The 259,473-nt window shown below is 38.3% G+C and overlaps 21 protein-coding genes and 1 pseudogene across 37 annotated transcripts; 9 read left to right on the top strand and 13 right to left on the bottom strand.

The window, feature by feature from the left end:
- Positions 1 to 4,944: 4,944 nt before the first annotated feature.
- On the bottom strand, positions 4,945 to 35,500 carry LOC117567795 (protein dead ringer). Of its 3 annotated transcripts, none has more exons than XM_052004012.1 (11): positions 35,368 to 35,500; positions 22,942 to 23,111; positions 22,697 to 22,847; positions 20,871 to 21,318; positions 20,713 to 20,813; positions 13,447 to 13,519; positions 8,490 to 8,673; positions 7,991 to 8,138; positions 7,417 to 7,937; positions 6,621 to 7,273; positions 4,945 to 6,550 (listed from the first exon to the last, which is right to left on the bottom strand). In XM_052004012.1, exons 1-11 carry the CDS (start codon positions 35,428 to 35,430, stop codon positions 6,162 to 6,164), a joined length of 2,901 nt encoding a protein of 966 aa, XP_051859972.1. In that variant the 5' UTR covers positions 35,431 to 35,500; the 3' UTR covers positions 4,945 to 6,161. The 3 variants fall into 3 exon arrangements, with proteins under 3 accessions (XP_051859972.1, XP_034103909.1, XP_051859971.1); XM_034248018.2 differs by having other exon boundaries at positions 7,417 to 7,919; positions 34,672 to 35,483; XM_052004011.1 differs by lacking the exon at positions 35,368 to 35,500 and adding an exon at positions 29,874 to 29,936 and having other exon boundaries at positions 7,417 to 7,919.
- Positions 35,501 to 61,417: 25,917 nt separating this feature from the next.
- Positions 61,418 to 81,601, top strand: LOC117568197 (aquaporin AQPAe.a-like). 2 transcript variants are annotated; one of them, XM_034248662.2, is made up of 3 exons: positions 61,418 to 61,963; positions 79,998 to 80,559; positions 81,181 to 81,601. In XM_034248662.2, exons 1-3 carry the CDS (start codon positions 61,818 to 61,820, stop codon positions 81,364 to 81,366), a joined length of 894 nt encoding a protein of 297 aa, XP_034104553.1. In that variant the 5' UTR covers positions 61,418 to 61,817; the 3' UTR covers positions 81,367 to 81,601. The 2 variants fall into 2 exon arrangements, with proteins under 2 accessions (XP_034104553.1, XP_034104554.1); XM_034248663.2 differs by lacking the exon at positions 61,418 to 61,963 and adding an exon at positions 79,814 to 79,922.
- Positions 65,055 to 74,742, top strand: LOC117568199 (aquaporin AQPcic). 3 transcript variants are annotated; one of them, XM_034248665.2, is made up of 3 exons: positions 65,055 to 65,144; positions 73,740 to 74,289; positions 74,352 to 74,742. In XM_034248665.2, exons 2-3 carry the CDS (start codon positions 73,759 to 73,761, stop codon positions 74,568 to 74,570), a joined length of 750 nt encoding a protein of 249 aa, XP_034104556.1. In that variant the 5' UTR covers positions 65,055 to 65,144; positions 73,740 to 73,758; the 3' UTR covers positions 74,571 to 74,742. The 3 variants fall into 3 exon arrangements, with proteins under 3 accessions (XP_034104556.1, XP_034104555.1, XP_051859733.1); XM_034248664.2 differs by lacking the exon at positions 65,055 to 65,144 and adding an exon at positions 65,312 to 65,390; XM_052003773.1 differs by lacking the exon at positions 65,055 to 65,144 and adding an exon at positions 72,505 to 72,617.
- On the top strand, positions 77,070 to 78,015 carry LOC117571324 (aquaporin AQPAe.a-like; annotated as a pseudogene).
- Positions 81,602 to 82,023: 422 nt separating the features above from the next.
- Positions 82,024 to 83,094, top strand: LOC117568193 (aquaporin-like). 2 transcript variants are annotated; one of them, XM_034248651.2, is made up of 3 exons: positions 82,024 to 82,141; positions 82,210 to 82,773; positions 82,839 to 83,092. In XM_034248651.2, exons 2-3 carry the CDS (start codon positions 82,219 to 82,221, stop codon positions 83,019 to 83,021), a joined length of 738 nt encoding a protein of 245 aa, XP_034104542.1. In that variant the 5' UTR covers positions 82,024 to 82,141; positions 82,210 to 82,218; the 3' UTR covers positions 83,022 to 83,092. The 2 variants fall into 2 exon arrangements, with proteins under 2 accessions (XP_034104542.1, XP_051859734.1); XM_052003774.1 differs by lacking the exon at positions 82,024 to 82,141 and having other exon boundaries at positions 82,214 to 82,773; positions 82,839 to 83,094.
- A 629-nt stretch (positions 83,095 to 83,723) lies between these two features.
- On the bottom strand, positions 83,724 to 84,719 carry LOC117568420 (aquaporin-2). The gene is made up of 2 exons (XM_034249065.2): positions 84,044 to 84,719; positions 83,724 to 83,986 (listed from the first exon to the last, which is right to left on the bottom strand). The coding sequence occupies exons 1-2, from the start codon at positions 84,593 to 84,595 to the stop codon at positions 83,771 to 83,773; spliced, it is 768 nt and encodes a 255-aa protein (XP_034104956.1). The 5' UTR covers positions 84,596 to 84,719; the 3' UTR covers positions 83,724 to 83,770.
- Positions 84,720 to 85,092: 373 nt separating this feature from the next.
- LOC117570293 (golgin subfamily A member 4) lies at positions 85,093 to 91,170 on the top strand. The gene is made up of 8 exons (XM_034251814.2): positions 85,093 to 85,308; positions 85,615 to 85,714; positions 85,785 to 85,954; positions 86,012 to 86,215; positions 86,273 to 90,439; positions 90,502 to 90,573; positions 90,634 to 90,750; positions 90,807 to 91,170. The coding sequence occupies exons 1-8, from the start codon at positions 85,225 to 85,227 to the stop codon at positions 90,822 to 90,824; spliced, it is 4,932 nt and encodes a 1,643-aa protein (XP_034107705.1). The 5' UTR covers positions 85,093 to 85,224; the 3' UTR covers positions 90,825 to 91,170.
- LOC117570294 (little elongation complex subunit 1) lies at positions 91,167 to 96,101 on the bottom strand. Its single transcript, XM_034251815.2, has 2 exons — positions 94,463 to 96,101; positions 91,167 to 94,405 (listed from the first exon to the last, which is right to left on the bottom strand). Exons 1-2 carry the CDS (start codon positions 95,814 to 95,816, stop codon positions 91,416 to 91,418), a joined length of 4,344 nt encoding a protein of 1,447 aa, XP_034107706.1. The 5' UTR covers positions 95,817 to 96,101; the 3' UTR covers positions 91,167 to 91,415.
- Positions 96,102 to 96,250: 149 nt separating this feature from the next.
- LOC117570298 (uncharacterized) lies at positions 96,251 to 96,938 on the top strand. Its single transcript, XM_034251822.2, has 3 exons — positions 96,251 to 96,404; positions 96,477 to 96,673; positions 96,746 to 96,938. The coding sequence occupies exons 2-3, from the start codon at positions 96,496 to 96,498 to the stop codon at positions 96,811 to 96,813; spliced, it is 246 nt and encodes an 81-aa protein (XP_034107713.1). The 5' UTR covers positions 96,251 to 96,404; positions 96,477 to 96,495; the 3' UTR covers positions 96,814 to 96,938.
- Positions 96,939 to 97,075: 137 nt separating this feature from the next.
- LOC117570297 (translation initiation factor eIF-2B subunit delta) lies at positions 97,076 to 99,506 on the top strand. Of its 2 annotated transcripts, none has more exons than XM_034251820.2 (4): positions 97,076 to 97,182; positions 97,416 to 98,018; positions 98,078 to 98,668; positions 98,729 to 99,506. In XM_034251820.2, the coding sequence occupies exons 2-4, from the start codon at positions 97,530 to 97,532 to the stop codon at positions 99,407 to 99,409; spliced, it is 1,761 nt and encodes a 586-aa protein (XP_034107711.1). In that variant the 5' UTR covers positions 97,076 to 97,182; positions 97,416 to 97,529; the 3' UTR covers positions 99,410 to 99,506. The 2 variants fall into 2 exon arrangements, with proteins under 2 accessions (XP_034107711.1, XP_051861373.1); XM_052005413.1 differs by lacking the exon at positions 97,076 to 97,182 and adding an exon at positions 97,255 to 97,277.
- On the bottom strand, positions 99,482 to 108,804 carry LOC117570295 (myotubularin-related protein 6). 2 transcript variants are annotated; one of them, XM_034251818.2, is made up of 10 exons: positions 108,579 to 108,804; positions 104,958 to 105,074; positions 102,545 to 102,707; positions 102,180 to 102,463; positions 101,981 to 102,115; positions 101,685 to 101,914; positions 101,095 to 101,607; positions 100,792 to 101,034; positions 100,515 to 100,734; positions 99,482 to 100,450 (listed from the first exon to the last, which is right to left on the bottom strand). In XM_034251818.2, exons 1-10 carry the CDS (start codon positions 108,600 to 108,602, stop codon positions 100,313 to 100,315), a joined length of 2,067 nt encoding a protein of 688 aa, XP_034107709.1. In that variant the 5' UTR covers positions 108,603 to 108,804; the 3' UTR covers positions 99,482 to 100,312. The 2 variants fall into 2 exon arrangements, with proteins under 2 accessions (XP_034107709.1, XP_034107707.1); XM_034251816.2 differs by lacking the exon at positions 108,579 to 108,804 and adding an exon at positions 107,017 to 107,651.
- Positions 108,805 to 109,172: 368 nt separating this feature from the next.
- Positions 109,173 to 114,867, bottom strand: LOC117569818 (focadhesin). The gene is made up of 8 exons (XM_034251139.2): positions 114,666 to 114,867; positions 114,098 to 114,388; positions 112,758 to 112,976; positions 111,651 to 112,698; positions 111,386 to 111,597; positions 110,249 to 111,324; positions 109,533 to 110,191; positions 109,173 to 109,473 (listed from the first exon to the last, which is right to left on the bottom strand). The coding sequence occupies exons 2-8, from the start codon at positions 114,367 to 114,369 to the stop codon at positions 109,324 to 109,326; spliced, it is 3,636 nt and encodes a 1,211-aa protein (XP_034107030.1). The 5' UTR covers positions 114,370 to 114,388; positions 114,666 to 114,867; the 3' UTR covers positions 109,173 to 109,323.
- A 6,116-nt stretch (positions 114,868 to 120,983) lies between these two features.
- LOC117569878 (uncharacterized) lies at positions 120,984 to 131,770 on the bottom strand. The gene is made up of 6 exons (XM_034251217.2): positions 131,473 to 131,770; positions 130,971 to 131,046; positions 123,463 to 123,631; positions 123,119 to 123,390; positions 121,299 to 121,412; positions 120,984 to 121,191 (listed from the first exon to the last, which is right to left on the bottom strand). The coding sequence occupies exons 2-6, from the start codon at positions 131,037 to 131,039 to the stop codon at positions 121,087 to 121,089; spliced, it is 729 nt and encodes a 242-aa protein (XP_034107108.1). The 5' UTR covers positions 131,040 to 131,046; positions 131,473 to 131,770; the 3' UTR covers positions 120,984 to 121,086.
- Positions 131,771 to 133,656: 1,886 nt separating this feature from the next.
- Positions 133,657 to 147,055, bottom strand: LOC117571028 (uncharacterized). 3 transcript variants are annotated; one of them, XM_034252990.2, is made up of 4 exons: positions 135,384 to 135,416; positions 135,170 to 135,301; positions 134,275 to 134,538; positions 133,657 to 134,129 (listed from the first exon to the last, which is right to left on the bottom strand). In XM_034252990.2, the coding sequence occupies exons 1-4, from the start codon at positions 135,399 to 135,401 to the stop codon at positions 133,911 to 133,913; spliced, it is 633 nt and encodes a 210-aa protein (XP_034108881.1). In that variant the 5' UTR covers positions 135,402 to 135,416; the 3' UTR covers positions 133,657 to 133,910. The 3 variants fall into 3 exon arrangements, with proteins under 3 accessions (XP_034108881.1, XP_034108879.1, XP_034108878.1); XM_034252988.2 differs by lacking the exon at positions 135,384 to 135,416 and adding an exon at positions 146,684 to 147,055 and having other exon boundaries at positions 133,660 to 134,129; XM_034252987.2 differs by lacking the exon at positions 135,384 to 135,416 and adding an exon at positions 139,438 to 139,549 and having other exon boundaries at positions 133,660 to 134,129.
- Positions 147,056 to 155,837: 8,782 nt separating this feature from the next.
- LOC117569392 (odorant receptor 59a-like) lies at positions 155,838 to 157,301 on the bottom strand. Its single transcript, XM_034250521.2, has 2 exons — positions 156,374 to 157,301; positions 155,838 to 156,311 (listed from the first exon to the last, which is right to left on the bottom strand). Exons 1-2 carry the CDS (start codon positions 157,090 to 157,092, stop codon positions 155,894 to 155,896), a joined length of 1,137 nt encoding a protein of 378 aa, XP_034106412.1. The 5' UTR covers positions 157,093 to 157,301; the 3' UTR covers positions 155,838 to 155,893.
- A 217-nt stretch (positions 157,302 to 157,518) lies between these two features.
- On the top strand, positions 157,519 to 224,686 carry LOC117568040 (uncharacterized). 6 transcript variants are annotated; one of them, XM_052004246.1, is made up of 14 exons: positions 157,519 to 157,729; positions 180,708 to 182,915; positions 195,624 to 195,931; positions 203,058 to 203,232; positions 212,771 to 212,903; positions 212,989 to 213,132; positions 213,310 to 213,510; positions 215,487 to 215,555; positions 216,696 to 216,805; positions 216,904 to 217,118; positions 219,231 to 219,369; positions 219,445 to 219,550; positions 219,627 to 219,789; positions 222,259 to 224,686. In XM_052004246.1, the coding sequence occupies exons 2-14, from the start codon at positions 181,192 to 181,194 to the stop codon at positions 223,491 to 223,493; spliced, it is 4,722 nt and encodes a 1,573-aa protein (XP_051860206.1). In that variant the 5' UTR covers positions 157,519 to 157,729; positions 180,708 to 181,191; the 3' UTR covers positions 223,494 to 224,686. The 6 variants fall into 6 exon arrangements, with proteins under 6 accessions (XP_051860206.1, XP_051860205.1, XP_051860209.1 ...); XM_052004245.1 differs by having other exon boundaries at positions 222,241 to 224,686; XM_034248384.2 differs by lacking the exon at positions 157,519 to 157,729 and adding an exon at positions 166,115 to 166,476 and having other exon boundaries at positions 222,241 to 224,686.
- On the bottom strand, positions 158,469 to 159,993 carry LOC117568043 (odorant receptor 59a-like). The gene is made up of 2 exons (XM_052004251.1): positions 159,020 to 159,993; positions 158,469 to 158,958 (listed from the first exon to the last, which is right to left on the bottom strand). Exons 1-2 carry the CDS (start codon positions 159,646 to 159,648, stop codon positions 158,544 to 158,546), a joined length of 1,044 nt encoding a protein of 347 aa, XP_051860211.1. The 5' UTR covers positions 159,649 to 159,993; the 3' UTR covers positions 158,469 to 158,543.
- LOC117568042 (odorant receptor 59a-like) lies at positions 160,735 to 178,354 on the bottom strand. Of its 2 annotated transcripts, XM_052004250.1 has the most exons (4): positions 178,112 to 178,354; positions 177,923 to 178,011; positions 161,236 to 162,198; positions 160,735 to 161,174 (listed from the first exon to the last, which is right to left on the bottom strand). In XM_052004250.1, exons 3-4 carry the CDS (start codon positions 161,952 to 161,954, stop codon positions 160,760 to 160,762), a joined length of 1,134 nt encoding a protein of 377 aa, XP_051860210.1. In that variant the 5' UTR covers positions 161,955 to 162,198; positions 177,923 to 178,011; positions 178,112 to 178,354; the 3' UTR covers positions 160,735 to 160,759. The 2 variants fall into 2 exon arrangements, 1 of the variants encoding a protein (XP_051860210.1); XR_007954800.1 differs by lacking the exons at positions 160,735 to 161,174; positions 161,236 to 162,198 and adding an exon at positions 170,494 to 170,598.
- Positions 198,797 to 201,590, bottom strand: LOC117568041 (odorant receptor 59b). Its single transcript, XM_034248388.2, has 3 exons — positions 200,824 to 201,590; positions 199,844 to 200,201; positions 198,797 to 199,782 (listed from the first exon to the last, which is right to left on the bottom strand). The coding sequence occupies exons 1-3, from the start codon at positions 201,585 to 201,587 to the stop codon at positions 199,714 to 199,716; spliced, it is 1,191 nt and encodes a 396-aa protein (XP_034104279.1). The 5' UTR covers positions 201,588 to 201,590; the 3' UTR covers positions 198,797 to 199,713.
- Positions 206,298 to 206,678, bottom strand: LOC127565499 (uncharacterized). Its single transcript, XM_052004252.1, has 2 exons — positions 206,551 to 206,678; positions 206,298 to 206,492 (listed from the first exon to the last, which is right to left on the bottom strand). The coding sequence occupies exons 1-2, from the start codon at positions 206,666 to 206,668 to the stop codon at positions 206,314 to 206,316; spliced, it is 297 nt and encodes a 98-aa protein (XP_051860212.1). The 5' UTR covers positions 206,669 to 206,678; the 3' UTR covers positions 206,298 to 206,313.
- Positions 224,687 to 234,531: 9,845 nt separating the features above from the next.
- LOC117569157 (uncharacterized) lies at positions 234,532 to 235,450 on the top strand. The gene has a single exon (XM_034250221.2). It carries the CDS (start codon positions 234,724 to 234,726, stop codon positions 235,303 to 235,305), a length of 582 nt encoding a protein of 193 aa, XP_034106112.1. The 5' UTR covers positions 234,532 to 234,723; the 3' UTR covers positions 235,306 to 235,450.
- Positions 235,451 to 248,992: 13,542 nt separating this feature from the next.
- LOC117568235 (uncharacterized) lies at positions 248,993 to 249,912 on the bottom strand. Its single transcript, XM_034248710.2, has 2 exons — positions 249,244 to 249,912; positions 248,993 to 249,183 (listed from the first exon to the last, which is right to left on the bottom strand). The coding sequence occupies exons 1-2, from the start codon at positions 249,835 to 249,837 to the stop codon at positions 249,085 to 249,087; spliced, it is 693 nt and encodes a 230-aa protein (XP_034104601.1). The 5' UTR covers positions 249,838 to 249,912; the 3' UTR covers positions 248,993 to 249,084.
- Positions 249,913 to 259,473: the final 9,561 nt, after the last annotated feature.

The raw sequence follows: 259,473 nt of genomic DNA, 5'->3' as shown, positions 1-259,473 counted from the left end.
GTAATTGCGTTTGGATTTGCGTTTGTGTTTGTCCGTGTGTGTGTGTGTTCGCTTTGGGCGCACGAGTGAGTGGTTTATCAGCGGCAACAACAGCAACAGCAGCAGCAGCTAGTGGACCGTTGAACCGACTGACGGCTAGTAGCTTTAATATCAATTAATTAGTTAGTCAACGTTAGTTAGTTGCTTAGTTAGTTAGATGGTGGTTAGTTTGGTCTGTGGCTGTGGCATGTGCATGCAAACAAATCACGGCACCGCAAGACAGAGCGAGAAAGAGCGAGACCCACATTCGAATCTAGTTGAGTGTGAATATAAATATGTGGGAGCAAATATACATATATGTATGTTAGTATGTATGTATGTGTGGTGAGTGGGTATTGTGTATTTGAATTTATGGCATGCCATGCACTAAAATATATATATAATTATTACCTGCTGCTCGTTGCTTGTTCAGTTTTCCACAGAATTTTTGTAAATGCAATTTCGCTGCTAATTAAATGATGCACACACACACACACGCACACCGAGCAGCAGCAGCAGCAGCGAATTTAATCGGCGAGCAACAGAAATCGAAACAGAAACAATTGCAGAGTTTATTATGCTGCGGCGCGTTGAATAAATCACAAAATATTTGGCGATAAAACAAATAGAAATCAACACACACACACGTACACAGTCACAGTCAGAGAAAAACAACAACGAACAGGAGCGGCGGCAACCACCAAAATGTTTTCCAATTAGAAACGAGCTGCTGATGTTGTTGTTGTCGTTGTTGTTGTTGCTGTTGCTGCTGCTACTATTCGACTGATACTGATTCAGTTTTCTGATTCCGAACAGATAGTCACGATATGGGCCACTTGGTCACTCAGAGTTTTTCTTTGTTTTTTGATTCTTCTTGCTCGTATTATTATTATATTTTGTGTAGAAATTTATATATAATTTGTTTGTGTGTTATTTGATGTGTACAACAACAAAGTGCTGGTGCGTTTCTTTCTGTATCTGTATCTATATATCTCTACGGCGTACGCGTCGTTTGTTGCTTGCGCACTGGCGGCTTCTCGTGTATCTATCAATTCTGCCAAAACTGAACTAAAACTCTCAAGTGTGCAAAAATCCTACATAAGTGAAGTATCGGCAATGGGCAGCGTTAACGTCGCAGTCGACGTCGCAGTCGCAGTCAGGCGAGCGCGTTTATGTTGAGCAGCTGGAGCTGAAGCTGTAGCTGTGACTGTGGCTGTGGCTGAGCAAATGTTGGTGTATTGACGAGCGACGCCACCACGAATAGAGCGAACGAACACAAACACAAATACCAACAGCGATGTATAGATACGGGCTACAGATACAGATAAAGATACACACACGCACACACTAACAAACAACAGCAAGCAAACAATTTGGCTTGTTGCATGCCTCCGCAAGCTTCTCAATGTTGAGATACAAAAAGCTTGCAAGCTTCGCTAAGGGTTGCTTCACTCTCGACTGTCGAGTGTCGACAGGTAGCAGCAGCAGAGGCGGCAGCAGCGATAGCGCTGAATAAAAGTGCAAGTTAGCTGCGAGCCACACACACACACAGACACACTCTTGCTGTTCTGGTATTTGTGTTATTTTGGGCAGCTGCCTGTCATGCAGCCGCCACATAAGTGTGCTACACTTTTGAGAGGCGCAAGCGCCGCACTAAATGTTGCCAGCAACATGTTGCCAAGCCAAGCAGCGGCAGCAGCAACAAGTTGCCTTAGAACACAGCATAAAAGTTCTAAAACTCAGCGAGTCAGCGGCTTTTGCTCTAAGCTGATTAGCAAAGATTTATCAATTAATCACAAGAAACTTACCAGTCAATTATTTGAGATTTTAAATGCAGATTTCTGCTTAAAAATATAAACATATTATTAGATGAGAATTTTATTGAATTTAAAGATTTATGGGAAGAATGCTGAATATGTATTTTATTAAATTGATCTTAAAAGTAAATTGAACTAAATTGATTCCTTTAAGCTTATGAAGATTATATTCTTATATTCTATTCTAGTAAAAATAATATACATTTTTATGTTATTATTAATATACAACTTACAGTTTTTAGTCTTAAATTAAGAACTTCAAAAATTTCATTTTGTAATCTTTAATCTTATGAACAAATAAGCCTAGATTTTGTTTAATAATATTCTATTATAGTAATTTTGTAATAAATATTTATTTATATTTTTAATTTCAAATTAAGAACTGTAAATAATTCTTTTTGTAAACCTTAAGCTTATGATATTCCTTCATAAGTTTAGTTTGCGTTCAGTTTTATTGTGTTATAATAAAAAATAATTTTGTAATAAAATAATTTTCATTCTTATTGTTTACTTACTTATTTGCAGTCCTTAAATGACTTTAAAGAGTACTTCTTGAAAATTATATTTAAATCTGTAAATTTAACTGAAGTAATTCTTTTGGTTTTAACTGTAGAGTAAAGAAAATTTCATATTTTTAAAAATTAAATTTCATTGCAATTTTGGTTTTTTAATTAAAAAATTTAATCAGTAGAAGGATTAAATAATAATTAAAATAAATAAAGAAGCTGCTCTGGTTACTACAAAATAATAAGAAATTAATTCAATTAATATATAATTCATACCCAGAAGTGCCAAAGTAGCTAAAAAAAAATGTTGCTAAGCAGTTGAAGCTGGCAACATGTTGCTAGCATTTCTGTTGTCGTTGACAACTGTTGCGTGTGACACGAGAGCGGAAGTGTGACGAATACACGAGTGCTACTCAGCAAACACACACAAGCACACACACACACACCTGGAGACAAAAGCTGGCAACATAATTACGTGCTGTTTCGCTCGCTGTGTACTAAAAAGCCACACAATTGTTGTATTAAACACATTAAATGTGTGTGCAGGCAGCTCGCTGCTGTTCGCTGCTTGTACACATGTTTATATCGGGAAGCAAACTTGTGCTTCCTTTTATGCGTATACATATGTAAGTGGCACACTCACACACACACACTTTTTTAAAGCTTAGTTTGTATTGGTAAACAATAATGGACTGGCTGGGCAACGAAAAGGGCAAACAGCTATTGTACTTGAATGGAGGCAGCCTGTTTCAAGCCTCCACACACACACACACACACACGCAGGTAACATCCCTGTGCGAGTGTGTGTGTGTGTATCTACAGCATAGCACATTATATAAAATTTATAAATACTTCTAAGCAGTACCTCTAAAGGTGAATGTGTATGTGTGTTTGTGTGTGTTTGTGCGTGGCTATTTCACGTAGCTTGTTGGCCAACCAAACCATTGAGTCAGCTCGCGACTTTATTGTTATATTATTGGCCTTTAATTTGACCATCAATATTTTCCCAGGCATCAGCATGAATTTCCTGCCCTCGCCTTCTGTTTTTTCCGTTTGGCTAATTTGTGTTATGTTTTCATTTGTATTCCAATTGTATTGTTTCTGCTGTTGCTGCTGTTATTGTTATTTTCGTTGTGTTTTGTGCAGCGCATTTGACTTTAGAGGCTACGCAATTAATTTAATTGTTAGGATCGATATTTATTTTCAAATATTCATTCCATGGTAATCTTTGTAGCATACTTTTGGGCTCCGTTCTAAATTAGCTCAAAGCCACGAATTTCTCCGTCTCCGTATCCGTCTCCGTCTCATTGTTGCTTTGTCTTGTGTTTGGTAATTGTGACTTCTTAAATAGATTGAATTTACAGACTACGCAATTCATTTGTCTCTTGGGACTCAACGTTTATTTCCATCATCATTTAAAGCTGAGCTGGCTTGGCATTTTGTATAGCATACTTTTGTGTACTTTATAAATGCAACCACAAAACCGGAGTTGCTCCAATTAAAGTGCATAGTTCAGATCGCCTTAAGGTTGGCCCGAAAATTATGAAGTTGCGCACTCAAAGCAGACGAGAAAAAAAACTTGAGCTGTTTATTACTGGGGTCTTGAACGCACTTACCACTTACCACTTGCCATTTGCCTCTGTGCTTGGGTCGGGCACATAACAAAAGACGCAACAAAATGTTGCGTTGCGCCTGCTCATTATGTGTGTGTAGGTGTGTGTGAGGGAGGGGAGGAACAAACCCTGCCTTAATGTAGTTAGCACTTGATTTCATCTCACCTGCTCCTTCTGCCTGGCAGCTGCCTCGGCAAGTCGACAATTTCACGCATCCATTGTTTCTCAACAACATTTGTTTTTCATCACTTTGTTTGGTGTGCATTTTGTGGTCGGAAGCCAGGAAGTTAAGGGGCCCAACTGACTGACTGACTGACTGACGACCGGCGACGGAGACGGCGACCGTAGAAGGGGGAGGATTATAATCTACGGCCACTTCTGCGTGTTTATGACTTTTGAGGCCTGCTAAACAAAGCAAAAGGGCGAGGCAAATATTTTTGCTTTCTTAAGGCAAACGCAAACAATGTGCATTATACGAGTAATCTTGTGCAACAAATGCTGCCCCACTGAGTGGCAAATAATGTTTTAGCTATACACTTGCATTGGGCAGGTAGACTAAATATGCGAATAGATTTGCCAAGCAATAAATTTACATCTTCAGATTTCAATGCAAATTTTGCTGCATACTTTTAGGCACTGCTCAGAATTTACCATATAAAAATTGTAATACGCGTATGATTATGAGTTTTGCAGCATACTTTTAGGCTCTTCCCAGAATTACGCAAATTAATATGACAGCGATCTGTTAGTGTGTAAATTCTTCGGCAAGTTAAAGTCTCCTTTCAACTTTATGTTGTTTGGCCACTTAGCGTTGACGCTAAAGAAACAACTGCCGCACACTCAAACTCTCTTTCTCTCTCTCTCTCTGATTCCATCTAATCCTCCCGTGGTGATCTGCTAATTAGAAGCAATCAGCCAATTTTATAGCCCGCCCAGCAATATAACGAGTATATGCCACTCTGAAAGCAAGCAGTATGAGTATTTTGCGTATTGAGCTAAAATTAAATAGATTTATTATTCAATAAATTGAACGCTTATGCTTACAATATTTGTAGCTACGTTTAACTTGGCTTTGGGTTTGGAAGATTGGGGCGGGGAAGGCAGGGAAGGGAGGCGGAGAGTGGAGAGTGGCCAATACGTAAACAGTAAAGTTTTATGACATTGATATTTACTCGTATATGTATAATTATTTGATTATGTTTATGTGTGTGTGCTGGATGCTTTATGCTTTTAGGCTCATCATTTGTATTTATGTCTCTATATCCTAGGGTCTAAGTGGTTTATGTGTTCAGCGTGTGTATGTGTATATGTGTGTGAGTGTGGTTGTGTGAATGTTCACTTAAAATTACATAAAGATATTAAGATTATATATACATATATATCGATGTATATATGTACGAATAAAGATATTTACTACTACATAGCAATTATTGATATGTACACAAGAGCTTTGCAGCCTAACACAATTTAAAAACTGAGCAAAAGAAATCAACGGAAATTCTCTCGCCATTTAAAAAAAAATATATATATATCTATGTATATGTGTACGAAATACGAAAGTAAAACGCAAAACTGCTTTCAATCCCAGTTGTGAGTTGGTTGTGTGGTTTGATGGTGGCGGGGCTGGGGAGTGGCGATGGGGCGTGTCATTTCCTTGGGTAGCCTAAGAAACTAATCAAATGTGAATTACTTCTCTTGCTTCCTTCTCAAATTGTTGCAGCTGCTTATGAACTAGGGCCTATTAATAAATACAATGCTCGTTAGCTTGTCTTTTATGCAAAAATGTGGAAATTGAACATACTAAGCGATATATATATATATATATATATGTAAGTATATATATATTTAGTTATATATAGAATATGTGTGTATGCATATAATGTAGATTGTATGTGTGTGTGTGGTGTGTGTGTGGAGATGCACTTTAGTCTTAGCCAGGTTTACGAATTCACACACACTTCACGCTTCACTCGTTACTCGTTGGTTTCGTCCCTAACCTCACTCTGCTCGCTACTCGCTAGAAATGCATTCAATATATATGTGTGTGTGTGAGTGAGTGTATTTACATAGAACTCTGCTGCGTATGCAAGTGTGTGTGTGTGTGTCTCTTCTTTTTGTTGTTTGATTTTTTATTTTTCTGAAAAATATGACTTTGGTATTCCTTTCTTTTTTGTTGTATTATACTCTTTTCTTCTTCTTCTCACACCCTACGAACTGACCACAGCATCTTTAAGCACAGACACGCCCACAGAGCCACTAACACCACCACCAACGCCCACGCCCACGCCCATGCCCACGCCCACTCCCACTCCCATTCCGTTTACAATGTCATCCGTGGGCTGCTCGTCCGTTTCCTCGTCCTCGTCAACCGCATCGTTCTGGTTGTCTTCTTGGCTATTCTCATGCTTGACCGCATTGCCAGCCTCTTCGACCGTCGGCTCCTCGGACGTGGCATCAGCAGCAGCCGCATTTAGCGTGTCCGAGTCGTCGACTCTGGGTTCCACTCGGGTTGCATTGGACACCAGCACACCCGAGTACTTAATGCCATTTAGCTCCAGGTTGACAATCAACTGCTGTTCACCATTGGCGCCAGTGCCTGAAGGGGGGAAGAAAGACGAAGTGAATTAGATTTGGATTGCAAGCTTCATCTAATTGGATTTGCTTACCATTGCGTGCCACTTGAAACTGCATGCCCGACAGCAGGCTGAGTGTCTCGAGGGGATTTAGCTTGGCAACGCCACCGTTCACAGTGCAATTGTTGTGCTCGTGCTCGGCATCCTTGCCACCGGACTGCGTCTTACTGCTGGCACACTTCTTTTTGGTGGACACCGGCGAGCTGTGGCGATGGCCGCCCGAGGCGGATGCCGTTGTTGAAGTGCTGGGTGAATTCTCAATGGCCGAATCATCCGATTTGTCCAGATGATGCAGCTGATGATGATGATGGTGATGATGATGTCCGTTCAGTTGCTGTGGCTCAATGTCATCGTGCATCGACGACGAATTGCCCGTGGTATTGTGCTCCGCATTGCCATAGTCATCCTCTGGCTCGCCCTCGGATGCGGCATCCTGTTGCTGCTGCTGCTGTTGATGATGATGATGCTGGGTCATGGCAGCCACAGCAGCCATGTTGTGTGGATTCAAGTAGAAGTTAGCAGGAAAACCGGGTGGCATAAGGCCGCTGCTCACACGTTTGGCTGGCGGCGGCTGATGTGCGGCATCCTCATGATCCGCTGGCTCAGGTGTGGGATCACGTTCACGTTCGCGTTTAATGTGGCTGAGATTGAGATTCGGTGGCGAGTCGGAGAGGTTCAGCGCTTCGCTAAAGGTGAGAAAAAAAACAACAGCAAACGGTTTAACCGGTTAGTGTCTTGACTAAGAACAGTCGATATGCTTGGGTTTGTGCCCACGCTTAGCACAGTATAAGAGTGTGTAACACAGTGTATAACAGTGTGCTAAACTTACCGCTGCTGTGGTGAGGTGTGTGCCGAACCATTCGGACTGCTGTTGTGATACATGTGCCAAAGCGCCACCTGAGCACTCAACGCATCGCGCGTGCTCAGCTCGGGACTCTGCGAGCGTTGTCGCTGCTGGTGTTGTTGTTGTTGCTGCTGCTGCAGCTGTTGTTGCTGCTGGTGATGGTGCAGCGATTGCTGTTGCTGCTGCTGTTGTTGTTGTTGCTGTTGCTGCTGCTGTTGCTGGTGGGGATGTGTGGCGCCAAGCACGGGACCAGCACTCTGCTCCTTCTTGGCCTGTATGAGCTGCAGATACTCCATCATGCGATTCTCAATCTCCTGTGTCACCAGATTGGGCATTTGGCCAAATGCCGGACCGCCCATCAATCGTCGATGCGCGGCTGCTGCCGCGGCAGCTGCTTGCTGATTGTTGGCTGCTGCCGCGTGTGTGACCAACGCCAGTGGCGACATTTGTTGCATGCCACCCGGCAGTGATGGGCGTGAAATGGGCGTCTGTAAAGTGAGTAACGACTGTGTGTGTAAGCATGGGGAATGAGCGAGGAGTGAGAGAGGCAACTACTTACAAGTGGCATCTGATTGTGCATGGCCTCGTATTGGCCGTAGCTGGAACGGCGTCCTTCGCGGCGATTGCCATCGATGGCTGCCTGGAGTTCGGCTGGGGTGCTGAGGTTCTTCTTTTCGCACTCGTATGGGTAGAGATACTTCATGTATCTGCAAGATGCATAAAATTATTAATAAGCGCTGCAAACATGCATCGAGTGCAAGGAAAACACACACAGGTCGCTCTGTCGTCGTAGTCCTGTCGTTTAACTTGAATTATCATGCAAATACGAAACGTGACGAAGAGTGAACAAACAAAGAGAGAGAGAGAGAGGGAGAGGCAGAGTGAAGGGGCATGCAACGTTGCTGATCGTTGATCGGTTTGCCGATGTTTGATTGTCCGTTCTGTTTGTTCGCTCGAATGTATTTGATTAGCGCATAGTTTTCCTCTTCTCCGTCTCCGTCTCTCTCTCTTCTCATCTTGTTGGGTCTTTGAATCGTTTTAACTGAGGCTGTACTTACTGGGTGCGTAGTGTGAACGCAGCGCTGGTGATGCTCGATGGCAGATGCAGTCCCTTGATGATCTCCTGCCATAGCTTCTTGTTGATCACATCGACAAGGCCGCCGCGAGCAATCACCAAATTGTATAGCTCATATAGATCCAGCACCGATTTGGCCATTATGGGCAGCCGATTGATTGGCGTGCCTGCAACGAAATGCGAGAAGAAAGCAAAAAGAATTTCGATAAGTAAATGCAAGAGATGATGAGATAGAAGTGCATTCGTATGCGCTATAAAACTTCCACTTGTGGCATGTAAATGTTTTCCAATGCGCTTGTTAAATGCGCCAGCAAGCAAAACACGATTAAAAGATGCCATAAAATAGATTTATCGTATCTCTCTCGTTGAGCATCACCCCCGCCGCAGCAACGTAGCAGCAAACATTTGGCCGTGGGGCAATTAACACTAGTTGCCTACAACTGGCAACAACAATAACTCCAAGTGCAGAGATCAGTCCCCAGTCTCTTGCCCTGCCCCCTGTCTCTATCCCTCGACTGTGCATCGATAAAAACAGAAATAAATCCCAAAAGAAGCATATATACACATGTTTGTACATATGTCGATATATGTTTATGGCGGCTAATCATCATCATCATCTTTGGCATCAGTTCTATTTCCCATTGCAATCGCTCGAGTATTATTCGATTTTCAATTTTCACGTGCTCTGCCTCCTGATCCCCCTCTCTCCCTCTCTCTTTCTCTATGCCATTGCCACTGTCTATTTGTTTGGATGCGTCCACAGAATAGTTTCAAAATTAAGCAGCTATAGCGAATTTTAAACTTCCTGTAATATAATGTAATTGTTTCTTTTGTCTCAAGTCTGTTAAATAAAACGTGACAAATTAATTGAATGCAACTTGTTGAAGCATTTTCTTTTGTTCACCGTAGAATTTTAAATATATTACACATTTTTTATATACCAAACAGTTTAAGCTATTCTGAGTATACTTTTTGTGCCCCAGAATTTAATTCTAACTTGCGTAAAATAATATAAAAATAAAATTAAAATACAATTTTCGTTTCTCCTTTGTAAATATATCCATTATAAAACATTTTTTTATATTTAATCTTTCAATTAAAAAATGTAAAAGATCAAGGAATCATAAGGAAGGAAGGAATCATGAATGGAGAAACAAGTTTTGAATGAAATAGTATATCGATATACCAAATAGAGACTTTGGTATATTTTAGCATTTCTTTAGCATATTAATTTGGTATATTTTATAAATAATATCACACTCTTTTACCATTGTTAAAAACTGGAATCAGGTATCTTAAAAGCGAGCATACTTAACTGTAGCTTTCTTACTTGTTTTGTATGATCGTTTATTGATATTAATATATTTGTTTTCCCTTCATTTCTTCAAATGTCTCAAACTACATCAATCCAGCGATATGCCCCACTTAATGTGTATCCTACAATGGCGCATATAAAAATGAAATCAACTTGCATAATTGCTGTTTGCGCGGTACGTGAGTAATTCGATTTTATACTGCGCCTCTTTACCGTTTCGTGCAATACAAATAAGAAATCGTTCAATATCATTTAATGCCATAACAAGAGTGCGAGATCTACATACACACATTCATCTCTGTATCTGGCAATATAATACTATTACTCTCTGTGTCTGGTTGAGCTTGAGGCCTCTCGAGTTTTTATGAGCCCCCAAAGGAATCAATCAAAGTCGTTGATGGACGTGTTGATTGAATGAAAATACGTTTTTGTTTTTTATGCATATAAACAAATGCGAGGACGAGAAAAAAAAAACGATGATTGCCGCCTGCCTGCCATATCAGACAATAAAAAATAACACAACAACAACAAAAATGAAGAAGGAATAAAACGAGTAAATCGAACAATTTATTTTGTGTTATGAGGAGCAGGAGGAGGAGAAGGTGGAGGGGATCGATCTGATCTCTGCACGAGCCACAAGAGTAAAGCAATAATCAATGGCAATTTAATGATTAACTTTGTTGCAGTCTCTCCGTTCGGCAGATCATTAAATATCTTGCAAAAGGTCGCTTCTGGGTCTGACGTACGATCTTCAATCGCAAACGCACGCAATGAGAATTATTATCAATATGATTATTGGGAGATCATGTGAAGAGCAGAAGTCGACGCAACGCATGCTCGAAATATTTATTTATTTATATGAATGTGTGCATTGTTTGCTTAGAATGTCATTTTAATGGAAATCGAGGAAATTTGATCGAGTCTCTCTGAAATCATAAAGCATCTCCCGCTTGACTCTGTGACTGACAAACTGATTTAGTTGAGTTGCCGCGTTTAGACTGATCTGGCAAGGGTCTGTCAGTGTCTTCTCGCCACATCAACAGCAACGGCAGCAGCATTGCTGAAGAAATATCTACGAAAATAGCGCAAACGGTTGATAAGTGATTGACGTCTTTTAATTAAGAATTGCGCCGCTCTTCGTTGCACAAACACACGGCAGAAAGAGAAGGAGAACAGGGACTGACTGCGCATTTAGTTTTTATTTATTTCAGTTCAGCATAATTTCCGTTTATATACACGTAGTTAGTTGTACAATTGTACAATATCACGCCAGATATAAATATAACGTTTAGGATACACGATGAGAGTATTTTTTCCTTTTTTTTTTTGGGCAGACACACTTTTGCCGTTGCCCATGGCAAAACAATTCCCAGCGGCAGTCCCAGTGACAGTCTCAGTCACAGTGACCGCGTTGCTCTGCTCTCTGCACACACACAAACACAGCATATGTCAAAAAACTTGAGTTCATGTGACAGATTAAAATCCATTAAGTTGTCAAGTATTTGGCTTCAAGTTGAGTTGTGTCCCATCTAAACAATATATATCGCATAGGCATCGCTTATACCCTGCACATGAGCTATAATAAAGGGTATCATAAAAGCACTAACTAACTGACAGCTATTGGCAAGTGATCAGACTGACTTTCAGATCTATCGCGACGACTTCTCATATTTCTTTGTACTTTCTCAAAAGTATACAAATTCGATAGAAAATTTATTTCTAAATATATCTGCTTTAATGTTGACTTTTCTTATGTATATTTATGCCACCTTGATATTCTGAAAATTTCATTGCCATTGGCATATAAATACTGTAGTTATGTAAGTTTAATATTCAATTATATAATATGTTAAAATATTTGTTCATCAAAAATATTTTACAGAGTTCAGAAAGTTATCATATTTTGCATAATTTTAAAATTCGATCAAAAATTTATTTCTAAATATAATTTCTTTAATATTGGACTGTTGTTTTTTATATATTTTTGATAAGTTAGTATTCTGAAAATTTCATTGCCATTCTCATATAAATACTGTAGTTAAGTTGGTGTAATATGGAATTAATGTGCTGTAATTTTCTATTATACATATATATAATAAGCATATAGCATATTATTAATATATTAAAATATATATTAAATAAAATGTATTAAAATTGTTTCTATTAACCTGATTTTCAGAGTTACAAGATCTCAAATGTCGCAAAATTTTAAAATTCGAATCAAAATTGAACTATTCTTTTGCTTAAATGTTGTTTTATTTTTTTATATTATGTCAAATTAAAATTATAAAAATTGCATTCCCAATGACGTGATTTTCGGATCATTTCATTTAAAAATGCAATAAAAAATGTTTTTCTTAATATATATTTCATATATTTCTCCTAACTATTTATTCTAAAAATTTCATTACAATTTAAATAAATTAGTTGGCAGAATATTTCGTATTTGGATCAAACTAAATTTTTTGTATATAAATATTACAGGGTATATGCAAGTTGAGCTCGCTCAATAAAGAGTTTCTCTTTAAATATTTCTTGTATCTAAGTGTGAATCGTCTATGAAATTAGATAAAATAAATACGCTTAGCCAAATGCAATTGCAATGGCTTTTGGCAATGCGTTGCAAGTCGAGCTCTGGCTTCAACAACTTGCCACACGCACATTTATGCTTACACACACAAGCAATCTCTCTCTCACACATACACACACACACGTACACACACACATGGTATGCTTGTAATTTAGCTGTGACTTTTTCTTTGCACAAGATTTTCGCAATGCATGTTGCAAATGCAAATATAAACAAATTAAATGCACTTTGCAACTGGCAAATACTTGAGATGGTAACGCGACTGCGATTGCGATTGCGACTCTGACTTTGGCTTGGACTGCGATGTGGCACAGACTCTGTGTGTGTGTGTGTGTTGGCATCTCGAGGACCTTTTGTGCGACAGGAAGTGGTATTTGTGGTTGCGCCAAAAGCTCGGCGGCAGTTGCATGCCACATGCCACAAGCACACAACGCAATGCAATTGTTAATGCTTATAATTAATGACAAAAAGTTGCCATTTAAAAATAGGCGGCACTTGCTCATTGCTCAGCATTTAAGTACCAATATATATGAGCAGCCCCGGTTGTGGCCCCGTTCTCTCCCCCGCCCTCTTTCCCCTCTCCACCTACAGTGTGGCAGACGTGCAAGGGCTTGACGGTTTCGCCTCGAAGTGTTCTTGAGGCAAGCTCTCGCTTGTCTCTGTGTGTGTCTGTGTGTGTGTGTGACAGTAATTTGGAGTGACAAAACGACAAAACTGCGGCATCATAATGATTTCTCTGTCATTCAAAAAACACACACACATACGCACACACATTTCTGCATATTTTAATGCACTCACGCACAGTGTGGCAGAAGCAAGAAATCAAACGGCAAAGTGCCGGGAAATTTATTCAATTAACATAATTTGTTCGTCTGTCCGCAAAGCAAACACTTTAAACTTCAACTTGGTTAGCTGAGTCAGCGACGTATGCAAATGCCTCCACGGACCCAAGAACAAAGTGTTGCTCAAGTATCTCAGCGACTGAACCCATACGAATCCCCCTCCATCCACTTCCCCCCTAGCAGCTGAACTTACCGCGCTTTTGCATAAACGAAAACAAATCATCGAGAAACTCCTTGCGCTTGGGATCATCGTTGATTTCGTAGAGCTGCAAACAGAGAAATAAATGCAATATTAGTAATACAATAAATATTGAAAAAAAAATATATATAAGTATGTAACTACAATTGTATTCGAGAAGCAAGCGCATACTTGACTTTCAGCCAATGAATTTGCGCAAAATGGTTGCCACATGCCACATGCCACACTCTCAAATCTATTGTTCTCAGTTGGATAACAAACGCTCAACAATGCAATAGACAATAGCCTTGACATGTGTCTCTCGCCTCGCCTCACCTCACCTCTCCTCTCCTCTACACTCCTCTCTGCTTTGACCCTGATCCCAGCCCAGCGTTAAGGGCGCGTGTTCACGCTCTCATTCATTCCCATTTGACTCTTTTGGGGGTTGTTTCAAACGTGGTGTGAATCACCCTCAATGGGCATTGGAAAAAGGGCAACTTCTCTGACTGTGTGTGTGTGTGTGTGTGGCGACAGTAGCCTCACACAATACGTAATTAGGTGATAAACAAGAGGATTAGATAAAGCATTGTCTATGCACATATATAGAAAAAAAATTACTTGAATTTTACCACAAGGAAAGAGTTGAGCACAATTAAATAGAAATCTCAATTTTCTATATTATACGATATAATAAAGTTTTTAAAAGAAAACTAAAACAATAATATAATTATATTATAATAACTAAATTATAATTTCTTCTTCTATATATGAGTTTTTGAGAGCAAGAGAATCTAGCTCAGATAATTATTTTATGAATAAAATATTATAATAATAAGTATAATAATGAGTTGCATTTGAGCAGAAGAAAGGAGTTGAGCACAAAATGAAATGTTCTAAATGCATCTAAAGTATATATCCCATATATATTCTATTATATATATGATTAATTATATACAGCTTAATGAAATTTTTTTGAGAAACAACGAAAACAGTAATATTATATAATTATTATATAAACAAGAGAGGACAGAATTCTTGGCTGTATTTTATAAAATTTCATTAAATTTTTGATGACAGCGAGCAAAAACGTTAAGATATTTTTTTTTATTACCGTTTCGAATACAATATAAAATCTTTTAATATGTTATATGTTAATATATGTTAATGATTTATTGTAATTAGTTTTTGTTTCGTATTTTTTTAAAATATATTGTAAACTGAGCAGCATTTTAAATTAAATAAAATGTGTTTTCCTTATACAATACAAATTGATGAAATTTTGTTATTATTCTTCTGATTTATTGCAAAATTTTCCATATAAATTATTTATTTTAATTAGTTATTTTTGTGTGTTTTATGAAGCGTTTAATTATGTATATTTTCTAAAGCTTCAAAGTGCTATCATAAAATGCAAATATAATGCATTTAATATTTTTGTATTAAATCATTCTTAAGCATAAAATATATTTGCAAATATAATGCATTTAATATTTTTGTATTAAATCATTCTTAAGCATCAACAGCATAAAATATATTTATAATCCCTTGAAATGTTTTCTGCTAATTGATCTTTAATTTATTCAATATTTTTTTCCTTATATGCTCATAAATATTTCGTAGATGGAATTCATGCTTAATGTTGATTTTTATTCATAGTGATTCCTCTTTTTATTTCTTGCTCCTCAGGCGATTGCCCTATGACCTCTTTCGCTGGTTGCTGGCTGTGGTTGCTTTTGTGTTGTGATTTTACCTCTAGTACAAAATCATTAAAGTAGAAGCCTAGTCAAAGCGTGTGCAGACATATCCAGCCAAAGACAGCATACACACAAAGACAGAGAGAGAGAGAGAGAGAGAGAGAGAGAGAGAGAGAGAGAGAGAGAGAGAGAGAGGGAAGCAAGAGTTGTGCATGTATAAAATTAATGACAACATCTGAGTGAACTCATCAAATTTGGAATTCATCATACTTTCCGCCTACTGCAGCAACAGCAACAGCAACGGCAAAGGAAGAGGCAAAGTCAAAGAAGGTATAAGACGAAGCCAAAGCCAAAGTCGGTTTTGGCCATATTTTCAGTCTTTGGGTGCACATTCTAAGTCAATGCGAATGATGATGAACTGCCTCGCTTCCCCACTCGCATAAATGATTTAAAACGCGAGCTGAAGTTACAGCAACAACAACAACAACTGAAACTTGCAGACATATGATGGAGTCGCGAGTCGCTCTCTCTCGATTTAAAGCTCGAGTTCAACAAGTTGCCAGGCAGCTGAAGCTGAAGTTGAAGTTGAAGCTGAAACTGAAGCAGGAGGCAACGCGGCTTCGACTGGCTCAGACTGTTTTTTATGATGCACGACGCCCACAAGAGTTATAGTACATATGTGTGTATGTGTATGTGTATGTGTGTATACATAAATGTATTAATATTCATATGCATATGTATTTGTGGCGTATCAGAGTATCTGCTTGGGGCACATGCAATTGATTGAACTTCAACTGCATGTTGTTCTGCGTTTAATGCGTTTTTTTTTCGTTTTTGTTTTTGGCATTTATTTTATTTCATTTCGGCATTGCGTTGCATTTTTTATTTTGTTTTTAACAGCCGCTATGAAATTGCAATATTTATAATTTATGAACGACGCGACGTGGATCAAGTTTGTATATATCTGTTGTATGTATATGTATTTATACCTCCTGTATTTGATCTTCAGAGATGAGCATCTTTGCACTGCTCTCACACACACTTGATTAAAGCACTTGGCGATGGGGAATTTTTTAATTAATTTCTGTTGCGTTTGTTGCACTTTGCGGGATTTTCCGCTATTACCGGGGGGGAATTCGGATAATTCACTTTGGTATTTCTTTAACGATTTTTTTTTTTTGCTAGACAATTTTTCACACAGGATGCACAGCCACAATCGATCGATCAACGCGACGATGCAACGCCATCAAAGGTCGTTTATCAACTAAAAATATTGAAAGAGCCGCGCCGAGTGCAGCAATCGACGCTCAGTACAAATCAAAACGACAAACAGACAAACACACATACATACACAAGTATGTGTACACACACATACACACACACACACACACTCACGCACATACGCACATGGTAATCGATGTTTGCCTGCGACTCTTCGGCATCTTTTCGTATTAATAATATGCTTTGTACCTAATAAAAATGAAGTCCGCATTGGGTTAGTTGGTGAAAAATGTGGCTGAGGCAACCCTTGTTGTTGTGGAAAACCTGCCTTACATCACAGCAGCAGCAACAGCACAACAGAGCAACAAGAGCTCAGCAGCCGCAGTCACAGTCCAATCGACAAATCCCTGCAATAAAACTATAAAAATCCCCTAACAGAAGTTCTAGACCAATCATAATCGTTTTTATAACTGCTGCCGCTGCATATGCAAGTAACTGTCCCTGTGTTTTGGTTGAGGACACATGGCACACATAGATACACACACACACACACATAGATACACTCTTGCTACTCGGGTTCGGTTATAAAAATAATCTCACTTATTTGTCGCTAGTCGCATTTTGCTTGTACCTAAAATATGTGTGTGCTTGAAATTTGAATCCTTGATTCTAGGAATTCTCGAAATGCGTTTAGCTGCATCAAAGTGTGTGTTAATGCGCGTCTGCATCTGTGTGTGTGTGTGTATAATTTATAACTATCAGCACATTGCACATGGCATTGAAAGTGCAAGGTTTCCAATGGATATGCTACTAAAAATGATATAGCCAGATCCCGTTGCATTTCGCCTTATAATTTGTCCAGTTCCATTTACACATGCTCATTACACATACACACACACATGTATACACTCGCACTTAGTATGTGTGAGTATCTTATGCACATATTTATTTAAGAATTTCACACTCGTTATTGAAAATCTGTTGACCAGATTTTGTATTTTGCTTTTTTCTCTCTCTCTCTCTCTTTTGTTTTCGTTTCATTTTAATTAACTGAATTTCGTTTGGGGTTTCGCTTATTTTTGTTTTTGTTTTTTATTTTATTGCCTTTGTTGATTTTAGTTCTTCTTGAAGTACAGTGCCTGCTGATTAAAAACAATTGAAAGTCGGCGAAGTAAATATCAATAAAAAAAATATAAGGAATGTTGTTGATTGCGTCTCCAAAAAAAATGATTAATTCAAAAATTATCGCAATCATTATGAGAAAAGACGTTGACTAGTTTATGATATAAGAGTAACCGGTTAAAGCAACATAAAAAAGAAAAAGAAAATGTATATTAAGTGCTCATAATTGGAAGCAAATTGAAGACTTGCGCCAGCTTCAAACATAACTAAATTGTTGTCAATCCTTTGACTAATAATTTTGAAACAATTTTCGAAAATATTATTAGGCATTTATCTTCAAACTTCACTGTTTCAAATTTGGTAAATTTTTTTATTTTTCATCCATTTTTATTGTAAATTATGTCATTATTTCAGTCTTTTTTAATTAAAAATATTTTAAGATTTTTCATTTTCTTTTTTATATTATAGGGAATTTTTGTATCTGTATTTTTAATTTTCAAAATTAAAAGATTTTATAATCTTATTCATTATTAAGGGTTTGTCAATTTAAAATTGTTGTCATTTTAAAATTTTTAATTTTAAAAACTTTTAATTTCGAAATATTTTATTTTTTTGTTTTAATTTTTGGAGTTTTTTCATTATTTTTATAAATTTTTAAAAAGCGAGTACCTAAGTAATTCAGCATTATAAGTTCCCATAACTTTTAATTTTCTGATACCACAATAAAACGAAGCATATGAAAAAAATTCTAAATTTTAATCTGTAAAGTTATGTACTTCTTCAGCAATTAGTTCCTAAATTAGTTTTAAGAAAAATGTATAGATTACATAAATAAATGTGTTGTCAAATTCAAGAGATTGGATTTTTGTCATTTAAAATCTAAATCAAAACCAATCATTTGTTGAATAATTTTAAAATAATTTTCTAAAATATATAGTATAGTAGTATAGTATAGTATATAATATGTAATATAATATATAAATAAATTGATAAATTCTCATCAACAAAATTTACTATTCCAATATCTCAATGAAGGGATTTATTATTTGTCACTAACGGATTACTCTAATAACTTAGTTTTGCTCAATAAAATTGGATTCTGCTGGTGACACAAAAAAAAAAAATAAAAAGATTTTTAAAAATATTCTATCATATAAATTGGAAAAGTTATGCACATATATTTTTAAATTAAATTCTTCCGAGTGACATTTTCAATAATTTGCATTGAGTTGCTGGCTCAGTTTTTAGCAAGATTTAGACATTAACTAGATAAATGAGTTGTCAAATTCTCAGAGAATACCTTATGGATTTGTATGCCAAATAATGTCTAATGGGAGGTGTGTTATTTATTTTATTTGTGAGTATGTGTTTCTTTGTTATTGCTATAAATTGAATTTGAAAATGCATTTACTACTTGGCATGGCAAGAATATATATTTATTTGTATTCGTGTTAATTATTTTAGAACGTTTACTAGCAATAATATAACAAATTTCATTGCCTTTTCGTACAAATCGGCAATAATATTTATAATTATTAACACTAAATAATGGGCAACATGCGCCAAAGTTTCGTAATATGCATATGGAAAGCAAATTGCAATTGAGAATTGAAAATCTGAATTTCAATTTGAGAATATGAGGAAATGTATTTATGTGCTACACTTGTGTGTGTGTGTGTGTATATCTATGTGTATGCAGATACATTCACAATGTAGAGAAATACGATAAAATAAAATAATATTGGAAAATGCTTTGGGGTCTATAATTAAACATAATTATTCAGTATGTACAGATAATTGACATTGATTAATGAGAGCAAACTCACACATAGAATACATATATATGTATATACATATAATGCATATGTATTAAGCAAAACTAAATCATATAGAAATGAGGAAAAATACCAAAATAATATTTCGTCTTCGTCTAGATAGTTGGACGAACGAACGCAGAGACGGTGGTATGAATAGATGGATGGATGGATGGATGATTTGATGGCTGTCTGACTCGAGCATTGGGGCGGCGGCAGTCGCAGTCCCGTTTCTATTTTGTTTTTGCTCCCAGAACGAACCGAATGAACTATACAAGTTGAAGAGCAATGCTCGGCAATTTCAGATTTTTCTTTTGGCATCACAAATTCAAAATGGCTTTTCATACGGCGACGACGACGGCGGCAGCTACTCACTCAATTAACATAATTAACGTTTTGAGAAGCGGCCACATTTTCACAATTAATGAAAGACGCCATTTTGTGTGTGTCGAGATGCGCGGCGAGCAGATACAACAAAAAAAAATTTGCTTAAAGGGATTAGGCAACCAACACCTACTAGACGCAGTCGGAGAGAGAGAGAACTGAGAGAGAGAGTGAGGAAGATAGCTGGGCGGGCAGGCGTAGGTTAATCCGGTTTCAGTCCGGTGTAAGCGAAGGTATTAACCGTGAAGCTGTAGCTATAGATACAGATACAGATACAGCTACAGTTTGAGCTAGCAAAGTGTAAGTATCTATCTATCCATGTTTGCATCGTGAGGGTCAAAGTTTTTATAGTGCATAGAGAATGCGGGCTGTTTGATGAATTGCCACAACCTCGCCGAGGGTGTACACAGAGTTAATCGAAGTTTAGTTTTATGGACCAAAAAGCTGTTGCGGTTCACACGGCGCAACAAAATACAGTTTTTATTTTTGGCAACAAATGAAACTATTGAAGCATTGTTTTGTCTTCCTCTTTAATTACCGAAATTGTTGTGCACTTCTTGAGAGACACAAAATTTCAAGCAGTCATGCGTAAAAGATTTTAGAGCAGTTTCAATTTTAAATTTCTTGTTAAAACTGGAACTTTTCTCACCAAAATCAAAGTATCGAAAGATGATTAAGTGAGTAAAGAAAGAAAAAGAGCTGCTTGAGCATTTTAATTGCTCAATTGCAGCAGACAAAAACCGGAACCGTTTGCGATGCTGGAGAGAACTCGAATGCATGTGAAACAGCTTCGAGGCAGAGAAGCGTCAAAACGAGATCAAAAACTTGGCGCATCCCCCTCTTCACACACACTTAGTGCGCATCTTGGCAACTGGACAACTGGTTCAAGATGTTGTTGTTGTTGTTGGCTGGCTATTAGCCGTTAATTGATAGTTTTGAGAGCAAGCAACCCATTGGCGAGCATGCTGCATTTAGTTTGGGTTTGGGTTTGGACTTGGTTTTGTTTTTGGTTTGTTTGCAAAGAGATTAAATTGACTAACACTAACCTGTCTGACTTGTTTGTACTGCTCTTCAAAGCTCCAGCCATTATTCTGCTGCGATGAATTCGATGCCTCGCTGGACGTCGATGAATTTGATGCGGAATTAGCTGTAAAGTGGCGCACGTTGAGTTCAATATTCAATGGTTTTCACTTCCCATACTAACCTTCTTTGGCGCTTGGCGCTGTTGGCGATGCAAATGAAAATGGATGACCATTGTTGTTGTTGTTGCTGCTGCTGTTGTTGTTGTTGTTGTTGCCACTGACAGCATTGCTGTTGTTGTTACTGTTCCCTCCTCCTCCTCCTCCGCCTCCTCCTGCTCCAGTTCCTCCACCACCTGCTCCACTATTGCTACCATTATTATTATTATTGACCGTATTGGCAGCCATAACTGCAGCAGCAGCCGCGGCAGCCGCAGCTGCTCCTGGCCCTCCACCGGTGGCGACTCCGTTGTATGTGGCGCCATTGCTGGCGGGCGGCACGGGCCCAAAGGATGCAGCTGCCGCAGCTGCGGCCACCGAGTTGTGGGGCATCGGAAAGGCCGAGCCGATGGTTGTGGGCAACATGTTGGCACCAAAGGCTGCTGCATGTGCCGCCGCTGCGTAGTCCTGCTCCTGCAAAGCATTCGAATCGAGATTGTTCCACTGTGAATTCAGGTTCATTGCGAAATTGTTTTTGCCTCGTTTTTTTCGGTTTTATTTATATTGAATTATATCAATACTCAAATAATACGATTCAAATTCCAAATCTCATTGATTTAATCGACAAATTATATAAACGCATGCGATTCAAATGTGTGTTCGACTTAAAGATGCCCTCTTCATGAATTTAAAGAAACTTAGTAGACCTTTTTTAATTTGTTTTTAAAGTAAAGTATAAAACTTGATTGTTTACTGTGCACATTAAGTTTTACAATGAAAGTTACTTTATATGTGTATCTGTTCAGCTAAAAAATGTGCCAAAATATTATTTGTATAGCTTGCAGAACATAAAGAAAATGTGCATATTAAAATTGCTATGTTTTTGAAAAACTGAGATATGTGATATTTTTAAGACAGACAATGAAACGGATTATAAAATGTATTTTAAGGTTCTGCAAAATAATTTTGCGATGCTTACTTATGGGATTATCATAGATTTTGTATTTATATGCCCTCTAAATTTTTATACAATCAGATAGAAATTGTAGAAGTTATTTAAGAAATATTTTTGTATGGGAAAAACGGCTAGTCTAGTATATTTTTTTTCTATGGTATATTTGTTGTCTATAATATATTTTAAATGTAGTACTATATCAATATACCAAATATAGCGATTGGTATATTATAATATTTTTGACGTATTAATTTGGAATAACACCGCACTGTTAAACTATTATTCAAAATGGATAGTGTGTATCTCACAGTCGAGCACACTCGGCTTTCAAAAATTATTTCAAATTTTTTATAAATTTATAAATTTTGAAAAGCTCACTTATCTAATAAATGAAAATAAATAACCAACCGTTGTGAAATTAAAAATTGCATCAACTATTATCATGTAATTAATGGATTTTGTAAAGAATATATCAAAGAAATATGTTTTAGTATATAAATAATAAAGAATATAAGAAATATTTTTTAGTATAAAACTCACTTATTTGATAAATAAAAATAAATAACCAACCTATGTTAAAAGAAAATTGGCTTCAACTTTGATCATGTAATTAATGGTTTTTGTAAAGAATATATCAAAGAAATATTTTTTAGTATATAATATCTTCTCTTTTCTCTTTAAGTTAAGCGGGTTTTTGTATATTGCGACATTTTTTTAGCGGATTGATAGTGATTCTATTTTACAGCTGTATATGTAAACAAGTTTTATTTTTCCCTTTACTTTAAAACTTAAATGATTACTATAAGATTTATATTTTGAAAATATTATTATTTTCAATTAAAAATAAATATTCAAATAAATAAATGAGTTATTGGCAAATTTTGTTATTAAACTCACCATGAGACCGACTTTCATATCACGCACTTGCATCTTGAGCTTCTCGAGAACATCGCTGTGCTGTAGATTTGGAATGCTGTGTAGTCCGCTGATGCCCATGAAGCTGCCCAGAGCATTGAGCGGATGATTCGGGGGCAGCTGATGATGATGGCTGTAGAAATTGAATGAAAGAGAGTCAGAGAGAAAGGAAATAATGTTTAAAGATTGCTACCAAGATCAATTAGTTCGATTCACTTGCAACACACCTGAGTGGCAGATCTGTTTGCTGCTCGGGACTGGCGAAATTGAGGCCAGCACCGCCGGCAACTGTGTGACTGAGCCGGGCGGCAATTGCCGCCTTGGCGCTCAGCTGATGATGCTCACCGTCAACGGAATCGCAGTCGCGCATTTCGTCATCGGTTCGATCGCCGTGGGACTGCAAAAGAGAAGGAGAGAAGAGAATAAACAAGTGAGAATTGTGTGTGTGTGTGTGTGATACAATTGATGGCGGCGCTTATGCCACAACATGCGGCAACAATTGCCCACAATGAATCTCGCGAGCTCCCGCTGCGTTTTAGCCAAATGTGCAACACTTTGTCATCACGGCGGCATTCTTCTGAATATTTTTTTTGTAGAACTGCGTGGGCAGCATTTAGCATTGAATGGAATTGAAGATCGGAAGAGATGGCATAGCCCGTGCCAAAAGGACAACATTAAAACACATAAAGCGAGTGCTACAAGCAATTTCAATTGTGTTGCCAGCGAGGCGACAACAAAGCTAACCACTTAATAAATTAACAATGGCAAGCCGCGCTAATGGCAATCAACCAGAGCCAGAGCCAGAGCCACAGAGAGAAAGAGAGCTCGCTCAGAGGCAGAACCAAAGCAAAGCAAAGCAAAGCTGGTCCAGGCTCAGGCTCAGGCCATTAAAAGCCCAGGGCCAGGTCACAACCATGGCGTATCCGTGGCCACAACCGTTTCAAGCGTACTATTGCCAGCCGTGACTCTGGCAACGAAGAAGTCCGCCACGCTTGGCCGCCGTCGCCTCCGTCCTCCTCCTCCTTGCCCCTCTTCACACCCCTTTGGCACTTGCTACCTTTTCTTCTATGTGGCACTCCCTATCGACTCTGTCCGCTCTTTGCTTTTTATGCATTTGGAGAGGTGCAAATTAAGCGCATCTGTGACTGTGTGCAAATCGGGAATTTTCAATTTAAACACAACCAGCAGCAGCAGCAGCATCGTCTACACACTGACACACACAAAGTAACCTGCGTTGCACAAAGTAAGCCAATGCATTGGCCAGGTTAGACCAAGCTAGACCATCGCCATCATCATCATCATCATTTCGATCATCATCATCATTTCGATCATCATCAGCTGCTGCAACAGCATCCAATGTGTGTATACAACATTTATCGTCGTCTTCGTCTTGGTCTTTCGATGTCGTTGTCGCTGTCGTTGTTGTTGTTGTCGTTGTTGTCGCGTTGCTGTAATCATAAATGCAACCAAAACCAAAGCACACACTGACAATGCAATGGCCAAGAAGCTGGGCATGAGAAGAGAGTGCAACGCAGTTCCAAGAATTCTTTGAAGTTGTGCGCAGAATGCAAACGAATATACTCATGAATACGGTTACGAGTGCACTGTGCAAAAACTATGCCAACACACCCAATTTTTCTAGTTCATTTTGAGACTATCTATTTAAGCTAAGTTAAAGTATTTTGAACGGAAAACTAATTTATGTTTGGCATTAATGATAAAAGTCTATAAAAAATATTGCAATGTAAATTATGTAAAACTACAGTATAAATTTAAAATGTTTACCTATCATTTTCGGTTTGCAATAAATGTACCTAATATTATATATCTATACTAAATTTAGTATATTTTTTGAAATAAATATACCGAATGTATACTAAATATATTTATATACATAATTTGGTATACTCTTCATACAAAATTTACTATATATACTTGATTTAGTACATATTTGATATATTTATAACAAACAGAAAATGTTAGGCAAACATTTTAATTAAATGTAGTACCAAACATATACTAAATTTAGTATATTTAGTTATTGCAAACAAAAAATGTTAAGCAAATATTTTAATAATAATACAATTTTTACCAAATATATACTGAATTTGCTATATATGCTAAATATATATAAATAATATATATATAAATACATACTGAATTTGGTATATATGCTAAGTTTTTTGCTGATATACAATAGATTTTATGTTCAGGCTCTGCCTTTGATTAGCAGTCTTTCTCACAGCATTTGATTTTGATAAATTTTAGTAGGTTTAGCTTAATTGCAATTCTTTTAAAAAGAAATTGTGTGTCTTGTCTGTTAAGATTTTTTGATTGAGATTGAGATTTTTTTAGTAGTAAGCTAGCAATAAAAAATCTAATTTTTTAATGATCTAAGAATCTCTCCTTACAATCTATTGTAGCACGTTTTAAAAGATTGCTCTGCAGTAACCGCTGCATTTCTCTAAGTGTATTAGCATATGTGGATATATGGCAAAAATGTTGCTAACACCATTTGGTTAACTCATATGATATGCGGCAACACTGATAGCCGACATGGCTTAAACGCTGTAGCGCATAATGAAATGGTAACTTTTCTCTCTCTCCCCCTTCGCGATCTCTGCGCAGCCTCCACTGCCCCCTCTCTCGCCATCTCCGTCTCTCTCGTTGCGTTACGTTACGTCCATCTTCTTTGTGGCTTATATGTGAGGTTGCACATATTGGCGCATTGATCGCTGTTCGCATTGGACGCTGCTTGTCCGTTCGTCTCGTCTCGTCTTGGTTGGTTACTTTACTTGCCAATTCGCGGTTGCCACACACATAAGTGCACACACTAATATGACTATGTGTGTGTGTGTGTACATCAAATTAATGTAAGTTATCGAATCCATGCGAAATATGCGAGCTCTGTGGCCGATGGACGCTTCGCTGGCAACATTTTAGTTGCGGTTGCTGTTCCTATTGACGTTGCAATTGGTGTTGTCGTTGTCGTTGTTGTTGCTGTGTTTGTGGCTGTTGACCAGGCCCAAACAATAATTGTGGTATAGTCTGAGCTGAGCTGAGCTGAGCTGTGTGGTGTAGCCACAAAGCAAAAGGCATGCAACGTTTACGACAAGTTGCACCTATAAAATGTCTAATTAATGCACAACGAATTTGTGCCGCTTTTAATGCTGCATTGTACCTTGGATTGCCAGTTGCAGTTGCACAAATTGCCCTGTATTTTCCTTCTTTTTTTTTTTGTTTGATGCAGCTCGTTAACTGATCGATAACGAATCGATAAATCAGTTGCATAAGAGCGCACACGAAGAAAACAAGCCGCAGCTAACTCTAATTAAATTAACCCCAAATGACACTAAACAGTTCATAAGAATGAAAATTTATAATTAAGTGCGGAATTTTAAATTGCAAATTTGCAATTTCCTATTGGAATAATGTTTGTTGAAATAAAGAAAATAAAAAGAAAACTTCTATACAGAATATCGCAATTTTCGCAAAACAATAAAATCTTATGGAATACAAACAAACATATTAGTATATTTATTCAAGAATTTGGCTTTACGAAATTATCTGGATGCAGTTGTTAAGCAGCCTCTAAAAATAAAATTCATTTATGTACACAGAGAGAAAAAATTTAGCAACAAAAAGATTGCAAATCTTGATTTACGAGTTTTTAGATCTTAAAAAACTCTTAAGTGAAGATGTTTTTGCTAAATTTGCATTTTAAGATTAAGAACATCTTATTTTAAGATTAAAATCGTGTTTTAAGATTAAAATCTTGCTTTAAGAATGATGTTTAATTTAAGAACTTTTCGATCTTAAAAAGAATCTTGAAGCAAGATTTTTTGAATGCAGCTGATGAGTAACCTCCAAAGATAAAATTAATTTATGTGCATATGTATATGAAAAAAACAAAGTCCTAGGCTGAATTCTTTTAAATTTATTTGTCCGGCATAAGCATAGAATATTTGTAAGACATATTTTATATTCCCACTACCATGTATAGTTATTGTGGTTTGTTTATTCACAAACAAACCAATGACAAAAATATTTTAATTTCAGAACAATTTAAACACTTTTAAATATCTAATTGAAAAATATCCATAAATAATTCAATGTTCGAATTGCATTTAAATTTTTAACTGCATTTAATAGATTTTTTTGCATTTTACACAAAGATTAGAAAAAACCTTCGCCGAAAAAAAAAATCATAAGCTGCGACTCAGTTATTTATTCACTTTGTTATTCATATAGATCACAATTTCAACTATATATTATGCGAGTATCTGCTTTTGTCTTCCCACTTTAAAGCATATTGCGCATACTTATCTCCAGGTCGTCAAATTTGAAGGCCCCACGACTATAATATCCATATGCAATTATGTGTGGCTGTCGCATAAATCAAGTGTCGCACGATAAGCTGTACTAGTTTTTGTTTGTTTTTGTGTTTTTGTGTTTTTGGTATTCCGCAAAACATTAAGTAATTTGAAGTAAGTTGTAGGGAAAACACAGAGTCGTTAATGATCGAGAAAAACGAGCAAGGGAAAACACACAAAAAAAAAATATAGGCAAAAGGAAATATATATATGCGGTAGATAGATAATGTATTAGTTGTACACCTACATGTTAGTTCCATTATTTTGGATTGATAAAGACACGTCGCGACGTGTTATCGGTTTTTAACTTTTACCAAAGCCATTTCATAAGAAAGCCGAAAAGACATTAAATCGCAATTAGACCTGCTGCAGAAGTCGCCACAATGGTTGCGCACTGAGTGCACCCACTGGGCCAAGATACGGATACAAGTGTGTATGTGTGTCTATATCTCTATATATACCACACAATGTTGTTGAGAGTGTAGATGGGGGGAGGCCCCGTTGATTGCAATTTACTTTAATAGCTTTCGATGCACCGCAAAAGGTGCACAATGACAACAACAGCAACTTGTATGACAAGATGGGGGCAGACACAAAGAGCCGACTGCTTTTCTGGGGAACTAAATGTGGCAGCTATCTAACTGCAAATTCAATTTATTTGCTGCTGACAGTTTTTATCACTAATTACTATAGTTTACAATTATTTTCGATTGAGAAACGCCGTTGCAAAATAATGCAACTCAATTTATTATCATTGCATTTGACCACAAATGCAATTTACTTAATTTGTTGTCAGCATTGTTGCATTGACAAATTGTCGGAAGCACTCACAGACAGAGCTGCAAGATCTGCTGCCGTCGGCATTCGGCTGCCGACTCAACAAACAAAAATCTGTAATTGCGGAAAAGATACACACAGCGAGAGAGAAAGAGTGAGAGTGCGAGTGCGAGAAAGGGAAGGGAAAGTTAGACTGCTGGACTGTTGGACAGATCCGTGCCGCATGTGCAACATGCCGTGCTAATTTTGAAACAAAAGGACGCGCCGTTTGCGGCCACTGGAAATGCATAATGTGACAAAGCGCTGCCCGAGTGCCGATTGCCGACTGCCCAGTGGCAAGCTGTGAAGGGCGCAGCATGCAAACAGGATGAACTAACTACCAAAGCAGTTCGTTTCCAGTTCTTCTCGATGATCCAGGCAGGCAGGCAGACAAACCGTTTATTGTGTGAAGGATTAAGATTATATGGCAGGCTTATCCATCTCTTTCACTCTCACCATCTACTCTCCCATTCACACTCTCATTCAGTCTGTGCGTGTGTTTTTTTTTTAGGTTGAACTGTAAACTAGATGTCCTAATGTTCTTATGATTCAAGTGTTCCTCTGGGCGTGCTGGCGTCTTAAGTTTATTAACGTCGCATTCACATTGTACAAATTTCAGGAATTATCTATTATAATGCTGGGACATGCAGCTATAATGTTTTTACATTTTCTGAGAATACTATATTTCATAGTAATAGAACTTAACCAGTAATAGAGTTGTCACTTGGCAAATTGTTGCGTCGCATTGTAACTATTAAAAAAATTATAGTATGTGTTTGCTGAGTAATGCTGTTAAAGTTGAATTAATTTATGTGGGTTTTTCAAAAACTACATTGACAAATAAGCAAATCTATTTCGGATTTTCATAATGACTTTCAAGCAAGTAAGTTATTTTGTATCTATTTTGTGCTATCTTTGTAATGTGTTCTATTATTATAACAACTGTACTGAAGTAATCACTGAACGATAGTGTCGATACTATTCTTAGTAAATTATTATTATTTCATTTATATAAAAACGATATTTTAATATAAAAAAGACTATGCGGCTGTGAACTTTGAAATAGCAGTGCGACAGAAAAAATGTAAATATCGAATTTTTGCATATTCCTGTTTGTTAGTTGATCCCTGGCATTATTTTTGTATTGTAAATAGATTATAGAGGTAGAAAACAAGCAAAAAAAAACCCGATTTGTTCAGTTTTTCTGTAATTTTGATATTTTACACCACTTTTTGACTACTTTTTGCTTTTCTTCCACAAAAAAAACCGAAATTCTTTTTAATTATATATTATATTATTTCCTTTATATACTTTACTTATTAAAAACAAATAAAATCTTTTATTTTAAGAAAAAATGGTAAAAATTTAAAAGAAACTCACTTCGTACAATTCTTGTTGATTCTAAAGTGAACATAGAATTGATAAATAAAGTAAAAACGATATTACTTGATCTTTCTTTTCAGATCTCTATATTTACTATTCAACAATTTTTCAGAAATAGGAATTTTCTTGAAAACAAAGTGTCTTTAATTTGCGAGAATTTAGTTCAAAGTCTCACATTAAGTTGATTAGCATCGTTAAAATTCTCGATTAAGTAAGAACATAAATGCATTATATGTTTCCATATGTACTTGAATGCATATGAGAGATAGTATAAAATTTAAATGGCGGCTTCTCTCACATCTGAATAAAAATGCGCGCAGACATAAATAAAAATTGCTCATTTACGCATCTTCCCCGTGGCGAATTATTTCAACGCGCAGCGACGATGACGACAACAACTTCGAGCAACAAGCAAGAACAACAACAACAGCAACAAGAGCAAAGGAAAAAAAATAAAATAAAAAATAAAAAGTACATATTAAGGGCAGGACCAAAACATGTGCAACGTGGTCGATACGGAAACGCCGCTGCAGGCGGAGAGCATGAAAATAAAATTAAAATGCAAAACGTATCTGTGAGATACTTACAAACAGACGCAGATAAGTACACACACATGTGTGTGTGCGTGAGTGCATGAGTGTTTGTATGTGTGTGTGCAGGTTTATGTTTGTGTGCGTCGCGTATTTCATTCGCTCGCAACGCGACGAAGCGGAAAAAATAAAGCGAATAAAATATAAAAATGGAAACAACAAAACAGCAACTGAAACCGAAACGGGCAACAAACATAATGGCGCATTCGTTGTGCCGGTTGCCCGCTGGCTGGCTGCGTGGCTGGACGAACGAGTGAGCAAGAAGAGTAAGTGAATGAGTGAGAAGAGTGAGCGAGCCAGCAAGCTCGCGCCCCCCTCCCGCAACCCTTTAGCCCAAAGCCCTCCCCAAGAGCCAACTACCCACTATTATATGGGCGCTGCACGCACGCCCATGTTACGTGTGTGTATGCGTGTGTGTGTGTGTGTGTCTGAGTAAAGGCAGACGAAAATTTCGCGTAAACAATAAAATTACAAAAAGCAGAATAAGGAAAGAAAAAAAGCAACTATGAAACCGGTTAAAAAATGGCAAATGGATAAGGGCCAAAAGTCTGTTGTTGTAAGTTTGAAGTCTGACGGATTCTCGCTGGTGGTTTTCTTTAGCTAGTTTCGATAGCAGGCAGGGCGGCAATTGTAATTAAAAAAAATCCACTGCATTGTTTTTATTACAAGCGACGAGGACAAGACGACAGCTCAATACGAGCAAACACACGCACACGAGCACACACACATGCAACGCTTAGCTGTGGATCGTATCGACGATAAACGAGCTTTTTGCCCGCTTCAACTCAACTAATTTCTTTTCGCATTCGCTTATTCATTCATTTAATATCGTTGCGCTCGCACACGCGAGCGAGAGAGCTTTCGTGTCGTTCTTCTTCTTTTTGTTTTTGCAATGCAGAAAAAAAGCCACGCCCTTTAGCAACGCGTCGCGAGTCGCGACGCGACGCGACGTTCGTTGAGGGGTTATTAGTGTTTTGATAATAAGCTTTTATATACAGTTTCATTAGGTGTGCGTGTGTGCATGTGCTTGTGTTGTTTACTACTTTTTATCGCAACTCATTCGCAAATGCAGCTGCTGGAACTACTGCTTGCCAATGCTGGAAATGGAAAATTCTAATTAACAATTTTATTAGCTATGGTTGAAAAATAATTCATAAATTCATTTTCAGCCAAACTGTAATAATCATAATTTTTATTAGTTTTTTGTGTGCTTTTTGGCATTTGTCGCCATTGCTTTTTATTGCCATTGTTCTTATTGCTTTGACATTTGGTATTTTTCTATAGTCGGTTTTTTTTCTACTTGTTTGCTGTATTTCTTTTTAAATTAAATTAAAAAAATGTCGCTAATATACACAAGTCTGATGACGTCACATATTCGAATTCAAGATCACCTTCCCCCCGCTTTCAAGAACATCCTCCAACCCCTCATAGAGCAGCTGACACTAAAAGCAACAAATTTCTTTTGTCATTGCGGTTGAAAGCTCAGCGCCATCCAAAGTGCCCCAAAGGGGGCGCCACTATCGCTGCTGCGACTCTCTGATACTTAATCAAATATTTTTACCGCCCTGACACACGTTATGCAACAACAACAAGAACAAGAAAAACAACAACGTCATATATAGACACTTGCCCCCCGAGAGCGCAACACAAACAGAATTTAATACAAATCGTTGGCTGTCAGCGTACAAGAAGCCAAACAAATTATAACAGGTGCCGTTGCTTTTGCCTTTTTGCTGAGTGCATTAAGAATCAAACCAAACCGAAACGTTGCCGAACCGAACCGAAGACACAGACATGCCCCCAAGCCATTGGGATTGAGTCCAGGAATGCTGTGGGGAAAGGGAAGAATGGTGGAGGAAGAGGGGTCGAATCAGCTAATTTTCCATTGCTTCATAGCCATACACAAATAAATATATAATGCCCAAGCAGAGTGCTAAACTGTTAGGAATCTGTAAAGCAAAACGGCAGTTAACGTCACTGAGATTCAGACACAAACACACAGACACACAGAGGCACAGAGAGACACTCACACTTCTTGCTCTCGCAGACAGAGAGAGCGAGAGAGGAGCAAGAGCTCCCACAGTCCACAGAGTGATTTAATGTGGGAACTGCCAATGGCGCTGATGTTAAACACGTGCGATGCCGGACAATGCCGCCCTCCCCCGTAATATTTCTCCTTCACTTCTCTTCTCTTTTTTTTTTTTGGAGTTCAACAATTGTCCCATGTTGCATATTGTCTTGTTGAATGGGGTTATATTGCTTGATTTAATTTAAAAACGATTCAAAAATCAAGCCAAACTTCAATCGTTTTAAACTGTGCGTTTAACCCAAGTAATTAAAGCTGTTGCTCTTGTTGCTGATGCCTCAAATAACGACCGACCACAAGATGCTGTTGCTGCTGCTGCTGCAGCAATGGGGCACGATTTTAACTGGCAACTGGCAGCTTCGAATCCAATTGCAAGCAACTTCTACTTCAGCTACGAGAGAGGCTCGCTTCATTTGAAAATTTATGACTTTTTGACAGCCCACATTATTGTTTAATCGTGACTTTTGGGCAAATCTCAGGCTCGTTTGCGGCAGCAATTCACTCTGTGGCATGCTTGTTGCATGGCCTGCTTCTAGGATTTGTTGATATGACCATTGATACTCGCTCGTATTAAAAATCGGACGCGCGAATGCGACCAGCATAAAATGCGACACTCTATTAAATTTTAAAGCGGATTCCTTAAGCCAGTCGATCGATCGACTGTGGCGTTGGCGTTAATTAAAAACACCCACATGTGGCAAATCACAACACCATTCAATTGAAATGAAAATTGAATTTGAAACTGAAATTGATACAGACGAACCCTCCCAACCCCGATCGGATCGATTCGCGCGTTCAATTAACACGGCCCAAAACTCTTTGACATTTATATATGAAATTTCATGCAAAGCAGTCAAGAATCGGGTAGATTCATATTATACACTCGTTTTGTAGAATGGAGTGTGAGTAAGAACAAGTAGGTGGATGACCAAGAGTCGATGTCGATGTCGATGACGATGACGAGAATGATGACTGGGTACAATGTTTGCACAGCGCTATCAAAAGGGGCAATTCGGAGGAGATGGATGGAAATGTCCAAAAGCGAAGCTATTAAAAATTATGTAAATAAAGTATGTACACTAAGAGAAAAGTTACGTAAAATCAATGTGAAACAAGTGCGAACACTTTAGTTGAGAGTGCTCAACATCCAAATTTAAAATAAACTTGTTTTGTGTAATAAATACAGCAGATTTCAAGAGTATAGCTCTTAAAGTCTTTGAGATCTACGCATTTACATTAGCGGACGGACAGACAGACAGACGGATTTTGCAAAATTACATACATAAATTATACTGCAAAGAGTCGGTAATAGCTCCTTTAACAATGACCATAGATTTAAACCAAAAATAAACAATTTTTTCATTAAAAAAATCAATTAAAATTGTAAGGAAAGGAAGAACTGAAAATAAAAGTGTCCTGATTTGAATTGTAAATAAATAAAAATAAAATTAAATATGAAATTTATAGTTGTGCCAAATTTAGATGTAAAAGTTTCAACATGAATATTATTGATGCCAAAAAAAGTGAAATATGTAAAAATTAAAGCTTTTAGATTGTAATCCTAGTACGAAACGAACTTCAAACTTTTTCGCAGTGTAGAAAAGTATGTATAAAGTCTGGCTCATTGTTGATCAACGCGGCACACTGTCTATCAACACTGAAATAAAAATGAAAGAAAAACAAAAGGCCTAACAAGAGTTTTATTGAAGAAGACACACACACATACACACACAGCTTTCATACCTGTACGTACCTATGCACAAACACACAGACTGGGAGAGTGTGTGTGCTTGGTAGAGAGGCAATAAAACCCATTTAATATTCATTTAAGGTACTAACAAATAATGCAAATATTTGAACATTTTATTTACATATGAACGCCATCAAAGAGTCGAATTGAAAGAGATCTTTCAATTGATGAAAGGTGAACGAGATCCCACAGAAGGCCTATACAACTACTCAGAGGCAGAGGCAGAGGCAAAGGTATAGGCCTGGTCGTCTCCAAGAGGCAGCTCACAAAACAGATGAATCTATTTGTGTTTATGAGTGTGTCTGTATGCACTTAGTGTGCGTGTGAGAGTGTGTGTGTGTATAATAAATGCGTTGTATGACCATTTAGCATGTCACCTTTTAACGGCTCCACGGCAAACAAAACGAAAACATCAACGGCAAAAACTCAATAACCAATATAACTCGCCTCTGCTTAATTTTGAATCAACAATTTAACATTATAATTACGTTTCGAATCATCTGCAAACACACAGAAACCAAGAATTGCATCAATACTCAAAGCTCAAAGCTTTTCGTCATCATTATCATCATCATCATCGTCACCATATCCCGGCCAAAATGCTGTGTGAGAGTGAGACGGCAAGAGTGATCGTTTCTGTTTCTGGTTTGTTAGTTGCCGGCGGCAAAACGGCAGCAATAATGAATAATAATCATAATAATAATTGGCAACAATTTTCATATTGGTTGTGACAGCACTTTTGTATTGTGCATAATGATGTTTGATTTGCAACATAAAAAATGTCATAAAAATGCAAAATAAGCAAAACATTTAAAATAAGACATTACTGATTAACCAACATAGTACAAGTTTGTAATGGTAAATTTCATTATTTCCACATACTTAGCAAATGATTAACACTTTTAAGACCCCACTAACTAACTGTTAATAGTTTTTGTTTTTTTTTTTTTTTTGCTTACCAAATCGTCACCCAAATCGGAATCGCGTTCAATATTGTTGGTTGAACGGCCGCTACAGTCCATAGTCGGATGCACTCGAAGTTGCATTACGAACTAGTTCAGGTATTCGCAATTTCTAGTTAATTTGTATTGTGAAGAAACACAGTTTTGCAGTTTTGTTTCAAATTTTTCATCCACTTTCTATGTACGTAAATTTACACAGCACTCTTCGATGTTGTTGTTGTTGGTGTTTCTTTTATTTCCCTCTTTCTTTGCTTTTACTTTGACTCCTGCGTTTGCATTGCCGAATTCACACTTTTCGCTTTTGGTTTTGCTACTTTGCTGCTGCTGTTGTTGTTGTTAATATTACTTTCGTCTCAGCAAGGCAAAAGGAAACTGCGATTAAGCACCGTTTGTTCGAACACAGATCCCGCGTTATTTCTTTTTGTGTTTAATTTCTAAGCTTGTTTTGCATTTCCGTTTGCTTTTGCTTTTGATATAATGTAATTTAGATAAACACTAAATCTGTTTCATCTGAAGTGTTTTCTTGCACTGCAATCGTTCTGCTTATCGATAACTCCTTATTTTCACGAACACACATTCACACACAGAGAGCGATTAACATTTAATTTACATTTAAACAAACGGCGCTGCGTTGTTGTGATTGTTGTTGTCGATGTTGCTTGGTATTATTAATGTTGATGTTGTTATTGTTACCTGCTGGTGCCTGATCGTTGACGAGATCGGCTCCTGTTGCTTATTAATTAACAATTTGTTCATTTATTTCACGTTTAATATCGCGCACTGTCCGCCGCATTCGCCCGACGCACACGGAACTCCAATTGGGAATAAAAATGATTCTCTCAGCACATCAAAAACGATGCGAGGCGTCGCGACCAAAGGAAAACGCGCGCGCCCAAAACTGCCGCTCTCACTCTCTCACTACAAAACTCTCTGGAACGTCTGGCAAACGAAACAGAGTGCAAAGAGCTCTCGTGTTCGTTTATGTGTGTGTTGTGCCGTTTCCATTCCGTTTTGAATATTATGTGATGCGCCGCCGCTCTCTCGCTCGCCAGCTGGTCTGGTCTCGCTGACTGGCCAATCGGATTGTCGTTTCAGCTGCGCTCAGGTGGCATTCAATTAAATTTGTAATCGTAATCTATGCAATACGAAAGTCGTGTATATATACAATGCGCTCGCCGCTCATTCGTTCGCCACAGGCACACACACACACACACACACAGACACGCACGTAAGTATACACAGCAATTGCCGCTCGCACTCGCACACGTTTATACGAGTATGTGCCTCCCCACCGCCCTTCTCTATCTGCCAACACTGTGGAGCATGCTTATGATGCTTGATTCGAGTGCTGTTTGCTCAGAGTTTCTTACTAGCTCGTTTTGCATCGAAATTATGTAGTACAGTGTTTTGCTATATAGTGATGTACGTACATACATACATATGAATTCATTATTTGTGTATATTTCAATCATAAATGTGGCGCTTTTTTTTATACGCGATTTAATTTCAAATACGCCCTTTTCATGCGGAGAATTGTAGTTTTGTGGGGCGTTAACATTTTGTCTGGCTGGACTTTTGCCAGCCAGCATGGCGTTTGATATGCTAGGTGGAGGAAGGGGGGAAATTACACACTTTCCAGCATACAGCATGCAGAAAACTTGATTAATGATTTGCGAGATAAATTACACTTGTAATGGGCCAAAAACAAAAACAAGAAGAAAAAAACACAACCAAAACGGTAGGTGGAATGAATGGTCATAGATAAGATAGAATGGGTGAATGAATGAGTGAGTGAGTGAATGAATGAATGCCTTTGCCGTTTAGCATTACCGTTACACTTACCGTTACCGTTACATTTAGCAGCTGCCCCCGCAAATAAATTCAGTTGCTGTTCGATGCTCACTAATTTGAAATTGATGAAAGCAGCGACGCAGCCGAGCACCAAGTGTATGCATGTATGTGTGTGTGTGTGTGTGGAGGGAGCGCAGGCGCTCAAGTGGGTGGCTGCCACCCTGCCACCCCCCAAGCGCCAATAACGAGGCAGCGACTGCGACTGCGACGTCGGCAGCAACCCACAGACTTGACTGATGATGAAGTGAGAAAGTAATTAAATACAATTTTAAATGTGACTAATGAGACGACGTCAAATTCGTGGCGCAAATGAGTCGAGCCAAGAGACAGAGGGTGGAGGGTGAAGGGGGTGGCGTTAGTGCCTGCTTTGGGGCGTGGCACGGCAAGAGGAAGCGGTAAGCGGCAACTGGACGTCTTTGAGCGCAACGCACATTTATCAATATTCAATAAATAGAACGGCATTTTCGCACGCACACCACAACAGACGGATCCGCTGTGCGTGTGAAACAGAAAATGTATCCACAAGATACACGCCATAAGTGCACACACACACAGATACTCGTCTAAGTATCTTGTGTGTTGGCAAGTATAACAATTACCGTTTGTTGTTGCCGTTGTATGCTGCTGTTAACTTTCATTTGGGGCCAAAGCTATTTGATTTTCAAAGTACGTCCCGTCCGCATTTCAAATGCTAAAAAACGAAATACTCAGCGAACAACAAAATAAAGCACAGGTGAAATTTGTTGTGCGCCGTTGTTTTTGTTTTTTTTTTTCTGTGTTTAATTCGTAGATACATAGAGATACATATTGCTAAATATATGTATGTGCATAGACAGGTATTCGAGTACGAACATCGTTTATTTGTCAACACGTCCATTTCCTGCATTTTGTGTTTTAGCCGAAAATGAAATATGTACGCATCCGCAACAATTTGAAAATAAATAAAGAAATCAACGATATACTCCGACATGTAGATATAGATATACAGATACAACCAAAAGATACACACACATCCGCCAAAGGGCTGCGACTCTCGGAGCTCTCATTAGTCGATGACTCTTATGTGTAAACGGACTCGCAAGTGATTTGGAAATTACATTTACCATATCTTCAAATATATATCTATGGGGGCTTTAATGTGCGACTTCACTGGAAAATCAACCTTTGAAATATTTGGGAATTTGATCTTCTGAATAAGTGGGGGAATTTCTGCTTTTGAAAAGAATAATAATAACACTAATACGTGATCGGAACGAATCGACATTTTTGTATTTCTTTTTTAATGGAATTCCCTTGCATTGCTCTTAGTAATTAAGTTGACAAATGGTTGAAGATTACAATTATAATACAATTACCAATTTCAATAATGTTTTTAAATATGTATTTACGAAAATATACTTTTAATATAAACAAGTAAGAAAGCTACAGTCGAGTGTGCTTTTCAAAATATACCGAAAATACTACCCCTAGTAAGTAGGCGTTTTTGTCCATACAAAAGTATTTCTTTAATAACTTCGACAATTTTAATCTGATCGTAACCAAATTTCCAGGAATCAAAAATTCTATAGTTGTATTGTATATACCAAAACAGTTCTAGCTTTAAAATTAATTTGAAATATATACCAACTAAACATACCGCAATAATACTATATATTTAGCATTTTGGTACAGTAATAGTATAGTGAAAAATATACCATACTGTCAGCCAAAGCATCGAAATTTCTTATATAATTTTAACAACTATTATCTGATTGTAACCAAATTTTCAGGAATTATAAAGACTATAGTTCTTATTCGGCTATAATTGGTTAGAAAACGTTCATTTAAAATAAATTACATTATAGAGAAATTGGGTATGTTATTTTTTTTAATGCATGTATTTATTTAATCACATATTTTTAATAAATTAAAATTTAATTTAAGCTATTGATAAATTTTTCTAGAGCAATCATTTAAAATAGATTCAACTACACAGAATTTTTTTTTAGGTCATTGCCTATTTTAAGTACAGTTTAATTTAAAATATATTTCTTTAATAAAATAAACTCATTTTATTTTTATTTATTGACATCTTTATTTGTAATATTCAAATATTCGAATTGAATTGCGTTTTGCAAGTTGTAAGCCAAGTAATCTAAAACTAAAAAACTAAAAAGTTGTTAAGTAAATTTAAACAAAATTCATTAAAATATTTGTTTATTACGTTATAATAATTTCTTACCACAAAATCTTCCACAAGGCCTTAAGCATATTTACAAATATTTAATTTAATATTTTGACTTGAGTCTCCACACCATTTGATGATAATTAATTAATCGTTTTTCGGCGATTAAATTAATGGAAAAATGGATAGAGAAAATGAATTGATAATGAGTCAGAATAGAATATATTTAAATACCTGTTAGCAAATGTAGATCACTCCAAATGTAGCTCAACCCTCGGACTCGGACTCTCTGCTGGTTCGATATAAAAAATGCGAATATAATTACATGTAATTTTCAAGCCATTTACAATTTCAACGCGTCCGAGGTTCGGGCCATCCACGGGCTGCTATCGTTTGTGTTGTACGGGGTCAATTAATAAAACACCATTTAAGGTATCATTAATTCAGAAAATGCAATTTGTCAATCGGGACTGGGACAGACAAATCACAGAGTTTTGTGTGGCAAACGTGTGAGAAAGCGAACCGAACGTTGTTAAACTGAGAGACCAAAGAGCTGGGAGTTAGCCACAGCATCGGAGGAGATGCGAGGCCCGTGGGCCACAGTTCCATATACTCATATACATAGTTAAAGCCAAATTGATTGACCAGATCAACATCAACATCGTATGAATGAACTCGAACTTCAACTCGAACGAAAGCATCGAACATCGAGCTGAGATAATTGATGATATTTAGCTAGGCATCCCAGTCTATTTGTATTCACGTTCACATTCACATTCACATTCACGTTCACATTCGTATTCATATTCAGTCAAAATGGATATGAAAATGGCCAGCGGATCATTTCAGATCGAATCGTTTCACACACTCACCCAAAATTGGCTTGCGGCCCAAAACAACAACAAGTTAAGCTTTAGTTTAGCGTTTCATTAACAATTTGTGTTATTTTTTTTTTATGTTTATCGGTTTGCTTGGCCGCCTCTGGATAAATGGCAAACTGGTAACAAGCATTTTTCAATATGCGGACAAATTGGTAGTGGAAAGACAGTTAGAAGCAAATCGACAAATTCATTCACAAAAACAATATATGCATCTGAGACGAACTGTCCAGTTAGCCACCTCTCAGATACATTCCGCAGTGGACATCATTAGTATCGCAGACTAGACAGCAATAACTGGATGAACAGCTCCATTTAGAGCAACGATCGCGGCAACTTCCTCTGACATATCTGTAATCCATGGCATATGCGCGTCAATTTTTATTCATTTAGTTTGTATACCTATTAAACGAGAAGCAAGTGGGTATATTGTTGCATTAAAATGTCATCAAATACGTGAAAAATATTATTCAAATATTTAACAGCAACTTGGGTTAAGTAATCTTGATAATGTCGATAATTTCACAACTAATCTTAAAATACTCTTTTTTACCTAAAAATCAATATATTCTAATATTAAAATGACTTTGAATGGCTCAACATAATATTTTAATTTACAGTACGATGTTAATAATTGCACTTTTAAGATAGTTGTTTTAATTCTATATATCTTTTCACTAAATGCATTGCATATACTGGCACAATTGAAAAATGTTATAGATCTACAGATCTGTTAACTATTTAATATGCTCAGGAATTTTTATGCATTTAATTTGAATACCAATAAAATGCGAATCATTAAATCTTAAAATAATTGAAAATACATTTTAAAAACGTATTAGAAGTATATATCAATAATATAATATAATGTATAATAATAATGTAAAATGTGTATAATTACACATCTAACATAATTGCAGAAAATTAAAAAAATTTTCGAACTTACATGGTTTTTATTTTTGAGGTATTTGATTTTCTATTTTTTAGAAAATATTATAAACGCCACTTATTAGTTTAACAGAATTAATTTAAGGTCAATTTTATGTAATTTTATTAAATGCACAACCTCGGTTGAGTTAAACATATAACAATTCAATAAAAATAAAATTCTTTATTGCAACTTTTAAACTCTTTTATGATTTCCCTTAATATAAATTATACTTAACAATTTTGGTTATTTCACTTGCAGATAATTTTAAAGTTGCTACTGTAAATATAGGTTATGCAACATTACACATTATATTTTTACTTATAAATATTGTGATAATATCTTAACATACATATTGCCAAAATGGAGATTTATGATTTCAATCTTTTAAGAATTTTTCATTCGGGAATTCTTGCTACAATAACTATATTCAAAAGATCGTGCAGATTTTCAACTCAAAATTTGTATTCACGTTTTTAGATTGTCTTTTTTTAATTCTGTTAAGTTTAAGGAATAGTTAAGCACATTTGGTTCTTCGTTCCTGTATTTGTCATTTTATATTTGTCAGCACTAAGCTTTTCTTTTACAATTATGTCTTTAGTACGTTAATATTCCATTCCTAAATAATATAAATAGTTATTAATAAAACTCAAATATCATATCACAATCAAATATTTCGTAGTTCACTATTTACGTTTCAATTTAACAACATTTTGAGTTACGTATAATAATAATTATCAAAATAGGGCATTTGTTAGACGTGCACATAACGAGAACTAATAAGTTTCTATTTATTAATTTTTTTTTGTAAGTTGGTTTTGTTTTTGGAAATATTTTTAATGAAGTCGAGCAAAGTCGGTGCCAAAAATAGAATATCAATTTGGGCAAAAAGCATAACGGATGCGCCTGTCAATATTTTGACAGTTTCTCTCCCAGCATAAAGAGGCCCACAGAACGTGAAGAAGAAGAAGAAGAAGCAGACGAAGAGGCAGAAGAGAATCATCGCCCATCATCGGAGACTTGCTGACGGCACATCTGGCTTCCAATCTGAATACGTCGGCGTCTCCTCCAATCCCCTCATGTAATGCACAGCTCCATTCCGGGAATGTTACAGGCAGCCTTTTAATTGAATTTCCCTGGATGCATCATTCTGTTGTTTGCTTATGCTTTTTAGGGTATATTCCGATAGCGTATGACCGCAGAATTATTATTTTGAATCAACGAAACGAATAACGAACGAAATAAATAAATGGATTTTCGTATAAAACTTCAAAAATGATTAATATGCGCTAATGTTTTATAACTTTGCCCTTAATATGAACGTATCAAGTCGCTGTCTCGTCCTGCCCAGAGACAGTCTCTCTCTCTCTCCCTCTCTCTCTCACTCTTTCTCTCCGTCTCGGTCGAAACAATAAAACCGAGTCCAGAAACTGCCTCAGTCTGAACGTCGGCAACAGCTCCACAGCATTTAAATGCCAAAAGCGATAAAAGAATAAACTGTATTGCCTTTTGTCTGCCACACAGTAGAAATATCCATCCACATAACACACACATATACACATACACGTACGTGCCATATGTGTTTGTGTGTTGAGGTCTCACATCATCTGTATGACTGATCTCGATCTTAACTGCTAATGACCTTAATCGTTAATCTCTGACATAAAAATTTTGATTGAAGCGCAATCTGAACAAAACTGCAATAAATTACAAATACGCTTCGCCTTTTCAAGTCTCCTGTTTTTTCTCAGTCTTCTGCTTTTGCTCTTCTCGTTTCTTAATTCACAATTTTTTTGATTATGGGTGGCATTCATTATGATTTCTCTGATTCTCTCATTTATTTCATTTCGCATTAAAACCTTCAAAATAAACAATAAAAATGCGAAACATTCCATTGGCAACCTTAATTGATAGCAATAATATTAATGCAATTAGTTTAATTACTTTCCGTTCCATATATTTGCTTTTGTTTTTATCTACATTCCTAATTACTTATCACACACTCATTTGTGTATCTTTTTATGCACTGAAATGCCGTAATTTCATTATGTTCACATATTTAAAAGCCAAGTATCTGCACACCCCAAAACAAAAGACCGGGGATGGTGATTATAAAACCATAAAAATACAAATACAATACGAATGACATCAATAATGACATTGAATTGGCGACTGTTGTTGTTAATATGCTTGCACCCTACAGCCTTGAAATGAGCATATCAGCTTGATAGAAGCATTTTTTCCTAAGGGATTTCAAAATGAAATCGAAAGCATTTTATATAATTATAATAAAATTAACTTCCTAATAATTTAATTTATACAAATTAATATGGAAATCTTATCTTTTATTTATCTTATCTTTTCTTTCCATGTATTTCTTTGTCCTATATATAAATTATTCATTTGAAAGGCATGAGCCAATGTCAAATTATATAAATTATAATATCAGAATTAAATATTTGTTTTATTGGGATCAATTCAAGACTTTCCGTTTCCCTATTTCTTCATTATAAATATGTATATACAAAATATATAAATTATATTATATATATTTAGCTTAAGTATATGTACCATGAAAAGGCCAAATTAAGCACAATAAATAATAATTATAAATATTAAAATGTCATTTAAAGTGTTTATTGCCTCTCAGCTATAAAAAATCATCAAAAAGTACTAAATAATTAGAATAAAGCATTCTGAAAATGTAATATAAAATATTTACATATACTATATTTCAAAAATAAAATCCACCTTTGTAGAAAGTTTAATCTTAAGATCTGAAAGGCGAAGACAGCATAAAATACAATGAGGAAATTTGTCTTTAAATTGTCATGTGGTTAAACCTCAAGGCTTTAGAGCGGATATTGCTGGGAACATTTATAATTTATTTATTTTGCAGCGCATCTAGTTTCGTTGTGTTCATGACTTTGGTTTTCCTTTTGCTTTTTTAGTTGGTGATTTTGTTTTATGCTTTTATACGTGTATGCTTGCGCCTGCTGCTTTATTTATTGTGTGTTTATATGCACGGCAATTGAGGCAAATACATGGGTAATATAAATATATAATAATAATACCCACGGCTACTGTGCCTGTGTGCTCTGCTCTGTGGCAGCAACGCAGCAGAGAAACGCTTGTAGGGCTTCGATAGGTGTGTTACGTATACGACATGTTGGACGGAGGAATGCCTGAAATCACATCGTGCACATTGCTGAGAGTGACGCGTTTGCCCACACGCAAGCACACACAAAAAGCACACACAGAGCTGAACCGAATGTCATGTGAGATGCCGAGAAAGTCAACAAACTATTTCGATAGAGAAATTATATTAAATTGAATGCGAAGGGGGAAATTTCGGTGCGGGGGAGGAGTAGGAGGACTGGGTTAGATCCCCAACATGTCCAGCTGTTGACGTCCATTGCCAAAGACAACAACAAGAACAACTGATGCACAAACAATACGAAAATAAATAAATAAATAAATTAGCAGGCCAAGCAACCAACCAGTGAGGCATTTAGACAGTGAGCAGCAAGATTCGAACTGAATTCAAAATTTAAAACTCTTGGCCAGGCCAACAACTAAGATTGACGACGGCGACACGTTGATTAATTAATCTGATGCCTAGCTGACATTTTTCGACCGTCCAAATAGCGCGCCCACAGTTCATTCCGTTTTGCAAAATACAAATTCTTAATATGTATCTCACTCAGATACAACATTTGTCCACAGACACAGACAGGAAGTGTTGCCTTTTAGTTAGAGCCCATTTACCACACTATTTGCGCCCACGCATCTCGGATCTCGAATCTCATCTTCTCCAGCTCCACACTTCCACTTTCCCAAATATTGTCATATCAAAATCTGCTCTATATCCACTCCCCACTCTCTGTGTGTGTGCTTGTGTTTGTATTCTGAAATCAAATCCCCATATAGCATAACATCAAACAATTCCACAGTTGCTGCTGTCCATTCGATGCTACACATTTAATTTGGGTGACTTTTATAAATCGCTACATATCGCACAATGTTTCCCAAATGAAAATATGTATAAAAAATATCAAATGAAATACAAATACGAAGCTTGGGCAATTTTTGTTTTGGTATTTATCAGAATGCGCCTTGTTTTGATATGAAAAATAAATGTACGACAGCAGCAAAATCCAAAAAACAAAAACTAACTTCTAAAATTAATATCGAAGACTTGATACTCTACTGTAGCTGACTTAATTACAGATAACCAAGAGTCAGTTTTTGAGCAATTAATAGCAAAGTTAGGGAACTCAAATAGTTTATCGCAAATATTTAAATTCAATAATTAAGATACGCCTTTTATGATATTCTGTGTGAATGTAAGGAAAGTCAGAGCAAAAATAAATATGTCCACAATGTAACAACTATAAATATATACATATATCCAAAAAGTAATGATTATTTTTCATAATGCATTTCATTATACTTTTAACTATAAATAGACATATCCAAAAAGTAATTATTACTTCTCATAATGTTATTGTTTATACTTTAAAAAAATATTAATAACATACCTTTTAAACCAGAACTATTTCCTTAAGCAATTGGAAAAATTAGAAAATCAGAGAATTTTGTATGTAAAGTATTTGAATGATTATATTGAAAATACTACATTTGCATAAAAACACAGGAACAAAACATAACTAAAATGTAACTTATTTTTTAATATTTGTAAATTTATTATTTACATTCTAGACTAACTATAAATAAATTTATTTACAATATTAGGTCAATTTCGGATCAAATGTTAGCGGAATTAGTTAAGCAGAGAACAAAGTTATAAGTAATTTTAATGGAACTCAGAGCAAAAAGAATATAACTTAAAAGTATGAAATATATTTTTAATTCATGTTTATTAATACTTCAAACAAGTCTATTTTTACGCAATTGATAGCAAACTAACTTTGCTAACCAGGAATCTTAAACATTATATTAAAATATATAAAATTTCAATAATTGTATTTCATTACAACAATTATTCTTCTTCGTGCTTTCGATAAAAATATAAATAAAAGTAATAATTATTTGTAGGCATCTATTTACAAATAAAATGTTTTTAAAGCGATGGTCTGCTAATATTATGAATAATTTATCTGTCATACCCAATGTTAGAGTATCGAGCCCGCAACATGTTGTTTATTTTTATAAATCCGAAATTCATTAACTCTCTACAGATATGTGTGTGCAAATGTATTTGTATCTCATTTTTGGCGTCAAGGCATCGATTAGCCTTAATGCCCCCCAAATCCATTTCTAACAGCGAATTTGCCAAGAATACAGGTATATAACATAGAGAGCTCAACACACATATTACGTTAGATATAGTTATAAATATGTGTATATGTGAATATTGAGAATTCAAACTTTAGTCAAATTAACTTGTCTAACGCTTATTAGCGGCCTTTGACCTTTTTGTGTCGTCGCCAGCCACTTAATTAATGTGCCAAATAATTAATTGCAAACAGCAACAACAGCAAAAGCAACAACTGTAGGCTGAAAAGCTAACAACTGGAGAGGAACAGACCAAAGATCGTCTATCTCTTTAGATTCATTGATATGGACACTCGTACGAATGTTTATGGCCAACAGGGCGTATTAAATTTACGACCGTGCATTAAAATGTTGCAACAAAATGGCTGCTGGCCGCGCTGGCCGACACTGGCGGGGCCAAATAAAAAAAAAACAAAAGGTTCAACATTCGAATTATAATAAACGTCGTCTTCTCAACGGCAATAAATAATAGACAGCAACGAAATAGGTATAACTTTTTACATCGAACTCGTTGATACGGCCAGTCAACAACAGAGATAGAGATAGCCTTATATACACTCCAACCTAGCACCTACAGCGATAAAAAGAGCAACCATACAGACAGAGCGAAGAGACACAAACAACGAGAGGGAGAGGGAGAAAGAGAGCGAAAGAGAGAGATGTAGTGGAAGAGGAAGAGAAAGAATTGCCCGAAGTGAGACATGTAAAGTGGGAGAGAGAGATAGACCATCCCAATAAGGCACTCGAATACTTGAAGCTTCAACGAAGCTGGCGAAATACGAATAAGCCAAGTGCTGAATTATTAGCACATTGGGCTGTAAGCAAGCAAATCAAAGTTACTCGATCTTAAATGACTTTAACACATTTTTAATTATTGCAAGCACATACAATATTGAAATGAATAATAGAAAGAAGTAAAAACTTTGAGGGAAATTTGGGAATGTAATATTGAAATGAATAATATAAAGAAGTAAAAACTATAGTAACAGTTTCTAAGAATTATATGAAAATACATCTTATATATGCAGATATATAAATAAAATTCTTTTGTGGGAAATTTGAGAATGCAATATTGAAATGAATAATGGGAAGAAGTAAAAACTATAGTGACAGTTTATAAGAATTATATGAAAATACATTTTATAAAAGAAAGTCAAAAAAGAAGAAAAAGAGTAGAGCCTAATTTAGGATTTTCTAAATAAAGAGATTAAACTATTTAAAAAAAAAACTGAGTAAAGAAAAAAAAATAAAATTAAAAAAAGTCTTGTAAATTGTTACATTTGCATTTAAAATAAATCCTATTTCTATAAAAATTAACATTTTTTTTTTACAATTTTTGTGAAACTATTTACAAACGCTTTTTCTTTTTATTGTATTTAATCTAAAAAATTATTAAAAAATCAAAACAATCCGGTTAATGTACATGTACTTTAACTAGTTTTTAAAAATTCACTTCCATTTAAATTAGAGATAATTCGAATTTGCAAGCTTCTAATGTAGCTTTAATTCTAAAAGTCACTTCTTAAGCTTTAAGCTATTAATAAAGCCGAAGTATACCAACTAAATTGTGAAAAAATTAAAGTTCTTCAAAGTTAATTTAAGTAAATAAAAAGTTAAAAACAATAAGAGATATTTTAAGAATAGTTTTAATATGTAATAAAAATAATATGAAAATAAAAAAAAAAAAATCATTTTGAACTCAGTGTTGTTCACTAACTTGATTACTTGCAATAATAATGACTGCACAATAATGAAGTACATTTAAAAATATTACAAAAATATATATATTTATTTGAATGGCCTATAAATATATGTGTTTTAAGGTGTAAGCATAACATTTTTTGTAGTTTTCAAAGCACTTGCCCCACTGCTGCCTCTGAGTGCAGTGTGAACGCCTGTTGCTGTACTTATTGTCAAATGGAAAATCATATTGTGCTATGGTATACCGATGATGTATTTGCGTTTTTTGTTGTTTTTCTTTTTATGTTTTTATGCTTAAAAATGCAGTCAGCTAAAGAGCAACACTTCCACTACAACAGAGTCACAGTTACAATGTAATACCTGGGCATTGGCAAAAAAAAAGCAACAGACAGCAACAAAAACAACACCTCTCCACACAGATATGACAGTGAATGAAGCAATGCAGCCAGACAGACAGACAGACGGATGGAGAGACAAACTGTGAAACTAGCAGAGACTGAGACTGAAGCTGAGACCGAGACTGAAGCTGAAGCTGATGCTGTGTTGTTGCAGCTTGGTGAGAGTTGCTGCTGAGATGCCAAAAGCAAATGGCACATAGCTTTTCCTTAACGCTGATCGATTGCAAATAGGTCTAGGGATCTAAACGCCCCTTTGGCCTCAGCTGAGCTTAGCTCATCTCAGCTTAGCTCTCGACACAAACACACAAACACGAACTCAACAATCTTGGGCATTTGCACATTTGGCCCTAAACTTCATTATCGCAATGGCGATCGTCATTATAAACGGTTGCCGTATATATGCATGTATAGTTATGTTCGTGATCATCAGGTCGATAATTGATTGCCACATAATTTATGTCATTTCATGTGCGTGCCGTTTGCAAAATATGAAATGCAGCGATGCGCAACGAATCTCAGTAACCAAGACTCGCACTCGCAGTTGCACTCACATTCGCATTCACATATTCACATATTCATATTCGCATTCGCAGTTTGTTGCAGTCGTCACAGCGATTGTACAGTAAAAACAGTAAAAATGAAAAAATCGTTGCTGTTAATAGGTTTCGTACTATTGTTATAATGCGTAGACTCCACCTCCCCATGACTTCAGGTTCCAGCTTCAGCTTCAGCTTCAGCTCCAGCTTGAGCTCCAACTTAAAACTCCTACTCTGACTGCAAGTCCAGAGCTTCGGCTACAGCAAAATCTCACAATGTTTGTTATGTTAATGAACTCGATGTAGCTCTGGCGAGGCGCTGGCGAATCTCAGTCGGAACTGCATACTTGTGTGTGTGTGTGCCAAGTCAGCCAAACTTTCATCATTAAAGAAAATTATAGCCAAGTTGCTGTAATGCAGACGAACGACAGCGAAGCACAGCACAGCACAGCGATGTTGACGACTCTGGCTGACTCAAAGAGGCACAGAGGAACAGAGGCACAGAGTCAGAGAGTCTGCGAGTCGAGGCGGACGACGACAACGTGAACCGTTCCACACAAAAAGTGTTTATGGCCAGAAATCCGTCAACATATTAACACTAAATATTAAAACGTACAAGCGTGTTTATGCATACATATGTTGGCATCCCAACATGCCAAATACCCACACACACACACTGTTCATTGCATTCACACTCACACACACACACACACACACACTCACTCTTGCGGTCGGACTATGACCCGCAATTGGTCACCACACACAGATCCGGTTCGTGTCCAAGCTGCATTTAATTTTGTCTCCATCATCTCTCTTCGATTGCAAATATTTTGCAGACTCGTCACAAAATTAAGCTGTTAATAACATGGGCCCATTGTAATAATTATGCAGCTTTAAAACTGTAAATTCAAACGTCTAAATATGTTAACTGAAGAATTCAATAACCAGAAAGTTGTTAGGCTGCCCCTTTTTTTGTAAGTTAAACCGGAAAAATGCCGCTAAGTGCATTTCTGTTGTGACCATTAAGTGGCATTAGAATGTAATGAATGAATAATATAATTAATATATTATGTTGTTAATAACATGAGTTTATTGTTATAATTATGCAGCTTTATAACTGTAAAATAAAACTTCTAAATATGTTAATTGGGGAATTCAATAACAGGTAAGTTGTTATGCTGCCACTTTTTTTGTAAGTTAAAGCGGAAAAATGCAGCTAAGTGCATTTCTGTTGTGACCATTAAGTGGCATTAGAATGTAATGAATGAATAATATAATTAATATATTATGTTGTTAATAACATGAGTTTATTGTTATAATTATGCAGCTTTATAACTGTAAATTCAAACGTCTAAATATGTTAACTGAGGAATTCAATAACCGGAAAGTTGTTATGCTGCCCCTTTTTTTGTAAGTTTAACTGGAAAAATGCCACTAAGTGCATTTTGCGTGGCGGTTAAGTGACATTAGAATATAATGAATGAATAATATAATGAATATATTAAGTTAAGTGACAACAAATACAAATAGATAATACATATTACCTTGTGTATTACTTTTGTGATTAAGTGATTGTGCTAACAACTGCAGCTAAGTGAATGTTAAGTAAACGTTGAGAAGGAATGGTATATATTGAAATTATGATATTAATAATTACATTCCTGCTCTAATTTATAAGAAGAAATTCATAGAGAAGCTTTACAGCTTTAACTTATGCTAAAAACTGTATTACAAAATGTATTTACTTTTAATAATAATTTTTATATATGTAATTAATATATTATGATACTTATTAAGATTGAGTGGCCGTTAAGTAAGATTAGCATATAACGATTGTATAACACACATAACTATACGCTTGCTTTAATGGGTAATTTAATTTTCTTAAGACAATATTAGGAATTTAAAAAAAATTTAACTTAAACTGTTCATTAAAAAATATATCCTTAAAAAGCACTATAAACAAATTCTGCATTCACTTTTAATGTCAAGTTTTCACATTTAAACTGAAGACCAACAAAACCTGCCTGAAAATTGCAGATGTCAGTGGTTTATTAAAAGTTAAGACATGGTATGTAAATGAATTAGCTTGAATTTAATATATGTTTAATAACAGTATATTAATATACTATAATACTTTTTAAGATTAAGTGACCGTTAAGTAAGATTAAAATTTAATACGCTTGCTATAATTTGTATATGCAAATTCTTAAAGCAATTTTACGAATTTTAATAAAAATTTGACCTGTTGTTCTTAAAAAATATATCCGAAAAACATATATCCTATTAAAAAATCCAAATATCCCTTTTAAAATAAACTTTTCCCATTTAAATTTAAAACCAACTAAACCTGCCTGAAAAAGTTGTCAGTGGTTTCTGCAAAGTTAAGACATAGTATGTAAATGAATAAGCTAAATACCATAGTTTGTTATGATCTCCTGTCCAAGTGCTGTGCGAGCAAACGCAATGCCATTAATTTTACGACACTTATAAAATCATTAAGCTCACATAAAGATATATTTCGAGAGAGTGTTGCAGACACTCTGAAATCTAAGCCTAGACAAATCAATTTATAACTGTGTTAATAACATGTATTTAGCGCTCTCCCCTCGCAGTATCTTTGACTCGTCCTTGCATCTCAGCCTCATCATAGTTGCATCGATCACTTGACACCCGCACAACTTGTGGCATTGCAACAACTTGCATACTACATATAATTTTGTTGGGGTGTGGGGAGTGGCGATGAAATGATTATTGAAAACATTGTTGTGGCCCTAAGGCGGGGGCACACTTGAGGGTCTTTGGCAATGGGGGCTGCAGACTGGGAATGAGACTGACTGAGAAGTGGGAACTGGAGTTGGGGGCGCAGACTTTTGCCTGGATAGTTAGCTGGCTGCATTTTTATTTTGCTTCCGCTGTGGCAGCGATGAAAGATGCCGAAATACTTAAACGATTTTTAATAATTTTATGAGTTTTCCGCGAAGATGTACGCATAAAATACAACAAATGAAGAGCAAAAGCAACGTTATACGCCCTCAATGATTTACACAGGCAAAAGGCGAAATACCACGCGAGGATGAGGATGAGGATGCGGCCGATGACGAGGTTGATGTTGATGTCGATGTCGATGCTGAGGACGAAGACGCAGACGAATGCGCGGTCTCTGCTTGGGACAGCGACTGGAATTGAGCCTGACCTGGTCTTTTGCATTGCGAGCACAGTGGTTCAGGATCTAAGAGACGCAGATGAAATTTAATGTACTTTAAAGGTTATAAATGTTTATAATTCCGCCAGGTGTCTATGATACAATTTATAACAAGTTATAATTGGATAAGAAGTTAATAATAATATCTGCAAAAACTAGTATATGAAATACATTAGATTAGATAAGAAAGGATATAGAAAAGCTTGTCATGTAATAAATCGCGCTAGAATAAAATTTTTGTTGAAAACAAACAATTGAACTACATTTTAATACACTTTGTGACTGTTTTATACTGTTTGCATAACTAAACTTAACATAACATAACTCTATTATTATGTACAACAGTAACCAAGTAATCTACTAATATTATAATTTTCGTGAACTACGAACAGTCGACCAAATAAAACAAGTAAGAAAGCTACAGTCGAGTGTACTCGACTGTGAGATACCCTCTACCCATTTTGAATAAAAGAAATATAATTTGCGGTATTTTCTCAAATTATACCGAATATACTGCAAAAAATACTAAAAATATACCAAATGGTATATTTGGTATATCGACATAGTACCGCATTCAAAATATACCATAGACGGCACAATGTATCAGATTGTCGGCTAAAGCAAATTAGACCCCTAGTAAGTAGGCGATTTTGCCCATACAAAAGTATTTCTTTAATAACTTCGACAATTTTTATCTGATTGCAACCAAATTTTCAGGAATCATAACTACTATAGTTATTATTGTATATACGCTTGTTATTCGATTTTTTTGATTTGCGGGGGCGGAAGTGGGCGTGGCAAAAATTTGAAACAAACTTGATCTGCGTGCAAACATAACAAATGCTGTCGAAAAAAAATTATAGCTCTATCTCTTATAGTCTCTGAGATCCAGTGTTTCATACGGACAGACGGACAGACACACAGACACACAGACGGACAGACGGACAGACGGACATGGCTATATCGTCTCGGCTGTTGACGCTGATCAAGAATATATATACTTTATAGGTTCGGAGATGCCTCCTTCTACCTGTTACATACATCTCCTGCCGGCACAAAGTTATAATACCCTTCTACCCTTTAGGTAGCGGGTATAAATATATATATTTATTCATATATTTATTAAAAACTAGCTCTTAAATTGAATTCTTATTACATTTTTCATCATTTTATTTGACTTACATTAAATGCACAATCTGTCTAATTAAAAATGAATTGTTAATAAAAATTTTAAATAAATTATTCAATTTCAAATGAAACTTAAATTGAGAAAAAAATTAACAAAAAAACTTTATTACAACTTGCACATCCTTTTTTTAATGCTATATACATTCTTAAGTTGTATAATAATATAATAAATCAACAATATCGCAAATTTAAAACATTTTTAATTCTTCTATTAATTTGTGAGCTTATTCTACAATGTTTTGTGCCAGTGTGCGATGCCTTCGAACTAAAATGTTTTCATTTTGATCTCTTTACGCTGCGTTGGTGTTCGGGGTCTTTGCTGATGGCATGGTTCTGGTTTTGGCTCTGTCTGCCTCACACACACACACACACACATATATTCATACACATATAGAGTACATGCATAAATGGTTGTATGTGAAGAGTCGCATTGGGTTTATTTCATCTTTTGCAACAAGTTTACAGCTTGTTGCGCATCGACTGTGATTTGCAGCGTTTAATAGGCGCACTTCAAATGCCTCGCTTGTCTCTGGCTCCCGCTGCAAATGATTTCCCTGAATTGCTTTATTATAAGTGCCACACGTGGGCGCAGACCGACCAAAGACATCCCCCTTCTCCCACCCCTCTCCATCTTCATCATTTCCCCAGTCAGACTTCACGGCTCTGATTCTGTTCATTGCAGCCCCCGGGCTTTAATAAATTTTATAGTCACACAAGTTGGCTATGTGAAGCGTAGATCTGTAGTCGAGTCTCAGATGTAGATTTTTGAATGCCTGAGGCGCTTATCAATGCCTTGTTTATTACTAATTGAATTTGCTGCCTGATGTCCAATTCAAAGGTGAAATCAATTGAATTGCCCAGCACACACAGGTGTGAAAATTGAAAACGAAGCAGCAAACTGAAGCGACAAGTTTGTGAGTTGATCAGAAAGTTGTTGCTGCATTTCCCACGCTGCATTTTGAATAACTTTGTCGCACCGATTGTTGGGCAATTAATTAGCACTGCGTGAAATTATTGGACTGCAGCTTAAAGACTTGGACACTGTGAGTGTGTTAGTGTGTGTGTGCATAGCAATTACCCCAAGTCGCCGACTAATTTGTGTTTGACTGTGTGCCTGGGAAAACGAGGAGATACCTTAGTTAAACATTTAACTCATAGCGAAGCTCCACAGAACACAGCAGAGTTGAACTGAGCTGAGCTGAGCTGAGCTATTGTCAGATTCGGTTCGGCCCAAAAGACATTAAAAGTGTGCACAGTTTTTCAGCGCTGTCCAATCACAATAAAATGCCACCCAACAATTACGCCGCACATTTTAATGCCCTCAAAAGCTGTGCGAATTCCCACAGTGCACGAAGCCATTGTGGGTGTTCCTCTGTTGTTTGGATGTCTGTTGTCTGTTTTCTGTTGTTGTCCTCGCCGCAGGGAGGGTCATTTAATTAGCTAACTCAATTAAAAGAGCGTTAAAAATGCAATTGTCTATGTGTGGGTGTGTGTTTGTGTGTCTGAAATGCATCAGGTGTTCAGGCTATTAAAGAGCGCGATCAACTCGATTCGCTTGTTTTTGTGCCTCGCATTGAAAGTGTTCTTAATTGTGGCATATTTATTGAGCACACCTCGTCATTATCATCGCGTATTATTTGGGTGTGGTGCCAGCTTGTCAGGCGTCTACAAATTGCAATTGGAATTCGTTTTTGATACGACAACGCCAATAGCTCACCTGGCAATGAAACGGCAATGTGATTGGCTGCTTGCATGAGCAGATAAAATAATCGAGGAGAGAGGGAGCACGAGAGAGCGAGAGCGCGCATAAGCAAAGCCAGCAAGCGAGCGAGAGAGCGAGAGCGACTGAGACAAACGAGCCTCAAAGCGGAGAGAGAGAGACGCGAGCGAGAGCGTGCGCATAAATATGGGAATCGAAATTGGAAATTGAAATGCTGGAATCGAAACACAGCACAGCGCCAGGAACAACTCTAAGCAGCATTGATAACACACACATTGACATTTCGTGTGAGTGTGTGTGTGTGTGTGTGTATTATGTTGTGTTCATTTGACTCGTAATACGAGTAGCCTCAGCGAGATGTTCGCGAGCAATAAAAACAAATGCAAAGCCCGATGGCAACGCACCAATCGCAAGCTTGCAAAGCTGAAAACTGAAAGCTGCGCAGCTTAGTAGTAAGTAAGGGGGAAGGGGGAGGGGAAGGAAGTTCAATTAATTTACTGTGACTTGCGAACGTGCCGCAAAACTAATCAATATCATCAAGTTGCCAACAGTTCCGCGAACAACTTGTATCAGGCAACCACACCCCGAAAATAAAAATCAAATAAACCCACAAAAAAAAAAAAAAAAACTAAATCCAAAAAGCAATTCAGTTTGTACTTGAGTTGACGTGTAAATTGCCGCAACAACAACAACAACAACGACAACAATATGTCAACACTTCTTTCTTTCTTTCTGCTTTCATGTGTTGCCCTCCTCCTTCACCCCCTCCTTCTCCTCTGCTTCTTCGATGGACTTCCCTAGTTAAGCCTATTAAATGCCCCAAACGCCTTTGTTGTACCGGTCTTCTCTTTCCCCTCTCCCCTCCCTTTAGCTTGCCACACTTGCTATTTGTTCGGCTGTTTAGTCTGTTTATTTGTTTGCCTTTTATGTTTGTCTCTTTATTTGTAATAAATATGTTTGGCCAACAGTCTGGAGGCGGGAACGGTGGAAAGCGGGGAGCATCAAGTTATTAATTTCACGACACTGTCTGCGACTTTTCTTGGCTCTTATCAGGTTACATAATTGTCCTGTTATAATGTCTCCGGCTCCCCCTTTTTATGGGGTGCAATTATCGCGCACATTGCATTGCTTTGTAGGGTTTCACCTCCTTGGCTATCGCACCACGTTATTACAGAATTATCAATAAGGTTTTAGGGCTGCGCTCGTGTCACGACACATATGTAATATGACAGCTAAAACTATTTGAGATGACATGAAATTTCATAATTTCAAATATTACAGAATAAGGGGTCAGAATACGAGTGGGAATTTTAAATATTTTCTTATACATGGCTAAATTCAATATAAATTTGGATTGATTGTATTCTAAGCCCTGTGAAATTTGTTAAGCCGTTTTAATTTCTTTTGGTATTTACGTATTTTCAATAAATAAGTCAATAATATCCATCAACAACATAATTTACATTTTTAAAAATTGTTTTTACAAAATTTATACATATTATCATTTAAGAGAAAAAAAAAAAATAAAAATGAAGGTCAAAAATCGAATAAAATAATTAAAAAATAACATTTCAAAATAAGCCATATAATATATATATAATAGTGCCAAAAGTCTAGTAATTGGTGCAATTTTCCCATAGTTATTTGTTATAAAATTTGTTTTAAAAACTTGTCAGAGAAATAATAAAATGCTACTATTCATTTTAAATAATTCTTAAGTAGTCAAGATTGAATAAATTACCATTTTATAAGAGTTTTATTAACGTTAAGGATTTTAGTTTACATAAATGTAGAAAAGCTTAAGAAAACATCGTTTTGATCGAAATGTAATTATTTATTTTAATCGAATTCCAATTAAGACTCACGATGATGCGTGACACGCGCTCATCGCTAGCAAGGACACTGAGTCAAAAGACGAAGAAGTGCAAGTGGCACGAGTTGTTGTAATACCAAGTTGCTTGGCCCACAGTTAAGCCAACTGGCCATTGGGGTTTATATTTGGTATATCATGTGCGTTACTTTACGTTTCGTCTTCGTTTTCGTTTTCATTTTCTTACGCCCGTTGTAATTGAGTAATTTCCACTTGAATTTCCCCTTTCAATGTGTATTTTCTTTGTGACTTTGTGTGGATTTCAACAGATTGCCAGGAGTAGTGCAATTGCTGGTCTGTCGATGTGTCGCAAAAGGACACGAGTTGGGGTTGCGACGATAAGATATGGGATAGCTGCTAGGGTTTCTATTCGTGTGTGGGTGTGTGTGTGTGTGGTCAGCTTAGAGGATTTGTGGCGGCATTACATTTAATATAAGTCGCAGCAAGTAGTTGCGACACAAATATGCTAACCAGTTGCTAGAAAAAAACAAACTTAATGTGATGACAAAAAATAAGTCACCCAAAGGGCAATTTTGAATGGAAGAGCAAAGGAACTGCAGTTGGCAGCGTGACGCGTGAATTTCAATTTGAATTTCAAAATTGTTAGAATGATGCGGCCCTTTTTTTATGGTGTCTAACAACAGCAGCAGCAATTCAACTGTCATACGAACAGCAGTCGAAGTTTTTGTAAAACAAATACAAAACTGACAAATAACTGAGGGTAATAATGATGCTGCAGTCAATGGATACGTGCCTCCAGCTCTTTGCTCTCTGTATTCTCAGTGTTCTCAGTTCTCTGTGTGTACCTTTATAGAATATCAATGTGGCCTGCAAGCGAGCGTAATAAAAAATCTATTAAATTTCCACATAATCACAAAAGCAATTAATCATTGACACTATTTAGGCGCTTTATTTTCACTCAGCTTCAATGCTTATTAAGTGAGACAGACAGAGAGATATATATAGAAGACAGAAGACAGAAGACAGATATGTCTGGTTGGTGGTTGGTGGCTGGGGGGCAGGAACTGAAGCGGAGCTTACAGCAATTTGTGCTTTGTTATGCTGATGCCATTGTTGAGATACAAGCTTATACTCATATTTAAAGAAAGACTGGGACAAGATACAGATACAGATACAGATACCGAGATGGAGATGACAGAGACGTAATTACAATTCTTTTGGCATGTTAACAAAAAAAAAATAAAGAAAAAAACAATATATATATACACCGCGGTCATCAATACAAAGATCAACAGTCATCAACAGTGCGTACGAGTAGCACATTCATTCATATGCATGCAAGTACTATATATACACAACATATAAAAGATATTGTATCTGTATCTGTATTGAGGTGTTCGTGCGCTGGATGCGCGACATTGAATTATCACATCGCATCAACGCCACATCGCGGGGTTGTTGCTGTTTAGTTGACAAAGTACAAAATAATAATGCGGCATTCATGATGGCTTCGAGTTGGAGATGGAGAGTCTCGGGTTAAGGGATCGGATACGAGGTATGGCTTATTGTCATGCAACGACAAGATATTTACACAATTACTCGCCTCGCTCCGCGCCCTCTTTTCCAGTACTTTTGCTTGTAGTTATACATTTTCACATACAGATTTTCTTTTCGAATTTACGTACAAAGCTAATTTATCATCGGGTCGGCGATGCGAGTACAAAACCCAAAGTTAAACTGTAAAAATAAAAAAAAAACGCACACACATTTGTTGTTTTTTGTTTTTTTTTTGTTTTGTATTTTGCGGCACTGAATGGCCGCCAATATTTTTTGTAAATACAATAAAAAGGCGAGTATAAGTATTATAACCGCAAAATAAATAACAAATATAACAAACAACGCGACGGTGTCGACTGAGCTGGCACCTCAAATCGATCCATGCTTTTCAAACTCAGCCTCTCTTATTCTCTCTCTCTCTCTCTCTCTCACTCGCTGTCTCACTTTCTCAGTCTCAGTCGACGATTGAAGCTGTCAACGGATACGCACAATAAAAACCTTTTGTGTGTTAACGACAACGGCACCAGCAATGCGTGAGATACTTTAGACCCTGGCCCAACTGCAGTCAGTTCGGCCAAATGCCCAATAATGTGGCCAAGTCAATTTGTACTGTTCCCTTTCCCCGTCGCCCATATCCGCCTCGGGTTTGTTTAACTCTTCTCTTCTCTTCGCTATACGCAAACAATAAATCGTTTGTCGTGATTAAAAAGTAGTGTGAAATCGATTACATACATTAACCAGACACCACGGCGGTCAATTTTCAAAAACAAAAAAAAAAAAAAATAAGCAGAACTACAAATAACTCTCATAACTTTGTCAAGACTGAACCGATTTCCTCCCAGTCCGTCACTCGTGTCAATATTGAGTCAACGCTAGCGATACATGCTACACATGTTAATTCCACTTAATCGCAGTCTTATTACCAAAGCCGCCAGCTAACGTTTTTTTTTTATCTTCCGGCGTTTTGTTGGCCAACTCCCTATCTCAGCGTCTTCGATAGCAGCCGTTAGCAGAGTTTACCTTTTCAAATTCTTGGCATAGCAAACAGCTTTTGTTGTAGTTAATTCCAAAAAAAGCTGAACTAATTTAGTCCACAGCTTTCTGTCGTAAGCTCATTGGTATGGATCTAAAAAAGGGGAACTAATTTAAAGGTGAATATATCAAAAGATATTGTTGATTATAATAGTTTCCAAATACCACTAAGCAATTTTGTTTTTGGTTATCAATGATGCAAAATAATTTGAATTTATTAAATGTATTTTATTTGTATTATTATTTAGTTTGTTTAGTGGTGTTTCCATACTCAACTGCCACCCAGACCTGAACCATTTTCACGTCAGCCCCAAAGTATGCAGCACAATTTTCAAATCAATTTTTGACAACTGAATATTTACCATCGTGTTTGAAATTTTAGTTAAATGATTAACAAAATATATTCCAACTAGTTTCTCAATTTAATGCGAGGATTAGAGAAATATATTTTATACAAAAATATTATAAATGCAATAGTACATATTCTGATTTATACATCAATTATTATGGCTATTATCTGTATTGCGGCAATTAAGAAGTCATATATTTTATAGCCACCCATAAAAATAAATAAAATCATGTAACTCTAATTGGCCATCAGCTACTCGTATTATCTTAGCCTATTACACGGCATTGTATGTAAATTATAAGGTATTCCATGACATGTCATTGGATTAAATTGATTGGTATTGTCATTTAGCCGCTTATCGGATTTGATGTTGAGCCAAATACAAGTAATAAATCTGAATGTTGTCGCATCACTTGACGTACTGCCATTAAAAAGAAAAAGCAATTCGAGATACCAAAATGCAAATACCGATGTTAGAATACCCTTGTAAACATTTTATTATCAAATTTGTGCAGAAAAATGAGATTGCAACGAAGTCTATAAATAGTATACTATTATTGGCCAATTGAAGATACATAACATAACATAAAATAGACAGATAAACGACAGTGTGAATGATAAAGAAGTGTATTTATCTTTAGGAATCGCTCATACCTGACATGCAATAAGTGTGCATAGATATTAATTTCAATTGAATTGCATTTGCAGCTTTTGACATTATCGTACAACTAATTTATGGCCCATCGATGTCAGAACTTATATAAGCACATCTTTATCGCAGCTTATTGATAAGAAGCAACCTATAGTACCCCCTAAAAATAAAGCAAATACCGTTTGATTCGGCTAATATATGTGTATGTGTATAAAATACTTATACAAAGTAGATAAACGCCACTACGTCACTAGCGTGAAAAAACAACACTGAAAGAAATAATTGTTGTATTTGTGAATGACTAACAAAGAATCGAAAAAGTTCAATTACCGTATGAAAGTTCAAAATATCCCAAAATAGAATTTGCCCCTTGAACGCAATTGCCCCGTTGCGATGCAAAACTTAGAATCAAAACAAAAACCCAAAAACGTGTGGACGGCGAAAGTTAAAATAACAAACAAAAAGTATAACAACAACAAATGCTATAACGGGATACACAAAAAGTATAAAAAAAAAGAATGATTAACTTCAAGATACCCTAACCCTTTTAGGAGTTTAATGAACTTGAATAATATTGCAAAAGTAAATTATTAATTATGTTGTTCTAAAAACATGTTTAAGAATCTTTTTTCAGCTTATACACATTCTTCACTTAATAAATAAGTATAAAGCTTAAAAAATCTAAACTATCAATATGCTATAAGCATTTTTAGGTACATTTTTATTTACCATCTTGTCAACATGTTTACACAGCTGAAAATAATTTGTTTTTTGCACGTTTTATTTATAATAAACATAATTTAAAAAGTGGCGAAATTTAATAAGAATTTTAGTATCATTAAATATTAGGCTACATGAATTTTTAAAGCCCTAAAACACCAAAATCCTCTTTTTTGTTAGTTATCTTTATTTAAATTAAATTTTACGTAATCGAGAGCTTTAAAAACTTCGTATTCTTACGTTGCCTTTTTTTTACAGTGATATTCAACCGATCTTTGAATAAAGTTTTCCAAAGTGTTGGTTAACATAAAATGAAGAAATAATTCTGTTACATTACATATAGTACGATAACAATTTAATTCTTCGTTTAACATTTTAAACTTTGATTTAGTATTTATGAAATTATAAACTAATTTTAGCAGCAACATTTGCATTAAAAAAACCTTTATAATTATGCAAAAACTAACGAATTTAATTTAGTATTTACTAATTATTTATTATAACTACAGCATGCGCTTACATCGATTACAGGGTATAACGAAAACAGCATCAAATTTTGCCCATCGCCAAATGCCGTTTTACACGACACTTGTTGTCATTTCGCTGCTGTTGTGTGTGTGTTCGTGTTCGTGTGTGTGTATTTTTATTTTTTATTGGCTGCCGCTTGACATCTGCGGTGAATTTAAGCTTCGTCGCCGACGTGTCGACGGTTACTCTGTCAGTCAGTTCGGTGGAGCTGCGCAAGCCAAAAGCGAAACTCACATGAGACTCTCCGTGCATGCAGATATTAGTCGTAGATAGATTGAACTGAAACTGAAACAGAAACTGAAACAGATACAAATATAAATGTATGTACGAATTTTGCAGACATTCAGCATTGAGAGATTAAAGACTAGCATCGCGGTACCACGAGACCAATACACAATATAAAATAAAACAAAACAAAACCGATACCGAGTGCGACGCGAGTCTAAATTCGAATCGCAATCGAGCAACAACTAAAGTTCGTCGTCGCGTCTGCAAAATTTTGCACAAAAAAGCAATTTGCATTATAAGTTGTGTTGTCGCATTCATTGGCGTGCTTTTGTTAAACGTTGCGTGTATAAAAAAGTGCGTATAACAATACATTGAAATCATGTCAGACTCACAACAACAACATCAATCAGTGCCAAGCATTGCAACTATACTAAATGCTCAACAATTGCAGCGGTCAGACGATCATCAACAGCATCAACAGCCGATTATCAAAATTCCGATGACAACAAAAAATGCGCAAAAAAGGTGCGAATATAGCGGTAAAAGACACCTTAAGATATTAAGTTCAGTTGAGGCTCATTATAAATATATTTGACACACATTTTGTGCTATGATTGCCGAATTGCGCCACAGCCACAGCCACGTTGCGTATACGTCACGTGCGGCGGCGGCAAACAGCTTTGCATTTTATTTTTGTTTTATGGTATGTCTATTTCAATACTAGACGCGTTAATAATAATTACAGCTGTTAGACTTCAACATACCCTGCAATTAGCTGTCATTCATCACTTTGTGTGGTCTATTTATAGGGTATTTGAATACATGCAAATATTTTCTACATTGAAACGCTTTTTGCATTTTCCTCAAAGGCAAGAAACCAGTTTGATGGCGTTTAACAAGCCAGACAAGTCACAAGTCTGCAGTCTAAACACAAACAATAATAAATCATTTCGAACGGGCACAACCAGAAAAATTCACCAAATTTATAACTCAAATGGTTCACGATTTTGTCGCTTTAACCCATTAACGATGCCAAACTATTTAGTTTGTCATGCTTTTGATGCTGCTGCTGCTGCTGCTGGTGCAGTCAATTTAATTATGTTTATATTTATTGATTGGCCAGCATATTAGCATAAGTAGTAACTTATTTAATGGCATCTGATAATATTTAATTTCCGTTTGATTAAACTTCAAAACAAGCGCCGCTCATTAAGACGCAAAACTAACGATGACATCCAACAAAAAGTAAAAACAACTATTACAAATTCACACTTTGAGGTATCATAAAAATGCAATCAAATAGGAAATTCGTCAATAATGTCATGGAAAAGACAAGACGCGATAAAGTTTTCCGCTACAAACCAAGTGACGTCAAGATGTTTGTGGTTTTTAGTGCAAATCTGTGCGATAATGTGATAAGTGAATATCGAGTTTTACGGCAACCCTGACAAGTGGAAACTTTGGAACAACGGAACTATACAGGTAGGTCCCCAAATGTGATGGAGGTAAGTCCAGGTGTAATAGTGAATGAAGGCCATTGGGGGTCTTTCCCCATAAACAAAAAAACAACATTTGCTTATCAATAGTTGGCTGGCTGCCTGCGTCATGTGAACAGTGTGATCAAAACATAATTAAATTGCCGAAATTATGTTTACGTAGGTTTTTTTATATTGAGCAATTGCGCGTGCAGAGATTGAATGAATCACGAAGAGTTGCGATAAACAATTGTGAACATTCTTATTAAAAGTAATCTCAGCAACGGTTGAAGAATGCTCCAAAGACTGCTTCAAAAAAGTTGTCAAGAGTCACCAGAAACAGGTAACTAGTAGAACTACTTTGCGAAGAGGGGAAAGGGATGAACACAGACAGCATGACTGAGCTGACTTTGTATCAGACAGCAAAAAATGTGAATATTTTCCATTTGCAGCTTAAATACTACATAACGTATATTTAGGTGTATATGAACGTGATTTGTTCTTGGTTCAGTGATTTGGCTATTGTAAAGTTAATTAAGCCAAAGCGCAGGCTGAGTGAATGTATGAAGATTATTATCGCATATCATTTTAATAGTCAAATTACTAACTATTGCCTAATATTGTCATTTTAAACAATGAATAGACACTTTACAGAATTTATAATTGTACATCATACAAAATATGTTTGGAAAAACGAAAAATATAGCGACTATTCTACATTTCATAATTTGAGAAGTTTCTTGTCCATCCTTTAATAGATTATGAATGAAATCATAAAGCAGACTTTATTTGCATACAATTTTTTGAAAAGGAAGTTAAACTATCTTAAATTCCCAAAATATATTATATTTATTTATATCCAGTAAATTTCAGAAATTTATATTTATAAGAATGTTAAAAATTGCCTCACTTTAGCTTTTTTAATGAAACGGAAAAACATTTTCACAAAATTTGGAATAGCAGCTCTATTAGTTAAAAGATTTTTCTATAGGGTGCGCCATATAGAACAGGACCTAATGAAATGTTGAATAACTCCTCCATTTTTTAGCCCATTTTGGAAAATAAACAAGATTCATTTAGGGTATAGAATGCCATTTATTGATAATTCACTCAGAATACAATATCGATCAAATGACCGCCTTCATTAGAAACACAAAAAGCGGCCCTTTTTTGGGCATTTCGCATTGTATTTGACAACATTTCGGGCTAGCAGCAATTTCCGCTTTGATATTAGCTTTTAGTTGTTCAATTGTCTTCGATTTGCTGACATACACCTTACTCTTCAAGTAGCCCCACAGAAAAAAGTCCGGTGCCGTCAAATCCGGCGAACGAGGATCATGTCTCAAATACTTGGAGAATATTGATTAAGTATTTATGTCAAAGTATATTTTAGAAATTTTTATTTACCACATTTTTAAACGTTGACACATTTAATAAAATATTAAATCTAAAAATGAACAAAACATTTCCAAAGTTAACGATATTTTTACATTTCTAAATTTGTTCTTAGGACACTTTTAAAAAGTTGTCTCATTTTAGTGTTTCAATCTTCAATAAAATGTTTCAATCCCTATACAAAATTTACTGAAGCAAAGATTATTTTCATACAATTCTTTGCAAGAGCATCTTTAAGCATCTTTTAAAGAATATACTACTACAAGAAAAATTTAAGTTAATCTATATTTATTTAGCTTTCCGACATTTTTTAACATATAAAAAATAGGAATATGGAATAGCAAATGTTCACATGCATAAGCATGAACATGATCAGTTCAATCAAGTATTTAAATATTATACATATATTTATTATGCCAAATTACATCTTGAAATTTGTATTCAACACAGTTTTCAAAATTCCCGCATTTACGCAGCTTTCCAATCTCTTCGATAACCAGCTAAATGCTAAACAAAGCTCATCTCTAGCGGCAAGCTTTGGCGTGTGCCAAAGCTTCGAAAGCTCTCAGCACTGACGCACACAACAATTGTTGTCAGACGCGCTCTCTCTCTCTCTCTCTCGCTAGCTGTCTCTCTCATACTCACACAACTCTCTCGTGGTTGCGCTCTTTGGATGATAAGCAAAAACAAAAACTTTCGACGTTGACTGCGCTGCTTTCAAAGAAGCAGCAATAATACGCCGTGGTGTCCAAAGCTTGTTTTGCCTCGCCGAAGTTGATCGAGCGCGCGCCTTTCGCTGTGTTTTAATAGCAATCAAACGATCGTCAAAAGCGCAGGTTAGTCTCTGCAAGTGCGTGAGTTATTATTGGTGGTGTTTGTGTGATTGTGAGTTTCATTAATTAGAAAACTTGTTCCACATTTTCATTAATAAGAAAAGAGAAATGGTCGGCAACTGAAGAAATTTTTGAATTATGCACATGCATATAAAAAGGCTGCAAGTGCAAACAGACTGATCAGTTTTAGTTGAACAATTCGTTTGCATTTCTGGATCCTGTCTTGATCTCTTAAGTGTATCCTGACCGGTAAAGAGTGAATTTTTTGTGAGCATCTGTTTGTGTTTGTTTTTTTGAACGAATTTTGAGTGCGTATGTTGTGCCTAATTATCAAGTTTTTTATGTTAATTTATGAGCTGCGATAGACATAAAAGGTAGCTCCAAATTTTCCATATCCGAACTTATCGTTTATGTATCTCACTCTTTTGGGGCTCGGCCTTTGTCGGTATGTCGGTCAATATCTACGCCAGCTACTTATGTACTTATTAGCGATTAAATTCCAATTGTTTTTGCTGTTGTTCGGCGCTTGCTTGTATATAAAAAAAAAGGAAAAAAAAGTATAATAAAAAGAAAGAAAAAAAATTATAAAAAATATGCACAGCGACCAACCTCAATCGATGCACAAAGTAACATCGTAGTTGTTATCGTTGTTTAGATACTACCGCATTATTGGCTTATAATTATGTGCATTATTTAGCATTTAATGCACTTGGCAATCAAATGGCCTGCCAAACACGTGGGAGACAGTGCATTGAATTATAAGTCGCGTTATATAACAAGCCCATAAATAATAAAATACAAACACAAAATCAGAAAAATAAACTTCATTATTTGCCGATACACAAGCGAACACAAACTGAACTCCACTGAACCCAAATTCATTTTTGAGTTCGAGTTCAAAGTTGTTATGTTGTTGTTGTGTTTCAAAATACTTGTTCGCGCTGCATTCGCTGCTTTTCAAATGACATTCATTTAACACGAAAACGGAAAGAAGACGACGAAAATTATACGGTTTTTAACCGCGCACTCTCCGTGCAATTGCCTTGAAACACAACGAGCAAGTTTTTATTTTTATTTTATTTCTTTTCGAAAACATGTCATTCTTGCTCTTTGGAAATGTTCACGCACATTCCAAAAACATATGAGACTCTGTGTGTGTGTGTGTGCTGTTCCACTTTCCGTACATACATACGGGTATACAAATATACTGTGTATATAAATATATTCCATACTAATTAAACAGTGCTCGCGTTTCGTTGTCTCTTATCAAAATTATCATTAAACAAAAAACAAAAAAAAAAAAAAACAAAAAACAAAACACAACAATTGCAGTAAGCTTTCGCAAAAGGTCAGCGAATCTATAAAGTTAAAGAACTGATAATATAATATAGAGTACCTACTTCTTATGAGTGATTGGCAAGTGGATCGTACGATTTGACAGTGCAGCCAAGCCAAGCCGTAATCAGAGGCAACTTCAATTATTCACTTTGCTTAATCGCATCCAACTTGCGTCTGGCAAACGGCAAATGTTATATCAACATTGGCAAGACTCAAATATTTAGCAAGTCTATAGCAATTGCGTCGTGTTTATCTGAATGCCAAATAAGAACAAACAACAAAAAATGGAAAAACTTTAAAAAATTGAAATAAGAAATATTCGGTTGCCTTGGGCTCTGCAGCACAGCTGATAAAATGTGTCGGCAGTGAGCATAATTTCAATAACAGAACAAAAACAAAAAAAATATGGCAGCAGGTTTTGGTAGTTTTCCAAACTAACAGATACCCTATAAACCCAGCAATATAGTTATTTTTAACTCGATAATCACGATTTTCAATCGAGTCACATTTTATAATGATAATTGCTTCCCAGAGAATTTCGTTACAAAACGTTTGCAAGTACTTCTCAAAAAACCCTAAAATGCAAATACAACAACGTTAGAATCATAAATCAGCATTCAGTTAGATATTTGCAATAATTATAGACATTAAAAAAAGTAATCAAAAACAGTGGAATTCATTAATACCCTGTGACAATTGTGGTGACTCAACGTCAAGCTGCCTTAATTATACTCATAGTAGATACACCCACTTCAAATAGATAGTATACCCTACAATGGGTATTTAAAGCGTCGGCGTTGTTTTTTTTTTCTCTGCTCCGATCTGACACGTGTTGGCGCGTAGTGTTATTTTTTACATTTTGAGCCCAAAAATATGATTATTTACTGAAAATATCAGCACTTGCTTTATTTGATGTTACCCTTATTCCCTTATACAGTTTCGATTCGAATAGAGTTCGAAATTATTATATAAGGCAATTTATTAACACGGCCAGTGACACATGATGTGCTGCAGTCAAATCACATCCTGATGCTCACGCGCAATCTGTTAATTTGTGCTAAACAATCTTCTTTTCTTTTTTTTTTTGATAAATCAATTGCCGAATCTCGTGCCACTTTTGATAACTTTATGAACCACGACTAACTGTCAAAATGTTGTTATCATATGATTGTCAAAACTGGTTTCATGTGGAATATTTCATTAGCAGCGAACAGATTGAGCTATTCGTTGGTCAGGTGGCAAAAATGGCACCATTCAAAGAAATTAAGTATACGCACGTGATAATAGGAAGCGGGATTAACACTGTAAAGCACTTAATAATTCTATGTGCATTAATGAGCCGGGAAATTACATAAAATGTCAATGTTGTAAAAAAAAAACTATTAAGTATACTTACAACTATGAAATACCCGGTATATATTTATAGTAAAGGCAACACAGTGCGTAATTATTAAAAAAATAGAAATAAGTTCATATACCAAAATACACTTTTACTATATAAGGACTGTATTTTGATGTATACTGAAATGAATGTTTGGTATAATAATATACTATTACGTTCAAAATATATCTAAGAGTACAGAATATACCAGCTGGTCAGGCAAGGAACCGTAAAGACTGTTTATGGCGGTATACCGAAATGTATGTCTGATATATTGATATACTATTACATTCGAAATATACCATAGGGTACAAAATATACCAGATTTTTATACAAGGAATCGTCGAACTTTATTTTGTTGTATATTTGGTATATACTATTATATTCGAAATATACCATATAATACAAAATATACCAGATTGTCAAAAATGATACGGAAATTATAGCTTTATCTCTTATTGTCCCTGAGATCTAGGTGTTATTGTGGACAGTCAGGCAGAAATAAGGTTTCTTTTTCTTCTTCACGAGTTATAATACCCATCTACCCCATGGCTAGCGGGTATAAAAATTCCCAATGAAGGTCACTTAAATGCCTTGTTCGCATTCCACAAAGACATTGTATTGTATTATCACTTTTACAAGTAATCAATTACCAGTTCTCGATTTTGCTTTAATTTGTTTTACTGCCCACACTTAAGCCAACGGTTAGCTATCGTTTTATGACAGACACGGCTTAACAATATCGTTTTATAGCTTGCGGTTTGATTAGAAATCAAATCGGAACTATGCACTTACTCACCAAACATTTCAATTTTATTGCTAACTGCCGACCGATATCTGTCGTATCTGAACCTAGGACAATACTTGATTGAATGTGCTTCCATAAGTATCTTTTGTTGCACTCGTTGATAGCGTACTTGAACACATTATGAAGTTCTACACGAGCAATTAAACTGCAAATACAAGTATAAATAAATCAACTCGAAGTGGCGCCGACGATAGGGATTCGCCACATTTGCATTGTCTCTATCTTGGCTGTATAAATATAATAAATAACTAGCTTCGCATCAGAGGCGGAAGACAGAGTGGAGTTGACAGGCCTCATGATAACCTAGCCCACGGCTCGCATTAAGTTAACTAACATTTAGCAGCACTTTTTGAAATGGATCGCCAGCCGCCAAAACTGCTGTGCCACATGACATGTTTCTGTCTGAGACCCTCAAAATTCGCAGCAACAACAAGCGAGAAAAGAATATACATATAAGTGTATATAATTTTTGGGGGCACTATCAGACGATGGCACATGGGCAAAGTTTGCCAGCGGTTGCCATAAAAAGAATCTACAGTCACACTGAAGTAGCTGTGGGCGCTGACGCTTTGTTGCCTTTTAACTTTTGTTGCGCAATAAAACGTCAACAGTTGGCACACTGATAATACTATGCGACTGATAAGCGTCTTATAAGGCAGAGGCAAAGCTCTGCTGATTGCACGATTAGTACAGTAATTATATATTATATTTAGTAAACTAGTATATAGTTTAGTACTCTAGCCTATTTGCGGAAGGGAAAAGATGATGATGATGATCTGCTCAATGCCGACGTCAGTCAATTGATCTGAAGATCAATAGAGCTTATCAACATCGGATTCTAAGTGCAAATCGTGCTGTGTGTTTGGACGGTGCCGAGCATATATAATGAGCTAAATTGCTTATCAACTCGAAATGTGGAAACAAGATGCAGTCAGTCCCCCTTTTTCCCTTCCCTTCTGTCACGACAAGCGTATCAAAAAACAGATGCGCTTCGATAGATAAACATGTCGTCAATAGGGGAAGCGTCAATACACATATTTGCCCCTGTGCACCTAACAACAATACAGCACAAAGTGTGTGTGCTGACAATAAAGCAAATATAATAAAAAGTGTCAATATCTGGACGCTCAGTCCAATGTCTGACTTATAGCTGTCAGACTTAACACCAAACCCCAATTAGTCTCAAATTGAACAACGATTTGTCACACACACACAACATTATCAGACAATTATCTAGTCTACCAATCATAAATCATTACCAATTTGGCTACTCGACTTCATTTAGTTTTTTTTTTTTATCAAACTGTGAAAATCGTCTATACAGTTTAATTGCCAAATACTTGTGGTCAAGGCTAATCTGATTCTAAGTGTAGTCCTCAAGTAGCTCTCAATTCAATCTTAATTCAATTCCATCGACTCGTATAGGTATAAAACGATTATGCTCAATAGCTGAGATTCGTAGATAAACGTCAAATAGTTCTCATTTTGAAATTGTTCAAATTATTGTTGGGGGTATTCACTATTTGAAAGTAATATAAATTTTGTGTATTAAACTGTGATTCATATGAAAGCCACACACGTATTTATTTGTTAAGCACTGAATAATTCGATTTAAATATAATTTCTTGCTATCTTTAACTTTCTTTAATACAAATTTCTTTGTTCACATTTTGCTGGGCTTTTCAAGTGTCACTGTACTACGGAAATCTTGTTTAGATTCGATCATAAATTCGCTTATAGAGCACACTACAGAAGTTTTATTGGCAGCAAGCTTATCTGCCAAGCACTTAAAGATTAGTTGTGTACGGAAGATCGTTAAAAGCTTCGACAGCTTTACAGTAGCTTTGAAAGCTCAGTGTGTAGAACTAATCCTCCTACCAAGTCTACACACAAGTATTCTCCACGATCAAGCAGTTCAAAGCTCTCAATTAAAACGTCAATTAACAAGTTAGCACGCTCCACACCTTATCAATGGCGGCATCCATTCTGAGTTTTCAAATGAAACTTCCTCTTAAACAATAATTATCACATAACGATCGCACGAGTAGCGCAAATATGAAAACAAATAGAAAATGTAAAATGTGGGATTTTTTATAAAAATAGATTTTAATCATTTAAATCGAACACTAATCGAACACCGATCGAATCGTTTTTGTGTTTTGCATGCAGCAATTTCATGACAACCCGCGCGCCAACTGCGTGATCCTTCGGGCCATATCAATTAGCAATTTGTTTTGGTTTTATTATTAATAAGAAGCACACGATTTTTTCGACTATGGATAATTGATTTATTTGCATAACAAATTCGACATATGTAAATACACAAGTTCCGTTCCCTTCCGTTTGCAAACAGTTAAAGCTATGCTTTGATTTTGATTTTGCTTTTCTTTTACTACCATATCGTAGGTTCAATAATGAGACGTGGCGCGTGTTTGGAATTTTAAGGCCAACAAATAAATGCATAGAAATTGTTTTCGATTTTTTTCGGCCAAAACGTGTCATTCTCTGTCATTTGATGTCTTTCTCTTTCCCACACACGTTTATGTCGCCGTCAATCAGCAGGCAAAGCCAAACACTTTTCGCGTCTGGCTATTTGCCAAACGTTTCTCGTAAGACAATTACAAATATTGTTATTAAATATTGATGAACAAACATGTTAAGCAGTTAAGCAAATGTTGATAGCAGACAAATGCAGTAGCCACTCACAAATGGCATAATATAAAGCTCTAAGAGTTGCACAATATACGAATATATAGTACACAGTATATTATCATCATTATAGTATATTATCAGCATCAGATTGGACACGTGTGAGCTATACATATATGTAGTATGTAGCTAGGTGACTGCAAGTCTGTAGCCTAGTGCCAAACAACATTATGTATTTTTTATTTGAATGGGATTAAGGTTAAGTGGGTTATCATCCCACCCGTCTTATGCAATGAAAAAAGTTAAACACTTGAATATAAAAAACATTTAAATATAGCAGCAATATATATATATATTATTTCTATATGTTCTCAGTTAACTCATCTCGCTAGCTTCATTCAGAATATTTGCCGTTCCATTTATTTGATTTTATTTTACTCAATTGCGATTGAGGCATTTAACGCGAATTGCGTGCAATTATTGAAGCACTTTTGATAGACAAACGCCTCAGATTGATATGAAGATCGTTGCAGTGATTTGTTGTTGTTTACTCTTGCGTATATTGCGTAGGGCAACAAACGCAATTTCAACTTGCAATTTGTTGCAATTGACAAGTGTAATTGATACGAAGCAGGGGATTGCAAGACCTTTGGAGTTTCAATTTTCTATTGTGTTACATTCCCTTTCCTTCGATTACAATATCTCAAGTGGTTCAGCTGCTCCATTCGAAGACAAGGTGTTAAAAATACAAATCTCAGCTGATAGCAGCTGAAATTCAACTTATGTTGTTTTATTTTTTATTTCCTTTTGACAAAAGTAAATGTCACAACATTGTAAAACGTGCTGTGAAGAAAGAGAACGAGCGAGAGCGCAAATGAGAGTTGAGATCTTTTAAGACTCTCATAAATTCTGGAGATGTGACGTTTTTATGCTCACTCGACCTAAGGAGGATTTGCTAATTTCCATGTGAGCGCAACGTTGAGATGATGTCTCGTTTTTTTAGCGACTGCTCGCTCTCTCTCTCTTCCTCTCTTCCACACACACACTCTCTCTCTTTCGTTGTCTTGGTGCTAAAAATGGGCTTTTGATTTACGCAAAAGATATATGCACAATATAGATATACGTATAAATATTTGTCTATGGGACTCCAACGCTCAGATTGACATTGACAGTGGAGCTGTCACTTACTACACTTTTCGCGTTAAAAGATCAACATTTACACTAAAGACTGTTACAAACAAGTATTTAAGCTAAATTTATAGCAGCATATTCTCAAAATGAGTGATGATAACGTGAAACGGTAAATACATAGTCCATTAACCAATAATAAAACAAAAAAGTGTCGTTAAATTTTCTGAAATATATCTGGCGTGTTTTTTGAAGAAATATAATGAAAAGTTTTGACCTTCAAATGAACATAAAAGTGCAAGGCAGTCGAATAATAACTCTAGGATAAATCCGACAGGATAAATATTTGAATATAAATATTTAGATTATTTTTTTTTTTTGTTAATAAAAATGAAAGCTAAAAAAGCAGTTCTATTTTTAAGGTGTTGCTCTGATTTGGAATATATATTCCGAAATGCTCCAAAAATAAATATGAAACCGTGTGAATGTTTATTCAGCCAATTTTTGACAAACGCGTGACTTATGATTTTTCATTAAATATAATATTTATATTTCATATTAGCGATCTCTAATAGATATTGTGGAGATTTTATAATTTCTGTAATCGATGACAGCAACAGGTTGTGCTGTAATACAATTTGAAAGATTTCGAATAATCTTTAATAATTTTACATATTATATTTTCATAATCCATTTAAATGTAAATTATGAAGGCAACCTTAGATGAATTTGAATCTGAATTTGGTAATCAAATTCAGTTTTTAAGGATGCTGCAGCTGTTTGCCACGTGGCCATTAAAGGAATTTCTTGAAAAATCGATGCCAGCCAAAACATTGTTCAACATTAAAAGTTGTCTAGCAACCCCAAAAAATACGAAAAGTCAAAACAAACCCTAACACACTTACTCCCAGCAGCTGCACAGAAGTGCTTTAGAAGTCCTGGAATCCAGTTGTGCAAAGACAGAGTTTAGAAATGTGATAGAAATAAACATACGAGTAGTAAATAGAATCAGAGCCGCAGCAGCTTGTGATTATGTGAGTGAGCACGAGTGTTTGTGTAAGATCAACGTTAATTGAAAGGCTTTGTTGGTATGGATGGCTCAGAGTTAATACTCTAGCATGATTGATGTAGTTGATGTGATATTATATGATATGTGGCGCCCAGTGACGATTTTATGTGTGTGAATGAATCTGAGTGAGTCAAAGGTGAACTGCGTAGTAAAGTAATACATCAAATGATTCGATTGCTTATCAACAATTTCACAATTTCTGCGAATTGGTATTTCGATTTCCAGTTGTTTCAAGGTATTCAAAATGAAGGGATCTACATTGGATACGATTAGCTGTTTCCTCGCCGAGCTAATTGGCACCGGCATTCTGGTGTTCCTCGGCTGCATGGGATGCGTTAAATCCGATCTCTTCCCCAACAACCATCTGCAGATGGTGCTCAACTTTGGTTTCGCCGTCTTGATTGCCATTCAATGCTTTGGCTGTGTGTCGGGCTCACATTTCAATCCCGCCGTCACCGTTGCTGCCTACATCTATGATCTGGTCTCATGGCACATGGCTTTGCTCTACTTTGTTGCCCAATTGTTGGGCGCATTCATTGGCTATGGCCTGCTCATCACATTGATACCAGACTCTGTCAAGGGAATTGGTGCTGGTCTCTGTGTGACATTGCCCCATCCTCAGATCTCGAGTCCACAGGCCTTTGGCATTGAATTCACTGCCACAGCCATTCTGATCATCGTTTGCTGCGGTGTCTGGGATCCACGCAATGCCAAGCATCACGATTCGGTTGCCATTCGCTTTGGCCTCGCCGTTGCCTGCTTGGCTTGCGCTGCTGTAAGTTGAACACATCTCTCTAAAGTACCTTTTAATAATAATAATTTCCATTCTCAATACAGGGTCCATTCACCGGTGCCAGCATGAACCCAGCCAGATCTTTCGCACCTGCTCTGTGGAACAAGAACTTTGACAGCCACTGGATCTACTGGCTGGCGCCTTTGAGCGGCGCTGCCGTCACTGCCATCGCCTACAAGGCTGTCTTCAGGCGAGAAGTTGTCGAGGCGCAAGTCACATCCGACGAGAAGCTGCGTCAGCTGGAGGATGTGCAGCTCTCATAGACAATGTCACCACAAGTGCCAAATAAAAAAGTACATGCCATGTCAGAGGACAAGGCAAATCCCCCCTTACCCACTTAAACAAATCAAATTAGTTCTAAGCTTAGAAGGACATGAACGAATTTCATATTCATGCTTATGTTGTACACTAATATACAATTTCGATTAATAAAGTACATATTTCTATCTCAAGACATTTTCTTTAAAAACAGCGATTTAAATAAATCTGTTATATATTAAGGTTTCGATTGCAGTATTTTAATATTTTTAATGTAAATATTTACATTTTTTATTTATTTTAAACTTGATTGTTTAATACTGCTTTATTTTATTCAATTTATTGTATTCAAAGGTTTCGTTATTGCTTATATCAATATCAATATTTCTTTAAACACTTCTTTAAAATTCTTTCTTAGCCAAAAAGCTCTATTCAATCGAATATCATTGAATAATATTCTATATTATATGTAGAATGAACAAAAAATATCAGCTGTTACGATATTTATTCTATTTATTTTTTAGCACCACAAATTTTTAACCCAATTGTTCTAAAGCTCGTTATTATATTTAATTATTTCATTTCATTTTTATAGGATATTTATTAATGAACATTTTCGTTTAACTCTTTCAACATTTAACAATTTCTATTAAGAATTTGTAAGACATCACGTAGTTAGATTTGATCGAACCTGAGCTTATATTTTATCTATTTCGCTTAAGTATTCTGGAATCTTTATACTTATCTAGAATCTAAGATAAGTTGTTGTAAGATATTATTTTAATTCCACTTATTTTTAACTAAGCCCTCAACAATTTCTGTCGGGAATTGGAAAGTTTATTTTATACACGTAGTTTCAAAGTATGCTATAAAATCTAGCGATAAAGCTTTTATCTGCTGAGGACGCTACAACTTCACACAGGTGCTGGAAAGCAACATCAACTGAAAATATATATTATATAGTAGACGGCAGTTACTTGCACCGTCACCGAGCAGTATTTTTGGCAAAGTCTTATGTGGATTATAGTAATAGAAAAAATTCTTTTACCACACTTCTCGGGGCAATCCAGTTAAGTTGAGTTGAGTCTTTTGGGAGCCACTATGTTGAATTTGACCCGTTTTTGTGGCCAAAATTAAAATTTTTTAAATTAACAAGATTTTTGAATGCAGGTTTCTTGTATAATAAAGGTTATTGCTATACGAAGGTATTTTAGAAAAGTGGGCGTGTCAACGCCCACATAAATCGAAAAAAAGCGAATATATAAATCAATTTTCAAGTTAGAGACCCGAATTTTGGAACACATGATGAATGTCCTATTTCAAATGCTTCCTGAAAATTTGGTTCAGATCGGATAATAAATATGGAAGTTATTCAAGAAAAAAAAAAATCGCAAAGGCTTTAGCAGTTCTGCAATTCTGGCCAAATGCTACTCCCTAATAATTCAAATTACGCAAAAAACCGCAAAAAACGCATAATGAGCTTACATGTTATGAATTCAGAATTGACAGATCTACAACATGTATATGGACACTTACTGAACAAATTTGAACATTTTAGTTAAAACCTTTTGGAAAGTTCAACTTTCTTTCGAAAAGTGACAAGGGGACAACACTTGCTAAATATACAAATTGTTAGAAAAATACGAACAAAACACGGAACATATTAGTATCAACACATAGTAATAACTTAAAGAAGTAATATTCCTTTTTAATTTTATTATTCAATGATTTTTTGTGGGAGATATGCCAATTTGAAATTGCATCGCAAATTTAAAATTTAACACTGCACGTATTGTCTGCTTGCAACAGCTTACTTTAACAGCTGTTATTTTAACATTAAACTGTTAAGTTAACATTTTCGGTATACAATATCGCGATTTGATCATTTCTCAACATGGTAACATTAAAAACACGGAAATTTGAATACTTGCGAAAAATGAGTTTTGGCCACGAAAACGGGTCAAATTCAACATAGTGGGAGCGTTTGCCACAGACGCCTCAAAGTAGGCCAGCATTTGTTGAGGCGTTTCTCCTCTCTGTGCTGTCATTAATCAAATGGACTTAGCGGCCATTGCGATAGCAGAGCAAGTATTGACCAAGCCAGGCGCCGTATTTGCAACCGTTTGACATCTTAATAAGATAAGATTACGCATTAAACGCCGTGTGGCAATTCGTGTTTGGAGAATGAGACACCAGAAATCACAACAGAACATATAATGATATTGCGTATACGCAAGGTTGGCAAGCCCCATTTTAAAAGCGAAATGATTAATTATTAATTAATTTGTGGAATGAGCCAGCTAGACGATCCAAACAGCTGTATCAAAATTTCCATGACTATCTAAAAAACACCCACAAAAAATATCCATATAATAATTAGCATTAAAGTTTTATAATTCATATTGATGGATTGCAAGCAATTTGCCTTGCCTCTGCTAGCGAAATGAAACCTAGGCCCAATTCCAGTTTGCAGACAGTCAACACAGTGGTAGTCTTCGGGCAGCATGTCGCAGCGAAAGTTATCGTTAAACAGCGCAAGTTCGAGTCCCAAATGGAGGTATCTCTATCTGAGACGCAATCACAGGCATCGCTTGGCTGCCTTTTTCGCTGAATTTGTGGGCACTGCTACATTCATCTTTATTGCCTGCATGGGCTGTGTGACCACGCCCCTCTTCTTCAACTCACACTTCGAGCTGAGTTTGAATTTTGGTCTGGCGATTATGATTGCCATCCAGAGTTTTGGATCCATTTCGGGGGCGCATCTCAATCCGGCCATCACATTGGCTGCTTTAATCTATGGTGCAATCAATTGGTACATGTCCATTGCGTATCTGGTGGCTCAAGTGGCTGGTGCACTAGTTGGCTACGGATTACTGAAGGCTGTGCTCCCACTGAATGCCATCATCGGTGTGGATCAGCCAGCAGGAGTGTGTGTCACCACGCTCAGCAGTGACATCTCAGAGTTGCAGGGAGTGTTCATTGAACTGCTGCTCACCTGCTTCCTGACGATGGTCGCCTGCTCCGTTTGGGACCCGCGCAATGAGAAACTCAAAGACTCGACGCCACTGCGCTTTGGCCTCACAGTGTCGAGTCTGAATTTGGCAGCGGTGCGTATGAGTAATATTTGATAACACACTGAATTAGTCGATTATTATCGGGTGTTTGATTTGATTTTGTGTGCAGGGTCTCTTCACCGGCTCCAGCATGAATCCAACACGCTCGTTGGGACCTGCCGTGTGGAACAATTCGTGGAAACATCATTGGATCTATTGGGTGGGTCCTTTGGTGGGCGCAGCGCTCACTTCGATCATCTACCGTTTGTTCTTTAAAGGCGAGCGCGAGGAAATCATCGTTGAGCTGCGCGACTCGAATGCAAAAATTCAATTTATCGATAAGGTTTAAATTGTACAGAGTACTAATATTAAGTTCGCTATATACAGAAATACTTAGTTTTAATCTAGAGTTAAGTGTTTGCAATAAAACACGATTCCATATCGTGCTGTCGCTGGAATTCAGTCTGCTTATTGGAAGATTGCTTATTTTAAATTAAAATAAAACACCAAAATGTGTTGATAAGGCATTTCAAATTATTAAACAAATTGCATGTGACCGACTAAGTGTTCTAACACTTAACACTTAACTCACTAACCCACTTCTACACGCGTCTTTATGTTGAGATTTTAAAACAGAGACACCGAAATAAGGACGGCATAAGATATGATAAGAATTAGACGTAAGAGTAACTTAGTCGACAGTTTTAGAAAAATGCTGACACTTATAATGATTTAAAAAGGTTTCAAAGTGTGTAAAAATAATTGATAATTTATTTTCAAATTGTATTGTTCGCAGCTGATGCTTAACTTATATCTGTGTATGTAATAGTAAATAAAATATCTCTCAATGCGCAATACACAGACCCCCTACTTATATAAATAATTGTGCAAAGCATTGCACAATCTTTAGTTAATTATAGTTGGATTTCTTGAGCAATAATAAAGAATAGAACGTTTAAAGTGCTATATGGAAATGCGAGAGAAATAAATCGAAACTATTAGACTACTTCCATTTGAATTATAAGATTTAATTGCTTAATTTGTAATAGAGTATTAAAGTGACAAACAAAATACATTTCATTGACTTAAAGTCATGAAAATACTAGAGAAGTAAACCAATTATTATACAAACTTCCGTTTCTAGCAATTATTATGCAATTATTTGTTTTCTAACACAGTGGACAGAGAAAATATAATCTTAGACATACGCAAATGACTTTGCAAGCAACGCGATAAAATTGCTCATAGTGCACTTTACCTACAAAGAAGATTTAGATATCGAAATCCAATTTGATTGACTATTATAAGAAAGATTGACAGTTCAGCAGAAAGGGTATTTAGTTTCTAATTTCACTTAATTTAAGTGTCCAAAGTGATACGGTCTTATCGGATTGAACTACTCAAATACCACGCTGGTGGTCTTCCACATTCTTAAGTACAAATAACAGCTGTTCATTTGAAAGGGAGAGTTCTTTCAATTCGAAGTGATCTATTTCATAAAACACTTGAACACTTGTCGAAAAAAAGACAAAATCACGCAGATTATGCAATAGGACGTTTAACAGTAATCATGCTTATGTATGTATTATTGACGTAGCAATCATTCATCAAATATTTACTTCGGAAAGTCCTCTACAAAAGGTATGAATGGGTTATCTGAGTTGCAGTTGTAGCTTTACCGCTATTGTAAATTATTTTCATAATCGTTGTACTTACTAAATAACTTTGCAATTTAAGAAAATAATAATAAACAAGACTCGCTTGTCAATAGGCAAGTCGACACTTTAATACTCTGCTGCGATTCTAAATCATAGAATAGCTGATGGAAATCTGATTAAGAATTGTTACACCGTAACTGAAATTGCTGTAGTGGAAATGTTGGCCAACGCTTTGGGTGCTTAATAAAACTGGCTATACGGGTAATAAATAAATAACATACGCACATAAGACGTCAGCTGATAATTGGGCTTAGAGTTTGATAATTTGATAATTGATAATAAGCTTTGTTAAAGATTAGTGGCAATTCAAAGTCGTCAATCTTCAGGGAGAATTGAGTAGCTTTGCAAGTACCTGCCAATGGGTCGAGTGGGCAAAGCTAATCAGCCAGCGGCAACGACCGACTATACCCATTGCACTCTCTTTCTCCCTCTCTTTCGTTGTCTCTCTTTCTTGCTTCCATATCCATCCCCCAGTCGAAACACTCGATTCAGTTGCGCGTTGTGCGTCCGCCTCGAATGTTGTCAGTTTACAATACAACTAAGTATAAGCAATAGCGACTATGGCTGGCGAAATATTAAACCAAAGGCACGACAATTGCGTCTTGTGACTCACTTAGCATAAAGTCTAATGTCTAATCTGTGTGTGTTTTCTCGCTTACAGCAAATCCAATTCGCAGGACAGGCGATTCAAAGGATTGCTGCGAAATACATGCATCGTCGTTGGAGAATTTCTGGCCACTGCGATGCTGATGTTCCTCGGCTGCATGGGATGTGCTCAGTCCCCAACATTCGTTAACTCCCACTTTCAGTGCAGTATTAACTTTGGATTTGTTGTGCTCATTTGCATCCAGTGTTTCGGTTGTGTATCGGGTGCACATCTCAATCCCTCGGTGACATTGGCCAACTACATTTATCGCCTGATCTCGTGGCCCATGGCCATTGCTTATTTTGTGGCCCAAATGGTGGGCGCCTTCGTTGGCTATGGTCTGGTTAAGGCATCGCTGCCCGAAGATGTTGTCTGCAGTTCGGATACACCAAAAGGTGTCTGCATCACCGCACTGGGTGAAGGCATCAGTGCCGGACAAGGCGTCCTCATCGAATTCCTGCTTACCGTCATTCTGATCATCATCTGCTGTGCAGTTTGGGATCCACGTAATGCCACATTTGGCGACTCGACTGGCATTCGCTTTGGACTGGCCATCGCATGTATTTCTCTGACTGGAGTAAGTATTAAATAAAGGCTCTACACGGGCAAAAAAAAAGTTTTAAAATTAAGATTTTGGTCTAAAAAGTACGTCAGGAACATGAAAATCTTAAGGTTAAACATTTTGGTTTAAAAACATTTGATATAAGACCCAAATTCTTATTAACAAGAGTAAAAAAAAATCGTATAGTTTTAAAACTAAAAATATTACTACTATTTTTTTTAAATTTTTTTACTCTTTTCATATAAAATACAAGTCAGTCACTCTACTTAATAATACTTACTAATACTTATCATCGACTCGAGCAGAGCTTGAACTCAGAACATAGGACTTAGACTGCCATAAAAAAAGGTCCGTAACAGCTCGACTAATTGAGACACGAACGAAAACACTTAAAGCTAGATAAACACTTTATAGAAAATTCGCTAGATTACAAAATTTTGTAAGTTAAATCTATTAATTTGGTTTAATTTTGATATTTTCGCATTTGTCAGTTTTAAGAATATGTTCTTAAAGTGGTATTTTTTAAGAACACAATTTTTAAGTCGAATGTTCTTGAGCTTAGTATCTGTTTTTTTTTCTGTGCATTCTACTTGCCTTACTGATTCTCTATTTTCTCTTCATTCTTCTCAATCTCAGGGTCAGTTCACTGGCGCCAGCATGAATCCTGCGCGTTCCTTTGCTCCAGCATTGTGGAACAATGCCTGGGACAATCACTGGATCTACTGGGTGGGTCCTCTTGTGGGCGCCGTGTTTGCCGCTTTTCTCTACAAATACGTTTTCCGGCCAACGGGTGCAAAGCCCGAGGAGGAGTTGCCCCAATAAGCAAATGGTTTTGCATCAGGGAACTACAGTCAGAAATTTAGTTTCTGCACTTTTGTGATGGAATTGAATGAAGATCAAGAGTTTTTATCGAAACTAAAAAAAATCTAACATATATTATTATGTATAACTGCAAATATTTGATATATTTTAAGGGCGTTGTCGTGTAGCTAGAATTATGATCGCAAGCGAATTTTATGTAAATACAAATATTTTAAATAAATAACAAACAATGAAATATTACTAAAGTGTTACAAAAGGTGGCAAATGTCAATTGACAAAGTGAGTATATAAACATGCAAGATTCTAAAGGTATAAATATCAAGAATAAGAACAATATTGTGCATTCGGAAAACAGTTCTAGGTATGAGCATTTAACGAGAGTAATTTCTTAATTCGCATTCTTTTCAAATTTAATTTTCCCAAGCAAAATTAATGTTGAATCTTTAATTCTCGAATTAAATAGAAGTGACAATTACTTTATGAAAAAAAAAAACAGAATTTTGTCACCTTTTTATTACTTAACTATTACTTTCTATTTCCATAAAAAATATAAATAAATAAAACATTTAAGTCAAAATACAAGCTATGCCAATTACAATCTTTTAAGATGCAGCGAATCGTATTATAGCTAATGAATTTGAATGAAGAATATAAAGCGTTGTTCTGTTTCTAAAAATATACATCAAAATAGCAATAGAGAATTCAGTCTAAAAACAACTCACAATTGGATCTCACCAAAAATACTACCAAAACATAATAATAAACAGATACACAGGTGATAAACAAAAGACAAAACGTAAGTTCATTAGCCAAATAGTATTGCTAACCATTTCATTGTTCCAGCTAGCTAAAATGGCAGGAAAGATAAAAGCAAAGGAAATTATAAGAAAGGCATGCATTGTCTTGGGCGAAATGATTGCCACAATGATCCTCGTATGGCTCGGCTGCATGGGATGTGTCTCATCTCCGAACTATAGTAATTCCCACCTACAGGCGTGTCTTACCTTTGGCTTTGTTGTATTCATTGCCATTCAATGTTTCGGCTGTATCTCTGGAGCTCACATCAATCCCGCTGTCACTTTGGCCTTCTACATATACGAAATGATATCGCTGCCCATGGCAATTGCGTATTTCTTTGCGCAATTGATCGGCGCTGTTCTGGGCTATGGATTGCTTAAAGCTTCGTTGCCCTATGCTGATCTCTACAGCGTAAATACGCCAAGTGGCGTCTGCATCACAACTTTGGGAAAAGGCATTCCCATATGGCAGGGTGTTCTTATCGAGTTCGTCATCACTAGCATTTTGATCATGGTCTGTTGTGCAGTTTGGGATCCACGCAATGCCAAATTTGGAGATTCGGTATCATTACGCTTCGGAATTGCCGTTGGGTGTTTAGCCCTAGCTGCAGTAAGCCTTATCGCTTTGTCTGTCTCTATATCTTCCATCCAGCATATATTTTCTATTAATCACAGGGACCGTTCACTGGTGCTAGCATGAATCCGGCACGAACATTTGGTCCAGCTGTGTGGAACAATTTCTGGGAGTATCATTGGATTTACTGGGTGTCTCCAATGGTATCATCAGCGGGCACCGCGTTTCTCTGGAAATACGCCTTTAAACCAACGGGTGAGAAGCCAGAGGAAGATGAAGCATAAGCAAATTAACAAATTTTTGTAATGTACAAATTTTACACCGCATTTTATAAATTTCTAGTGTTCATTCCAAAAATGTATTGTTTTTCATTAAATTAGATTTTTTTGAATATGTTTTTCTATTTTTTAATGTATTTGTTAAAATTACAGACGCAAGCAAAATGTACTAAAAGGTACCACAAATATTTTAAATAAATACTAAGGGCAACCAAATATAGCAGTTGCCTGAGAATACCCATTGTAAACACAGAATATATCTGCATCTACCTTTATCTGGGTAAGTAATCTATTTCCGCAATATTATATCAAGTAAATCCATGATAATAGATATGCTGTCTGGGTCAAATGGTATGGAAAATTTCCTTATATTTTGCATATATAGTAATTCGGAATCAAAGAACCTTCAACTCTTATCTTGCAGTAACGATTATATAAACTTTTAAAACACGCAGATTATTTTTAATTATTTTCTACAAATTAAAAAGATAACAAGGCGCCCTCCAAAATGATATGCTCGTGATAAGAACTTAGGGGAGCATTTGAATTTATCATGTCTGCTAAGATATTTGATCGTACGCTAAGCTGTGCTCTAATCCACTTGGCAACTTGTTGTATGTACTTCTCATTACGTTCAATTTTGCCTGGCAGGCGATCCACTAATTGCAGGCGAATAAACCCAACAGGGTAGATAAATGCATCGTAATATTCATGAGTAAATATAGTATTTATATTAGCAGTTATAGTCTTAATAATTATGGAGTTAAATATAGTTCAGGCGAAGGCCTCTCGCTGTTCTCCACCCGCAGAGGTCGATAGCGTTGACTAAAGACAAAATGCCAGATTTGAGGCACAATGATACAAGCCACCAACTGGCCAGACAATTGCATCAGCACAGTTTCCGGGTTGCCATTGTATAGCGTTGGAATAAGCAGCTTAGCTGGATTCATTGTTGCCCCAGTCAGCTGTGCCTATGAATTATAATCAATAATATTGCATTGAACGTACAAATAAATCCCATTACTTACTCCTACTAAATGACATGCTGTGATCAAGCAACCAATGCGCAAGGTAACCGAGTCTAGAAAACGTCCACTGCGCACATCCCACAGAGCACACCAGGCAAATGTCATCACTGCTGCAAGAAAGCCCTCAATGCTCAAAATCTGTACATAGGAAAGACCTTCCATGGGTTCCACTATACAGTTGCCAAGTTTGCTGGACATAATCGTGGCCTGGGGTACCATTTGATGTAATAGAAAATAGCCAAAGGTAGCGCCTGCAAGCTGACTGGCCACATAGAATATCATCATATGAGATCCAATATGACCGAGCAAACAGCAAGCAATCGAGACACACGGATTTGCATGAGCGCCAGATATAAATCCAAAGATATGCATAATCATCACAACGGCCATTCCTTGGATCAGACTTGCAATGAGAATTCCATGATTGTAATCCTGTTGATTTGCCGTGCAGCCAATACAGCTGAAGATCATTAATATGGATGTTGCCGAAAATTCACTCAAACCACGCATCATGGTATTATTGTTGAGCTTCATTTTTGACGCGTCCAACATTGAATTTAGCAAACAATTATTGTCTTTGAAAATATGTAAGTATGTTAACGACTTCTGTCGAGCTGTGAATAATTGAATTAAAATGTGTTTATTCAGAGATTTTTCTACTTTTAAACTGTTAAAAATGTTTTACAGAATCTGACAGGTTTTTCGCTACTGTTTTTTATTTCAACGAAATATCCCATTTTTAAACTGAAAATTGCAGTATGAAGAATGATCGTCAAATAATTGCACATTAGTAAGTGCTTACAATGTATTTTTACCAATGCGTGTCCACAAATAAACATGAGATCATGTATATCAATTATAAAATTTAAATTTTATTATTGGACTTCATCTTGGGACAAAAAAGTAACGGCTATACAATTTAAATTGCAGCGTGACCATACCGTCAGATATACCATAATAGTTCACTCAGCTGCATTTCATGAAAAAAATACCAAAAAAGGTGCGCCTATACATTTTTACCATGCAATGTTGCCATATCGCGTAAATAAATCAGAGTGGCAATAAGCGCAATACCTGCAGACACGTATTTATTTATATTAGATGTTTTTTATATAAAAATCGACTGGGCATAAATTTGGAAGTCAACACAGTATCCAACAAGTGCAGGAAAACGCCCAAACATGTTTGCCAATTTGAAAAACAAGCTCATCGAAGAAGTGAAAGCGTCGCCGTCCAAATTTCAACAATTTGCAAACGCAGCCCAGGCAAGAAATGAATAGGAAAAAGTGCAAAATTAATAAAAACATACACACACATAAGCAAATGTTGTGTGATTGTTTCAATGTGTGTGTGTGTGAATCCGTATGTCATGTTTGTGTCCGGGCAAAAGGTGATGCCCAAAACCAAGCGGCAGTCACCAAATTTGACCCATATTTTATTATATAGGTTTGGCAGCTGTGCGCACACCCAGCCCCCTCGCCCACCCTTGCACACAAACAGATTGCATGACACACACACACGTAGATAAATATACAAGTATTTAATTGTTCCCCTTTTTTGTTGCTTTCTAGGCCGCTGTGAGCTCATCGTCCAGTTCAACAACGACGCCAAATAGCTCAGAGAATACCGATACCGGCACAAATGAGAACTTCTTTAGCATCACAGAAGAAGGTAAAGTGGTATTGATAACGACATTTAGAGTCTTATCAGTGCAAGATACTGATTTAATTACACATTCCAGATACGCCACAAAACTCTCCGTATCGCATACAAAAGCTGCCGCGCGGCGTTCGCAACTCGACACAGTCATTAAATGGTGTTGGAGGGGCTATACCGCGCACCCGCAAGCTATCTAACTCGTCCATGGCAAGCGATGTCTCCTTTCGCTTGCCCTCTTATGATGCACCAGCTGTAAGCTGAGTTTTATTTGTGTTATAGGCTAATAACCAACTGTTTTTCCTATCGCAGATGTATCACTTGCAGTCGGACTTGGATGAGACGAGCAGCGAGTTTGATGACTCGGCATCGACGGCTCGTTTGGATGTGATTACCAAAGATCAGCTATATGATGCGTATAAAAAATCGTTGGATCGTTATCACAAGTATCGCTGTCGCTATACGGATCTGGCGAAGAAGTACAAGGAATTGGAACGCGACAGTAGTAAAGCACGCGTAAGCTCAAAAACCACATATATTTCTGCATTATTATTACACCTAGTTTGCTTTTAGTCTGTGCTTGTGGAGACCCAGGAAAAGGCATTGCGTCGCATTAGCGAATTGCGTGAACAATGCACACTGGAACAGCAGGCCAAAGCACATTTGGAGGAAGCGCTGCGCATCGAAATGGATGACATGAGCTGCAAGATGCAAGCCTACCAAACCAAGCTCAAGCTGCTGGGAGAGAATCCCGATAATGTGGCTGCTGCACTCGAGCGCAGTCAGAATGATGGCGACAAGCTAATCGATTTGGAGGAACCAACAGTAGTAAAGGCAGTGACCACAACAAATGGTAGCCAGCCCACGCATGAACATGATGAGGACATAACCAAACTACGCGAACTGTTGGTCGAACATGAAGAGCAGTTGAAACAGCTGTCGCAGAATAACAAGGAAGCCAACAATACGATTGCATCGCTGCGCAAACAGGAGGAGGAAAATGTGCTCTTGCTGGCGCAAACCAAGCAGGCAATCCACACGGAGCTGGAGCATAAAGAAACAGAAGTACGCAAGCTGCAGGATGCCGTGAAGCAACTGGAAGTGGAACTAGAGTTGGCTAATGGTCGTGAAACGCAAGCCAGCGATGTCAAGGAGCAGCTGAAGAAATTGCAAAATGCCAAACAAGAAGTCGATGCCAAACTCATTGCAGCGAATCATACGTTGAGCACTCTTAAAGGAGATCAAACGGAAAAATCCCAGCTTCTAAAGAAACTAGAGTCCGAGTTGGAGCAAAAGGAAAAACAAGTGCAACAGCTGCAGGACAATTTGAAGCAGCAGACAGGCGAGTTGCAGCAGGCAAGCCTTAATGAAACACAGCTGAAGGACATCAAGGAGCAATTGAAGCAGTTGGAGCAGACTAAGCAAGAAACTGAAGCCAAGCTTATCACTACCGAACAATTGTTAAGTACCCAGAAGAATGAGCAAACTGAAAAAGAGCAACAAAGCGTAGCACAACTGAAGAAATTGGAAACCGAGCTGACACTGAAGGAAACGGAAGTGCAGAAACTGCAAGATCAACTGAAGCAACAAGAAGATGGATTGGAAGCCTCCAAGATCGAATTGGAAGCCAAACTTACTGCGGCTGAAGAGCAGCTACAAAACTTAAGCAAAGAGCACACTTCAAAGGAGCAACAGGTGACAGCATTGGAAAAGCAGCTTCAGGCACAGCTGGAGCAGAAGGAAAACGAAACACGCCAATTGCAAGGGAAATTAGTGAAGCTTGAAGCTGAACTGGAGTCCTCTAATAGTCGTGGAGATCAACTGGAGGATACTAAGCAGCAATTGGAGCAGATACAAGACAGTAAACAGGAAATAACAGCTAAACTACAAGCCACAGAGGAGCAGTTGAGCCAGTTAAGATTAGAATATACGACAAAGGAGCAACTAGTGACTTCGCTAGAAGAAAAATTAGAGGAGACACGAAATGATTCCCAACAATGGCAAGAGAAGCTAAGCCAACTCAATAATGATCTAGCAGCATCCAACAATCGTGCATCGCATGCAGAGGAAATCAAAGAGGAACTGAAACAGCTGGAAAACTCGAAGCAAGAAGCGGAAGCAAAATTAATAGCCACCGAGGAGGAGCTGAATAGTTTGAGATTAAAGTATACGACAAAGGAGCAAGAAGTGAATACGCTTGAGAAGCAACTGCAGTTGCATTTGGAACAAAAGGAAAATGAAACGCACCAAACGCAAGTGAGGTTGTCGCAGCTTCAGACAGAGTTGGAATCTTCCAACAGTCGTGGATCGGAAGCCGAAGAAACCAAAGAGCAATTGAAGCAGCTGCAAAAATCAAAACAAGAGGCTGAAACCAAACTGCTTGCTACCGAAGAAGAACTCAACAATTTGAAACTAAACCATACGGCAAAGGAGAAACAACTAACCTTGCTGGAGGAGCAACTAAGCACGTTGAAAACCGATAGTGAACAGAGCTTGGAAGACTTGCGACTGCAAAATAATCAGCTTAACGAGATTGTGCAGCGCTATCAGCAAAATGAATCCACTTTAGACGAAGTGCAGGCTCAACTACTGGAAGCCAGGGAACGATTGACGCAGCAAGAGCAGCGTGTGCTGGAAACTGAAAAGTGTCTAGAGCAAGAACGCGAAATGGTTGCCGTACTGAACGTGGAGAAGTCTGCGGCTGAGGAACAAACACTCAAGCTACAACATGAGCTGCAGTCATTGAACGATCAATTTACTAGCAGCATAAACTCTGAAGCAGATGCAATAGCAGCATTAAGATCACAGATCGAAGCACTGACAAGCCAACTAACTGCCGCTCAAACTGGCGTGGCTGCCAAGGAAAAGGAACTGAAAGCCAGCTCCAACAAACTCAATAAGCTGAAAAAACAGCACGAGCAGCTGCAGACAAAGCACAGCGAGCAGGCTGCCAGCGTGGAACAGCTCAAGGGAGAGTCGGCTAAGGTGGAAGAGCTGCGCAATGAGAAGCAAGAACTGCAATCGCGCGTCACAGTTATTTTAGAAGAGATCACCACGATGCAGGCGCATCTGCAGGAAGTGCAGTCCGCGCAAACGCAATTGGAACGCGAGAAGCGACAACTGGAAGCGCATATCGAGGCGTTGCAGCAGCAGCAGCAAGACAACGATGTGCAGGGCGAGTTGTCAACGGCCAGAATTGAAGAGATCGAACGAGAGAACAGCAAATTGGCAGAACGCAACTGTCTGCTGGAGGAGCAGAATAATCACTTGCAGAAGCAGCAGGATGAATTGACAAAGATACAAAACAAAATGCAACAGGTGCTGGACGAGCATTCCAAGCTGCAGAATGCTCAAGAGATCATGGAGCACGATCATCGCACACTGCAGGATAAATGCGATTCCTTTGAAAAGGAAAGCCTGATAGCAAAGGATGAGCTCACTTGTGTGCAGCAGGCAAAGAACACCTTGGAATCGCAGGCGAATACTCTGCAACTGGACTTGGATGAAGCTCAACAGCAACTTTCCGAGGTGCGTGATCGACAACGTGAATTGCAACAGCAGTTGGCGGAGCAAACACAACGCTCCACTGAGCTGGAAAGTAACACTGAACAGCTGGACATTCTAAAAGCAACAGTACACAATTTACGTGAACAATTGGACTCACTGAAAGAAACGGAGCAGTCTATGCAACAGAAGATGCAAACGGCAAATGCAACGCATGCAGCGCAGCTGGAAACCCTCGAGGCACGTTGTAGTGCCGCCAATGGGGATGTGCAACGGCTGCACGAAGCTAACGATGCACTGCAGAGAGAAATTGAAACGCTGAAGAGCTCCTCCCAGCAGTTAGCCAACTACGAACAATTGCAGATCGAAAACGAATATCTAAACAAGCATACCAAGCAACTAGAGAAGGAATTGTCTCTGGCAACGACGACACCCAGCGAAGGCGATGATCTAAGAGAGAAACTCAAGTCGCTGCAGTGTGAACTCTACGTCCTTCAGGAGCAGGCCGAGCAACATGCAACGCAACTAATTGAAAAGGACACAGCCAGCAGTGAGGCCAAGATCGAGGTGTCACAACTTAAGGCCGCCCTAGAAGAGCAGGCTTTAGAGTTGACACGTCAAAGCGAGCATGCCAGTTTTGTGAGCGAGCAAAGCGACACAGTTCAAAAGGAGCTGTTGCAAGTTCAGCAGCAGCTGCAAGAACGTCAAGCGGAGCTGGCGAAATCCCAAGAGCATTGTGTGCGTCTCGAAGAACAAATTGCTAAGCAAAAAGAAGACCAGGAACAGTTGCCTACAGCAACACCAACACAAATATCACTGCCCAGCGATTCGGAGCATTTGCGCAGCCTCAATGAGCAATTGCAACGCGAACTGGAGGATCTCAAGTACAAGAGCACTGGCGAACAGTCAAATCTTCAGCAGGAGATCGATGAACTGCAGGCGACCAACAAGGAGATGGCAGAACGCATCAATGAGCTGGAGACATTGCGCGCCGGCATTCAAGCCCAACAATTGCTGGCCAGTTTAGCGCCCAAGAATGTGCAAGATGCGGTGGCCACCGATGAGAAGGCGCTACTAGAGGCGAAGCTCAAAGAGATTATGAGCGAGGTTCAGGATGTGACGAATCGCAATATATTCTTAGAGCAGAAGTGTGAAAACTTTCTCATACTCGAGCAGTCAAACGAGCGTCTGAAGCTGCAAAACGCAAAGCTATCGCGGCAATTGGATGAAACATTGGTAAAGAAAACAAATATTCCAGTGATTATATTCAAATTAATCCTATTTACTTGATGTCATAGGTATCCATGCAGCATAGCGATAGTGTGCCTGCGAACACTGAGTTCGAGTATCTCCGCAACATCATGTTTCAGGTGAGAGTTTATTTAAAAGCCAAGCACACATCTTTATAACAACAAGTCAAATACTTTCAGTACTTAACCGGCAATACGAACAATGAAACTCTGGTAAAGGTCATCTCGGCAGTGCTGAAGTTTTCGCCACAGCAAGCACAAGTTGCCCTCGAAAAGGAGCACCAGCGTCGCTCACTTGTATAAATAATTGCACTCTATTCTAATTTACACACTAAACAATTGATTTTTTTCAGCTAAATAAACTGATCTAGCAAGAGTTGTTGGCACTCAACGACAACGGCAACTGGTGGCAGCCTTGCAATGATGCGCTTCTAGACTACAACAAATCAAAGCTGAACGTTTAGCCCAAGTTCACGACAAGTACCTTACCTCAATTGAGCCACAAGTTGTTTGCTGTTCTTTTGCGTCCCACTAGCTAACTGCTTCAAAGGCATTTCGATATGGAGGCATAGTTAATAATTCGACAACATAACACATACTATACATACTAACATAGCATACAGAAGATACATTTCGGGGGGAATCCCCCAAATGTGTTCTATTGTACAGTCACGATGCTTCTATATGTAAATTTCTATTGTACATTTTTGAAATTATGCTTAAATTCTGTTGCTTGATTGACACACAACATGACTTTGAACGCTTTCCATTTCCATTTTTAATGTGCAATCATTTCTACATGCAATGTGTATTCCTTTTTTTAATCAAATTAATTTTAGTTTGTAAGCTTAAAGTTGTAAAAATATCTATTGCAGTTAGCATTTAGTTTAATTCATATAATATATATAAATATATATACATTCACACAAATAAATAGTTACAATTCATAAAAAAGAAGAAATTTAACGAACTGATTGGTTTCCATTTGCATCCTTCTGACAAAACGGCGCCTTCTTGTGCAGCTGATACTGTCGACGACGCTCCGCATAGCTGCGCATCATGGCTCGCGTCATAGGAGAGAGTTGATAGTTGGGTCTGTAGCTCTGCAGCGCATCCAACGCAAAGCCATAACCAAATCGTTGAGTACGCAATATGGCCTGGACAGCAGCCTGTTGGACCCTAGGACGTGGCACTGCCACAAGAATGCGCTTGAAGAGCGCAATGTAGTTGATGATATCGATTTGTTGGCCTAGCGGCATTTGCTTCACAATCATCGATATGCTTTGCAGCAGAGCCTCCATGCGTGCATCATACTCCTCGCTCTGCATGCACAAATCACAGTAGCTGTTAGCCAGCGGCAGCAGATGTGCCTCCAGCACGCCTTTGAGGACTTGCGTCGGAGTTGCGCGTCGACAGAATAGTGCAAAGGCGTAGCACAATTGATCTAGTCGACCGGCTTTTAGTTTCTCTACCAGATTCTCAATCACCTGCTGCTTGGTGGGCTCAAAGGGCTGAAAGTGGTATTGGAATCGCAGTTTGGAGATCAATGCACGATCAGCGCCTTCCGCATCTTGCACCTCGTACTTGTGACCCATTAGCAAATGCTTGATGACCGTAATTAGTGGATCGGCATGATTGTAGCCACGTTCCTCGCGATATGGCAGCACCGTTGGAAAGTGGTTGAGCACCTCGAGGACCAGTAATGTCATGTCATTCTTGTAGTGATACAGTATTTTGGCCAGCAGCAAACGTGCTGGATTCACAAAACTTTGGCCAGGCACCATGAGACTCTTTTGCATGGCAATCAACTGCAAATGCAATCGCAGATATTTGTGTGACATTTGTGTGTTTAGTCGCTCCTTTAGTGTGAATAAGCGTTGCTCCAACATGCTCATCAAACGGGGTATTAGAGAATTGTTCTGCAACTGAATTCTTCGAACAACCAACATTAGACGCTCCAGAGCATTGACATCTTCTATCTTAGCCTCATCTGTTCCATATGCATTAATTATGACATCACAAGCGACACTTTCATCTCGATTGAGACTCTCAAAGCACGAAGTCTCCAACTCCTTGAAGTTTATCATGTAATCGACCACTTTCAGCTTTAATTGCTCTACACTCTGCTGCTGCTGCGGCCGTTTACCACATTGCTTGGCAATGGCTTTGACTTCGTTGACAACGTAGCTGAGCAGTGCCTTCGGTTCTCTAGCATTGAGCTCCTCTCCAGGTGACTGCAGTGGAATTTCGATGGGTGCTAAGTCACTTCCTTCGCAGTCGGTAGCCGCAACAGGTGACATGGGTGAAGAGAATGTAGTATCGCTTGGCTGCGGATTGCTGTTGTCCACATTTGCACTTTCTACGAGTAACTGCTTAGCTTGGGAACGTGTTAGTCGCTTTTCAACTGGTTGATACTCTAGTCTGCTGGATGAACTTGCCTTTCGCTTACGATTACCTACAGGAACCGGTTGAATCGGCTCGTCACTTTGACAGTCTGTATCCCCATCCGGCAGATTACCATCATCAATGACTAAATCACAGCCAGATCCGATGCTTTCCACATCCGAGAAGTTTACATGCATTTCTGCATTATAATGTAATAAAGGAGAGTTTGGATGTGCATCAAATGAGGACATCTGTTGATTTTTGTAGTTGAAAGATGGAGGTGAGCATTGTTGCAAATCTTCAGAATGAGCCAAAAGTTTCGGCTGTTCAACATCCGACTCAGTTAATGAATTGTTTACAGCTTCTTTAAGTGTAGATGAAAGTGTATTCTTTTCTTCTGGACAAACTGCTGGCTGTTCATCATCCCAGTCCTCCCGTGACGACTCACTTTGGTTCGAGTCCTGGAAACACTTGGATGTAAATGATGAGGAATCTTCCTCAAATTGTTCATTATCTGAATCGTCATCACTGCCAAATAGTGAACGTACTCGAGTATTGTATGTTGAAGCTGAAAGCACGCATTGCGAATGATCTTCTGTCGAAGATTCCTCATCTTTTGAAGTCTTATCCTCGTTTAATGTAGATTCCTCTTTCTCTCGATGAGGTGATATTATAACTGTATTTTGTGGCATCCAATGTTTATTTACTGAATCCTCTTTAATCTCAACTAATGATTTTGTAAGTTGTTTAGGTTGGCAAAAAGTTAAAGATAGCTTTTCTGTAGGAACTTCTTTATCTAGTGTTTTCCCATCATAAGATTCCTTCTCATTCGCAGCTGTTGACTCCTTTTGATTGTTGTGGGCTGAAGTTTGAATGCTGCTCTGTAAGAAACTTCCTGTATCTTTAAGCAGGTGAGATGGTGCTGTGTCTACTTCATCAAGAGTTGGTTGGGTTTCATTTTGGCATGATGAAATTGTATGCATGCTCTGTGGACGGTCTTGTGTAAATTCAAGTATCGAAAACTGTCGATTATCAGCTTGTATTTCTGGAACAATAGAAGTGCTTTGAAGAGAATTCTTTGGTTTCTGGAGAATGTTTTCTTTATCAGCCGAGTTCTCATTAATTTGACTTTGGCCGGATGTTGATGAAAAGACCCGCTGGGGAGTTTCTTCTTGACAATCAACAGTTTGTTTAAAGGCCTCTGTTGCAGAAGTCATTTCAAGTAAGCGCTGTTCCTCTGGGTCAAGCTGAATGTCCAAAATATCACAGTTGGAGCTTTTAAACACATTTAAATTGCTAAGGAAATAAACTGCAGAATCTGCTGTGTCGACAGTTTTACAATCGTTTTCGCTTTGTTGTTTTTTCGCCGAGGATTTTGTTTTTATAACGACACGACGTTTTTTCTTCTTTGGCTTTGGTTTTATGCGTGATTTCATGCGAAATTTGGGTCTCACAGGCAGCTTAATGGGCGTTAATTCGTTGGGAGGTGGCATTATTATAGGATCAGTGCCTATATCCATGCCACCAACTGTTTCTTCCTCCGCTGGCACATCAATCTCAGCATGATCTATAATAAAATTGGCACATTGAGCAGTTGTTAACTTCTTGATTATTACGGATTTACCTTTATTGCTGGACATCGCCAGGTTCAAGGAACTCTCGTGCAGGGCATCGAACCAGCTGCTAAAGTCAGCCTGACTGATGGTGGGAGGCGGAGTAGGTACAGGTGTTGGTGTTGGTGTCGCTGGTGCAGCGTTTGTGGAGCGGCGCTGTAAGACAACGAGCACCATTTGGCCCATAACTTGCCAGATTTCGTTGAAAACATGCGGCGGCAAATCAGTCAACACGCTTTGATTGTGCGGCAGTATGTTGAGCAGCTCCTTGGCCATATGATGACCATAGGCCCCCAGTGTGGGCGTGGTCGGCAACTCATCTTTTACGCTGGCGCGTGAGGGTGGCCGCGAAGTCGAACGTTTCAAATCTGCTGGTACTGCAGGCAGATAATCAATCTCACGCAGCACGTTGCACAAGTCAGTGCAGGTGCCCAGACTAGTCGTTGATACCACATCCGGTTCTGGCAGCAGATCACCAATGGGACTTAGAGGCCTTTGACTTGAACTGCTCCACGTGAGCATATCGCTTAAAATCTGTTGCACAGATAGTGGAGCTTTGGGCTCTGGAAAACAGGTGCCCACATCGTGTTTTTTGATAAAAGATGCTGTAGTTGTGCCTCGCGTTGTGGTCATATACTTGTGCTGCGTGCCCTGATTGCGTGTGGCAACTGCTACGTTCTCGCTTTGCACCGCAATCGAACACATTTCTGGTTTCTTGCTGGGCAGCTCATTTGTTTGTGTTGTTTGTGTTGTTTGCGTTGCAATTGCAGTTCCACATGTGGCCTTGCTTCGCTTGGCTGGTGGACTTTTAATCGCTGGAGCTGGAGGTATTACAATCTTACATGTCTTGCAGTACTCCTTCAGTTTTCGCATCAAATTGTGTTCACGCCGCAATAAACCGCTGGCTGGCGAATCTTCGCCACCCACGCGCTGTGTTAGTTGCATGAATATGGTGACCATGTCCTTGGCATCGACTGGCAATGCGCGGACTTTGAGCTGTTCTTGCAGATTCTCGCTGTTCAATTGCTGCACATCCAGCTGCTTCTCTAGTTCGCAACAACGTTGATTCCGTTCAGTTAGACGTCGCTCGAGCTCCTCCCGCTGCTGTTTCTCATGCTGATAGAGTTCGGTTACCTCGCCAGCGGAGCGTCGCAGATCATTCAACTGCTGCTGGTTGCCCTGCAGCTGCTTCAATTGACGCACTAACTCATCGCTGTCCGCAATGCGTTCAGCGAGCAGAGAACGTTTCTTGCTGGATTTGCGGTTGCCTGGCACATGTAGATCAAAAGTGGCTTCATTTTGCATTTGACATGGTGGAGAACCGAGCAAAAAATCAATGTCACAGAGATCCAAGTTTTCAGGCATCGCAATTTTGGTTTTGTATTTATGCTTCACGTGTTTGGTTTGTTGAGAGCGGCAAACGTTTGCATCGAATGCGACTACGGTTGCGGCTTAGGTGACAAACGCATTTATGTTTACACAGTCAACATGCATTATAATAACTTTATCATCGTCTTCAAACATAAAAAAAACGCAACCAAATTTTATAAAAAACGATTGCAAAATAAATAAAACACGATCCGCGTTTTAACACCGGCAGAAATTACATTTCTAGTGAATGACAAAAGAGTGTGACCAAATGTAAATGACAAAGTACATCTAAAAATTAAATTTCACATGACAGAAATATTTTCAGCCCCATCAAAGCATTCATTACAAGCATACAATTCAAAAATTTTTAGCTAAATAGAACAGTATCATGAATATTTTGAAGCGTAACCAGTCTCAAAATATTTTTAAAAATTATATTCCTTTTTGAAAAGAGTTGGCAGTTTACGCAATATTTTGCAAATTTTCTTTAGCAGATTGGCAGTTTTTGCAGTCGCAGCCAACTTTGTGTTTTACCAGGGCTACTTCATCACATTGAATTATTGTGGTCTTCGTCTTGCACAGGTACGTAACTTGCGGCATTCGTATGAAAAAATTACATAATTTTCTCAAAACTTTCAAATTTTGTTAATTTAGCAGTAACCAAATCACAACCATGGCCGACAAAGTTGTTGAGAAGGCTCCCGGACGCCCCATGAAGTATCCCTATACTTTTTCGGCTAAGCTGGCCCAATTCCCAATCAAGCATTACATTAAGAACCAATGGATCTGGCGCTACTATTTCATTGCAGTGGTTGCCTGCGTTCCCGTTTTCTACAAGATCAGCAAGCTGGGTAAGTACTGCATTTTCAGTTGTGACATTTATGCTAAACTATTGTTAAATTTATTATCTATGCTTGTTTCAGCAAATTCACCCGAAAACAAGAAGGCCTGGGCTGAGAGTCAAGCTAAGGAGCATGCTGAGCACCATTAATAATAATCTGATAAGCGGCGCTGCCTATATGATTTAGTTGTTAATATTTGCATCAACATTTCAGAATCGCTTTATGTGGTTATAACATGAATATTAAAATCGGTGAATAAATGATTGAAAACGGACATGTGTTATTGTTGTTGCCAACAAAAATTGATTTTTTGTACTCGTAATAAATGTTGGGGCATTGCTGTTTAGCCGTTCAGCCTGGCTAACGTGCAATATGTCATTCAAAGCGAAATCCAGGGCTTCGAGCAAGTATAATTGTTCGAATGTGGCAGATTTTATTTAGTAGCCAGCTGGTTGGATTTGCCATCGTGAGCAACAAAGCTTCGTAAAGCGGGTTTTGCAACAAATTTTATTCAGCAGGTAAATTAAAAAATTTAACTGAATTAATTGGTAATAAGAATAGCTACCATCACAAATAAACTCTTTTGCAAGCTATCACAATGGGCGAAGAACAGGTACAAGTTTTGCACATGAAATACTTCGTAGTTTAGCCTAGCATAGAAACGACTTTTTATTTGGCATGTTTACAACTTATTTTTTTATTTTCGGCGTTAATTTTACAACATAATACCTTACATTTTGCTTTATGCCAGAGTTCAACGAGCAGCGCAGCGCCGAAGCAGAAGAAACAACGACAACGCAATCGACCTAGGAACAAGCGAAATCGATTGCAAGATAACGAAATCCAGTCGCCCAACGAAAGTGCAATGCAGAAAGCTAACAGTAATCCCAATCAAAATGGAGCAGCGGACAAAACTCGTGAGCAAGTCATGGCGGAGCGTGAGGCCAAGAAGCAGGCGAAGCTAGCTAAGAAACAAAAGACCACAACTCCGACTGCAGTTGAAACTGCGGCAGCGACAACCAAACCAGCGACAACAATCATCACAGAAGTGGAGCAGACAACGATCACAACCAAATTGACGACAACTACAACCACAACCACAAAAGATAATGTGGTAGCAGCTGTGGCTGCAGCTACTTCAACGAAAGTCGCTCCCAGCAGCGAACCCCCAGATTCCAATACTGGGGAAAAGACGCGAGATCAAATCAAAGCTGAACGTGAAGCCAAGAAAGCAGCCAAGCAGGCTGCAAAGACTGCCAAGACCACTGGCAACAACAATGTGGACACAGTAACGCAGAAACTAAACAATCTCGAAGTGGCACCATCAACTGCTGCACCAACAGACGTGGAGAAGGTAAGTAGAAGTAGAAGTTGTATAATAAAACCTCTCACAATTGCCCCACTTCATTGCAGAAGAAACCAGCACTGAGCAAGGCAGAACGACGTGCCATCCAGGAGGCGCAACGTGCAGCCAAAGCACAGGGACAGACGAAGAAGCCGAATGCAGCGCCAACTGCTGATGCCAAGGCAACGGAGAAAAAATTACCAAGTGTTATCACTACGCCCGCAGCTGCCGTGAAAGAGTCGAAACGAGAGAGTGAATCACCTGCCAAGTCACCGGCTAAATTGTCGCCACTGAAAACGGAACGCGAGTGCAAAGTAAAGCTGTTCAATCACTTGGTGCGCGCCAATCATGATGCCAGTTTATTCATCAACGATGCGCGTGTGCATCCCAGCATTGCCCGCTTGGGAGTGCAATATGCAGAACGCACCATTGTGGGATCGAATGCGCGTTGCATTGCCTTTCTGCACGCACTGCGACAGGTGGTACAAGATTTCGAGACGCCGGCGAAGAAAGAGTTTGGACGTAGTCTCGATGGCGCGGTCAAATACCATGTGGAGCATCTGAATAAGTGTCGTCCGCTGGCCGTGTCCGTGTCCAATGCGTACAAACAGTTCAGGAATCAATTGACTCAGCTGCCCGCAGACACACCCGAAACGGAGGTAACAACTTAACGAGCAACAACAATTTACAAACAATTCAACTATTTGTTGTTTTTTCAGTTGAAGGAACAGTTGGCGCACTTCATCGACACCTATGTGGAGAATCAAATTGGCAAGGCTGCACAAGCTATTAGTAGCTCAATGCAAGAGAAGATCACCGACGGCGATGTGCTGCTCACATTCGCCTGTTCATCACTTATACAATACATCCTCGAAGAGGCTAAGCGCCGCAAGGTTGCATTTCGTGTCATTGTCGTCGACTCGCGACCCTTCTGCGAGGGACAGGAGATGCTGCGTCGTCTGCATGCTCACGGCATTCCCTGCACCTACGTGCTGATTAATGCTGTGAGCTATGTGATGCCAGAGGCAACCAAGGTGCTGTTGGGTGCACATGCCTTGCTGGCCAATGGTTATGTGATGGCACGCGCTGGCACTGCACAGGTGGCTCTGATGGCCAATTGCCACAATGTGCCCGTGCTTGTTTGCTGCGAGACGCACAAGTTTAGCGAACGCTTCCAAACCGATGCTATTGTCTACAACGAATTATGCGATCCCAATCAGTTGGTGATGAATGCCAAATGCTGCTTGAACAACTGGCACAAGAGTCGACTGACACCGCTCAATCTGAGCTATGATATTACGCCACCCGAACTAGTTAGCGCCGTTGTCACCGAGGTTGCTATTCTGCCCTGCACCAGCGTGCCCGTCATTCTACGCATCAAGCCGGAAATTGGATATTAAAAGAAGCTCCTAGCTGAACAATTTAATTGCGAAAGACGTCGTAAGCCAGAACCATAACTGAAAAGGAATTTGTTGAATAAATACTTTTTTTATTATACTTTGATCAAACATTTTTGCATAGTAAAGTTACGGCCTGCAAGATAAATTATTCATCTGACAAGTTGTAGTACAGGTTACGATAGTTTGTTGCTTTTTTCCATGCATTCTTTTTACTAGTGGAATATGTTATACAAGTAAACATTAAAAATATGTATACTCTTTTATGTGTGTGTAGAAGTAGAAAGGCAAGAGAGCTAGCTGTTTCAAAATCGGTTTTAAAATCGACAAAATTACAATTACAAAACACATTTAAATGTGGAATGGCTAACAGTAGGAAATCGTTTTTGGAAATTAAGGTTTTTTTTTCTCATTTTCTAATGTATTCGAGTCTAACTCTATTAAAAATCAATTTAAAAGTTGCAAGTCCAATCATATTGGAAACAGTATTGGAATTTGGTACATTTGTATAACGTTTGAAGAATGTAAAATAACAAAATTAAAATTATAGTTTTGTGCCCGACTTATGCATATAACTAGGACCAGTTGTGGGTCATGTCAGTGTCAATGGAAGCCAACAGAGGCGTTCATTAATGCACACAGAACTTAGTTGGGATGGGTCGAGTGTGCTTTTAAGCAGCTACAACTACAAATGCAACAATAAATGTAATATATTATAATATATGTATATGTATATATATATGCATATCTGTATGTAATATATGTATTTCATGCCACAGGAACACACCCAAAAACAAATCTGATCGCACTCTCACTTTCACTTCCTCTCTCGCTAAGCTTCACTTCATTCACTCCATGTCATATGTTCAACAATTTACAGCTAGGATTATACTATTAGAATTGGGCTTATGGACTTTGCTTTTGCATCTGTCGGAAGCAGCCACGGCACACGGGAACCGCCTTGCCACTATCATGTCCGGGCAGTGCAACGTTCTTGTCAATGCAGCGCTCACAGAAGATGTCACCACAGCGAAAGCAATGGGTCTGCAATGCATTGAGATGTGTCATTGAAATGGATTATTTACTTGTTAATGCGGGTGTCAATTACCTTTTTGCTAAATTGATCGAAGGGCGTGGAACAGGAGCAGGAGGTCACATTACGCATGGGTTTCCAATCGACCGCAACGGAGGAGATCTCTTCTGTCAAAGCTTGCGGGCTTGTTTGCTCGGCATTCAGCGACAGATTGGCAAACGACATATTGGTCGCCTTTAGCGGATGATCATCGTCGGCTGCTGACAATTCGCTTAGCTTCTTGTCGTAGTTGTATCTGGAAAGGAAGAGATTTAAATTACATATTTGATTAAGTTAACAATTCATTATTTACTTGTTGTCATTGATTTCGTTGGAGGCAGGCTCCTTGCTTGCTTTGGGATTAGCTGTAGTGGCGTCTTGCAGCTTCTTGGCCGACTTGGAAATGTAATTCTTGAAGCTTGCAATACGCTTTGTCAGGTGCTGCACATGATCCTCTAGAGAGTTGCTGTGCTCCTTGCTGTCCAGTAGTAAATCACCCAATGGTTCCCGTGGATGAATGCCGCTCTCAAATCGACTGTACATGCCACGCCAGAATCTAAGGAATTACATAAAGATTTACAAAATGATCAGCTAATAAATGTGTTGATAGTATTACTTGATGCATTGCGGCGCCAGATTGGCTTTGATGGACTCATCAACGTTGGGTTTGTACAGCGGATTGATATACTCATTCAAGTGATTAGACATATAGCCCCACAGCGAGAATGTGCGCTCGGCCAGCTTCAGATCGAGGCGATCCTTTTCACAGTTGCCCACGAAAGTGCCAAACTGACACGAGTGCACGTGATCATGCAATATGAGCAGGAAACGTTCATTGAATTCAAAGGACTCGCTGCGCTGTGACATCAGTTGCCAGGTGCAGTCCAGGAACTGTGTGAATATCGGCGAAACTTCACGCGCATCCGTCTGAATATGGCCACAACGTTCGCTGAACTTGTGGCCAAAGGCCAACCAATCCTTCTCGATGAGAGCCTGAAAGCCCTTAATTGTGCGATAGTACGGATTCAGCATGAGCTGTGCCAGCGAGCAAACTTGAGCGGTGCGATCCCAGCCATCGGAGCAGTGCACAACCACCGAAACCCCTTTGTCCACAGCATTAGCAATAAAGCTGTAGAGACGAGGGAAAACATATGTGATGAGATTCGCCTCAGGGCGCAGAAGATAAAGTGCTTTCTATTTGCATACCTCGACGTGTCCAATATGGAGCGAATGTGTTTGAGCCAGCCGGATGACTCCAGGGCATTGAGGAAAGCACTCATCGTGGGCGATTTCTGTTCACAAGCCTCCAGCACCTTTTGCAGGCTGGCGCGCTGAACATGAATGTTCTCAATGCCAAGGAAATGGAATTTGATGTTCTCATAAAAGGCCTCATTCTCGTAGCCTTTGCCCGCGGCACGATTGGCCATGGCATTGATCTAAGTATTTCAACAAAGCGGTTAGAGTGCTATTTAAATATTGTTGAGCTTTTGTTTGCTACTCACGCGTGGCCGGGTATCCACCACATACATGTAGTCGGTGTTTGTGTTTGTCTTGCGAATGGCCTCCAGCATTTGCTCATCCTCCAGACAGCGAGCACTGAATCCCGACAGCGGCTGGCTGCAGCGACATATGGATGCCTGTTGCATATTGAATGCACAGATTAGTTTCATTTCAGATTCATTAGATTGGTCTTTCAACTACCTTATTGTTGTGCAAATAAGTCAAAGCAGGCAGACGGCCCTTGGAACGAAAACGCGAGCTGCTGATGAGCATCAATGTGGTGGCTTCCTTGGGCACATAGATCTGTCGCGGATACGTGTCGCACAGCTCGTACTTCTCATTCATGGAGCATAGGGTCCAATTGTCATTTGGCACCAGCATGTGCTTGAATTCAGCATCGAGCTTAAAGAAATCCCAGCCCGCATTCTTGGGGAAGTCATCCTTGGCCGGCTGATAATTGAAGCAGTACAACTTGTTGATGGAAACTGTACAAACCAAAGACCGAGATTACAAAATTGTTTCAGCAATTCATTGTGATTGTAAAGCAATGATTATGCAAAACGCACCCGGTTGAAAGAGTTTCAAAAGCGAAGTGTAGACATCATGGCATTCAGAGTCCTTGGGTATGACGAATGTCACCGACAGAAATGTCTTGCAGCGTATCAAAAGCGGTGAACCAGTGGTGCTCAGTGGCAGCTTCTCAATGCTGGCAACGTGCATGTGTAGAATCTGTAATGTGAGAGCGTGCGGTCGGTCGGTCAAGTTAGTTGGCAATCTCAACTGAACTTTTACGTGCACAAAGTTAATACTTTCTATGCCCCTAGAGGCCGTCGTGTCTCTGCTCCCAGTTATAGTTGTATTAAGTGGCAAGTACCCGACACTGACTAAAGACATACGTCAAAAACAAAAATCGATAGTTAAGGCCAACTCAGCTCCCGCTTAATTGGCAACTGGCAACTGCACACGAGTGTCTCAACTTTTAATTAACAACATGGAAGCCTCAGAGAGAGAGAGAGAGAGAGAGACCGAGCAGAGCCCGTTAATACGCTCATTTGTGGCCTCTTGCCACCGAGATGAATGAGAGAAGACTCTGAGGGGCTAAAGTGCATAATTGATATACTCGTACTTAATTATGATGAAGCAATTAAAATGCAATGCCTCACTGCATGTCAAACTGAAGCGGTAAATCCTTTAATTAAAATGCCAGTGAATGACATGCAGTTAGCACGAATGTGAATGAGTTAATTCACACTGAAAAGTGACACAATCCGAATTCAATTCATACCATTTAAATATGCAGACTGATTAAATGCAAACAGACAACAAACTGGCATCGTAAATTGATAGTTGTTTCAGTTTGTTTGCAGTTTGTATTGTACAACAATGGCAAATGAATTGCAGTCGCTTAGCAGCCATTTGTTTGCCACTGACAGCCAGTCCCCAAAATGCCCCAGACTGTCGCCAAAATGAGTAGGCGTCATCATTTTAGATATTGACAGTGAATTTAAATTTGTGTGGGTTTTCTTTTTTTCCTTTTATTCTCCACTTCCAACTGTTCTCGCTCTGTTTGTGCTGTTTAGCAGGACTTATCCCAAATGGAAATGCATGTTTTATGCCGAGCATAATCAACGCCCACACACAAATACAGCAAAACACCCAGCGGGATGGCCCGACATAGCATTTTAATTTGTATTTATGCAATGGGGCGTATGCGTGATGCTCACGGCCCGCTGTGTCTATTTAAGGCCTCGCTTGCGCTTGCCTTGCGGAGCCAAACAAAGGCGAAAAAATAACATACACATTTTAATTAAATGAACTTGCGGCCAGCTAGTTGCGTTGAATTGAATTGAGTCTTAAAGCCACGTGCCAAATTTAATATGCCACACAAAGTTCTTGAGGGTTTTCTTTACATCTTTTTTTTTTTTGACTAACAGCCTTGGGTTTGCCAGCGCATAAGAAAAGGAACTTTACACACGTCCTTTGGCTCTGTCAAGTGGCGGAAGTGCGGGCAATGCAGTTGTCAGACAACACAACAAAAAACGCACTTGTGTAAGTGCTTTTGGTTATATGACGAATGCGTCGCGTTTCTTCTACATACACACATACATATGTGCATATAAGGCGCCCCATGTATTTCTTTGAGTTGGTTTAGCACAATTTTTTTAACGAGCGCGGTCCGAAGTGCACATTTGAACACGTTCTGCACTTTGGTCGTTTTACCAGCCATTTATTTGCACAAAGTTTAGCAGCGAAACCCTAAAGAAAATTGTTGGTTTTTTTGCAGCGTGAAAGTGAATGAAAATTGTGTGGTATTATTTATACGACATAAGTTGGCATCAAATAGTCAGAGGCATATTTAATTGAAATTGCACACTCCAGAATAAAAAAAACCAAGTCACATCTTTATTATTTATACGCTACAAAATGCCCCGAGGTATTTGCGGATTTACTTTTTATTTTACGAAATCCTGAAGTGTTATTTTTTTTTTCTTTGCAAATATTTGCTTAGACATTTGCCTTGTAATACGAAAAGGAAAATGTCTGCATTTAGCATACACAAAACCACAAAAGCCAAAGAATTCCAGATGAAACACAAGCAACAAATGCTGAGTTCTTTTCTTTTTTTTTTTTTTTGAGGTGGCAGAAAACAAAATTCCTTGTCTCTGCGCTGTGCAAATTCGCAGGATACCTTTGCGGTTTGCTAACCACACGATTTGAGTTATATTCGTGTGCATAACATATACATATTCTATATACATATATGTAGGTACGTATATATGAATAAATTGGTACACCCCGAAATGCTTTACGGCGACAACCCCAGGCAACTGCTTAAAAGTCATGCCACAAAATGTTGCCCGTAGAAAAGTTTTTGCTTGAACTTGAGGCCACCCGAACGGGGAGGCTAATAAAATAATTGATGATGTCATCGGGGGGTGGTGGTGGTGGTGGTGGTGAGGGGGATGTTCGAGTACTTACCCAGGTCTCCTTGTTACTGTCGGGCTCCACGAATATCAAATGTGTGGCCGTCAGATATAGAGTGCCAACTGTCGGATTTTTGGTGTTGTAGCGATCAATCATGCGTACATTTTCCACCTGTAAAATGCAAAAAAAAAGAGAAAATAAAAATTTATTTCATTTCACTAGCATCTTATAATTCTGTTCTTCTTTTTTTTAATGCTGAATGCATAATAAAAGCGTTTTAGTTTCAGTTTTATTGTTTTCAATAAGCTTGGCGTGCTCGTTTTTTATGTTTTTTAAGTTGTTTTGCTCCCATCTCCAGCTGCTGTTGCTGCTTCTGTGCAAAACTCGTTCGCTGACGTCAGCCTGAAATTCTATCCGAAAAATTTGCACGAACATGAAAAATAGTTGCAAGCACCTAACCACCCACTACACACACATATACACAACCACACACATATACACACGAACGCCAAAAGGAGAGTAAATAGCACGAACTGCTGGAAAATGAATTGAAAACAAAAGTTTCTTGCAGCGCTGAAAGGAGACAGAGTAAAGTGAAGTTTTACTTTGCTCAAAGTTATTCTGGCCAAGTGGGAAGCAATTAAAACAATCTTCAGAAGATATTATATTTGATTATTATAGAACTCGTATCCTTTTTGCTCAAAAGTTAAACACAATTTTGGTATCGTGATATTAAGTTAGAATGTTAAAAGAACTGGTATCTTTTCACACCAAAAGATAAAGAAAATGTTGATATTTGATTAAAAAATCCCTTCTTTCCAAAAGTTAAAAGAAGATTTTATTTAATATGTTGATATTATATTTGATCATTTTCTATGTATTATTATGAGTATCATTAACCTTTTGTTCTATTTTTATCATTTGAAATACATCTGGGATTTGAGAAGTAAAATTCCAACGTGTTTATCATAAGTATGAGTATCATAAACCTTTTTTTTTCCTATTTTTATCATTTGAAATACATCTCAGATTTGCGAAATTTATTTAAATTCCAACGTGTTTATCCCAAGTGTTTATTTATTGCATTGCGTAAACCACATTTCCAAACGAGACTAAGACAAATTGATGTGCCAAGATTTATCTGATGTCTGTGAAATTTCCCCCAGCGAAAGGTCGGATGACTGTGCAGGATTTAAGATTGATTACATTTAAAGTAATAGACTCAAATAAGCAATATGAAACCGAGTAGAACATGCCGCAATGCCATCATTCTCAGTAAGTAACAAGTCCTTTTATTCACACACACAAAAAAGGTCCTGCTGAGCGATTGACTTGCTTCATTAGCTCAACGCCTAGGGCAAAACCAGCAGTTTTTGTTTTTTGGCTTTGATATGCCATCAAGTGGTCTTTGAGGATTCCAAGAAAATGTATATATTTTTATGCAGAATCTCTTAATTCCACGGCAAGGCAATCAAGCATGATTAAAGGCATGTGAAACGCTATTAAACTCATTTCATATGCAATAGCTTTGGTTGTCTTTTAAATGTCAGTGGGCAAACGCAATGCTGAGAAGAAAGCCCATCCGTTGCAGAGAAACCTCATTTATTTAATTGCCATGGCTCGAGTGGGGCAGCATTGCAAAGCGTGCAACAGTGCAACAATTTGTATTTCAAGTGCCAGCTGCAGACTGCAGAGACTGAAGACACAAAGCCAACAATGACGCATAGCAATGAGGATGATGGCCAGGATGGTTGAGCACTTGCTGGGCTGCAAGCATCGATGGCTCTGACCTATATATATATAAAATATATATAAGGACTCTTGTTCTCGCATAATGTCAGGAATCTCAGCATATTGTCGTTGGTCTGGTAATGCGGGCCAATTTGCTTATTCCGGGCCGTAGAGTTGCCCGGCGGTGTTTCGAAATGAAACAAAAGGAACGTGAAAAATAAAGAGCAAAAAAATTAGCTGGATTGCGCTTGATTACTTTTACTTGTTTTCCTTTCTATTTTTTTTTTTTTTTTTTTTTTTTTTGCTGCACATTTGCATAAAGGAACAAAGGAAATTAGCAGACTTTGGTGTGGCGACGGGGGACAGACGGGGGCTTCTTTACCTTTTTGAGGACACAGTTGCCGTTGTAGTAGACGGGCGCCTCGTTGAACTCTTCTTCGATCCAGGAGACGACCTTATCGGAGACAAAGGGCGGCACTGGCATTCCCCACAATCGTTTGCCATCCGTCGGCGGCTCTTCGCTCTCCGGCGATATATTATCGAAGCTCAGGCGGAGCGCCGATGTAGGCGACAGCTGGCGTTCGATTTCGTTGAATTTATTCATGAATCTGGTGAAATCCATTGTCACTCAGGTTGACGGATGCTAAAAGTGCTGCTATTTGTTGTGTTTGCACTCGGTAAACTCGCTAAGCGTTTATTGATTTTAAATTAAATGCCAAAACAGCAGGAGTTCCCCCACAAACAACAAACAAATTACGAACAGCTTCGGTTTAGCTTTAAATCAAATCACGTGAATGCTTTGTCCAAAAAGGGCACGGTGGGTGGGGGTTCGTTTATACTTTCACTTTTCGCTTCGTCCACTATTCCAATAACCCTACATATTTATTTATGTATGCTACTTTGTTATTGGTGGCTGTCACCGCCCCTCCACGCACAACCGAAGCGTGTTGTTGCTGTTGTAGGTGCTATCAACTTGGCAAAGAACCAAAAACAGAAGCGCCACTTTAACGACGACCGCTTCAGACGAACGCAACCGACGACTGTGAAAGGCGCGCGCCTAAAAGCGTGCTACGAGTGGAATTGGACATTTGTCTGTTGGGGAAATTTTTGCATTGCTGGGACATTTTCTCTCACAGTGATGAGGCGCGCTTACACAGTGCAAGGAATGAATGCACACGCATATGAAAAATCGCGGAGTAGTCAATAATATTTACATTAACCTGATGAATGAATTTTCAATTTGCAATAAGTTTAAGTTATTTAACTTAAATTTATTTCAATTATCAAATTATATCCTTACTTCAGCAGTAAAATTTCTTATCTTGAATAAGGGCTAAAAAAAGGGCGTTGAGGTCAGTAACAAAAACAGTAGCAAGGTCTTGCAGATTTTGCGATAAGGAAAGCTTAACCACACATTCAAGTACAATGTATGTACATGTATGTGTGTGAGCATCTGCGCCTGTGTGGGAACGTGGAGTAAATGAGAGACTTGTGCACGGTGGCGGCAAAACTGGGTTTATTTACGTCCAGATTCGTTGGTTGGGTTTATGCGCATGTTTTACACTCATCATGTTTATAGATGTTTATGAACAGGTGTAGTTCGAGTCGATATTAAATGGAAAAGCAGTCTCGACGACCACAAAATCTGTCTCGTCCTTGGCCCTACCCAACTGAAGGGTGTGTGGCGAAAAGGGCTGGACGAAGTTGGGTGGTCGATTTTTGTTGTTGTCTGCGGTTGTTGTGGTACAATAATAGGTTCCACCTTAGCATCGATTTTGAATATAGCATAAAAAGCTGCTGCTAGGTGCATGACTCACAGCTGAGCACCGGACAGGTGCGGGAAGCAGATTATCGCGATTACATCCGCTATTTGGCGTATCTCCACATTGATTAAAAACTGCTTACATACTATACAAAGTTCTGTGTATGCAGGCATTTACTTACCTTTGCCAACTTAATATCGTCCATTGTTTACGTTTATTTGTTAGTCGCACCTTTAACAGACGTTCTTTGGTTCTTCACAGTTTTCTTCACTATGTGTATTTGCACTCACGTGACAATTTTAATCAATTATTCAAATGCAAATATATTAAATTATGTTAATTTTGCGAGAAACATATTGCGGTTTATAATAATTTAGGATTGTTGATACTAGAGGTGGAGACACATCGATGGCACTATCGATGTATCGAAGATTTTGCAAGCTTTTTGAACATCGATTTTTTACAGCAAGCACGGATGATTTTATGTAGCCAAATAATATAATTACTATATATAATTTAATTTTATGTAAATATGTATACTATTAAATAAGCTCAGACTATTTATCTTAGGAAAATAACTTTCTTTAAAGCTATAACCAGCTTTTTTTTATGAACTGTGAAATATACCAAAATAAAAATTTGTATATAATCAGCACCTGGTTACACTACATTTGGTATATTAAATAACAACTGTTCAGAAGAGCGCGTTATTTTAAAGAGTTTGTTATCAGTCAAATTTTAAATTGGATTAGAAGGAAATCTATTTAAATAATTTCAAATTGAATGCTAAAATTCATTTAATAAAGTCAACAAATATCGCACAAGAAGCTATAAAAATGGATTGAAGTTTTAATTATAACAATAAGTGCACTTTATGTTGCTGGGTTAATTCTTTGTTTTCTGTCAAATTGGTTTAGCTCTCATATTCATTTTCTCAGGCCAACGTATTTGGTCCACACTCCTTTGTTGTCAAAGTAAGGTTTATTTCTCGAGCAGATAATCGCTTCTTTGAAAATGGCAGCATATGCGAGGGGAATCGATGCATGTTTATATAGATTGTACAGGAACTCGTAAATCTGAAATTAAAAAGTGGAATTCAATATATTGATCGGATACATTTTGAGTATGCGCCCACCTTTGCCTCTTGGTCCTTCCAAAAAATGTGATCGCAAAGATATTGCAAGCTCTCTGGAAATAGATTAAAACGCTCCTTACCATCTGTGGCAACCACATCAATACTGCCCAGCAGTACACCACAGCCAGATAGTATATCCACAGCCAATATGAATATATCAAGTAGATACAAGGCTCTAGCGAGTTTCTCTTTGTTGGACGCCTCTGCGAGCAACATTTGTATTTCCACAAATATCTCCATAATCCAGTTACAGGCATGCTCATCGCTGCCAAAGGCATACAGAGTGGCGGCCAGGTGGCGGTAGAAGAACGAACGTTCCTCCGCTCGACGTTCATAGGCATCAATAATAGGAGCTAACCATTTCAAGGGGTTCGGCAGTTTTTCGTTATACAATACCAGATAACAGCGAATAATGGTCGCCTTTTTTAGCTTTCCAGCTGGTGTTTCCCACCAATTCGCTGGCGTGGTGAGGCCATCGATGGCATTGGGATGCAGCACTGACACCACTTCGGTGTATCGTTCAAATAATCTGGAATCTAGATTCATCGAGTCCATGTAACGCTCCACAATTAGTGTAAATACATCCAGCACTTCGGGTATCTCACACTTGTCTGTGAATATATACTTGACGCTGTCCAAAAACTTTTCAAACAAGCAGCCTGAAATGCAAGAGTTTCAGAAAGCATTTAAAGAAAGTGTGATGGTCATCAACTTACCCTCGGCGAAGTCATTTAGCTGTGATTCCTTGAAGCAGTAGACTGCCACCTTTTCGGCAAAATTCTTTAAGATTTGCAGGCTCACGCTGTTTCCAATTTCCGGCAGCAACGAGAACAATAGCAACAGATCCTCCTCAAAGCAATTGGGTTCAAAGTCGGCTAAGAAATTCTCGAGCAGTCGTCGAGCTGTGCCGCTGTGAAGTGCCTGGTTCTTAGCAATCATGATGCAGTATTTGCGAGCATCGAAGGACAGGTGGAAAAAGCTGGTCAGGCAGCTCCAATCCATCGGTGGTATAGGCTTCGAAAAGCGCTTAGAGAGAGCTCGCAGCGCAAAGGTTACGGCATACGGCTCGGGCACATAGTCGCCGAATCGTGATTGACTCACTAGATAATTGCTGACAGCACGAAGCGGACTGGTGGCAAAAAGACCAACCAGCTTGCGAGGCTCGGGTTTGCCCTCGGGCAGACGATAGACACCGCTGCGGAAGCCACTGATTTCGTTGCCCACATAATGGGCTATCAGATCAGCTGCAGCATCACCACACTCTGGTCGTATCTTTTGCAGCAGCTGGACCCATACCTCACCCGGTATGGTGTCTTGTTCTTGCAGATTAACAACCTCTCGAGTGCCAGGCACAACGGCACCGCCTCCCACAATTTCGAAACGAAACTGCGGCGGAATGTGACGTAGACACAGTGTGTTGCCTGGCTCATAGCTCTTGAGTGCCGCAAGTGCATTTCGCACCTGAGTGGCATCCGTATTTGGACGACTGATAGCCTGCCATAACTGTTCTAGCGCATCATCTGCCAGTTTTTCGTACTCCAACGTTGGGGTTTGCAGCAGCGGGACAAGTCCAAACAGGTGATAGAGGGATTTCAAAGTCTGTGGCCTTTGCTCAGCCCTAAACTTGCTGCCCAATGCCTGCCAAGTGGAGGCAATATTCACAGTATGACTATCGCACAAGGCATAAATGGCATCCAGTGCCAAAGAAGTGGCCAGATCCCCAGAATCGTCAGTGCAGCTGTTCAGCGTGTTGCTCAAATGTGGCAGTAGCTCGGAGCCATGTAAAGTAGGTCTAAACACGAAGGTAGAAATGGTAAGCCATCGTAAATGTATAGAGTATAACGATAAATTACTTTTCCTGGCAGATTTCGCGCATCGCATGAGTTCGAGCGACTTCCAGCTCCCAGCGTTTGTCGTTGTCTGGCAGTGGCTGTGCGATTTGCTTCAGCAAGAAAGGATAAGTGCGTGTCTCCACTCGCCACAGACGCAGATACAAATCGACACAGAAAGTGGCATTGTCCGATGACAAATTCCTTATGGTGTTGAGAATCATGGGCACGTTATCCTAAAAAAGTAATTTCAATTAGTTGAGTTTATCAGCATAAAATGAATTCATACCTTCGACACTGCAAAACTGGAGAGACCGCGTAGCAGTTCCAGCTGAAGCTCCGGATTGTGTTCATGCGCCAACTTGAAGATGTATGTCATGAGGAAATCGTAGGCAATACTTTCGTTGACTTTGATAATCTGTAAGATGACCTCGTAGATCTTGAACCAGCAGTCAACAGGTGGTTCGCGCGACAGAAACAAAGCGCGCAAAAACAAATGCAGTCGCTGACAAAAGGCAGTGTTTGCTTTGACATTAAGTGCGTCGACAAATGCAAAGACATCCTTGTTTTCGGAGACTTCGAAAGATTCCACCAGATTGGCCAGATCAAAGGCGATGGCAATGTCTGGATGATAGTTGCGCATATGCGCCGGCTGCAACTCCTTGGTGCAGATGCGTGTTGCAAACTCCTCCTCCACCTCGTTGCCATCCCTCGGTTGCTTTTGCTGGTCGAGCACACGCTGGACAATTTGATGCGCCAGAGCTAGGCCTTCTGCGGGTATGAATGCAGTCTGAGACATCCACTGAATGATGCCGTCCAGACACATGTTCAGAATGTATTCATGGCCACAGCGCTCCTGCACCACCACAAACACGATAATGCGCAGCAGATCTGCCAAATAGAAAGGCGATAGCACATGCAGGCTTTCGGCGAGCAGCACCAACAGCACGTGATAATGATGACGCGTGTGTTCGCGCGTTGCATGCAGCACGCGCAGCAAACACTGCAAACTTGGACGCGGATCGATGCCATAGTGGGCTAGCTGCTTGATAAGCAGCGCCTGATAAATGCACAGATCAATGGACTGGGCATGGTCCGCCTGCTGCAGGAAGTAATCGATGGCCTCGATGACTAAAATGCTGGTGCACAGACAAGTGCTGGCATTATTGAATTTGCTCCACGACAGCAGCTCCTGCATGAGTGCTCGTGCCTCCGGCTGCTTGTGACTGAGAGCAAGTAAACAAGTCCAAATGGGCTTCACATCGTGAAGCGTTTGCGGATTGCAGAGCACATAGAGAAAGACCGGACGCAGATATTCGATGCTGTAATTGCGAATGCTGAAAAAGAAATACAAGTCAGTAATATTTCTAAGGTAGAAATTAATTTTAACATTTACTTTATGTCTTGGTGCTGACAGATGCCAATAATCTTGTTGCTCACATCGTGCATGTTGGCACTTGAATGTTGCATCAACGATATCAGAGGATGAAGCTGCGTCTTCAGACCATAGGGACATTGATACGTCTCATTATTCTTCAGCAGCGTTGTCTTGCGCTTCAGACACAACATCTGCAGTCCCAATATGCTCTCGGTTATAATGGCAAAGTGCATGGGGCTACAATACAGGTAAATAGAGATTAATCTAAAGGTGTAAGGTGCAAAGAGCACTTAAATTAATGACATAAGAACATTGTTAGATTGTTACAAGTTGACTGAGCTTAACTGGCGTTTAGCAGCCACTTCCGCTGCCACTTTCCAGCTGAATGAGGAAAGAGGAGGAGGAGTTGGAGTTCGAGTTCGAGCAGCGAAGTTGCAGCTAAATCGTTTTGCGTTTGACGTGGTAATTACAACCTGCTCAGGTGGCGTTCCCAATGGCTGCCCGCTTTAATTGCGGTTTGTGGTGCAACTGCTGCAATTAATATGCAATCCTTTTGCACTTTTTGTGCACTTGGTTTCTTATCAAGGTTAATTTCTGTATTACATGCTGTTTACTTCTCTCTGATTTGATTACTTTCTTGTGCCTCTTCGTCCTTCACAAAAGTGAAAACATTTTCAAGTTCAATGCCGCACGTTTCTTTCGCTCGCTCTCTCTCTCTCTCTGGGGTTTGCATATCAAATATTTGCCTGACCCGCGTAATTTGAATACTTAGGGAGTTATATATGGTCAGTTGTGTGGGGCGTTGTAACCACAAGGCCAAGACGCTGTCCTTGATTTATGTATTGCTTCCTCTTGTGTGAAGCGGAAATGGCTAATAGATTTTTTGGCGTCCTGCATACATAATGCGTACACATTTAAATAGCTTCGTGTCATTGTTTAAGTGTTTAACTGCCAAGCTGCTGCTGCTGCTGCTGGGCACCAGGATTGCGGGCAATGGGTCAGCGAAAACCGGAAATGGCCAAGTCAATGCCAACGTGCGTGTAAAAGTGTTAACATCTAGCATGGCTCGTATTTCATTTTCGCATTTATCACGCCGTCATGTAAAGAGCATGCCAATCAATTAAGGCACACGCGGCATGTGGTATCCAGCATAAGGGGCATTGGCATTGGCTGCCAATCTGAATGCTTACGATGAACTCCTTGCTAATTTATGCAACTCCGTGCTCTCCTTTGCAATTGCCATCGACGAAACGGTCAACCTCTTTTTCTTGTTGGGCGGAACTTGCCAGCCAGGTTGCGCCCCTAAGTCGCACATACATATGTGTGTGCTATTCTGTGTGTGTGGCTCGTTGACTTACCCCGCATTGGGCAGCATTGATAGCAGCGTGTTCTGTACACTGTTGGCATCGAGGACGCCCTCGTCGACGAGGCGGACCAACGTCTGACAGCTCATCAGGCTGAGTTGCATATGCTCGTGCTTGCATTGCGTTTTCAGGAACTCGATTTCCTTGATTTGCTGCTCCGCTATCTGCTTTTCCTTGGACTCCACTATTTTGTTGTAGATCTTCTCCAGGCAAGCGGCTAACTTGACCACCGAACTATTCGGTTTAATGCTGCTAAAGTCCTCCATGTCAACGGCGTTTAAAGGGCTGAAAGCAGAATGAGCAAAACGATAATAGTAGGACAACTTTAGACAACATGGAATTCTTATTGGCAATTTGGGTTTGGCTTCCTCAAAACACACAAACACACACACAACGGGAGCACGATTTATTGTTTGTTTGGGCACTACACGAATTCCACTTGTAAATCCAACGACGCGCGTGTCCTTTCGCCAGCTCGGTCGCCACTCGAATGAAGGCGCCGCGATTTTTGAAACAATGCAACGGATAGGAAGCAAAACTCAATTTCGTGACGTTGACTCACCTACGCCTGCCGGTGTTTGTCCTGTAACCAGCCGCGTGCGAATAATGCTGATGTTAACGAATCACAAGTCCTTCATAAGTCGGTATATATGCGTTTGCTTATACTTTAATGATTTTGTTTATATTGTTTTGTTTGTTTAATTGCTTTCAAACACTTGCACGCTATCAAAATTGTAAACAAACTTTCTGCTAAACCCGATATCAGCAGCGCAAACGCAAAATAAGTGCTCACGTAAACGCAAAATTGAGCGCAGACAACCTAGCGCAGAATGAGCAACGTAAGCGCAAAAGAGCAACGTAAGAAACGTAATGTGCAACGTATTTAGGTTTGTTTTTGAATAAGCTCCAATATAAGTTTAAAGCGACTGTCGATATGGCCAAACATTTATAGCTAGATCAACAACAATAATAACATCAAATTTCTTATATACCTTTGCAAAAGCTTATTGTTGATTTTAATAAAAAGATTTTGTTTTCTATTTTATTGTGTATGTTTAAAAAAATTTAGTTTTGAAGAAAACATTGCGTTTATAACTAGACGTTCATAACTTAAGGATTCCGGTCATAAATAACACATATTTGTTGCGCAGAATACAAATGGGTCCGTAAATAAAGTACAGCGAATCTGCGAAGCTAATTCAACTCTAGTCTAAAGTTGATTTATGCGAGTATTATGCTTAGTTAAGCAGCTCCAACTTCTTGCCTGCTCTTTCAGTTAATTGACTTTATGCATTTTTTTGCAAAGCGTCTAGCTGTAAAATAAAATTAATTATGCTGCTGCAGCCATAAAAAAGTAAGCAAGCAGCCCAAAGAGAACAAATTCAAGGCAACCGGGCAAAAGGCCACCGAGTACAAGTATCATAAATGAGAGAGTCCGTTCTCGCTCTAAAAGCAGAAAGCAGAAAGTTGCCTACCGACCTGTGACCCGTAAGACTTCTGCGTAACTTCGAATATAAAATAAAAAGCGTGCAATCGCTCATTGAGCGCGCGGCCAAGGCGAAATCTCAAAAGGCAAATTGAACAAAGGTATAAGGTAATGTAAGGTAAAGCAAAGGCCGAAGACATCCCAACAACATCATTTCCGCTTCCTGCTAAAAGGCACTAGCTACAGTCGGTTATCAAACTCGTTTCTTTTTTTCCGTTTTGTTTCTCTTTAGCCACGGTCAGCCTTAACCTTTGTCGGCTTGGCCGGGGATTTATGATTTTATTACCGCCCCGCGATGCATAGCTCAACCTGTGAAATGTGCCGTGAAAGTTTTTGTTTCGGTTTAAAGTTGATTTTTGTGTTCAATGTTTTTTTTTTCTCTTCTGTTCTGTCCAACTTTTTTACATCTCACTCACACTGAGTTGGCAAGACAAATACAAAGCAAAGCCCTGATTTGCTCGCATCACTATTCTTGGCTAATGCATATATAAAATAAAACATAACAAAAAAAGGCCTCCAGCCGCAACCAAACAAAATTAATTCCTGCAAATTTTGTTTGGATTTTCATTTTTATATATTTAGCTCTTTTTGTGCTTCATGATAGCTTCCGATGATAATTCAAATGGCCCCGTTGCCAGGCTGCCAGGCTGCCAGGCTGCAAGGCAAAAGTAACTAATCCCTTCGTCAGGTACGTCATTTTATTTATATATTTATGGGCGAGAGCTTAGCACACAATTAATATGCATACGAATACTACATGTTCTGGTTTTTCGTATGGGTCGCATTCTACTTCATACATATTTACAACCTGATTATGGTCTATAGGGATGTGTGATAACTTTGCGATTTGTCGACCATGAAATATTTGTCCAACTAGCTATAATTGAGTTTCTCTGTAAATGACCAAAAAAATTGAATAAAAAAATTCTATGCTTATCGTTAATTTCGTAGAATTGAGAGTTCAAAAGGATAATAAAGAACCGAAATGCAATTCGTAGAAATAAATGTTGGGCAACTTTTGCAAGTAAACTTAGTTTAAACTTGCAAAGTTTTGAAACAATTCTACTAAAATTTAAGAAGCCTTTTATAACGTAATACGTAGAATTATTTGTTAAGTTTTAAAGTTATTGACATTAAATTATTATTGAAATATTCTTGGAAATGTGGTTAATGTAATGTGGGCGTTATTTCACTTATTAGCTTTAAAGTTATATTACTTGCCATAAAGAATCTAAAATGTAAGCTGAGCATTTACTATTTTTGCCTAGAATAGCTAGTTATACTTAATGTTAAACTTAAAGTTTGTTTTATTTAAAAGTATTAGAAAAAATATAGGAATTATTAATTACATTAAATGATAGCTTTGTTACATTAAAACTAATTTTAATCACTCGCTTAAAAATAAACTCGCTTGTCACATGAAAATCCTTTTAGAATTTAAGCTAAGTATGTTATATTTTTGTATCAGGTAAATTTAAAGTTTATTTTATTCAAATTTATTTGAAAAAATAAGTTAGTTTCATAAAGATTTTATTATACTTATTAGTTGTAAACATGTTTTACTTGTCATAAGAAATTACATTTAAAAGTTATATTTGTGTGTTATATTTTGGTGTTTAAATAGCAAGTTCAGCTTAAAGTTTATTTAAATGAAACATATTAGAGAGATTATTGGAATTGTGAATTCAATTCAATGATAGGCTTGTTTGTTTCATCAAGAGCTTATTTTAATTGTTGCCTTAGATGTTGTGTTGCTTGTCACAAGAAATTCCATTTAAATTTCTCGGCGCCGTGTCGATGATTTGCATAAAATGTGTCGCACTCACGTAAACAGCAGACCAGGAAATACAAATACACATTGTGGTACATATAAAGTGTGTGTGTAGGATGGTGCTAGGTGTGCGTGTGTTGGTTTGTTGTATGTATAAAATGTTTATGTTCGTGTTGATACATTAAAGCCATGTCGGGGCGCTGCACGTGGCAACTGAAATTTGCATATGGCCACAGTCTGCAGACTACGGTAGCTACGGGCAATAATCACATTGCTTCAATTAAATGGTGTCGGCTTATTAATAATGCACAAATTTACCTTACTCCGACTTAATATGCGTTTGCCGTAAATAATCAAATTAGTATACATATATGCATTAAAATACAGTACTTGAATTTATATTTTATGTATGACCAAACCATTTGAAGATTAAAGCGAAACAGACGACAGCAGCAACAACAGCAACGACAACAAGAACATCAGCAAGTAACTTAAATGAAAAACAGAACTTTAGTTTGAAAAGTTTTCACTTTTTTTTGGGAGTCTCTAAGGCGCCCTTGGCATCCTCCGCTTCGTCTTCTTCTTCTTGTCTACCGATGCTGCGGTTCTCTAGTGAGAGTACATAGAGAATATGAATATTTATATTCACCTGTTTGCACTCAATTTCCACAAACTCGGCCAATGAATATTTATAAAGTGCTGCGTCAGACAGTCAGTGAGTTTTACCGCCGATAGGTACTTGAATATTACGCATACGCAGCGTAGCGTCTTCGACATGTTAAATAAGTTGAGCGAGCATTTCACTATAGAGAAATTTGCTGCTAATTGGGTAAAATTCAAATGAAATTTCCACCTTCGTAAGCTTCACATGCTTGTCTACTGCTAATCCATTGCTGAAAATCTTAAACTTGATATTCTCATGAGTGACGCACATAGTCAAGTTCGTTACGCATACGCCAGGTATACGATTGCCTGCTTTAGGGCGCACAGTAACTCAATATGTGAGTGAGTGTGTGTGTGAGTTGAGTTGCCTTTAATAATAAAGCCATACGCTTTCGACCCACACACTCGCATAAAAATACAAACAAAAAATAGAAAATAAAATCTAAAAAAAAAACCTTTTCAATTTTCAACTGGCTATTTATTTTCTAAATTAGAAATAGCTTAAATATATATGTATGTATGTTGTGGTATATGTATGGAAGACTGTAAATATAATTTGTGCGGCACGTGCGTAAAATTTAATGAGCCGCCTGCTAGCGACCTACAAATTGAAGTGAATTGTACCGTCCATTGTTAACCTTTGGCTCCACACAGCACAGCAAAGTACAATACAGGAGTCAGAGTCAAAGAGTCCACAGCATGAGGCAGCAGAGAGTCAAGCCATTACATCTGCGCTGAAATGCTGCTGTGGATATATGTACGTATATGTATGTAGGTATGAATTTATTTATACATACTTATACATAAAGTACATTTCACTTGTTTTTGTATTTTCATTATTCCAGCGTAGGCAAAAACATTTCCTCTGTTTATGTTTATCCAAGTTAAAATATTGATATATTTTTTGGCCATGTTTTGTTAGCAGTGGGAAGCATTTGCGGGTAAGTAGATATATTCTCCCTCTAATGTTTATGCTTTTCGGAGCATCCAGCTTCAAGCTTTTAGTTTTCAGTTCTCAGCTCTCAAGCATACTAGCTGGGCATAATTTGCAGCAGGCGGCGTTACGTGGTTTCAACTCGCTAAATGGTAATAAATTGCAAGCGCAACATTAATTAAGAAATTCAAAGAGCAGCCGCAAACCGCCGCATGGGCTCACATTGTGCTCCAAAACAAACTGATGCTGACCCTAAGGCACTCACACATACACACATACTTAGGCACTCACTGACACACACACATATTTACACACTCTCTCAACCATTGGCGACTTTGTGCGGCGAGGGTTAAAAGCATAAAAGCCCGAGGTGTTTAAGCATATTTGCACAATACATGCATGTAGAGTACTACGTGTGTGTGTGTGTGTGTGTGTGTGTGTGTGAGTGTTTTTCGTGTGTGTTGGTGAGAGTGTGTTAAACATTCAAACATGTGTGTTGTGTGGACCGTTAGCCAGTTCTTTGTCCCCGCGTCGAGCATCTCGCACAAGTGCCTGTGGTTGCTTGCAGAGTGTGAAATATTTTCCACACACACACTCTCACAGCAAGTGCATAAGTGTATGTGTGTGTGTGCGTCTTTCTGTGCCAGAGTGAGTGTATATTTGTCTGCCATATCTTGTCTGGGGGTTCTGACCAGCAGCTCCTAAATAAACAACTGCGACGGTTTGCTATTTCCTCTTTAAAGTTAAATTTCGGGCATAAAGTTCGTGCCAATATGTTTCTCGACAATTCGTGCTTCTAGATCTACATATATGCTTGTATGTGTGAATGTAAGTGTGAGCACGTTGGCCATTTGAACTTACACCAAAGATAAAACTATTCAATGCATTTGCCATTGTTGTTGTTGCTTCTATTGCTGTGTTGCTGTTGCTGAGGTCGTTGTGTGGTTTTTGACTTTATAGAGCGACCCTTTCAACAAATAACAATACTACACACGTTGAAGCAACATTCTAAACCAGAATGAAATGGCACATCTTGATATGCTTAAAGATGTCTGCGACTGAGACAAGTTTTAGCATTTATGATAATTTAATACATTTACATAAATCTATGTCTGCTGAGGCGTTCTTTAATTTATGATACGCTCTCGATTTGTATTTTGCTTTAAGAATGAATTCTTATCTACTTTATGTGCCCGCTGAGTTACAATAAAATTGAGCTTTTTGATATATATATATATATATTAAGTATACGTACAACATATAATAACTTCATATCATAGTTTAGTAATTACTTAATTTATTATGTGTTATTGAGAATATGATTTATTTATGAGTGGCCTAGATTGGATTCTGTTTTTAAGAGTTTATTTTCATAAATTTTATTTAGCCTTTGATTAAATGTAAAAATGAGTTTTCTTCCCAAACATTTGCTCGTTTATTTAGTTGTTATACCCGCTATCCATAGGCTGACAATCTGGTATGTTTAGTGATACAAAAAAAAAAATAAAATATAGTTATTGGTAAGTTTGTAGAATTGTGCGGTATTTACTTTAATTAAAAATTTGTAGCGGGTATCTCACAGTTGATCACACTCAACTGTAGCTTTCTTACTTGTTTTTTATTTCTATTTAAGTCTATAATTTCAAGTATTGCTTTTTACCCGTAGAGTAACTCTAAAATATAATTTTTGTTTATCTACAATGACAACTTGACTTCCATATTAAGTATACGTACAAAATATTATATATACTTCATATTATGAATATTTCTTTATTATGTGATTTGTTTATGTATTATCATATAATTTAACTACAAAATGATTTGTATATAAAGTATACGTACAACAAATTTGAACTTATTAATAGCAATGTTCGTTTATTTCGCATTGTATGTGATATTGAGTGAAATCATAATTTTAATTAATTAATTTAAAATACTTCACTTGCCTGTAGAGTAAAAATAAAATGGAGTTTTCTTTCATCTATTCCAGCAATATAATCTGCATATTAAGTATACGTTCAACATATTATACTGTTATATTAGTATTGTTCGTTTATTTTCGTTTTATAATGTGTTATTGAGTATAAGCTTAAGAAACATACACAAATAGACTTTAAGGGGCATAGCACCTAGCCCTGATAGGGTAGAACGGGGGCCTGTTGAACCTGCTGAACGCCGCCGCCGGCCAAGTTGCCGAGGCTCACCTGCAGGGAGCGCAAAATGCCGATGGGAATCTGTTGAAAAGTGAAAATGGCAAAGTAATTTAATCAAAAAACGTACAGATAAAACAACTGCGACCAAGCTGCTGATGCCGCACACAAAAAGTAAAAAGGCCACTCACCTCGAGTGCGCTGCCAACGACATTGCCCTGAACCTGAGGCGCAACGACGTGCTTTTGGACTTGTGGTCTCTGTACATAGGTCTTGGATGTGGCCACCGTCTTGGCCGATGAGTGCTGAGCGGGAGAGAGAGAGAGAACGCTTACAATTAGTTGAATTTTAATGGAATAAAAAAAAGACCAACAAATCAAAAAACGACTTTTAAATGCCCAAAATTTCATTAGGCTGCTGCTTCTGTTGCTTCTGCCACCGAGAAAAGCCAAAACAAATTACGACATATCAAATTACATAAAATTGCATGCACAAAACTTTTGGAATTGTTTCAACAAGTTGAGGGCGTGTGGCATGGGGTCATCTGGTAATGCTGTTGATGCCACAGAGCCATCCACAAATGTTTTAAATAAATTTACAGCATAAAATGGGCAAATGTTTTGACCCCAAAAAGCGAAACTTGCTGCACACCAAAAGCCAAAAACTGTAGCCAGCAGCTACAGATATTCCTACGAGAATAGCTGTAGGTTGATCAGCACTGTGTGTATGTGGGCGTGTTGTGCGTATGTGTGTGTGTGTGTGTGTGGTTGTTGTGGTACCAAACCGCAGCTCATCGTGTGTACTGCGTGTGTGCATTCCATGTCCTCTTGTTGTTATTCTGACTGTTTGTGTTACCTTCGTCGGCTCATCAGAGTGCGACGACACCGGGACCGGCACCTGGCGGACAGTCTCCTCATCCTCATCCGGCTGTGGCTGTGCCAACTGCGTTACGTATACGTTGGTGCGTTGGCGTTGACGTGGACGTTTCACACGTAGGCGTGGTCGCTTGACAATTATTACGGGCGTTGGTGTTTGTTCCCGCACAATCTGAACGCTGCCTGCGGTTGGCACTGCGGCTGTTTGTACATGATTTTCATTGATTTCGCCGGCCGCACTGTGGTCTGACTAACATGGACAGATTAGGGATACATTCGAACGTACTTAGACACACAAACACACGTTATAAAGTATTATTGCACATTGCGCACACACAAAATTCGACACTGCTTTAAACCACGACTTAATGGTTAATTCAAGTTGTATTTAGCAGAGTAAACATTTGATGTAAATAGTTTTGTGACTAATCCATCCTAATTTCCTGTGTGTAAACATTATTAAGTTGTGTTAAAATATTTACGGTCCTATCACAAACTGTTCTTAATGAATATTAGAGTATGTACAACTTATTGGAAATTAATTTGTGTTAAAATTTTCACGACTCTTTTACAAAATGTTACCAATGAAATAATATTTTTAGAATGAATTTTCATTAAAAATTTGTAATCGATTTTCTACCAAATCTCTTCACTAAATATATAATATTTTAAGCATTAATTTTCATTGCTATTGTTTACTAATAGCTGGCTAAAATGAAACTCCTAAAATCAAATTTTGTGGTATAATTTTAAGCTTATATCGGAGGAATAATAAATACGATTTATATCTATAAAATATATATTTTTTTTAACTTTATGAAAAATTGCTATTCTCTGTAATATTGTGAAAAAGGAAGGATGAAAACTTATTCTCAATAAATATATAAAATATTCAACATAAAATTTCATTGCAATTGCATTACTTATAGATGGCCAAAAAAACACTTCTGGAATCACATTATTTTTGTATATGATAATTAAGCTCGAATCGGAAGAATAAGAAATACAATTGTTATTCTATACAATATTTTGTAAAAGGGATGATGAATATTTAGGTGTATTTTTTTAAATCGCAATATATGACACAAATGTTTAAATTACTCTTCAATTCAATGCTATTATCAGCTTTTACTTACGCTTGGGGCAATCAGCGAATACTTCTTTGGCGGCTTGACACGCTGCACATACGTGGCTCGAGTGGGCAGCACAGCTGGTTGATCATCCAATGGTACAGGCGCTGCGGTCAAATGTTGTGGTGTGATCTGAGCAGAGGAGCCGGAAGTTTTGCCCGGCCGATGGGACTCAGCGCCGATGTAACCGTGTTCCCCAACGCTGCCGCCCAGCACAGCGCTGGCGCCCACCTCATCATTGGCCTGGGCTGCGGCATATGCGCCGCCAGCTGTGCGTCCTGTGTGGACATAGAATAAACGCGTTAGCATCCAAATCAATTAGTAATGCCCAAAAAGGTGGCACACCGTACCGTTAAGACCACCGCCGAGACCGGCGGCAGCACGCGATCCCCATGGAGTGCCCGCCGATGCGCTGAGTCCGCCGTGGGCAGAGTTACCCGTTAGAAGGCCGCCTAAACCGGCATCCGCATGGTAGCCGGCAAAGTTGACGCCTACCTTGCCATCTTTTAGCGTAATCAGCTGTAGAGCGAGAGAGGTGTGTGAGTTAGCCAAAGTTAGTTATTTACACGTTGCGTATGCTTGATGTTATTGAAAGTTGAGCGCTTTGTTTAGGCCAAAAGTTTGCCATAAGACATTTGGCCATTTTTCACAAATAGTCAAAGTTTTGTGTCCGCCCCCTTAACAAAACTTTTAGGTGAACACCTTAAAATGTAGGCAACAAGTTTGTACACATCATTTTTCGAGGTATCCAACGGTAAGATTTAGAGGCCATTACTCAGTCTCCCGTTGCAAAGATGCGTCAATCAATTTTAATTAGGTTTCGCAACTTTCTAATAAAATCCAAATGCGAGTATTATTGAAATTGATTTGAACACCTGCCTAAATTTAGTTGGAAATCTTTAAATCGGGAAGATTTTGTTGGATTTTACAAGTCTTTAAGTCTACGTGTTTTGATAGCCCACAGATAACAGCTGAGCAATCTTATCAGTATAATGAGAAAATCTCACAGAGAGCCAAAATAAACTTTTCAGTGTTAAAATATTGTTTAGATGGATTAAATTTGCTTTTGTGCTTTTGAAAGAAGTGTTTAATCTTGTATTTACATTCTTCTCCATAACAGTCTTGGTCTTGCTTGTATGTATGTAATTATAGTGGAGATCGTTATGCACATATTTGAAGTCGATAGACCTGCTATCAAAGTGATAAAGCATTCATTTATATGATTAGCAATACATAAGTGATTGAGAGTATTTGAATTGGAGATAGGAGTTCAGCAGATATGATATAACAATGGGGCTCCCCATTTCAAGTGTATCACAATGTTGTACACTTGGCGCTGTGATCAGACTTTATCTGGAAATGGTGAATTGGCGGGGAATACAACTGGTTAATTAAACTGATCAACAAACGAGTTGAAATTATCTTACAATGCGATAAAAACAACTAAGAAAGCTACACTCGAGTGTGCTCGACTATGAGATACTCGGTACCCATTTTGAATAAAAGCAAAACAGTGCGGTATTATTCTTAAAATATACCAAATAATATACAGCTGAATACTAAAATATACCGAATGCCTTATTTGGTATATTGTTGAAGTACCGCATTCGAAATATACAATAGAATTAAAAATATATCAAATTGTCAGCGAAAGCAGCTAAAAAATATAAAATTTTTTTCCGATCGAAATAAAATTTTCACGAGTCTTAAATACTATAGTTATTATTATCTGTACCAAAATTTTCTAGCTTCAAAATTACGCTTTTTATTCAATTTACGAAAAATTTAAAATTTGAAACAAAAATAATCTGCGAGCAAACATTACAAGAGCTGTCGAAATATTGTAGCTCTATCCTTTATAGTTTCTGAGATGTAGGTGTTCATACGGTCGGACAAACAGACATGGCTTTAAAAAAAAATATTTCCTCTTTGGAGTCAAAAGTAATCACTTTCTGCCTTCAAGCTCCCTGAGTTTTTCACTTTCTTTTATTTAAAGTTAAAGTTCTAATAAATCTTTCTAAAAGACTCTCACATCCCTTTATGTTGACCAGTGTAACGTGCGTTACAAAATGGTAAAAAATGGTAAATATTTGCACAGCTTGTGGCTACTTCACTACCAAGCGACATAAAGTGAAGTTAATTTAGTTAAATGCATGGGTAAATAGGCTGTGGGCCGACATGCTGACATACTTACAAAATCTATGTATATGATAGCGAGTGATAAGGTGATAAGCGTCAGTCGCTTAGAGGTTGTGAACGTGTTTAGACATTTGTTTTCAGTCAGGGTGGAGACAATGACGTAGTTTCAGGGAAAATACGTGAAATTGCAAAGTTGATTGAATTGCAATCTTCAGACAAACATAAACAATTAGCAATTGTGCAAAAACAAACTGTAATAAACATCAAGACAACAGAGATCGGAAGAGAAAGACAGCAAGAAAGTGAGAGAGAAAAAGTGTGGAAAATAAAAAAACAATTGAAACTGATAAGCGATATCCGCAAAACAAACAGAACGTCAATAATTTCCAACTGTTAACTTCTCGGCGATTATTTTGGCTGCCACAGCGCGCAGTGCAGAGCAGTGTTGTGTTTGTGTGTGGCAGGTGCTGTTGCTGTGTGCCACATGTTGTCATGTTGACAAACCGAGCTGGAACGACAACGCTTATCAGCCTGTGGCTGATGTTGTGGCTGACGTCTGGTGCGAACGGCGCCACGGTCACCTGGGGCCAGGTCAACAAGTACGCCAGCACGTTGCATGCACAAGATGTTTACTTGCCACATCCGGAAGTGGATGTGGATGTTGTATATGGTTCACAGGTAAAAGAATAAACTGTTGCCTTTTTGTTTCGTGCGTATATAAACTGAGCTGTTTCACAACACACACCCACAGAATGACCCAGCAATCGATAGCTACACAATAACGGCGGTGCACGCCTATGATATGACACCGCTGGCGTTGCATGGCGGAGATGGTGGCACCGCACAGCTGCTAAGTGGCGGCGTGGGTCAACAGCATGCCAGGGTACGCTTCAAGCGGCACTCGACCGACGACCAATTGCCCGAGGCGATGCACTTTCAGCTGGTCATTTACGGCATCAACCTGTGATAGCGTAAGTAACTCCAACTCTCTCTCTCTCTCTCTATCACTTTTTTGGTCTCTCTTTAACTAACTTTTTGTGTCTCTCTTTCTTTTTTCAACTTTACTGCAGAGTTTAACAAGTTTCTGTTGCTGCTTCGTTTTTTGTTTTTTTTGTGTTAGTCAAATGTTTCGCAACTTAATTAAGTTCCAATTAAACTTTGTATGCGATGCTGAGACAGCTTCCTGCTTCGAGACAGATAGTTGTGTTAACTAAATTATAATAATGTCATAATTAAGAGCATGACTTGTGCTTATTTATATGGAAAATGAGAAAAATTCCAAGCATCATCCAACGAACGCACTTTGACAGCATCAGGCGACAACTTGGCTGCTGCTGCTGATGCTGTTGCGGCTGCTCAACCTGCAACATGTAATGAGATGCAAATGCATTGTTGCACACACACAGGGGAAGAGTGAGTGAACCGCTTGGTAGTTTGGTTTGCAAGCATAAGCCGATTTAAGCGCCTGATAAACTCTGTTAAACCAGATTCCCTGGCGTCGCATCCCGCCGCACTTAACATGTGCAATGTGTCTCGTAAGCAGCTTCTAGGCGATTAAGGAATCATTTACCTGCATCTCAAGCCCGGAGAGAGCGGAAAACTTTGCTGCACTTGGTCGGGAGCAGAGTCACTCGATTGTAAATAAGTTGCTTTTAACTATAAGCCATTCGCACTTAATATAGTACATATGTATATATAGCAAATGTTATGTTTAACTTAAGCTTCAGCTATGAGAGTAATTGACAAGCAACATTAAATGAACTCCACGAAAATTGAATCTATTTACTTATTTGCTGTGATTTAAAATGCTTAACAAACCAAAGTTAATTTGCTAAACTGCTTAGCTTATCCATTAGTTTCCACTATATTTATATCAGAACTCGAAATACGAGTATTTTAACATTAACATTAACTGTCTGCAGTCTGAGTTATGATGTTACATTTTGCAACTTCATTTAATCAATTTTGTATACCAAATTCAATAAATGGCAATGATAAATAGCATATTTTGCAATTCATGTGCTCTGCTTTAATGTGATTCCCTAAGCATTGCTTATTTGCAAAAAATTCGAGTTTCATACAAATATATCGAGAAACAGGAGCTAAGAGCTGACTTGCAGCAGTAGCATAAATATCTCAAGAGGGTGATTAAAGCAGTGAGCAGCAGAGAGAGCAGCAGAGTTCACAAATGCTCCATTGTTCAGATAAGCACTGAAAGTTTCTGTTAGTCAGCAAAACAGCAGGTTTTAGCACAAAAGAACTGCTTTTGACCTGCAATTGTAAATTTGCGCATATTTATTTGACATTATTTAAAATGGGCAGTCTCTCTCTCTCTCTCTCTGCATTGTTGTTTGCTTGTTAAATGTTTGCACGAATCCATTGAAATACATTTCTGAGTTCAATTGAGCTATCAGGATTGCAAATGTGTTTATTAGCTAGCTATCTAGTAGAGTAGGTAAAGTATTTACAGGACTTGCTATAACTTAATGATTAACATCAGGGTGCACAGAACAACAATGGGGCACATTGTGCTCAACAAATTTACGTTACGTTCAGATTAAAGATATTCTTTCTGGCGTGTATGGGTGGAAGGTGAGAGTTTTGTGGGTGGTTTGTGATCCTTAATAACTCTTAACAGAGTCTCCACATCTTTGATGTAGCAGCCGCAAGCAAGCCAAAGGCAAAAGCAACATAATACAATACAACAAAAAAGGGCTAAGCAATTTGCATGAATTCTGGGAAAAACCTCCGCTAACTGTAACCCTTCTCGCAGACCTTAATTTCAATTTCAATTGTGTACAATTCCCACGACCACACACACACACACATACATAGCGCGGCCACAACAAATGCAAATTTCATGCATGCGTTGATTAAAATCTAAATTTCGTGCACTTTGCCCAAAACCCCGGAGCCATAAACAAATAGAAATAAAACCAAGTGCCAAGATTTGCCCAACTGCAAAAGTGAGGGCAAAGTGCCTAAAATTGTTACAACTGGCGGCAAGTCCGCAAACTTCACCAAAAAAAAAAAAAAAACTGCAACAGACACGCCAAGAGAATGAAGCGAGGCACCCTTAAAAACACTATGCCCCGCTAAGTGCCCAAAAGGCAAACAGATAGAGAAATGGGCCAAGTTAACCATGCAGTTGGCCTTTTGCCACCTGGGTCGCATTTCGCGCAGATGCTACATGGCATGGCGGCGCTTGTCACCCAGAACATGACAGCGAACACACACAGTCAAATATAAATTTGCTTGGCGCATGTTGCTTGCACAATGCGGCGTATGAGTAATTATTTGAATATAACATTTTCCCGTTGCGTATTATTGTAGTAACTGATTTCATATGGACTTGGGTTAAAGTTCAAGGTGATCAACGTTATTAAAATGATATATAACTGCTGGCCCTTGGTCAAGGAGCTTAGCTGGAAAACGCCAAAACACTCGATGTCGTCGAAGTCGTGTACTAACGCTCGTAGATTAATGATAGTCGAGAGTCGTTTTAATGTTCGCATAGTAATTACCCATTTGTGCCTTCGGCGTGCAATTACACGAACTGCTGAATAACCGAAACACTAAAAATTCTTCATTACAGCCATTTAATAGCCGCCACATTGCGCAATACTTTAATGGGCTTGAAAACCGTAATGGAAATTGAAGTGAATTCAACCCGCAATTTGCAACTGCATCCAGCAAATAGATCAAATCAAGAGTTGGTCCACTGAAGTGTTGCCACTTTTAAATGTGCAGCAAACCACAAATAAAATCAACACCGACATTTTTATGCCGCCAGCCATCCATCGATGATGCTGCTCTGCAATATTATTGCCAATAAAATTTGCGTAGTGTTGACAGTTTATGCAGCGAAATAATAAAAGAAAAAACTTTGTTATGCTAAGTGTATTTATACGCCCTAATGGGATTGACCTAAAGGTCACCAACTTGAGTTGAGAGCTTTTAATACCCGCTACCAATAGAGTAGAAGGCTATTTTAACTTAGTGAGACGGTATGAACATCTATCTAGATCTCAGAGACTTTAAGAAATAATGATCAAGTTTGTTGCAAATTTTTCCCACGCCTACTTCAGCGTATTTTGAAAGCTAGGAAACCTTGGTACAGATAATAATAACTATAGTATTTATGATACCTAAGAATTTGGTTGTGATCGTATGAAAATTGTAGAAGTTATTTGAGAAATACTTTTGTATGGCAAATTACGTATAGGGTCTTAGCTACTTTGGCAGCAAATATGGTATATTTTCAACAGTAGGGTATATTTCGAATATAGTACTTCATCGATATACCAAATACAGCGTAAGGTATATTTCAGTACTTTTGCGGTATATTATTTGGCATATTTTTAGAATGTACAATACCGCACTCTTTCACGTTTATTCAAAATCGGCAGCGGGTATCTCACAGTCGAGTACACTCGGTTGTAGCTTTCTTAATTGATCAAAAAGCTCTTGATGATTCATTTAATAAAATGTGTTGTGAGGAATGTCTACCTGTAGTTTTTATAAATTTATAATATATTTTCATAATTATGTATTTTATACTTATATATAAATTTATTTTTTCTATATCTTATATCTTTATATATTTATATATTTATTTATCTCTTAATATATATATTTTTAAATTTGAATACAAATGAAAATACCTGAACTTCTCAACGCCTCAATAAATGCAAGTGAGAAGTCAACTCAAAGTCCATAAAATACCAAAAGTTGCACATACGCTATGTGAGCACTTTGAGCTGGCCAACAATTGGCATTTGTCTGGCTGCTCAGAGGCCAGTGAATATAGCTTCTGTGTGGCCCAACAACAATATGTGTGCAATCATTTATTTGAAGCAATGAATTGCAAATTCTTTTTTATGTTCGTTTATTCGTGATACATCACCAAAAATAAAAAAAAAAGTGCGTGAATGGTAACCATCTCGTATTTCTGACTGCCAAGTATATTTTTATTGGTTATTTACACAAGTGCCAAAACGATTATCAGCCCTTGAACTTGAATAACAAAATATGAGTATATGTGTTCGTATTTGAATATTCAGTGCATTGCCAATCGAAAATATAGCGTGTTCAGTTCGCTGTTTAAACAAAAGGAAACGTGTTCTATGGAATAGTTAATTTGTCTGCAAACTTGATAATTTAGACATACATGTGTTAAACATAGACAAATAATAAAGTGAATGTGCATAAATGTAAATTCAGAGCGTGGTTTCTAACTGTATAGAAAATAAATAGTAATAAATTCATCAAATCTTTATTGAAAATACAAATTTACAATGGACAGCCTAAGTAGATATGAAATTCTATAAAAAATACTAATCTCCTACACCACAATTTCTTTTATTCAAATGAAAATAAATTTTGTATTTGTTTTTTTTTAGCCATAAAAACAAACTTTTCGTGGCTTTAGGCAAATTATACAGTTGATTTTAGTGTTCAATTATAGAGAAATTTGCATTCTGCAAACAATTGGTAAAGGAATTAATCACAATCAAGGCGTAAAGTATGAGCGTGTTGAGCTTTGTTTATACAGAAAGTTTGGTAAATATCTCGCATCAGTGCCTACTAGTTATGGAAGGTTTTAAAATGCCAAAAACAACAGAAACTCGGGCACATACTTATACGAACTTGCAGCACTAAGTTAGTTAGCTTGTTAGTTGTTGCTTATTGCTGTTGTTGGTACTTGGTAATAACTCACCTGTGCAGGGCTCAATGTAACTTGCAACAGCAGCAGCAGCAAGCAAGGTGCTACGAATTTGGTAAACATTTTGTAGCTGAAAAAAATAAGAGACGAAAACCGGGTGAAACAAAATTAATTTCTTGCTTGGCCAGCAGCTGCCTCTCGTTGCAACATCGCAAAAGCAATAGCAAAAGCAAAAGCCGGGTGTTGGCCCACAGAGAAACATGCCAAACAAAAGACTCGACTGTTTTTGTATGCTGGTCTCGCATAGTACGATAGACGGATAGACGGACAGCCGCATAGCTGGACAGTTGGACAGCCGGATTGCCGGACAGTCGGACAGACCGAGAATTAAAATTCTTGGAGCTGAAGTAGGCGAAGTCAAGCATAAGTGAGGGTATTTCACATGCACACAGAGACGAGGCAAAACTAATTTGCAGGCAGCCTCTTCACACAGCTCGCACTCTGGCATATATAGTATCAGGCTATTATGTAGATTTGTTCTTAACACAATTTGTACCTCTATCTGGTTTCCGCCCGTGTCTCACTCTTTGCGTTTTTGTTTTTTCTTTCGAATACTTTAGGCTTGGCTTATTAATAAATCTCAGCTAGACAGAAACTCGTCCACTCGCGTCGCGTTGCCGTTTAGCACTGAGTCTCCTCGTTTTTGAGTCAGCGCCTCAAGTCTGAATCTGAGTCTGAGTCTGAGCTTAAACTTGAAACTCGTAACGCGAATACGGGAATTGCCTGTTCACTGTCTGTCTGGTAGGTATGTTTTGACTGCTCAAACGCGGGAGCTGGATGTCAGATGAACTGGATTTGAGGCGCAATTTAAATGCAAACGTCTGTTTATATAGGAGCTCATCTGTTCAATGGCTTTGATGCGTATTGAACAGTCAGATAGAATTGCCTAGCGATAAGTACCGAGATGATAAAGACGTATGACATTATTACATTTTATTTTATGCCCTTATAAGTATATTCTTATGCAATAACTGAGCTATTACATTGCGCATACGCCCCGTATGCGGGACATTGAAGTTTTGCAAACCGGTTCGAGTACTCGCCGTTGCAGTTGTTACTCCGTTTTATCACCGAAAAGCAGGCCAACAGGAAAAGCTTATATATTTTGCTAGCGAGTCGAAATATTTGGCAATGTGGCTGCCGCTGCTGCTGCTGCAATGCCAGTGGTTGCAATTGACCATAAAGCTGTGTTTGTCATTTAATACGCTTCGTCGCCGTTGCGGTTCAATTTCCATTGTGGTCGTACTCAACTTTTTCTGCCAACTGCCAACTACCAACTGTGGCATGCAACTCTCTGCATGCGTCACTGTGCAGTATAATGATCTGAAGGCCAGTCAATCACTGGCTATTTCACAAAAAAAAAAACAAGAAGCAGAAAACAAAAGTTAAAAACACTCTCTCGAAATTCGAATTCAACTCAATTGCCACATCATAACGCGTCAGAGCACAAGTCAAATGCCATTGGCCATTTCTTTTTAGCTGATTTTTAAACTCAGCTATCTCAAATGGGCAACGGGATGAGAGGGAGGAGAGGGAAAAGGCTGTTGTTAAGCTGGAGAAACGTTCAATGTTCAATGTTAAGCGTTCTTTTTTTCGCTCTTGTCCTAATAAGCGCTCATTAAATATTCAAATGACAAAATCGAGAGCCGCGCAACGCCTGGATAGACAACTAAGCTAATGTATTTTGCCTTTTGTTCGATTCGATTGTCCACGCAGCGCATGGCACGTGCTTGATGAATTTAAATGCGTAATCGAAATCAAATGCCCAAAAAAAGGGCCGATTCCAGTAGAAAAAATAAAAGAAAATAATTAAATATGTAGAATTTGTACGCTTCAATTTACTGGCCGACAATTCCTTTAAGTTTTTCATCACAGTCCGCATGATTTACTTGCCAACGCCCTCTCCCAAAGAAGTGTTACGGAATAACCCAAGCTTTCCCCTTCGTTTGCTTTCTTTAACCTCTTTATCGCACAAACCGTTGACATTGAATCAATAATATAATCGCTGTCTATTGGCAATCATGCTCTCGCATTCGATTTGGATCATGAAAACAATTTTATAAGCTAACAACAAACTCCAAATTAATTCAAGAATTTTCCAGCTAATTCTAAACAAGTTTGAGTCACACTTGAGCTTGGCTTAGATCAATTAAAATAGAGAGATATGTATTTAAATCAATAAGAGCTTTGAACTAATTATTGCAAATTCGATTTTGTAATCAGTGTCACATAAATTTATATTATAGACTTGAAAACAATGAGCGCTTCCTGATTATGAAAACAATTCTGAAAAAAATTTAATTAATTTCCTGTTTTTAAAAAGGTCTTTAATCTATGAACTTACTTTTAATCTGCAAGTGTCATTGCTGTCATTTTCACATTATATTTATAAATTGATAACTTTTTTGAATGGCATCCCGCTGACTGACATTATTGCATTGAGTTTTTCTGTTTATTCACGATAAGTATGCAATATAATTTTAATGCAAAAGCTTTGTGCATTTTCAATTGGCGCACATAAGTAGGCAACGTTTTTAGCTTGATTCGCGTTCATCAAGTAATTAAGCGTAGCATACTTTTGAGCGTTGCTTATAAGCAAGCGTTTCTAAGATCAGACTGATGACGAATTAAATACACTTTATTTAAATTTTTTAATACATATATTATTTTTTTGTATTTTTTCGTATGAAATACATATAAATATAATTAAATTAAGCTTACGAACAAGTTTACATATATCACAAAATTCAACATTACAAACGAAAACATTAAGTAACTAAAAATGCATAAAACTCACGTACTTGTACAATAAACACAACATTAATCGTGAACGTGTGCGCCTTGTCCTTGCTCCGGCCTAAGGTCAAAGTTTAACTACAAAACTAATTACGAATTATTTAAATGGAAATGTCAAGTGGCGCGCGCCCTTTTGAACTACGCCAACTCTTCTCGCATTGGCTGACGCTGAGCCGTGTTGCCGGTTGTTGACAGCTTTAAATTGCTCGGCACGGTCATCGAGTTGCCCGTTGGCAGCCGGATGGGCGCCTCCGCATTGATGGTCACCGATTTTTGAACCGCTTCGGGCGCCTGGCGATAGCTGCCCGTGAGTCGGCCCACCAAATTGTTCACAGCACGCAGGGTGGAAATCGGTATCTGCGGCAAATTGAAAGTTGCTATTAGGCATCGTATGGCATCGAAATTGGAATTGGATCACAACAGGGTTTGGCAGGCACAAACATACACACACATTCATAGCACTGCGGGCGGCCCCAAAACGATTATAAATGCGAGCACTTACCTCGAAAATGCTGTCAATTAATGGCCGTAGGCTAAAGAACGGATAGCTCGGTTCTGCTGCGTTATTACCCGCAGTATTGCTACTGCTGGCTCCAGCTCCTGTCCCTACACCGCCTACGCCCAGACTGCTCAGCACCATGGCCGCATTCTGTTGTATACTGTTGCCACTAACTGCTCCTGCAGCCGCCTGTTGTTGGTCATAGTGTGCATGCTCGTAGCTGGGATAAAGCAACATATTCTGTACGGGCATCGGATGCAGCATGGTCTGAAATATCATAGATAAATACACAATATACAAATTAACCTTTTGCTTGTTGTCGAAAAGCGAATTTTGTCTAAATTCGCAAAATATTTGCATGCATTTCCATAATGAATGAATTTTATCAAAACAAACAGCAAAATAGCTGACTAACAACTACTAGTTGTTTAATAAAACTATGCAAATGACGCGTGATTATTTAGCGACTGTTGAATAACATTAAGTGTGTATAGTCTAAATTAATTACAGACAAATCAGTAAAATGCTTTAAACAATTATTACATTTTAAACCACTTAAAATAATTATACAAATTAAAATATTCGTGCTGCGCTTGAAAGTATGCAACAAAAATAATTCATGTTAATTTGCAGACATAAAAGTTCGATAGAGTCAATTATCAAGGCCAACAATAGTTAACATATCATTACAATAAGTGACCTGTTAATGTTATTAATTGCTTTAATAAATTGTTGTAAAACATTTAAAATAATTGAACAAATTAAAATATTCACACTGCACTTGAAAGTATTCAACAAAAACTAAACTTTAAAATTTGAAGAGATACAAATTTGCGAGGCAATCAATAGCTAAAGTATGATTAAAATAAATGATCTATTAATTTCATTTAATACTTACGTCATTAAGAAGCACCAATTCCTGTCGTTGCCCTCTCGCATAGCCCGTAACTCGAGTGAATTCCGTAACCAGATGTGTCATGACCACCAATAGTACAAACCAAACAAATCGGTCCATGGCTGTAATAATTATCTGAAAAAAACAATCAACAAGAATCGAATGCTAAGTAAATGCAGTTCCATTAAAGAGTGTCAATTGCAATTAGTAGTCGTACATCATTGTCAAAACTCATTCTCGGCGCTTTGTTTATGTGGCAGCTGCCACATTGATCTTGCAATTAATTGCTTGCGTTACACTGACAATCCCAATCAAAGTGATCTCAAAGTCAAGTTGATGCCGATCTCCCCCAACACACTACTACTATATATCGTGAGCGACGTTCTCAAACGCGACTGCCTCGATCATTGGCCAACGGCGTTCTGTGGCGCACACTCAAGCGGTTAAACGGTTTTGTGCCATTTGAATCCATCGACTACATTCGAGTTTGTCAGTCGCAGAATTTTCAACTGCGGCTGCTGCTGCTGCTGCTGCTGCGATGGCGGCTCTGGCAGCTCTGGGATTCTGAAATGTGGATTAGCACAAGGCCAACTTGCCGCATGGCGTTTGTCAGGCGTAACCAGTTTCTCTTATAATTGTTGTTGTCAATGTTCGCTGCTGCAGCTTCATGTGGTGGGTCGAGCGCATCGAGCAGTGAGTTTTCCCATTGCTACTGTGCATTTTCCAACCGCTTCAAATGGGTATTTTTTTTTTTTTTTTTTTTAAAGTCAGCGCTTTGCCAAGGCAAGACAAACTGCGACAGTTTAAGGCAACAAAACAATCAGCTGATGCCACCCACGACTGCTCGAGCATCGCAGCAACGCAGCAACGTTGCAAGTTCAAAGGTCAATGCATTTATAAGTATCTTTCAACTGCCATAAATCAAAAACTGTCCCGCATAAAAGACAACACTTGAGTGGCTCCCTGTCTGAGTTGGCTGTCTGCAGCTGCAAGTTGCTTGCACCCGCTTTGCATAGTTCAAATGTATTTGAATTCGATACTAACAAGTCGCAAGCGATTGTAAGCGAGTCCAAGTCTAATTGTATAATTATACAATGGTTTATATTGTCGCTGAAATGCTTTAAGATTCTGCCGCCGCCTTGACATGGATAGCCGTCGACAAGGTGCAATACAAATAATAATAAACCATCATGTTGCTGGTTAATTAAATAAATAATTAAGCAAATGTTTAACTCTAACCCTGACCCTTGTCAGAAGGAGAAGGCTACCAGCAAGCAAAAAGATTCTCTGTTGGCCAATTTTTTGGATAATGAACTGAGCAAAACATCAAGAAATAAATGGAAAAAATTTATGAAAAAGCTAAACAGCAGCAAACACAAAAACATTGAACAGTTAAATGCTGAAATTATTAACATTCGTTTAGGAAATGCATAAATCAAGAGAACTGTGATTCACTCAAGCGACAGCAACAAGAGACGAAGAAAACGAAAGAAAAAAAAAGACGAAACACAAGTATAAAAGAAAACAACAAATTGCAAATGTGGGAGGGCGAGGGGGCGTGGTCAGTGGTCAATGTACGGTTGGCGTATTTTTTGTTGTTGCTATAATATTTTTGTCTTGTATTTCTTTTCTTGTGATTATTATGCACATTTTAAGTGGGTATCGAAATTCTACTTTTGCTTTTAAATGATTTAATAATGACGTTAAACACTCTTGAGCAGCCTCTTGGCAATAATTCAAAAAGAAAGACTTGAATTTGAAAATGGCTAAAGGAGAGTTTAACTTACTCAGTCAATAACTAATAGACTCACTTTATTAAGCAAGAAATGTAAACATCGTTAAAGTCAGACAACAACATGCATATTGAATGTTGAACGAGGAATATTGCAAATAGTTGGTGTAATTAAAACCATTTGTTCAAATTGTTTGCAGTCGCATGCAGAATTTAGATATTTTTGATTTACATGCAAAGCTTTTGTGTTGGCGCTCGAAAAGTGCCCAAAATACATTTGTACTCCAAATACAATTTGCATAACAAAAATGGCTCACAACAAGTTTGGGCCTCAATTGAAAGACATGAACTAAATGAAACTTTGGTCTGTTGCCATTTGCTCTTTCGGTCTATGATGTGGGAGAGGGAGAGGGACTGGAGATGCATTTGGTCCCAGCTTATGCACAGAGGAGACATACAGATATTTCTATATTTGTTGCTCGAGTTGTGTTATATGTTTGTATGTGATTTCCATTTGTTGTGAGTTATTTCGCAAATGAAATTTCGGTCACTTTGTCGAACTCAAGATTTAAATTACTTTGCTTTGGTTCAAAGTGCTCTTAAGTTCTGACAAGATTGGCTTGGGGTATTGGTCCACTTGACGTATACGTTATATGTGTATGTGTGTGTTTGCAACGTATACGCAACTCTTTGTAACTCTTTGCGACTCTTTGCCATTGTGCAACTCGCCGTGTCTGCATCGCGTGTTTGCTTTTGTTTTTGTTTTCCTTTTTTTATTGTTCGTTTTTCGTTTTTCTTTGCTCTTCTGTTTGCTTCGCCCCGCCAGAGTGACATTTTATTTGTTTAACGCGCAAAAATCTTTTGTTATTCTTACTCAAAAACTTTGGCAAATATTAAACGCGCAAACAGAGGCATAAACGCGTAGCAAACACATCATGCCAAGTGGGTTGATCTTCTCCTCCAGGACATGCAACAGTCTTCCACACACACACACACACTCCTTTAAGTACATAAGTACTTATGTGCGGGCGGTTTCATATTGGGTAGCATAAATCCAATTGAATAAATTTACATCCACGAAAATGCGGCGGCAACATTTTCATCATCTTGAAGTGGTCGCCTACGCAGCTTTGTTTGGCTCATTTGTTTGCCCACTGTCAATAGACGTTAATTACTCCGCTTGCACAGCGACGGCGCGGTCTAGACCAAAGCGGAGGGAATGGGCAGAGGGGTGGCTAAAAATACTGTACGTGTGGCCATGGCAAGGAATCGGTTGCCTGATACTTGCTAAAAGTATCATCTTACGATTACGGCCATAAACGGAAAGCAATTAATAGAATCACTTTATCACACTTATTAATATTTCCTTCTTTTTCGTGTTAGCCACTTGAGATTCAAGTTTAGTGTTTAGAAAATTTAAATAATTAATTAATAGAAAAATTTAATGTTCATTTGTTATGCCAAAATTAATTTAAGGATTACTTGAAAATTTTAATTGAAATGTTGATAAGCATAAATTGTGTTTGTTTCATATTGAAATTTATGTGATTCGATTAGTCCCCAAGTAAAGTGTACTTAACATCGCAAGTGTTTAGCATCTTCACTTTTCTGCTTCACAATATTACGAGTGCTTTGTGTAATTAAGTTTTTGGGGAGAAAATCACATTCTATCTTAGCTTGAGGATATCAATAAGAGCTTATTGCTTTTGTATTCCAATTTAATACCTTTTAATAACATTTCAACAGATTCAGCCATAATTGCTTAAATTATTTGGGGCCATTGAAATTAGCAATTCATATTTCCGGCTGGAGGCCAGACAAACAAACACTTCCACTGCCCAAACGCCACCGCCAACGCCACCGCACTTTCTGAAGAAAATTTGTAGCGTTTTTGTTGCTTTCTATTTCTATTGATTTGTTTTTCTTTTCGCAGCAGACTTTGGCGTTGGCGCTATGAATGGCGAATTGTGAATTTGAGGGGCCTGCGGCCCTTCAGCTGTTTATCTTTCACTGTTGCAAAATTAATACTAATTTATTCTAATTATAAGAGTAAAGTTAACTTTGCTGTCGGCTGCTGGCGGCTGTCAAGTAAAAGTTTACAAAACGCAAAAGCAAAAGTGTTGAAACGAGTTTGGTAACTTTAAGAATTCATTTTGGCCAATCTACCAACAACAGTTTGCCCAGCCAGCTGTTGTTTGTAGTTATTCGTTGTTGTTTGTATGCTCGTTTTTGTTTTTTATTGTTATTTATTAATTATTCATATTCTGAAGACTTTTGAACCTCTACAGTTACGACATTCTTCACATGCCCCACAACAAAAAAGAGCATCGCATCGCGTTTGCAAATTGTGGCCAAGTTTTTGCCAACTGTCTATTTGTTGTTATGTTGAGTGCTACTCAAGAGTTTGTTAAATAGTTGCCTTTGTGTCCGCGCTTAATGAGCCAACACTAATTAGCAGTTCCTCTCTCGAGTGTCACTTCAGTTTACTTCTGCTGGCCACCATTCCATAGTTCTTTTTCTTTTTCGCACAAGAACTCACCTCGTTTGTGATGTAGACACTGCGCGCTGCCATTTTGCCAAAACGAGACAGCTGACAACGAAGCGAAAACAATAACAAAAAGCGATAACGATAACTACAACGATGACGACGATAACGAGTGCGTCGAAAGTGAAGTGCACATGAAGGCGTCTGCGCAGCAACTGACGGCGGGCAGCGCATGCGCTGCTTATATTCAGCACGTAGCACAGTTCTAGCAGCTGCAGCTGTTCGATGGGGAACGGGAAGTGGACGGGGGGATGGGGAGCACAGCTGATCTTGCACACGCTTCAATCTTGTTTGCATTACATGACGCGCTCACACTGTGTATGTGAGTGTATACTGTATACAAAGTGTAGTCTCAGCTTGCAGTTTGCAGTTTATTGCTGCTGCTTCTGATAGTCGTATATAAGAGTGAGCTTGGCATGCGATGCAGAGAATTTCTTTAAGACGACGACGCTTTCACAGCGCGTCCAAAGAAAACTGGTTTCAGAGCAGAAAAGATCTCACCAGTGGAGGTGGTGGGAGGGGGACGGATACGGGGACGGTGACGGGGAGAATGGAGAACGGAACTCCGAAAATACAGAGAGACAAAAGTGGATTGGCTACTTTCAGCGCAATTGGCGTCGACTGGCTGACACACTTACTGGCATCGTTTTTTTATGGTGTCAGAATCAGCCAAATTGATTTTTATGGCACAATACTATAAATAAAACAATAAAATACTATATATACAAATATATACTGTAAGTGTGTGTCTGTTTGTGGTATGTAATTAATAGAGCATCGGTCTCGATTTCAGTGTCAGCTGCTTGTAAATTTATCCACAAAAAAAGTTCACTGAACTCAGATCAGTTGTTGCTCACCTTACGGCGCCAGCTCAAGCTCAAAGAGAGTCGACGGCGACTCCGACTCCGATTGAGATTGCGACTGACCGAGTTTCTGGGGCAACAATGCCAAGACCTGAAGACTCAATCAACACACACGCACACGCATGTCCCCGCATATCAGATCAGCCAGCCGCATTCTACGCTATCATTTAGTGTCCGATGAGGTCGGCAAATTAATGTTACATACATTAACTCTAAATATAAATATGTATACGTCGAATCGAAGTATGTAAGTGAATGCAGCGTCATCGAATCCGGAACTACCTTGAACTCGAACGTAGCTGCATACTTAATTATGCGATGCGATAATCGAAGCAGACCCAAAAACGTCCACGATGCGGCTCAGTTTGTGGCTAAAACAAAACAAAACAACGCAAAACCGAGTCAGCAAAACGAACCGAGCAAAAAGGTTGCCGCATCCAAATTTAAATTAATATGCATAACAAAGGCCGAAAGACTTCCCCAGCGAAATGCGAGAATCATCCAGCAAACATAGCCAGTTTAGTGCTGCCAAACATGACAATAATAATAATAATTAAACATATTTTAGAATTAAATTCTAAGTAGAATTTATGCATGCAACTAATTTTACTTATTAATCTTAAATTAATATTGATATTACATTTAAATGGAGCTTTAATAAATTAAAGCACAATATTCAAATGATGTATAAAATTCATTTTAATTATTTAAAATCAGACTCTACACTTTAATCATAATTAATAATTAATTATGTTTATGAAATAATGCAGTTGTAATAAAAATTGTACTAAAAAATTGAATTAAGATTAAATATTTAAATTTGTATTCCTATGAAGTGTATTTTCAATTCGTTTTGGTGCAGTTTAAATTGCTGTTCTTATTTTAGCAGAATGACTGCTGCCATTGAAAAGCAATCCAAATATTAATGATAATCTCAATGTAAGTTGAAACAATGTAATAAAGATCATTATATAAATATGTACAGCGCATTTAATAATAAACGTGTATTTATAGTTGTGATATATTGAACTTGTTTTCCTCAATAAATTACTCATTGATAGAATTATTATCTCATCCCTTTGCATAAAGCGAGTGTTTGAAATACACTTTAAGAAACAGAGTCTCCGACTCTGCACCTTTAACCTTGTTTTTTTTTCATTATTCCAGTTAAACTGATATACAAAGTAGACGATGCATTGAACCTACAGTAAAGTGGCTCGTAAATTTCAATCACATTGAACTTGCTGCTGCGAATCATTTGTTTTACTCGTGATTCACTTAGCGCGCCCTTTTTCATTGTTTTGTTGTCTTATGCAAAGATAAACTTAACACAAAAGCGCACTAATAACAGCTGATAAAGATAAATAGACAGACAAACAGTCTGACGAATTGATGAAACCGAAAGACTGAGAGACAGATACTTGGATTTCTGTTTACAGCTGTTTTGCCCCTTGAGCAGCTTTGGGTACAAAACAAATCAATTTATGTTCGGTATAAAAACTTTGCTGTTCAGTTTGCAGTTCATAAAAAGTATCAGCTAAGCCCATTTGTTTAATGCATTAGCTCGTTGCGAATTGTCTGTTTTGTTATTTCTAAATATATATTTTTGGGGAAAAACGTTGCTAATCCTTGAGTACTTTCAAGTAACTTTAGTTTATTGCTATTTTTACTATAGTACTTGCAAATATTTTTAATTTAAAATAAATAAATAAATTGAGTGAAATCAAACTTGAACGTTTTCGATTTTCTACAAAACAAATTGATAATCCTTCAATATATAAGAGTAACTAATATTAGTTTCTCTTTTTGCTTTAGTACTTTTAGTTTAATGTGAGAAGCAAATTGAGATGGAAACGTTTGGGTAAAATTGTTTATGAATATTTCCCATTTACTAAAAATATTTTGGCTAATCTTTGAATTTATATCCAACTTTTGATGGATTACTTAAAAAGTATTCAGTTGAAAATGTTTACGTAAAATGTAAATAAATATTTCCCCTTTTCTAGGAGTATTTTTGTGGAATAACCACACTTTGTAGTAATTTGGATTTATATCCGTTTTTGGCTGACGTACTTAATTGCATTTCATTTGAAATAAGCAACAAATTCAGGTGAAATTTAACATAAATACGAGTATTTCCCATTTTGAAGTTTATAGTAAAAAATGCATAAATATTTATAACTGGCAAGTTCGCCGAATTGACGCAAATTATTTGATATTTCGTTTGAATGCAAAAGAGTAGCTTTGTTTCGGCTTGGGGGCAACTATGCTTTTATTTTATATTCTCGTAAACTGTTTGCCAATTTTACAAATTGTAAATCAACAGTGGCAGCGTTAAAAACAGCAAAAACAGCAGCAACAATGTTAAAGTAGCAGCAGCTGTCTGACCGAATAAGTTAAAATGCAATCGACAGTTATTGACCCTAAACTTGAACTAGAAACCAAATAACAAAGCGGCACAAAGCGTAAAATTCAATTTAGCTGAACCGGCTGCAAATGCTACATTGTTGCTGTGACTATACATAGTTGTTGCTGTTGATGTTGCTATTGCTATCTCTGTCTGCTTGCTGTCTGCTGTTTGCTGACAATGCATAAATTTGAATAGTTTAACAACAACAACAACAACAACAGCAACAACAGCAGCAATCGCTTTTGCACCTTTTGGCTGGTCACACTTGCGAGTTATTCCCAGCACACACACACATACATACACACTCACACACACTCACTTACACACACAGACAAGCGGCGTCTAAGCGCCATGAGCCCCTGACATTGCTCACGGTCAGCTTTATATTTTATTACCTGTTTTGCTTTTATTTCATTTACTTTTGCCGCTTTTTGTCTCTCCCTCTCCCTCTCGCACTCTTTTGCCGCTTGCTTTGGTGTAATTTTCTTTTGAGTTTATTTTTTTTCTTGTTTAGTTAAATTTTTTTCGACAGCATATTTTATTTCCAGCGGCCGCAGAACGTGAACTTTTTGCGGAAAACGCGAACTGTTACGCCCAGCTGGTTGAACCTGCCCCTTGCCTCTTCCCCCCTGCTCCACCGCACCATGCACCACACACAACCCGCTCTCCACATTAAGCAGCATGCTGCCGCCGTCAAAAACAAAGTCGCGGCTCAAAGCCCTGAACCTGAACCCGAACACGTGCAAGAAACACGGCGCAATTGTTTGAAGATAAATGATTATGTACTTATGTATCTTTTCTGATTGTGTGTGTGTGTGTGTGTGTGTGAAGTATACTAGTATTTTTGCTGGGCGGGTAGTTCATATAGAACATAACGAGTTCTATTATCGCTCATTATTGGCATATTCTGTTGCCCTGTTCAACTGCGATTTTTCGGCTTCTACTTTTAGTTTTTTTTTCCGTTCGGAGAACTTTTATAATTTGCTTAGTGACTTTTGTTTGCTGTTACTAATTCACACAGTCGTTACTTTTAACTGTTTTGGATTTTTATTCTGACTGGAGTGTAGAAATTGTTCCAAGAACCCAACTCACTAAGCAAACAAATAAAACCAAAAAATAATGCGCCAGTTGATAAACAGTTGAGTTTAGCAACGTCAATTACTTGAAACGCAATCAATCTAATTAACTTTGGTGTACTAACTATCCTAGTCACTCACTAGAAGTCTCAATTAGCCAAGCCGAGGAGACGAGTGAAGTGAGCTCAATAAAAAGTGAAACTGCAATTACGCTAAGCAGAGTTTAATGGGCCGAGGGCGGGTCGATGTGTCTCGTATCGTAAATCAAGCAGTTAATTAATGACAATCAATAGTAAGCAAACATGCACACACACACACACTCGCACATGTCGATAGATTGACACATGAGAGTGAGTATATAATATATGTATATATACAGCTGGCAGCCACTTAATACTGAAATAATCAATGTAATTAATTTGCAATAATTAAATTACCCACACACAGACTCCAACCCTCACATTTAGAATATATGTAGTGCAATAACAACAATTTGAAGGTATTTCATTCCATTTATATCTCATGCAGAACTTAATTAATGTGCATATTTAAACTGATAAACAAAGTTGCAGCTTGCCATGCAAATTTGCTGCTGGCAAAAGGCGAAAAATACAACATGTATAAATAAAAGACGTAATTTATTTCATTTTAAATATGCCGTCGCGTTTTTTTTATATTTTTATTATTAAAAATCAATTATACCGTATTTTGTTTTTACTTACAATCTGTAATATCAATTAATATCATCGACAACTGACAACCGTTGTCATTTAAAGCATATTTAAGCTGATTGTAATGAGTTGAGTTTTTCGCAAATTATATTAAATAATTGAACTGAACATTTAACATAAGAATTAAATATTGCAATTAGTCATTACATATATTAAATGTGTGCATCTACTTAATACTTAAAGGGTTTTTCCTTAACGATAGCTGAAATTTAAGAAACTACTCGTATTTTCTGAGCTTGAATGTCGCTTAAGCACACTTAAATACTCGCAAAACATGTTTATATCTTTCGCAGATTTCAAACTGGGTAAATCGTTAAAGTTTTTAATATTTTTCAGCTGACTGAACATTTATTACATACTCCTCATGACGAATGGAATTGATATTAAAACTGAAGAGAAACTTGTGAGAAAAAAAGTTGAAAAACTGTAGTTAAAGTATTTTGTTCTGAAGTTGTTGGAGAACTAGTTTCACAGCAGATTAAAAACGAGCAGTTTGCTGGACAATTAATCAAAAGCTAATGTGAAGCAACCGACGTTATTCTGGGCTCTCATAAAAATTAACTTTAGATCTCATCAAAGCCAGTTTCTGGTTGGAGCTGAACTTGTCTCCGTAATCTCTCATCTCCAATGACTTTTTATTATTTTTAATTGCTTTGCGCTTTGTGTTAATGAACTTTATCTGGATGCAGATGATTATGGAGCACTCAACATTTTCCAGAATTTCCAGTTACATTTGCGAGCTTCACTCTTTGAGTAATAATCAAATGCAGTTGCATCTAATTGCTCAACTGTTTTTGCCGTTTATCTCTCTCTCTCTCTCTATGTTGCTGCGCTGATTATTTCCTATTAGCTTAATTGTGCTCTTGCTGCACTCACTCGCTTATTTGTAATGCTCCCAATCAGTCTGTCAAGAGTACAGCATTTCGTGGCACGTGGCACGTGGCAGTCACTCCACCTGTGAGGCATGCACCTAACAGCTCTTATGCTGATGTGCAAGCTATGACATAAAGTAATGTATGTATATAGTATGTCAACTGTCATCTCTGTTTGCGAAGCTCCTCGAGCATTCTGCTTACGTGACCAGGAGCACATTCGGTATCCAAAAATGTTCTCATTAACCAAACTATCGGATGATTCTTTCCCCCAATTGAAATTCTCAGTGTGCACTTCAACAAAATGTGGGAGGAGCTGTGACGAAAATCGTCTGGACATCTGACGTCTGCTGGCCAGATCTGTTTATATTGACTAAGCAATAAATATTTTCAATTTCAGCTTCTGTATAGAATGCTTAATGCGATCAAACATCTCGCGGGTATTAATAGACTCTCCCGATACTTTGTGTCTGTGTTAACGAGTTTAAATTAAATAATTAAAAATGAATCGCATATTCATAAATTATTTATATCACCGCATCAGATCTGCGTCTCTGTCGCACACGAATTACGTAACTGAGACGAACGTCATTAATGAGAATTTCAAAGCGTTAAACAAACATTTCTGGCGAAAAGCCAGAGTTATCAGAAACGATCGTATTATCATCTGGTTTTGACAACAACTTAAATGACTCACAAACAAAGGAGAGTGGGAGAGAGAGAAAAAGAGTGATTGAAAGGGAGACTAAATTGAATCATGTTCACATACAAGCTACAAATGAGGATCAAAAGATACACGAATTAGTCAAATACACAATGAAACATAATTCTTCACCTCCCAACGAATGATCTCACTGTTTATACACGGCAGGAAACCGGCTTATCAATTTAACGAATATGCATGCTGAGAACGTTAGACAAAATAGACAAAGGAATTCTATGAATTCTCAATTAAAAATATAATAAATATAAATGCTGTAAATCAAAATTGTGTTGTAACACATTCAACGTTCTAGTTGAAAACACATTTCAGAAAGCCATTGAATAGATAACTTTGTATCGGAAAATGAGTTGTTCGGACAATTAAATCTATTGCTCAACAACATCAAAATTCATTGCAGTCAACGATTGCGAAAGATGGTCAGAACATTGATCATAAACTAATTTCACGCTTGAGTTTCACACGATTTGCTCTTTGTATCTGTATTTGTATCTCAAGTGTTGCTCGCTTACAATTGCGCATTTTTTGTTGGATATTAATAAAAAAATTTTTCTTTGTTTTTCGTACCTTATCCAGTTGACTGCGTCTCTCGATCATGTTTGCTCTTATTTTGTTTAAAGTATTACTCGATTGAAACACGTAAGTAAGCTGCTATCTCTTTCTTTGCACTTTCGGTTGTTGTTGTTGTTATTGTTGTTGGAGTTGTTCACACAAAAAACTTCACTTTATTGACTCGACTAATTTCCGCTTTAATGCGAAACTTCTATGGCGGCACTTAAACACTCGCTAGCCGCAACCAAATGAAGTTTATATCGAGAGATCAGATCAATATCATCAGTTGTATAATAAATTCTATTCGCACCGAGCGCGCACACACGAGAAACCCAGAAGCGACCGTTTCGTTTTGTATGAAATTCGCAACTGAATACTCAAGAGTCTCTTACCGATACTCAAATATGTTAAAGCCTGGCTGGCTGGCTGACTGACTGCCTGGGCCCAGGCCAGTTCGGAGCGTCTGAGCTTCAGCTGAGCGTCATCACACTTTATGCCGGCAAACGAGGCTGAGGCTTCTCCTCGCTCTTCTCTCTCGTTTCTCGTTTTGCGTTTCGCATTTTGCGTTTTCGGTTTCGTTTTCATTTTAAAGTTTCGGTTTCGGACTCTCGGATACACATTCGGATTCGTTATGGGTTTTTGGGTTTGCGACGTGCTCAGCTCAGTGTTTCGTCTGAAGTATCCATAAGATACTTCACTTACTAACTTACTAACTACTTGCGCTATGCGCGTGCGCTGCTGTTTCGCTCTGTGTATTCAACGACGACGGCGACGGCAACGACATCAAGTGTCTAGCGGCGCGAAAAAACAACAGCAATAGCAATGGCAACAGAAATAACCACGCATGACTGCCTGCCTGACATGCTGATTAGCTGACCAGTTGCTGAGTTGTTTAACGAGGTGTGTCTCAATTGTTTCGCCATTAAAAATAGTGAAGCTTTGGAGCAACTTCTCGAAGTGCCTCGCAGATTGAAGTAAGGCTTTGATACACCCGCTATATGCCCGTGCCTGCAGTATATGTGTATATTACAGGCAGAAGGAGACATCTCCGATTGGAGTCAAAAGATGAAACGATAAAGCTGTCTGTATGACCGTATGAAACACTGAATATCAGAAACTATAATAGATAGAGCTATTATTTCTTTTCTGACAATCTATAATATTTGTTTCACTCTATGGTACATTTTGAAAGTTGTATCATATCAATATACCAAATATAATCTCTGACATATTTTTAGAATTTTTTTTCGGTATATTATTTTGGTATATTTTAAAATTAATACCGCATTGTTTTGCTTTTATTCACAACGAATAGTGGGTATCTGACAGTCTTGGCTAACTGATTAATTATTTTTATTTTGTAATAATCCAAGCGTTTACCTCTTTGGGGAAACTTTTCGAACTCCTCCCCTAACTGAAATAAAATATTGGTTGACCGATTAATACTTTCGAGTAAATGTGCCGCAGTTGAGATTTCTTGTGCCCGGCCAATGACTGCGCTTCGAGGCTTGTCTTCATCGGCGACTTTCTTTTCCGCATATGCGGCAATCAATTCGTTTCATTTTGTTTCATTTCGATACGCTACGTATCGAAAGAGATTGCAACATTTGGCTGCAAGAGCTGCAGGCGAGCGTATGAGGTTTTTTTTTTTGAGTATTAGGTAAACAATTAACAACTTTCACCGGCAAGCCATGCGCGAATTTTCACACCGCAACGATAAACATTAGGTTTGTTTACTTTTACAGCCACTTTAGAATGAAAACTAGTGATTTTTTTGCAAAAAAGCAAAAATAAACCAAAAACAATGCTGATCGACCGAAGTGAATCATCTACAGCAGTGCATCACACATACGCAGCGTGTGACGCTGTAAATCGCAAATATTTATAGTTTACCTGTTTGCAATTGGTACGCGCTTGGCTTGATTTGCCACCACAGTTAGTCCGACACTATAAACGCTTTGCTTTGCAGTTGGCTTTGCTTTTTGGTGAATCTCTAAGTTGTATTGAACTGTTCGCTGGTCTAGAAACTGTGCTGAACTGGCGAAAATGTCCCGCAACTTGTTGTTATTTATTACAATTGAGCCAACGAATTTATTGGGTCATTTGCACGGCGATTCATTTTAATTGCGAGCCCATTAAAATAGATGAGCCAAATGCGATTTAGAGCGCAACTATCAAGATGTTGTTCAACTGATTAAAGTCAAATTCAGATCCGAGATCCAGCTGCTGCTTTTGTTCTCACCTAAAATAGAAAAACGTTCTCGCTGTCGTCTTAAATCAAATTTGAGTTTAATTCACAGCATCCTGCATAATAAATTTCCGTCTTCTTACTTGTATTCTCTTCGCACTGCGTCTGTTTGTGTGTGTCACTAGGCAAGGACAATAATTGTTTGAAGGCGTACGTGATACTATTTGGGTAAAAAGAACGAACTACCACCTTAAGACAGAAGACACAAGACCCACTCGACCCAACCCGGAAATGTATGAATAAACGAATGATTTCCAGGCATTAAATTGCGAACGCAGATGAATGCGAATGCGAATGCGCATGGAAATGGAATTGAGATTGGAATAGGAGAATGAGGCGCAGATTGTGGATGTGTCTGCCACATGTCGCATGCCACATGCCGAGGTGCTTCCAAGGGTCGTGCACACGTGTAACCATTTTGCCAACTGAATTATGGTCACTTGTGTGTTAACCACAATCAACATGGCATTACAACTGAGTGCCTCTCTCAGCCAGATCTTCGTCATCGTCTTGTCTTTTTCCCCGTTTTGCGATAAGCGCTCAATCTGCTTGATGTGACCACAGCACATCAAAACAACTGTGCAACTGTTCAATTTGGCCAAGCGGAAATGTTGTCAAGTGTCTCGAAAGAAAGAAGCAGCAGCCGCAACAGCCACTTGGCTGATAAGATCACAGTCATCACACAGCATGGTAATCTCTCGTCTGCACGCTTCTTACGATTATTATTTTCATTTTTGTGTTGTTTTTTTTTTGCTGTTTGTTTTATGCGGCACGCAATTTTTTATAATTTCCGCCAATGACCTTAACACAATCGCCAAGCAACAACAGCGTCATGTTTTTGACTTTGACTACGTGTAGCTGCGGTTTTGTTTGCTGGCTTCTCTGTCATCATCTCTGTGCAATCGACAGCCAGCGCGCTGTTTACACTGGCATTGAAAATGCATTTTCATCGGCCAACGACATGCATGTAATTTGCAATTAATTGGCAAATCTGGTGGCTAAACATATACCAACAGTTGGTGGGCCTCTAATATTGATTGCAATAAGCTCTTCTACGAAATTTATAACTCAATAAACATTTCAAATACATAGTTGCAAAATTTATGCTTAAACGTGACTTAAAGTTGTACCACAAAAACTATGCTAATGAATATTAAATAATATTTTAAAGGTATTTTATGTACTTATTAGCAACTTTTCCTTCGCGAATCAATGCTCGTATACTTCTCTCTCCCTTTGCGCAGTGACGCAATATTTGTTAATATCAATTAAGAAGCACGAAAGTTGAATATGTTAGAACACTTTTCGTTCATTGTTTAGCGCCATTCGGAATTTGGCAAAAGAGGTGCGTGTGTGGCTTTGTTTTGTTGTTTGTTTATGAGCTCATCTGCTGGTGACATTTGATGATCACAAAATTGCTTTTAAATTACCCGCACGTTGACATTCAAGTAATTTAATGTCATTTTTGGTTTTTGGGGTGAACACAGCTTGCCGTCGAGTAATTTCCGAGTAGTTGTGGTACTCTCTGACTCTATACAAAGAGTAATCAGAGACAACATCAGTGTCAAGGTTAGCAGGCTACGGTTGAGATTTATTGCATAGTTTTCATTGTACTTTAATTGGATTTCATCAGAAATTGAATGCCAATTTTTATCAATGTATGCATATTGTAAAAAAGTTGAAATGAAATTTCAATTCTACAGTTTTACAGATTTCAATAAATTGAATCGAGAGAATTTTCATCATTATTTGGTTGCAAGGAAAACAAAGCAAAAAAAAGGTGCTGCCGTTTCGATGGCAGCCCATGGCGATAATATAAATAAATGCACAATAAAATCAACAATACCTCATGGTTCATATGAGAATTTACCGCAACCGATGATGCATTCAATCGAACACACACTCACACACACACACACACACAGAGCATATAGAATTCAAATTGATAAAAATAAATGAATAGCGATAGAGGTATGTGAAGCATGGCTTTGGCCATTGGCCATTGATTGGCCACTATTTGGACAGTGGATGAACAATATAGTCACTCTTTAAGCCGATGGTGTGTGAAAACTTGATGATGCAGGAAAGCAAATATATAACGAAAATGAAAATGGGAATACGAATTGCAACCGCAATTTATTGTGTGTGATTTACGAACATTTTTGTGCTGCGAGTACCACTTATTTCACTTAGATGTGCATTCATACCAATTTAGATTCACATTTTGCTACTTTCATTTCCTATACGCATAAAATGTTGCCTACTTTTAGGCAGCGATATTTTTGCTACATTTTGCAAATTTCATTTCTGCTGAGCAAAAAATGTTGCATACTTCTAGGCAGTGATACTTTGACACTTTTGTTTGCGCAAACAAATTATGGAAAATAAAGAATATCGAAGCATTTACACTGAATGAACGGCTCAACACATCGCATGTTGTTGATGGGCCAACAAATCAATGGGTGGCTCTATGGCTAGGCGCATGGGTTGAAAGGGCACGCCTCATTTAACTGAAAATCACATTAAAACGCGTTAAAAACACATTAAATCACACGTTATCAATTTCATGGGTGGCACCCATGTGTGTGTGTGTTGGCCGATGCGTGCACGCCTCCATTTCTGTCTGTGTATGTGGGTGCGAAACCCATGGGTCGAATTGTGCCTGCCAGCGGGGCTGACAATATGTTCAAATCCGTGTAAGCCACAGCAACGCCCGCCAGCTGGGAGAATCTTCGTCATCAACATAAACGGCTGTCATCGGCTGGCAACGTATTTGAAATTTCAATTGTAGCATTTGCCTTACGCAAATCCGCCAATTTCAATGAAGGCGTGCATGTGAGCGATGCGGCGACACGCCCTTACGCCTCCGCACTTGTTCCGTCCATTGAACCATTTAGCCATTCACTCATTCAGTCATGCAGGCAGCAGGCAGTAGACAGACAGACAGTCAGTGTTTGACTCATTCATGGCCCCGTGGTACGTGTAATAATTGCCCCATGTGGCAGCCACAATGGCAACGCCTCGTATACGTAATGCTGTAATGCACGCAGGAGACAGAGAAAGAGAGAGAGAACGAGTGGTGTATTTATTTTGATGTGATGTGCGTATTTGTTATTGACATTTGCATATGCCTTGGGCCACGTTTATTGTTTCTGGCTTTGTCTGGCTTCGCTCTCTCGTTCGCATCGTTACCGTTTTCGTTTTTTTGGCTTTTGTTTTTGTTGGTTTTTTTCTGCTTTATTTTTTATTATAATTTTTTACATGTGATCAACGGAAAGTGCAGTTGACTCGTAATCACCACATTTAAGCAGGCGAAATTTATTGCAATCGTTTAACTGAACATTGTGTAAATCTGTTTGCAAAGTTTTTCACAAAAACAAGCTCAGATAAAAGCTCTTAAGTGTGGGCGTAATTATGTTTGCCTCTGCCCCGCCCACCGTTTGCCATTGCCACTGTGCCTCTGCCTGTAATCGTAATCCTCTGCCAAAGCCCAAAGTTGACATTCATTTGCCACAAGTGTATCTCTGTGCGACTGTGTGTAAATGTGAGTACTGGGAAACAGTATGAGGGGGGAAGGAAGCAGGGGAGAGCTGAGGTTGTCTGTGCCGTCAAGTCAAACTAATTTCGACCTTTTGCCGCCAAAAGCTGAAGCGAAAACGAGTCAAGTCAAGTCAAGTCAAGTTCTGAGTAGAGTCTCATGCAAAATTGAGTTTGTTATGCGTCAGGCACAAATAACACTCATTAGACATAATGAGTTATACTCGTAACTGGTCGTTGGACTATATTTAGATGGCTCTTTAGCGGCCATTATGCGGATGGTGTTTTGCTTTTTATCGCCAACGCCCAGGAACAGGAACTGAATAACTACTACTGTCCTTGCCTCGTCTCGTATTCGCATAGTGTTCGTAAAGTTTTCAGCTATTAATACTCGGTCAAGTTGAAGAAGGAGAAGGAGGTGGAAGAGGAGGAGGGGCGCTTTAAATAGATTCTACCTCGTTGTAAGTAAATAATGGGAGAGGCGTTGGGGCACCACAAATTGTTTGACATTTGGCACTGGCATTGGCTGTCAAGCCTTTTTGCCTTTGCCTCCTGTTATTGTCACTTGCCAGCAGCAGTTTTCTGTTATTTTTGACGAAGTTTTCCGTCACAGCAGCAACAGCAGCAACAACAGCAGCGCGCTGCAGAAGCAGGACGAACTTTTGTTGTTAATTCGCTCAAGTTTCTGGCAAGTATTTACGTGCCCCAAGACCATCCAACAGAGATGGAGACTGACTGCGACTGAGACGAGCCGCATAACCAAGCAGGCGGTTACAAGTACCACGAAAGTTTTACATGTTAATGGCATAGTTTAGGAAAATGTTTTCACTGTCGCCGTGTCGCCCCACTCCGACTCCCACTCTTTAATCCTCATATGTATATGCTAGCATCTTGTATTTGTCTCTCTGGCTTACATTCCTCTCGTGCTCTCTCGTATTTCCTTAGAAATTAACTTTCACTCGCCACATTGAGTCGCAGCCACATAATGTTCCATTGCCGTCGCCAACGGCTACGTTAAGTGACTTTCTTATGCCGGTTGTAAAATTTCTCGCTTTATATGGGTTTCAGCCTACATTCGAAGCTGTGTCTTCTGTCTCTGTCTCTGACTCTGACTCCCAACAACTGTGGTTAAATATTTTTGCTACTATCCAAATCTAGTAATTTACTTGAGTACATTTCTCTGCGCCGACGCCGAGGGCCATTCCGAAGGCCATCAAAGGCAATATCATCATGTGGAGGAGAAGCTAGAAGGAGGATGTCGCATATTATTGTAGATGGAGGGCCTTTGGCATCCCAAGTTAAGCCGTTGACAAAAACTTTTCGGGGCAAATGCATAGTTTGCGTATTTTTCGATTTGCTTGAAATTTGACAATGTGCGCCAGAAAGTTTTTTGGATCCGCATCTTCCACTGTCATAAGGAAACTATTAATTCCATGCCAAAAAGTTGTAAACTATTTGCTTGTGCCCCAAAGGCGCTCGCTCTCCCGCTTGCTCGCTCAGCTTACATCGTTGCTTACTAATTTCATTCTATGTTAAGTGAAACCAAACAAATCTTTAAATTTAACTTCCCGGCTTATTTGCCTGTAATTTATTGGGTCTCACGTGTAGCTTCCCTTTGCTTTTGCAGACAACTTCATGTCCAAGTTAAGTCCCATCAGGTGAGAGTGGCCACTTGTGGCTGCCACAGCAACAGCATTAGCAACAGCCGACGCTGCCACTTGCAGCAAAAGTGTATTAACATTTTTCCTAACAGAAAATTGCAAGAAAAGGAAAACAACTTCAAATAGGATGAGAAATTACCAGCCAGGAATACGACGAAGACAGGCGGAGTCTGAGTTGGGAAATGAGCTGTTGCACGTAGTCGATGCGATGGGATGAGGATGAGAATGGGCCACTTGAGCTGAGTAAGTTTTGCAAACTAAATAAAGTGACTTGCTGGACTTTTTTTCTTCTTGTTGTTGCTGCTTTCGAGTAACAGTTGCATGACTTATACAGTTGGAGAGCGACAGATAAAGACGCTCATGATGATGATAATCATGTTGGCGATAATGATGCTCGTCTCGACAGAGTGGCGTCAGAGTGTTGCAAGCTCAAATAAATGATACAAGTGGCAAAATACAATTTCTGAGTGGTTGGAAACAGCTGAGTCTGCTTAATGTTTCAGCACGGCCGGTGGACTATGGACTGGCAGCAGTCCAAGTCGAAGACGTCCTGGAAGACGGCATTGGCTTAAGCACAAAAGTAGTTTCATTGCTAATTTGTGCGTTGTGTGTGCAGCAGCAGCAGTTTTTGTGTGGCTTTCCTTGATTAAAAATTAAAAGAGCTCTCATATTTCCTTGAGCAAAATCAACTGCTCAAACTCCAGCCAAGGCAGAAGGCGGTGAATCTAAGCTACGTGCTTTGCATACGTCTACGCAATGCGAAATGTAGTTTTAGTTGAACGCGTTTCACTTTGCCTCGCCTTGTCTTGGTCTTTAGTTGTCTTGTCGGTCGATATATGTGTGTGTATGTGTGTGTGTGAGCGCACTAAATGTTTGTTGTTATAAATTCAAATCAACTTAGTGCCGCCTGCTGCCGTTCAACATCATCAAATCGATTTACCCCAGAGAATCCCCCACACTCTGAAGCTCTTCCATTCAGCGTGTTCTATGCTGACCATTGGCTATAAATTGGTAGATTGGTAGCTTGGCCCTTTTTGCCAGCTGCTGGGCTTTTGCCCATTTTACTGTTAGACACGCGCCTTTTGGACCGCCTTTTACAATGTTGGCTTTGCAGATTCAACATGACTTAGTGCCGACTTAAGCGCATTACGGCCAGCTAAGGCAGAGAAAGCCTTTTAATGTTTTATCGTTGTGCAAATAAATAAACGACCGCCAAGCCAAAAATGGCATAGCAACATAGCCACGCGCGCCTTCAGCGTCTTCAACATCAGATTCCCAGCGCAAAATTTGCATTTCCGACTCAATTAGCCCAAAACTCCAGCACACGTGGCGTATACGTATTGCCCTAAAGCATTGCGAGCGGCAGAAAAGCCACTTTCAAATCAATTATCATACAAAGCTCGTATTGTTCTGCTGCTGTTAAGTTGTGTTGTGATGTTGGTTGTTGTGTTGCTCTTTGCTGCAGCATTTGAGCAATCTCCTCACGGACATACATAACATACAATACACCATTCGACGCACCGGAAGCTAATCGGTAGCCATTTTGTGTGTATGTGTTTAGCTGCAGGATGCTAATTGGCTTCCGCTGTGCCATTGTGCGCAGTCTAATAGCTGAAATTCGCTATATTCTCATATACCTAAGTAAGGTGCATTTGGTTTTCCATAAAGTATTTTTGCTTTTAAGTGAGTAAATATATTATACGTAATGTGAAAGGTTGAAATATTTTTAGAAACATTAATACACATTATTAGAATAATGTACTTCCATAAAAATGTTCCTTACGGGTTTCGCATTTGCAGTAGGATTGTGAACAGAGAATAGGCAAATTTAAGAGTAGAGAAAAAGGTGTCCACATGGATGCGAAGCATTCCACCAGCCATGGCAGTGCTTCGCTTTAGGGAACGTTCCACAAACAGCATCAGATTCCTCTTGAAACTGCGACTCTGATCCATCCAGTTGCAACTAAAAGCCGCATAGGGAAGCTTGCCAAACCAAATCTCATTGTCTGTGCCGTAATAGCAGGTGGGAAAGATTTCCAAAGGCATTGCCATGGCGTAAATGACAAAATAAGCACGAGTCATGGGAGCAGTTATAAAGAACAACACTCCTGCAATGCTCACGCAAACGTTTACGGCACTCACAACGATTTGGATAAGCATTGGCAAGGACATGAAGGACTCCAGGGTGTGGAACAGTCTGCAACAACAACGGTATCCATTAGAAGTGCGCAATTGCCATTGAATGCTGTAAATACCTACTCTAGCAAGTGTTTGTGATCCGTTATGCAGTTCTCCAACTCAATCTGAACCGCAGCATCCTCTGAATCATTCAATCCCAGTTGCTCCACGCGTATGTAGAGCATTTTGATGTGGGCTGAGATAAGACACAACATAACGACGGGATAACAATCGTTTACATAGTTTTGCATCAGTTGATAGACTGAACCAAGCATCTGATAAAAATTAGCAATGTAAAAATTGCGATTAGAATTTCGCCAATCGAATGGAAACCAAGCGGGATTCAAGAGTCCGCGTCCTTCTTGCATTAGGAATCCCAACTCAGCGGAGGCTGCACTAAATATACAAATGCCAATGAACACATAGAGAATTACATTCAATTGGATTTTCAGACGATGATATATCTTCATTTCAGCTATGTGTTTAACATGCGAATCCAATTGCACAAGAAGCTTTTCCATTCTCGTCACTTTATCAAAGTTATAGGTGTATATAATGAACTTCAAGGAGCAAGCAAGGCAAGTGGCAAAGAACGTGAGGTTTCTGATGTCATCCGTGAGATTGCCGTTACGAAAAAGGGTTATACCCAAATGCAGAGGATTTCCAATGGTGATTAAAAGGTGCATTATGCTGTTGTAGACTATATAGAATTTTATCCATGTCACTTGACGATATGCTGGGCCAAGTATCCTCCAAACGGTCCAGTGACTCCGAAAGAAAATCAGACTGTCGATTGCCATGTCGTTGTCCTGCAGCTTTTGTTCTACTGTTAACTCAATTTGTGGTTGGCGTCAATTTATATACATCCGCCCCATGGTGTGCCTAATAATATTAGTGTTAAAAATTTAACACGTAATTGACTAAAGTGTTACATTGACACATTAATATTTAATATTTTTCATTATTAATACATATGGGTCGACCCAATGATTTTCTCACGCTAATAATAGCCGACATCAACTATGGCTGTGGTTTTAATTTAAATAACTAAGGAGTTACAACTATTAGTGAAGCCCTGGCTGTGAAATGTTCGATTAATAAATATTTATCGATGCGCCGATGAAAATGTATCAGTAGTGTTCACATCGAAATGCAGACGTGGTGGTTTTCGACGTTGCCACCTGGATCATATAATAAAGAGTTGCCAGTATTTTTAGAATTTCACGGCGTTGCATGAAAATGTTGCCGCAGTAATTAATAATAACATCTGCTAATTTTCGACAATTCAATACAACTTTTATTGATGCGGAACATTTCACCTGCCATCGGTGTGCTTCAATGAACACTCAACAAACAACATCAGCCCAATTGCAGCTGAGGGCTACACAATGAAGTTTGCGGATCCAAAGCTCAGGGCCTGCTGTGCTGTAGTAACAGGTGGGATATACATACATACTTACAAACATACCATATGTACATATGTATTTGAAAGGGAACACCCATTGAGAAGACAACACGTTTCACTCATCCACTTTTTTGCTAAGAAGACAACTGTCGGAATGCCGTTCACGATTGGAATCAGCAGGGAATAGGAAATGAGAAAATGCAAAGCTGAAGAAGCCTACAGTTGTTTAAAAATATTCTTTGTGCACTTTTAAAATGCTACAACTTTAACAATTGCTAAGGATTTCCTATCAACTCTGAATCTGAACTTTTATAGAGTAACTTGAACATTTTGCTAAGATTAGGCATAACATTATGAGCTTATAAAAATCAATTGCAAACTGATGTATCAGAATACAACACATTTCGATAAATGGATAAACGTTTGCTATGTAAAAGGTAGATGTAAAATTTCGTCTATATAAAACAGACGAAATATTAAAGACGAAGCACAGACAGAAATATGAGCGATAGTTGGGAAATAACATTCAAAGCTATCAAATATAACATACATACAAATATAATATAACGTACATATACTAAGAATTCCAAAAAAATGGAGACAATAAGCACTGGTCTCCATAATGCCCCATGAGTTTTAAAGTAGCTTCAACTGTGGATGTCTCTAACTTTGTTCAACTTTCCGTATTTTATGAAGCTATTTTTCAATGATGCTTTCTTCAATGATATCTCTTACGTGTTCCTATAGTTCAAAAGTGAGTTCAAGGTGAGGTTTCTATAATTTCGTAAGTTTGCTTCTGACATAGACATGTCTTAAATATCAGTAATAACATTAATAAGTTACAATCTACTTTTGCATTTGAAGTAGGATGGTTAATAGAGAGTAAGCAAATTTAAGAGTTGAGAAAAATGTATCCACATGGATGCGAAGCATTCCACCAGCAAGAGCAGTGTTCTTTTTGAGTGAACATTCTACAAAAATTCGTAATTTCTGCTTGAAACTGCGACTCTGATTAATCCAATTACTGCTGAAGGCGGCATAAGGAAGTTCTTCAAACGATTGCTCAGTCTCCGTGCCGTAGTAGCAAGTAGGAAAGATCTGTATTGGAACACCCATTGCGTAGAATAAGAAATATGTCCGACCCATTGGTTCAGTGACAAAGAACCAAACAGCTGCGTTGGCAATGCAAAGGTTAATTCCCGTCACAGCAAACTGAATAAGTATGGACAGTGACATAAAGGATTCCAAGGTCTGAAATAGTCTGGAATTGTGAATTAATCCATTAAAATTATACAATATGAGAATCATTTAACATATATTACTTAAGCAAGCGTTTATGGTCCGTAATGCAGTTCTCCAAATCGCTTTGAGCTTCAGCATCGGATGGATCATTGAATCCAATATTTTCGAATCGTCTGTAGAGCATCTTGATATGACCCGAGATCAGGCATAACATCATAGCGGGATAACAATCGTTGGCAAAGTTCTGTACGAGATGATAGCTAATTCCCGTAACCTGATAAACATTAGCGACGTAATAGTTGAGAGTTGTATTTTGCCAATCAAATGGAATCCAAGCGGGATACATGAGGCCTCGCTCTGTCTGAAACAGGAACGATAACTCCGCAAAAATTCCGACTATCAAATAGATACTAGCAAATCCATACAGGATATTTCGCAATTGTCTTCTCAACTTAATGTAAATGTCCGTTTCTTCCTCTCCGTTAATTCGCAAGTCTAATAGCTCGATTATTTGCTCCATTTGTCTAATTTTATAGAATTTGAGTACGTAAATTGCCGATTTTAGGGTTCCAGCGAAGCATACGGCAAATGTCGTTAAGTTCTTTATATCATCCGTGAGATTTCCATTGCGAAACATTGACATGGCCAAATGGAATGGATATCCGATGTTGAATGCTAGATGCAAGATGACAATGTTGATGATTACCATGGGTTTCCAATTCACATATTGGGCGTCTAGTCCTAGTATCTTTCATACTATCCAGTGAATCTTAAAATAACTCAAACTGTTGATATCCATGTTATTTACTAGCTGATGCCTTCTTCACGAATGAAAAGAATTACGTTAATCCCACTACTTTTATTAACACACAATTATATTTAGCCTGCGCTATTAAGTAATTAAATTTAAATGGAAGTCCTGCTTAATTATTGATACCGTAATTTCGAGGATATTTTCTCTTTCCAATCTAGGAACTTGCGAATTTAAAACGGTATTCTTGCAGATGGAGACATTCGGTTGGAAATAGAACTGGTGCTGAACTTGTTTTGTCTAAAATTGTCCTAATTGCTAAAGCAATTATATTTATTAAGTGTGATGGCAAAGTTGGACAAAACAACAAATCATACATTTCTTATTGTGTATCTAAAGAGAAATTTAAAAAATTGCATTTTAAATTCACATTTTGTTTTATTCTTGAGTGTTTCGTCGTAAATTTCAATTTAATTATTAATATAGTGTTTTTGTGGAAATTTTCTATTTGCAATATGGATGTTTATAAAAGCCAATTCGTGATATTAAAAGAAATATACAATTTTCGTATGAAATTATCGTGTTCTTGAAGAGCTTAAAAAATCAATTATTTTTGAACGAATTTATACATATACATACATAGTATATGTATATGTGTATGTACGTATTATTTTTAATATCTGCTTTTAGTTGTTTGAATATCTCAACATTATGCGTTTTCATTATATTTGTAATTATTCAGTCATTTGATTCAATTGTTGATGAATAATACAATGATAATAATTAAAGTTGTTAAGATCTTGATTTCATACATTGCAAGTTTTATACATTTTGTTCAATTCACTTGTCAATGTTCAATTGACTTTGCCTAACCATGTTGTATCCTCCTGAACCTATTTTGTTTCTTCATCAATTGTACACAAAATTGCTTTAAAAAAATGACATCAATTAAAATTGAGTGCAGCAATTAACAATATTTTTTTACACCCGATTGCTTACATATTTAAATAGAAAATATTAAAATTTTCATTCAATATTCGGCTTTCAATTATTTCAACTTTATTGCAGTTTACTTTCCCATTCGTAGCAAAATTGTAAATAGAGAATAGGCGAATTTGAGGACCGAGAAAAAAGTGGCCACATGGATGCGAACCATGCCACCAGCCATGGCTGTGTTTTGTTTTAGCGAACACTCCACAAAGAGCATCAGTTTCTTCTTGAAGCTGCGACTTTGATTTACCCAATCGCAACTAAAGGCGGCATAGTGAATTTTTCCAAACCAAAGTTCAGTGTCCGTGCCGTAGTAGCAGGTGGGAAATATTTGTAGAGGCATCGCAATTCCATAGAAGAAGAAATACGCACGATTCATTGGCTCAGTCACGAAGAAAATGAAGCCGGCAAAGCTGACGCAGATGCTTACGGCAGTCACAGCGATCTGAATGAGCATAGGCAAAGACATGAATGATTCCATTTTCCTAAAAAGTCTGAAAATATTTAAATCAAATATGAAACATGTAACAAATATGGAAAGTATTTAGAACGCACTCTATCAATCGCTTGTGATCTGTGATGCAATCCTCAAGTTCACGTTGATTCGCAGCATCGTCAGTGTCTTTTACGCCAATCTTTTCGAAACGTTTGAAAAGCATCTTGGTGTGAGATGAGATGATGCACAGCATCACAGCGGGAAAGCAATCACTGCAGTAGTTCTGCATCAGTTGATAGCTTACGCCAACAATTTGATAAATGTTCGCAATGTAATAATTCCGAGTCGAGTTTTTCCAATCCAATGGAAACCAGGCAGGATACATAAGACCACGTTCTTCTTGATAAATGAAGGACATCTCAGCAAAAATGGCAATGGGTATATAAAACGTAATAAAGATGATTAGAATGTTTCTCAACTGTGCCCTTAATTGACTATATATGTAAGTCTCGTCCTTTCCACTGACTCGAGCATCCAATAGCTTCAACAATTCCTGCATTTCGTATACTTTGTCGAAATTGAAAGTGATAATTGTAACTTTGATGGAGCAGGCGAGGCAGGTGACAAAGGTCGTCAGATTCTTGAGGTCATCCGCAAGTGTGTCGTTTTTGAAAACCGACAAACCCAGATGCAGTGGATAGCCAATGCTGACGAGCAGGAATACCATCAAAGTGTTGATTAAGTAAAGTTTCTGCCATCGAGCCTCTTTATATGCCACTCCTAATATCGTCCATATTGTCCAGTGACTTCTGAAGTAGCTCAGGCTGTTGATAATCATGGTGTCGTCCTTTTACTTGTGAGTTCTTTAACGATTTGTCTGCCTTTTATACAGTTATGGTGACCACTAATTTATTCAAGAAAATTACATAATTATAATTATGGTTTGCGTGGTCGCATCAATTATCCGTCCAATTATTTATTAGGCACCTGCGTTGACCACTCAGAATTCAAATTGTTTTTTTTTTTTTTTTTATTAATGAGAGCATTATTGCTTCTATATTCCAAAAAGTTTTCTAGTTATTCTGCAAAATCAAAATTCGATTTTAATTGAATTTGTTGAATATATTTTGAATTTTAAATACCCATTTTCCGTGTTATCAAACTGCATGTAGAATCGTTTGCTTTAAGCTTATTACTATACGTGTGTGTGTGTTGACAAAGTGGATATCAAGTGGTAGAGATATGTACATTTTGCTAGAAATTTGCATCTAAAGTGCATGGGAGTAGCAATGCAAAAATAAAGCACATTTTACGGTTTTGCATTTTGGCGACGCGTGTCAAATGGCAGAAAAATTCTATTCATAATTGATATGATATGACATGGCAATATATATAGTACGAGTATGTCATGAATGAACGCTTAGGCTTTGTTGCGCATTTTGCATATTTATTTTAACTGTATGGCAAATTTACGACTCGATGCTCGAAACTCTCCCCTATATGTTATACGTTAATAGTCGATATGTCCATGTCCAACGATGAAAAAGTAAAAAAGATAAAGTCGAATGTTCTCAACTGTGAGATACCCGCTACCTATTTTAAATAGAACCAAAACAATGCGGTATTCATTTTAAAATATACCGAATTGATATAACATAAAATACTAAAAATGTATTTGGTATAGTACTAGATTTAAAATATACCATAAAGTACAAAACATACCAGCTCTTTCTCTTATAGTCTCTGAGATCGAGGTGCGCATATGGACAGTCTCGGCTGTCGACGCTGATCAAGAATATATATTATATAACATACTTTATGGGTCGGAGATGCCTCCTTCTGCTTATTACATACATTTCTTAGAGGCACAAAGCGATAATACCCTTCTAACCTAGCGTAGCGGGTAAAAACATGTAAAAAGTTGCGTTGCAGTTAATAACTCGATGGTGGAATTGCAAAACTAAAGTATTGACTGACTGACTGACTGACTACTAAGCCCGGAAAAGTGAGGATGGGTCATGCAATTAGCACATCAGATACACAGACTATGCATGTAAAGTCACACAGCATGTGTGTGCGGCAAAAACATGATGCTATTTTCGCGACACAGTCATAAATTGTTGCATGCATATCAGAAATTGCCAGCAAAAATAGTTTTCGACTTTGTATTTTTGCGATTTTTAAATAGTATGTTGTTCGCTTTTTCATTTTCCCTTTAATTATTTACACATATGCTTCATTTTATGTGAAATTTTAAGAACACTTTGCAACTTTGTTATCACAATGATGGAAATGTAATTCCCACTGCTAATGGTTTTATTTTTATTTAAATTATAATTTAACAACATAAAGTTTACTTGTTATTTTATGACAATAATTGTTTTTTTATATTAAAATATGATTATGGTTTTATGCGACACAAAAGCGAATGTATTTATTCCTGAGCTTTCTTCATATATTTATGTGTTTTTATAAGAAATATACATTTTTTTTTAATACTAACAGTTCATTTATCAATTCTTTACACTTTGCGCATTTGTGAATCTTCATAATTAAATTTTGCTTTTACTTTTACGTCAGGGTTTTACTATGTCTATTTGATATTTTAGACAAGTTGCAAAAACTTAAAATTACCGATAACACTTCAATATACAATATTCTTACATTTCAATATTATTCTACTTATATTAAATGATAATTGTATAATCGTTATAGAGTAAGTAACCTTTTTGGTAGTTTATTTGAAGAGAGGAATAAAAAATTTTATTTTATTTAAAAAGAGACGAAGCACATTTAATTCCAGTTATATATATATATGTTAAACTTAAACAATTTTAAATACATCATAATCAATTGTAATCTCAAATAAATAAGAATTAATCTGTAACTCTTTAATACATTTTAAGGCTATTTAACTTATGTTAATTAAGAATTTTATAATCTAAGTTGAACAAGAACAGTTCTATCAACAGTTACAAAAGTTGTACTGAAAGGAAATTGAAATTTATTTTTTAGAGACGTGGAATATTTAATACCCGTTTATAATAGATAAAACTTAAACAACTTGAAATAAATGTTATTACTTTTACATTAAGTAAAATAAATATTAACTAAGCTGCAACTCTTAAAACAATGGCTCGCCTCCAGAACGTGCTTGGCCTGTGAAAGCATGCTGCAAGATGATGGCAGCATTGAATGCGAAAAGTGTGCAGTGCATGCTCAACTATGAAAATCGCAGCTGCAGATGCCACAGCGGCGTGTTTAAGGGAACGAGGGGAATGAGAGTGGGGGAGGGGCCGGACAGCTGTCAGCAAATGAGCTCGACAACAATGTAATTATCATAATTAAAAGGCTGCCCCTGTCCTTAGCTGGCCTTGTCTAACTTGCGCCAAAAAACAAACGGTCACAGCGGCCGCAAATTTGCTATTAAAAGTAACCCCCACACCGCAAACAACAACAACTGCAGCAACAACAACAAAACCAACAACAACAAGGAGAACTGTGAGAATGGGGGCAAATATGAGGGGTCGCTTCTGCCGGCATCTGCGGGTCTGCAGGTGAGCTGCATAATTGAACTAGTTCGCTAATTGTACGACGTTGCTCATTAATTGCGACTGCAGTGAAGCTCATTTAGTTGTACTTTTCACCCTCTTCCCCCTCTTAACCATCTCCTTGGCTTCACCCTCGTGCATAGCTTTGTGCTACTTACTAAACTTGATGCAACTTGGGGCATTCACACTGATTAAATCATCGTTGCAATTATTCATTGCACTCGCACAAAGCGAATGCATATTTGTCTTTTGTTGTTGTTTGTGTTGTTTGACTGGCTGCTGCTGCACTTGTTGTCCATTCTTATCAGCTCTTATCAGTCGGATCCACTATTCACCACATTGGTTCATCCTTATCAGCTGCGACTTCTGTCGCCGACAGCTCTGCGCATGCTCTGGAAAAGAGAGTAAAAGCACATTCCGAAAAACATCGCATTCGAATGTTTATTTAAACTCTGTACTTAGGCGAATTTCTTTGAATTCAAGTTAATTCGGCTTAACTTGCTAAGTGAGTAAATTATACGGAAATTGCGTTGGTTTTGTACCAAGAAATATTCTTTAAAAATGGCTGAAAATATTTTCTTTGCTGGCTTCAATTCTTAGCTATTATAAAATTAATTAACGGATGTAAAATATTGAGTGGAACTTTATTTTAAATCTTCTAAAGAGCAGGGCTTATTTTAAGTTTAAATTAAATTTAATTAACTGTACAATATTTAGTTGACTTCTTTAAGAATATCGTAGTTTGCAATTCTCAGTATTTTACACTGAAAAGTGCTTCTTGGAACCTTTATATTATTTAAGGAATTGTAATTAGTATTTTAGTAGAAAGTTTTCTTTTGAGAATCATTACTTTGTTTTATACTTTGCTTTGAAATCTTTATTTAAGTTGTAAATATATTTGTTCACTGTTTTAATAAGTTTTTAAAGCTACGCTTTTCTTAAAGATACTTCCTAAAAATGGCTAAAGTTCCTAAAATTCTTTCTTGTTTAGTAAAAGCTACGCAAGTTTATTTAATTTGATTTAATTTTCGACGAGTTTTCTTAAACTATAACTCAATAGAGCAGCCTATGGAAAGCTGAAGTTAAACGCACGCAACAGTTTATTTTAAAGCCTTTTGTTTGTTATCAGTAGCCAATAACATCGCACTTCCAGTATAATCAGAAACATCGCCAAATCCTTGCGAGAGTGAGAGCAAGAGAGACAGAGAGAGTCTGTGGCGAACTTACTAACCTGCCTCAATAACCTGCCCATTGCATGGGCTTTCACTTTTCGACTGTTCAGCATTCGCTCCACAGTTGCTCCACAGACCCAAATCGTCGTGTTCGACCGAGTGTTCGAGTTCGTGTCGTCGCCTCGTTGCTGCTCTTCGCCTTTCGCTGTGGTGAATTCAATCACCCGAGTTTTGCCGTAAACGAATCTCGGACTTAGACTACGGTTTATGATTTGCAGTACGTTTTGAAACGCGTCGCGTTGTGGTTGTGTGCCACTCGAAAGGGATCCGAGAATCCAGCGTTTAAATCTGAATCAGCCTGAGGCTCAGGCCCCCTTAAAATAGACCAGATCAAAAGGGGCGAGCCTTTAAACTGGAAATCAAATCAAATCGAAACGCCGTGCCAGTGAATTAATTGAAATTAAAAATTGTGGAGATAAAACAAAAGAGAAAGTGTAAATGGCGATGACAATGCCTAAAGATCGATCGTGATAATTAAAATAGATTAAATCAATTTAAGTGCAGTTTCGCATTAAATACATGTTGCAAAAATAAATTCGAGTGCTGGCAAAATAAACGAGTTTAAATAAAATCAGTGGTAAGTAAAGATGCTCGATGGCAAGTTAAATAAACCGTGAAGAACATTTAAAAGCTGAATAAATAGTGTTTTCTCAGATGGATGGAAATGCATACAGCATAATCTGCACAAGTGTGAAGCACCTTTGTACTGCCTCGTTAGCTCTTTGACCCGTTTTGTAAAATGCTCTGCTATATTGATTGATCCATTTGCATAAGCAAATATTATAGTAGTATGTTATGTCCAACGCAATTCATTTTTGGACGCATCAAGGTATGAGTAATGCAGTTATTCTGGCAATGCAATTAAATACGTTCTTTTGGCTTAAAGTGCGGACATGTGTTATGAATGGTTATTGGAACATACAAGAGGAAAATAACTGGTAATAAAATAATATCCTCCTTCTGGCATCTGAGCTGAACCCAATTCATTGAGCCGTACATTTTTAACGGAGCGTGCAAAAAGCGTTGTTGCTGTCCCCATCGGTTGATGCTGCTGCTGCTGTTGGTTGTTGCTGCATGTTGCATGCTGCTGATGCCTTTTTGCCGCACGCCTAGCTGAATAGCGTTGTTCAGGTTTCGATTCAATTCAATTACACTGAAAGCTTGTTCGCTTGTGAAAAAAACATGTTGAAATCCCAGACAATATGATTTAAGAGAATACAAGTAAAAAAAATATATTTGGAGGAAGCAATAATCTTGCTCTGTGTCAAGCAGAAACTAATTTACTGTGAGTAGCAGTATTCATTTAAGGCTTGGTGTTGATATCATTTATAAGTTATATTTCAAAATTAAGAGCAACACATCTTTTGAACATTTTTCTGTATAAAATCCTTTGTACTTCAGAACCTTTCAGTGGCAAATAAGTTCTTTAATTAACTCAATTTTTGCACAAGTGTTTTTATTTTTTTAATTATATATGCGAGTGCTTGTGCTTGTGCTTGCATATTTGTGTGCAAAAATAAAGTTAATTACTTGCCAAGTAATTGTTCGAGCTCGAGTTAAAAGGAGAACTTGATACAATGGCCACTCTTCCAGCTGCACTTTGAGTGTCGCAACCGAGCGCCGAGGCACAAAGTGAAACGAAAACGCAGAGTTAATTTTCAAGAGGCTGGCAAAGCCAAAGTCAGGGCCAAAAAAATAAAACCCAGGCCGGATTCTCTCTCTTTCTGGGTATAGCTCGAGCGTGGCAAGTCAATTAATTAGGCAGGCCCGAGACAAGCGAAAGGCATCCTCCCAAACAAAACGCAGTCAGTCAAAAAGTCAGCACATTAAACCGAAAGCAAAGTTGGCATCACAGCAGGCGATAAATACAGAAAACATGGAACATGGAGCATGGAATGAAAAAATATACCCCATACGCCACGTGGTCCCTAGGGCGAATCGAGAAGCTAACTGTGTTGTGCCCACAATGGCACAATGGACGCTAGACGAAGTGTGAAATTGTATTTGGCTGCCGTTGAGTGCGTTGCCAACTTTTGCTCCGTCTTCGCATTCCGTTTCGTTGTTAGGTAAATTAATTAAACTCTTTTGTTTGCTCAAAATTACAATTAACGCCTAATTAATTCCGCAAATTCGCAAATTCTTTCGTCAGCCCGAAAGCAGTCGATTCCTCAACGAAAAAAGAAGGAAGTTCTCGCGCTTTCTGGCTACCAGCCAAAAGAAAAATGAACGACAAAAACAACAACGAGGAAGTCGGAAATGGTCATATTTAATGTCATTAAGCGGATTTGTCTAACTGTGCGTTTAATAAGTGTGTGCGTGTGTGACTCTGAATGGGAATAGGAATAGGGATAGGAATAGAAACGAACATTCGCACAGAATAAATAATTATACGCTTCATTCGTCTTAATTGTTTCCGTTGTTGCTGTTGCTGTTGCTGTTGCTGCTGCCACTGATTCTGATTATGGTTTTAATTGCGAGCGTTTTGTTGCACGCACATCGTGAATGCGAACTATGCGGTACCTTAACATGCCCAGGGCCTAATTCCCCCTCTCTTCCTTTGCATAAAAATTAGTGGAGAGAGGAGGAAGAGACGCTTTAGCTTTATGCATGCAAATTCTCACGAGCTGTGCAGTTTCAGCAAGTGGCTGACCTCATATTTACTCTGCGCTACGCATTTGCATTTCCGCAGTTTTTTTTTCAACTTTTCCCAGTTTTAGCAAGAAATTTCAGAGGTGGCTAACAGCAACATGAATTGGCAAGACAACAAACAGCTTTCCGAGAAAAGTTACTAGAAAATGTCCGAGCTGCCATTTGGCAGTTGTTTTCGGTTGCTCGCAAAATTGTGTAAAGTTTTGCTGTTGAGCTTAGCTTGAAGTCCGGCAATAAGTTATCGCTTTAATATGTTTAAAAACGTTCAACAATCTGACAAGCAGTCGAAAACTTTTTGAGCAAGCGCCTCAATGTAGGCAGCACTTCAGTTTTCAGTCTTTAGTCCTCAGACTTCAGACTCCTCTCGGTAATTTGATGAGTTACCTGACCCTCTGCCCCCTACTTTTTGTTTTGCACCTGCTGCTGCCGGTCGAAAATTGTTTTGTATTTGTATTTGTGTATATTTTGCCTGTCAGGGTCAGTAGCAGAAGCAACAGCAGATTTGCATAATTATTTCATAACTACTTAATCGCACTAGGCAGAGGCATTACGTATACGCCACGTGGCGTTGCCACAATTTAATTATTATTTTATGTAAGCGCTTTATGCGTCGCAACTGTTTGCATAGGCAAATGTAATTAAAAACTCAGGTAAATCAGCTAGCCGAAGAACATGTTTAATTCAATTTAACTGGCCGCAAACATTTCGCAATTAACTTAATGCCCACTAATTACAGAAGAGAGAGAAAGAGACTTCTCCTGTGTGTTTCATTAGCGAATGAAAACTTCAGATTCGTTTTTTCGGATGTTGTTGTTGTTGTTGCTACTACATATTATGCTACTATGCAATTTGCTGAGCCAAATCGGATTATGTGAACCGCAACCACTCTGCCACTTTCGCTGCCAACTTGTGGAATTATAATTTTTTGAGGAATTTTCTGTGCAGATTACTGAACAAACAGCACAGTAATACCCCCCAGAGGATACACACGCACATATATTGTTAATGGAAAGTGAAAAGCCGGACAGAAGTTGTCGTTATTCATCAATTAATTAGCAACAATTCGACGAATCATTTGATCCATCGACATTACCTGAATTGGCCTCGTTAATGTTTATGGTACGCGACAGCCGCAGAGTTTCGTGTAATCAATCTAATTGACTGAGTACATCGATTCAAGAGCCAGCCCCTGGCCACCAATTAAAAATCGTAAATTTCATTTAAAGAGCGCCATGAAGTGGATTCGAAGGTTTGGTCAGCTGGCGGTTAGCTTGGCACGCCTTGATTGTTAAACGATTTAGTTATTTTGACGCCACCATCAACTCGGACTCGGTCTCGGTCTCCGCCTTTGTCCTCGTCACGCCACAACAAGCCCAATTAGCAGCATGCCTCAAAGTCCTTTTCACGTGTGTGTGTGTGTGTGTATGTGTGGTTGCTCTTTGGCTTTACACTAAATTAGTTATGATTGCTGCGTGTTAATCATTAATTAACTGGCTTGATTGTAGCCCCTAACAAAACATTTCTATTATTAAACGGCTCCAAATGCCATTGCGCCCAGTTGATGGACAGACCACGTTAAGTGGACGCCCATAAGCCCATCCATCAATTACAGCTACAAAACAGCTTCGTTTTGCTTTGCTTTGCTTTGCTTTGCTTTACTTTGGTTTGGTTTCGTTTGGTTTGGCTTCGCTTTCGCTTTGATGTGGCCAATTGTTAGGTAATTACATGTACATCAAATGGCAACCTTCATCAATCATCTGCAGAAGATTGAGTCCGCAAAATTTCAATTCGAAATTATACTAGTTATGTCTGCAGAAATTGCCATTCGTTTTTGATGAGTTCAAAATTAATAAATGTCGAATGAAAAGAATGTGCCCACAACTTTTATCATTCATAAATTTGTCGTAGTTTTATATATTTTCTTTAAGAATAGTTAAACAAAATTATGCTTTAATTTTATCGTTTCAAATAAGTGCTAATAATTTTTGGCAGTTAAATTAAAGTCAATGAGAAATGTGGAAGCAAACATTGATTCATGGAATTTCCTGAGCTGTCGAATAAAACGAAGTTTGACCCTTAAATTATAGCTGAATTCTTTTATGTGGAATGTTTTTTTTTGTTTTGTTTGGTCCCCTTTCGAATAATTCTTCGAAAGGCATCCATTGTCGTCTGTTGAATGATTTTTACGTATTTTTTTAGGTGAGCTTTTCCTTTTGCCTTTTTTCTTTGGTTGTTTTTTTGGAGCAGGTGATTTGGGTTGCGTTGAGTATGTTTATGGCTTGGACTTTTGTGGCAGCACTGTGATTGAACATCATGGCAAATAGCAACAGTTCCCACAGAGAGTCTTATGAAAACAAATGGCCAACAAACTGAGGGTAAGACAGCGGCCGGGTAGAGCAGAGGAATGGGCTTTATTGCCCTGGCGTCGAAGGACGTGGATAGTTTCTATGGTTGCGGCTGCAGTTTTGGTCTGAAAGTTGTTTGGCCAAGTGTCGTTACCAAGTTTGATGCACGGAACACTGTTGTCGCTTTGTTCATTGCTGCTGCAAGAGTGAATTATGGCGACAGTTGTCAGTTGTGTTGGGTCGTGCTCTGTTGCTGTATTGCTGTATGTTGTGTTTGCTTTTTGAGGAGAGGCAGAACTTTTAAGCTGCCTCTGCCACTGCGAAGAAGAACAAAGTGCAGCATTGTCTGATGGCACGGTTGCTAAACTCTTGGCGGCTGCCAAGCATGTCATTTATCAACACACGGTGCGATGCCTTAAAGCCTTCGTCGCCATCGCTGTCAAGTGTCAAGGTTGAACTACAGACGGCAACAACTTAAACTTTCACTTATATATGAATGTAAATGCTTGGCCTGTGTGTGTGTGTGTGTGTGTGTGTGAGTATTGTGTGCAGTGCACAAAGAACAACAATAAACGTGACGCGACTGTAGCACAACGGCCTCACTGACTGACAATTCATGCGTGTGCTTCTGCGGTGACAATGGAGCCCACAGGCCAAACACAGAGTAACCTTCTCCTTCTCCCTTCCCTTCCCTTGGCCGGCCCAAAAATGATTATTCCGTCAATTCTTGCGTGCATGACGAGCTGCTGCCTTTTGTGCTGTGGCTGCTGCTGTCCCAGTGTTTATATTATTTAACGTTTGCCTTGCCATTCAGTGAGCTCCGTTATGCTGTCATACTCGTAGTCGATGACATCCACGGTCTGTTTATTTTATGTCCTTATTGTCAGCGGAGTTTAGCATGGCCAACGATCGCGACCAGGCGGCTGTGTGTGTGTTAATTTACGACACGGCCGGGCGATAAAAGTGAATCCTAATGGACGTCAACTTTATCATGTTGAAACCATCCTTTTTTTGGCTGTTAATGTGCTCGGCTCGGGCATGAGTCACATACATCAATATAATTGTGCTGCACTTGACACAAATACAACACAAACACACTCTCAATCTCTCCCTTCTATGCCTGCCACATTTGCTATGCATTTATGAATATTCAATTTACACTGACTTACACACACATACCCACTTCCTCACACTCACTTGGCTGTTTCATGTTCAAGGTCTCACGCTGACGGCCTGCCAGTCTACCAGTCTGCTTGCCTGTGCCTTCGCCTGCCTGGAGCATTGATTGACATGGGCAGGAAATTAAAATCAGCCATTTTGCATGCGCATCCAATTTGCGTTGCATACTTTAAGGCGCAGCAAAAGCGCTGCGACAACAAATTCATGGCGAAATGCTCAACATTTTCTATTAAATATCGAACACAAAGTTGCGCCAATTCACAGCGCGCAACAAAAGCCATTAACCAATTGGATACGATTATTTATACATGCTCTACAATGTGGTAGACAGCTAATACACACACACACAAACACACACGCAGTTGGGCAGTGAACACAATTTAGTTGTGTGGCATGTAAAAAACTGTCAGAGCAACCGAAAAACGTTGCCATAAATCACGCCGGGACACTGCGAGAGAGAGATCGAATATTTTGTGAGCGGAAGTGTTATTGATGAGCGTTTTACTTTTGTTATTTCCGCTGTCGTCTGCTTTAAAATTTTCATGCGGTTGTCGGAAAATGCTGGCGTCATCACACCACACTCACACTCTAGCTATGTGTGTGTGTGTGTGTGTACTTAGTGTGTGTATGCGTTGTGTAGTCCTTAGCATTGTTTGCCGATAATTTACTTAATAGTTTGAGTTCGGCTGTGTTTGTGCTTACGCGCGCTATTTGATTTTATTTCCATCACACACACACACATACAGAACTCGCATACACACACATACATAAACCCAGCGGGCATTTTTGCATGTACACATTGGCCTTCAAATAAAAAGGCAGCCCGCTTTTGAAGGATTTGGTGGCTGCTGCTGATTTTGACTGTCGAAATACGCAATACGCATATCTGCTTGGTCAATAAAGTGCGACGTCATGTTTTATATTAGCCAAGTGCCGTTGTTGTTTGAGCCTCTCGAGCTCATCAGTTTCGCCAGCAGCAGCAGCGAACCAAGCGCGCGCCTGGTCTGCCATAAATTAAGCCGAAATTCCATTTCACTGGCTTTTGGGCATTTGATTTTATGCCATTTTGTAAACTTCGGCTGTTGGCTTTCGGCTGTCGGCAACGTTGCCGCCGACGCCGCCAATTTATGGCTACACACTTTCGACATTAAGTATGGGCTTTGTTTTTGGCGACTTGGAAACATTTTAGACAACAAACGCCGCCTGCAGCTCAATAAAAGCTCAACTTGTGGTGTGTTCACATGGCGTATGAGTTATGTTCAAATGCCCAAACAATCAAGTGGCGAGACATTGCCAAAGCGTTTAGCTAATGTAAACTATTATTGAATAATTTAACATTTCATTATTTAATTGAATAGCAATTTCCTGCCAAGTTTAAAACGCGATTCGTTGTTTGGTTTTGCCATTTATGCTCAATTTACAGCAGCCAGTGCAATGGACACAATTTGCAGGCCATAATGAGACATTAGGATGTTGCATGTGACAGCAACCGCAAAGCTCTCTTTGACAGCACCGCAACATTGAAGCGTGAATTTTTGCTCATTTTAGAATAATTATGTGCATAATAAATGAGTGGCGGTTGTGGTTCTTATGGTCTCTGCTCTGTTTATGGCGCAAATTTTCAAACATTTTTAAATTAATATTTGTTACTGCGGCCAATGCGACACAAATTGGACATGTGCCATAGACACAGCTTTTAGCAATACTACACAGAAAAAAAAAAACTCAAATCAAAATTTTGGTATAAAAAGTGCGTCAAGAACATGAAACTCTCTCTTAATGTTAGAAAATATTTTCTATTTTTAAACGCAGCAGCTCTCTTAGATTGCAATGAAGAATGGTTCGCGACATCTCAACTAACTATGCTTTGAATTTCGAAGGATTCCACTATTTTTAAACCAAAATCTACATAAAAAAAATCAAGAATAAAATATTGTTTGTATGGCAAAATTGAACAATGACGGTAAGATCGAAAATATACAAAAAATCTAGATTGCCCAATCTTCAAATTCAAAATTATAATTTCATTTCAAGAATGAAAAGATCTTAAAATTGAACCAAAAACAAAATCTTAAATCTTTTTTGTATATACATTTATGTATTTATGTTTCTTAATATTAGTTTACAATTATAAAAACGGTGTAATTATACGAACCGATCTTAAATCAAGATTGTTTCAATCTGGATTTTTTCTCTCTGTGCATTTTGCAGACTAATGTTCTAAATTTTAATAATTGGTTTTTATTGTGGTTTAATTTAAGAACACAATTTTCAAACAAATGTTCTTGATTTTAGAAATTGGTCTTTATCTTCAGTGGAATAATTTCAGAAATTACAATTTTGTTATCCGCAATCGGAAAACAAGCTTCGCAAATGTTTTGCCACATTTTCTAATGACCTGCTTTGAGTTGGCCAAGGGCGAGCGCATCTAAGCTGCCTTACTCAATAATCTTGTGGCCTGACTAGAGAGTGTAATAATAGCCAACAGCTGATTGCTTAGAGGCTGACTAATTGAATCTCTATGTGTCACACATGCTACATCGACACGTGGCTTTTCGCGGGGAAAACCCTGAAGGATTGCCACTGCATGTTGCCCAAGCAACGCCGCAGGAGCAAAGCAACGTCTTTGCTCTGTGTTGTTCTGTTGGCTGTGCCACGTGCAGAGGGGGAGAGGGGGGCGGTAGACATTGTTGTTGCGCTCTGGTAATGCCAGTACTAAATATCACTCGAAATAAACAGCTTGCCGCTGGCTTAGGCTTATGTTTAGCTTTGGCTTTCGCTTTCGCTTTGAGTTCCAGTTTGAGTTCGAGAGTTTGAGTTTGAGTTTCCGAGTATAGGTTTAGGTGTAGGTTCTGATTTAGGCGACTGCTCCATTTTATTGCCATTGCGCGTTTAACATGTGGCACGTTCCACTTGCCTCTGCCTCTGCTGCTGCTGCTGCTGCTGCTGCTGCTGCTGCTGCTGCTGCTGCTGCTGCTGCTGGAGTCTGTAACGCAGGATACGGTTTGTGTATTTGTTTGTATGTGTGTGCTCACAATTTATGCGCTCACGTATAAATAGAATTGATTTTGCTTAAGCATCGCATATTTTACCTGCAGCCAGTGATTTAATGGCTGGCGACATAATCTGCCATTTGGCGCTCAGCTTCGTTGGCATCACGTACAACACACACCCACACACTCGTACACACATTTGCACACTCGCACACACATACATGAACATCGTTTTGTTCTTATCGCTTTGCCCGTAAGCTCTGCCAAAAATCCAAATCCATTTTCACCAAATTCCATTATGCGAATGCGGTACACGGTAACAAGAGAAAAGAAGCGAAACCTAGGTAGATATCACATCACCATCACCAAATGTGTGTGTGTGTGTGGAGTACGGAGTAGTAGTATGCAATATGTTGTCCCCAAGAAAATTTTCTTTAGAAAACGGAAAGCAATTATGTAGAAATATTATCTCAGTCCCGGCACGCTCCTTAAGTGAATTGTGCGCGTTGAGTCGATTGTTTTTATTTCGCTCTCAAGAGTTCCCGCTAACATCTAGGCAAAAAAATAAAAGGACCTCTCAAGTACTCTTGTACTCTCATGTCTATAACGAGCTCTTTATCAAAGCTATTTCCCCACATCTTATTCAAAAGAAAAGACCTGCTGATGATGATTGATGGTTGGAGTTGACTTGGAATACATTCCAGCCAACAGTCGAAATATTATTGAGGTATATTAAATATGCGTGCGATGTTGTTGCTTGAACTTCAGGCAAATGCCAAACTTAAGCAAATAAATAGGAAATATTCGACAAGGGGAAACTCCCAAGTATTATTAAATTAAATAATGCTTTTAAGTTGCCAGCGATAAAAACAGAAAGCGCAAACAAATAAATAACTTCAAAATTGACATTTCAATCAGATGTTCCCAGATTTAAAAGACAGACAAGATTATGAATTGTTATGAAGTGAAATTTTTGGTTGAAATCTTAAGAATTTTTAATAAACTTTAAAATCAGCAAGCGAACTCAATTAGCAAAGAGCAACTTTAGAGCTTGAATGTCATGCTCTAATCAAAATGTGAATATGCTTGGAATATAGTATAAAATATAGTATATTTTATAGTATGTATGTGTTTATACTGTGGCAGTTTATTCAGTTTATGCACACGTGCTTTAAAAGCTTCCTCTTTCCATTTTGCATTTTTGTGTTGCAAATATTTTGCAGAGCGTGGAAAACACGCTCATAAGAAAATCAACTCGAATCGCACTCGCTCTCTCTCTCTCGCTCTCTCTCTTTCTCTCTGGCTCGTTCGTCATACTAAAAGACTCGAGAATTGCCCAAGTGGCACATAATCTGTGCAATTTGTGTGCGTTTTATGCGATTTTTGTTACTAGCATTAGTGGCCATAAAGCACACCCCGTGGCACATACAACACAAAGTGTGTGGCATGTGTGGCAGCATGTGTTTGTCGCACTGTTTGTGCAACATTTATATGCAAATTGAGAGCAGCCTTAAAGCACAACATGCAGTCGTCGACGTCGTCGTTTCCTTTTTGTTGTACGCTCAGGTATTACACACCTACACAAATACACACACATATGTATAAAAGTCGTATTTTAGTTGCAACATTTCTGACACCACACAAATCTCCATTAAATTTAATGCTGGGAAAGATGAATTGAAGAATTAATCATTTCTCTTGTTACAGCAAAATTAATAAATGTTGGCCAAACAAATTGGGCTTAAACAACATTAAATTCATTTCGCAAAGGTCTGCTTCATTCTCTCTGTCTGTCTGTCTGTCTGTCTGTTTGCTTCTCCGTCTGTCTATGTATCTCACGGATGTTCCTATTTGGCTGTATCTCTGTCTGCTGATTGGCAGTCAGCCATCAAGCATCAGCCATAAGGAAGGCGAAAGCAGCATCAGCAGCAGCAGCAAAAGCGAAAAAAATTATCCAATTTAAAAGTCAAATGTCATTTTTTGTTTGCCGCCATCGCCATCGCCATCACATTATGTGAGTTACCTAACAAAGGTGCTACTGATGCCGCTGATGCTACTCCACTCCACTGCCACTGCTGATGATGAGTTGACGAGGTCGAGAATGAGGATAAGTCTAAGGTATGCGTCAGCACATCTACGAGGGGCTGTCAAAAAAGTTCTCGTTGCAGCTTTGGCTGGCAAGAAACACAACTTTTCATACTCCCCTCGCATGTGCAGGTGACAAAATAAGAGAAGAAGAAAAGCTGTGTGTAAAAGTGTGACTTTTCCCGACTGTCGACTGACAAGAGACATTTCATTTCAATGGCAACGGCAGAAAAATTACGTGAATTTCATTTAACGTAGCAACTTTGTCACCAAAAACATCGTTCGGAAGGACGCGCGTTGCCTACCACGTAAATGCGTTGAGTTTGTTAATGTGTTTGCATAAATTTGAAGCAACAAGGAAAAGTGAAAACTTGTCTTGAACAACCAGAAAGACTATATGGAAGCTAAGAAGGTTGTCTCGCTGGGTAAAGTTTCGGTTTTGGCATGAAAAGCGCAAAGCAATCCGTTCCATGACAAACTTTTATGATTCAATTTGTTTTGCAGCTTATGCTTAAAGGGGTTCGCCCTTTTAAACCGTGCTTAGACAGAGGTACTGAGGCATTAATCAGACCAAGCGATGTGAGACACACGTCATACTCAGGCTTGTCATGTTTGTTGCACGCCAAAGTCTAGTTTGTTGCAAGCTCTCAATTGTCGCACAGCTTGTGCTAAAAATGGACAGAAACGCAAAGGCAAAGGTTAAGTGCACGACTTGCCACCATTGGGCTTTTGGTTTTGTGTTTGCTGTTTGCAGTATGCTGTTTTTAGTTACCTTCGGATCAGCCACGTGTTGCCCTTGTCGCAGTTTTTCTTCCTGTCGCCTCGTCGTAATGCATTAGCGCTGTGTGTGTGGGATTTCCACTTAGCCAAGTCAAGTCGATGGATGAGAGAGGCAGAGGTTTGCCAATGGGGAATTGTTAGCATCTGTTGCGCTGTCAATTGATACCGTTCATATACTTACCCAGAATCTCCACCTGATACTAATAAGCCACACGAGAGTGCCAAACTGATTCCTGCTGTCTTTGATTGTTTTGCAACTTTTGCTCTTTTCTTTGGGGCTGACATATCCCTGGCTTTGGGCGAATTCCTGCTTCTGCTGCCGCTGGCTGCGTCATGAATATACGAGTACACACAAGTATATCGAATAAGTCGAATTTCAATTTATTGTTTGATTTGTTTGTCTTTCAGCCAGTCAGCCAGCCAGGCAGCCTGAGAACATTTTGCTCTTTGCCGTGACAGTTGGCTTTGCCTTGTCGAGTTGAATGTTTGTGCTTGAAAACAAGTAGAAATCAAATATTTATTACTTTCTTTGTCTGCCATGGGAATTCGGACAAGATGTTTATGCGCTGTCAGTTCGCGATATTCGCAAATGTTAAAGGCAAATTCATTCCACAGTTGTTTTTATGTCTTAGTTCACAACCTTTGTTTTGCCGCTGAACATTTATATTTATAAAATGGGTAATATTTTGAACTTTTCTTGAAATGTCATATAAATATTTTATATATTAATTTCATTATTTATTAAATCTTTTAACATTTTTGATTGTTATTTATGTGACCTTTGTTTTTCTTCTCCAAATTTATATTTATAAAATGCGCAACATTGGAAACCTTAAAATGTCATATTCATATTATTTATCATTAATTTATATATATATTTTAAAACATATTACATTTTTAAAATTCTTAATTGATTATTTATTTGCTGTTTGTTTTTCCTTTGCAAATTTATATTTATTGAATTCGTAATTTCTTTTAAAATGTATTATTATATTATGTAAATATTTCATTATTTATTAAATTAGTTCAAATTGTAAATTAAAGTTTCTTTATACTTTTCTTTCGCTTATTCAAATGTTTATTTAGCGATTTCCGGTCTTTCATTAGCACCGTTATCTAAGTGGCTATCAACTTGTAGTATTTCAAGTTTACTTACGCCTGTATTTGCTGTTGCTTTCAAATAACTCGGACACTATGTTTTTATTTGGATTTGTTGGGAATTAGCGAGTTTATACTGTATAAACTGAGCACACTCTTCAGCACTAAAATTGGGTGTCAATTTCTCATGTTGCTGCAAAGTCCCTTCTCTATTTATTCTGCACACTCACACACACACACTTGTATGTGGAAATTGGTGTATATGTGTGTGTGAGTGTGTGGCATGTGTATTTCCGGCTGCTGTTGTTTGTGTCGTCTTGGCGCAATTTTTACGGTTCATAAAACCCGAAATTAGAAACTGCCGCCTTCCACTCACACAAACACTCACACACACACACACAGACACGCACACAGAGACATACTTTTTATGCTGTGTTCATCCGACTAAAGCGTGAAAATCTGGCAAGTCCACTGTGAGCAAGCGAGATGTGGGAGCAGCAGCAGCCTCAGCCACGAAGTGGATTTTCTTATTAGTATTACATTTAAATGGCATATAATTTGTTTGCGTCATAATATTTATGTGAGTGCTACCCCAAAGGAGCATACTGCACACACACACACACACACACACACAGAGCTCTACTTTGTATTTTGTATTTTGTTGTGCTGTGTACATATTTATGTTCACTTGGCTGCCGCTTCAGGGTCCCGCTGATGATGTCTGACAACGTCCGTCGGCCAAATTCGCATTTGTAACCATGGCTTTTGTGGGTTGGCGACGCAACGCAACGCTGCGAAATCCCACCGCGAAGCAAAAATCACGATTTCGTCTTCTTAGAAATTGTATACAATTTGTAAGTGCCTCGCTGACTGCTTGCACTATGCAGCGCACACGCGGCGTATGCGCAATGTTGTATTCAAAGTCAGTCTGTGAGTGTGCTTGGGCGTGCACCAAGAGAAAATAACAACAACAACAACAGCTAAGTCATCAGCAAGAACAATTTGCTATTTGTCTTAAACGGCGTTGCTCTTGTTTTCGCTGTGTTTGCGTGCGGAAATTTTTAATTGCCGCTTTAACGGGGAGTGGCCAAAATGGCTTTCGTTATTGTTGTCGTCGTTGCTGCTGCTGCTGCTGCTGTTATTTTCGTACGTTTTGTTGTCCGCGTTTCCGTGTTGTTCTTTTGCCTTTGAAAATGCCACTTGTCCTGTGTGACTGCCCTTTGCACATAAAAAATACGTTTTCTTTACATTGCCATTTATTTTCACATACACACACACACACACACAGGGTAGAAAAACGATAGACATAGAGATTGAAAGAGCGAGCAAGAGTGTGTGAGAGAAAGGGAGCAGACATAGTCACAAAGGAGCACGGCACGGAGATGTCCTTGAGCCCGTCTCCTTTCAGAATGCCAGCATAAGAACAAGTTAAGACCGAAAATAAAAAGAAGCAAAGGAAGAAATTCGCATAAATCAAAGCAAATATTTTGCTTACGTTTTGAAATCCAAATAGAGCTCCTTAGGCACAAACCCAGCTCCGCTTCGCTCGCAATACCTTAGGCTTAGTCCTTGGCCTGACTTACCCCTCATCATCATCATCATCATCGTCGCAACAAAAGCGCGCATTCAAAGTAATTCAAAGGCTAATCATTGGATTCTTGTTCTCTTCTTCATTGCAGCATCAAATTGACATTGCAGCAGCAGCAGGAGCGCCAAAGACAGATATTGATATTGTGGAAACAACACGAATTTGACTTGTGCAGCTGAAGAACGATTGAAAAGGGAAGGAAATGAGCTCAGCAGCCACGAAACTGGTGCCCCAGGCTCCAAGTGGGCCTTTGCCTAGTAATGGCGGGCGCCAAGTTTACGCTTTGCTCTTTGAAGCTTGAAAATTCAACAGCGGCAACAACAAGAATCCCGAGCATAACTGCAACAGGAAGCAGAACAACAGCTGGCCAACAGGAATATGCGCTGGCAAAGGTAACCAAAATTCGTAGAAGAAAAACGAACGTAAATTGAAACGAAACGCAGATCAGAAAAGAAAAGCGAAGAGAGCTGAAATTGATACCGTAATAGTCGCTCAACCGTGAACAGCCCAGCTCCATCAAAGCCATCGGCCAGCATCACAGCAGTCACAGTCGATAGTCGTCGACTGGCAGGGAGATGCCGCTGACAATGCGGCGGGCTTGGACCCATAGACTGTTGCTGTTGCTTGTGTTGCTGCAGCTGTTGTTGTGGCCGGCACGTTGCGAATTGGCAACGGAATCGAGTGTTGCACCGCAGCCGGCGAGAGCTCGCATCAAAACGAAAGCGGAAAGCATGGCATCAAACGTTGGCGACAGCTTCAACATACGCCATGGTCGCTCTAGGGCCCACATGCTGCACAGCAGCAGCCCCAACAGCAACAGCACACGCTTGACGCTGGTCAGTGATGCTGCAGCTGGAACTGGGGCTTTTCCCTTGCCATTGCCAGTGCCCACACAGCAATCGGGCACAGGCGGAGCGACAAGTCCGCCAGTCACGCATAAAATTCGCAAATTGCACAAGAAGAAAATCAACGAGGTGATACGTAAAAGCGTCGACAAGAGCCTGGGCGTGGTCAGGCCGGTGAAGAATCATCGCAGTCTCGCCGAGGCCGAACATCTGCAGGGCCGGCCCACAGATGTCGACGATGCGGACGATGATGAGACCGCGGCGGCACTCGATGAAGTAATGCAATTGGCGGATGAGATTGATTTGGAGAACTCATTAGTGTCAGCCTACCAGAATGTGGTTGCCGATGTGCCAGCTCAGTCCATGCTGCTGGCCACCGAGGCAACGGGTCTCGGCATTGACATCGACACTGAACCCACAGCAACCAGAATGCGTGGGCAGAAGCGGAGTGACAGCGACAGCATCACAGCTCGACAATTTGTACGCGGTGTCAACGGTGATGATGCCAATTACGAGGATAGCGATGAGGATGATGAGCTGCTGCTGTCAACAACTACTGCTACGCAAATCGCAACATTTGCGCCTCGTCCGGCTGCGTGGCAGCTGCAGCAGCAAACTCGCAATGTCGCCAGAACACGTCTGCTGCCAGTTATGCAGAGCAACAGCAGCACTACAACTGCCAGCAGCAAAAACATTGCGGATGTCTCATTGAGAACACCTGTTCTTAATGTTAATGCGCCAGTTCATAGCGGAGACAGTTCACTCGATTACCGCCTCGATAGAATAGACTCTCGCAACGATGTCAGCAATGTGGACGACGACGAAGATGACGATGATGTCGATGCAGATGGCGATGGCGATGAAGATTCGGATACCGATGCAGATTCAGCTGCAGATTCGCAGACGGATGAAGATGTAACCGAGACGGAAACAAGCAATGCCGACAATAGCACAGACTTTGCCATTGGCCAGTGGCCAGCAGAGTCGGAGTCGGAGCCAGAGGCGAAGGCACGCTCGCAGGCCAGCACAAGCGAGGGCATCGAGATGAAGCAGATCAACTTTAACTACGAGTCCGAAGCGGAAGCTGAAGCGGAAGCGGAGAACGATGCCGTGCAGGACACATCCGAGGTGACCATGGACGATGGCTATCCGCCGGAGGTGCTAATCGATGACAACAGCAAGCAGCTGGTGATTGGCGATGTCGAGAGCGATGCCGATGGCGACGATAGCGTTGATTCCAATCAAATAACAGCCGATGTGATTAATGCGCGCGATAGCAAAATTGACTTGGTATCCAAGTTTTTGCAATACATTGAACAGCAGCATTTGATGGGCTCGAACTGTGTGGCCGGGACTTCGCTCAATCTGGGCGAGGGTGTTGTTGACCGCTATGCCCAGGATCGATTTCGTGTCGAGGCCGAGGTGGCCGTCAATCGGGCCAATATGTTGACCAGGTGAGTCAAAAGTCAAACTTCCTTCACACACAAACACACAGACATACTTATTATTCACATGACAAACTTTTCCAATCGAAACTTGGCTGCTGGTCGAGTGTGCAGCCAAATGGAATGGCCACTGGCCATTCAAATTGTTTGGCATATGTATTCGGGCAATGTTTGTAGCGTGGGAGTCAGTGGCCTCCATGGTCGTCGGTTTCATGATCCAAGCATCGATGTATTGAGCTTTAATCACAAGAGCAAATGTTGCAAGAGAAGGTTTTTTTGACGTTTGCTTCCATTTTAATTGAATGACAAATATCGTGGTAACTATTAGTACTTTTACTTTAATGTTTGCATATTTTGTTTAAACCAAATAAATTTCAAATTTTAACAAGTAAGAAAGTTACAGTCGAGTGTGTTCGGCTGTGAGATACCCATTTCGAATAAAAGCAAAATAGTGCGGTATTATTTTTAAAACCGAAAAAGTACTCAATATACCAATGGCTATATGTATATTGATATAGTACTATTTTAAATAAAAGCAAAACAGTGCGGTATTTTTCAAATATACCAAATTAATGTGCCGCACAATTAAAAAAATATACCAAAGGCGATAGTTTATGTATTTGTGTATATAATTCTATTATGAATAAAATATACAAAATTAATATACCTCACAAATATCAAAATTTATCAAAGGCCATAGTCGGTTTTTGGATATAGTATGTTACTATTCAAAATATGCCATAGAATGCAAATTGTACCAAATATACAGATCAAGAATATATATTATACAATTTATAGGGTCGGAGATGCCTGTTACATTCTACTCTTTGGATGGCGGCTTTGCAAATCGTTAAAGTTGCTGTACAAAAAACTATGTTTAACTAATGATTTTTTATTTATTTTACATTTATAAAATTAAAAAAAAAATGCTTTTATTCAATAATGTGCTTACAAATTACGTAGAAAATTGTATTTATTAGCAAATACAAAACATTTTTTTTAAATAGCATTAAGTTTTAATAGCAGCTGCAACTTTATATGCAAAATATTTACATTAAAGCAAATGTTTCATCCAATTAAAGATGGAATTTAAAAACGATACATTTCAACAGTGGCAATTTTTGCTGCTGATTTTGCTGAATTTTGACAAGCAGAATTGTATTATCCTTTTTGCTGCGTAATAGGAGCAACAAGTCCTGGGAGTGGAAGCTAGTTTTCACAACATTTGGCATTTTGCAGATTGGCAAAGCAAATACAAAGCAAAAAAAGAATAAGCGAGAAAAAAGTTAATTGCGTATGCGTGATATACAAACAGGAGAAGAAAAGTTAGTTTGCGGACAATTTAGCAGAAGCACAAAGATAAGTAATTAGTTGTTTATATATTTAAGTTAGTTAGTTGGTGCAGACAGAATAATTCCTTGTTATTTGTTCGTGCTCAAGTTATCTCGGCGCACAAAGTGGACTACAATTTTGATAAAAGTTCAATTACTTAACCGAACTGTGTAACAGAAACCGAGCACCGACAACTGAGAACTAAAAGCTGAAAGCTGAGCGAATGGCCATTGGCCATCTAACCAACGAAAAAAAAAAACGGCAAAAAGTTGGTCAAAATGAAAGCAAACGCAAACGCACGTCATGGGCCAAGAGCTTTGATTTACTTTGACAACCGCAACAATGGCAATTCTTCTGGTTTTTCTAGGAATTTGCAGCTGTCGCAGTGTGTGCGTTTAGTTTTTGTTCATTTCGCCAACGATTTCAGGCGTATCCCTGGCTCTGGCTCTCTCTTTGACAATCTCAAGGACATGCCATTTTCATCCACCCTCCGTCCCCCTTAATGCTCCACCTCTACCTCAACTGCTTGCTCTAGTCCAATATCAACCAGCAGGCAATGTTGAGGTGACATTTGTTCGTCTCTCTTTTGGGCATTCAGCCACAATAAACACGAAAGTTTCAGCTATCCGTGCATAGACACAGACTCAGACACAGACAGAGACATTTTCACCACCGATACAGACGCAGACAGAACGCATATGTGGGCTACTGTCCATTACTTTGGAGCACTGTTGCTGTAGCCACCTGCATATAGCTCTAATTGTAAGTGTGTGTGTGTGTGCATGTGTGTGTGATCATATCGATGTGTGTGTTTGTTGGACATTGAATTTATGTCTCTGTGAAAAAGTGCTTCAACTTTTTTCTTCCTCTTTGGTTCGGTTAGCTTCGTTTCTGCCAATATTAAAAAAAAATAGAGGGAAATACTATATATGGAGAGATGAAGAAAAATGTGAGCTAAAGAAAAGTCATGCATTGACATGTTTTTTCTTCGATTTGCCTTGATTGTTGCTACATAATTTTCTAGTGGCGACAAGAGCTTTTTTCGCTCTAACGATGAGAATCAACGTTGTTGGAGTCCAATAGCATTGATTAGAGGACGCTCAAATCATGGCCATTTGTTCGGCCAAAGTAAAAGTAATTTATTAAAAGCCGGTCGGATACAAACATCAGCAAATGCCGAAAGAAAAACGGAAAACATGACAACTTTCGTTAAGGTAAACGATATTTAAATACCCTAAGAAATTATCGAAATAGAATTGACTTCAATATCCTAATGGATTGTCCTAAGTTAGAACAGTAAATGACCACGTAAATTTAAAATTAATCGGAATGTTTTCTTTTCAACAACAAGAAACATTTGAGGCGATGAAAACCTAATAGCTTCGTCGGTCAAAGTACAAAGAATGTGCTGCAAAGACAAGCTGACAAATTTAATGTACATTTGCTGCCTGTCAATAAAACACAAATAAACAATTAACCACGCCGACAACATGACAAATTAAGTGGATCGTGAACAGAGGAACGACAAAAGCGACAGAACAGAACAAAACTCTGAATCGATTGGCCTGGAGAGCAATAAAATGGCAAAGTGCTGTTGCTAACGTCAAATGTCAATAAATTAAATTGTGTGCTGGCTTTCAGAACAGGATCAACATTATTGCATTTAGTGTCATATGTTAGACGTTTGTTTTCATTACAACTGAATACCCAACGCCGGTATTTGTTGTTGATGTTGTGTGTGTGTGTGTCTGTGTGTGTAAAATGTTGCCCTCGGGAGTTGTTGCTGATACTATGTACTATATTAGAGCGCATTTCTATTGACGTATATTAATGCCCAAGGCTGTCATGCGGCAGCTGTACTAGGATCAGACAGCTGGGCAACTGATTTATTCACTCAGGGTACGGGTCAATTTGAAATCCCTTGTTCATAATACGGAGCGTGGATATTCATCAGTTATTTTAATCAGTTCTCGATAGGTCGCCAACGCAATTTATTTCATGTGCAAACATAATCAAGGACTTCCTGCCTTGCTCTGCCCGGCTCGGCCCACGCGGCACTCGAAAGTTTTGTTCTTCGAAGGGCAAACTAGGGAAATCGCACCCCGCAAAAATGTTGCCGGAGATATGAGATATTGGAGTATACGTGTAGAGAAAGCCGACGGCTGCAAAGCATCCGGCGTAGACAACAGTCATTACGGAGCCAGACACCGTTTGGAGGAGGCGCTGCACAGTGGGCTAAAATACCGGGGTTTTTGCAAAGTAACTCAATTTGATTTAAATCGTGTTTATGTTTTCCGCTCACACACAAACTTTTCTCATTTCCTTTAATGCACACAAATAAATAATTCTGATTACCAACTAAAATTTATTGCATATTAAGTTTTGTTATTTTTTTTAAATGTTTTGTTTTAGGATAAATTTAAATATTATTGTAAATTAAATCATCATCTTTGATTTCCAATTGAAATGTTTCCTTTTTATTATTTAGCAATTTCAATTCCACAAGTAAATGTTCAATTTCTTAAAGAATTTATTTGAAATTTAAAAATCATCATTTCTTATAGAAATGTTTTCTTCTTAGTGCTTTTCGTTTCCTTTAATGCTTACAAATAATTTTGATTTGCATTTAAAATGCTATTATATTTATTTTAAACAAAATAATGTTTGTATTTAAACAACTTTGTGTAATTTCAAATAGAGAAGTTATTTTTTGCTTACAATTTTAATTTTACAGTTGAATGTCACCATTAAATTCATGGTTTCCCTTTTTATTTTTGGCAAATTCTCCAAATAAATGTCAAATTTAATTTTATTTATATCAAATAAAGTATGTAAATAATATAATTACAAATTAGTGTATACAGCATTAAAATGTCATTATATTTAAACATGTTTTGTTTGATGTCGATTTAAATGTATCTAACATTGTGTAATTTCCAACAGACATGTTTCCCTCTTGTTTTTGTCTAATACAATTCCCCAAATAAATGTCAAATTTAATGTTATTTATGAGCTCAGGTCAACTGTAGTTGCAAATGCATAATGAAATAATATTTTATAGATATTAATTAAATAGAACACCAGCGTTTGCCCTTTGGGCACCACGGTGCCCTCGATGGTGTGAGTTTAGTTGAATACACGTACCGACAAACTAATTGAAGTTATTGTTTTGTGATACATTGTTATTGTTGTTGTTGCTCGCCATTGTTGTTGGGCGTTCAGTTTTTGTGTCTAAGCATTTCCGTTTATTTGTTACGCAAACAAAAACAAGAACAGTTAACAAAGCAAAACAAAACCCAGCAAACAACAGCAAAGGGAAGACGAAGTGCAGACAACAAAGTAGAAAGAAAGGTGGCAAAAAACACCGAGAAGAGGACAGAAGAGGGAAAGAGAGAGGGACGCTAGCAGGAAAAACAATATCAATTCAAGTCGAAATTACGAGCTTCAATTGTTTTCTTGCCTTGGCCACTTTTCTTCTAGTTTTCCGTGAGCGCCGCAAAAGTGTTCGCCGTCAGCCAACTTGGCCAACAAAAACCAGCTAAACACGTACACATACACACTTACACACACCTTGAAGCCCAAAAACAAAGCGTTGAAAACGCGCAGAAAAGAGTTGAGCAAACTTTTAAGTACTTAAATGTGTTGTCGTCGAGCTTGAGCTAAAGTGTTGCCTTTCCTCTCTTAAAAAAAAAAAAAAAAAAAACAGCCCCAACAACAATCTTTCCATTTCATTCCTTTGGCTGTACGACTTAACTGAAATTGAGTTTCCGGTTGCTTGTTGTTTGCCACACCATTTTGCTCAGCTACTGTTGCTTTTGCTGTTCTTCTTGTGTTGCTCTTTTGTCGGAACGTCAAAGTTGAAGGTGCCTTTTATGTTTTTTTGGTGGCATCTATCAGAACATTTCCTCATCTCTGCGTTCGGTTTCACTTAAAGTTCGCCACCAGAGCGAAAGACAGAGATAGAGGATGATGCACACAAATCGCCTGTTGTACAATCGTTTTCAATTTGTCTTTGCAAGAGTTCTTGCCTTGCCTTGCCTCAAAAAGCTCATATATTGCAGAGCGTTTCGCTTCTCGCGAATTTATTTGCCACACAAATCGAAATCTGCATAAGCGATGCGCATGCAACAACATCGCAAACAACAGCAACGATGTGCGATTGCCTGTGGCAATAAAACGCGACTTTGGCGCGAGTTGAAGAGCTGGCGACGCAGACATGATGACAACAACAAGGTCAAAACGGATGCCAACATCAGCTTTCGTTTCCCCTTCGACACCCCTTCGCTTTCGCCACCGCTTTTAGCGCAATTGTGCCCATGTCATTGTCAACATCCTTCAAAGTTTGCCAGAGCAAACAAATAAATATGCAAGTGCGGACAGGACAGAGACAAAGAGGGAGAGATTGACTCGAACAGACACACACAGAATCACAGATAGAGACACACAGCTCGAGATATACAACTAGATATATACATAGCGCAGATACTCATCAGAGAGGGCACATGGCTAACATCCGCGTTTGCTTTGGCTTTTTGTGCCGCTTGATTTGGCTCAGCGCCCAGCTCAGTTCACAGCTCAGCGGGTGGTGCTAATAACGCTCCCCGCCTCCGCCTTCGCTCCCGTTTGTCTGTTGCCACACCAAACCAAGGGCATCCGCATCCGTTTCGTTCCGGCGGCTCCCTTGGCTGCTCAGCTTAACTGACTGCGTTGTTGCGGTGCTCTTTTCACAGAGCCGCAACAGTAGCAATTGCAGCAGCAGCAGCAACAGTGGCAGCAACAAAATGGAAATTGTTTTCATTTCGCACAAAACATTCCTAATGTGAATTTCAACTGGCTGCGTGGCTCGCCAATCCCCCGCCACCGCCCCACCGCTTCACATTGGTGTGCAACAATACTTACACAGTAGTACACAAGTGCAACTGAAGGGAACGTGCAACATGCAGCAGCGTGGCGCTGCGGTTACAGTGGCGACTGCAACCACTAAGCTCTAGCCACTCAACTGTGCCGCGGCCTTTTTCCGTTCGGTTGGCTTTTGTAAGCGCATCTGACTTTGACTTTTCGGATACAATTGCAAGTGTAAATGTTATGGCTTTTGTTGCATGCATCAACATCAAGCGTATAACCCAAACACCCAGCTCTTTCTCTCTCTCACTCTCTCTGTCTCTGCCTCGCTCTCTATTCAACTATTCCATCTTTTCTTTGCCTGCAAGCTGTCTCAATGGTGCAACACATGTTGCCATAACTTAACAGCTTAACAAACTTGTCGACCACTTGGCGTATGCGTAACATTTAAGCCAAGCTCTAGATGTAGCGCATACGCCATGGTGGCCAGTCTATTTTTACGCCATAAAAACCCCTGCCAGCCTGTCATTCTGCAGTTAATCCGCCGTCGAGTGAGAGGCCAAAAACAAGTCGAAAAATCATAGACATGCGCCGCATTGTGGCAGCAAAGTTTGCCCCGTAACTTTCGCTTGCCCCGCAGGGAGAGAGCGTCGTTGCCACAGTCGGCTCATTATGACCGGGCTGCGTGTTTGCTGCTTTAGTCTGGTGTGCTCTACTGGTTAGGGGTTAGGGGGAGGAAAGAAAATCAAAAGAAACTTTTTGCCAAAAAAGCGCCGGCCAAGTTTTTGCGTTGTTCCGCCGCAGCAATAATAATCATCAGGCGCGAGCAAAGAAGTTAGCAACTTGAAAGCAATTAACGGACTAAATCAAAAAAAACATTTTTCTAAAAGCCAACACACAAAAGAAATACACAAAAGCAACACAAAATGGGCGTGTGCGAATGGAAGTGGGAGTGTGTGTTCGAGTATGTGTGCGTGTTTATGGGCTGCATAAACATGTCAACAGCAACTGCCGACTCCTGCTCTACAGCTTCTCGCTTCCGCCTCTGATTCATTTAGCCATTTGGCATGAGCCACAAGCGTGTGGTAACCACCTCCATATCCTTTTGCTGCCTTGGGCCAATTGAACGGGGCAAACAATTTTTAATTAATTTAACTCCTCATACCCCTCGGCTAATTGGGCACATATTGCACAGCTAATAAAGGGTATCCATGGGGGAACGCATATTAAGGAAAAGGTCACGGTTCGCATGTTGCGCTTAAAAGCGTTGAGAGCTGTAGGAGGCTTAAGCTGACTTTGTACTTTATTTAACGGAAATAGACCAAGGTAATGCAATATTCGAGATATTCATATAAACAAAAAAGAAAGTCCAGTTTGCTCGACTGTGATTAAAAGAAAAACATGACGGTATTATTCTAAAAATATACCAAAATACCAAAATACTACAATACAATATACCAAAAACTATGTTATTTATAGTACTACATTCTAAATATACCATAGAGGTCAAAGCAACTTTTACGATTTTTATTTGATATCAAAATTTCAGGACCAAATTTTTTTTTTTATTGTGGGCGTGGCATACATTTTCAACAAACTTAATCTTATATCTCTGCCTTTTATAACCTGTGAGTTAAAGGTGTTCAGACGGACGGACAGACAGACAAATGGATATGGATATATCGTCTCGGAATATATATACTTTATAGGGTCAGAGATGCCTCCTTCTGTCTGTTACCGTTCTACCCTATGATTAGCGGTTATAAAAAATGTCTTTTTTATAAATCAATTACTTTAATTGTTTGTTTTTAATTTGTTTTCTTTGACCTTAAATGAAGTATGAAGCATTAAATTTATCCCTAATCGTGCTCTATCGCCATTTGTTGATCCATACGACCTTTTTATAATGAAGTGCAAATCTGCATTAAATGTCGATTTTAATGATGAAATGAATTAACTGAATTCATTAATCTCTTTGAATACGTTTTATGGCTATTTGAAGTTTCCATTAGCCGCCTGGCACGATTTCCATATCCATCTCATCAAGCCGATCTCTAATTTAAAATGAGGAAAAAGCAATTAGCATTGAATCACATTTCAATCAGATACGGCATTTTATCGGCACATGGCTGGCATTTTGTGTTTGATCATTTAATTATGGCCTAATTAAAATTGACAAAGTCCTTGCTGCTTATGGGCCATTAAAAAGCGAGCGGCAAAATAAACATTTGCCTGGCCTGCGCCAAAAGAAAGCCCAAGCTGGCCACACCAACAAAAGCCAAGCAACTTTGGGGACAAAAGGCGCTGTGTTTCAACCAAAAAGGTCGACGACGATAGACATTCAGTTACGCTATCTTCTTCTCTGCCTTCTCTCCCTGCCGGCAGGTGTAGAACCCCTTCAGTGATGATTTGCAGGGTGTTGAACATGCGTTGCAACGTTGTGTTTTGAATAATTAAAGTGGAACATTTTCGCATTCAATTAAGACGTCGACAGCAACACACAAAACACTCACACACACACATACACAACAGTCACAAAGTAAGGTGCTTGAATAATGCCGAAGGACAAGTTGTGTGGCCTTGTGAAAGTTGAAGAAAGTTTGTGTATGATATTTGCATGCTGAAAATGGCCTGCAGTCCCCGTCGATTCGTCGATTTGATTTGATGTTGTTATTCTTGTTGTTGTTGTTGTTTTTCCCTTTTTTGTTTGTAGACCTTTTTCTTAGGTGCCGCAATGAGAATTTAATTTGCCAATTTCGCTTTTAACTCGATTTTCGTGCATAATTAATTGATTCTGACGCACAAAATGCCAAAGTATATTTAGTTTTCTTTTTTATTTTTGGAATTCCTTTAATGATATTTGTTATTTGTTGTTCCCTAAAAATCAATCTTTACTGCGGCAGCTCAACTCGACGGCGACGGCCTTGTCATCGGCTTTAAGGCAAATTGGCATTTGTAAATTATACTCGCTAATACTCGGGGACCAGTTCAGCTCTCAGTTTCCGTCAGATCTTCTGTGTGTCAGCTGTGTGTCAGCCTTCACAAGTCAAATAAAAAGCGGCTTAAAAGCCAGCTCACTGATGATGCTTTGGCTGTTTCTTTGCTCCACCTCACTCTTTTCGCTCTCGCCTGGCTCACTTTGTTATTTGTTTCTTGCCCCTACTTATCCCCGACTTTCACAAGTTTGTAATATGTATTTCACATGCTGCTGTCGCTGCTGCTGTTACTGCTGCAGGGGAAAGGCGGACACCATATGCAAAACAAATAAGCAGCCTGGCCCGCGGCTCACAGCGGCTTAGGCGCCGCTGTGACTGTCATGGAGATTCACACAACTCACACAGCCACAAACATACACGCCTAGGAGTGTGTGGCAATTGGGACAATGGGGAAGAAAGTCTTGAGGCATGACAGACAAGCGTTGTTATTAGGTAGCATCTCTTCTCGGCCTTGGTCAACGATTTTTAATTAAATGTCAGCGGCTTCAAGTGTACACAACAAACAACAAAAGATGAGGCAACTTTATGTAATTATCACCACACACACACATACATATACATACTCTTACACTTACACTCACGCACACCGTTATAAGAACACATAATCTGGTCATTAAAAATTCTCACTCCGCAACATCAATACTCTTAATGTGTGTGCTAGTGTTTCCATATTTCTTTTCACTGAAGTGCAATACCATACAGACGCTCGCTTGGGTATACACTTCCTTGTAAAATAAATAAACAATATATAAACGGCAAAAATTGTATTGAAATAGAAATTATTAAAAAGTAAATTAAATAATACTTTTATTCTACCAAAATAAAAGTATTTAATAAGTAGTTGCTTTATTATCTGTCGACATGAAAAGAATTTAAATCTTAAATTCAAAATTAGAGAGAAAAGATTGGATAAAGTTGTCGAAGTAGTGAAGTCGATAAATCAAAGACTTTAATCAAGTAAAAACACAAACAAGGAATAAAATTGAGAAAATGTTTACCATATATATTTATATATATCCTCAAAAGTTTGCATAATAGTTATGCTATGTTTATTTGTGGAAGCAAAGTTTAGCTAATTTTATAACATTTTAATTCAATTTTTTTTTTATTATTTTTATTATTAAGTAGTTAAACCAGTACAGCAATAAAGTTCCACAACAACATTACATTTTAGGGAAAACTTATTCAGGTCAAACCTCATACACATCTTTAATAAAAAGTAACAGCTTAAGTAAATACTCATAAGCTGCCCCAATAAGTATGCTATGGTCTTTTCTAGCGGGAAACCTGTGCCTGTCGCTGCTGTCGCCGTTGCAATTAGCAAGGGTATTTCATTTGTGGCATCCCCCAATGCCAGCTGTTCTTTTAGTTGTTGTTGTTTACTCTTTTTCGCATGATACACACGCACAGTGGGGCAACAACAGAACGGTTGCACTCGACTCTACTTACAGAGTTACTTACTCATGAGTGCACCAACAACTTCAGCTCCTGCTGTTCACCTGTCTTCAGTCTTTGTCCCTCTCTCTTGCTTTCTCTGTCTGTCTGCTTGTTGTCTCCGTCTAACTACCTGAATGGTTGACGCACCTGGAGGAGCTTTCTGCTTGTTTTTACCCTTTTCAGCACTTAAGTGAGGAAAAGTGTCTTTAACACACTTTGCTGAGGCGTCACACAAGAGGATGCAACGGGGTGGAGCTCTGGTGAATGCTGTGCGTAAGTGCACAGTTGCAGTTCTACGGAATTGCCGCATTTTGAGAATTTGCAAACTAAGAGTTCAAGTGGTCTGGCTGGGGAACCGACTACAGTTTGCCAGAGAGTGAGAAAGAGAGAGATATAAAGTGCAAGAAATAGTGTTCACTTAGCTGAGGATAGCTAATTAAAGAGTCTACAGCCAAACCACACACAGACCACAATGCTCAGCATTTTTGACTACTTATGTATTTACTTTTGTCCCATTCGCACTTGAGAGGACATCCATTATATACTTATCATATTAGTAATTGCCCAAGCGAATTGTCTGGCCGTAAATCACATGTGAGTGTGGAAGCTGTCGCAAGATTACTTGCAAAGTCAGCAACACCATCATCATCATTACCCAGCCTCAAGTTTCGATCTTTTTTCTCTGTTTGGCTTTCTTAAGTCTGCAAGCGACTTTTGAGCCATGAGACGAGACTGGGGCCTGGCCAAGTCGACTGACAAAATGCCGCTGACATTTACAAATGAAGCTCGAGTAAATCAACTAATTAATGTGCCACACCCCGAGCGAGCGAACTTGTCAAATGCACACTTAACTCCGCTCGCTGTGTGTGTGGCGTTGACTTTATCCGCTCTATTGGAAAATAAAGTCAACCAAGCAGCCGCCTAATGTGTGGACAAACAAATACAAAAAAAAAAAAAAAAAAAAAAACGAAATACCAAGGACATCTCTCTTCATGTAAAACAATGTGTCCCATGAGTAAACCAATGCAGCACTGGCAAGCACTAGGTGAAAATGGATGAGCATTAATATCTCTGGAGATATGAATTTGGGGCACAGTGAGACAATGAATAATGAGGCTTGTCAGATATTCGGCATTCTTAATGGAATCTACATTTACAAATTGTTTCATAATGGATCACAAATTAAACCATTGAGTTTAATACCTCAATTCGTAAATTTAATATGGCAAAAATATTTTTTTCTACCTTATTTCACAAGTTCAAGATCAGAATGTGATATGAGCAAATGAAGTGCAGCACTCTCATTGCTTTTTGCATATTTATATGCACTTTCAGCAGCTATTTTCATTTATATACTGTGCCAACCTTGACCATCGCACAGAGACTTTCTCTGGAATCAAAAGTTATCCGTAGAAATAATAAATGAAGCAAACAGCAAGCACACAAAACTCATGCAGGGACATTCAATGGTTTTTGTTAATGCCCAAAGTAACTATTATGTTAAAGCGACACTTTAATTAATGCTGGACAGAGGAGACATCAACCAAACAGAGAGAGAGACTAAAGGCAAAGGAAGAGGAGAAACGGACGCCACTCAAGGCAATATCTTGAACATAATTTTCTCATTTCCTCACACTTGTACAATATAGTACACATGTATATATATAGCACACCTACATACAACAGCCGGAGAGCTGAGACGGCACAATAGCCATAGCCGACAGGCAGCAAGAAGCACACTTGAGCACAGCTTGAAGCAGCATAATGCGCTGCGCCTATAAGTGCACTTGTGTTTGTGCCCCAGTCCCGAGTTGTTGCAATCGCTCGCTGTAATGGGGACACCAGCAGGGGGTGGCCAAGGAAGGGGCGGGGCAGTTGGCAAGCGGTTATAAAAATATAAATGACAGCCCAACACAAAATGAGTGGAAAAACCCGGGCAAACAATAATAAGTCTCGTATGCCTTTCACTTGACACCAACCCAGCCCAAAGCCACTTTTGGCCTGTCTATTATAGTATATGGGTTTCGCCATGGATTTTTAATGCAATTTCAGTTCGTAAATTCAATTGCATTCTCTCATGCATTCATTTATTCTCTCTGTCTGCTTGCAGAATCTTCAAGACAACAACGCATTCGGTGCAGGAGGATGTCAATTTGCTGCACGCTTCGGTATTATCCATGGTGGAGTTCGACGATGATATATTCGCCGCCGGGAATTGTTTCGATTGGAATGAACATCCATCGCAACCGGGACTCTTTTGTCCATTCGCATATCGGTTGCCACCACCCAATCTGGGCGCCATATTCGCCAAGGATCTGGCCATGGAGTATCATTACCTGGGCAACACATCCGAATGGTTCTTTCTGGCGCGCAAAAATGCCGAGAAAGTGATAGCACGGAACGAGCAGTACCTGAAATGTAAGTGCCAACCTGATTTATGCTCAACTTGCGAATTGGCTGAGGTCTGTCCTCGACTTATATTTATGAGCCGATAACAATATGGGGGTTTGGGTATGAGTATGACATTGAATATTTATATTTGCTGCGTGCTTTAATCTCTGACTTCATTAGTCACTGTCCAGACACGAAACAGCATCAGCGGGGAAGAAGTTTTGTCACAAGGAACCGGCCATAAAAGCAGAAGCTTCTGCCTAATTGCGTCGCCATTTCATGGCAAATATTTTACGGCTGCTTTATCATTGCCCTGCTCTCCAAGTTGGGCAAATTTCTATCATAGCCCAACAATTAAGCAAATAAATAAGAGGCAAAATGCCGGCGCACACGGACTCTAAATACTTATGCGAGACAACGACGCCACTTAAAATGTAAATGAACGGCTCGCAATCTTGGCAACGTCTTTCTAATTAGTCCTGATTCCAAACGTGCGCAATCACCTGCCGAGCGAGAAAGGAAGGAAGAAATGTTTAATTTATGCATATGTCACAGTTGCTGGGCAGCCGCTTTCAATTTCCGGTCTGCACTCTATATTCATATGCGTTCAAGCCAATTAAACACACACGCAGAAACGATTCACATTCGCAGCATATTTAATCGGCATATGCTTCAGGGCTTATTGCTTGAATTAACAGGCAATGCCGAAACAATCAACGCATTAAATGCAACTGGCAACGAAATATCATTTAATTATGCATTTACTGACTACCGATTTTCTCACTCACATTCGCTGTCAGCCAATCCTTCAATTTGTTTGACAACTGCCACAATGCACGATATGCATAATTTGCAGAATTAAAGGTTACGTATACGCCACGTGTGTGTGGGGTGTGGTATACCATCGTGTGTTTAGCACACGAGCATGCAAATGGACTTGTTTGTTCGACTGCTGGCCAAACTAATATACGCTCTCCATGCATCGTCGTATATTCCACATTTGATGAACGCCATTACGTTCGGAGTGAAAAAGAAGCTTTGACTTTTTTGTAGCCTCTGGTTGCACGGCAAATTGCATGTGATGCACAAACATACAAATTCCAAAATGACAAACGGAATCGAAAACAAACACGCAGACTCGAAGGATGCCAGAACTTCCGTAACCGGACTCCCCACCGCTTCTAAACACACATAGTAGAACACAGTGTTCGAGTTCATGCATACTAATGCCGTTTTGTTCGTTTTTTTTTGGAAGCGGGGCAAACGGCACCAAATTGCAGCCTGTTTCGGGAGGCAAACAAAGACCTCTCTTGCCGGCCAACTATTTGCCACAGATAAAAATTCATTTGTTCGTTGCTCGTTCGCCTCGTTTGTTTGTTAGAAGAGGGAGAAATTGGGAACGATTTTTGTGTGTATGTGAGATATTGAAATTGATGGAGATGAAAAAAAAAAAAAACAAACTGACGAAATATTATTTTTGCAGCTCAAATAATGAACATAGCCGCTTGAACTTTTGCATGTGTGTGTATGTGTCTGTATGTATGTCAGTGTGTGTGTGTGGGGGGCTGACCACCATTTGACAAGGAGTCATTTATCTGTGGAAAACAACGACCTCGACTTGCATAAAACTAAGTTGAAAGATGCCTCACGGAATAACCGCAACTATGAACTATGATTTACGGTCCTCGACGTGTGTGTGTGGCAAATATAGTGTTTTAGGCTAGCGATGATTGCGTGCTACATGACAGCACAACTCGTGTTTGAGCCACAAATGTCAGAAGGCTAATAAAACCTAAATGAATAACAGCAGGAACAAACATGGCAAGCGCGAGTTTCCTATCAATTTATCATGGAATGTTAGATAAATATTGCTTAATTTCATCAAAATTGCCTTTGCATTTATTACACAGTGATTTAATCGTGTTGCTCGTGACTAAGAAAGCCAATTCTTGTTTGGCCCATCTCTAGAACGAAGCGTGTTAGAATGCGTCTTAAGGTCGCCGTCGCCGTCGCCATCGCTGCTGGGATATCTGCAATGGCGTCGCTGACTTTCAATTTATATGCATTTGCATAGTTGCATCCTTCGCCTTCCTTCGACTTCGTCCTTAGTGGCTGGTGAAACTTTCTACTACAGAAATTGCTGGAAAATGTATTAAATTTTCAGCATTTTGCGCACGTCAACTGTGAACACATTCATGTATAATTTTGTAACCGCAATTAATTGGCGAGCAATTCACGTGCAATTAATTTGATTATACATTTGCGGTGCACTCGATTCAATTACAAATGTTTTTTTAATACCAGCCAATGTCCATGACTTTTTGCCAAAAAAAATAGAGGACAGAAATAAAAATTGAACAGCATAATACATTTTTTTTCATGAGTTTCATTAAATTTGCCGAGTCTGCAATAAATTGAACAATTATGGCCGCAATTTATTTAATGTTGTTACCAAAAATATGACTGAAAAATAATGAAACAAATCATTTGTGTATAATTGCCAAAATACAAAAAGAAAAAACCGAAAATCTGCATCAATTGGAATTGAATTTTAATTCCACTAAAATGGAAAAATATTTATTAAGTATCGAAATACAAATCGCTGCACACAAATTAGCAATTAAAATACAATTAACACATTTTCGGTACGTTTCAATTAATTTTAGAGTATTCAATTTAAATGGCAAATATTGGTCATGCTGATTTAATGAGGAATGCATAAATTCAACTGGTTAAATTAAGCGAAATATTCTGAGCTACTTTATGATGTCTGTTATCACACATATAGATTTTAGCAAGTCAATTCAATTTATTTGCACAATCATTTTTATTAAAGAAAAGCTTGTTTGACAATAAATTCAAAAGCAATCTCAAATTAGCTGCACTATCGCTGTCAGCGCACAGAGCAATTGTTGTGAGCAAACCGAAGGACAATGGCAATAAATGTGTGTGTGTGCGTGTGTGTGTGGGCGACTGTGTGTTTGCACATGTGCGAGTGTGGTAAGTAAACCGCAAAAATATGTCATAATATTTGTTTTTAGTTCAAACACAGCGACTTGTCCATTGTTATCCTTGCCGCCGTCATTGTGGCTGCCTCAGTTGATGCCATTCAGCTTCAACATACTCGTACTCGTACATATAGAACACTCTCCTATCGTGTGTTTGTGTATGATATTTTTTTGTGTCTACCCCGTCACGTGTTTAACATAAAATTTAAATAAAAATCACATACAATATGTAAACAGTAATATGTGTATGTACGTACTTCCTGCGTTTCCTTCGGATTCGTTACGGATCTGTTGTGCCTCATGGCGCATGCCTCATGCCGCGTCTTGTGTCAATGCTTCAGGCGTCTTTAGAGTCTGCTCTTTTTATGCGTTCTGATTATTTCTGCTTGGCTGTTGTTCTTCTTGCTATTGTAATTTCCGTCTGTTAACACAATTTGCGCAAATTCTCGAGAGAGGCAGAGGAGAATGTCGAATTCCGTCCGCTTGCGGCTTTTCATTTCCATTACCATTTTGGGGACTCGCAATTGCGAGGCACAACTAAATCAGCTAAATCTTATGAGATAAACTATAACATATACAAATTCTATGCAAATGCCAGCCACAAACAATGTCGAGTGTGTGTGTGTGTGTGTGTGGGGTAGATTTTTTACTGGGTCTCTGGCTCTATAAAACAAAGGCAATTGCAGACGGGCACTTGGCACGCGCCGAGCACATTTGGGCCACAATAAATAAAGATGGAAATTCACGTTAATATAAAAGCGGATAAGCCACTAAAATGGGACGCTACACAATTTTTGCATTTCACTGAAATTGTTCGGCTAGATTCATTTGCCGCACTATGGTGATGATGCTGAATGCAAACTTGGCCACCTGCGAAATGTGTGAGTGTGAGTTAAATGAAGTCAGAGTACTCAATAAGTCGCATACTTACGCTGATATTGCTGTTCATTGAGATGGGAAATATGCCACCAGCAATGAATATAATCGGCTGCTGCACATGGTGCATAAAGTGAACCAACGTCGATTTATAGCCCGGTTCCGCATCGGCCCAGTTCGATTGGAAAATTGTGTTAGCCAAGTCGTCGCAGTCGTCAATTAGCAAATTGCAGGTGTAGCAAAAGGGAAATGTCTGCATCAAGATCGTAATAACGAACATAAAGGAGGCAAGACCACGCCAAAAGTTCGAGAAGAAAAACACGTTGATTAGCGTCAATCCCAGCACGGAACCAATCAGCAAAAATTGCACAAATATAGTGCGTGATATTATGGGACGTATTAAGTTGCAGCATCTGGCAAAGAAAGGAAATAATTAAGAAAGCTACAGCACCAAATTAATATACGGGGAAAAACCTAAAATATACCGAAAGCTATATTTGGGATATCGATATATTATATTATTCAAAATATACCATAGATCAAAAAGTATACCAGATTATCAATTAAAAATTATTGGTATATTAATATACTATTACATTCGGAATGTACCATAGAAGACAAAATATACCAGATTGTCAATTAAAAATGATTGGTATATCGGTATACTATTTCATTCAAAATATACCATTAAATATAAAATATACCAGATTCTCAATTAAAAAGCAAATAAGGCGTCTAAGTTTGTAATATCAAACGATGTCTTAAATAACTTCTGCAATTTTTTTATACATTGGCTGTAGTTAATATTGTGTATACTAGAAATCATGACTCTAGCTTTAAGGTTAGATTTTTCGCATATCTTTACCTCTTATAGACTTTGAGATCTAGATGGTCAGACGGACAAGCAGACAGGCAGTCAGACACAAAAACGCAGACAGACAAATCAAAAATATGTAAGTTTTTATGAAGTCCGAGATGCCTCATTTACAAAGTATAAATATTAACCCAAGCAACAGCCAACAACTCAAACATTACCTCAATATCAATTTATGATCCATGATGCAATTCACTAGATCCTGATAGTTGTCCTTCTCTGATCTCGTGGGATCCATGCGCAGATTTCGTACATGATCTTTGAGCACATCGAAGTGCGCGCGAAAGATGATCATGAACATCAAGGGATACGTGTCCGAAAGTTGATCCTGCAGCACGGCAAAGGACATAGTAATATACTCAAAGATCGACTGTATCCACAAACTACCGAGACCATCATGCCAGTCGACAAATGGATTGTAGACAGACCAAGGCGGACGACCACTGAGTACATACGAGAGAAATGTTGAGCCCGCATAGCCGCAGTAGATGAAACTGTAGATGAGAAAAGCGTAGTTGCACCGTGCCACCATCTCATGTATTTTCTGCCGATCGCTATCGTTGTGCAACCGCTCATCGAGTCTGTCCAGCAGATTCTCAGTTTTTCGCAGACGCCAGAGAAAAATGTATGTGATGGTTGACTTCACAGAGGCGCCATACACATTAATTGCCACTTGCAGCGAGGTGAGAAACTCGCCCGGTGTAAAGTTCTTAAACTCTTTCACGTAGCTGATGATGAAGCCCACGGGCAAGTAAAATACGCCAAAGGCAAATGGCACACATGTCCAGAAGAGGTAAACATAGCGCCAGACCCCTTGCTTTGGAGGAATCCAACCAATTAACGTCATCGCCCGATACATATAGATGTTGCCCTCGCGGGAACGCACTTGCTCCGTAAGAGGAGCCGGTTTGATCAGCTTGAACATCGAATCCATGGCGAATTGTTGACCCAACAATGGCTGCGTTTCGCTTTTATAGTCGTGATTTCAGTTTGCTACATGCACATGCAGCTGTTTGTATTCACGCGGCACGTTACAACTGTTATTAGGGTCAAAAAGTTTTTGGCAATGCAGGTGTTGCAGGTGTTGTGGCAGGAATTAATTTTTGAAGTGTAAGCGACCGTCGACAGACCATTCAAATATTTAACACGAATGCTTCAATTGTAAATATTAGTTGGAAAGTCACGAGGTTCTATCAATAACATGCAAAACGCCTCCAGCTGATTGCATTAATTAAACATTTGGTGTTTTACTAGAGCAATAATCATTTGCCTAACTGCCTCGAGTAGTTTAGTTTGCTCAGGTTTAATGGGCTGCACCTTATGATATGACGGGCAGTAAATAAGCAAATCTGTACATTATATAAATATTGATTCATTTGCACATTAATAAATCATTATCAACATTGAGGGGAAGAGCAGCTCATATCCATTTAATTGCGAATATTCGATCAATTTTCTGAAACTGAAACCGAAATCAAACTGTAATCTAACAAACGTCGGATGCATGGTTTTGAAGATAAATTATTACTTGGTAATTACCTTAGACAATGCATATTAATCTCAGTTGTACATTTCTCTATGCTATTTACACACAGATTTACAGATTTGTATTCCTCAGATACTTTTGAATTTAATGGCTGCAGTATATACTATGTATTTTCCTTAAGTGAATTGTTCTTGGTAAATTTAAGTTCAGAATGGGCTTTAAATACATTCTCTATGATTCCTTTTAAAATAAACTTGAAAGTTATTCAAGAAATAATTTTCTAATTTAGGCTTCGCCCACTTTTGCTCCCAACAATCGATAAGAATAGAATAGCGAGCGAAAATTTAAAGCCAGAGCCGCAATTTTTAGTACTTACAAGAATAACTTCAGTAATTATGATTCCTGGAATCCCATAAGTATATTAAGAAATACTTTTGTATTTCATATTTAGGTATTTTTCGGTATGCATTTAGTATAATTTAACGGAAATACCGCACTCTATTCCGTGTTTTATTCAAATATCTATGACAAACTTTTACAATAGCCAAGAACAAAACATCAGCTAAACTTGAGTTTTAAATTGGAATTGATAAAGTCAATTTAAATTTTCTTGCAATTTTTTGCAAGCTGCAGTCGTTGGTTTCATTATCAAACCGTAAGCAAGTTGTAGTCATTAGCGGAAGCTGCTATCACATCCATTTTGACTTTGGCCGTACCCAGAAGTGCACTTAAAAAGTCATTAGCTTATTCTAAGACCGAAAGACAATGAAACCTGAAGGTCGGAAGGCCAAAAGTTGTCACTGATCGCCTTTTGAATTCATATTGATTTATCGACCAATTGCATTTGCAGCTGACACAATAGAAAGCAACCATATTCAAAGATATATTCTCTCTGTTTTCCCATTGTAGCTTTCCATTTGTACTCAAACCGCACCGAGGAGCGCATCGAAGTCGACACACTGGCAGTTAAGTACGAGGATGGCAGATGGTCGAAACCGTATTACGACTGCGGTGGCGGAAATATATGGATGCTAACGTATACGGTGCCTTTCTTTGGCTACGAGAATGGCAGCTATCACTTCAAGTAAGTCGAACGAAGCACCACACAAAGTCAAAAACAATTGCCATACAAAAGTCGCCAGGGAAATCACTAGGGAAAAGGCAATACGACAGTGGGTGTGGGCGTTGGGGGCGTTGTGGGCGTTGCAAGAGAGCCCAACCCAAGGAGCAAACAGACAGCAAGCCGTTCTATAAATAATTTGCACAAAAAGCGCCCAGAGAAACTGCAATGGCCTGTAAAGTGCCAGCGTGCAGCTTTATTCTGTCGTTTCAATACCTCGCACACATTTCAAATGTACAACAAGGGGCATGCCACACTTGGCTCAAGGCAAGCGCTTACATTTCTTGACCGATTGTGCCAGAAATTTGAAATGTGTTGATGCGGAAATGAGTTTCATTTTAAACAATTTTTTACTTCCGTTTACTTTACATCATACTTTGATACAGCTTGAACAAGTTAGTGAGCCAAAATTATTCTCTAAATATTGTTTCGTTTGCTGCTACTATTTTTTGCTAGTTTTCTCTTTTTTCCATTTGTATAGCGCTTATCAATAATCACTATTCTTTCTATTAAAAATATTCAGTTTATCTTGAAAGTAGGCAACATTTTATGAATCGAAAATACATGGTTTCCTTTCCTGCGGAGACTGATTTCCACTTCGGCAATTTAAAAAATTATTGTTAATAAATAATACTTACTACAATTTAACAATCCCAAAATGTAAACAATAGAGCAGTTGACTAAACTAAAGAGTATATCAAAAATCTACATGTGTTTAACATTAAATTGTAACAACAATGTTGCCTACGAGAATCTTTCCTCCCGAAAGGCTAAAGTTAAGTAACAGTAGACACTATTAAAGCACTAACATTTTACAGTATTTCTCGCAATGTAAAAAAAAGTTTCTACAAAAAAAGAAGTTTCCTCCCATTGACAGATTTATAGCAACAGAAAACCCGGAATATAGACAAATTTAGTAAAACGCATTTTATAGAAAGAAAAAAAAATAGAATAACAATTCAAAAGGCATTCATTCTTAACTATTTTTTCTACAGACTATTTGCTAGTCGTGCAATTTCGCTTCAAGCTTGATAACTTGTTGTACTTATTTTTTATTGTTTCTGCATTTTTTCGTTGTTGTTGTGTTTATAGTTGCTTTTTGTGTTGTTGTTGATGCCGTGGAGCGGCGTTCAGCTGTCAGCGACAGTCGCATCCTTCGAATGACTAAAAATGAAATGTAAGCAACTTTTTTTTGGGTGTGGCAATGCTTTGGCTTTTGTCTCACCATGACCACGCCACATGCCCCAACTAAGCAAGAACAGTGTGCTGTAAACAGTGTCAGTAATTGAATAGCGTTGCTTTACGCAGTGAAATGAGTGCCACAAGGCTGCACGTGCAACATCACACCATCAGCACAGCATCAGAAGCAACTTTTTCTTCTTTAAGTTAAAAGCTGTTAGCAAATTTTTCTCACGCACACCGACAAACGGAATACGTTAACATGGATACGGACCATTCTTATGAAACTTTATGACGCCTTTCCCCCTTCCCTACCAGAAAAAAAAAAGAAAACCTCTTTCAGTTCACTCGTCTCTCCCGCTGTTTTGGGGCCTTTTAGTGAAATTTTTAATTTTTCTCGTTCGCCTCATTTCTTTTATTTTGTCAGACATAGTTCGCCTTTTCGAAAACTTTTCCGATTGAATGTTGAGGCGAAAAGTTTGCCACACTGTGCGAAAAACTCTGAATGGACTCGGGACTCGTGGACTTCTGCCTTCAAAACTGACTCAGCGCGTGCAACGCGAAATAAGTTACACAGTTTAATGAAAATTTCATTGATCTTCCCCCAAGACGGTTGACCAAATCAATAAATTTCGTAAAACACTTGGCTTCGGCATCGCCTTGATTTTGTTGGGGCCACTTTTGGAGATTTGGGAAGCGTGCAGTTTTGGCCATATTTAATTAATGTAGTCGACAGCACAAAAAGGGGGATGCGGCATTTCATTAAATTTGCCAAATCAACTGTGAGTGTTAAGCAAAATTTATTACAAATATTTGTGAACCCAAATCTAAGAAAGCAGATTTTAGCATTAACGAGGGCATAACACAAATGCAAAAACAACAACAAAACAGCAATGACGATGGCAACAAATACAAGCAGTTAGTTACAACATCAAACTGAGTGCCTCAATGTTGCATAATGACAGCTGAAAGCCATTCCATGTTTACGACCAAACGTGGGCGGCGGCAATTGCTGAAGCCAAAGCCAAAGACACAGAAGGTTTGGGGCATGTGGCACTTAGTTCTCTCTCTCTCTGTCGAGCTCTCCAGTTCTCTGCCACCACATTGCTCTGCGCAATTAGCCAGTCGACGTTGCTGCTGTCCGCATTTCCACTTCGTTTCATGCATAATTTGTAATTATTGCTTGGCATCCAAGCAACAAGCAGCATACAGACAGAAAACAGCAAAAGTAGACAGGCATCAACTGCAAAACTACTGCCAACAAGCTGTTTTTTAATCAGTGGCTTTTAATAAACTCATTACCGTTAGAACGAACAACTAAATTAGCCACAAAGTGATAAGAAGATATAAATAGTCAACACATTATTTGCGTGTCTTTGTGGTTGTACTCTGTCTATAAATATGCAAGTTATTATTTTCCATAATGATGTTTCTTCAATTAGTTAAAGTAAACGATTAAATCGCACTCATTAAATCAATTGATTGATTTTTTCATCTACTAAAAATACAATTAGTATGCGACATACAAGTTTACAACATACAAAACCTTTTTATGAGTGGTATAACCTGAAATATATAATTTTTTCAAATTTCGTCAATGCATGCTAATTTTATAAATAATTAAAGTTATTGTGAATTTTTCATTTTCTAAAAACTTATTTTATCTTATTTTTTCCAAATCTCATTGATATAATTTTTCATCTTTTAAATTTGGTCTTCCAACGGAAAGCGATATTCCAGTTACACATTATTACGCAAAACATATTATTTATTGATATCTATAATTGAAAATCAACAAAGACAAACAAAAAGTAAAAAAATATATCATTAACGTGACGTACATTTTTTCCACACTAGGAGTATATATTATTTATTTAAGAAAAATAGATCCTTGGTCTCTGTCATATACTTCTCATATTTTGGAGTGGAGTAACCTTCCTTTTGTGGTTTCGGTTTGTAGCAGTAGCAAGGAAACACCTTACGTCCGTCTTCCATAATCCTCAGTTTCTTGTTCGTCGGTTTTGTGAAATGTTTACGTTGCTGCCCTGCAAAAAAAATCGGCATTTAAGTATTGATTAAAACTAAACGATTTGTTGTACGCACAGTGAGACTGATAGAAATTGCTCTGCCACCAAGATATATCCTGTTGTCGCGGATCTTCTATTTCTTGCAAAGCGAATACAAATTCAAGTGCCAAGAGAATCGTCAGCCATTGCAACATTGTGACTAAAATGAAATTGAAAGCAAAGCTCTTGCCCTAAACTTGGCTAATGGCTTGCGTAATTATAACATGTTACGGGCACTTTACTTGTCAAGCATTGAAAATTTCATTAACTTCGCCACCTGCTGCCGCCCAGCGACTGTCAAAGTCGCAGTCTCAGTTCGTATTCTCTACAGGTGGGTGGCAGGCAGAGTATTTAATGAAAGCAATCAATTATAAAAACTTCCAAATACACACACACACAAAACCCACACACACACACGCACACATACGATAGATAGACGCCAATTGATGTTCAATGACTTTGCACGCTCGATAAATTTCGCACATTAGAAACTCAAATGCTCTTATGTGTATATACAAGCATAGCATATATAGAGCATATTTATGGCCCAGAGCGAAGCCGCTTTCCACTCGCCGCTTTTGTCTTGTTCAAAAACGGAAGCCTGGCAAACTGCCTGCAATTAGTTGCAACATTAATTTTCCGCCATCTAATGGACGGATGCAACAAAATTAATGTCGAAATGTTGCAGCTTCCCTAGTTCACTTGCCCCATGAGGCGGGAGGCATCAAACTGCAGCAGCCACAGAGCTGGAGGCAGAGCCAAAAACAAAGCTCATTTATTACTGCAAGTTGCTGTGGAAAATAATATAAAAGCACGAGTAAGTAAAGGAAGTAAAAAACCGACTAACAAGTGCACTATAATACATAGATATAATAAAAAGAAATACATCGTTCCTTATTTATTATTTCGTTCAATTTCGGTCAGCGTTCATTTTCGATCAGTTTTTTATTTCAAATTCTATTTGTTTAATTATACTATTTAAAAAATTACATAAGGTACAAAATAAATTTACATAATATAAAGTTAACTATAATTTTATTTTATTTTAAACACCACATTAAAAATACGATATCGTTTTCTAAATAATAATCAAAGAGAGAGAAAGATAAGAAGAAGAAATGAACAAAAGCTAAAAAAAAAAGTTGAAACGAAAAAAAGGAACAAGTGAAATGAATTGCGACATCAGTGCGAAAGGTTCACTTAACTAAAAAGTTTATTTTTATTTTATAGAATGAGAAATATTATCTCAAATATTAAAGAGTCGTTTTTCATTGTTCTCTTTAATCACAATTCATTATTTTTTGCTACTCTTCGTGTCCATTTCCTACGGTGATCAACCTCGCATTATCACTGACTAACTTTCTAAAAGGGCAACACTAAGTCGAAATTGCAGCCAAAAAGTTGGCCACTGTGGCCACTGCATAACAACGACGGACGAGAGGCGTTTGTTGGGTCGTGTTAATAATGTGCTGCTATCAGTATGCCATTAGTTGTGGAACAGACCGAAAAATTAATTTGTTTACGTCGTGGCAGCTAACTGGCGGCAAGCAGGCAAACTGCCTGGAACAACTGCCAAGTCGGACTCATCGAGGAAGTTGATGCGGCGAAACAAGGCAGCACAGAAAAGTTGCTAATTGATTTAATTTATGTATTACGCTGCGTTATACCATGATGAATGCTGGCTGGACAAAAGGGACAATTCGGGGGGGACAAAACAGAGCGGCGGCTAACCGGCAGCAAACATTAACTTAATAATATTAAAAATTATTTGGCACTTTGGATGCCAGCACTGAAATGGGCATTAGCAGCTGCCGGAACAGAAAAAACAGTAACTGGAAGATGGCCAGAAACTCAGCCCACAAAATGGGCCAAAAAAGGCAAAACGCAAATGTATATATATATAGAAAGCACAAATCACATTAACCGCCCGCTGTGTGCCCAGAGAGAGCGAGAAAAAGGACACGACGTCTGGCTGAGCCGCTTGGTCTGAGCCTTGGTCTGTACTGAATTGCCTCTGGGCTGCCTGCTGGGGCAATAATTTTATTTGATTTCATTTAAGTTTCGCTTAGCGTTCGCGCTGCGTGCAACAAATTTTCAATATTAGAGAGCCAAGCATAAGTGTGGGAATGTGAGAACGAGCATTCAAATAATCCTGCCGTTGTATTTATTTGACTTTCTGTTGCTTCGTAAGTTTTCCACAAACACACACACACACACACACTTACAGCGCACTCACAGCTTGAGCAAAAGCGGGGCACAGCATAATGAGGCAAACGGAAACGGAAATATCAAATATGGTAATAAGCATTGCTTTGTGCCAGAATCAAGACATGGCCAAGAGGGAGAGGGGGAAAGTGGCTTGTTAGACTGTCGAGTTGCACATTGTGAATATACATGATTATGGATTACATGACAGTGGCAAGAGTCAGTCAGCGTTGCGTTGCATGCTCACAAGTTGCTTACAAGTCATCATCTCTCGTATTTACGCTCCGTTTACAAGCTGGATTTGTGTCAGTCCGGCATGCAACTCGAAACTGCTGCTTGACGTGCACACACACACACACACAAGTATATATATGTATTTAGAAATACACACAAAACGTTTTGACCCAGGTTGGATCGTATCGGATTTCACCGTGATGATAGATGCTGCTGCCAATCATGCGGCAGAAAGTGCATGCAACATGACGATTGACATTCCATGTGGCTGCAACAATGTCAATGCCTTGTCGACAGCCAATTACATGCAACATTGCAGCACCGACATCGACATCGACGTTGACATCAGCATCGACATCGACATCGGCAACGACAGCAGCAACAGCAACAATAGAACTCTGAAATACCAAGTGCTGCATTTCAATCTATCGCCAATAGTTAAATGACAATACCCAAGGTCAGATGGCTTCCATTTCTCTTAATATAAAAAACACTTCTGCAGCAGAAACAATTATTTATAGTTTCTTTTCAATGGTCCAAGTCCAAGTGAAAAGTGTAAATGAAGAAAACAATTTGTATGTTTGTATTTTAATCAAACACGAGTAACAAAAGTTGCTTTTAATTGATTCTTGCAAAATGAATGCGAGAAACAAATTGATACTTTAGAGCAAACAACATTGCAGATTAAGTAATGTATTTAAGTAATGGTCATCCTCAAATATATTAGTAAATATTCGTAACAATATATCAAGCTGAAGTACTTTACGGTATAGAGATTTTCTAGAGCATAGCAAATGCAAATCCTTCAAATGTTAAATTACACATTTTTGCCAGACTTAAATGGCTCGCTAGAGGTATTAACATGAATCGAAGTTCATCTGCACAATTTGACATTATGTGACCTCAATTTTGACCACACACGCAGTGAAATTTTGGTATTACATTTGTGGCATGTTGGCGCAGTTTGCTGGCTTATGCTGACTCTATCTCTCCTTCTCTCTCGGTGTGTCAGCGAGGTGAAAATTGCAAGCATAAAGCTGATTACGTACATTAGCAGTAACCTTCATGTGATATTAGTAGTGAGATGCGAGTGCGAGTGCATTGGAAACGTGTTGTTTGCCGTCCATTGGCAAATAGAGGAGCGCATACATGGCGTATGTGTAATGCGACAACAAATCCAGCCAGGCATGTTATTTACAAACTGATTCCCCGCGTGCGTGCCTTTAGTTTTTTTTTGTTGGCCAAAATACGCACTAACACTAGCTTAATGTGACAACAGGAACGGCAACAACAGTTGCAGCAGTCACATACCACACTGCGTATACGTATTAGCCATTTTTAAATGACGCGCACGTGCTGTAATATCTGTATCAAAGTATGTGTGTGTGTGTGCTGCGAAAATGCATTCCATCTATGCACGTAGGAGTATTCCGTTAGCTAGAGAGTTGCGCACGTGCCTTGACTGGGTTAAAGTATTTGTTGCACAGCTCAATGTTTGCCACTTTGTGTAGCATCTAGCGTGTAGCACTTTCCGGCATTTTGGCTTGACAAATATTTACTTTAAAGTCAGTTCCAAACACTTGCAACCCCGTTTAGAAATTGCAAATTATATTTCCCCCGCAGTTTGTGTGTTTGCCTTGAAGTTTGCTTGAGATTTGAAGCAGCTGCTCGCAGGCAGGCAGCTTTAGCCATCATTTAATTAGATGGCGCAGAGTGTTGGGTTAGAGAAGCGAAAAGAAAACCAATTATGCTAATCAGCTGAAGGCCAAACACGACTCAAACGCTTGCAGTTCATTCCTGAGGCGAGAAAAGCTCAATAAAATCCGACGACCCCAACTCCAAGCTGTGGCCGCGAGTGCTGTGGCTTTTGCTTTTTCGGACAACGAAATTGAAAATCAACAGGCGCAGCAGCGAGCGAACATTGAAATGGAATTGGAAATGGAAATGGGGACGACAAATCTCACGACGAGGACGACAAACGATTAATTGGCAGCTCATTTGTAGGCATTGGGCGACACTTAATCAAAGGCGCATCAAGTATACGCCACCAGGCACAACACATTGTGCCGCATCAGCAATGCGACGAAAGACTATTAAACGGTTTGAACAGACAGAAACACATGCAGTCAGTCAGTGCTAAAGGCGGCAAACTAATAAATCAATATGAGAGCCAACACCGAAATTCATTGGAACAGAGATAAGCTTATTTCTCGATATCCGTTTACAAATTATCTTCAAAACTGTCAACAACAACAGCAACAGCAAGAAAAGGGCGCTGACAAAATGAAACCACAGCACAAATAAAAGGCAAGCAAATACGAAAAAGGATCCCAGGAAGAGAGCATACATACAGACACAAAGGCGTTGGGATCAACTGCAGGAGAATTAACATAATCATTATTATAATGTAATATGGCCATTGTGTAGTCCTGCTACGTCCTGCTCAGTCCCAGTCGATATCCCTTTTTTTTTCTTTGCAATCAATAAGTTGTCAGAAACAATCAAATAAATACAAACTGATATGTCAATATTAACTGACAGGCGGACGAAACTCGAGACCGGATAAGCACGGCACACACGCTGCGGACGTGTATGTGTGTGCCTGTGTGTGTGTGTGTATGTATGTGCATTAAGGAAAAAAGGTCTGCCAATTGATGTCAGACAGTCTGGCAGTTGGAGATGCGTGAAGTTTTATAGCTGAACCCAAAACACACACACACACATACACTGGATACAACTTTTGTTTTACGTTTTCAATTTCAATTTGATGAACAAATTGGCTGAAACTTTCTTAAGAAAACGTAGATTAAAAGTTAGCTAGATTATGCATAGAAAAAGGTCAAACAAACACACTAGATATAGAGATAAATAATATAAATAAATAACTTTCAATTATCTATGAAGCAAATTTTTTCAAAATTTTCATTTTGCCAGAAAGTTAAATTTCTTTGAATTTTTAATATAATTATTTTTTGAAATGCACCTTCTTTTCCCACATTTAATAGCGAGAAATACAATTGTGACTCACTGTGCTTGGGGCCTTGGATTATGCGTAAAATTTCTACATGTGTTCCGGCTGCCTGAGCGGGGTGAAAGCCGGGACTCGACTGTAGCTGCTTAGGAATGCGTGTAATTGGGTGTTTGCCAGCTGCCCTTGCCAGTTCCATTTCCAGTTCCAGAGACCAGATCATATAGAATATCTGAGATGGCAGAGTGGGTCAATGAGGGGCCGCTTGGCGGCTTTGTGTGTGCACCCTTTTCATGGTTTTATGTCTTTGTAAAACGACAAGGCGGCCGTCCATTCGTCCGGCAAGTCAACCAAACGACAACGGAAGGACAAGAAAATAATTTTCTACTAGCTAGTTTTGTTTTTCTCTTTTTTTTGCATTCATTTCCATTTGTGAAAGCGGAACCATAACACGCTTGTTAGTTTCCGCATGGTCTTTATCCTTTATCCCTTCCATTTCCGACGCTGTCGTCGTCGTCGTCGTCGTCGTCGTCGTCGACTGCTGCGATTCACACAGTAATCAAAGGCGGAATTTATTGTATGTTATCGCTGGCTGTACACAAGCAGCAACAACAACAAGATGGTCTCTGTTTTGTCTGGACTAACAAGCAGACATACACAAACACCCAGCTGACATACATATAGTATTGTAGATACATAAATATCAGCCGCTGGCACGTTTTATTGAATTGATTTTATAAATGGCGCCATTTGGCTTAAGTGCCGCCCAGTTGATTGTTAAACTGACAAATTAATAACATAAATTTTTAACGCCTTGCAACGCTCTCCTTCTGTATCCGCTCTCTTACAGAGGCACATCTGGCATCGATATTGACTTGCGGCGCGTGGACATCGACCAGTGCCCGCAGCGTCATACGCCGGGCACAAAGCGACCGCTGAACATCTTTGCCGGCACCGACAAGTGCAAGCAGCGCACCACCATGGTGGGTACTTAAAATATATATGTACACACAGCAATCAGCAGTCAATTGCTTTCACTTTCACTTTCTCTCACCTTTCTTCTCACAGTGTGAAGCCATTATGGGACTTGGCTTTCGTCGTGGCTCCTACAAATGCCTGTGCCGCAAGGGCTTTTACTTTCCGGATGTTGTATCGCAACACAAGTTCTTCAACGGCAGCCTGCTGGAGGAGGAGTACGAAAAGTTGATGCTGGTAGGTTTGCTCTTCTTTTCTCCTCGTTTTTTTCGACGGTGGTATAAATTACCATTATCACGGCGAGAAACCGCTGTGTCAGGTGGTTTCAATAATTGCCAACGCTTAACCAAAAGCTCTCATTAAATATGTATGTTGATATTGTCTGTCCAACGCTGTGTGTCTATGTCTTCGCAGGGTAAGAACTCCACGTACAACAGCAACAGCGAGTACGAGTGCCTTCCCTGCGCCGAGGGCTGTGATTCCTGTGAGGATGCCTCGCCGTGCATTGCAGCCCTCAATTGGCCCATGCGCACCAGCATTCTGGCATTGGCCTGCATTGTCATTGGCCTGCTGCCCCCAGCTGCTTGGTTCACATTCCGCTATCAACAAGTCAAGGTAAGTGACCACAGCACACACAAAGCACACACTCTCTGACCAAATAAAATATACTTGACACTGTGCCCTAGACTTTTTCACTTTCCATTCTTTGAAATGGCAACATAACTTTTATTTCCCCAAGCCAAAGGTCGGAAGCAGAGTGCTGACTGCCTAGCTAGCTAGCTGGCTGGTTGGCTGTCAAATGCCTTAGATCCTGCGCAAGGCCGACCTAAGCTGCTGTCATTGGGATGCTAAGCTGCTTAGCATTGTTAGTTTCAAGTTAATTTTCTACGTGCTGCGTACTGCCTCCATCACCAGTTTCACAATCGCCACAGTCAAAGTCCACAACGCCAGCGGATATAGTCGCGTATAAACGGAAGTGCAAACATTCACACAGTTTTCCACGAACTTCCTGTTAGCTTTACACATAGAGAAAAAAGCTTTAGATTCTCTAATCATTGCCAAACTGTATATATTATATATGGAAACCATAAACCATAACCTTTATTAATTTTAAGAACAAGTCTATTCATTTAAATTCTTTATTCAAGATAATTCTTTTTGCATAAAAGAAAACAAAACTGAGACACAAAAAATGATATGAAATGAAGAACAATCACGATTTATCAATAATGCCTTATTCTTGGATGCAAAAATATTATTCCAGTAATTTTTCCCACTCAGAATTAAATTTACTTTTTGATATCCTTATGTTAAAATCGCATTTCTATATTTTAATTCGTAAAACAATTTTCTTTTCAATAATATTCTAGGCAATTTTCTTAATTAGCATTGAATTTTCTATTTTAAAATTATTGTTTTGGAATCGAATATTGTATTTAAAAGATTACTTTTTAAAAGAAATTTATTAATTAATTTAACATTTTTATTAAATATAAAAAATCTTTCCAAAAATATTTTAGTAAGTTTTACTAATCAGAATTTAAATTTCAATTTTGAGATTCTTGTTTTGAAACCGAGTATCGTATTTTAGGATTAGTTTATATTTCAAGAAATGATTCTAAAGATAATATTCAAGTAGATTGTAACATTTTTAATTGAATTTCCTATTGAAAGATTATTGTTTTGTATCAAATATCGTTTTTCAAGATTAGTTCTTAATTCAACATAGTTTATTAAAAAAAGAAAAAAAAATTAAATATCATATTTTTACCCAATAATATTTTTATAAATTTTCCAATTCAGAATTTTATTTTTATTTTTTAATCTACGATTGTGTTGGTTTGAAATAATGTATTTAAAGATGGAAATTCCAAAAAATTCTAGAATTCAGTACTTTCATCCGCCTTTTTTTCTTAAAGTGCATCGATATGAACTTAACTGCATTTTGTCCAATCCGAGTTCTCTGACTCTCTCACTTGTGCACTCATTAAGTTAGTCTATAGACCAAGTGTCTCTGGCGTATAGTTTTAAACCGTTTTGAACTTTTCCGTTGCCATGCGAGTGCATTCGTGAATCATGGATGCGCAACTCCTATGTTACGTTTTACTATATACATATACATATATATATATATATATGTAAGCATTGTGAATTATTCCATTTCCCATGGGGGACTTTCCCCTGCCAACTGCTGCTTTATCCTCGAACGAATCAGCGCAGTCAACCAACTAAACTGTTTTCATTTCTAATGCGATTCTGTCGCATTTGTGTCTACGTCTCTACAACCGAGAGTCGAGGTCGATGCGGACGTCGACAAGCATGTCGAGTTTCATTCTCATCTCTCAACTCGTCTTTGCGTTCCAAACTAATTAAATGGCACTAAAGAGTCGCCAAGTGTGACGCTCTCTCTCTTTCTCTCCCTGGACCTCTTCCACTTTGTTCTCTACTCTCTGCGCAATTGTGCAGATGAGACAATTTTAATTTTAATTTCAACTAAGCCACGCCACGTGCACAACACTTTTCCTAAAACATGAATCTAGTTTAGGCCGGAAATATATCCCATTCTCATATACATATTTTGACATTTGCAGGTTGTTCGTGCCGCCAGCCCAGCTTTGCTGCGGGTCATTGCACTTGGGGCGTTCTTCATCTACTGCACGGTAAGCTAATCATTCATCCTTTCGCTTCCTTAAGCTTTATGCAAAGCAGCGGGCTTTTCGCAACAGGATTACAGCTTAACAGGCTTTACTCAAAATGGTCGAAAATGCTCCAAATTGTTCTTTGATTTATTAAATTTCAATGCCATATCTATGGCAGGAAGCACATTGAGCCTCCACTTCCGGAGTCAAATAGTTTTCAACAATGCCTGACAATAACAATATTTTTATTTTCAAAAGTCACGTCTAGCCGTTATTTATTTTTTGTGTGTGTGTGAACAGTCTGTCATTTAGAGGTAGGCATATTTATTTGGGACAAAATGGATTCGTTTTAAGCCTTAGATCAGACTTTGTGTCAATCATATAACACAATTTGCATAGCCAACGGAGCAGGCTGAGAGGAAACCACAAAATTCGGAGCCGACAAAATGAAAATAGATTCCTCCTGCCATAGACTATATGGCAAAAATGACCAAACTCAATTCAAATCGATTTCTACGCAATTTAATTTGATTGATTTATGGTTCGTGACGAAAAATAATGGCAAACTGGCCAAATAAAGAACTTTAAACGAAAGTTCATCGCACACACATACACACACACACTCTTTGGCAGACAATACAAGAGAAAAAGATATATTGTGGCACTTATCTGAAGCGTCAAGCTTGCCACTTGGCAACACACAATGATTGAGCTCAGCTGAGGACCAAAAAAGATACACTCAACTCGACTTGAGAGATGTGCTGTGTGGGCCAAGTAGAGAGAAGTATTTTATGGCAACAGCAATTTTTGGCCCTCTTTATGGTTTTTTAATATGTGTGCTCACAATGTGGCAGGGTGAATGAGCCAAAGCCGAAGCTATTGTTACTGCTGCTGTCTTGATTTATTAATATTTGAGACCTAGGCAAATACTCATACTTCGAGTACAATATAAAGAAAATACTACTTAAAACACGCTGTTTAAAATATTCGCATAAACTTGGTCGAAATTGTGGGCGATTGTCGTGTCGCAATGTTTGTGTCTGTCAGCGAAAGATGCTCGACTAATTTGCAATTCTAAGTGACCGGACAACGTTTTCAACACAAAATTATTTGCATTTTTCTCTTGTCATTCCACTCACACACACACACACACACTTGCAGAACATTGTGATGTATCCGAATCCAAATCTGTATACATGCACCGCTCGCATTTGGCTGCGCGAAATTGGATTCTCTCTGACCTACGGTGCACTCATGCTGAAGACCTGGCGGTAAGTTCCCGACTCCCTCTCTCTCTTTTGATTAGATTTCGCAATCGCTATGCAATGTTTTCTACATACATATATACTTCTACATATATCATGTGCAGCATTTCGGTGATATTCAGAGTGCGCTCGGCAAAAGCTGTCAAAATCACAGATGCGGCTCTGCTCAAGCGTTTGGGCATCATCTGTGGAGCTATCGGTACTTGTTTGTTGGTGCGGACCTTGGTATCGCCACCGGATGTCGTTGTTGGACGCACCGCCGATGATCTCAAAGCGTTTCTATGCAAAACCGATTGGTGGGACTACACATTCACCTCGAGTAAGTAAAGAGCAAAGAGAGATGAAGAGAGAATGAAAGATGTGAAATAATTTGATAGGACACGCATACGCATATATAGAGCTCCACTTGATTGGTCTTGAAGCCACTCAAAAGCAAGCAACTCAAATGCATACTGCAAAGCGATGTAGTAAAAAATAACTGCAGTCCATATATATTCCTTGCCACGTTATGTATACGCACCGTGTATGTGTGGGCGAACTGAATGTACGAAAAAAAAACAAAAAATAAAGCGCAAAAATATTGGAATCGCAATGTCGCCACGGGCAACACGCAACAGGCCCGTGGACAGGACAAAAGGACAGCAGGCAACGGATGTCCTCTTGGCTTAAACTCAAATCCAGTCAGAAGGCCACAGGCGTACTCCATGCGACCATATGTGCTGTGCAGCAGCTAAATGCCACTTTTTTTTGTGTGTGTGCGCAGCTCTCGGAGCACAGTGAATGGCATTCAGTGACTTTCTGAAGCTTATTTGCAAATTGCAAGCCATCCATGTATCGTACAACATTTTTGCGCTATTCACCAAATTGTTCCATTAATGCGCTTTGCTCGTCAGTTTCAGCGGCCATTTCCAAGTACTATTGTTCTATTATTAAACTGATGGATAAAAATATTACTTAGTTGATTTTTAAGTAAGCAGACCGATTCGCTTTATCTCAAAATTTATTGCAGTTGAAAAAACTGCAAGTGTTTTCCAGCTACACAGAAAAGAAAAACATGCTAAAATTAAAAATAAAGTGTTGAAACAAGATTACAGAATGTCAAAATTGGACAAAGAAAGTTTATTCTTTAATCAAATTCAAAATTCTACAAAAAGTCTTGATTGCTCAGTCTTGAAATTCAAGATTATAATCTTGTTTCAAGCATGGAAAAATCTAAAAATTTACCGAAGAAGACAAAATCTTCAATCAAGCTCAAACCGTCTAAAATTTAGAGGAATCCAACATTATAGGAAACAAGACAAAAATTCTTGAACTTTAGATCTTTTCGATCTTAAAAGAAGATTTTTAAATCTCAAATGCTTGAAAAAAAAATTTTGTTTGTTTAAGATTGTTAAGCCAGAAATCTTATTTTAATATTTTGTCAAAAGAATCTTAAATGAAAAGTGGCAATCTACTTCTAAATCTCAAATAGAACATTCTTGAAGCAAGACTTAAATCTTATAATAATATCTTATTAATTTTAAAATGCAAGTATAGCTTAAAAATCTTGATATTAAATTTGTTTACACCAAAAATCTCATTTCAAGATTGTTTTTTGTTTAAAATCGATAAAATTTTAAATTAAGATTTGCAAACTACTTTTCAATCTTGATTTTTTCTCTCTGTTGTCTTATTAAATTAGTAAAGTTAAGCACTAGCATTTGTTTGCTGTTGACAATTCGTATGCTGCACCCAATATTTGTTCGTTGCAAGAACCTGTCAACGCATGGACGCGAGAGGGAGAGAAACAGTTGAAAAAGAGTAGCTATCACAAAACGTGACACAGACACAACACAACACACAGATGTGAGAGCTGTGCATATGTATGCGTATTGTCAGCTGTTGACTTTATTAAAAAACTTTAACTGGGATATATATTTGCAGAAGCATTCTCTAAATAACTTCATTTGCGCTGCAGCGCAAATGCATTAATATGAATTTACAAAACTATTTTATTTTACTCACTCTTTTTGTTTTTGTGCGCTGTGAAATATTCAACGTTCTTTTTATTTGAACTCCAGCAGGTTTTTTGTTTTGTTCATATGGAAATTTATACGTATTTGACTTGCACTCGTGCTGTGCTGTGTGCAGTATATAATTTTTGCGCTCCCCTTCATTTTAATTGCATGTGCTGATGTAGTAATATTACCCGAAATAATACATAATACATAATTATAATGCTCGCAGGCATTGGCAATTCAATTGGGCCAAGCGCACACGTCAAGTGCTGAAGTTTTTAATTAAAATTCAAACCAAAAACCAAAGTTCAAAAACCAAACAAATGCACAAAGGATCCAACTTACCAGCCAAAAATGTTCTGCTCTTTCTCCATTCTCCATTCTCCTTCTCCTTCTACACTTTATCTGCTCAACTGATTCAACCGCATGCACAGTGGAGGTATTATTCTTGGCTTGGGGCGTACGACTCTGCATTATGGTGAGAAAGGCGCCCTCCGAGTTCAACGAGAGCCGCTTCATATCAATGGCCATCTACAATGAGTTCCTGCTCACCTGTTTCCTTAACGTGTCCATGTAAGTGCCTAAGATTCGCTCTCTCTTTTTGAATATGTGTCTGTACTTTGTTCATTCTTCTTCTGTTGTTGCCAGGCTCTTTCTGCAGTCGCCAGCCAATCCAGATCTGCTCTACATCATATTCTTCTGCCACACACAGCTGACGGTGACGCTGCTTCTCGCCCTTATCTTTGGCAGCAAGGTGTGTACGATATATAAATGCTTTTAACTTCGCAGACTTTGTAAAATATCTAAGTTGTTGTCTTCGTTATTCGCAGGTTTATATTGTGCTGCGTAGTGGGAAGTCGCATCAGGAGAACATTGGCCTGGGGGCAAAGGCATCGGGAGCCAAATTCAATTTTCGCCCGCAGGTGCGCACCTTTGCCCATCCCAGTTCGGTGACAACATCGACGGCGCCTGCAGCTGGCACCACCTCGGCAGGTAACTAATTGCATCATTATATCCCTAATATCGACTGCATATCGTCGCCGCTTATGACAAACGAGCGAACAAACATTCGCATCATTTGAATCGCAGACAGGCAACAGTTGCTGCCAACAGAACGTTTGACAAATGATGCATGATGTACAACGCGCCTGTGGACAGAGAGACAATTTATGCAGGACAACGTAGCAAGCGTCCAAGGATGCTGATTAAGTCATCTGTTTTGGCTGCGGCATTTTGACTTTTATTTATGGCACTTTATTTGCCAAATTAAAAAATAAACTGCCAGCGACTCGAAGTGGTGGCGTCAGCTTATCGCTGACATCGTTGTCTAGTCCCTACATACGAATTGTATATATACTCGACTCGACAGGACTCGACTCGACTCTACACTTGACTCTGGTCGTGGATATCTTGTGTCAACCCCAGCTTTGATTTATGTGTGTTCCCCCTTGACGTCCATGCTTGATGCGGTTAACCTATGAATGTTCGCCAAGCTGAGACTGAGTTGGAATCTAAGCGTGAGTGTATATGTGTGTGAGTGGGAGAATGTGCGTGTTTTCTATGTATGTGTATCTCGCTGGCAACATTAGCGAAGCGAAAACTTCCGAGAAGACCTCCAGCCACATTCACTCGTATTCGTAGTCGTAGATGTTTATTTGGTTATCTCAAAACGTAGGCAGTGAACCAACAAGAAATTTGTTGAGGATTTATTCCCAGAAGCAACTCCTTTTGATAGGAACTGCGCAAACCATAACTGCTTGGATGCCAGAGCAGAGCAAATCACGGACTTTATGCGGACTTGTCGAAATTTTGATAGAAACAGAAGTTTTTCCTAATAACTTTTTGCAGTTGCTGCAAAACACGTGTCGCACGGACCGACAGCATTTGACATAGGCAACACTTTTGCTTGCTTGCTGCTAAAAAAGAGATGGCTGCCATCACAACGGAGGTGTGAGTTAATAGGAAGTACCCGGCGTATACGCGATATCGTTGGCGGCATTTTAATTTGACTTTATCACCGAAAGCTGCGACGCTTTATGTTTTAATGCTTTATGAGCGAACAAGCGAGCGACCTTTTTCTCATTGGCGCGCTGTTTTTCTATGTATTTTTTTTTATTTAATTTTTTATTGCTCGTATTTCTATTTTGACGCTTTGTCTGCCGCTGACTGTCGACTGTCTGTGTGCGCAAGGGCAAGACGGCTTTGCGGTTGCCTAAATTGTGCGTTAAATTTTCAAATCTTTCTGTGGGGGTGTGTGAGTGTGTGGTTGAGAGGGCAGCTCATTCATTGTGGTGCGCTGCGTGCGTTTTTTAAGCGGTCTTCCTTCAATTTGCATATTTAAATTAAACAATAACAACGCAGCAGCAGCAGCAAATACACACTCTACCACACACTCACCACTGGAGACGAAGTTGTTAGATTACTCGTATATTCATGTGCATTTGTATTTGTGCGGTGAATTTTAAATATTCTTGTTATACCCTGCAAGCATTTGATAATGAGGTATAAGTAGTTTTGTGTGCTGCGCTGCGTATACTTAATATTTCATCAACATAAATTCATACAAATTTTCAGCCCGCAAATTGTTTGCTCACTTGATTAAATTTATGTTTTTGTGTAAATTATATTTTATGTGTTTCCAAGGGTATCGAAAATTTCATGGCTTCCTTTTAATTGTTTCGCTTTTGGCTTGTTGCAAATGTGTAGCATACTTACAGGGGCGCACATAATAAATTCAATTCTGTGGCGGGTGCTGCTACTGCTGCGCTCGCTTAATTTCACAGCCATAAATCTAAATCCAGCGCTGCCAAACAGCAGCAACAGCAACAACAAGAAGAACCATAAAAAGTTGCTGGTTTTTTATTTGAAAGTCGCGTCAAGTGGCGTTGAGTGGACTCACTTAAATCACACTGACAGGCTTTCAGTTGAATTGAACAGCCATTTATCATCGTGCAGACCCCATTCCCTCCATATATATATGAATGTTATGTGGGTTGTCTGCCTTCTAGTTAACGAGAAAGGGAGTAAAATAAAAGCCACAACACCGCGTCCATTTTCATTTTCATTTTCATGTTGCTGCTGTTGGCCGCAACTACAGGAATACGCATTTAAATTGTCCTTGTTGGGTTTTGCGAACAGCGAACAACCAAGCAAGCAGCAGGGGAGTGAGCTGGGGGCAAATTACTTATGCCAGCCAACTTTTGACATGAACGCAACTTTTTTAGTGTAAAAGTTGCAAGGGGTTTGGTTGTGACTGAGACCGAGGACTGAGATTGGCAGGCAGCGCCATCAACTTTTCAACTCGAAAGTTGCTGTAAAAAGCGCCGCAAACGCGACGCTGCGACGCAACGCGACACGGCGTGTAAATGATGCTCATTGTATAGGTGTCACAGTCACAGCGCAATTGCAATTGATGTGGGCTGCAGCTCTCACGACTTCATCAAGCATACATTTCCTTTGCAGAGAATAAACTGTCCGACCAAGAAGCACTCGAAGAGATACGCCAGCTGAGCATGCAGCTGAAACGCATACAGGAGATGGCACCGCCCAAAGGTGTCGCTGTGATGACCATTTCGAGTCTGTTGGATGGCCTTAAGACACCCGGTGGCATGATGGTGGTGGCTGCCGCAGCGACACATGCAGCCAGCGCGGGGCATGCGGCAGGTGGTGCAGGTGCCACACGGCAAAGTGCGTTGCCATTGCTGGCACTTAACGCCGAGATGCAGAAATACAATCAACAACTGCAGCAGAACAACAACGCGAACAATGCGAATGGTCGAGCTGCTTCAGTTACTGCTGCCTCACGTGGCAGCATTCCCACCATGGTGCTGGAGACGCCGCCCTCATCGGCAACGCCAACGCCCACCACTGCCTACGAGGAGCGTGCCATCAACACAGAGCTGAGCGGCGATGATTTTCGCGAGCAGCTGCTGCGTCGCACCGCCGATGGTCACATCATCTGCAGTCGGTGCCTTGATGCGTCCAAGGAGCACTACTACTGCTGTCCGCCGCGCAGCACCTGCGAGCAGCTGGGCTCGCCCCAGCAGGAGGGCAGCTTGAGTTTTGCGAACATCAAGCTTGACTGCATGTGCTCGCAGTCAGAGGATCTGGACCAGACGCCGCAGCAGCAGCGTCAGCGACGCCCCACAGTACGCACGGCTGCCACAAATACGCCACCGGCGAGCTGTAAACGCGGTGCACGCAATTTACTGGAGGCCGAGGTCAGCATTTCGTATCAAATTTGTGATAATTGTAGAAGTAAGTATAAGCTTAGCGACAGCAAGCCAACCGATGTGGCGACCACAGTTGGCCGTCGACGCAGCGGCAGTTGCACTCAGACCGCGACACAGTCGCTGCCCAGCCAGGCGAGAAGTAGCGAGCTGTTGCAAGAGCACACAGATGCCACTACTGCTGCAGCAAAAGTGGCACGCTCCACAGATGACTTAGCGCTCTATACGCAGAGCACAGCAAGGCAAGCGACGGATGAGGCGGCGGCGGCAACTGCTGATGTTGGTGCTGGTACTGAGGCACAGGCTGTGTCGCTGGGCAATGTGTCCAACACATCGAATAATTCCACTAGCCAAACGGATAAGACAGCAAGTAGCAGCGGGGGCGGGGCGGGGCGTGCCAAGCGACCCGATAAGTTGGTGCTCGATCTGAACGATCGCTCGAAGTACACGAAGGAGGTTTCTGTATAGATCGATAAAGATAAAAGTGTTAAAATGTTAGCGATAAAGATATATATGTATACATAGATAATGATACGGATTTGTTTAATGTTATGCGAAGTGACTCGTCAAAATAACAAAAGACTTTATCAACAAAATGTATTTGTATTATTGTATTAAACAAAAACAGAAAAGAGAAAACAAAAAGGCAACAATAAGTTCAGCGAGGCGATTAAAACGCCTGATTACAGCGAAATCGAAAAGCCGTTTCGTCGATTTGTGATTTGCATTGCTAAATCGAAAGCCAAAAACAAGCGAAATCATTTGCAACTATAATGAGCCCCATGTTGTGAATATTTTGCACTTGGCAAACACAAACATAAACAAAGCAGCGTACACACGCACACGTAAACACACACACACACACACACCCGCACACAAATAAACAAAGCAAACGTTGCCATTTTGCTGTAATTCATGTGTTTTATTAACTAGAAAGAGATAGAGACAAAGAGAGGGAGCGATGATAGATAGATAGAGAAAGAGCTATAATTAACTAAAGCAACTAATTGAAACCGCCAGCAAACTTAAAGAGCTGCTTTCATGTAATTAATTAATTAACTCGTAAGTTTGCAGTCTTAAGTGCCGCTATTGAAAATGGTCTTAAGTCTAAGCATAAAATACTACATTTGTATAGGTAAATAATTAATACAATTAAATGATAATACCTAAGTACTAATATTATTACTCTTAGCTCTAAAATTGTAAATTAAACATATCTCTGCCAAAATAAAAATTTCATAAAAACTTCAACTAAAACAAAAGCAAAAGCAAACAACAGAAATGCTCGCACTTCCAGAGCTTAGTTAAATATGTAGTTACTTATAAAAAATGGCAAAAATTCAAAGAAAACTGTGGAAACAACAAACAGAAAATACAATTATTTACAGCTAAATTACGAATTAGCTCTGTAGAGATGGCTGCGTGTTGAATAAATGAAATATAATTTAAAGAACTGTAATTTTATTCAATTTTATAAATAGTTTAATATTTTTATCACACAGCCATCTCTATAAATCCTTGTTCCACGCATTTAGTTGAGAACTAAATATATATTACCGATAATTATAAATAAAACATTTTGACATGCATTAAATGTACGAGAGATGGAAAATTGTTATTTAACGATATATATATATTATGAATAAAGGTTTATTATGAATGTGTAAAGAGAGAACAACAAGGTGCACAGTGAACAATTGGCTGGCCAACAACTGCAGCTGACAAACAATCAAATGGGATTGACAACAAAATTACGTATACGCACAGTATGCACAGCGTGTGTGTACAGCTTCTAATATTTTTTTCAGTTGGCTCACCGTCCGCTTTTCGGTAAGTATCAGGCCATCATCAGCAACAGTAGCGACTGAAAGGAGCAAAACATACACTTGAAGACTCTTTCGTTTTATGGCCACGTTATGGTCTTTATCTTTATGGACATACTGTGCGCCGCTGTGTATGTGCGTGTGTGTGAGTGTGTTGTGTGACCCTTTTGCCATTTATGGGCACATTTTATGAATGCCTTTTCCAACCAGGCAACCAACCCACATGTACGCACAATGTCAACAGCTCTGAAGGAGACGTTAATTTAAATGTTTTTACAGCATTTTCCTGTCGATGTTTGCTGTGCCGCCTCATCTGATGTTTGTTGTTTGCCTTTCAAATTAAAATTCCCAGCCGGCTGACAGTTTTTGTTAAAGAGCTCTCATCTTCAGACACCCACACACATCGTACGTATGACAGCGGGGCAAAGGTTGCCGAAGTGTTATCAAGTGTATAAAGGACTGCTGTCAGGAAGCGCGTGTATTGAATTTTAAGCATCTTACGTACGCAAGCTAACAAAAATGTTTCGTTCGCTTAAATTAATTTAAAGCTGCCACCGACCTTCCGATTGAAATTTAAGTTTTATACATACAGTACACTTCTACAATGCCATTCATTCATTATTTATTTCGTATTTTCTCTCTGGGCTTGGTGCGTGACAATCTTAATGAAACTTTTACTTTCCATTCAATATCGAGACATGGCAAAAGACAGGCATTCAATGCAAAAGTTCATCTGCATACATTTGCTTGCATTGTTATCATTGAGAGCGAAAAATTTCACTTTAAGCAGATTTAATTAAAATTATTCATGTGTGTTTGTATAATATCTCTCTCTCTCTCGACAATTATTTACATTATTGCAATTATTGTCACTCGATTCTTTGCAATGAAATTATAGAATTTTAACTGCACTGTGGAGTTTATCTGTCGAAATCATGCAAACAAGTGTAGCGAAATGAAAGTCAAATATGCATTTAATTGCAGTTAATCACATGATTTCAAGGAAATGTATTATGTGGCAATTTTATGACAAGAATTTTGCAATGATTACAAACAAAAACTTGAGAACATTTTCTGTTAATCTTGTTTAAGTCTTTTGATACATGAATGCCTTTAAACAGTTGGTGTAGTTCAAGTACAATAAGTTTTTGTTATAAGCTATATTTTCCGCTTTCACGATAAACAACGTTTAACAGTGTTCGTTCTGTTTTTACTCATTCATGAGTAAAACTGCAGACAAAGAAAATGAAAGTGAAATATAAATGCATATTGTAGTTAATCACATAATTTTGAGGAAATGCTTTATTAGTCAATTCTATGAGAAGAATTTTGCAATGCCCGCAAACAGCTTGAGAACGCTTTCTGTTAATGTGGTTTAGGTCTTTTAATAGCTGAATGCATTTAAATAATTTGTGTAATACAACTACACCAGTTTCTTGTTTTCAGCTATATTTTCTTCTATCACGATAAACAATGTTTAACAATGTTTCGTAGTATTTTTGTTTGCACTGAGATGTACTTGTTCCTTGCCAAAGGCCAAAGAAGCCAGCGCTAGTAAATTTACGCTAGGTTATAAATTAATTTATAGTCTATGCCTTAATAAATAAATACATTAATGTTTGCACTGAGAAGTTTAACTGATGAACTCTTATCAATAAATAGCGTAATGAAAGTACATTTAAATCACATAACATTTTTAGGAAATTTTTTATTAAGAATTTTGTAATGTTTACTCGATCAATTTAATTTCATATATTATTCTCATCTTTAATGCCAATCAAATTTTAAAAAGTTTTCGTTATGTTTGTATTTTTCATTTTGTTTGCTCTGTCATGATTTTAACCACAATGAAAAGTTAAACAACATTAACCAAACATGCATTAAATTTTGAGGAAATACCTTATTGATTGAAAACAATTTATGTTAATCAGTTTTAAGTCTTTTGATAGGCAAATTCATTTAATGCGTTTGTGTAATACGACTACAAACAGCTTCTTGTTTTCAACTATTATTTTCCTCTTTAACGTCCAACAATTTTTATACATTTTTCGTTGTGTTTTTGTTTGCATTGTGAGAGCTTAAAAAGTTATAAAAACATGCGCGGAAAGTAAAAAAAAAAACATAAAAAATGCAGTATACAGCAATGCAATACCCTAACCATAGTTTAATTCAAGTGCCCGAATAGTTGGTGGCAATTACACTTATGAATAGAGTTAGACACATGAATAGAAAATAGCTTTTTTTTGCTGACAATTTAGCTAACATTGTAAACGAAAATATTTATAAGCTGCTCTTTTGTTTAGCATACCCTTTGTACGTTGTTGACTAAGTGGTATCCGGATATGAGGTGAAAAAAGCATTGGTTTCATATGTCAGCGAATTTTATATGGTTGACAACGGAAATCAAACTTTTGAATCCTGTAAAACTATTAAAAGTGAACGCATATCAGAGCTTAAATCTATTGTTAGTCAGCACACACGAAATTTAATTTGCAGTAGCTTTGCAATTTACATTTTTTCACTTATTTTTTGTGGTCTTTGTGTTAAAGCAGACAATAAAGATTTAATTAAGCGCCTGTTGCAATCGCTGCAAGAGTCACAAACTTAATTTCTGAGCTGCTCATAAATTTTGTTGCTGTTTGCTGAATTCGTTAACTTGGCAAAAAAGAATTTCCAGTACTGAAAACGAAGGCACTTAAGAAAAGAGATATACGAATTGTTCTCTCATTCTCTCTGTGAGTGAATTTATAACCATGTCGATGCTGATGACCTTTGATGGCAAAGGGGAAGCGGCTGTTGGCTTAATGCGAGTGTCGACTGTCGAGTGTTGAGTGTTCCAAGGATTGGGCTGAATGACTTGGGCTGAATTTGAAACATTTTTCATCACTTAATTACGGCAATAAATGCCAGTGGCAATTTCTTTGCGCCACATCAAAATGGCATTAAATAAAAACATGTTAACAACTTGCAGGCCAAAAATTGCAAAAACCAAACCAAACACACAAAAAGAGGCAAAACAGCTTCCTTTCAAACCAGACCAACACAAATTTATGTGCTAAACAATAAAGGGCCGAGAGCTGCACAAACGGCGCAGATACAAAGACACACACACACTCGCACACATATTAAGAACACAATTACATTGTAATGTGATAGAGGAACATGTCGACAGTCCAAAACAGCAATTGAAAGAGCAGCGACAATGAGCAGAAACAACATTTTTGGATCACGTGCGTTGGGCGTAAAGCCAATTAAAACCAGCATGAAATCAACATTGGAGTGTGCTCGACTTGGAGATACTTGCCACATATTTTTAGTGAAGAGGAAAGTGAGCTTTAAAGTGCAAAGATAAAATTTAAAATTGACAAAAAAGAATAATATAATATAAGTTAAAGTGTCTTCAGAAATTTTCACTTTAGTGATCAATGCTATCTAAGATTCCAGTGCAGAGTGTCCTTCAGTCATTCAAGCAGCTTAGTATACTAATGCACAGCTATATTGGCGACTATTTGTCCGTATGTATGCTCGTTCGAATGCCAAAAATAAGTACAATAAAATTAAATTGCTCAACACCTTATTAACAGCAGCTGTCTCTGGGAGAGAAACTCAAACCCAAACTCAAACGCAAGCACAGGGATGAAAGGAAGGAACTCAACAGTTGAACTCACTTGTTTCGATACCTAGTCGAAGTCGTTGCCTCTTTGTGTTGCCATTTCGCTTTTATTTCACCAAGAAAACAAAAAGAAGACGAACAAAACAGGCCGCTCAGCTTCAAGACGAAGCCTGCACACCCTTGGCTATGGAAACAAGAGTTGAGCGTGAATGACATGAATCGATCGATAAGCGATATCAAGCCTTGAGCATATTCACATATGACTCAATCAATGTTGCAAGTAAGGGTATAGAAAATGAAAAACAATCAGCAGCTGGGCGATAGGCTCTCCTCCAGCCACTTTCCATTTTGCACTTCCTTTGTGCTCGCACCTCTGGCTTCCTTCTTCCTTTTAAACAGCACTCAATAAAGATTCGAGTTACGAACACTTGTGCCCATGTGACTTAAAGTTGACTTTAACAATTTTCACTCTCTGAGAAAATGTACTTGTTAATTGCTTGAGGATTACGGCAGACGGAGGCAGAGACAGAGGCAGGCAAGAGCTTTTGTAAATATTCTGTTCAGATAAAAACTAATCTGCAGTTCTGTTTACACTTTCCGTAACTCATATGCTTCTCCATCTCCATATACATAACAGGCTGCCAGCTATAGCCTGCTATGGGACAGATGATAATAAGAAACTAACGAAGGATAGAGACAAAGTGAGTTTCACCCGCACTTCAAGAGGAAATTCCATGACGCAAATAAAATATACACATCGTCCATGAAACATAACTTGTAGTCAGAGCTCGTATACATTTGTGTGGAACTTTTTCTCACTCTTCCCTCTCTCTGTGTTTCATGAAATGTCCAGTAAGATATCAAATGAATGCAATATGAATACAGCATAAAAAGAGAGCAGAAAATGGACTCGCACAACTGCATTTGAGTGTGTACGTGAATTGCATTAGAAAGTTAGCAGAATTTACATACAAATGTGTATAAAATAAATCTGCCTCGAGTGTAAACTTCGTAGTCCTACACACAGGTGGAAGACACACACTCGCACACCTTTCAAATACAGACATTGCTGAATGTTCGAAATGCGTTCCTTGTGTTCACATCCCTTTTTTTTTCTTTGCTGCTTGCCACCCGAATAACTTTCAGATTGGCTACCTATGCCAGCCAACATTGACTGCTGACTGCCTGACTGGCTGACGTGTCAGTAACAAGCAATTGTGCAAATGTGTCGGTTGCTATTTGGCTGCGATGCGGATGCGCGATAAGCGCCAAATGCAAAAATTGAGTATAAGCTTGCCGAGTGTGCGATGCGGATAAAGATAAAGAGTGTAAATAGTTTCCCTTCCCCTTTCCCTTGCCATGGCTTTCAAGACACAAAAAAGTGTGTGCAAAACAAAGCAAATCTCAAAAACAACAAGTCAAACTGCATGGAAAAGAGTTGACTGTGTTTATACCCTATAAATTTTAAAAGTCTCAAAGAAATTTGTTTAATTAAAATAAAATTGAAACATTTCTATACACAGTCAAAAAACGAGCTAAATTCAAGAAAAATTTCGTAAATCATCAAATTATGATGTCAAAACCAAGACGACACATTCGGAAATCAATATAAAAATTCTGCAAATACTCTAAATTGGCCATTCTTGAAATTCAGAAATAAATTCTTTGAACAATGCACGAATATTAAAATTGTACAAAGAAGGCAAAATCTCAAATTAAGATCAAAAATTCTTGAATGTAGTTAAGTTTGAAATAAAAAATAATTTTGATATGATTGTTGTTGATTTTTTTTTATGACGTTTAACCTGAATTGTGTCTTTCCAGTACAGCTTCAATTGCTTGATAAATCTTAAATCGAAGATACAAGTTTTTAGATATGTCTACTTAATATTTATTACTATGCAGCTTCACTCTTTTTGTTATCCAAAAATACAATGCGGCACCTCACGTTATTGTGATAATTTTCTGAGGTAAATTTAAAGGAAGGACACGATTCGCTCTACACAGTTTGAGAATTCTTCTTTTAAAAAACGATACAAAATTTCAAATGTGAGAAATTTCCAATCTTCAAATTTCTCAATCTAGAATTCTGGTTTTAAGTTGTTTTCAAGATCATAAACTAAATATTGGGATTCATATTTTTAGAAAGTAATTTTTACTCCTTGTAAGCCTACAGGGTATTCAGAAAAAAATAGTCGGCAACTGTGTTTTAGTGCCAAACACTCCAACTTCTGGTCGTGTGTGGCATTTGGGACGTTGCCATGACTCTGATGGTTGAATTTTGGGCTGATTTCCCCGCCTCACTTAATAGAACATCTGCATGCTGAGCAGTGACTCGTCTCTTATGCTGGCATTTACTGTACGGCGGCGCCGGATTTAGACTGCCTCAATTGAGCGTGCAACTGTAACAGAATGCGAATAGCTTAAATGATGGAAAACAGAAAAACACCTAGACAAGAAACACGTGGAAAGTGAGAGGAAAAACTTTTGCTTTTAAGCCTTGTACATCAAATGCATTGCGCCTTCAGCTAAATCCATTTGTGAAACGTGAGAAGCGTGAGTGGCATTAGAGTTTTATACAAAGTGCATCACAGAGAGAGAGAGAGACGACAACAGAGGTGAATGTGGATTGAATTAAGCTGGCATCAAAAATATATATAAGTTCATATTCTCATGGGAGTTGAGTTTTCAATTATATCATTGGATTAATGGCAATGCATAAAAATGTGTTTATCAAAGAGAGAAATTAAATGGAATTATCTAACTCATAACTAATAAAAACACACATTCCCTTTAACTACAATTTATTTTCAATTAAAAATTATTTTTCAATCAAATGGATGAATTTTTGCAATTGATTGGATTACACTTAACATATTGAGCACACACACAAAGTGAATTGCGATTTGTATTTGCCATAATCACCTCAAAGGCAATGTTTAGATTTGCTGCGCATTTATTTTAATTCCTAATTACATGAATCTTGTTCGATTTCATGCGTCAAATTAATGATTATATGATATTTCACTAAGTGTGGGCTCTTGATAATGCACTATAAGGCTAATGGAGTATTTTTCACATCAAATGACAACACAAACACGTAAAATTTTGTATGCTTCGAAGGATTCTATGAAAAATCAAGAACATTTTTTAATTTCTTTATCCTTTTTTTTTAAATATATACAACTTTATTAGAATACGTGAAAGAAGAAATAAAATAAAGTACAGGCGAATTTAATCTTTTCTACTCAAATGGATTAGCTTAGACATAAAATAAGTAGAAAGCGTCAGTCGAGTGTGCTCGACTATGAAATACCCGCTACCAATAAAAATATACCAAATACTATCGCGCAAAAATACTAAAATATACCGTTGGCATATCGATGAAGTACTACACTGAAATTATACCATAGACGTCCCAATATACCAGATAGTCATAATACAAAATTTGTAGAGAAAACATTTTCATAAATGTAGACTTAGAACAGGAAATGAAACTAAATTTATTTCTAAAATTGAAGAGTTTTTGTATTATTAAAATGCAAGAAAAAATAATTACTTAATCTATCTACAAAGTTTGCATGAAGCTTAGAATGTTTATGCTAAATTCAGCTTAATTATGGAAAATGTATTATCAATTTAAACTATGCAGCATTGTCGAGAAGTCTATATTTCCTCTGCACTTATTTATAATTAGAGTATGAATAAAATCCAGTCTTAAATGTGCAACAGAATGATCCACAAAGCACACAGAAGACAGGCAGCAGGATTAAGCGATGTTTTGGGTGCACTTATGTATGAAGTTTTGAGATAGTATCTGGAAACATCATAAGTGTGTGTGTGTGTGTGCAATATGTATTTGTATCTGTAAGCTTGTATCCAAGACCGTGTGTGAGTGTTTTTGGACAGAGGATATAACCAACAGCTAATTCCCTGCTTTATGGAGCATCGCATTCAACAATAAAACCTGAAATGTTTGTAATGAAAAGCGCAAAGCGGCAATAAAGCTCACACACATACACACACATACATAACAGGCAATCATCTTTGAGCGTGTGTGTGTATTGTTGTTGTTGTTGTTCTGAGCTACTTTTACCTAATTGCTGCACTCAGTTTACGCTTAAGCACAATTGACGTCTACGGCCAGCTAGAGTGAAGGGCAAAGAGAAAGAGAAGGGAGGTAGAGAGAGAGAGAGCTGTGCGGTGGGCCAATAATGCATTTGTGGCCGTTTCCAAGGCAAAGACAATTTCATGTGGGTTTGCACTTAAATTAGATGTGCAAACAGTTTCACAAAGCACTCGAAATCAAGAGATACAAATACAAATCACAAGATTCGCATCCTCTTGCCTCTTGACTCTCGACTCTCCGTGTTTGCCGCAGAAGTAAAATATAATTGAAGCGTTAATTACCGCATTGAGAAACACATGAGAGAAACCTAAGCAAATTTCCCAAAGTTAGCAGCAATGATACATTGTGGCATGCATCAAGCATAATTGTGTCACCGCCGCTGTTGCTGTTGCACGCTGTGCCGAATACTGTAATTGCTATTGTGTTACGCATCATAAATACGCCAAGAGAGAGAACGACTTTAATTAATTTCAACACACAAAAGGAATAACGCACGCATGTAGGTAATTTGTGGCTTATTGTCAACTGCAATGCATCTGCAGTTAATCAGTTGAAGATTCACACTTTGCCATTGACTGACTTCACAAATTTGACAACGCATAGAAGATCAAATTAAGCAGCTGTCACTTTAAGCTCAAAACTTCTTGAACTTAATTGCATGAAAAGTAACTACACCGATGCCACTTAAATTCACCTTCATCTTATATATACTTCTTTATTAAAAGATACCATTCAAGTCTTCAGCCTTATTTGCATTTCTCATTCCCCTGTCAGTTAAAGTGAGCAGCGTCTGCTTTTTGCCGAGTGCAAAAGGATTTTATAATAACATTTTTGTCTGGCAAAGGTCACGAGTAGCGAAAATTGCCATAAATCAGAATACCTAAAAGTGCTCACTTTGACTCAAAGTAAATTGATAATGCACGAAAAGAAATTCATCAATACGTTTTATGTGAAAGTTCTTTTCTAATAGATGAATTTCAAAATACATTATAGTGTAAATAAAAATATATCTATTTATTTTTATTTCGTACAAACTTTTATGTACTGAACTGTTATTTATTAAACTTTTCTTTTATTATTTACACCCGCTACCCGAGCACACTCGACTGCAGTTTTCTTAGTTGTTTTTATTGTAAACGGACTTATATATGACAGTCGCACATATAGCTCAATACATTTTATTTATTTTGTTTATTATTTACATTTTTTACAAACGATATTTATCTTGTGAAAATTGTTTATACCAAATCAAATACCTTAAAAAATTTTGCAACAATCTGATATGTGTTATAATCTGAATAGCATTTAAGATTACAGAACTTTTATTTATTTCTTTCTTATTTTTATTTACTATATAAAAGATGTCTAGTGAATGGTTTAAAAAAAATCCTTCAATAATCTGAAATACGTAACTGCATACTATAAGCATTTAAGCTCACAGATTTTAAATAAATTAAACAACATTTAGCGAAATACAATAGCAAGCTAAAACCCGTATAATAAAGTACATTTGACATTCAATTTAGTGAAGAAAAATATAAATACTTTTGTCGACATTGTTATCTATTGTATTTAAAAACTTACCATAAAAAAAAAAATAGACTAGATAGTGAGCTAAAGTTAGCTGTAAAATTGTATGAAAATTCAATAGAGTTTAGGCAAATTACTGTCAATTTAAAGGGAGACAAATGGCCAACTTTAACGGGTTGTCGACTTGCAACTCGAGTCTCTCATCAATATGCTGATTAAGTGTGATGCCGTTTAGCATAGAAGTGGCTGCACGAAGGATTCGACATTTTCAATTCCACTCAGAGAACTCGAAAGAAATGCGCTTGACAATGCTGAAGGCGATTTGCATTTGCCTAATCGAGTTTGCCGGATAGTTTCGATAACGTAGCAGTCGCTGCTCTGTACTCGTATTTGTGTGAAAGTGTGCGACGGAAAAAGCTAAAAGCTAAAATCGAAAACCAAAAACTAAAAGCAAACAAATCGACAAAACACACGACAGACTTTCGTCTGTTTGCCAACTGTGAACTGCGTACTTTGATTGACATTTCAATTAAATTATAGCAAAAATCGTTGCGAGACAAGCGAAGACAAACTGTCGATAGATTTGTAAATTTAGTTGACGGCATGTTTCGAGTGCAGAAACTTTTGCTCGCCGAATACGAGGAGATCTATGAGCCGGTAATGATCGAAAGTCCTTTCACGCTGGTCGATGCCAATGGCCAAGGATTGTGTCAGTATCAAGTCGCGCTCACGGGCAGTAAGCTGCTCTTTGGCAGCGATAATTTCGACAAGCATGAAGAGCAGGACGAAGAATATGACTTCAACAATCGTGGCCTCGATCCTGAAATCGAATGTTTCGATCTGATCAGCATGATGCCGCTGGAGTATGTTCGCTTTAACTTCTATCGCAAGAGAGATCGTTGCCAAATGATGCTAAGTGTGCAGCACTTGGAGACGCAGCTCAGACTCGAGCATCCCATGATTTTTGAATTCGGCGGTCACATTCACAAGCAATACTATTGGCACACCTGGCGGGAACGTGTTGCCATGCTGCGTTGCTATCAGAAGCGTTTCAGCCACATCACTGGCGCCTCGCCCTTCTCCAGCAGCGATGTCCAGCTGGAGCAGGAGCTGCATCATGCTCAGGTTCATGTGCCCTACAAGCCGCAATCCGTTTACAGTCTCTGCCATAGCTCGGCTGGCTAAGAAATCTGTAAATACTTGTAGTATAAGTATCTTGGGCGAAAGCCGCTTAACTTTGTCGGCTGCTCGCAATTTGATTAATGCAAAGTTGGCCAACTACTTTTCGGCCGCAAGTTCTTTATTTATTTATTAAAAGCATCTTAAAGCACCTTTTTGTGGGGTGTGGGGTGAGTGAGGGGTCAAGCAAGACGCGTGAAATTAAGACCGAAGCGCATTTGTTGTTCATTTATTTTGATTGTTTTTGTTTTGCTGTTGTGCTTTGTTGTTGGATTGCTTTGTTGCAGCTGGCGGCCAAAAGTCTCTGGTTTGGCTGGCGGCTTTGTGGTTTTCCATTACAAATTTTTTGCTTTTTTGTTTTTTTGCTTTTTTGTTTTTCTTGGCCAATGAAAAAGTTTTCAATTTGTCGACAAACTTAAGCCGCAGCCGCAACACTTGTCGAGTCTCCGAGTCCGAGGCTCGTATCTGTTTTCGTCTGTCTCTGTTCGTTGTGTCTTTTCAATCGGTCTGAGCGTGCAGCTGACACCGAAAATCAATTGCAATAAAATGCCCGGCAAATAAACACACACAAATGCCAACCAAACACAAACCGAGCGACCAACATTTGTTGCTTTTGTGGGCATAGTGAATTGTCAGGCCAAAGCACATAAATGGGTGGGCATTGGCATCATGATTGGCTTCAGTTTGTTTAAAGGAATTTAATGGTCAAAGTTTTTGTCGGCCACAGTATTCGGTCGAATATTCTGTGTACTCTGTAATTTATTTGATTTGCTTTCGCATCGCTGTGCTTCAATGATAAATGGCAATTTATTTAATAAAATGTATAAAATGTTCGCATTAATCATACGCCATGTGTTGCGTGCGTACAAGCACGCATTTTATAAAATTTTCATCATCCACATCCATCTGCTGCATAACCACTTCACTTTTTTCGGCCCAACATGGCTAATTAATGCGCTGCTTCGAAACGATTTGCCACAATCGGTCCATGGCAACAGCAATGCCAAAAGTTAATTAAAAACTCATCGACTGCCATTCACCACTTCACTTCTCTTCTCTTCGTTACGTTTCTTGACGCCACACTCAATAACATCAGTTCAATAATGGCCACATTTAAAGCGAGGCGACACGCACGGCAGCCTGACTGTTGTCCAACAACAACAACAGTCGCTTTGCCGTCGTCATTCCTTTGAACTTAATACACCTGCTCTCGTTCTCTCGCTCGCTTTGTGCCACATTGCTATTGACGAGCAGGTGAAAAAAAACGAACCCCTTCTCCGGCCCCTGTTTAATTAGCCATGAAATGTTACCTTCTTTCCCTTTTTTCTGACGCTGATGTATTTTTTGTCTTTAAAATGTTATGCTTGCGCTTTAAGTGAAATTTTCAGCATATTACACATTTTTTGACTGGTTATTTACTTATTTATGCCATGTCATGGCCGAAGTCAAGTTCAAAGCCAAAGCTAAAGCAGAAGCCACATCAAAGCCACAGCGTAATTGCTAACCAGAAATTTGAATTTGAAATTTAGGAAATCTGTCGGTTGTGCCATTGCGTTGTGGCTGGCCAAATAATTTCTATTTAAGCCCCCAAATAAATATACGCGTGCATAAATTTGCGAGAATATTCTACGATTTCGTGGTCAGAGAGCTGCTCTCTCTCTCTCCTTCGATACGAACGATAAATCGGAATTTCGAATTCTTTTTTTAGCTTTTTCAATCTTAAATTTTAAGTGTAATTAAACTTTAAAATTGTATTGAACAGTATTTAGTTGAATATTTGACAACTCCATTAACAAAGAGCATTTCAATTCATGTGAAGTTGGCCAGAAACATGTTTGATTAGCGAAGCAAACGGTGAATTGGTGAAAGCATTTCTTGTCGATTGACATCCTGATGCCACATTAAACCTCATGCGCGATTTGAGGACGCATCACGAGCGTTAAATTAAAGTACGAGTGTGTAAGCTGACAGTGATGAATGTGTTTTATATTTATTGAATGCCGACATGCTGCCGACGCACTGCCTGCCATGAACTTTGTGTCTGTCTGCGTGAATCTATGTGTAAGTGTAAGTATGTGTGCCTATGTATTTGTCTGCGTAAACGGCTGACATCCCCATGAACATGAGCAAATTTACACAATGCTTACGCACTTTACAGGGCAATCCAATTTGATGTATCTCTGCACATTGTTTACGATCCAATTAATTAAGTTATTTTGTGGCACCTAATTATCTAATATAATTATTTATTCAACAAATAACATTTACTCAACAAACGAGTGTTAAATGAATCGTTTTTCTACAAAAAAAACAATAATTGAATATCGACTGCAAATATCAAGTATACGTCGCATTGCTTGTGACACCCTGTCGAAATGTACATTCCAGCACATCACATACAGGTTTACATTGGCTGGAAAGTTGCCCAATTGAAGGTCGACTACCCGGTGAAGCATATTGCCTTTTGATTTGCATTAAGTGTGTGAAGCCAGAGCCCAGCTGCCTAGTCTTTAAAGCAGCTCTATATTCTCATTTCCACTTAGTGTTTGGCTTTAGTTTGTATTTGCGTAAATCGTTTTCTGAATGTGTGTACTTAAAATGCTCGAAGCCATTCACCGACTGGTTTCAATTCGATCCAGCATTTGTGGTTGTGGTTTCATACGAATTGTACCTAGCGCAAATTGAAAACAATTTTCCAACGCTTTCACACACACACTCGACGCGTCTTGGGCTAATTTTATTTGATTTTTACTCGTTTGCCGGCCAAAACTTTTAAATGAAATGGTACGTGCACGGCATACTAAGGCCAACGACGTGGCCAAGGCGGCCTTTGACCGCAGCTCAAAGATATGGCCAAGAAACCGCATTAAAAGTTGGCAAGCAAACAGTGTACCTAGTACCTAGGCTATGCCTTTTGCCAGAGATGCTTTTATGTGGCCATACAGCTTGCGAGTAAGTGCCAAAAGGCTACCTTTCTCTGGTAGTTTATGTGCGCTTGCTCGCTCGTTCGCTTGCTTGAATTCAACTTTTGCAATAACAAATTGACGCTTTTAAAGTGCCAACGGAACTTATAAAGCACGACAGCGACAACATTTTGTCGCCTGTTTTTTTTTATTACCAGCTCTGCCCTTTGCCCCGCTCGAGGTTAAAGTTTTGCGTGCCTGACGTGCCTCACATGCTCGCCTGCGCTTCTGCTCAGCCAGAGCCAGAGCCAGAGCGAGAGTTGAAAAATCGCAGGAGACGCGCTGAAAAGTATGCTACATAAAAATGAATCCAGCTGCTTGCCTACATTTTGCTTTTGTGTCAAGTGGAAAAGTGACTGCCAGCCACGAACTACGAGTAAGTAAAAGCCGTTAATGTTTATGATAGTGATGGTTTCACACACATACACACACACATGCAGGTATATGTCAAATTTATTGCATACTTGGCAGAGCGTGTATCAAGCCCAGGCAACTGAGGCCAAGGCGTTCGCAATTCAGCCACAATGACTCGCCTCTACTGGTATTATAATGGAGCCCCAGCCAAGTGAGTACGTGACTAAGCGTTGTGACGACGCCCGGGAATGGGGCACACTGAGCGTTGACAGCGTCATTAATCTTTAACTCAATAGACAATGCACACACAAGTCGAAAGATGCAGCCGTAAACATAATTATGTACCCTCAGCTTCCCATTCCTATTAAATTTCAGGGTCACTGAACTTCAAGGCATAATTATGTAGAACATTTTGCAGGTGCAGGTCGAAAATACGCAGCAGGATCAATGACATGTTGAAACCAAAGTTGAATAGTCCTTCACACTGAAATATTCCATGATGACTTGGCTTTAATTTTGTATTTTTTATTTATTGAAAAAGCAGCATAACAAAGGTTTGGCATCAATTTGTTCAAAAAACTTGCTGTTGACAGTTATTTAAAAATGTATAACTCTGTAAATTTTAAATTGAATTTACATTCAGGGAAAATTTCAATTCATATTTTTTATTTAGTCGCTTAAATAATAACATGTATACATGATTTCAATTAATATGAGTTGTTTGTCACTTTGCAGCGCTGTGCACTAAGCCCTATTTTAAACGAATAAATTTGATATTTATTTATATAAATCCCAAACTCTTCTTTATTTATTTGTTGTGCATTAAACTACAACTTTTTCACGGCTGACAAAATTCTGTATAAATTTTATATATGCTGGAATAAATATTCACAGAGCTACAATAAATATTAAATAAATATTTGTTTAGTATTTTTATTTACGTGACAGCTGAGTTTCTTGCTCTCTGCATTAATTCTTTAATTTGTCAATACATGCCATTTGCTCATTTCTTAACGCCTTCGAGTCAATTAGAGCACACTGCTGGTCGACTAATGGAGCCGAATTGGCCTTGAGGATTACAGTAAATCTTCTTTGTCTACACCCCGCCTGCCGCAGGAAAAGCTAAAAACATAAACAAGCAGACGGCAATGGATGGCATTTAGATCCCATTAAAATGCAAAACTTTGCCTTTGTCTCAGTAGTACCAGACGCAACTCAACTCACCCAGCGAGAGGTCAACAATGCGTGAGAATGCAACAGAGCGTTGCAAGCACCCAAAGAAGAAGCAGAAGCAGACTCCCCCGTCCAAAGTTTGGGCAAACGGTCTGCAAAACGCACTCGAAGATACGACAGGCAAACAATTGTCCAGAGTGCTACGACTACATGTTGGTATTTTCCTTTTGCAAATTGCATTGGCCATTCGAATTGCAGCAGCAGCACCTCAATTTGAATAGCTATTAGAGAGAGACGGAGAGAGAGAGTAAGTGAGTGTGTGTGTGTGTGCGTTGCAAGTTCATGTGGCCTATTAAATGCCTACCATTTTCGTATTCGATTTTCAGTGGTGTTTATCTGCAGAGGCTCCGACTGCTTTGGGGCTCTGGCTTTTATGGACTTTAGCCAATCGTAAATTTTAATGGCTTACAACAAGTCGCTTTAAAGGCCAAAAATGGTGCCGTTAACACTCTGTGGATGGGGGGAGCCATTAATAAGACCTTAGCTTGCGAACGCAGAAATCCATTAAGCCTTTTAGTCCTTGACATTGGCCAAGAGTAGGTCAGCCATCGCGATACTCGGATGTTTGCAAGTGGTGGCGCTTTAAAGCAATAGGAAAATGCGTTCTGAATTGTGTGACAAGATAATAAAAACAGAATTAGGGAGTGTCCTCCTTGTCCTCCTAAACTAAACGACATCTGTCTACAAATGCCAGTTGAGATTTACAAGTCGCCATTCGTCATAATTCTTTGCGGCAGCGAAATCTGCAAGTTGACACGATTTGCCGTCACGTACAACACTTCTTGATAAATCTTGGCCAAGCTGCCCCAGCACTCAACACCATTCCCATTGCCATCGCTATCGCCCATTGTAATAGCCTCAGCCTTAGCCATGGCCATAGCTGAAACTCGTCACCACCTTTTGTCCTAACCGTGCGTTGACGAGCACGTGCATGCTGTTAACCTCAAAAAGAAAAGAAGAAAACGCGCTGCTAAAACATTTTTTAACGCGCTCGCGGCTCGCCCCTTTTCGGCGCCTAGACGAAGGTTCCAGACAGCGGGTCAGGTCAGCGCATTGCCGGCCGCAAAACGAGACCGCAGAGAACGCCAGCAGACCACAACATCAAATCAAGTTGATGGCCAGGACAAACTCTAACAATGCTGACCAAAAGCCTCGACAATCCCAATCCTTTACTGGCGGCATACGTGCCACGTACGTGCGCTGTGTGACAAAGTAGCTTTACATATATACGCTCAAAAACAGGGTGACAGACATGTGGTAGAATCAATTAAAATTCAAAATGGGAAAATAAACTAATATAAGTGTATCTCTGGAGATCTTAAAATAATAAATTTAACATTTAATCAAAATTTTGTATTTATTCAAATTGATTAATGTCGCACCCTGTTTTTGCTTGTGGGGAAGTGTGTCGAAAGGCGCTTTAGTTATACCCCGAAAACGGCTTAGCCTTCCAACTAATGACCAACAATGGGGAAATGTTCTTGTGGCCAGGGCATCGAGCATTGAGAATATAGCGCGAAGTTGTTTGAGGCGCCAAAGTCACGTACGCTGCGCTGCTGTCGAAACAGCCGCGAAACAATGTCCGGTGTGCCATATTGGACCCGACTAAAAGTATGCAACACGCAATTTTGCATGCAAAATACATGTCTTTAAGCGTCGACAGGCGCTTTAATTTCATCATCATCGTCAGCAGCAGCAGCAGTAGCAGTAGTAGAAAAAATAAGAGAAAGAGATATGGCACACAAAGCGCCAGTTTATCTCGAGCGCATTTATTTACTTGCTGCTCCGCTGCTTTTGATTCTGTTGCTTCTGCTGCTGTTGCTGCTGCTTTCGCTGTAGGTTAAAATATTTGCGCTGGTTAAGAAGCAGCGCCCGCATGGCCACATTTGGCCGTTAAGCAGCAAAACAGAGCAAAGCAAAAGCAACTGACATAGTTGTAGTTGTGGCTGCAAAAGGCGGGCCAAGATAAGCGGCAGCAGCAACAGCAGCACAAAACAGCAAACAAAGCTTGACCAGGGCAAAAAAAAAAAAAGAATAAATGCTGGCACTTGGTCTCACTGCAAATAACCGAAAAGTATGCCACATGCTGTGTGTTACAACACATGACGTGTGTGCTGCAAACGGCTGCAATTTTCAATTGCAACTATATATATGTATGTAACTGAACAATTGCAATTGCAATTGCAATTGCAATATTTGCCACGCGCTCTCGAATTTCATTATAATTGCATGGCAATGCATCGACGCATTGACCTTGCAACAACATATCCAATTGCCAGTTTCAGTTTGTTATTTCTTTTTTCGTTTTTTTGTTCTGGCAGTTTGCCCATTTTTTTTTTTTTTTTTGTGTTGCCCACTACTATATGAGAATGTTTTTCTTTCTTTTGTGGTGCTGAGCTGCCATGCTCATTAAAATGCCAACACTTTTGGCCATCGCATATTTCATTGTGCGAACCGTGTGAGCTGCAGATGGAATTAATTTATGTGCTGTTGGCATACCACAAATTGCACTTAAAATCCATTCATGGGCCAGTTGTGTAATGAAATCTTGTAGCGTTATATTTTATTTATCAATTACTGACTGGCGCCTCGGCGACGAAGAGTGCGAGATTACCAATCGAATAGCCAACGAGCCAAGCAGCCAGTGAAAATCCTCAATTCCAGCCGCAAGCTGAGCATTGAAAGTTGAAGAAGTTAGAAGAGATAAGCAGCTTGTGAGTCCGGGGCACAAATCATAACTGGTCATAATGAGATTTGTCAACTGATACTCAAATGGCATCCATTGCTTGAGCTTTGCCCAGCATCAGCATTTATTTATAGACATTGCGCTTCGTTTCACTTACTTACTTACAGCGTGAATGCGAATGCCTGCCTGGTAACTGGTAACTGGTAACTACCAGCAACTGATAGCAATGACCATAAATCTCTGGCATTACGAGTATTGAGCAATAGCTGTTGCTTTATCAACAAAACGCATAACATAACATTTTGGGCCAAAACAGATAGAGACATCGACAACAACAACAGCACAAACGCCGAAAGGGCCAAAATGGCAGTCGCAAAATGAGGGGAGCTGCTCCAACTTGAATGTCCAGCTTGAAACTGTGCTTCGGGCAAACAAATCCAAAGTCGACACGGCAACATCAAACACACACACACACACACACAGCTCAAAGCAAAAACCCTGTGGGTCAGTGTGAGCTTTTGATGCTGATGACCTTTCCCATTGCCATTCAACGAATACTGTTGTTGTTGACAACTTTAAAGATATCTTAAGCATTACGTATACGTAATGAAACAGCTTTAAAGCAACGGTTACGCATTGACTGACAATCTGGTAGTATTCTATGTATATTTTCAATGTAGTATTATATTAATATATTTTTAAAAATTTTAAAACACCGCACTGTTTTGCCTTTATTCATTATTATTATTCTTATTCATTTTCCATTCTCATTCAAAGAATACTCTTTTTGTTATTTTGACAACTCTAAAAAAATTTTAAATATTAAGTATACGTCCACGTAAGCGTAATGAAACCACTTTAAGGCAATCGTTACACTTTGACGTATAATCTGATAGTAATCTGTGTATATTTTGAATGTAGTACTATATTAATATACCAAATAAAGAATTCGGTATATTTAAGTATTCATGTGTTGAATTGATTTGGTATATTTTTAGAATAATGCTCTTATTCATTAGTCTTATTATTTTAAATTGTCATTCATCGAATACTCTTTTTGTTACTTTAACAACTTTAAATACATCTTAAATATTACGTATACGTAATGAACCCGCTTTAAAGCAACGATTACGTTTTGACTGAGAATCTGATAGTAATCCTTGTTTATTTCAAAAGCATTACTAGGAATATATACCAAATATAGCCTTCGGTATATTATAATATCATTTTGTTAAATTTATTTATTATATTTTAAGATTAATACTGCACGGTTTTGCTCTTATTCATTATTTTTATCCATTCCCTATTGCCATTCACAGAATACTGTTTTGTTACTTTGACAAATTTAAAGACATCTTAAATATTACGTATACGTATACGTTATGAAACCGTTTTTATGCAACGGTTACGCTTTTACTTTTTACTATATATTTTTTTTAATGTAATACTATATTAAAATACCAAATAAAGCTTTCGGTATATTTTAGCATTTTTGTGGTAAAATTAGTTGGTATATTTTAAGAATAATTTTGTTTTTCTCTTATACATTTCCCTTTACCAATCATCGAATAGTCTTTTTGTTACTTTGACAACTTTAAAGACATCTTAAATATTACGTATACGTAATGAAACCGCTTTAAAGCAACGGTTACAGTTGGCGGAAATTGTGGGGTTTGCCACTTCAATTTTGTAGACGAAAGAAACCAAAATTACAGACCGGCAAACTCAATTTATTGCAATGTGCTGTAGGAAATTGAACAACAGTAAGGCATTTGGGTATTGCAACTGTCTAAAATCACATTTAGCACAACAACAACAACAACGAAGTGCAGCTACCGTATGGGGCAGGCCTTGGAGCGACCGCAACTCGAGCAACACATTTTCTGTTGATTCCATTGCAGCAATGGCCCCCCAGATCGTTACCGTAATGCAATTGTAGAACAAATCAAGCCCACAAATTGTTGCATTTCCCCCACAGATGCAACGGCAAATGAAAAATTGTAGTCGATTGTTTTAGTTTAGCTTCTTCGAAGGAAAGAGACGATCCCTCAGCAAAATCTGTGGCAATTTCCGTACTAGCGAGAGAAGGAGACACAGATTGGAAATTGCTAGGCAAATATTGTATTAGGCATAATGATGTCACAATATGATGTCACATAATGAGATGACAACGCTCAAATGCTGAGCAAAATTATGTCAATCCGCATTCTGAGCTTAACTAGCCAACCAAAAGCAATTAAGTCTTTCTGTCTATACTTTAACACTCGAAAACTTCATTCCAATAATATGCAAATACATTTAATGAAAATGCAAGCACGTGCTCTGACTGTTAATATCACAAAAAACGAGAGAGAAAATAAATGAATTGTGAAATACTCGAGTCCAAGAAATGAATGAAAATGCCTTCGACTTCAAGTCAAACAAACACTGGCACAACGATGACCTCAGCTCTGTAGTTTAAATTGCAATTGAAGCATTACCAAATCGAATCGTTAGTAAAATGCAATTTCGAAACAAATCAAGTTCGCAAATTGTGCGAAATGTTCAACAAAAAAATGACAGTTTGTGGTAAATTTTTTCGTACAGCAAAGGTCATTAAATCAAGAGATGCAATCGATTTTTATTTGTGTAAATAGTCTTTATGTTTATTAATTGAATTGTCCTCAATTAAATTGTTTTCTCTTTTTTCAGTATGACTAATTAATTTATACTTAGCCAGGATAATATTTAGCACATAATCAATTATCCAATTGCATTTGTAATACACTCCTAAAGTCATTTGGTCAAATTAAATTGAAATCAATTAAATAAAACAAGTTTTTGTGTGTTGGTTTATTGTTTTTTTGCACAAATAAATAAGTAAATAAGAGAAAAGAACAAAAACAAAATTGTAAATTCAATTCGCCTAACCACGAATTCATTTGTAACCATTTGGCGAGCAGACAAAAATGCCGAGAATGTAAGCTGCAGATTAAATGGCAGCAAACAAGAGATGCGCTAATTAATTAATTAATTGCCAATGCATATTTTTAATCTGTTGCATGGAACATACCACACTTCTATCTATGTTTTTGTGGTGTTGCTCCGAACATCGCATCGTGTCTGGCACTTGCAACGCGAACGTGGCAAGCTAACAACGCTAACACGCTGACAGCATAACGAATCCAATGACACGTATTGTCCGGCGAAAGTAACGAGCGAACTCAAACGAAAGCGCCAAGCGAGAGTGAAAATGAAAATAAAAGTGAGTGCGAATGCGAATGCGACTGTGAAGGCGAAAGCCAAACTTAAATGTGAACGTAAGAAGCGGCAAAATTGTTTGCGCACATAAGTATGCTACGATTTATTTCGCTTCTGTTCGCTGACAGGCGAAACACTCGCATTCTCACTCCTGGACACACTTCTGGCGCCGCACAGTGGGGTGTTTAACCCCTGACCTAGAGCTTAAATGAATATGCTTTAATTTATACAATTCCACGCTGAAATTTTTTGAACTTATCATTTTAAGTTTCACACGAACTGCATTTCAAGAATTTAATTGCACTATTTTTAAGATTTGAGGTGTTTCTCGATTACTACTTGTTATGCACAGCGAGTTGCTTCTTATGATGTAAGCGGAAATAAGTAGAGTGAACTAATGAACAAAAAAGTAAAATTTATATAATCTTATTTGAATACTTTCAGTTTCGCATAATTTTTTAAATTACTCATTTTCGTTTGATTTGCTTTTTCTCCGTTGATGTTCTTTTATTTATTCTTATTATTTATCAGTAAAATGCTGTTTAATAGAAAACCAAATATTATTGTTGTTTTCACAAGTTAAAATATTTCTCGTTTTTAATATAAAATTTAATAAATAGAAAAATATTCAGAATATTCATTATATGAATATTTTCCAAAGAATAATGATTTTCCAAAAAATAATATTGTTATTTTCTAAATCTTCGAATACTTCTCTATGCTAACGAAGATTTTAAGTAAGTAAAAGTAGAATAAACTCATTCCTTAGAATACAAATCATGTCGTAAGAGAAAGTGAAACTGCTGAAATTTAGGTTATTTTTTAGGCATAAAGAACAAAAATCATTGTGCAACATGATATTAAAAAATACAGCATTCTTAGAATGATTATATTACTCTTTAAATGGATTAATTAATCATATTTAAATGCATAAAAAATATTTTTCTTATTTATTCACTCGACTTATACAGTGATGTGTTATTTGGCCGTAATAAATATAATTCCCATCCCTAAAATTTATAAAAGGAATTACACTAAGTATATAAATTTATATAAAATACGATACGCTTTAAACTTAATTAATCTACAGTTTAGTGGTCGAATTGCCCACTGTGCGATGTCCGCAAAGCAAACAATAAAGCGAAAACTAGGAGAAGCCAACCACAAGAGCGCTAAGAACATGGCAACCAAGAACAACTTGTCAGTGTCGACAGCGTCCTGTGCTGTCAGCATGTCCTTTGCTCGATGCCGAGTAATTCATTAACATTTAACTTGATTGACACACGAACGCAAGGCAAAGAGACTGTGTATAACACACACACAAGCACACACTTCTCTTGAGCGTGGGACTCCGCACGTGTGCGTCCCTCTCTCTTACTCTCACTCTCACTCTCCCTCTCTCTCTCTCTCTTTCTGTGTGTGTGTAATTTTGGCAACGCACGTACGCACGTTGCCAACCTGGCAGATGGGCGTACGATTTGTTTATACAGTTATAATGCATAATGGCATTGAATTTGTCTGGCTCACAATCACAAGCGCAGACAGCGAAAGAGATCGTTACTTTGTTAATTTAATAAGCGCGCTGGGCGACAACAGCAACAACAACAACAACAGGTGCCACACGCCTCTGACACGCCCATGCATCAACACGACCAACGCTGCCGCCGCCTAAAAATGAAGTCACGTCGCGCACATAAATCAATTGCCATGAGAAGGCCCCCAGCGACGTGAAAACTGCACGATTGCATGCGCATTATACAAGACCAGGACAACGACAAGGATAACCGACAACATTATGTCGAGCGGCAGCAACAGCAGCAGCAGCAGCCTCTGCAACTTGCCAACCATTGTTGCTTGCCTCGTTGTATAATTGTTATTGTCGCCTGGTTGGCACAGCGTCAACTGGCACGCAGAGGAAACTACATAAGTAACAACTGCCAACTGTGTGGATCGTAAATTGAGCGCATGCAATGAAAGTGTAACGAGCGTTAATTTCTTTGTCAATTGGCCAAAAACACTTGCCGATTCCAACTTGTTTTCTTTTTCTCTTTTTTTGGCATTCGCCATAAGTGCAAACTCAGCAAGCTATGCCAACTGATATGGACAATAAATTCATTATTTGCGTTATGTGCAACGCAATTTTCATTTTGCCAAGATTTGCGAAATTAAATACAAATTTAATAACAAATTTTTCAAAAGAATATTCTTTTCCATCAAATCAAATAAACCTTTCCGTCGGCCGGTTTAGATTATATTAAATGTGATTGTATTACACATGAACATGGTTGAAACAAAAGAAAAATCTTTGAAAAATATAAAACAAACTTTTTTGCAAAAATAATGTAATCACAAAATCGTCGTATCCTAGTTTCCATAAATAATAATCGTTAAAATATATCAAATGAATTGTATTGTACTAAAATACTTATAACACATTAAATGTTTTGTTTGGTATATCCTTATGTAACTTCGGAAAAAAAACATGGAGTACAACATATGCCAGACTGTTTATAATATTTTTAATATACTTATCATTTCTTAAGTAATTTCCACAATTTTTTTTATCTGATGATTCTGCTTGTTACACACATTTTCTATTGGCACAAAAATGTAATACTCTTCCACACTATATAGATATCGATTTTAAAAATGACAGTATTGAGCTTGCATTATTTATTTGATACCCGCTCTCCATAGGGTAAAAATGTATAACTTTAGGCCTGACATCTCAGAGCCCGTCTCTATGAACACCAAAATCTCAGAGAGTATATCCTCTAGTATGTTGTATATTGTTATAACAATACATTAAAAAAATACTATAGAATAATACAAATATACCATGGAGTGTAAAGAATATATATTTATATATAATTTATTTACCACAAAGAATTAATTTGATATATTTAAGGAATAATACCACACTGTTTTGCTTTTTTTCAAAATGGGTAGAGGGTATTTAACAGTCAAACACACTCTACTGTAGCATTCTTACTTGTTTTAAATATAACTCAATACGAATGTGAGTGGAAGAACTGCGCATTGATTGAGAGGTGAAATTGTTTGCTCATGTCACTTTAAGATAAGTAAAACGCTTTAAAACAACAGCGCTAATAATTACTGTCATATAAATCCAAGTGAAATGTAAACGAAAAGCTGTAAAGTTGACGAGAAGCTTAAATGAATGAATAAATCAATCCTACATGAAAACAATGTACCATTTACGACACGACAACAAACCAATTGACAATTTTAATAGACATTCTGATATATTTTGTATACATTATTTGCATGTTAGTCATCATGCTGTGGTCACCAGGACAACATGGACATGGTGCCCCGGAGCAACTCTGGCAAATCCCAGCCATTGCGTCGCAGCACACGCAGGGCACGAACCACATCGCGTTTCAGCTGTGAAATATGAAGTGTTAACAGTTGGGCATACTCGAGTAGCTAGATGTTAATGCTTACCAAATTGCTGCGCAGTTTGGCCTGGAATTGGGGCGAGGTGATAGTTTCCCTGAAGATGCCAAAGTTCGTGTTCCTCACGCTGGAGGTGTACGAATAATCGCTCACTTGCTGATGCGGCATCGCGGCCAAGACATCGCCGATGAACGAGTGACCACGCACCGCTCTGCAATCGCATTTCTCGATCGTCGTCGTGTTCAGGGGCAGCACAATGCAATCAAAGATGTCGGCAATTTTATCAATAGCCGAAGTATTCACGCCCGCAGTGCGCAACTCATCGAGCAGCGTGGCATAGGCTTCGCTCTGCTGCAGCTGCTCGATGACCAAATGGAAACGTGACGTGTTATAGTAGCACAAAGCTTTGCGGAACTTGGAGTCGCATTGATAGTGCGACTGTATCAAATTCGCCAACACTTCCGGATCGATGAGATCGCGTATTAATTGAAAATTCTCACACAGATCGCCATCGCGATCTGGACCATCATCATCACTATTCGGACACACAGTGGTGGTTACGGGTTCCTCCTGAGCTGCCAACTGGCAGGCTAATATTGCCAGAAATCCGCAGTAAAGTGCCAAATGTTTTAGTTGTAACATACTTGGTTTACAGTTTGGCCTCGCGATTCGGTTACTTAATGTGTTCAATGCAAGCTTACCACTTCGAATGTTTTGTGTTTGTGACTCGCGAAGAAAACGCTCTTTTATAGCCAAAGCATTTCCACTTAGTACATGTATTTGCTCTTAACTGATTTAGCTGCGTCAGTGTGGCTTATCAGACGACATACCGCAAGCGACGAGACACAATTAGTCTAATTAGCTAGCAGCAACACAAAGACTGCAAAGTTGCTTATCTCTTCTGTGTTCTGTGTTCGTTGTTCTGTGGAAACACAAGAAACCCACCGAACATACGGCGCCCAAATAATGCCCCGCTGTTGAGCAACAAGTACAAGTGGGAAACATGACTTGTTGCATGTCGAACAAGCAGTAAAAATTAGCAACATAATTGAATTTAAAGCGTTTTGCTTTCGTTTTTTTTTGCCCAGCTCATATAAGCATTTATTAATTGCTTACTACGAGTATTGCCCAAAAATGTTTCAAACGCACTTAAATTGGGGTAGGGGAATCGATAAAATGATTTAAGCTCTGGCCATTCACAAAATTCGAAATTGAACTCATGCACTCAACTGAATCCTCATTTCGGAAAGTTGAATAAAGTGCAAATCACTTTGGCACTGCAGTTTTAGCCTTGTGCTCCTTCTCTCCAGATATTTTCTGTCCATATAATGGTTGTATGGCATATCACTATATGTGTGTGCGTTTGCTTGCTTTTGAACGTCATGCGAGTCAAATTGAGTCGAACCAAAGCAAAGTATGTGTGTGCACTTAATTGCCATGGTAATTACGAGTAGCAGCAGAAAACTATGCTACGACTTTCTATTGCCAAATGGCAACTATTGGTTTGCATAGCATGCTGTTACCTGGTCTTAAGCTCTCCTCTTTCCGCATTTAGTCGATACACTTTATATTAACTTGACTACTACACAGAGCAATCGAAAACGAAAATCATACGCACCGTTGCCCAGTGAAGTACACACATACGTACATACATATAGTACACTCAGGTATTTACTAAGTTGAGCTTGGCTTTAAGTTGACAAGCAATGAATACGAATTCGGATGAAGCGGAAAAAAGTTGTTGACCATTCCATTCCGGGTCAATCGCCAACCCAAACGACATGTGTGTGTGTGTGTGCACAATTTCTATTTATTTTTCACACTTTTCCGCAAATCGTTTGCGGATGTGCTTAGACCAGTTCGTAACTGCCATTAAGCCCAATCAATTGCTGTAAGATATACCCACAAGTTTTAAACGGAGATATATTAAAATTGACATTTTCTCGATCACAGTTTAAACTTGTGGCTTAACAAAGTTTTTGCACACCAATGACTTATGCTTCGCCAAGTTCATACCCTGCATACCCAAGCCAAGCACATTGTTTTAGATTGAAATTAAAATATTAAATTGCAGCTTTTTGTGTTCTGAAAATATAATTAGTTTTAAATTAAATATAAATTATTGTGGCTGTAGTTATGAAAACTAAATAATCCTACTCAAAGGCAGCTTTGCTCAACTATGTGGTTTGATATTCGTTTTAGTTTTTTGACCATGTAATTTGATTAAAGCAATTAAACATATTTCTGTGTAAGCACGGGTAGAGTGGAAGCTCCTCTGAAATTGTTTTAATGTAAGTTTTCTCCGTTATTTATATATATACAGTAAACAATTCAAATTTTAACGTTACAGAGATTAAAATACTCAAATGAATGCTCAAAACATTTAAACTACTTTAAATCTACATAAAATTGAATTCTTAAAACAAAAAAAAATTGTTGAATTTTATGTAGTTTAAAACCGTTCAACACTTTTGGCGAATTTTATTTGCAATGCGTATGAAAACTGCACACACACGTGTTTGTGTTCCAACCTGAATGGGAGAATGGCTGGTCAAAGGTTAAGTTGAGCAGGTTACAAAACTGTCAGCATGCTGAAGTGCCGGGCAAAGTTAAATGGCAACAGGGCAACGCGATGGGAATGTGCAACATCATGATAAATCATTTGGGTATTTCAACCCGTTAGCCAGATGACCCCGATGCGCTCAAATTGCCTGCTGTCTAACTTTGTTTGCTCATGCTACGGTGTGTGAGTTTGCGTTTATTTGAGTGGAAGCGTATGCGCATGTTTCTCTATAAGTGTATGTGTGTGTGTGTGCTGCATGTGGATGCATATTTAAAGCTTTTCATTAACGCAGACAGGCCACAAATTATGCCGGCTGTGCGCAAAGTTAAAGTTGCAGCTACATGAGCGAGCACTTTATCGCACTAGACAATTTTCAAATGAAGGAGGCAAAAAGTGTTGCCTACTTTTGGGCGGCAATGGAAAATTGCGCAATGTGGTCGCTGTCATTTGCAATAGATTTTCGTGTAATTAGTTTTGGCTGCTAATAAAATGTCACTAGCCACACAAACCGCAAACAATTGAGTTGCTCGGATTGTGCGAGCGATTGTGTCCAGCTGTCTCTGTTCTTTTCCTCTTTGCGTGTGTGTGTGCGTGAGTAAATTGCATTTTTGCTTTGCTAGCTGGTTTGTTTGAGATTTTGCGCATCAACCACAAAACAGACGACAGCAAACACACATACACAGACGACAAGAGGCACTTAGAAATATATGTGTGTGTGTGTGTGTGTGTGTGTATGTGTGTGTCCCACAGACTCCATGCGCTATGCCATTTTCATTTCCCTGGATAATTTACTCAATTAGACGAGAACTTGAAGGCTTTGTGGCATTTGGGAGAATCGGTTTATTATTGCACTCAAACAAGCGTTGGGGGTTTGGGAATGGGATCGGGAACAGGCAAACTGGTGAACAGCAATAGGAGCGGTGTGGGGCGGGAATGCGTTAGGGGACTTGGAATGGGTATTGGTGTGGATATGCTCTCCTAGTTTGGCTTACCAACGACTCCTGTGCTAGCTAAGTATATGTATGTGTGAGTGGCACATAGAGCCAGCGAACAAACAAACGCACACGAGACGTCAACGTAGTGATAAAAGCTGCCCGCTCCTGCAATGCCAGCTGGCTGATGTCTCATGTCTGATGTCTACTGTCTACTGGCAGGGCTCAACAAAAGTTGAACACCAAACTAACGCCGATAAACAGGCTTAATTAGCGACAGAGCTCAAAGTCAACAGACTGAAGCATTAAGCCAAAATCCAAATACACACACACACACTCGCACACACACACGCATACAAATAAAATTAATGCCACTAGCGCCCTTGGTAGGAAGTTTTCTATGGGGTCTCGTTAGGCTTAACGTTAGCAGAGCCAGCAGCAGCATCATTGACTTGCCTGCCTAATTATGTGCAAGCAACAATGATATTTATATTATCAGGCAGTCCATTTCAGCTATCAGTGGTGAGACAAAGATGAAGCCAAAGGTAATAATGCCATCGAAGGCTTTGTCGAAGATATTTACTGATTAAATAAAATCGACAATATAATAAACTCTGAAACTAATTATTCGATTATAAGCTTGGCTTAAATTCCAACTAAAGTCTAACCGAAAAACGGCTAAAAGAACAACACTGATTGAAATTCTAGTTGATAACTTGTGCACACAATGCACTTGATTTAAGCTGGCTATGGGATTTATGTTGAAACTCAAGTTCAGGTAGAGCGTAGCGTAAAAGATAGATGCCAACTCATGGCTAACAAGCAACTTGAGCGATGTCAGCAGACAAATGATGTGACGCTGAAATCAGTGAAGCTTAACTAGAGTAGACTAAAGCTTAGAACATATAGCGTCGCTAGCTGCAGATATTTGTTACACTCCACAGCTGCATTCAATTGTTACAATTCAGCATATGAAGTCAAGTTTAGGTGAAATCGTTGTTGGCACAACAACGAATCCCGTTTGTCAGTTGACAAAAGTCAATGGGAAACCATTTTTTGTGGATTGCCCTCTTTGGGTGCGTCGACTACATGTGATTGTTTGATACCAGCTAAACAATTAAAAAGGCAAATGGTGTATAGAGGTAAACAAAGGAAACAATGCGTATCTGGTATATGACAAAGCAGCAACAAACAGAACAACATCCAAATGGTGCACACTCATGGCAGTCACATTTCTCAATTTTTATGACAGCTTGTTGGGTGCGAGTGCGTGTGAGTGACTGGATATGAGTGCTTGTGAACGGGAGGATGCTGTTGTATTTGCGTATTTCTAAAAGGTTTGCATGACACACACAAAACACGTACATGAAGCATACTCGACTGTGAACTCCCTTTAACATCGCTTAAAAACGAAGCATACTTTTAGGATGTACACGAAATAAAATGAAGAAATTCGGTAGAAAAAAGTGAAGCATACTTTTAGGTGTACCTTAAAAGTGAAGATATTTCCTTGTAAGCTGCTGTAATTATTCTCAACCTTTTAATTAAAGTCAGTCACAGTGAATTGTGCACAAAGAAATTACAAGCACATGCGTCTAATAGCCTTAGATACACTAATTTCAAAATTCAATGGCTCTTAATAACAGTTATGATAACGTGACTTCATGCTCTGCTCAAAGGATGTGGCGATAGGGTATCAATGTACTATGGGACAAATGCCCAAATATGTCGTATACATTAAAAAGATTTTAAGACAAGACAGATTTTTTAATTCGGATTTGCAAAGTTGTGTTTTCATTACTTGTTTTTTGATGCTTTTGATAAATTAAATATGTATTTACTTCAAATGAAAATCGTGCACTTGAAGTTGACAAATAAAACAATTAATTTCTGTCAATTCTTGCTTTGTTTGCTCACACAAATGTGAAAGACAAAATAATGTATTTTACAAAGCCGTGTGAATATAATAAAATTGTTGTAAATACAAATAATTTACAAAATCTATTTCGTTTAATTATTCAATCACTTTTAAGACATGCAAAGAAATAGGAGTTAATCCCACAGTGCAATGTGGAGCCAACATTCAGCAGTATGAATAGGGTTACCGCCTCAGTCTAGACAAATTGAGCCCTAATACTCGAATATGGCACACACATACAAACATACACACTTAATTTCGTGTGTGTGTATATTAGGAGCAATCGAAGCAACCCTGAGCTGTGAGCAGGCAACTCACGGATACTCGCACACATACACGTGCACAAACTGAGGGTATTCGAAGAAATGCCTATGGTTGCTATGTGTTTGCGCAGCTGTTAGCTTGAGGTTTATCACTTTAATGGCTGCCATATTTGCTGAGTTGAGCTTCCATTTCCATTTACTACAGCCACTCATACCTGTGATTCACCTGTCGGATGCCCTTCCAAATTGGCAACGTGAGTTGGCACGCGGCATCGTCTTCGTTGTCGGCATCGGCGACGGCGTCGGCGAAAAAGTAATTTGCGAGCAAATTATGATAAATTGAAATTGTGTTGTTGCTGGCATTGCACATCAATTTGTGTAAACAAAACAGAACAGCAACAGAACGGAGCACAACGGAACAGCAAGAAAGGTAGCGATGAAATTCCATGAACTGGCAAAATTATAAACAACGGATCTAGGAAGTTGCATGTTCTGGGCGCCAACATGCCAGGAAGTGTTTTTCGCTCTCTCCCTCTTACATAATTTATGTTATGCATTTAATTTAATATACTTTAAGATGTCTTGCTTCGCAATATATATTTGCATTTATTCAGTTAGGCAGCTCGCAATTCATTGGGCCAACAATAAAGAGCAAAACGATTGCCGATTTGGGGCAACCGATTGAACGAAATGCAAATCAAATTCACTTTTCCTATTTTCCAATGCCAAGTGCAAAACCTCTTAACGCAACGTGTTTTCCATAAATAACTTAACTGAATCCGAACTGCACAAAAAAAAGGAAGTACAAATAAACGAGTAAAGTGACAGCGAAAGAGAGAGAGAGAGGGAGAGTGAGAGAGTGAGAGATGAAAGCTAAGCAAAGACATTGCAATGCAGCTCAATTAAAATGGCATTAAATTCCATTTGGATTGCTTTTTCAAGCTGCCAACACTCGTCGCCATTCTGCCCACCTGCCTCCCTCCTACTCTCCTCTCTCCGCTGGCGTCGTTCCTTTTCAGCCTCTCGTTGACTGCCTTTTCTATGTGTATGTGTGTGCTGCAGATACACAACAGCTGTCTATGCATTTGGGATTTGAGCCTGAGACAGCTGCTCAAACGACTCAGTCGCATCGTCCTTCGTCCTTCGACTGTGGCCTACCAACCGCCTCCTCCTTCTGCTGCTGCTGCTGCATTCCCTACTGTGGTCTTTTCCATGTCGCTGCATAGCTTTCAACGGCTGCTACTTTTCTTGACAGTGGCCCAGAACCAAGGAATTCAAGCAATTTGCAGCAAAGCCATTTTGTCTTATTGTTGATTTAATACCGTCTGTCTACACACACACACTAACACACAGGGAACTTGCTATTGCTGCAATTTCATCTGTATTCAATTTAAATGGTTTCTAATTCAATTTATTTGCTTAATATCCATTATGGCAATTTGTTTCATTTCGACACATTAAAGGCTGCAAATAAATGCGAAATGAATTTTAATTATCAATGTGTTGCTTCGAAATTTGAATATGAACTTTAAATATCGTTGTTATTTCTAGCTCGTTATATAATTAGGCTAAGCTGGCTTATAGCTAGCAATCAAAAGAAGCACTATAGAAATAAAATAAATTTGAATATTTTCAGCGTACAACAAGGAGAAGGAGTTTAAGCAGAATTAAACTCCATCACCCAAACGATCTTGCTCAAATATATCGGTAAGTGCTTACCAATATTAAACAATTTCAATTTATTTATTGGTTTTCTTTATATTTAGTTTTTACACATTTTGTTTGCACATCGTTTCTTCTAGCGTCGATCACACGCAAGTGGCGATTTATCGAGCTATCGATTTCCCAATTTCTTCCTTTCGATACATACTTATTTTAAGTGTTGTATTGTGCCTAATGATTACTTTATTTAAGTGTTAAGTAGTGCGTAGCGATTACTTAGCTTTAGTGTTATTTAATGAATGAAAATTAAGAAATTACTCAACACTATCACATAAATTAAATTTTACAGTTCATATCATAGTAAGCCTGTTATTAAATGAGAGCTTCGCTTTAAACAAGACCATAAAATAAATGTTAGATGTACAACAAGTGTTGTCAGCATGCTTAGCATGCAACATCAACATGCATAGTAATATCAACGTAGTTTATATACTGGTCAAAACCATACAGAACACAGTTTAGTTTAGAGCTGGCTAAACTTCAAAATACTCGCAAATATGGGGGAAAGAGAGAGCGAGAAAGAGAGAGAGTTGTGCTCACATTTGGACGCCATAAAGTATGCAACGGAATCGAGCGTGTTCCGCTGCATTCCACAAACCGTGCTACCTGTTAAATATTCAAAATCATATGCATGAATAACATAGCTCTGGGTCGATCCCAGCTAGAAGAGGGCGAAAGGTGGAAGGTGCAAGGTGGCAGCAGCGATGAGGCAGTTTGACACAGCAGCAGCAGCAGCACAAGGCACAGCACAATATTCACATAAACACACACACACACATACACAGTCACACTTACTCATACGAACGCAACAATTTGTTCGTTTGCATATTTGATTTGTGTTTGTTTGTCTCTGTGTGTGTGTTTGTGTGTGTGAGTGTGCAATTTATGTGGCATTGAGAACTTTAGCGTATTTGACATGACCATACACACATACTTACTAAACGCTCACACAAACAGACTCGTAAATATGCCAAAGCGGACATGTAATTCAATTTATATGCATGACCCACACACACACACACATACACGCACACGTATGTATTTAGTACTTTTGGCGAAAACTGTTGTTGCCAAACTAAAATACTTTAATCTAATGCCCAACAACAATTTACGCATTTTGGAGGATGGCAAGAAGAAACAAAATAAAATGCAGATGCGCCGTGAAAAATGGCGACATTTTGTGAAATTCGAGATTTGTATGAATTTTTTGCGAATATGCGAAATATGTTTGTTGTATTTAAACGTTCGGCTTACCCTGTAACCTTGAATATGACAGCTGAAAAGAGTCCGCATTTAAAGAGTATCCTTTAGCACACTATTTCTGGGAGTATTCATTTAATATTCAATTGTGAAATGCCATTGATATGCATGCTAGCGAAATCCATTTGAATCAAATGTCTTAATTCACATTTTGTTGATAGCATTCTACATTTTTTTTAAACCATTTTCCAAAGAAACAAATAATTTATAAGTGCACAAATATGATAGGAATTAACAAATACTTTTTGACGTCGGAATTTGTTGCTAGCTGTGATTGTTTCGCATTCTTGGCACAATTTTTGCGACACTTCTCATCTGCATGACACTTTACCATATGCGTTATGCAAATATGTGTGAAATATTGATATGCTGACACTTTTCTAATGCATAAATGCCACAAATGCAAGCCACAGTGTGTGAAAACAGGAAAGTTAAGGAGTTTCTCTGCAAAAGAATCGATAAAACGACACGTTGCGTATACTTAACGTACTTTTTTTGAACGCATTTTAAAGTAAACTAAAATGAATTGAACAATTTAAGAAGATAACATGTGTTAATATTCAAACTAGAAAATAAAAATGAATTTATTCTCTGAATCGAATCTACTGAAAATTAGAAAGGGAGTTGAAGTTAGAGAATCGATAATGCGCTACGTTGCGCATATTTAATATACTGATTTCAGCTTAAATAAATTAATAAATTAAAAAATTCAAGAATTTAATTAAATTGTTTAGTTAAGTTTACTAATTTTAAATCAATAATAACAAAATTATAATAAGAACAAGAATTAAATAAAGTAAAATAAAATAAAATAAACAAATTTTATATAACTTTTTATACCCGCTACCCATAGGGTAGAAGGGTATTATAACTTTGTGCCGACAGGAAATGTATGTAACAGGTAAAAGGAGGCATCTCCGACCCTATAAAGTATATATATTCATGATCAGCGTCAACAGCCGAGACGATCTAGCCATGTCCGTCTGTCCGTCTGTGTGTCTGTGTGTCTGTGTGTCCGTCCGTCTGTCCGTATGAACACCTAGATCTCAGAGACTACGAGAGATAGAGCTATAATTTTTTTTCGACAGCATTTGTTATGTTTGCACGCAGATCAAGTTTGTTTCAAATTTTTGCCACGCCCACTTCCGCCCCCGCAAATCAAAAAAATCGAATAACAAGCGTAATTTTAAAGCTAGAGTTGCAAATTGTGGTATATATAATAATAACTATAGTAGTTATGATTCCTGAAAATTTTGTTGCGATCAGATAAAAATTGTCGAAGTTATAAAAGAAATACTTTTGTATGGGCAAAAACGCCTACTTACAAGGGGTCTTAGTTGCTTTGGCTGACAATCTGGTATATTGTGCCGTCTATGGTATATTTTGAATGCGGTACTATATTGATATAGCAAACATACCATTTGGTATATTTTTAGTATTTTTTAGTATTTTCGGTATATTTTGAAAATAATACCGCAATATTTTGCCCTTATTAAAAATGTGTAGCGGGTATCTCACAGTCGAGCACACTCGACTGTAACTTTCTTACTTGTTTAAGTACGTTTTCTCCATTTTAAATTGGGACAATGGGCCGAAAAATAGTTATTTTTTTTTAATGTT

This window comes from Drosophila albomicans, chromosome 3, assembly GCF_009650485.2.
Source record: "Drosophila albomicans strain 15112-1751.03 chromosome 3, ASM965048v2, whole genome shotgun sequence".
NCBI lineage: Eukaryota > Metazoa > Arthropoda > Insecta > Diptera > Drosophilidae > Drosophila > Drosophila albomicans.
Note: the sequence above shows the minus strand (reverse complement) of the source record. Positions and strands in the feature narration are given on the sequence as shown.

Coding starts and splice junctions, on each gene's coding strand:
- LOC117568199 (XM_052003773.1), top strand. CDS start 72,595: ATGAGTGATGATAACGTGAAACG. Junction 72,618..73,739: donor AGTGATGATAACGTGAAACG/GTAAATACATAG, acceptor TTCGATTTCCAG/TTGTTTCAAGGTATTCAAAA. Junction 74,290..74,351: donor CCTGCTTGGCTTGCGCTGCT/GTAAGTTGAACA, acceptor TTCTCAATACAG/GGTCCATTCACCGGTGCCAG.
- LOC117568235 (XM_034248710.2), bottom strand. CDS start 249,837: ATGTTACAACTAAAACATTTGGCACTTTACTGCGGATTTCTGGCAATA. Junction 249,184..249,243: donor CCAAACTGCGCAGCAATTTG/GTAAGCATTAAC, acceptor CATATTTCACAG/CTGAAACGCGATGTGGTTCG.
- LOC117568420 (XM_034249065.2), bottom strand. CDS start 84,595: ATGTTGGACGCGTCAAAAATGAAGCTCAACAATAATACCATGATGCGT. Junction 83,987..84,043: donor CAGCATGTCATTTAGTAGGA/GTAAGTAATGGG, acceptor TATAATTCATAG/GCACAGCTGACTGGGGCAAC.
- LOC117568043 (XM_052004251.1), bottom strand. CDS start 159,648: ATGGTAATCATCAACATTGTCATCTTGCATCTAGCATTCAACATCGGA. Junction 158,959..159,019: donor GACCATAAACGCTTGCTTAA/GTAATATATGTT, acceptor TCACAATTCCAG/ACTATTTCAGACCTTGGAAT.
- LOC117571028 (XM_034252987.2), bottom strand. CDS start 139,470: ATGGCAGCGCGCAGTGTCTACATCACAAACGAG. Junction 134,539..135,169: donor AATTGGTGCTTCTTAATGAC/GTAAGTATTAAA, acceptor ATGATATTTCAG/ACCATGCTGCATCCGATGCC. Junction 134,130..134,274: donor TAATTGACAGCATTTTCGAG/GTAAGTGCTCGC, acceptor AATTTGCCGCAG/ATACCGATTTCCACCCTGCG.
- LOC117567795 (XM_034248018.2), bottom strand. CDS start 34,758: ATGCAACTTCGAGTGCATCCGACTATGGACTGTAGCGGCCGTTCAACC. Junction 8,139..8,489: donor GCGTTCACACTACGCACCCA/GTAAGTACAGCC, acceptor TGCATCTTGCAG/ATACATGAAGTATCTCTACC. Junction 7,274..7,416: donor CACACCTCACCACAGCAGCG/GTAAGTTTAGCA, acceptor TCTCACCTTTAG/CGAAGCGCTGAACCTCTCCG.
- LOC117568040 (XM_052004245.1), top strand. CDS start 181,192: ATGCCGCTGACAATGCGGCGGGCTTGGACCCATAGACTGTTGCTGTTG. Junction 195,932..203,057: donor GAACGAGCAGTACCTGAAAT/GTAAGTGCCAAC, acceptor TTCCCATTGTAG/CTTTCCATTTGTACTCAAAC. Junction 216,806..216,903: donor CTCATGCTGAAGACCTGGCG/GTAAGTTCCCGA, acceptor TATCATGTGCAG/CATTTCGGTGATATTCAGAG.
- LOC117569157 (XM_034250221.2), top strand. CDS start 234,724: ATGTTTCGAGTGCAGAAACTTTTGCTCGCCGAATACGAGGAGATCTAT.
- LOC117570295 (XM_034251816.2), bottom strand. CDS start 107,256: ATGGATTTCACCAGATTCATGAATAAATTCAACGAAATCGAACGCCAG. Junction 105,075..107,016: donor GCAACTGTGTCCTCAAAAAG/GTAAAGAAGCCC, acceptor TGCATTTTACAG/GTGGAAAATGTACGCATGAT. Junction 100,735..100,791: donor AACGAAATCAATGACAACAA/GTAAATAATGAA, acceptor CTTCCTTTCCAG/ATACAACTACGACAAGAAGC.
- LOC117570298 (XM_034251822.2), top strand. CDS start 96,496: ATGGCCGACAAAGTTGTTGAGAAGGCTCCCGGACGCCCCATGAAGTAT. Junction 96,674..96,745: donor CTACAAGATCAGCAAGCTGG/GTAAGTACTGCA, acceptor TGCTTGTTTCAG/CAAATTCACCCGAAAACAAG.
- LOC117568197 (XM_034248662.2), top strand. CDS start 61,818: ATGTCAGACTCACAACAACAACATCAATCAGTGCCAAGCATTGCAACT. Junction 61,964..79,997: donor ACAAAAAATGCGCAAAAAAG/GTGCGAATATAG, acceptor TCTCGCTTACAG/CAAATCCAATTCGCAGGACA. Junction 80,560..81,180: donor CATGTATTTCTCTGACTGGA/GTAAGTATTAAA, acceptor TCTCAATCTCAG/GGTCAGTTCACTGGCGCCAG.
- LOC117569878 (XM_034251217.2), bottom strand. CDS start 131,039: ATGTTTACCAAATTCGTAGCACCTTGCTTGCTGCTGCTGCTGTTGCAA. Junction 123,391..123,462: donor TCTCGGCGGTGGTCTTAACG/GTACGGTGTGCC, acceptor ATGTCCACACAG/GACGCACAGCTGGCGGCGCA. Junction 121,192..121,298: donor TCGTTGGCAGCGCACTCGAG/GTGAGTGGCCTT, acceptor ACTTTTCAACAG/ATTCCCATCGGCATTTTGCG.
- LOC127565499 (XM_052004252.1), bottom strand. CDS start 206,668: ATGTTGCAATGGCTGACGATTCTCTTGGCACTTGAATTTGTATTCGCT. Junction 206,493..206,550: donor CAATTTCTATCAGTCTCACT/GTGCGTACAACA, acceptor TTTTTTTTGCAG/GGCAGCAACGTAAACATTTC.
- LOC117569818 (XM_034251139.2), bottom strand. CDS start 114,369: ATGGAGGACTTTAGCAGCATTAAACCGAATAGTTCGGTGGTCAAGTTA. Junction 111,598..111,650: donor CCAGTTTTGCAGTGTCGAAG/GTATGAATTCAT, acceptor TTACTTTTTTAG/GATAACGTGCCCATGATTCT. Junction 109,474..109,532: donor GGAAGGACCAAGAGGCAAAG/GTGGGCGCATAC, acceptor TTTTAATTTCAG/ATTTACGAGTTCCTGTACAA.
- LOC117568042 (XM_052004250.1), bottom strand. CDS start 161,954: ATGATTATCAACAGCCTGAGCTACTTCAGAAGTCACTGGACAATATGG. Junction 161,175..161,235: donor GATCACAAGCGATTGATAGA/GTGCGTTCTAAA, acceptor AAATATTTTCAG/ACTTTTTAGGAAAATGGAAT.
- LOC117568041 (XM_034248388.2), bottom strand. CDS start 201,587: ATGTTCAAGCTGATCAAACCGGCTCCTCTTACGGAGCAAGTGCGTTCC. Junction 200,202..200,823: donor GATCATAAATTGATATTGAG/GTAATGTTTGAG, acceptor TTTCTTTGCCAG/ATGCTGCAACTTAATACGTC. Junction 199,783..199,843: donor CAATGAACAGCAATATCAGC/GTAAGTATGCGA, acceptor CACATTTCGCAG/GTGGCCAAGTTTGCATTCAG.
- LOC117569392 (XM_034250521.2), bottom strand. CDS start 157,092: ATGGCAATCGACAGTCTGATTTTCTTTCGGAGTCACTGGACCGTTTGG. Junction 156,312..156,373: donor GATCACAAACACTTGCTAGA/GTAGGTATTTAC, acceptor TTGTTGTTGCAG/ACTGTTCCACACCCTGGAGT.
- LOC117570297 (XM_052005413.1), top strand. Junction 98,019..98,077: donor CACCAACAGACGTGGAGAAG/GTAAGTAGAAGT, acceptor ACTTCATTGCAG/AAGAAACCAGCACTGAGCAA. Junction 98,669..98,728: donor CAGACACACCCGAAACGGAG/GTAACAACTTAA, acceptor TTGTTTTTTCAG/TTGAAGGAACAGTTGGCGCA.
- LOC117570293 (XM_034251814.2), top strand. CDS start 85,225: ATGTTTGCCAATTTGAAAAACAAGCTCATCGAAGAAGTGAAAGCGTCG. Junction 85,309..85,614: donor AATTTGCAAACGCAGCCCAG/GCAAGAAATGAA, acceptor GTTGCTTTCTAG/GCCGCTGTGAGCTCATCGTC. Junction 86,216..86,272: donor GCGACAGTAGTAAAGCACGC/GTAAGCTCAAAA, acceptor GTTTGCTTTTAG/TCTGTGCTTGTGGAGACCCA.
- LOC117568193 (XM_052003774.1), top strand. CDS start 82,219: ATGGCAGGAAAGATAAAAGCAAAGGAAATTATAAGAAAGGCATGCATT. Junction 82,774..82,838: donor GGTGTTTAGCCCTAGCTGCA/GTAAGCCTTATC, acceptor TATTAATCACAG/GGACCGTTCACTGGTGCTAG.
- LOC117570294 (XM_034251815.2), bottom strand. CDS start 95,816: ATGCCTGAAAACTTGGATCTCTGTGACATTGATTTTTTGCTCGGTTCT. Junction 94,406..94,462: donor GGCGATGTCCAGCAATAAAG/GTAAATCCGTAA, acceptor ATTTTATTATAG/ATCATGCTGAGATTGATGTG.